The sequence below is a fragment of the Pieris brassicae genome, chromosome 4, assembly GCF_905147105.1.
Source record: "Pieris brassicae chromosome 4, ilPieBrab1.1, whole genome shotgun sequence".
NCBI classification, from domain to species: Eukaryota; Metazoa; Arthropoda; class Insecta; order Lepidoptera; family Pieridae; genus Pieris; species Pieris brassicae.
Window position 1 is genome coordinate 12,620,442 of NC_059668.1, and position 257,197 is coordinate 12,877,638.

The 257,197-nt window shown below is 34.6% G+C and overlaps 9 protein-coding genes and 1 non-coding gene across 17 annotated transcripts; 6 read left to right on the forward strand and 4 right to left on the reverse strand.

Moving 5' to 3' along the window:
• The first annotated feature begins 1,352 nt into the window (after positions 1-1,352).
• LOC123709027 (neutral ceramidase-like) lies at positions 1,353-10,676 on the forward strand. The gene is made up of 15 exons (XM_045660107.1): positions 1,353-1,456; positions 1,935-2,164; positions 3,308-3,451; positions 3,898-4,074; positions 4,575-4,702; positions 4,922-5,120; positions 5,344-5,550; positions 5,767-5,886; positions 5,960-6,049; positions 7,212-7,325; positions 8,042-8,269; positions 8,699-8,794; positions 9,674-9,838; positions 9,987-10,099; positions 10,479-10,676. Exons 2-15 carry the CDS (start codon positions 1,943-1,945, stop codon positions 10,669-10,671), a joined length of 2,196 nt encoding a protein of 731 aa, XP_045516063.1. The 5' UTR covers positions 1,353-1,456; positions 1,935-1,942; the 3' UTR covers positions 10,672-10,676.
• Positions 10,677-10,933: 257 nt separating this feature from the next.
• LOC123708455 (triokinase/FMN cyclase-like) lies at positions 10,934-18,855 on the forward strand. Of its 2 annotated transcripts, none has more exons than XM_045659166.1 (15): positions 10,934-11,040; positions 12,002-12,146; positions 12,384-12,447; positions 12,891-13,001; positions 13,070-13,158; positions 13,476-13,565; positions 14,125-14,242; positions 14,735-14,862; positions 15,130-15,247; positions 15,396-15,631; positions 15,721-15,883; positions 16,785-16,932; positions 17,068-17,167; positions 17,701-17,828; positions 18,671-18,855. In XM_045659166.1, the coding sequence occupies exons 2-15, from the start codon at positions 12,012-12,014 to the stop codon at positions 18,783-18,785; spliced, it is 1,743 nt and encodes a 580-aa protein (XP_045515122.1). In that variant the 5' UTR covers positions 10,934-11,040; positions 12,002-12,011; the 3' UTR covers positions 18,786-18,855. The 2 variants fall into 2 exon arrangements, with proteins under 2 accessions (XP_045515122.1, XP_045515121.1); XM_045659165.1 differs by lacking the exon at positions 10,934-11,040 and adding an exon at positions 11,333-11,508.
• Positions 18,855-22,640, reverse strand: LOC123708456 (STE20-related kinase adapter protein alpha). Its single transcript, XM_045659167.1, has 7 exons — positions 22,310-22,640; positions 21,955-22,187; positions 21,390-21,567; positions 20,936-21,128; positions 20,730-20,853; positions 20,058-20,179; positions 18,855-19,153 (listed from the first exon to the last, which is right to left on the reverse strand). The coding sequence occupies exons 1-7, from the start codon at positions 22,472-22,474 to the stop codon at positions 19,077-19,079; spliced, it is 1,092 nt and encodes a 363-aa protein (XP_045515123.1). The 5' UTR covers positions 22,475-22,640; the 3' UTR covers positions 18,855-19,076.
• A 1,629-nt stretch (positions 22,641-24,269) lies between these two features.
• Positions 24,270-162,265, forward strand: LOC123709073 (nesprin-1). Of its 6 annotated transcripts, none has more exons than XM_045660172.1 (53): positions 24,271-24,447; positions 35,428-35,977; positions 71,664-71,725; positions 72,109-72,204; positions 73,954-74,130; positions 75,944-76,107; positions 76,823-77,099; positions 77,847-79,027; positions 79,248-79,454; positions 79,861-80,094; positions 80,330-80,506; positions 80,593-80,836; positions 81,171-81,350; positions 81,553-81,722; positions 82,152-82,356; positions 82,794-90,827; positions 91,741-95,468; positions 95,654-95,831; positions 96,290-96,475; positions 96,848-97,195; positions 97,337-97,597; positions 97,695-98,165; positions 98,316-99,614; positions 99,823-99,996; positions 100,827-100,925; positions 101,035-101,272; positions 101,361-101,695; positions 101,781-104,231; positions 114,058-114,190; positions 114,541-114,713; positions 115,130-115,281; positions 120,322-121,114; positions 121,185-121,343; positions 121,416-121,628; positions 121,752-122,027; positions 122,541-130,025; positions 131,095-131,205; positions 133,380-133,562; positions 133,738-142,365; positions 142,468-142,668; positions 143,092-143,270; positions 143,529-143,655; positions 153,180-153,404; positions 154,145-156,454; positions 156,732-156,920; positions 157,073-157,452; positions 157,801-157,839; positions 158,634-158,796; positions 159,064-159,295; positions 159,731-159,944; positions 160,059-160,200; positions 160,916-160,971; positions 161,592-162,265. In XM_045660172.1, exons 2-53 carry the CDS (start codon positions 35,479-35,481, stop codon positions 161,809-161,811), a joined length of 44,658 nt encoding a protein of 14,885 aa, XP_045516128.1. In that variant the 5' UTR covers positions 24,271-24,447; positions 35,428-35,478; the 3' UTR covers positions 161,812-162,265. The 6 variants fall into 6 exon arrangements, with proteins under 6 accessions (XP_045516131.1, XP_045516128.1, XP_045516130.1 ...); XM_045660174.1 differs by having other exon boundaries at positions 133,380-133,553; XM_045660175.1 differs by lacking the exon at positions 157,801-157,839 and having other exon boundaries at positions 24,270-24,447.
• Positions 162,266-167,057, reverse strand: LOC123709074 (RDS/peripherin-like protein xRDS35). Its single transcript, XM_045660179.1, has 8 exons — positions 166,975-167,057; positions 166,393-166,602; positions 165,488-165,580; positions 165,315-165,415; positions 164,301-164,400; positions 163,505-163,651; positions 163,085-163,204; positions 162,266-162,394 (listed from the first exon to the last, which is right to left on the reverse strand). The coding sequence occupies exons 2-8, from the start codon at positions 166,552-166,554 to the stop codon at positions 162,296-162,298; spliced, it is 822 nt and encodes a 273-aa protein (XP_045516135.1). The 5' UTR covers positions 166,555-166,602; positions 166,975-167,057; the 3' UTR covers positions 162,266-162,295.
• Positions 167,058-168,493: 1,436 nt separating this feature from the next.
• On the forward strand, positions 168,494-234,392 carry LOC123709022 (dynein axonemal heavy chain 2). The gene is made up of 81 exons (XM_045660100.1): positions 168,494-168,599; positions 168,978-169,406; positions 170,455-170,736; positions 171,414-172,008; positions 172,320-172,524; positions 172,823-172,960; positions 173,208-173,354; positions 173,733-173,855; positions 174,247-174,341; positions 174,639-174,714; positions 174,807-174,932; positions 178,252-178,350; positions 178,422-178,661; positions 178,892-179,006; positions 179,230-179,478; positions 179,692-179,888; positions 180,646-180,807; positions 181,400-181,517; positions 182,016-182,170; positions 182,328-182,503; positions 182,718-182,885; positions 183,027-183,194; positions 183,737-183,962; positions 184,281-184,400; positions 184,803-184,936; positions 185,377-185,647; positions 188,089-188,232; positions 188,728-188,826; positions 189,008-189,227; positions 189,612-189,774; positions 190,338-190,516; positions 191,038-191,230; positions 191,408-191,549; positions 192,457-192,594; positions 193,570-193,788; positions 195,525-195,768; positions 196,102-196,238; positions 196,808-196,963; positions 197,783-197,985; positions 198,126-198,311; positions 198,799-198,963; positions 199,474-199,586; positions 200,382-200,527; positions 201,340-201,523; positions 202,154-202,272; positions 202,783-202,889; positions 203,406-203,567; positions 204,399-204,547; positions 204,871-204,986; positions 206,182-206,334; positions 207,169-207,308; positions 207,769-207,910; positions 208,663-208,844; positions 209,190-209,313; positions 209,755-209,958; positions 210,310-210,414; positions 211,308-211,534; positions 212,619-212,848; positions 214,454-214,608; positions 215,640-215,739; positions 216,488-216,612; positions 217,001-217,223; positions 217,869-218,044; positions 219,487-219,582; positions 219,750-219,824; positions 220,413-220,612; positions 221,355-221,518; positions 222,271-222,417; positions 223,392-223,537; positions 224,002-224,162; positions 224,774-224,978; positions 226,127-226,312; positions 227,050-227,234; positions 228,816-228,957; positions 229,158-229,238; positions 229,914-230,081; positions 230,474-230,576; positions 231,139-231,296; positions 231,575-231,690; positions 232,340-232,473; positions 234,225-234,392. Exons 1-81 carry the CDS (start codon positions 168,527-168,529, stop codon positions 234,362-234,364), a joined length of 13,464 nt encoding a protein of 4,487 aa, XP_045516056.1. The 5' UTR covers positions 168,494-168,526; the 3' UTR covers positions 234,365-234,392.
• On the reverse strand, positions 175,220-177,932 carry LOC123709024 (DNA-dependent metalloprotease dvc-1). The gene is made up of 3 exons (XM_045660101.1): positions 177,607-177,932; positions 177,209-177,440; positions 175,220-176,585 (listed from the first exon to the last, which is right to left on the reverse strand). Exons 1-3 carry the CDS (start codon positions 177,771-177,773, stop codon positions 175,263-175,265), a joined length of 1,722 nt encoding a protein of 573 aa, XP_045516057.1. The 5' UTR covers positions 177,774-177,932; the 3' UTR covers positions 175,220-175,262.
• LOC123709026 lies at positions 186,053-187,644 on the forward strand. Its single transcript, XM_045660104.1, has 3 exons — positions 186,053-186,711; positions 186,847-187,125; positions 187,229-187,644. Exons 1-3 carry the CDS (start codon positions 186,226-186,228, stop codon positions 187,478-187,480), a joined length of 1,017 nt encoding a protein of 338 aa, XP_045516060.1. The 5' UTR covers positions 186,053-186,225; the 3' UTR covers positions 187,481-187,644.
• On the forward strand, positions 213,483-213,594 carry LOC123709151. Its single transcript, XR_006753695.1, has one exon. It is a non-coding gene; the product is annotated as a U5 spliceosomal RNA (small nuclear RNA).
• Positions 234,393-235,144: 752 nt separating the features above from the next.
• On the reverse strand, positions 235,145-248,036 carry LOC123709025. Of its 2 annotated transcripts, none has more exons than XM_045660103.1 (6): positions 247,680-248,036; positions 238,911-239,109; positions 238,162-238,303; positions 237,264-237,378; positions 236,235-236,419; positions 235,145-235,883 (listed from the first exon to the last, which is right to left on the reverse strand). In XM_045660103.1, the coding sequence occupies exons 1-6, from the start codon at positions 248,022-248,024 to the stop codon at positions 235,604-235,606; spliced, it is 1,266 nt and encodes a 421-aa protein (XP_045516059.1). In that variant the 5' UTR covers positions 248,025-248,036; the 3' UTR covers positions 235,145-235,603. The 2 variants fall into 2 exon arrangements, with proteins under 2 accessions (XP_045516059.1, XP_045516058.1); XM_045660102.1 differs by having other exon boundaries at positions 236,190-236,419.
• Between the last annotated feature and the right edge of the window lie 9,161 nt (positions 248,037-257,197).

The following is a 257,197-nucleotide window of genomic DNA, read 5'->3' on the forward strand; positions in this document are numbered from 1 at the left end:
TAAATCGAGAGTGAGGCGAGGGACTTAAAGTACAAAACGTGTCTCCTAACATTACCTTTTTTGACCTGGAAGATATTATAGTTAATTAACTCAGCAGATTTATATTTATTTATTTAGAGACATAATTTTTAAGTATTTCCTTACAAATATATATATTTTTAATTTGTTTTTCACGAGGATTTTTTTTGACAGCCAGTAATGCTTTCATACAATGTTCGTTATTATGATTCAATTTGAGAACTAAATAAAAAATTATTTAAAAAAATACAAAAAGGAGGGCAACTGGCGGCCTTATAGCTATCGAGCCATTTCTTCCAGACAACCACGGTGAAAAAAAGAATTAGTTAAGGTAAACGTAAGAAGTGGAAAACTCAATAAGATATATATTTACTCGGACAAAAATAATGGTACAAGCCAAAGCAATCAAAACGTGTGTGTGATGAAGGAATTTTTGCTGAACAGAATACAAATCGAGAATAAACATACATAGATTCGCAGTCAAAAGCGTACTCAGCAGATTGCAGCAGCGTTCCCGACTGAGCTTTCGTAACCAATTGTTGATATAGTTCTTTAAATATACGTACCGCATACTGACAAACTTAGATCTAGAAGCTCATTGAAATAGCTATTGCTACTGATAAGCGCGTATCATGTAACTATGTAAGTAAGTCCGAAAACTATATCCTTGACATCCCATCTCCTCCTTTCTTGGCGATTCCTTTAAGGTCTCTGCAGTTAGGCTATGGAATTCACTTCCCGTCCCTATTCGCTTAGCTCCTTCTCTATCTTCCTTTAAATCTCTTCTGTACGAACATTACCGGTCCACATCGTATCCCTAACTTTCTTACTAACTACTAACCGACGTGAGACTTATCTTAAATTATCGTGTTTTATGTGTCTTTTTACTTTATATTTTTAATGTATCATCTTTTTAGTTTAGTTTGTTTTTTTGTTCCTGTTTAGTTTTGTCTTGATAACTGTATATAATATGTATTTTTGCACTAATTGCCTATGTTATGTAATTTAATTCCTTTTTTTTAGTCACAGTGGTTGCCTGGAAGAGATCGCTCGAAAGCGATAAGGCCGCCAGTTGCCCTCCTTTTGATTTAATTATGTAATTTTTTTTATATTGTAGTGTAATGAAGTGTTAATAAATAAGTAGAACCATAGCGCCATCTATTGTGATATTTGACAAATCCCGCCAAACATCTGCACTTTTTATCTTCTACATAACTTCCAAATAATCCATTGATAAGATTTTAATATGAAAATAATACGAACTTATATAACAATTAATTATCGAAATTAATGTCTATAAGATTAAACTCAGATACAGTTTTGATAGCATTTATAGTAATTAAAATTGCCAATCGATTAAAACACGTGTTCTGTTGTGGATATGTTTTAGATTAAATTACAAAATTGAGGCAATTTTTATATTGAGACTTAAATAGCGGTGAGTATTTTTGGATACCTTCTTTGTCACGTTCTATTACCGGAGAAATAAATGTTCGGGGGGTTATGGTAATTAAACATAAATTAGTACTAGTTTTTTTACTTCTTTATTCTACGACGTCCGTCTTTCGATAACTGAGCGTTTTTAAGACTTATGTTATGTGGAACCACCTGCCCACTGAAGTATTTCCGAACTAATTCTACTTTGGATCTTTCAATAAAAGAGCGTATCAATCCTTAAAAGGCAAAGCACTCGCGAGACCCTCTAGCATTGAAAGTGTCTATATCTCTTAGCATCAGATGATCCTCTTTCAACGGGCAAGAGGATTTGTTCTATAAAGAAAAAAATAATAATTTCTTCTTACATCAAGGGGATAATGAACAGGATACATATGACAATTGTAATCTAAAGCACATTGCACATAGTGTAATGTCATCAAGATAAGTTAAAATACATAACTTTGTAAATTTTATTGTAGAGGTAAAAATGGCGATACCGATCGTGGGTAAAGTGGTGATGTTGGGGATCACGCTCGGTGTGATTGCCGGTTTGACAGCGGTGATTATTTTGGTGGTGAACGATTCTGCGGAGAAGGATGATGTATCCACAACTACATCTACCACAGAAAAACCAAGGGACCCGGATATTTTGTACGATATCGGAGTTGGGATAGCTGATATGACAGGACCATGTGTACAGATTAATTTCGTAAGTATCTAACCCAAATTAGAGCTCAATTGCCCTATACTAATTCATACAACGTTATACTAATTCATACAACGTTATACTAATTCATACAACGTAATCCCGTTTTATTCAAAAAAAGATAATCCTATATTTATTATTTCTCTGGGATAAAGTTAAACGTACAACAGTCTCGGTCCATATTCTGATTCATATCTTAGTAACCATCTCGTCTAGAGCGCTGTCAAACGTCATTTAGAAAAAATGTTTATACATGTTATAAATGTTAATACGCAAGTACGGAAACTAAGTCCAACCCACGATAGCGCTTTTGAATTGTAAACTTATGATATGTTCTTTTTTTATTATAGCGTCGGAGATCAAACAAAGATTTTACAGTTGTATCTATTATCAAAATATTTGATAAAATTGAGCTTCTTTGATGAGTTCAACAAAGAAGCCTCTGCTAAGTTGTTGTGATTAATGTTACTAATCCTTATACAAAGCTTAGGTTAGTCTTGAAGTCAACGATGGGAATCAAAATATGTGTCTGCCCACCCTGAGCGTTATCTTACTTGTAATTAAAAGTTTTCCATCTTCACTTCAACTAATAACTAATAAGTGAATACTATTAATAATCCCAGATATGGGTTGATAAATAGCTTATGAAATAACTGACCAATTTGATTATCTAAACGATAATTTTCTAATACAAAGGTACTCAATTGTTTTGTAATACTAACGAAATAGACATTGTGATACCCAAATGAAACGCAATAGCCAGGATTAAGTTATATACGTATTATGCTTTAACATATGAATTCTTAAATTTGTTGTAGTTAAATAAATAAACACTTTTATGGACTTAGGTAAATTTATAATTTTAGTTTTTCGTATATCCGAAATATAGCGTTAAGTATGACTAGCGTATTGGATGTTAAGCATCTCACTCAAATCGCACGCATTGTAGTAATTTACATATTTGTCAGCTTTCTCCATCATACTATTGCTAATTTAATATAGCAAGTATATCACCCTGTATCCTCACGATATTCTTCATCTTTTGCCTTATACAACCACGTGCTAATTGAAAGGAAAATAAAACTACCCTTTGTATCAAAAGAATTTGATATAAACTTTATCTCTAAGTTAATAAAACATTTTTAGATGGGTTACGCGGACATCGGTCAATCAGGTCGCGGTATCCACACGCGCCAGTTCTCGCGTGCGTTTATTTTTGTTCAAGGAGATACCAGGATCGTTCTGGTGACAGCAGATGTCCTGGCAATCGGGATTGGCGTAAGAAGAGAGGTTGGTACATACAATTCTTTTATATCCACTTTAAGATCTAATTCAATGTTTTTCTCATCTGCTAAAGATATTGTTTCTTACAATTAAATTTATAAATGAAAACTTACCTAAGCTATCCGATCAAATAAACCATATTTGTGAACAGAACTGCATACCTGTTGCCTATAAACGGATTAAAAAAATCTAATTGCTAATTGCAGTGATTTATATAATTCATCTTTGACTAATTTTTTTATATGCTTGCATACGACATAAATTCAATAGCTATTTCGATCCATATCGAGTTCATTTACGAGGTTTTTCATCATTTAATTTGTAATTATACTGTCATTTTATATGTTTATGTTGCGACTGAATCCGAGCCCGAACCCTACCAAGTTGAATTCTATAGAAATATAGTATTTGTATCCATGCATATTCAATATAGAAATATGGATTTTTTTCAGGTGGTAAATAAACTTCAAGAGATTTACGGAGATATGTACACGCTACGTAACGTCATACTTACAGCGACACATACACACAGTGGACCTGGCGGCCATCTTGTAGATTTTATATTAGACGTCTCCATACTGGGATTTTCAAAGGAGACATTGGACGCTTATGTCGAGGGAATTACAAGGGTAAGTAAAATTCTATAGGTACAGTATATGATAAACAATAATTGTATACAAATCGTAACAATTTAAAAGTATGTAAGAGTTTGACTAAGTTCAAATGAATCTTGTTATTGCTGACTAGTGATTTGAAGATGCATAAAACTAAAGAACTGGAATAGCAATTATTTTATTATCATTGTTATTCAACTTGCAGCCGTGATGGCCTAGCGTCAGCGTGCGACTCTCATCCCTGAGGTTGTTGGTTTGATCCCCTTCTGAGCACCAATTGACTTTCTTTCTATAAGCGTTAAATACATTCGCTCAAACGGTGAAGGAAAACATCGTGAAGAAACCGGGCTCGCCTTCGACCCAAAGACCCAAAAAATCGACCGTGTGTTAAGCACAGGATGTTGATCACCTACTCGCCTATTCGATTGACAAATGATCATGAAGCAGATACAGAAATCTGAGCCCCAGACTTAAAAAGTTTGTAGTGCCATTGATTTGATTCTTTTATCTTGCAGAGTATTGTACGCGCTCATGAGAACATAGTTCCCTCTCGCTTGTTCTACGGAAGCGCCAATGTTTTAAACGCTCAGTTGAATAGATCACCTTTCTCCTACAATCAAAATCCTGAAGAGGAAAAAAACAGGTCAGACGTAATCTATCAAAACATCTATTTGCATATAATATTTATATTTTCTATATAATCTTGTTATATGAAAAGTGAATCAGAATCAGGCAGATAATAACAATGATAAATAGATTATTATGTTTAGATAATCTTAGTACTAGCAGTTTTGTGCTTCATAACGTATATGTGAAAGTGTAAGTAAATATAAATCATTGTTATTGGTTATTTTTTTTGTAGATACAACACCAATACAGACACAGACTTATCCGTAGTTCGTATAGAGAAGGCCGATGGCAGCCTCCATGGCGTGATGAGCTGGTTTGGAGTACACACCACTAGTATGAATATGACCAATCATCTCGTATCTTCGGATAATCTGGGATATGCAGCAATGAAGCTGGAGGAAACGCTTAACCCTGGAAGTCAGATTGGGAAGGTATATGGCTTAACATTGTTATATTTTATATAAATTATAACTTAGAAGCATCAGAGAAAGGCATCTAAATCTATAACCTGCATTGTGGTCCTTCTTGAAACTTAACATTTTGATCATTTTTTCAGTCAGTTTTTATAGCCCGCCAGAAATTGAAGGGTGTGAATACACCCAGGTTACTATGACGTGTTGGTTAATGGCCTATTTAAAAGAAGATTTCTTTCAGCCATCGATAGTAGCCGGTTTCTTTGCTGCAAGTCAAGGTGATGTGTCTCCAAATACACGAGGAGCACGCTGTGAATTTAGCGGAGAGTCTTGTGACAATCAGTTCGAGTTGTGCGACCAGTGGGAACTTTGTTTTTCAGTGGGACCTGGAAATGATATGTTTGAGAGTACCAGGATCATTGGGACTTGGGTGTACGAAGGTGCTCTGGTCAGTATTTCATAAAAACTTGACAAAATATTTACCATACTTTATATTATATTTATGTACTGTGATTAGATCCAATCGATACATAATTTGTAACCATGATATAGTTCTATCTTTTTAGTATCTATGTTCTACTCAGTTTGGCGTTTTGAATGTATCATACTAATATATTGAGCGGGTTTATTAACAAAAAACAAATATGGCCAATTTATAATTCAGGGTGTTCTGAACAGACCTGGTGAAGAGTTGCGAGGAGAAATCGGTGTTGTTCATCAATTTGTGGAGATGCCATCACAGACCGTTGCTAAGTACAATCCAGTCTCAAGGACTTTTGATACTGTAAGTATCTCATTTTAATTATAAATATTACACGAATTGAATTCATTAACTTAGAACTATCCAAAAATTACAGTCTAATCCAGTGAGCGGTTGCGTTCCAGGCCTCGGCTACAGTTTCGCTTCAGGGACTATAGATGGCGCTAATCTACTTAATATCACACAGGTATGTACCCAGCTCTTTACCGATAACTCTGGTTTCGAATCCAAGAACAACCACATAGTTGCGTTCTAGCAGCTAAGCTTTAAGAAGGGACCGTACCAATTCTCAAAAGGCCGGCAATGCAGCCGCAAGCATATTGTAAGTTTCCATCACTTAACATCAGATAGCTCATCCTTTGGCCCACTGTTCTATTAAAAATAAATTATCCATGCCAGATATTTCACGGTTATAAATGCAAACGTTAAAAGTACAGTAACTCTTTACATAACACTTGTCCGTAGTATTTTAGGATATGCTACTGTAATTTGGTCACCACATTTCAAAATGCACGTTTCCTTATAAGGTTTTGCGTCGTCTACACTTGCGTGGTCGATGACAAACGTACGAGTTTCTCGTTTATATTATGTCAAGGTAGATTCATTGATCTTTTGTATAAATTTTTAACTGTTATACTCATTCTAACCTTCTTACTAAATTTTCCTTTCTTTGTAATCCTAGAGTTACTAGAAATAAAACTTTTCTATACGTACCTACGGCTAGTTTATCTGTTACTTTTGTAAGGGCTAGTGATCTAGATCTTAGGGTATGAAATTAAACACTCCAATAATGTCTTGATTAACTATAATTCATTGACTTTACATGAACTGTATAACTTTAAACTTAAACTAGGGAATGCCTTTTATAATCTGTTTACTACTCCTTCTCTTCTCTAGCTTTTTCTTGTCCCTACCACGGTTTATTTGAAGCCATTAATAAAAAGAAATATAATAACGATAACAATGATTATCTCTATTACAATTATTGGAATTCTGTAATAATCTTAGTAGTAATAAGGTAAAATGAAATAATTATATTAATTTTGTGTCTTATTTCAATGACAATAAAATCCTTTTGTTAAACTTTATCTAATTTTACTTTATTTAACCAATTTCTTTAAAGTTGCATATAGTAGATAATTTTTCGAAAAATAAGTTTCACTTCTTACGTGTACACGCACATTTTTTTTTATTTTGTGGTTGCTAGCTAACTTGCATATGTTCTAATATAATTGATATGTATTTGTTGTTTCAAACTTATATATAAACAATAAAATAAAGCTTTTCAAAACTATCATCAGCTTATAATATTAAAAGTGTGCTTACAAATTTATGTTGTACCATTTCAGGGCACACTAAATAATAATACATTATTAGATGCCATAAGCGGCGTAGTAGCGAATCCGACTGTTGAAGACATTGAATGTCACGCGCCAAAACCGATTCTTCTCGCCACTGGTAGGGTATGTAACGTTTGAATTCCCTTATCTCAGGAACTACTTACTACTAATAAAAAAAGTAATGAAAAATCAATGGCGCTACAACCTTTTTAGGTCTGGGCCTCAGATTTCTGAATTATTTATATTGCTGTATCTGTTTCATGATCCTTTGTAAATTGAATATGCAAGTAGTTGATCAGCCTTCTGTGCCTGACGCACGCCGTCGACTTTTTGGGTCTAAGGCAAGCCGCTTTCCTCACGGTGTTTTCCTTCTAGCTAATGTTAAATGCGCACATGTAATGAAAATCCATTGGTCGGGATCGAACCTACGACCTCAGGGATAAGCTTCGCACGCTGAAGCCACTAGGCCAATACTATTCGTACCTACTACTAATATTTATTGTATTGGATAATCTATTTATCCAGAATGAATGAGATGGGTTCTGTCCCTGTTTTGTGATCATTTCTCTTTCTAATAGACAAGTAGATAATCAACCTTCTGATATATAGATCAAAACGGTATATCGAGTTTAAACGCGCACATAGACAGTAAGTCCATTGGTGCATAGCCCAGGCTCGAATCTACGAACTCACCACAGGAATGAGAGTCGCAGACTGAAGCCGATCAGAAAATAGCACGACTTAAAAGAGATAAGGGTGAAACAGAAATAGCAATTTGAAGCATTCTCTATTAAATATCTATATGAAGTTATTAATTGTAACTTTAATTTTTTTTTCAGGCAAACTTCCCATTTCCCTGGCACTCTAGCGTGGTATCAGTCTCTCTAATTTGGCTCGCTGGCTTAGCAATAGCTGGCGTCCCAGGTGAGCCCACGACAATGGCAGGCAGGCGGATAAAGGATGTCGTCAGTTCGATTCTGGAGGAAAAAACATTGGAACCAAGAGTGGTTGTATCCTCGCTCTGTAATGAATATATACATTATATTACTACGTTTGAGGAATACCAGGTAATAAAATTAATTTACAAATTTTGTCCCTATTTTATTCATTTCATATATCTATCTATATGGATAATTAGTTTTTCTGATGTCAAGTAATACCGCCAATGGACACTCAATGTCAGAGCTTCTTTTCTTTAACGACCCTTAGTCGAATTGGTCCCGAAATACTTTAGTGGGCAGCTGGTTTCAAAAACTTCCTTAAAAAAATGCTCAGTTGTGAAAGGATGGACGTCGAGGGGATGCAGGTGGAATTTCTCATGCTGCCTCTACGTCCGATGATGAAACTGCAAAGTCATATTTTATCATAGTCTTAACATTTAATTTTTACCTCATACCACTGTCGGAGCACCAGAAAGCGAGCAATTTTTGATATAAAACAAAGAATATAAATAAAAAGAAAGAAAGAATATAAAATTAATATAATTTTTCTTCCAGGTGCAAAGATACGAGGCAGCATCAGTCATATATGGACCGAACACTTTGGATATATTCCTTAACAAATTTAGAGAGTTTACTAATATAGCGTTAGAGGTAAATAAAAACGGGTTTGTCTTTAACAGGTACATCGTTAATTCAAAAATGTACCCTGCATCAAAATAATAGCAAACAATGATTTAAAAATAGGCTTCGTTATTAAGGCCCTATCCCAGCACGAATTTATGTGTCAGTGTCTCGGGGTAGATTGCGGTACGCAAAGGAGAGCTGGAGCGCAGAGGCGCGCCGGCTAGTAATAACAATTAGTTATGTAAAACATTAAATTAATGTAATTTTATCAATTTTTTTTTTGAAATAGATTGCTTGGCTTGTGATAAAATATATCGTGTACATTTTAAACTCATGTTCCGTATACATTTTCGTCATAAAATGAATTTAATGTGTTAAAAATTGGCTATTTTTTTCTATCGAGTGAAGCTTTTTAAATCGTGTATCGATCTTTCAAAATGGATACATAAACTACTCAACTCCACCATATATTTGTTCCATTTGCCATACTTCAAGAAACGATGACAAAAAATGGAAATAAACAATGTGCTTTTTTGGAGTTGTGCGACCGTATAGGCGACCCTTAAGTGGTATTTTCCAAAAAGAAAAATGGAATTTTTTTTCAAACAAAATTTATTTACAGGCTAATAAATAATATTTTTATATTAAGTAATCTTTATTCAAATAAATTGTTAACATAGCTTTTGATTAATATCTGTGTTTGCCGTGTGTCGCTTAACCCTAAGGACGTACGTTCAAAATGCAATTGATTTTCCTTAATGCATGCTCAATTAACAATATTCGTATACTGTGTGTATATATTGAGTAACCGCTCTGTCTTAGATTTAAAAACACTGAAATCTTATCTCTTATTAAGCAAATATGGTTGGCGTAATAATATTGTGTACACATTTTGTTATTTTTCAGGGTGGTAATGTTCCAGCGGGCCCAACGCCCATAGACTATCGTAACAATACTATAAGCCTCATCCCATCCGTGATCTTAGATGTAGCACCAATGGGTCGCAACTTTGGAGATGTATTGGAGGAACCACAGTCGGCACGGCCAGGGGATACTGTTAAAGCTACATTTGTAAGTATTTGTTCAAAATCCTGGACGTGTTTCGAAGTATATAGCGGAAAGTTTGAATATTATTCGCATGGAATGTATATATAATGTCTAGTTCCTGAGATCCAGACTCTGAGAATAGTAATGCATTTTAAAACTTTTATTTTCGAAGATTGCAGCAAACCCGCGAAACAATTTACGCCAGGAGTCAACTCACGCCACAGTTGAGAGACTGGAACTGGGTAGATGGCTGGTTGTGGCTACTGATGCTGACTGGAGTACCAAGTTAGTACCTACTAACACCTTACTTTCGAGTACATCTGTAGTAAAATACTCCTAATTGAAATATTCAATGCGTTCGTAATCAGCGAAATAATAATTATTTCTGATTTAGGTCGATTATTATGATTATTTCAAACAAATATATTTGTGATATATTTATTTCTCGTTTAACAAGCATTATAACATCGTACGTTTATGTGTATTAGTGTTAGCAAATCTGTGATGCTTTATGTTTCGTCGACGTTATTTTTTCTAAGTTTGTTTAATTAAATTTTTACAAAATATCATTTTACTGAAATAACTAACTTAATATTATTTTACTCTATTTCTTATCAGTATAACAATGTGAGATATAATTGTATTATTTTTTTATATCTTACAGATTCACATGGCAACAAGAGTCCATCTTAGGAACGAGTACCGCAACCTTTGAGTGGACTATTCCTGTTGACATTCCGATCCTCCAGGTTCCATACCGCATCGTGTACTATGGGACTGCAAGGGGAATCCAGGGGAGTTTTAGAAATTTTGAAGGAAGATCCGCCAGCTTTAATATTAATACAATAAATAGTTAATTTTATTAATTTGTTTTATTTTGAATAAGTAAATCAATCATTTATGTATCTAGGAATTAAACATAGTACATTCAGAGTACACGTGTTGAGTATACTTAGTACATGACAGAGTTACGAAGCCACGAGTCGTCAATTATAGTTATAAATATAGTACTTCCTCATGTATCACGTGCACGAGTCTTGACACGGAATAATCACCCTTATTGCTAAGAATTATGGTCTAAATATAGTGTAAAATACCATGCGACATTCAGTGTTTTTCATGCGTTTGTACTAGATAGTCTTGTCACTGTTATTACAACTGCATACATTACGACAAAATCTGTGAAATTATGACTTTTCAGAAGATTTTAAAGGATTACAACTAATGTAGGTACTTTACTTATACAGAAATCATATTAATCAAATAAGAGTTTTTTTAAAAGTTATAATAACTATTCAAAATTGACAGTGCAAAAGGATACCAAATGCAACGTGATGAATACACCGAGATTTGCCCACGCTGTCTTGATGTAGCTTGTAAAATAAGCAATAGTTTTCCTTCAAATCTATAACTGTCAATTATGTTCTTCCTAGATAAAAACATCATAAAGAAACTTTCAACGTATTTGTTGAACGTAACTAAAACCTTTTTTTGAAAGTTCTTTTACTGTATTAGAAATTAAAACATTATTATGTTTTGTTTAATCGCTGTAATAATAAACATATCGACATTAGCATTGTAAACACTAAAATATCTGGGGTCATAAACTTAACGACGATAAATATTTGATAAGCGATATACCCATTTGTCTTAGCACTGTTTAGTGATACAAGTGAGTGTTTAAAAATTTCAAGGTAAGTAAATTTAATATGAATTATAAGAGGTCGAACAGTGATTAACACATACATATTGAGATACCTAATAGTTTCTATTTATATATTTAATACCAGTTTTAGAAAGCACATTCGTTATTTAAAAAATATAATTAAGATTAAAATTATGACGATGCCAATGTTATGTCATAAAATGTTTTTGTTTTGATTTCGAAAACATCAATCGATGTCGGGATTTCTGCATCTGTTTCATGATCATTATTCAATCTAATAGCCAAGAATGGTGATCAGCCACCTCTGCCTGACGTTTTACGTTTTGGGCAAGCCCGGTCACGATTTTTTCCTTCAATGTTCGTGCGTATGTTAAATGCGCACATAAACAGAAAGTCTATTGATGCACAGCTGAGGATTGTACCTATGGCCTCATAGATGAGAGTCGCATGCTGAAGCCACCAGGCCAACACTGCTCCTGACAAAGCACCTACTTACATTAACATAACACCAATTGTCACAGGTAATAAACGATGGCGAAAACAATTACAAAGAAGATAATAAATAGTCCAGAAACGTGTGTGGACGATAATCTGCTTGGAGTTGTGGCTCTTTATCCTAGTTTGAGACTTCATCCGAAGCATAAAGTCATTACTATACGACAAAATGTGAGTAAATTATCACTAAAAATTGAGTGTAATCAAGTTAGCCTTTAAGGCGGTATCACCAAACATCAAACACCTGATATTCACAAACGCAAATACCAAAGTATTACTTTGTCACAATTATTTAACAGATGTTATTGGGGGTTAATAACTTAAAGTCGCTTTTTGAAAAATTTAGACTAAGTTGAAGCTTTATTATACATATTTATACATTATTAGTATTATTTATTTGTTTTCTAGGTAGATTCTAAAAGGGTAGCGATACTGGGAGGTGGTGGATCTGGCCATGAACCATTTGCAGCAGGTATTGGACTGTTATTTCTAATTTCATATACATTACACTCCATAGATATACAGTATTTACAATATACCTACATAGTAGTAACAATAATAAAAATTGTTAAATAGAAAATTAAAACGAATTTAAAAAGTTTGGTTAGGGACCGTTGGCAGTGTACCTTAATTCAGCAGTAATTTTCGCTGTATTGCCTTACTCATTCGTTGAGCGAGGAAAGCACCAGCTCTGGGGTCACCGCTACTATCAACTAGGCGCATACTTAAATCTTTAATTAGGGTCTATGCACTTGAACCCCACAGATTAAGAGTCTCTACTACAAAGGAACAAAATCAAAGTTGGACATGAAACATTATTGTTTCGCCGGTATTAAATACACTTTTTGAGCTCAGCTAATACAGATGTTAGTCCTCTTTCATAAATGTTTAATTAAAATAGTTTATAAATAATAGGATTGATCGGCTCTGGGATGTTGGATGGTTCAGTGGCTGGAGGAGTGTTTGCATCTCCACCAACAGGCCATGTCCTGTACGGAATAACACAACTGTATAAATACAATTCAGGTAGGTGTAATTCCACTTTTAATTAAATATATTTTGTATTTGTGTTAAATACCAATGCTAATTTATAGGTGGCGTCTTGGTGATACTTGGAAACTACACGGGAGACAGATTGAATTTCGGTAAAGCTATTGAAAAAGCTAAAATTTCGGGAATAAAGGTTAATATATAGTATTTGTATCAATGGCCAAAACTAATAAATTAAATTAAATACTAATACAACTAATTCTTCACTGAGACGTCATGAGACATTACGATCTAGCCTAACATAAGACTAATAAGTAATTAAGGTTAAACTACTTCACTAAAAAGGACATTAACATTCAGTCTCTATTAAGAGGAATATACTCTGTTCGTGAGTTCTATTTTTTATTTACGACTTTAGAATTTAAGTCTAACATCCACTAACACTTATTCACTAATATTTATAGTTTTACATTGTTAAACTAGTATAACATTCTCAGTTATTTGACACAGGTGGAAAGTCTTATTGTGGGAGAAGACGTCGCATCGAGTCAAAATAAAACTGGAGGGCGGAGTATGTGTGGGGAAGTTTTCTTTTATAAGGTATAGCAGTTTAAGTAATTAACCATATAACATAAATATATATGTTCCTTATAAAGTGGAAAATAATTTGGCTGATATTGACGGCTACTGTTTAAATTTGTAAAGCGATTTTTTTGATTTCGGATAATTTCTCTTCACTGCATCGAATTCGATATAATTCTTTGCTTGTTTTTAATAAAAATATAAAGAACGAAGTTAAGAATATACATTTAAATATCAGTTTCATTAGACAATTTTCTATCTCTATCTTTTTTGGTTTATGTATTCGAATCTTTCGCGAATACAACAAAAAAACCTCTGTAAGTAGCGTAGCGTACAGAGCTTGATATATTCGATAGTGGGCTACTGATAGTAAAAAAAACGTTGTTAATCGGATACATAACCCGCATTGTTAGACGACTATGTATTTTTACGTAACTAAACTTTGTGGTTGAAGTGTAATTTTTTTGTAAAATTTATGTTCATCGTTATGTATTTTATTTAATAGATTGATTGTAATTATAGAAAATGCATTACATATGATTTAATAAATTAAAATGTATTCAAATTAATGTTTCAGTTGTGTGGAGCTATGGCTGTAAAGGGATATGATGTGGAATCGATTCGCGAGATGGCACTTGAAGTTAACAAAAACATGGCGACATTGGGTGTCTGTCTGACTGCTTGCTCTCTACCAGGTATTTATTATCATTGATCAAAAAAGTTTCTGCCAAAAGTTTATACCATGAAACCAGTTACCTACACTTAAAAAATAAAAACAATGGCGCTACAACCTTTTTAGGTCTGAGCCTCAGATTCTGTATCTGTTTCATAATAATTTGTTAATCAAATAGGCAAGTAGGTGATCAGCCTTCTGTGCCTGACGCACGCCGTCGACTTTTTGGGTCTAAGACAAGCCGGTTTCCTAACGATGTTTTCCTTCACCGTTCGTGCTAATGTTAAATGCACACATAGAAATAAAATCCATTGGTGCACAGCCGGGGATCGAACCTACGACCTCAGGGATGAGAGTCGCATGCTGAAGCTACTAGGCCAACAATGCTCTAGTTATCTACATTTACCACACGATATATTGCACAGGCAATATATTTGTAGTTGTAGTTTGTTTTTGTTTTATTTGTATTTATAGAAATTAACAAGCTTAGGTTTTTTTTGCAATTTTTTTGCAGGTCAACCACCTTTGTTCGAGATAGCATCAGATGAGATGGAGATCGGCGCAGGAGTTCACGGCGAAGCCGGTATTGAAAAGCGGAAGATGGGAACAGCTAAAGACATTGTTAAACTTATACTTGACCAGGTATTTCAAATTTGCGAGGCTCGTTAGTTGAACGCTTCTGCGGATTCAAGTCACGAAGGTTTCATATTTAAACTACAGTTCTAACCAAATTACCCTACGATGAATCATCATATATGTGTAGAAAATTGTACTTACGCTTACATCACCGGAGTTTAGTTATAGCCTTAACTATCACCTTTGGTTTGAAAGAGTCTAAATACAAATTAACTTAAGAAGATCGAGATGAAGTCAAAAGCTGCTAGAATATATTTACTTTTTCCTATATAGGTGATAAGTCATTTGAAGCTTAAACAAGGAGCTACAGTAGCTATTATGATCAACAATATGGGTGGTACATCTATCATGGAAATGAATATCATCGCAGCTGAAGCAAGACAATATTTAGGTAACTTCTTTTTATACTTTGATCGGTCTTCCTATATTATAGATATCATAATCCAAAGAGGACTTCTATAGTAAGGCAGAGGTGATCAGCAAACCGATTTAAACTCCTAATAATTTCTAGTTTTATTTTTATCATTCACATTTTCCAGATAGATCTAAAATCCGCGCTGAAAGAATATATTCTGGGCATCTAAAAACCTCCCTGGAAATGCAAGGTTTCCAAATCTGTTTGCTCCACTTGAATGAGATTCATGGCAAGTTATGGTTGGACCTCTTAGACCAACCCACTGAGGCCGTGGGCTGGACTGGAGGTGTCATGTCTGTTAGACCTACTCAAGAATTGGAACATGGAGATGAAGAAGACTTGCAGAGCGATGTACATAAGGTATGATATTAGTTCTACTAATCTTACGTAAAGGTCGTGTAACTGTCGTGGAAATAGTATACCTAAAATAAAAATAAAACATATTTTAGGGAGATGCCGGACCGTCATTAACTAAAAAGGATCAAGATGTGATACAGAAGAGTTTGATGGCGGCTGCAGAAGAGTTGGTGAAGAACGAAGAACTCCTAAACAGACTGGACTCGGGTTGTGGAGATGGAGATTGTGGTATTACGATCAAGAAATTTGCCGAAGGTAGTGTTTTATTATATATGTCGGAGCAATGGCGCTGGTATCGGCTACTATTTTCATTATTTAATAACATCAAATTCAAATTAGTTAATCTAATACGATATAACAAATCTGTTATATCGTATTAGATTTACCTAGATGTTATAACTATCAACATAGCAAGTGTACAAACAAATACTACCTCAAATAGGAATAATATACGGTAATAATATTCTTAAGGTTGATAAAAAGGATAAACACAATATTGAGATACATTTGATAAGCTAAGAGTAGACACATCACTTCCAGTATTGCCTATATAGGTAGGTAGGTATGTCTTTTGCATTGTGATAAAAACTTTTTGATGTTATGATTTTCCATTAAAAAATATTTTTTTTGACTAGTCATACATCCTAACCCTGGACTAGGTTGCCCGTAAGTCTAATCAAACGTAGCAAACGTTTTGGGCGGTTTCAGACTAGCGTATTTTTCTTCGCTTCTACGGTCGTTTCAGTATACGCGCTTACACGTGCACATCAAAAAACCAGACGCGCGTAAATTTACACGTACATTTCGGCGTGTGCGCTGAAACCGGTAGTGGCGTCGTGTCACTATTAACATGGATTCTGACGAAGAAACATTGCTTTTTCCTTACATGAGCTTAGAAGTGCGTCAACGCTCGTACGAGTTAAGCGTGTGCCCAAAGGCACACCTTTATGTGCCTACATGCACTCCCAAAGTCGAGCTTCAACGCGCATAAAAAAACACTAGTCTGAAACCGCCCTTTATGTGTGTGTATCTTTACTGTTTAGGGTGAATTAAATTTAAAAATTGTCCTAACGTTTCGCGCAGAGCATTGTGCATGGTTACGGGACTTACTACTTATGCGATTGTAAGAATATATAAAAAAACCGTAATTTTACAGCTGTGAAGTTATATTTGAAGACGGCATCGTTGGAATATCCGTCTAACGTATTGTGGGAGCTTTCGGAAATGGCAGAGTTAGATATGGGCGGCACTTCTGGTGGCATTTACAGTTTAGGTCTCGCTGCTGCCTCACAGGCTTTGGCAAGGTCGGTTTATATAGTACTATTACACGTCTCATAGCTTCAAAGGGTCAAGTTAGTTTTAGTTAACTGGTTCCTAATTATTAAATATTAAAATAAACTGTTAAAAAAGTATCATCTCAACATATTTTTATTTGTTAGGGGAAAAACTAATGATCGTAACATCTGGTTATCTGCATGGAAGAGCGCAATGGAGGCCATCTCGAAGTATGGTGGGGCAGAGCCTGGTGACAGAACTATGGTAAGAAACTGTAAAGATCTATCTTTATCTCCTGGGTGGTGTGATGCAATAATATACCTAAATAACAAACCATACTCCATAGCGCTAAAAAACCTGCATCATGGGCACATGCATACCCCCACTTACACAGCCGAAGTAGGTATTACTTAGTTAAATATGTTTAATAATTTTTATTAATGTTTTCCTTTCGTTAATGTTTGAAACATTTTGTTTTAAATTTTTTAGATATTATAAGATCTACTAATAAATGGAATATATTACTTAGTTTTTGAGCATGCAATTACAAATAAATAAAAAGCAACTTTAACGGTATCTTTTGGGTCTGGTGACTTCTGGCATTTTATCTATCTAGTAAGTGCACGGTACCTGTAATTAATGAATAATTATTTTCTCATTTTTTTTATATATACTATTTAGTCCCATCAATACTCAAAGATAGACAAAGTTCTATAGGTGTATATAATAAGCAGATATATATATATTTTAAACTAAAATCTGGGATATAATATTGTTAAATGTATTTTTGTCAACAGCTAGATACGTTACATAATGCAGCGGAAGCATTCAAGGAAAATATAGAGGCTGACATAAAAACAATTCTTTTGAAAATCGGTGAAGCAGCAGATTTGGGAGCAAAAAATACTGGCCACATGACCGCAAGGTGACACACATTTAGATATAGACATATACATAACATTTATTACTAACAAAACACACACACGGAAACACACGAAATAACAATAATCAAAGACACAGAAAATAAATAAAAAAGAATGAGACATAACAAGTGATGCGTGTGTGCTATCGTTGTAATTGGCCCTGGCTCAGCATTTCTTAAACCTAGCTATTTAAACATGTTTTATTCTAAGGGACATTGCATTGATTGAAAACCCAATCATTTTAATATGCTTTGTTTCACATATATCTACTAATATTATTTTAGATCTTTAATAAAATAAAAAACTCGACGCGAATGCGATCGCTATTCCCGGATAGCTCGAAGAACCAAAATGTACGGTTCCTGGGACATCGGGATGCTTTAAATAATAGAGGATTTTAGTTATACTCTATATTAAACATTCGCATACAACAATAGAATATAAGCGAAATAATTAAATGTATGTAACGAATTAATGCAATGTAACAGTTGAAGAGAATGCCTACGTCGTGCTATGCTCTCGGGATATAACTCCGACGAGTTAGGAAATCGCCACGCTTAAAAAACTAAGAAAGCCTGGATGAGCAAAATATACCTACAGCCGTAGCTCGTACAAAACTGGCCCAATTTAAAATATTATTTTACCATTCGAATGCACATTGCTGCAGAGGTTGGAACATTTTCCAAAAATATTTAAAATAAATTGAACGGCGCTGCGCAAACTGGCGCAGGCCGCTTGTAATCTTTGATGTAAGGTTATTCTATCCTTATATAACATCAAAAATTTAATTTAATTATATTTATTATTTTCTCATATTTGTATTTGCTTATTTTTTTTAATACAGGGCTGGTCGTGCCTCGTACGTATCGAGCGTTTACATTCGCGATGAAGACGCCGGCGCACGAGCATCCGCCATTTGGATCAAATCTATACTTACGACTATGGTTGACAATTTATGATTTGAAAATGAAAAATGTCTCCTATTATTTTAATACGATAACGAATAATAAATAAAACAAATTCTACTAACGATATATTTTATTTATCACAATAAAATGATAATTTATACTAGACTACATTATTTTAGATGTATCACTTAGTTTAAATTTTGAGGATAAAAAATCTAAAACCATTTTCTATAGTTAGACACAGGTGATCAGTCTAGAATAAAAATATATAGACTCTAATGTTACGATACAAAAATAGTAGCGATTTGAGATACTATAAGTGATACATTAAAGTATATTATTCTAAAAATCCCAATCCGCGGTTTTTTCAATCTCCATATCGGAAAGTTTCTCTTCAAGTAATAAAGCTGATATATCACCTGAAGACAGATAAATTTGCTTCAGAAAATAAGACCTTATTAATAAACCAGTGCCATTACAATCTTTTAGGCTTGTGCTTCAGATTTTTGTATATTTCGTGGTTATTTTTTTCTGTTACTTTTTGGGTCGCATGCCGGCTTCGTCATGATGTTTTCCTTCACCTTTTTTTAAACACCTTGCACGACTTTATATATATATTATTATAAATTTAATAACATTTGATATGATATTTACGATACAAATAATATAAGAATTGACCAATTCATATGACAAATAATGTAAAATGTAAAACCCCTTTAAGACAAATTTGCGTGCCATTGTGTGTGGCAGAATATGCAAACATACTATTTTACCACCTTTTTGTGCCATATTCTTTCAATAAATTATTATTATTAAAGTCTTGCACCAATTTCTATGTGCCAGAGCCGGAGAGCCTACAAGATCAAGGATCCCACCAGGCCAAACAGCTGTCCACTGAAGTTTTTCCGAACCAATTCGACTAAGGGTCGTTCATGAAAAGAGCGTACCAATTCTTAAAAGGCCGGTAAGGCACTTGCGAGCCTTAATGTAAGTGTCCATGGGCGGCGGTATCACTTAACATCAGAGGAGCCGCCCCGTGGGCCTCCTATTACATTAAAAAAATCCCTACCCGATACACATGTACTATGCAAATAACAACACAATTTATAAACGTTGAGTAGGCAATAGATTTTTAATCCTTTTGGGGCTTTAAAATCCTTTAAAGTTATCTAGTTTCAATGTTTTAAAATATACATATCCATGTCTCCTTGTCTCAAGACAAGTCGACGAGCATTCTTCTGTGCCTACCAATTTGCAGAAATTATTACAGGAATCGATTTCCGGATCATTCGCCATCTGCTATAACCTAAGAGGTATACTTACAATGGTCTGGTTTAATTGGTTTAACTCGTCCAATAAGGCTTGGCAGGAAGTCTGTTCGTCGGATTTGTTTGAAGAAAGCGTGATTCAACAATTGACTCGCTGACGGACGCTTGTCTGGATCCCTGTGACCGTAAATAAATATTAAATATCCCTATTAGAATTGTTTCATATACGTAATCGTTTAATGTGATGTTAAATTGATTATATAAAAGAGAAATGAGACAGTTTATTATGAATTGTTAAAAAAGGAGTGGCGCTAGAAATTTGGTCTGTGGTCCGGTGGCCTACACGCGACGTGCCGTCGTCTGTTAAGTCTAGCCGTGGTTCCAACCCATAATAACTAAGTAAAAGTCTAAAATATTTTTCAAATAATTTGTTGAGGTAAAGAATCAACGTTTTACTGCAGTGGGGGCATCTCCTTTGCTTTCAGAAAATTTATTAAGTTTAATTTCTGGGAAAAGAGTGCAAAAACATGAATGCTATTAGAATTTTTTTAAATGTTATAATCACAACACATTTATATTTTAATAATAAAAAATTAAGACTTGAAGATTATATATAATATCTATTTAAAAAAATCTGTATTTAATCTGTTAAATAGTTATTGACTTTACTAAACATAAAACGTAAAATTTACTAATGTTATATGTAGACATCATAATTCTAAATTACCTGTGTAAGGCACTGTCAGTAAGTCTATGAAAGGCGTCTGACAGTTTACGTCGTGCGTACACGAGCCGCACTCGACACATTCCCTCTGCGCTGTCACCCACACCGCTGTCAGTGTTATACATACCTGTCAAAATAAAGGAGGTTGTACCACACAAAAAAAAATTAGTATATTTACATAGAGGCAAAATAAAACTAAAAAATCTCACTTTTCATTTCCCCATCATCCAACGGTTCCGGAAACGATGAACAGTCAAGTAGTTGCGGTCGATTGCCCCTCACTTTTTCAGTGAACATAAGTGTAGTGGGCACTTCAGAGAATGGAACTGCTCCATTGGCTAATTCACAGCATAAGATTCCCAGGGAATATATATCCGACTGCTCATCATAGCCTTTGAGATTCTAAAACAATTCTGTCAGAGTCAAATATGAAATTATGATTGCAATAGCATTTTCTATTATTCAATTAAATTTGATGATTGATGCAAATCAATTATACATAAAACACCCATAAAAATAAGGATCACCAAACTGAATGCAGTTTGCTATCGCAATACAATCATATGGAGGCATATTTTTAAATTATAAGTTTCCACATTTTTCATAATCAAATATGTCTATATACAAACTATATTTATTAAAGAAATAATGTAGGAATTTTACCTGTTCTAATAACTCAGGGCTTAGCCACATTAAGTTAGCATTATCATGATCAGGGGGTGGCAAACTATGCAGATGTTTCTGTCGTCGCCCACGCAGCATCATACTTGCAGCACTGCGAAGGCCCGATAACCTTACATTACCCTGTGTATCTAGTAACACATGACTCGCTCGCACACTTCTGAAAAACAACAATATTTAGTTATTTTTAAATTGATATAAATTTATTATTATTATTCAAAATTTGTTTATATATATAATATATAATTGCTTTATGTAGGCAATTTTTCGCATAGTAAGTCCTAGTGATAGAGCATGCAATTCTCAACCTGTGTAAGCCATGTATGTGTGAGTACCAAACAATAATAGCTAGGTAACTAACAATAGTAATAAAATATCAACTTTCAATGCCATGCAATAAAATGAATAACACAGTAATGTGATATGAACAAATAATTTGAAGGTTTTTATTAAAATGTAAATATGCAATATGTGTTGTGTATTCTTTTATTAAATGAGCAGAATATGGTTTAAATTTTTAACATTTGATATTATGTAAACAACCAACCTGTGTACATAAAACTGTTTATGTAGGTATTGTAACGCCAATAACACATCCCTTAAAACAATGGCACAGGCAAGTTCTGGTAGGCCTTCTTGGAAGTATCTATCCAATATATCTCGACAGGAACCCAGCTCCATTAGAGGAGATACCACATATAACTCCTGGCCATGAACAAAGGATGTCAAGTATGGAAGTATATTCTGATGTTGCAGCTCTTTTCTAGTTAGAATGTCTTGCTGAAAAAAAAATGCAATTTCTGTAACAAATGTTATGTTGACTACAAATAATAATTTTAGTTCTCACTAAATAAACGTTCTCTTGGCGATTTTTACTAAACTGAGAAGAGAAATAAATATACCTGTATCAAATTGGCTTTTTCCCTTGATTTGTCCACAAAATACCTCTTAATAGCGACATTTTGATTATCGGGCTTGTGAACGGCTGAATACACAACGGCGATACCTCCACAACACTCCGATACTATGGAAGTCAATTGATAATCGTTTATGTCAGGGTTAAACATCTCGCCTGATATGGATGCACTAGCTCAATATTTACGCATTTACGATAGTTAGAACATAGCTGGCAATTGTGATGTTTACAAGAAGATTGTTTATAATTTCAAGTCTATAAATAAACAAAATATTAAGGAAAACAACAGCTGTTTCAAATCAAAATAATCGTCAGTTTCAGGCTCTCTTAAATTGACATTAATGACAGTTCTCTATAACTATGTCAGAATGACTATTGACTATTCAGTTGTTAGTCGGCTGAAAAGAAACTCACAGATTATAAGACACTACCATTTACAATTTTAACTGTTCATTAATGTAAATTTGTTACGTAGCATTGTTGGAGTTGTAATAAATGTAAGAAAAACTAACAAATTTAATATTGTATTGGAAGAAGGTATCAATGTCACTGACAGAAAAAACAAAAGAAGAAAAATTTCAATAGTTCATTTTTTATACAATAGAATTCTAATAACAGAGTACTACTCTACTGTATCTATTTAACTGTGGTTGAATTCAAGTCAAGTCAAACATTAAGTTCAAATATTAATATAATAATTGTTAATATAAACTGTTATAAATGTTTATATAAACATTCTAATTTAATGTCAATTTAAAGTGTTATTTTAACTATGTATACAAAACTATATATGTACAGGTACTTTTCAAAACATGTAAATAAATTCACGACATAAGTAATACCTCATAAATTTTTTTGGTGCTTGAGTTAAGTTCGGTGGAGGTTGTGATCGATACAGTCTTTACCATAAGGGCACAAGGGGGCCGTGCCCATTCTTAAGGGGCTCCGAAGGACCGACATTTTCTCTCACACATTTATTCTCAAAACATTTTTGTCGGGCACATTACGCGTTTTTCACAAATAAATGAAACTCTTTGTTGGGTGTCAACTGGCTTCAATCATTTTAAAGTTTATCTTATACCTAACATAAAGCTAAGCTATGAAAAAACTAACTTTACTTATTTAAGGGTTCATAAATCTAAGTGGCACTTATGTCACCTATAACGAATATAAGTGTAGTGAACCTATTGGACATTATCGGAAACGCGAATGTTATTTTACAATTTATGAGTATGGAAAAAACTAAAGGTCTCATTTTGGCTTCTAGTGTGCGATGATCGCCAACATTTGGTTTGCGCTTCTAACTATTAATTAAAATATAAAATAAATTTAACTAACGTTAGGTAACATAACTCTTGTGAAAATATATATTATATCGATAGTAGGTAGTGCGATTGAAATGAATTAATTATCACTTAATTACTTTTATTAAAAGACTTCAAAGGTTCTGACCATTTATAAAAGTTAATAAGTGAAACCAGACGATTTTTTTGTAATCGTTTAATACAAAATTGGGTGTAGCTTTACAAGTTACAATTATTTTATTAATCGAACGTGGAGTTTTATATAAAATATGTAATAATAAAACATATTTTTCTTGGTATATTTATAAATGTAAATGAAAAGTTTAGTCACGTTTATTAACCTATACAACCAAGTGCATGCCTTTATATTCATATCAAACATAGCATTCGAATTTAAAAAAAACGAACGAATATAGCCAAAAAGAGTAATTTTCATTAACTACGTCAAGAACGCATTTTTTGGTATTGTAAAGTTTTCAATCTCGATAAAAAGCTGTAATTCCTATATATATACGACGGCGACCGCATCTCTCATACGCATTATACGATGTACTCACGTCTATATAAAACCGGGGACAGCGCCAAGTCTAAAATTAAGGTCGGCGAGAGCGTCCGAACACCGCCGAATCCGCCCGCCCGCCTCAGTCCACAATCAGCTGCCGTCGAAATTTCCTAAAATCAATCGAACGCGTGCCTGAAAACTCCACTTGGTTATCGCGAAAAATTCAAAAGTAAACGTGCTCGCGAGTCGCCATTGTGATTTTTTTTTGTATCGTGGCAGTGTGAGTGATTTGTGGATTTACGAACGTCCGTTTAAGCGGTATGTAATATTATTTATACTAAGGGATGGTTTTTAATATCTTCGATTTTAATGATAAACACGTGTTCGCAGTATAGGGTTACATAGCTTTATCCCTTTGATATTGTTTGGTAAAGCTAACTGTGTATATATAATAAAAGTAAATTGCCAAAACATACGTACTTTCAGTATGTAGTTATAAAATGAAAAAAAAAACTATATTTTCAAATTTCCTTTTTAATGTTTTATTGTTTGTTGATATGAAATGTATATAATATAATAAATGTACCTACGATTATATATGTGGGTATGTGATATTTGAAAAGTCCAATATAACGGATTTTAGCCTTAATTAAATTTTAGATATAATTTTTCTTCTACTAAATTCCTATAAAAAATTGGAAGCTCCACATTCAAGCGGTAAATAAAACAATGTGATACTCGGATATTACGCGCTTTTAAAATTACGACATTTTCTCTTATTGATAAAAAATTTCATATTTTGATGCACTTCTTCCAGTAATTTCTAGAAAATATATTTCACCTTGAGTCCGCATTGCGTCAGCCTCAGCCGACTTTTAGTCTAGACATCGGAAACCGGAAGCTGTTTTCTATCGATTTTCAAATTCTTGGTGCTCCTTAACTTATAAAACTCTATAAGGGAGCACTTAACTATACTCTTAGATTTGAAAACTTTTAACAAGTGTTTAAGTCGGATAGTTGAGTAGACTCATTACTCCTTACATTATTTATTAAACTTTAGGTACGCATACCTAAAACTGCTATTATCTACATTTAATATCGATTAAAATATTTTTTTTATTATTATCTGCATTCAGCATTTATATAAAACTTTCAGTATGGAATTATAATCGTATAGTATTTCTGATGTCAGTTCAATATATTTATTTCCTTAAATAAAGACACCATTTGTTTTGATTGTGAACAATGGGTTTTATGATTTTTACGTCGTGTTTCTATGATAACACTCAGAGTGGAATCTTACATCGAACTCTCGTATGTCAAAATTCAAAACGTTTTTGTCTTACTTAGAGCTAAGTCTCAGCTTTGACTCTCCCTAATTGTAGTTTTGAGATTCAGGTTCAACTAGAGCTTGACGGCGTTTTCTCAGAGCGGAAATAAAAATGAACTATTACTGTTTATTCTGGGTCAAAGATTCAAACGTAATTGAGCTCACCAATTCACATATTAACATACGTTGTTAGAAGCTGAAAGTAGGGCGTTTAAGTCATGATTTACGAATAATATCGTGTATTTTGAAACTGACGTTTCCGTGTTAATTTTAATTTGATTTACGGGATAAGTCAAATTCGCCGAGTTTAAACATACAAAGAATATTAGTTCTAATGACACACCAATTTTTACTAAATAATCTCAGTCATTTGTTTTTTCATAATGTCATCTTCATCATCAATATATATACGGCCATCATCAATGTATATACGGCCATCATCAATGTATATACGACCATCATCTATGTATATATGGTCCGTTGTGGACTGTATATCCAGTCTCTGCAAGTATATTTCGCCATCGCAATCCATGTCGTGCTTCTTGCGTCCACCACGCAGAATTGATTTGAACACCTATTGTTTCGAGTTTCTTGACAACTCCATCCCACTTGCGCAGCCTCAGTCTACCGGGGGCTGTCTCCTACCACATTGTGAGTTCAGTAAGGACCGTGGGATTCTGCCATTCAGTGCGCATGACCCAATTTCTTGAACGATATTGAAATCGTCAAGGAAGTTGTAAAGATCTTCATTTTTTCATTCAAGTGAATTTGCCAAACACCAGGGCCAGAAATTCTACGAAATGTTCCGCTCGAAAATAAAGCTAGAACAAGCTTCTATCCTTTGTTTTACCTGTTACTTTATTTGAAAATGCATTTGTATTTTTCTCTGAAAGTTTACCGATACAATACGTGTTGTTCCAACGTTAAAAATACGAACAAGCGCCCTTGGCCAAGTCGTAAAGGTTGAAATCGACTGGTAGCGGATGCGTCGGCGCATTTTCTGACAAAACCATGATCGATTAGGGTTGTCACGTGGTTTATTATGCAATACAACGAAATTTTGGCTATGCTCCCTAGTATATATTATTTGGATTGCAAGTTTTACAAGGACGAGTCTGTCTTAATTTATGAAATTTTTTGGATTCTATTATTTCTGAATCTGATCGAAAAATGATTAGTTGAAAGTATCAAAATCGTCGTGGCATACAGCTGAAATTTAATCTAAATTGTTTAAAAAATTGCCGTATCGTTTAGTTTAGATCTATGTTTTTCTATTCCTAAAACATAAAAGATATCTATTATAGATAAAAGATATCTATAAGCAAGTACTTATAATCTATTAACGGATTTTTAAGAAGTTTCGAAATGATATATATGCTTATTTCATACATATATTCAAATCGCCCAATAACACCTATAAACCAGAGACTAAAGTTCTTCTACGTTCGTAAGTTCTTATTCATAAAAATATAAGTACATATAACAGTAAGTGCACAATTTAATTAAAGTCTGTCTCGTTTTATCTCCGCATCAATACAATTTGTCAGAAAGAGACAAAAGAGTAGTTAAATTAAAAGCGTGCAGTAATACGGTCTTTGATATAACCAACACCATGAACAAAAGCTTAAATATTAGTCCATGGACTTAGTTGAGGTGTCGGCTTTTTCATCTGACGAAAAATATAGTTCTTAATGCATTAGCGACTGGCCTAAATAGATGCAGTGACAGTTAAGATGAAATGAACGCGGCGCATGCGCATATTTCCACATTATGGCTCGCCAACGCGCCAACGTTGAATGCCAATAGTTTATGGGTTTAATAAATTATTTTATTTTCATAGTTTCGTTTTAACTGACGACTTTTAAATTACTTTAATGCCATCGAGTAGTATAGGAATTCAACCAACTAAAGGCAAACAGCAGACAACTGAGCTGTATAAGCAAAACCGACTAAAACAATTTGAAATAGCCGTAAAGTTTTCTGAAATTTTGTCGCAATTGCGCAAGTTACTTTCTTTGTATTTTCATAGGAAATCGTAAAAAGTTGAAATCATTAAAGTATTTCTCAATTTATGGCAACTTCAATGTTTTCCTTTGTTTATTATTTTGACTACTTTTCCTGCTATAGAAATCCCATCCTGGATATATTCAATTAGTACACAAAATTAAAAGAATAAATAAGACAACACATACAATTTTGGTTTTCATTTCAATTGCTACAGGTTTATATGTTCAATAGCTGTGTGGTTATATTTTAATCGACTATAATAATACCTTTTTTCCATATTCTAAATGTCCATTTTAAATGTTGTTAGTATGTATTTATAGCTAAATGTCCGTAGTGATTTGTTAGTCGCCTGTGATATGATGATTTTATGTGAAGGCCTCCTCCAACCCTCTATCTCTATTCCTGTCCTCTCTTTTCCTGTAGTCTGCCAGACTTTTCCTGCTATTTCTATCAAGGTACCTGCCTGATTTGTTTTTGGCCTGCCCAAGTCGACTATACTACAAAAAAAAATATTGTTCCTGAGATATTCCAACCATTCAATCAAATATTTTAAATTTATATCATGATGATAATCGCGAAGAATTCGAATGAGAGGTGAGAATGGAGGGTTCTGAATTTTACCATATTTTTATTTATAAAAACTAATTCACTTTTTTTCATTTATAGCTTAGACATTATAAAAATTAAAAGTAAAGTAGTGAAAAAGTTTAAACTTGTTTTATTTGAATTCTTTTTACACAGTGATATAAGACCGATTTTTATGTAAAAAGAGAACTGAACTTTTTATTGAACTGAACTGAATTCAGAAATTCTTACAGAAAAAAAAACAAATGCCGTCTTTAAACACCAGCCTAGGAATTACCTCTCATTCGAATTTTTCGTATCGTATCATATCGGATTCAACAGTACTTATCTAGATTTGGTACTATAAATACGTCAAAATAAATAAATAAGGGGTTCTATCTATCAGTCAGCCATTATAGCTAACGAATTATTTTGAGACTGTTAGTCTATGTGCTGGAGTCGATGTTCGGATTATTATTAGATTGCAGTGACGGTACTGTGATACAATAGACGAATTTAGCTTCAGAACCACTTGTGTAACTTATGATTCCTGTTATTTTTCTTCCACTGTAATTATTTGTGTGGGCGGTTTTATTTATTAATAATTAAATTGCAAGTTTATTTTTTACAACATGTTTAACATTAATTTATTGGTGATTGGAGTCTTCTTTTTTGCTTTAATGCAAAAAAGAATACCTGTGCCAAGACTCTTTTTAGAACTTCTGATCTCTTTCTAATCTATAATAAGACAGGTTAGATATTGAACTGCCTTGATACTAGCTATCTAGTACATCTTTTGCCTAATAACATTTGTGTCATGATGTAGCACAAACTTTAAAGGTAGTAGATATTTTCCTTTTATCAAGCTTTGGTGAGCTTGCTTTATCAAGCTTTTACAAATACCTGTTTTCATTATACATCCATGCATTCAAAGACAACACAATCATATTTTTTTTTACTTTTCTATTAATTCTATTGAGGTATGGTGTTGGTGTAAAGCTGAATTGTATTGCTCCTATTTTTGTGAACCTTAGTTGTATCATTAGTAAATTTAGATTTAATTTACTGCCAAATATTATTGCATAATAATGACAACACATTTATGATCCCAGCACGATAAACTGGAAATACACATCAGATGACAGGTGTCGCAATAAACATTATTTAAGCTTATAGAATAAGTTTCTATGATAATTGATATTAGAAATTTTACATCAGGAAGTCACGCTGGTTTGAGTAATAAAATGAAAAGGGATTTGTCTAACATAGATAAAGCGAGACGGAACTTCACTTCTGGCCACCGTTGTCAACTCGATAAAGCGCAAATTCATCCCCACGTGGAGTAGTGTTCTCACCACTGGGCGGAAACTCTCCAGTAGCAGCTCCTTCCATTTGACCGTATGCAACGAAGAGATGTAGGGGTTCCGCATTTACCATCGAGAGTGTTTAGAGGAGTACCTGCAGCTAAGTTTCATCATCGGACATCAAGGCAGAATGCAAAATACCATAAGTCATCTCGACGTCCGTCGTTCCTCAACTGAGCGTTTATTAAGACTAGTGAAACCAGCTGACTACTGAAATTTCTGAGCCAATTCGCCTTAGAGTCTTTCAAGAAGATAACATACTAGTTCTTAAAAGGTTGGAAACGCGAGGCTTCTGGCAATGTGATACTCTCCCCATGGGCGGCGGTATCACTAAACATCAGAAGTGCCTCCTGCCCGTTTGCCCTCTGTTACATTAAAAACACTTTCTTTTTACTGTCATATATATATCTGTCTATACTTATACCCTTTACCCTTATCAAACCACTCAATTCATCGATTTTATGATTCTACAGGTACTACAAACCACAGGTTAGTTGCCGGTTACCAGTACGGGGTGTATTATTTTACACCTTGTATATGTCAGTTTCGAATTATAGTGAAGCTAAGTGATTCGATATTTAAAAAATACTTCTATTCTTATATTTCATTGCAAATGGTTGGATTATTAATAGTAGAAATAATTAAAAATACGCGATTGTCAAAGCCGTAAGTTGGAATTTGGCCAGGTATCTTTAGGGAACTGCTGGTCTATTGAATTCTCAGTCTGGCTGACGGCCATTTTGTTGAGGTCGTTGACTATGTCATGTGCTTCCTATTGTGTAATGTTTGTATTTGGTGATTTCATTTATTCAATACCTATGTATGGATAATTATAATTGGTTTAATCTTATTTGATTATATACACATGTAAATCCAAATAAAATACTCTTTTTTAAGAAAACGCCCGAGAGAATGGCACTTATTGTTACACATAATGTTTTCCAAAACACTTATAAAACTTATTTATTCTTTGTTTATTTATATACAGAAATACATAAACCTAACAACTTAACAAACAATAATGTCGAGAAAAAATATAATATACACAATATCGCTAAAGTGAATTCACTCGAACATATAAATACGTATATGTCGATAGTGTCGAGCATTCGGTAGGCGCAACGTCTTTGATAACGGCGATCTGCAACAGACTGGTTCTGGCCCTTGGTAATGTAAACAACCTTGGCCTTCGTACGAAGAAACCAAGTTCTTGGAGAACACTTGGGTTGCTCACCACCCTGAGCATTATTTAACCTTTTATCAATAATTGTACTACCCTTTTTAAATAATAAATGAAACTGTTTTATATTTTACTGCTATAAATAAAGTTTTTAATTGAAAAAATTCTTTGATCCTAATAATAAACCGTAGCAATAACGCCTTATTACACTCACATTGTAAACGACGAACAAAAATAGTTTCGATTTCGACAAAATTCTTATTACCTTGTTTGATAAATATACAGAATGTGCCTGTCCCGTTGAGTTATAGGATTTCAAATACATTAATATTAAAGAGATGCCTTGGGTAGGAATAAACCAGTTCTAAACACAAATCTTGTGTTATCTTAAAGTGAAACATTATTAAGGTAATCTTGGTTCGTACAATTCCGATACTGGCCATCTGCTGAATATAACGAATGGTTTTTGAACCGCAGTTTTGTAACTGACAGTTGTGATATATTGTCTTAACATTCTATAGATCAGACAGAACGTCGAACAAGATATAGCTGATGATTTTTGTTCTGTTGATATTTTATTTGTTTTATATTTCAGGAATGATACATGAATTTTCTACATTCGATGTAAATACCTAAAGATAAAATTTAAAACTATCACAAATATTGTAGTTAAGTTTATCCAAATTAAAAGTCTAAATCCAAATATAATACGAAAACTATTATGGTTTTCGGTGAATCTGTTGAAAACAATATAATTTGTTTAGCAACATATTCATAATATATAGTATCAGCACTCATGTTCAACGCAAGTTTTGTATTAAATAATTAGAAAAATATCTTACTAAAAAGGAAATATATTAGTTTGCCTTTCACTTGGAACCTTGCTACAATATATAATAATAATCGTTTATGTACCAAGATACTTGTACAGTGGGTAGATTGATCAAATGTAAATACAAATGTCAGCCATATATAAATAGGCATGCAAATGTCATATCAATTTTTACAATGTCTTATAATAAGAACATAAAATAATGTCAAAGTTAAGTTATTTTCAATAGGTGTCAAATCTATAGACCAAATACTACGCCTCCGCTATAAAGACACCTTGCCTATCTACAACTTCTAGGAAGGCGATTAAATAGTTTGATAGCCATGGCGTAACAATTTTTTGTATACATCGTGGTGGAGCATGAAGGGACAAATAGAAAAGTATCTAGGATTCGACTGTTCAGACTCGTTGTTACCTTGGCTACTGCAGAGCCGGCCTAATTTATTTTACTAAAGACACAAATACCATACGAATATATAAAGCATATAAACAAGTAGTTGGAAGAAATATTAAATGTTTAGTAACCAGTTTTATATAGTCTGCACAAGACATCACATAAATAATATTGATCGTCAAAAAGGATGACTATTAATTGGCTACATTGTATGTTTATAGTGGTTTCCACACTTAAACACCCATTAACAAAAACCTTCATATATAAAAACTTCTATACAAAATATTGTAACTAATAAGTGGATTTCGTGAGTCGTAAATAATTGAAGACATTTGCATTTGAATTGGATTGTTGCCTCGGTTACTTCGGGAAGTTATATAGTTATCCTAAATAGTGATTTATTATTTTTCAAGCATCCTTATCGATTTGTTTTCTATTATATTGGAGCTTAGAAACTTGGAATTAATTAATATTTACACTATACTAGAACTACACGGTAAAATAAGCTTGGAAAATTAACGATGAAAATAAATTTGTTAGGTCTTGTTTCTCAACTGAAAATATTTAATAAATATATGTCCATGGGCTGCGATGACTTTTGGGCGTCTTGTAGACTGGCTTGACCCCTATCACAGACAAAAAACAATAGATTTTAATAATTTTTAACAATGTCCATGTCCAATGAGAAATGCGTCCGAAACATACATTAAAACATTTATTTGGAGGTTCTCGAAGCTTACAGAATATAGTAGAACTTTCCACACAGTAGCCCGTGACTACAATGTAATGTAATTATAGGCGGAGATCTCAACATAAACATATTAGATACCAATATAAAAACTAGCCAATTCCTAGATTTATTGTTAGAATTTAAATATACTCAACATGTAAAAAAACCCACACGTACTACTCAAACCACATCAATATGCTTAGACTTAATATTCACTAACTTTCACCCAAATAAAACATCCACAACTGTTGAAGATTTGGGTTTTTCCGATCATAACGCAACCATAATAAACATCACCATACCAAAAATTTACACCACACATGAGACATTCTACACATATAAAAGATCATTTAGCGATGGAATCATATCAACAATATTATAACAACAGATCATAATATTAACGATAACTATAAAGTATTTCAAGATACGCTTATGAATGTACTAAATAAAAGCATACCAATACGTAGAATAAAAATAAAAAATATTCATAAGAAACATTGGTTGACGAAAAGCATAAAAATATCCTGCAAAAATAAAATAAATTATTAAAAATACTTACACTAAACGCAAATAACGCAATAATAACAAACTATTATAAAAAATATGAAAAAATTGAATTAAAATTGTAAATACGGCAAAAAAAACTACAATACAAAATGGACAAATCCAATAATAAAGTAAAAAGAATGAACGCACCAATAAAACATTAAAAAAAGAGCAAAATAATCTAAAACTACAAACAAATATAAAAAAAATTAGTGAACCCAAACGGGTAGCTAACATTTTCAACAACTTTTTTGCATCTATCGGCGAAGAAAGCCAAATGCAAAAAAGTAGACCAAAATGTAATCCCGTACTTTCTCCTTCCGAAAACACAATGTTTCTCAGCCCTGTAGAACCTTATGAAATAAATATTTTAATAAAAAATCTTAAAAACAAAAATAGCCACGGTATTGACGAACTCCCACCAAAATTACTTAGGAAATGTGCAGACGAACTCACTCTACCATTCTACAAATTGATAAATCAATCCTTCGAGGAAGGTGTTATTCCTGATCAACTCAAAATAGAAATAGTAAAGCCCTTACATAAGAAAAACGACAAAACAGACCCCAATAATTATCGTCCAATAGCTCTATTACCGACTGGATCAAAGACATTTGACAAAACAATGTGTGATCGGGTGTACGCCTTCTGCGAGAAATATGGAATATTCAATGAATGTCAAAATGGTTTTCGAAAAAACAGGTCAACAACTTTAGCAGTATATAAATTCATACAGGAAGCTTTTAATATAATAAATAATAAAGAATACGCAATCGGTCTGCTCCTAGACATGACTAAAGCCTACGACAAGGTACAATATGAAATATTGTTAAATAAATTAGTAGAAATAGAATTCTATAATAATGAAACAAAAATTCTCCAAAATTATCGCTCTGACAGTAAAACAATAAAAGCCTCAATACCACAAGGAAGCGTTATAGGGTGCCTTCTTTTTCTCATTTATATAAACGATCTTACAAAAACCATTCCTGGTCCATGTGTTTTATTCGCTGATGATATTTCGATTATAACCCCCTGTCATGATATCACTAACATACACTCTACACTCAATAATATTCTAACAAAAACAATAACCTGGATGAATGCACACAATCTTGAAATCAATTTTGAAACAACCAAAACATTAGCATTCCACCCCCGTCAAAAAAAGCCACTTTCTCTAAATTTCTCTTTTAACAACCACACAATAGAAAAAGTTAACGAATTTTCATTACTAGGTATAACAATAGTCACAAACATAAACTGGAAATCACACATACTAAAAATAAAATCAAAACTATCAAAATTTTTATATGCTTTCCGGGAAATAAAAAAGATTACGGACCTGAAAACCGCTCTAACCACCTACTACGCCTATGCACATGCATGGCTAAACTATGGTGTAATAATGTGGGGAAATAGCACCGATGCACCAGCACTATTCACAACTCAAAAAAAGTTAATTCGGATAATAGTTAACATAGAACAAACAGACAGCTGCAAACCACATTTCATAAAACTAAACATTATCACTCTACCCTCATTATACATATTGGAAATCTGTAAATTTGCCCAACACACAAAGAATTTTACACCACACGCGAAGACATACAGACAAGATACACACTTCGACACAAAAAACGCCTAAACCTACCATCTTCCCGATTACAAATACATGCATCTAGCCCACTAGTCATGTCAATCAAAATTTATAATAAACTACCTGAGACACTAAGAAATGAAAAAAAGATACATATATTTACAAACTAACTAAAAAAACTTCTTATACGTAAATATTATTATAGCGTTAATGAGTACCTAGAAGATAAAAATATAATTTCATAATTATTAATCCCTAAATATTCTAAATTAAATAAATAAAAAAATGTTATTCTATATAATTAATACTAACCTGAAATGTAAAATTTTATGTACTATTTTGTTACTATTAATTATGTGATATAAATTTTGTAATGCCTTCTTTTGCTGTGCCCTAACAGGGTCCATAATATTGTACCTAGCTTTAAGCCTCTTAAACATCTATTGTAACATTATGGAATGCAAATAAATATATGAATATGAAAGGGTATTCTTTTCGCTTTTTTTTCTTCTGAGTCTGATGAGTTCACCGACAGCGACCGTCTCTTCGAAATCCATATCAGAAAATGACGCTTCGACTTCAAGCGCACTGCACTTTAGAAACATGAAGTGACAATGACAAAAACTTGAATGTAACGCTGACAAAAGTAACCTGTGCGCGCTTAGCGTTAAAACATGTTATTTGGCTAGTAATTGTAATACAATTAAAGGTTTTTATGTTCATCATCTATAACGGATTTCTCTTGTTCCAGCGATGCACATTTGGGCGTGACACACCGGATTGAGACGAATCAATCCCCGCGATGTCACAAACGCCCCACGGTCGCGGCCGCGCGCGTCACCCCGGACCTCCCTCTCCCGCTCACTACCGTCCGCCCTCCCCGTGGGCCCCGAGCCCCCCACCATTGATATCTGGACCACGACACTCCACAGCTATCCTTTCTCCCCCACCAGTTCAACCTACTCCAAAACCCTTCCGTCCACTCCACTCCCCTCATTTACGACAACATTCACCTTCTCCTAGCTCTCATTTTTCCATCTCTCCATATCCGACTTCCCCTTACCCCATTTCACCAACGTTGGGCCAGAGTCCTGAATACTATTATTCGTCGCCGTATGAAACACGCGAGTATGATTACGCCGGCATACCGTTGGAGCCTCCTCCGCCACCGAGGCCGATGATATATGAGGAGGATGAGGAACGAGGTCCATCGACAGCTGAGATCATAGCAAACCAGTCTCAAGAAGGATATGTGGATGAGAAGCTTGCTGAGTACCAAGCCACGATTCAGCTTTTGCAAGGTTAGTTTCTTGTAACAATATAGTTAACTGCTCTCATAGCTAAAACTTCTGCTATATTCCATAGAAATGAAATTAATAATAACATAAATGTTAGCAAAGGCAACAGTACTTATGTATATATACTACTATACAATAAACCTAAAATATTTTAATAAAATAGGCTTAGGTGTACCTTTCCAAATATAAATAACTTCGAAGCTGTCTGTTGTAGTCTAATGAAATAAGTTGGCGGCTGGTAGACTGGTGACCCCAGAGCTGGTGCCAGCGTTAAAGGTACACTGCCACAAACATTTTAAGTTTGTTTTAAATTATTATTATAACTAGAAAGAATTGTAAATACTTGCTAGGGAAATTAATATTTAGTTGATATCATTTTAATGATATATTGCACAATGTAAACGTTTAACAATACATCTGCGTCAAATAATGAAGAAAGCAGAATCGAATAACCTTGACGCTAAAGATAGCAAATAAAATTAGTATCACTGTGTGGCGTCTGCTTCGTGATATGTGGATAGATTCGAATTTGCAAAATTAATTATTAATATTTTATTTATTTTAACTATCTATACGTTCATCTGTTTTTGGATTCATATCCTAATAGTTATAGGTAATATTGAGAAATGAGATAAGTCTCGTTTCTAGAACTTTTGTACGTCAAAATGCGAATACGTTTTTGACATGCGGAAGTCTTGTTATGAAAGACCCGTATGACCCGTATGATTTTGAGATACGGGAGTGATAGCGCTAGGATATCACACTAAGGGTGTGTTTCACAATGTACGAATAAGTTCTACATAAGTTCCAAATAACCTATTTATTACTTATTGGTACGATAAACACTATTGTTGCGCTTCACGGCTGTCAGATTCGCTATTCGTCACATAAAGTCCATCGTAAGTTATGAGTCCGATGAAAAGTTTCTTTTTCGGAACTTTTATATTCCAAATAATTTATGTGTTGCATAGCTATTTGGTACTTTATCCATACAGAAACAGAAACAGACCTTAATCATACTATCAGACTTATAGAAGAATTTATAATGATATTTAGGTATCCTGGTTTATGTATAACATGTGATTTTCGCGTTTGGTTCTACGCCAAAACTTATAATTTGGTAGGCGTCCCGAGTGATTGACACTATGTCCAATCACTCTTAGAAGATAGAATAGGATTGAACTAGGCGGCGACTGTCAATCATTTTTTTGCATATAATAAAAATATCTTTTGTCGTAAAGAAATTGCGCCAAGAGAATGTACTTAACGTTACTAGGGATGTGAATAACTCAACGGGTGCTTGTGTCGCTTGAATGTGATTAGTCCAAACACTTGACCAATCACAATTAAAGTTTCAATTGGTAGATTCTAACGCCGTTTTGATTTTCAATACTATTTAAATGCATTATTTGGTAAAAGTAATAATATGTAATTTTCTGACAATAGTAAAGTTTTAGTTGAGATAAATAGCAACTGATATAGGGCTGCAATATCGGAGAATCACTTAAACACACAATATATGTATAACGTAGGCGGGTGATGAAACTAGGAACTGGTGATTGGTATTTTTTTTCTTGTGATAAAATCATACAACGAATACGCGCTAACAAAATAATCTTAATACAAATGCTGAAATAATATAAATTTAACTACAGTCACTTATCAATTAAAATGTTATCAAAACAAATCTTTTATCTGACGAAGCTCTTAATTTTCCATAAACACGCCGTCCAAAATAAACAGTTCTCTAATGTATCGATGCAGGCTGTAACACTGAACTGAGATCATACACCTTGTGCCAGATTCACACACGGCCACTTCCTTCTGCATAAGTATTTCTGCGAAAACAAATGAATAATGTCTGTTTTATTATTTTACGTTGATAGAATTTTGTCATTTTCCGCAGGCTGTCGCAATGTAACGATATTAATATGTGTGATTTTGTCTCTCAATATATGATATACACGGATAAATGTGGCTGGCGTGCTTGGTAGAGATCACTTTATAGCAAAAAAGGTTTCCCCTTCACTCTCCAGGATATCCACGCGTATGGCTAGATTCGATTATTTTTTTGTTTAGTTTTCATTTTACGTTCGCGACCCATTTTCGCTTTGGGGAAAATGGGTCCAATGGGGCCCAAACTAGAGTTTGCACTTCTATGAATTGGAACCCCATGGAATACAACATGGCCCTGTGTTAGAGAAGAGCAAATGGGCAATTTTAGGCAGGTGTAACCTTAACCGGTATTCTTCCTTCTACCAACTATGATGCAGGAACTGTTACTGCATTTAAGTGTTAAATAAAGTGTTGTTCATTTTTCTTACTAACTGGTCCAGTGACTGAAAATCACGTTATAATTCTGTTTTCTAATTATTTCTGACTATAAAGTTAAACGTCATTAACGTGTCTAACTATTTTAATAGTTTATCGAGTGACTGTTATTGATCAATTTTTATATTTCCGTTTAAGTGACCATAAAACGGTATCGTAAACACTTTTTTCCATTGCAAGTTCTTCTGGTTTAAAGTAACTTCAGAAGCGATTTTTTTCCGAATAAAGTAAAGGTACCACTAAATCTAATTCATTTAGTTATTCAAAAGGCACATATCGCTGAAATTGCTTTATATCAAAGATTTTAAACATTTCTATCTAAAAGAGCGTTCCGAGTCATCTTTAAATATATTTGATACAGCTGATGCAAACGTCACACGCCTACCACCTACGTCAGACTTTATAACTGTCTATCTCAAGAGATTCTCACGATTTAGTCTGGAATCTTAGATCATATTTTATATAACAATTTTTCATTTTGCTTGACTTCCTTATTTCCTTTTCATTAGACATTTCTAGAAATCGCAAGCGATTTAAAAAAATAAAATTATTCTAATATAGATTTTTTTGACATCGCAAGTTAAAAAAAACCACTGTTAACATGGCGTGTAAACAACACAATGAGTGAAAACACTAACTTTTTATTTTAAAAAGAAAAGAAAAGGCGTGGGACAAATATTAAATCCTATAAGATATTATATTCGTAAACAATATAATATTCAGTATGAGAAATTTCGTCAATTTTATCATCATTATCAACATCAGATCTCTTGTTCATGTAAAATTAAGTTAAGTACATTCATAAGTCTCCTTTTATTATCTCAACCTTTTGATTCAAATAAGTATTGTACTATTATCGGTTATAAAAATACTTTATTGGACTTTTAAAAAGTCAAGTCAGGTGGTGACCGTACCCACGGCCAATATGTTTTCATAATTAGGTGACGTCAAGGAAATAAGATAATGTAAAAATCTCTATGACCTGAAGTATTCATCAATAACTATCAATGCTGCTTTAACAGAAAACAGTGTACTCATAATGATCTCATTTTTAGTCATGCCAATTAGAACAATCTGTAAAGCGAAAATTTGTTCCTTTTAGGTCACTATGCACTATGTTTATCTATATAACGTTTTCTTTTGTTATATAGCTCTAAAGTATCCAACGTCGTATGATTTAGTAGTGACGCGTGCCTGACTTATTTATGGAGCGTTCAGTCTAGTTGGAATCGAGCTATGAATTTCCTGGAAATTCCTGGAACATATTGAGTACTACTTAAAATGGGTAAGGATCGTGTTACTAATCGAATAACTTGCCAATTTTGGCTAGCAATTGTACATGTACCATTCTTATCATTTATTTGATAATTTAAAGGTGACATCAATTAAAAATGTGATTTAGCGAAATGCATTCAATTTTGTTTCTTAATATAGTTTTAACTGAGTACAAAATGGTCTATTTTGAATAAACGTAGAAGTATCTTTTACATATACGTAATAATATTACTTAAATTTAAAATTTCTTTAACTAGAATGTTTTAATTTTATTTAAGCTTTTATATAATAATTTACGAAAATATTATCGCTTTATACGTTTTAGAGCACAAATATTTTTAATGTTGAATTCATCTTGGTTCAACTGACAGTTTAACCTACTTTAAAATTTCAAGTAGATTAATACTTTCTTTAAAGTCTTTTCGTTGAAGGTGAAAAACGTTTCAAAGCCAAGAAACATTAACGAACAGAACAGCACAAAAACACACTAATCATTATACACTAATAAGATCGGTGTAGTAATTACTTAAAATCACTTTTAAGAGTATTTGCAAGTTTCTATGTAAATGTTTGGTAAGGATTGCTTAACATCCTCTCTTAAAACAAACAGTGATTATTTTTATACTGTAAAGATCATGTGTTGTAATGGTATTTATTGCAGTATTGTACAGAACGAATTACTGTGTGTAATATGGTATATTAATATACATAGACTATGCTCTTTATGGGATAGGTCAGTTGTGTCATGTTTATATAACCTGGTGAAGCTTATGTTCTTAATCATAGCGTATTATTTACATTAAATAGCGTTAAATAAAGTTAAAATATTGATGACTACTACCTATTCGAAGAGTTTGATTGAATAATTCTTTTGTTGTATGTATGTGTTGGAAAGTCTATCGAAAAAGACTATATATAAAGCATCCCACTTTGGCTGAAAGTAGATTATTTAGACATGATTATAGCCTGTTGTAAAATAATTTGTATGGTAAGTAAAGTTCTGATTTTATGTCTGTAGATATAAAACTAAATAGCGTAGAACAAGCTGAATTGAAAACACATTAACTAAGAAAAGTATCTTCGTTTAAATGATTCAAATCCCACGTATGCTCCATATACATTTCTATATTAATAACTTTATATTTAGCGTTCACTCATCTTTATTTAAAACCCCGATCGTGTGCACCGATCCCGACGCTAACACGAATTTATGTTGTAATTAACGTTTTAAAAATCTTAAATCTCTTTGGCGAAAACATGTTTTAAATAAACAAAATGGTGGGTGTATGCACATGGAAAAACTTTTTGTTACATCATTTGTCACTGCAATTATGCATATTTCAATATCATTAAGCGTATAGAATAAGTTTTTTAGTACGACCTCAATATAGTCTGTGATACAGAAAATCAAAATTGCTATTATTTAGCGTCTGTTTTTGTCTTTTAAAATACCTTACCTATCTTGTGGTGGATAAACCAAATATCATTTGTATGAAAAGTAATTACTACTATTTCGGTGGGAATAGTTTCCATATTTCAAGAAGGCTCAAGCAAGTTGCCGACCTTTAACCTCTTTCCATAAGCGATGCCACAACGTAAGCTATACATATATGTAATTATGTTTCCATGGACTACTTAAGAAACGCCTGCCGTTGGATTAATAGCAATGTAGTTTAAAATTTAACACGGCGCGGGACAGAAACCGGTCGCACCAGATGCTACCCTGTTTCACGAGCTACCCAAGTATAAGATATATAGTTTAAAATTCGCGGACGATAAGCGCGCTTTTTATATATTATATCATTCTTGTGTATATGTTGATGATTTCTATCGACAATATATTCTAAATGTTTTTAAAAATTTTGTGTATTATCCTTCTATCGATATCTAAAGTCGTATAAGTATTATCTTATAAATCTCAAGTTTCTCGTTCAGTTCGTGATTCCAGACTTCTATAGAGTCACGTTTCTCGTGAGATTTCTCACTGGGAACGCTTAAAGGGAATTTCTTTTTAATAATACGAAATTAAAGTAAAAGAAATTCCTAGTGTTAGATGAATAAAATATGGGTTAGTTATACAATTTATTGATTTAGGTCGATTTGTAAAGAAAACGATACGTCGTTTGCGATGACATGAGACCTTGAAAACCCGTATGTGTCGGGGGCGTCATTAGATCTTCTCGTCGTCTCGATCGTCTCTGTCTATTAACATAACGAAAATTTGTAAGATTTACTAAATATAAACAATAACTTTCAAAGATATTTATATTTTAAGTAAACTATGTATTCTTGACATAACATTGTAGTACGCACCGACCTTGTTGTTAAGTCTATAAATTAGTTAAATATTTAGATTAATTATTATTGAGATGCATTAAATCTAAGTTCCAACTGGTAATGTGTTTTAACATTAACGTTGGAACAGCGGGAAAACAAGGAAACTGGTAACTACGAATTTAATGCTCACCGAATGTAAGGAATTTGAGCAGATCCCGTGGGCGTATAATCGGAACGAAACATAGTTTGAATACCATTCGTATAATACAAAAATCATATTAAAAGGTTAATAGCCCGTAAAGTATATTTCTACCGCTTGATAAAATTAATGCACGTATAGATGTGAAGCGTGGTATACGATCAAGAATAGTGCCTATTATAGCAATGTTACAGATGTGCTACCCTTTTCTTCCCGTTTTCTATTCTATAAAAATAAACATACCTAAAAGGTCAATCTTAAAATATATAATAAGTGGTTTACCTGAAAGGCAAGGTGCCTTAATAGCGTGTAGTATTTGAACCAACTTTTGACAACAATTATATATAACTGTTCTTATTATTACGACATCATAATAATTAACATTTCATCTGCATGCCAATTGTCACACGACTGATTATGCGGTGTATTTATAATTAATAAATCTGAATGTACAACTTTCTTTGCAAATAAGCGATAAATTTATTTAAGGTCAATTATAAGATACGCATGAACTTGCCGTGACATTTGCATGGAACTTATGAGGTGCATCGTGTTAGGTGTTGCATTTGACCTAGCTTGTACTGGACACAATGGCGGCTCAAATTTCTAGCTCAGCTCGTCACACCGGTTTTGACTGTCTTAACCTGGTATGTGAACGCCTCTAGGTGACTTTATTACTGCATATCCCACAGAAATGCGATTTTAATCCAAAAAGACAACATGAAACGCTCGGATTGTCATCTACCCACAACACAGGCTCCCTAGAGTGGCGACCGGCGATATGAATTTTTTCACTACTTTGTTTCTGTTAGTATTTTTTGGGTCTTTGCTGCCGTTTGACGTGTTGATCTATAAACAAATTATAATATACATAATTATAATGGAATGTAAGTCGCGAACTGTGAAATCACCCCCAGTGGAGGTCTTCCCGGGAAGTAAAGGTAAAAAAGTACGAATTATATAAAAAAAACTTTCTCAAAGGCCGGACCTACTAAAATAGGTATCAATGGGATGCGGATAAAGGTTGTCGATGTAGGAAGTGTAAAAAATCGTGCTTTTAAAGACCGACTGAATACAAATGATTACAGACATATTCGATATATGTCTTAATCTTAGATAAAAAATTTAAAATCTGTAATTTATTAGTAAATTAGATCTACGTGGCTGATGGGGATATACAATCTGCTTGGACTATGTCTCCTTGAACCAAAATGAAGAGTTGGGTTTTGGAATAAACATTTTTGTTAACACCGCGCAGGATGTGTAACGGAAATGTTTAATATACACTGATAACTTTATTTTAATGTAATTATCTTTTAATATTTGCAACGAGCAGGTCGCGAGAAATTATGTTTTATTGCTTCAAATTTATACACGAGTCTAGAAGACATCCATTACGATCTCGCTTAACATAAGACTACAAGTAGTTTGAAACTTACCCAATTAACTAATAAGAATAATTAACGTAAGTAAGTGTAACACTACTTACAGTCTCTACTAAAGGGAAGACACTCTGTTCTTGTGTCCTATTTTTTCACTTACCACTGTTAAGCACTGAAGACTAACATGCATTAACATTAATTCACTAATTATTATTATATATTATTGAGGTGTTAAGAAGTTGAATAGCTTCGACATTCACGAGATGGTGGAGCCTTTGTTCGTGGGATCCAGCAGTCTTTTTTATGATTGTAGCGACGTCCTTTACATCAAGTAATACTTATAATTTCGCTTGGTCCGAAACATTCTATACATTATACATACATATACTAAGGCCAGCCAGTACATGAGAATACATATATTCTGTACAATATTAAACGTTGTATGAAATGTCTATGCAAATCTATAGTAGATGTTCACAAATAATTCAAAATGGCGGCGAGACAATGCAGTGTCTTCAGTAAACCGGGCAAACTGGTCCAACGTGCAGGATTATTACATTGATTTACAATGTTTTCGTCCACATTGCGTAAAAGTATTTTTATCCCTATTTTATATTTTATATAACCTCAATATTTATGACATATTTTTGATTGATGTTATTGAGATAGAAAGACGAAAGAAGTTGATCAATGATGAAGTAGTATGATGCTATGAAGAGGCATAAAAAAATTGTGTACAATTATTCTGTTTGATTCCTCTACGTGAACTTTTATCCTCAAAACGGGATGCCTGGACACCAAGTGACAAGAAGCGAGAATTAGACAAATATCCGTATATCGTCAGTATTACTTCTACGACTAGTAGTCTAGTAAACGAAAGTAGTCAAAATGATAGAATACTGAAGATATCGATCAGCTTTAACAAAGGGCGCAATGGAGATAAGGGATTTACTACCACTATGTGGAACCAGCTGCACACTGAAGTATTTCCGAACCAATTCGACTTAGGGTCCTTCAAGAAAGAGGGAACTAATTCTTAAAAGGCCGGCAACGCACTCGCAAGGCCTCTGGTATTTAGAGTATCCATGGCCGGCGGTATCACTTAACTCAGGAGAGCCTCCTGCCCATTTGCCGTTTGTTCCATTAAAAATAATTATTTTTTACTTTGACCACTTTCGGACAGCTAAAGGGATCACAGATGACACACGGTCCGATACAAATTAGTTCAGAAGTTTTAATAGTCTACTAAGACAGACTGTGCTTTATTAAGCGTATATCAAGTTATATTTCCTACATAAATTCAATCTTAATTCCAGTTCAAAATGAAGATAAACGCCAACGCATCTCTATTTAAATTTCCATATACAGGTACTATCTTGTGAATTGTATTTGGGACTTTATCAGCTTCTAATAAGGTGCATTTATAGATGAAGTGATTCGCAATGACCATGATTTTGCCAAGTGCTTCGTGAAATAACGTGGGTAGACAACAATTGTGATTGAGGGTCAATGTACTCATTCATGTGGTCAGAACTAACTGTGGTAATACAACTTCTGCCACGGCTTCACTCGTATGTATTAAATAGTGACTTTGACAGCTTGACTCATCTCAACTCTTGAGTCTAGAAATACGCCTTTCAGTTGCCAGTCTTCTATAGATTGCACTCCGGAGAATGCTCCATAGAACTACACAATCTGATTCTGTCTTCCCCATTCAAACAACGCTTATCTAGAAGCACGACGGAGTTACACCAATTCGTTGTTCAAGTGGTGTCGCATTGCACGATTTGGTTCGTCGTTTCTTATAAAAAGGAAAGCAAAGGAGTGGAAGTCCTTGCCCAATTCTATCTTCCCTAGACTATATAATATGGGTTCATTTAAGCGGTGATTAAATGGGCATCTCCTGGTCAGCCTGCCCTCCAATAGGCGACATCTTACTTAACATCTGCTGGGATTGTGGACAAAGGTCTGTGCAGTCCTGGGCAAAAGAAAAAATAGGCACAGAATGGGTCTGTTTAATCGGAGAACTTGGCTGTAGTATCTTGCTCATCTATCATCACAGCCTTTAGTTAAAATAATTCATGCATACATATATATATATATACAAATCCAAAAAATCTTGTCTTTATTATGTAATCCCCTAACCTTGGTACTTTTTAATACTTCTTTAACATACATAAATTATCATACATTTACATAACTGGATATTCCAAGTGCTTTTCAAAGATTTATTATTAAATGTGTAGAACTCATGTACACCATGCTGCGCTGCCTGTTCTTGGCCTCAGATTTCAGATTTTTTAGACTGGCACTGTGATCAGACTTCAAAGCCTAACACATGCCAACGACTATTTACTCAATTTCTATTTATTAAATAGTTCCCATAAAATTGCACTTCAAAAGAGTTTCACATACGGAAAGCCCTCATGACAATTAACATTTTAGTGCTTAATTCAATTTTCACTAACGAGCCGTTTCGGAATCTTAATTTAACGTGAAATCAATTTACCATTGTCAAAGTGGTAATAATTATCTTTTCTGTTCTATAATTTCACAAATATTTCATATGTAAAGTACCGAGTGTTTTTTAAGCCCGGCTATTTCTCTCGGCCTACACCCTCTGTCTTCTTTGCCGATGAGTAGGGATCTGCGATACAAATTTAATGAAATGGAATAAGTATAAATACCTGTAACTTATATTACATAATAAACATACTTTTTTGTAAACCTATGCGTAACAGGTGATGTCACATAGAAAAGATCGTATAATTAATCTTAATCCATTATAGAATGTGATTTGATTATTCAAGATCGCCTTCGAGAACGATACAACGATTATAGCGTTCATAAAAATGTTCAATACCATTTTTGATTCGTGATTACCTCTTCATCTGCGCAAAATTTCTGTCCAGCATTCTCTTGAGGTCAGGGAACAGGAAAAAAATACTGGCGAATCTTGATGAAACAGCACTTTCTTCTTCTTCAAAATCTATCGTATTTCCGTCTAATACCTTTAAAATGATAATAATAACTCAGTTATTTTAGCTATATTTATAGTCGTAGTTAATAAAATATCTTAAACTAAATATATATAGCATAAAAGCAAGAGCAGTGTTACCTTAGTGGCTTTAGCGTGCGACCCTGAGGTCGTAGTTTCGATCCCCAGCTGTGCACTAATGACTTTCTGTCATTTAACATTCGCTCAAACGGTAAAGAAAAACATCGTAAGGAAACCGGCTTGCCTTAAACCCAATAAGGCGTGTGTTAGGCACAGAAGGCTGATCACCTACTTGTCTATTAGACTGACAAATGATTATGAAACAGATACAAACACCTGAGGCCCATACCACTGTTTTTTTTTATAGAATCAAAACCTTTACTTGTTTTCAAAGTATGAAAGTCTTTTTGTAATTCATTCAAAAAAAAATGAAGTGTCACATTGTTCTGTTACTTCAAATTACAATCGGACATCAACTAATAATTATATAATTGTTGAGCACCAAGTATTTTGCAATTATAATCGGCGTTTAACGGCCTATTGTTTCCCTTGACATACGTAGGATTTTAGGGCTTTCAAGGACAAAGGTCTTTGCCCTCGACGACTTAACAGTATAGAGTAATTCATAAACGTTGATTAGTTTAATGATGTTTTGCCACCCTTTCTTGTTTACAATTCTTTTGCTGACCTCATACAAAGGTTTGGAATCGAATTATCATTATTATCAGTGATTAGTATTTGTGAAGTATATTTTGGATATCTTATTAGGTGTTCATGAATTTAATCGCTCTACTTTACTAGCCTCTTATTAAATGTGTTGGTTATTTAATTCTACCAGTAGGCTTACTCTGTAACTAATTTTAAGTATGCGACTTGAGTGCTAGCGATATTGGATGCACACGTGGTTTTCATCTAAACATTATAATGATTGAAATCAAGAGTGGCGATTCTAACAAAATATTAGAATTTGATATGGGTTAAAGCCAGTGGTGTAACAATAGAGTGGTAGGGCCGGCAAAATGCCAAGGGCCTCGACCCAAGAGGCCGCGAGCTCAAATTGTTTTATTTTGTTTAAAATGTATGCAGGTTCCTCATGTTTCCTTCACCGAAAAGCTAGCGAATAGATGATGAAAGCATTGAGATATTGTGTTAAATGGATGAATGCAATACCCATTGGGCTAGCGTGGGGACTACAAACCATTCCCTCTCGCCTAAAAGAATTATTGTGGCATTAGTGGGACATATACAACGTGTAATTGAGTACGCTGAAAATCTCTTTATTAGAATTAAACTGAGTACAACGTGACGATTTTTACTGATAGGGCCCCATCAAAGGAAGAATTTGGCACGGACCCCAGTTGGTATAGTTACGCCAGATTGTAGAATTTTGCAGCCATTCGTATTTTGGTACATTAGTTTGATTTAGTTTGAAAAAAGAAAAGAGCGTACCAATTCTTAAAAGGCCATCAACGCACTCGCGACCCCTCTGGCATTAACAGTATCCTCATTACTTAATATCAGATGAGCCTCCTGCCCGTTTGCCCCTGTTATATAAAAAAAAAATCTTTAAATATCTAATACCTTATAAAATTAATCGAAAATAAGTTTTTTTTAATAAACATAAGCTGTTGCCTATTTTAATCGGTGTTCACATTTTTATGAAATTATATTTCAAAGTATAAACGCGAGAGAAATCCCAGCACAGCTAAATGATAAATGATAAATATCTGACTTTCACAATGTCCGATCGGATTGACAGTACAATAATGATTAGAACATAGAAGGAAGTAGGTTATTGCAATCAAATGTTGTTTACTTGATTTATTGATGCGGCTTATAATTATTAATTAGGTACGATACAAATAATATAAGAATTGACCAATTTTAATATGACTAATAATGTAAAATGTAAAACTCCTTTAAAGACAAATTTGCGCGCCATTGTATGTGGCAGAATATGCGTAATTACTATTGTACCACCTTTTTCTACCATATTTTTGCAATAAATTATTATTACCTCACTGTGTCTCGGTTTTTCCAAATATGGGCTTAGTAGGAAGGTAAATAATAAGGCCTATTATTGTATCAATACGAACTAATAGTACATATTAATAAAACAAATTACACAATTGTTTTGTGAATGAACTTTACATAAAACCTTAATCTAAAAATAACAATTCAAAAATGAAAATGTTTAAAATTATCATTTATAATGAAACTATAACTGAACCACAATAGAACCTTAACCTACAAATAAATAACCAAAGTTTAACGATGCAGAATTAATTGCCCGATTATTATAATTTGAGGAAGCCTAGAGCATTGTTAGACCTTTCAAATTTTACTCTTTCAATGGCTTAAGTAACAATTAACTGTGAATGTCTGACTCTGAGTACGGCTTTAAGAAATCTAGTTGAGTTAGTATTTTTGTAAAACTCAGAATAAATTAAAAAAAACTACTTTACATTTATAATGTACATTTTTATATTAAAGACAGCGAATCCTGTTAAGAGAATTCAATCGAAGAGAATCATCAAAATAAGTTTTTATTTAAATTTGACAAACATTACTATGATCTAAGATATCTTTTTTATACAAAATAAATACATTATTATCACATAACTTTTTATTTATACATTTACAATATTAAACAGTTTCACGAATATTTGTGTTCATCATTTAGTCGAATACAAGGAAATACGGGATTTTGATAATAAATAAACATCATTAAATTAATACAATTATTCCTTAGTGAGTATTGAATATTTAAATACAATTTCTTGAAAGGATATACAATTTAATTTAATTTATAATTTACATAAACATCTAGTAATCGTTATTAAAAGTTCCTAACATCAACACCAAACATGCAAACATCTCAGTTTTGTTCGGGACATACAACGACCACTATTGAAGACTTGACATGTTTAAACTATCGTGGAATATTCTCTAAATAACCTCCATCATGAGCACATCTCACATACATACCCTCACCATCACACAACATAGACGAAATAGATTTTTAATACATGCTAAATACGTTACAATATTAACTTAGTTAAATGTATTTGATCGTTTTTATTGATTTTTTCCATTCGGAAATGTTTCAACCTTTATGTATTCCATCTTTGGTTACATATTTAGTACGATTACGAAATAAATAAATAAAGTTCAGTGGTTGTGAGATACACGTTGACAGTATGTATTTGATGTATCAGTCAGATTTGATTTGATTCAATTGACCTTGTGTTACGTACAATTTACACACAATACTTTGTAATAATAGATGGCAGGAACATAAGACTCACCTATGTAAAAAAAAATATATATTATATATGTTTGTCACCCGGCAACAAGTGTTTTTTGGATATAAATAACAATTTGCAATTTTTAGAAAAAATCATCAAAAAAAAAAGATAAAAAAGCATCGCAAATTTACTGTAATATAAGTATTACATAAGCAACACGAATCCTTATCAATTGATAACGGACGATACTAGCGAAATTATCAATTAATCACAAAAAGGATTGTCCCCTTTTTATGATTAGAAATAAATTGGGAAGAGCATTTATCAGATACAGACATATAGAATGTTATTTTAACCCAACTAATATTTTTCTCTTTAACATATATTACAGTACAGTATATCTACATATGCATAAATATGTGAAATAAGTCTTTATTGGCTTGCACATTTGAACCCGTATTTTCCACAGTTATATACACTACTCGTAGTATATCTACTTTGGATATAGAGTTCACCTGAAGTAAAAATGTTAACCAAATAAAAAATGTGAATGTGTTTCGAATTGGTGGCACACATAAATAATTGAGGTTCAAGGGCAATCACCCAAAGCACAATCATATATACAGTAGCATAATCTAAATTACGTATACAGATTACATATAATAAGAAAATTTGATGCATTTACTTTGGAGTTTATAGTAACGGCTTTAATATTAAACCGAAATTCTTATAACAGCTGTATCACAAAAGGCATGAAAGAAAGGAAGGTTTTTCAGTGACCGGGTAAACTTGGAAAGCTCATGAAAACCGTCTGGTTGTCGTCTAGCCTCGCGCATGCACCTAGCTTAACTTAACTTGCCGGTTAGTATCGAGCGAACCTCCGAGAGGGGAGGTCATGTCGCAATGTCGGACGGACGCGAGAGCCCGTCGCAAAGCGGCCTCCGCAACCGCGTTTCCTTTTTCGAAAGAGTGTGGAGTGGGCGCAGCAGCAGCGACTCTGTGGACGCCACCACCGACGTCGACGACATAGAGAAACGCATCGAGCAACGCAAGCGGCGACCTGAGTCGCCCAAAATCGAAGTGAAGTTAAAACATACCCGTGATACTCTGTCGCCGGTAAAGACTTTTGAATCTTCATTTCCCAACTTAAAACTACGGCATGTAGAAGCTGAAACGAGCAAGGAGACGGTCGAAGAGGGCGACCTTACTTCTGGTGCCCGTTTTGTTAAGTTTGAACGTGTCGTGAAGAGAACAGTGGTGGAAAGGAGTGAGGAGAGACCGGAGTCACCGCAGGGTGAATGGTACTCCGAGTACAAGCAACACGCGCTGCACAATGCGCCCAAGAAGGAGTATATGAGAAGCAGATCTGAATATGACTCTCACATCGCAGAAATACGAGGTATTTTGATTTTATTATTAAAATTAGTATGACTTATTAATGGAATGTTTTGTATGCGTATGCCGCTGTAATTCACCTAAATCAATGTTACCTGTTAATGAAATACAGGTTGTTAGTGGATGGGAAACGTAGATTAGAGATATACATATAAAAGATTCAAGGAAAATAAACTCAAAATGCTGATTATTTAAATTTCAATAAATGCTTATCTCGAGAAATAATTAAGCGTAAAGTGACTCTACCTGTTTTGGGTGTTTGCTGAAATTTATTCTGTATCCACCTTATCATATATTCAAGTCAAGGCATTTCGCAAAAACGTTTTGTTGACAAATAGTGAATTGTTTAAGCCTTTGATGGCACGTGTTTAGGTTTTCCATACCAGAGTACGAGAATTACGTAAAAGTATATTTTGATGATAAACAGAAGATTTTTTCTTTTTATAAATATATTAACTAAAAAAAATTTCTTAGTCAGTCAGTTGGATGATAAAGGTTTTTTTTTATTCAATTTGATTGATTCTTTTTTTATTTATGTCGATAACTTATTGATACTGTAGCCTTCTAATACATTTCGTTATGCACTAGTTTTCATAATCCGTTTAGCAAGAGAGTTTTCCGAGGGTTTGGAAGAAACACATGGAAAGGCACACACGTAGATATTATAAACTGAAAAAGACATAGTAATGTGTTCGCCTACATCTTGGGCTCTCATGTAAGCCGTAAGTGACAAGGCTGGTAAAAACTTCGTTTTGTTGCCATGGTTACGTTCTGGATTTTAAGTACACTATGTTGAATTCCGTTGCTATGTAGAGGCCACACGCTATTAAATGATAATAGAATATTTTATTTCTTCTGCTTGTATGTATATTAGCAAGCTTACCTGTGGTCACACGAACTCCAATAAAAATTATAAACCTACTTTACATAAAATGCAAATCTTTCCGGACAGGTTTACTATCCGCTTACAGAAACAGCGTCGTGACATAGGAACAATTAGCAATGATGTCATACGTCAATTCTATTAAAATTTTTATGTAAGGAAAAAGGAAAAAAATAAATAAATACATATGAACTACCAACGTGAAATATTTAACAATTTATGCATTAAATACGACCATGAAAGACAAAGTTAAGGAGGCGTAATACACGATAACTTTCAATGACTTTATTTTAATATTATTAAAGTTATCCCTTGAGCAACGTCTAGACTCTAGTGCGTGCGTTACTCGTCCCTGAAACTGCGTTCTAACTTGTCGTGCACCATGTGTGCGCATTCCTCTAACAGTAAATAAAGATATCGTATTGGAAATCAATTGAAAATCTAAAATCTACCTGGCAATATCGGCAATACGGTTTAATAAGCCGTAGTCCTATCATTAATGTTCTCCAGGACCTTTTGGCTGTCTTTATTGAGACTGGCTATGTATACAGGATACCATTAATATTTTTCTTAGATAAATCGCAATATATGTTCGGCCCCACCTGGGAAATGACCACGAGATCTTTAAAGCATTATAATTGTATCGGTAAAGTGACCTTAGAGACGCATTAAACTCTCACAATCATTCTATGCGTAATAAGAGTGATGTCATTCATGCGGTGAGTCGGTCATGCTTATTTAAGTTACCATTTTGTTGTTTTATCACTTATATGGCTGACGACTAACTTTTTATTTTATTTACGGAGACACTGATGTATTTATTGCGTGTAATGTTTCTTGGATAACTATATATAGAGCTGTACTATGTTTAATAGTTGGTACATGGAAAGTTTTGATTAATGTACAGTAGGTTCAGCGAGATTTAAATTATAGTTATTATTCAGTTTGTGTTAAGACGTTATTATAGTAATAACGTATAAGCTTTTAAAGACTCTGGTCTATTTCTCAAAGTGTAAGGTATTTTCTAATGGATATATTTTGCCGCACTTACTTCTCATGGAAAATTTGTCTAAATTAAAGCTGATTGAATATGAATAGCTGCAGGTGATGTCATAGCGTTATCTCATGCAGGTCAAGACCGGATCACGCTGATAAAAGAATTAGTAAACAACACTTTAACATATTAATTGTACAATTAAAAATTGTATCATGTTTTGTTTGTCTATTTAATCTAACGCTTACTAGTAACAGTTTATATCCTGATTATATTAATGTTATGTTATCTATATATATAGTATCGTGTATATTACGAAATATAGAAATTATATTGTTTAAGCGAATTCGAAATTGGCGATTTTAACTAGCAACAAAACATACTATTATGGGATTAGTTACTTTAAATATATTAATAACATGACTTTAATTTAAATATTTAATGTTACGTAAACCACTGCTTTATTTAAGGAAATTGTATTCGTTTTTACAAAATACTCCCAAGCGAAATTAGTGAATTATTACTGAATGAATTCAAAACTCTCGTTACACGTAAATGAAACAATAAAGCTTTTTTTATAAATTTACGAATATTTCAACGATTCTAATCCTTGGGATTGATTTGCTTCAGTTCAAATACTTATGGCTGCTATGCCTTACCAACAATTTGTATGGCTCAAAACTTAGCGAAGAGTTTCTTGTCTGTTCTTCTTGCTAATATAAATTTATGTTATGTAGAAATAATTGTCAAGTACAGTAAACATTTCAAAATGAATCCTAGTGTGGGGACTAGTGCTTTTTCTTTTTAACTAAATATCCTTTTGTTGTGTATAATAAATATTTCTAAATACACACGAGGCGATCTAGGGTGCTCTCCACCACTTGCCACCCGATATTGCCTCTGATATTAGGGACGTGTTTAGACGCTTTAAGAGTGTACTATAAAAATGAACAACTCAACAATTACCACTCATACTTAGCCTTAGCTAAATACTTTATAGCAGAGCATAAAATAGCCAGTAGGTTTTAAATATGAATAATATTGCATAAATTATTGAGATTTTGCATTTAATTTTAAGGCGAAATTCGTTGGTACTATGTTAATTTATATTTTTAATTTTAAAATATTCCAATTCCTTGTAAAACAAGACTAAAGTAAATCGCGATGTAAATATGAGATTAACTCTGCTATTAGCTATATATTATGATCTAATCATGTTATCGAATATGAAATTCGTTAAAAATTAATCTAAAGCTTAATTTCACCTAAGACCTTTTATAACCTTTAAATACCGAAAGACCAAGACGAGAGTACTCTAGTTAAGCGTAATCTCACGTTTTGTATTTAATAAAGGCCAGACAAGGAGCATAAACATCCATTCATTTGTAAGTAAACACTGCTCGATACATATAGTCGAACGTATTATAGGGATAATGAAAAGTAACATTGTTTACGACGACGCATAGCGTAGGTATTTATGAAATATTTCCAACTATCTGAATATCTGAATATGAAATTCATTAAGTAATGTCCGAATTAACTATTGAATATTATGTAGGTACGTATTTAAAAAAAAATTACACGTTTGTTGTATGGTTCTTCAGTGAATGATTACCCTTTTTTTCATTTTTAACTATTTTCCTATTGTTTTGTATACGAACAAAAGAAAACTAAGTTGCATGTAATAAAGTATTATATTATAAGACGATACATATAGGTTAAATTAAATATTGTTAGCAGTTTATGTGGTATTGTCATCGTGGAACGTGACCGAACAATCTTGTTTGAAGCGATTGTAACATTCAATTTGCTTGAAGGCATGTCAGTGTGTATTGCATTTTTTGAATGCTTATATTATATTAAGAATATCTTCTCCATCTGTATCTGGTAGATCCTATAAGAGTTTTTTACACTTTAAGACGTAGACAATACTGTCTCTTCCATAAATACGTAACGTTGAAGAATAAACGTAATATAACAGTATATATTTAGATTATTAAATTGTTAAATCATATATTCTACTATTTATATATGGACAACAATTATTTCAAACTCCATTAAATTTTAGACTGCATGTAACCTTGGCCTTGACGCACGACTGGACGGAACCAGTTATTCAAATTATCTTCCAAAACAATTTTTTTACATAATTAGTGCTAAATTTTGTAAACGTGTTGTTTTAAAGGCCGGCAACGCACTTGACACTCTGGCATTGAGAGTGTCCATGGGCGGAGGTATCACTTAACATCAGGGGAGCCTCCTGCCCGTTTGCCCCCTGTTCCTTAAAAAAAAAGTAAAATTACGTCATCAAAGGAAAATGAGGCTATCATAACACAAAGTAATTTTTTATCAAAGTAATATTGTTTTATTTATTGAGAATCACAAACCTTATTGCCGCTTAAGCCTAAGTTTACTATTCAAAAATACACCCAGCTCCGTGTACTCTGTTCTCATCCCGATTACAAAGTTGAGTTTTCGTAATCCACGATCCGAAAGTTGCGATATCAGCACTATAGATGTGTAAGAATTACATCGAAATTACATACTAACGCAAACGTCGTAATCGCTATCGCTTTCGGAGGTTAGAGAGTACCAGCACTGATCTTAGTTGGACGGTAAAGAAACTCAGTAGGACATCAAACAATAGACATTTATTAAACATAGAAACTCTGTAGGACATCTTTTCGTACATCTTTTTTAAATTGCGGCTAGTCTAGCGGAATAGTTAAGAATTACTAGACTCCTAAAAGTATAACTGATCCCGGTTTGAATCGGGAGTTTTTAACCAGATCCCAAGATCTACAAATAAAGTTGTGGTTGTGAGCATCAGCTGCAAAAATTACATTTAACACACCATTTCCTGCCAATTACGTGCACGGCCTCAATTTTTCACAAATTCAAAGTAACTCTTGTTGTTTACGGAACTATAGATATACTTAGTCTGTACGAAATCTATAGCGCTATGTAGTCTTTGTTTGTCACTCTTGGCAAAGATGGTGCCCTATTATTGTGTTGGTTCATGACATGACGCAACTTAAGTCTTTAGTTAATTAAAATGATTGATTTTTATTTTAATAAAAATATAAATAAACTATACATTTTGCAACTGACACCAAAAACCACAAACTTAAACCTACAGGTGTAGGTAGGTACAATACAGGTTACGATTTCATAATTGGAAAAATAGTTTTGTAACAAATGAACGATAATCATGTAGCGAAAGAGTTATGTTGCTTAGCTGAAGTATAGAAAATATTTATTTTTACGTTCATTTGTTTTTACGATCTTAGCATCTTTAAGATGTTAAAATGTTTTAAAAGTTCTACGAAAAGTGATTAAATTGACTTCTAAATGACAAATGACTCAAAGCAATTACCGGGTCTATAGACATTGCTTTTTATGGATCACTCACCAAGATAAGCTTAAAATGTATTTAAAGATTTTACGAGTAAGTTCGTTTGTTAATGGCGCATGTTTGAGGAATTTTAATGGAAATTATTGCAATATTTTTCTAACATTATTTTGCATGTTTCCAATTTATCCTTAGTTAAGTAATATAAATCTGAAATAGCTATAAAAATATTCTTATCACTGAACATTGTATAATCACTGTCATAAGTTGTACTCTCCACAATTTAGTTTTTCAACAATCCAATTCACTGATCATTAATTGTAATTTTATCATTTACAATATCGATTTTCATGTGTTACAGAAACTACTAAAATTAAACAAACGCCATTAAATATTTTAAACGAGCTATGTCAGTATTGACTGTGCTAGAAACACTACTTAAGTTAGCAAGCTTTTTGACAAATTACTTCCGCTCTACCTTTATAAAGATACATAGTGAACAAAGAATATCCTTAACATAATTGCTTAAATTTGATTGCATTTTATAAAAGTAAACATCATCCTCACTTTGTTTTAACGAGATAAATACCTAATGTTAATGCACATTTGAAACATCTATTCTCTATTATAATATATCTATGAATTAATTTAATAAATGTACTTGCAAATCTATGGACCTCGCCTAATATTACAATCTAGAGACTAGTTGATCATATAATATTAGCAATGTTCAAAGATCATAACGTTTCTAATCAGGTTCCAAAGCCTTTAGCGATGAAGTCAGCATACGAATACTCAGCTCGCTGGCCTTTTAGCAATAAATTAATTCAGTACTGAGAATGTGAACCGCCATCCATTAAAAGACCATGAACTTTTTCTGAAAATTAGACCCAGTGGGGTTGTTATAAAGTTCAATTTCGAGTAAACAGTATAAATCTAGACTCGTTTGAGCAGGAATCCAAATAAGATAAAGGAGAGTTTGGTGGCAAACGTTAGGTTGTGTTACTTATTTTTCTTGCAGTTTACACTAGCTAGAAATATAGTAGAATTTATATTGTACTAAAGCTCATTTGTTCTACTGCACAAAGAGGTAAATTTTCGCTTAAAAGTACATACTTTAAAAATTCTTGTTTAGAACAAGGCTAAATAAAAGAAATATAAAATCTTCTAAGATCTTTGTTTAATAACACACACTTTCCCGCTAAGGCGTGGTTTTGGCGGCAATGCTTGAATTTCAGGAAGCTATTGTGTCATTAGGGACAACTAGGAAAAAATATCAGCTAGTTTCATTATCGGACATTGAGACAAAATACGAAATTCCACCCGTTTCACCGCGTTATTTAAGGCAGTTTTTGTCGCGCACACTTTATTAGATTATACTCAAAATGCAACGAAGTCACAGGTATTTAAAATGTTATAATATTGATAATATGCTCATATTTACTGTATATTACGTAAGAAATGATCTCAGGCGGACTGTCATGAACAAAAATAGCATTATGTTTTCGTTTATTTTAGCAGTTATCGCACGTCTGTTCTGTGAAATCGCGACTTTAATGAAACGGAATATAAAGCATTGATATGTTTTAAATTGTTAGCAATGTAACACAAGTTGTTATATATATATGAAGAATGAGACTCCAATGTGTTGCTGACATATATGAAAACAATTACTTTCATCCAATTCCTTTAAAATACAAAATGTTCCAACAGAAAAATGTTCTAAAAAAATTAAAATGACAAGCCAAATCTAGCGTATTTTTCAGACAAATTAAATGAAACGTCAGTTAACTCCTAATAGATAATTATAAATCAAAAGAATCTAATCTAATAAATATAGTTATTCCTTTACATATATTTAAATTTATTATATACTAGCTGTTAATTACGCCTTCACACAAGTTAATTTGATACCGAGTTATTTTAATACTATGACATCTCCTAAGATCTTCGTTGACTTGAATAAAATATTGTTATTCAGTGATTTTAATAAGCGATTTTTCTGGCTCTACGCTTTCTTTTCCTATGACAGTAGTTATTCTGATTAGATAGTTGTGAATGTTATAAATAAATACATTTTTGGAACTAACGTCCATCAAGAAAAGAGCGTACCAATTAAGCCGCCAATACTGTCCCTTTGCCTCCTGGTCTATAAAAAACGCATTTATTGTACATAGTCTTATTTAATATATTTTTTTGTTTATTTTAATTGTATTTATTTATTAACCACCACATCATATATAACGCTTTATCTACAGTATACGTTACAAGCTATCTATTCCAAGATACATGACAAGTATCGGAAACATAAATATTACAAAAAAATAAAAATACACTTCCAATTTTAGATAAACTTTTGCTGAAATTTGTATTAGATATAACATAGGCAATGTATTTTGGTGCTTCTTCTACATCTTGATGGACGACATGGATAACCGTTACAAATGACGCTATACATAAACATGTATTAAACAGTTTGTGCCAGTATTGTTTCAATGGAACACAAACCAAGACGACACTTAATTGACCAAGCATTGGTCAACCGAGCTTCGATAGCAGATAATAGTTATATGAATGGAGGTCTTCATATATTTAACGACGATTCTGCCATTAAACGAACCTGTCATGTGAGTGTTGAAATCTTACACGGTGCTAAACGCGACCTTGGTTTTGAAATGCGCAGAAATATTGTGGCTTTGTATTACCCGTCTGGCTGGATACCGGCCGCAATGCAGCGTGTCGAAATCAACAGCATAATATAAATATAATCTTGGATAATTTATTGGGGCATGGTGAAAGCTAGGTTTTGGGGGCCATATTTGGCTACATGATTTCAGAAAACCTCCTACGTCTAGATAATTAATTATACTGAATATATGAAATTTTATCAAAATTTTCGGGACATTTTTAATTATTAATAAATATAAAGATATTTAACAAGCCTTTTATATTCTTCTATAAGCAAACTTTTCTTCTATCGTTGACACTGATGTGGATTTTTGTGTACAAGACCTGCTGATTTCTCACCTTCATCGTACGATCAAGTGTTTGGAGGCAATATTTAGAAGATTTCAGTATTCCTCTGAAAATGTCTATATATTATTTTACTATTTTTATGTTGTTTGAAATATGCAGTAGTGGGTTATCTGGCCAAAATACTATGCATTCAATATTGTCACGGCAAAAAGATATAACAAACGTTAGACTTTGCACATGAGCGCATCAATTCCATTATTTATTAGTCTAAGCATGTAGCAATACTGTCTACGATCGATTAACTATATATTACTAATATAATTATTTACATTAAATAAAATAAAATTACTAAAACGGCAGGCTCGAGCTGGATGCAACTCACCCATACCTGGAGATCGTTGGAGGAGGCCTACACCTGCGGAAGAATTCTGTATTATAAGTGTATGTCATTTAGCTCATTAATATTTTGATTGGAATAATTTGTATATAGCACAAACAGTAAAGATATGTCAATATTTAAAAATATACCTTACCGTTTAATTATCATAATTTCTTAATTATTTTTGTCAAAGACAATTATTTCCTTTTTTTGTAGAACGTTAAGTGGGCTTTCCAAGAATTTGTGAAAAGTAAACACTGTTGTTTTGTTACATATGAGTTTCAAACAGAAAAGTTATATTTTTTAAAAGAATTTTTAAGTATTTTCAACACTTTAGGTTTGTATAATGACCCATACGATTTTTTTGGCGCCAATATAAAAGATTCTACATGAACACAGAATAAACACTCTAATAAAACAAACGTTTGACCATAGAATAAATAATTACATTCATACTTATAATACAGTTTATTACAAAGTATAAGTTTTTATGCGCATTTTATGTTACTATACTCATCATTGCTTGCGCAATCATTATTATTTTGATGTGTCGTAAATAAAATCTGTTATATTTAATTATTAGCAGACTTATCAATATTTATTATAAAATATGACATTATCTTTGTTTACATTTAAATGTTCGTAACAAAACACCCCGTTTCGCCCGTTATACAGGATATGTAATACAATCAGTATTTAAATTAGTCATTAGTCAGTCACTGGTCATAATGTCAACCAAACCAACAAAAGCCTCTTTACTAGTATTAGTATAGTTAACCTCTCTACAAAATTACATCAACATCGTTGCTCCGACTTTGACCCAATCTCTGCATCCTTATAGGACGTACATATTAGTCGATCACAATAACAGACATTAATTAAAACAGTTTCATTGTAGTAATATGGTTTCTTCTCCGTATTTGGTGTTAACTTAGAATTGCTTTGCGGAATATATGGAGTTACCTCATATCTCTCTGGACATTTTTCATTATGAGATTTTTAGCTATTATTAGAATGTTTTTGGCTACTTCCTTTGATTATACTTTTCTTCTATCCCCGAATATACATGTGGATATTCGGGTTTAATACTTGCTGATTACTCACTGTACGATCTGAACTGAAGTGTTTATAGAACATAACAGAAACGAGACTCCTGTACGTCAAAAATGTATTGGATTTGGACAAACTGGAGTCATAGTTTGCGTGGAGTAATTTTCTGAAACAAAACGGTACCTAGATAGTTATGTAGGGATTGCACAGATTTTCCATAATTTAAGTAACTCAGTAGAAATTTTAAAAGGCCAACAACGAACTAGCGGCATTGAGAGCATCACTTAACATTCAACCTTCAGCCCGTTTGCCCCTTGTTCTATTAAAACCACGCTTTTTCACCGACTGTTCTAGTTATCCATACAAAAATTGTTTTACTAGTCGCTTACATAAATGCAAATTAAGATATTGTTAGTGCTAAAACGTCTGGTGTGTGTGATGTCTATATGAAATATCATTGGCATAAGGCAATAATCAATATTATTAATTAATATTGAGTTGTGAATTAAAATCTCGTTGAAATATTCTTCAACGACATGATTTCTATATTACGCAGTATACATCTATATATCTTTTAGATATAACAATATAAAGGTGGTGATAAACTTTAGCATTCACTTGTAATGAGTAACTGTGCGAATTTTACTTCACAGAAAACTACGAGAACATTTTAGCGAGCATTCTAACGAGCGTTCTGGCAAGCATTGCTACCTGTTGACATTATAAGAAAATTTCTATAGTGTCCACTTCATTTTCTACTTTTCTTTTATTTTTTATATAACCCATTGGTTTTACTCATTGTATAAACGCAACACACGCAACCGTCTTCGTGAAGAATATTTTTTGACAAGAATCGACTAGACGTTCATGAAAATGTTCATAGCTATGTTTGGCTCGATGCTTGGCTCGGTTCGTTGTTCAGTTCGACAAATATAAAAACAACTCGATGTTCTGTTACAAGTGAATGCTCAAGTCTATTAGCACATTAAGATGATACCTTTAATCTTTATAAGGGTCACTATTTATAATTTTAACCCCATATATACTTACAAAACTACTATATATTTACAAAAGTGAACCATTTTTGAGTTATGATGTTTTTTACCTTTAAAAAGTATGAATTTAAATCTGATTTTTTTACTCTGATTTATAACTTATAATAAAAAAAATATACATATTAAAAAAATGCGAGACAAAAACGATTATTTATTCCACAAAAAAAAAAACAGTTAGAAATTCGTAATTCTAGAATATATATTTATCACAAGTATAACTATACATTAAACGCGAATTAAATCGATTAGTTCTATGATTTCCTCAGGTACACATGAAGGCCACTGCGGCTTTGATGAATGATCTATAAATAATAACGAGCCTTTGGAGGTTTCGACTAATACGTATTCTAGACGCCATAAATTATATTTTTTGTCTGAACCTTGATTTTATTTTTTAATTTTATGGAAATAGTTTTAACTTTATGCCAGTTTCAAGTAAAACTGAACCTTGTTAAAAGGCTCGATTTATCTTACATTAAACACTATTAATTTATGAACATTGAATGTTTATATTAACTTACGAAACATGATTTATTTTGAGCAAGATTATGTCCTTTGGGCTTTAGGTACAGCCAAAATTTCTATTACAATTCAAGCCATGTGTTTTAGAATAGCTTTTGCTACGGCTCTTTTATTAAACATAATATATATTTTTTAGCAGAAGTGTTATCCTAGTGAGTTCAGCGTGTGTGCACCAATGGACTTTCTTTAACATGTGTGCATTTAACATTCGCTCGAACGGTAAAGGAAAACATTGTGAGGAAACCGACCGGCGTGTGTCAAGCACAGGAGTCTGATCACCTACTTGCCTATTAGATTGACAAATGATGATCATGAAAATGATACAGAAATTTAAGGGCCAGACCTAAAAAGGTTTAGCGCCACAGATTGATTGATAGTATGATAAAAATGTGTGTGCGTGTACTAGCGTACACACGTAAGAAGTAAAACTTCTTTATGACCTTATTTTTCGAAAAATGATATGCAACTTTACAGTAATTGGTTAAATAAAGTTAAATTAGTTAAAGTTTAACAAAAAGCATTTATTATCATAGACATGAATACAATAATACAATTATTTCATTTTGCCTTATTACTACTAAGATTATTACAGAATTTAATTTATTGTAATATAATTATTATTATATTCATTGTATTATAAAAAACTTAAAGAATTAGTCCACAAAAAAATGATGATGTGAAATGACCATTTAGATTTTCTAGCTTACGTAACGCCGTAATAATTCGGCGGTGACCGGTTGAAAGCGAAGTTTTGATGTTTAGGAGTTCACGGCCGACCTTGGCATCAATATACAATGTTGTGTGTTTCTGTGTCACACAGTGCGCCTGCGCCGACAGGGCCGCCAACTGTCACAGATGATTTAACGATGATTTTATCGTTACATATATTCAAATTCCTTTGTAACGGATTAGATGTCATTAATCTTGAAACACAGTCATAACTTTTTGTGGTATTTTTTTCTTTATTTAGCTTAGACAAATGACATATTCCATATCTGGTTCTAGGTTCGGCTTCATGATAGGCTAATTATTAGGGGTTATCAGCCATATAAATAAAGGAGATAGCGGGGAGAGATTGTAGCGAAGATGAGAGACAAGCTTCTAATCTGTTGGAAGTATTAATATTACATATAACAACATAAACTTAATATAATCCTTATTATTTAGTACTCGATAGACAGGATATTTTTATTATCAGATCTAAAACACAATTAGATCAGCCTTAAAAATTAATTAATCCCTCCGATATAATTGTCTAAAAGTGTCTAAAAAATTTATTCAAGGGTATCGGCAATAGCAATTTACTTTTCATATTAAATTACCATAACCTTGGTTAAGACAGTTTGACGATGACCGCATCCAAAATATTAGTTACTAGTGTGCAATCTAGTGGAAATATTAAATACATTTTAATTTATTAAACATAACAGGGGCAAACGGGCAGGAGGCTCTCCTGATGTTAAGTGATATCGCCGCCCATATCGCCGATCTTTAGGCGTCGGGACGTGACGACCCCATCGCCCACTGATGAAATAACCTGTGACAGAGGTTATTTCACCAGTGCAGTCAGTCAACCCCCTTCCTAGTTGGAGTGCCATGCTGTTGCTTTCGGGCTTCAGCCAATCGGGCAGGCACGACCGGGGCAGTACCACTGTCTCACAGAAAACCGGCGTGAAGTGATGCAATTGGTTCATCTTATTGTACTCGCGTTTCGTGCAGTGAGTGAGACTCCCGGAGCCCATCAATTCCCCCCCCCCCCAGAATATGAAGATGCAGTATAAACAGAGATTACCCCAGGGGGGTACCACACGTTTCCGCTGTGGAGAATCCCCCTCTGAGCGTCCATCATCGGAACAATCAGTATTCGGTGGTGGATGCACAGGCTGCCCTTCGTATTCTGGGGTGGGCAAAAACTGCGCTAAAAACTATAGGTTTCGATCTCGGGGCAAACGGAAGAATTTACCGAAGGCATCCCCTTCCACGCTCTCAGTGGACTTTACCAATGTTAGGGGGCTCAACTCTAATCTTAACGCGGTTCACTTTCACCTCGAAACTGCGAAGCCGGCCTTATTCTTCCTTACTGAGACTCAGATATCCTCCCCGGCTGATACTTCCTACCTCTCCTACCCGGGGTACAAATTGGAACATTCATTTGTGCCGCGGGCGGGAGTTTGCGTGTACGTCAGAGAGGATATCTGTTCTCGTCGCCTCGGGTCGCTTGAAGGAAGGGACCTATCTAGCCTCTGGCTGCGCGTAGACTGCGATGACCATCCGCGATTCTACGCATGCCTGTATAGGTCCCATAGCGGAAATACCGAAACTGAGTGACTCATTGAGCACATCCAAATGGCTACAGATTCCCTGCTCGAAGGGGTTCCTACCGCTGAAATCGTGATACTTGGCGATTTTAACGCTCACCATGCCGATTGGCTGGGTTCGGAAACCACCGATCACGCGGGAAGATCCTTTCACGACTTTGCTTTAGCTTACGACCTGTCACAAATGGTCCCTGCGATTACGCGAATACCAGATGTGGATGGTCATAAACCCTCTTTGTTGGACCTTCTGCTGACCTCACATCCGGAGACCTATCAAGTCTCTGTTGACCCGCCATTGGGTTCATCGGATCATTGTGTGGTCCGGAGTACTGTGCCTACTACGCGCCCTCCTCGGCCCCGTTTTTCGGGTTGTCGTCGTATTTGGCACTATCGGTCAGCAGATTGGGATGGGATGCGGTCTTTCTTTGCGTCCTACCCTCGGGGGCCTATGTGCTTTTCGTCGGAAGCTCCAGATTCCGTCGCTGCCTCTGTCGCCGAAGTAGTTCTACAGGGCATGGAACTTTTTATTCCATTCTCTGCGGTGCCGATCGGTGGCAAGTTACAGCCCTGGTTTAAGCGTTCTTGCAAGGCGGCATCGCGTCGAAAGCGAGAATGCTTTAATGCATGGGCGGAAGCGGCGATATCTCGTGATGCCAATACCAGCGAACATAAAAAAGCATATAACTCAGGCCCAACTCCCTTCTGGGACCCGAGCCTTCTGGTCTCTCGCCAAAGCTGTACAAGGGAATTTTTGTCAGCCATCGATACCACCGCTGCACAGAGAGGATCACCACCGGCGATTTCGCGGTGTGATAACTCAATGCCGGAAATCACATTCCGGCAACGTGCTGTTCGCAGAGCACTATCTTCCTTGGACATTCATAAGTCGAGCGGGCCGGATGGTATCCCTCCAATTGTGCTGCGTACTTGTGCTCCTGAGTTGGCTCCGGTCCTGACGCGCCTTTTCCGGTACCTGTACTCGCTCGGCACTGTCCCGAAGTGCTGGAAGACCGCTTCGATACATCCGATCCCTAAAAAAGGCGATCGCTCTGATCCATCCAACTATCGCCCAATCGCAATAACCTCCTTGTTCTCCAAAATAATGGAATCCATTATTAATGGCCAGCTCTTGAGTTATCTAGAGGGCCACCAGCTGATTAGCGATTATCAGTACGGCTTTCGTCGTGGTCGTTCCGCTGGTGACCTTCTAGTATACCTTACTCATAGATGGGCAGAGGCAATTGAGTCCAAGGGGGAGGCACTAGCGGTTAGTTTGGACATAGCGAAAGCCTTCGATCGGGTGTGGCACAAAGCACTGCTCTCGAAGCTTCCAGCCTACGGGCTTCCTGAGAAATTATGCGACTGGATCTCCAGCTTTCTAGCCAATCGGAGCATCAAGGTCGTCGTCGACGGAGCATGTCCGACCTTAAACCCGTGAATGCTGGGGTCCCACAAGGCTGTGTTCTGTCCCCGACCCTGTTTCTTCTGCATATCAATGACATGTTGCAACTTAGCAACATTCATTGCTATGCGGACGACAGCACTGGGGATACTCTATACACTGGCCGGGGAGGTATTTCTCGGGCAGTTGTCGATGAGTACCGGAACAAACTTGTGTCTGAAGTCGAAACTCTTTTACGTGGAGTCTCGGACTGGGGTAGACTAAACCTAGTCCAATTTAACCCCAAGAAGACACAAGTTTGCGCGTTTTCCGCGAAAAAAATACCCTTTGTCGCTACTCCTCTTTTCGAAAACACTCTTCTTGAAGCCACAGCCAGCATCGGAATACTTGGCGTTGACATATCGAACGACGTTCAGTTTCGCGGTCATTTGGAGGGAAAGGCTAAATTAGCCTCCAAAAAGCTTGGTGTGCTCAGCAAGGCGAGACGGTACTTCACTCCGGGCCACCGCTTGCAACTCTATAAAGGGCAAATACGGCCCCACATGGAATACTGTTCTCACCTCTGGGCGGGGGCTCCCCAGTACCAGCTCCTTCCACTTGACCGTATCCAACGAAGAGCGGTTCGAATCGTCGATGACCAATCCCTCTCCGAGCGGCTCGATCCTTTGGCGTTGCGTAGAGATGTGGGGTCACTCTGCATCTTCTACCGCATTTACCATGGAGAGTGTTCAGAGGAGTTGTTCGGATTAATACCTGCAGCTGAGTTTCAGCATCGGACGTCGAGGCAAAATACAAAATTCCACCCGTATCACCTCGACATCCGACGTTCCACGACTGAGCGTTTTTCAAGGCAATTTTTGCCGCGCACCACCGCTATGTGGAACCAGCTGCCCACTGAAGTATTTCCGAACCAATTCGACTTAGGGTCCTTCAAGAAAAGAGCGTACAAATTCTTAAAAGGCCGGCAACGCACTCGCGAGCCCTCTGGCATTGAGTGTCCATGGGCGGCGGTATCACTTAACAAAAAAAAAAAAAATATTGTCTTTTAAGAATATGAGGAATTCCTGAAGGAAGTTGGAGACTTCAATCATTTGCTTGCCGTGCTTTTCGAATAGTACGTTCTTGTAGACGATTTAGCGACTAAATACTGTTATTTAAAGTAGTTATTACGCTTGTTATTAAAAAATAATAGTGCGACAACGAACGACAAATATAATTCACTTGACAAAAGACAAGAAATGTAAGCACACCAGACCCATTAAAAATTTCAAAAAATACATCAATAAATATTTAATTATTAGATAAGTCCACAGGCGCTAATTAACGATCGAAATTGCATCTAAAACTACCTTAGAATTGTAACTCATGAGAGAACCTTCCGTATGGCAAATCCCAATACATTTTTGACGTACGGGAATCAGACTTCTAATTAGAGATTAAGTATAAATATAGAAGATATTTATACTTAGTTTTATTTAGGTTAGAAGAATACTTCATGTAAGTAGAGCAAACAAAACGGTGTGCATACCTAAAAATAATATCGTAACTGGCTTACATACTTGTAATCTTCTTCTGACGTTCTAAACTAATTATCTCATTTCTACGGCAGAGAGTTCATTTTCTTTATTTATCTCAGTAAGCCGAACAAGTATCTCGGTTAAATGTTTTGTTTACTCTATAAAATAAATCAGTGACACAACAAACTTTTTTTTAGGTCTGGGCCTCCGATTTCTGTATCTGTTTCATGATCATTTGTCAATCTAATATGCAAGTAGGTGATCAGCCTCCTGTGCCTAACACACGCCGTCTACTTTTTGGGTCTAAGGCCTAATCGAGCGAATGTTAATGGCGCACATAGAAAGAAAGTCCATTGGGCCGGGGATCGAACGCTCATGGCACTAGGCCAACACTGCTCTTGCTCTATTATCCTATATACAATATTATTAATGTGTATCTGAATGAAGCCAAAAGTTCCAACCTGATTGTTTGAAAAACGTTATGCTATTTTATAGATAAAAAAATAAAAATCTTCGGAATGAATATACCAAATGTCAAAAGTTATAGAAAATAAATAAATGACTTGTCACTTGTCAGTCACTTGCATATTTTAATCTATACAAACTGAGCTAAATTATTAACAAATAAATAATATGTCTGTAGGCGGATATATCCTATACTATCAGGTGTTAGATATAAGAACGGAAAGCTTTTCGCCAAGAGGTAAAAAACAAAAAGAAAATATTTCTACTATCCAATGTTTGTATAAACTATGGCAGCTATATTTGAATCTATTTTCATCCTGTTGCTGGCAATGGTTGGCATGACATTGGTTTAGTTGGCGCCTTTTGTGACGTCACAATTGTTTCGCACAGTGGTTCTGTTGAATGATGTGTTTGTATTGTGAAAACCTCGTAATGTGAAAAAATGCCGTAATTGATAAGATATTGTTATTTTATAATAGCTATTTTTCTATAAAGATTCTACACACGAGATTGTGGAAGGCGAATATTCAAAAATACATACGCTTCACAAGCCTGACGGCCGGCTAATGGAGAGGAGAGGCATCAAAAAAATAAGTATACTAGTGTAACCGACTCTCTACCTTTCGAGCGTTCCAATATAATCCTGGCAGTGCAGCGGTGGATTGTTCTAACCTTTAAAGGAGAGTTCATAAGGAACAGATACAGAAATCTTCTAAGACCATGGGTATCACTGAAGTGCTTTTTTCTAAGCTTGATTTGGAGGATTGTCCTCGCCTTCCAATAATATTAAAATATATACGGTATTGTGTTTAAGCACATATATTATTTTAATTAAAATTACTTTTTAAATAAATAGTTACGCTTCATAAAGTAAATAAAGTAAAATATATAGCAATTAAATTCTAAGTGCAAATATAAATGTTTGTAGCTTACGATATACTTTCTAAGTGGAAGTCTACAAAGTGTCTACGACGTAGACTCCATTTTATGTTTCTGTAAGCTTTCTTTAGATATTGTTTATTTTATTTTGGTCTTATTAATGGTAACTGCAATGATAAAAGAAAACATTTTTTTTTAAATTAACTTGTACATTTAGCCATGAATCGATATAAAAATACGTGATGTGTTCAGTATAAAGTTCAGTTCATTATCTCTCTTTCGTTATGACAAAGCAAAGTCAAAAATCATTTATTCTTATAGGTAACACAATGTACCCTTATGATTCTCAAATCAAGGGCGTAAAACGGAAGAGAAGAACTGGCAATAAACACTCCGCCACTCTTTTTAATCGCCAAGTTTTTTTTGTATTACACAACGCTTGTAAGGAGCTGCAACCATAACACCATGTTCCACATGACAGCAGCAGGAGGCATGGTGAAATAGGAGCACGCACTTACATTCTCGTGGGAACAACACGCAAATACATAGTCAAAAATAACTAACATCACCGAATACACGAATTCAAGTACGACCAGTCACCACTAGTAGCACCCGTTCACGAGTATCACGCATGGCCAGCCATCGGCCCAATCGCCATATTTTAGGGAGAGAGACAACCCGACGCATGACCACAACTGGAATTCGTTTGCTAAACGTTTTTCATTTATTATTAAGATATAATGGAAGCTCCTTACGAGTATCTTGTCAAACAAAGTAAGTATAAAAGCGGCGAAGTATTCAATGTACACTTACATATAGTTTTTTGAGGTTCATAATATGACCTAAATAAACATACACAAATACATTTCATTTAAAATAACAAAAACACACACAAATAATTCAGTTTTAGCTTTGAATTTACTTCAGATGAACTGTATTCTAAGACATCTTTGTTTTTTATTTGATCTTTTAGTTTGCTAAATACAGCCTTAAGGCCTTCCTAAAGATCGGTCGTTGGCCGTACCAAGACGTGCCATGTTCGTGCAACCACAGTGCATGCAGCCTTAATCGACTATCACAGATTATCGTCAATAAAATGCCAAACGTAAACATCCGTGCGTATTTCAAAAAATGTCCCATTTATGTCTTGACGTCACGCAAAATTTATCAAAAAATTATCCAATGATTATATCAAACGCAATTAATAATTTTGTTTGGCTAAGGGATTGTGTTTATTAAAACTTAGCGATTAATCTAATTAGATAAAATAAAATGTGAATTCACTACCACTACCACAGCTGCCCATTGAGATATTTCCGAACCAATTCGAGTTAGAGTCCTTCAAGAAAAGAGCGTACCAATTCTCAAAGGCCTGGCAATGCTCTCGCCCTCTAACATTGAGAGTGTTCACGCGGCGGTATCACTTAACATCAGGTAAGCCTCCTGGTAAAGCCCGGGGGTAAACCCTTTAAGTTAGATTAAAAGACCCAACTCAAAAAAAATTACATATCGTGTGAGTACACTTGTGGCAAATTAAATATAACAAATTTGGTAAAAAAAAACACCTACTTATTTTCAGCAGACGCAGCCGCGTGCTTGTGGAGATGAGGTATAAATAGGAAAGAGTCTATGACCTCATGAAACGCAAATAGATCTTATTACTTGCAATCGGATTGCGTTTATTTGCGATATTTGGCAGATGCATTGAATGTAACAATTGAACTTGGCGGATATTGACGTGACTCACAATTCAACGAAATTTCAAGGGCCTGTAAAGGTGACGTGTATCAAACACTAGGGCTGGCGAAGAGAGCTATTCTACTTTAGTGTGATTTTAATATTAAGTAATATAAATTGAAATACTTATACAAAAACAAATGAGCAGTGTTGGCCTAATGGCTTCAACTTGCGACTCTAATCCCTGAGGTCGTAGGTTCGATCGTGGCTCTATACTAATGAATTTTCCTTCTACGTGTGCATTGAACGCTGAAGGAAACCAACGCGAGGAAACCGACTTGCCTCAGACCTAAGAAGTCGACGGTGTGTGTGAGGCATAGGCCAATACATTGACAAATGATCATGAAACATACACAGAAATCTGAGGCCTTTATTAATTTTATTTATATAGAAACAAAAAGTGTCTCTTTATGGAAAAATAATGGTTTTCTTGTAAGACTAGTACTTATATATGCTACTCCGATGTGCCAAAGAGAAAGATATCGGGGCCGCCTAGAGCGTTTGTGATGAAGTTGTTTGATTGTTTTCTTCCATCCATGTTACAATTTAGAAGTTCAACCATATAAATTATGCAAAATAAATTCAGTAGTAATTATTTATAGCAGTTATTAATAAATTTATCAATACTTATAGAAAGCTGTATGCTACGCCGTAGGATCTAATTAGTAAATTTGTTCAATCTGAACTGCTGAAACAATACATATTAAAGCCATTCGCATCTATTTTTCAATAAAAACATAACTCCAAGTCTCTAAAATAGAGATATTAATAATAAATATAAGGATTTCTAACCTAACCTAACCTAATTTATTCAGTCCCTACTTAATGGACCTTCTGACTTAAGTTATTACGTAATTGGCTAACCTAACAACATATTATAGTGATCATATCTTTCTTAAAAATCTTTTATGTTTTAAAGAGATATCTTGACTTGTTGATTGAATTAGGGCTTCTAGTTTTATCCATAATAAAGGCGAAGTTCATCTTTTTGGAAACATTCTACATAAAATAATATTTATATATTATCTTCATTAAAAGTGTTTATTTTGTTACAGATGAACAGGAAAGAGTACAGAAGAAAACGTTTGTTAACTGGATCAATTCACACTTATCGAAGGTATTATTTTACAACAGGCTACATAATTTTAATCCATAATCTTTCCAAGCATACATTTCTTTGCTATGTACAGCTACACATAATTAAGAATAACAGCTCCGTGGCTTAGTCACATAAAACTTGTAATCACAAGCCCGGGTCTAGAAAGAAATATAATTGTCGGGTACAACAAGGTTGGTAAACAAATGCGTATTGATTGACTGTTTCATTATATCTGAAGTCTATGCCTGCCAGTATTTAATTTTCTTTCCAAGGAGAATGTATCGCGTATTGAATGCCCCTAGTAAATAGATTAGGAGTTTTAACTTATATATTTACACAATACATTAGTTGTTATGCATGCGTTTTGCTATAGAGTTTTCAATTGATATTTTATTTGACAGAGAATACCTCCCTTGCGAATCGACGACCTTATCTACGACTTACGAGATGGAACCAAACTATTGGCGTTGTTGGAAGTTTTGTCTGGCGAGAAATTGGTAAGTAAACTGTATTTATATTACTGTTTCTATAATAATTTTACGCGAACATACGTCTGCCCTATAACCCATTATAGGACTTTAAACAACGAGATTATTAATTCTCAATAGGCAAGCACAAGCATCCAACGGCACTACACATCAAAATACACACACAAAATTTATGCTCCATAATCTTTAGTTTCTTTCTTGGAAAAGTTGTATCAGAGAGCCAACTATAGTTGAAATGGACAATGATATTATATTTCGATACCGGGAAATTTTAATTAAATTTAACAAATTTTAAAGTTTTATTAGGAAACCAACTTCATTTTGAAGTGATTTTCCTAGACGTCATGGTTGACAGTCTGTCTTTTTCTTTCACTGTAGGAATACGTAATCAAAGATTATCGCATTTGAAAGAACGAAAGAAGAGAAAGAAAAAACGTTATTGCACAAAATAAAAAAGGTTGTATATTAAAAAAAACACTTTTTGAACGGATTGAAGCTATGTATTATTATTAAAAACTTATAATTATTTACATAATTCTAAATTTTAAATTTTTTAATTCCGACGTTTCGCGTGCTTTTTTATAATAATACATAGCTTCAATCCGTTCAAAAAGTGTTTTTCTTAATGTGTAACAGTTATGTTAACAAAAGACAAAGGTTGTATAGTTAAAAAATAAAGTGCACTAGCCCCCACACTGGGATTCCCTATGTCGTGGGCAACTAGTCTCTTCCTACTCATCTGACGTAATAATAATTTTAATTAGTAATACATTCTCACATACAAACTACTTATAATATAATGAAACTACTGTTGCATAAGAAGGATACATTCGGTGTCAGTATAGGACAGGTTTAGAAGATGTTGCTTACGATTGTTGGTGAATGTATAACTGATAGTAGAAAGTGGTTAAAGATGAGAAGGCCTCTGAAAGAGTAAAAGCTTTGGGCGAAGCGAGCTTTTCGTTGTGTTTGATGTGGTGTGGTTTGTGTTTGTTTCCACAATATGGGCATACATTTCGTGTAGTCTAAGTGTTAGAAGTTTTGTTTCATAGATCATTTTGAAGTTGGGCAGCATGTTTTCATATATATTAAGAATGATTTATGATATTAGTTACGTATAATATTAATATTATATTTATAAAGCGTTCTAGAGCTATAAACACAAATGTTGATCTATATTCTAGCGTTACAGCGATCGGCTTACATAAATCTGATCGTGGTTTATTGGATTTCACTAAAACTAGACTCAAGATTACGACGTTAATTTTTTATGACTTCTGCATTTCATAATTGAATAAAGATTAGCTTAAAATTGTACTTAACGGAAATCATCGGTGAAGGATAATTATAATTGGATTTAATTGAATGCAATAATGTTTTCGTCACGATACCTAGATTCATGTGGCTTCTATTTGTAATACTAATAATTATTTAAAGAGATAATTAAATTACTGATGAAAAGATTTTGGTATGTTTCTAACGAATTAATTTAAAAACAGTAGACATGTATCGTAAAAGGGCTCCAAAACCCAAATAGACCGTACCTGAAAAAATAGAAACATTTATTATTTAGTCATAATGAACTATGAAATGAATAGGTTTACTTAATATAATAGATGTTTCAATTAGATGATCGTATTCTGTTCAATATTTTAACAAAAAATTATAAGTGTTATTAAACGAATCGTTTTAACTTATTAATTTATTCTTTATAAACTTTTATCGAATTCGAAGTTATTAGTGGCATGACTTTTTCAGCCTATGGAGCGTGGTAGAGTCTTACGTCGTCCCCATTTCCTCTCAAACGCCAATACAGCACTCCGCTTCCTAGCGGGAAAACGCATCAAGCTGGTGAACATCAACGCAGCCGACCTCGTTGATGGAAGACCAGCGGTAGTTCTGGGGCTCATATGGACTATCATATTGTACTTCCAGGTATGTTTCTGTTCCACAATCTTTAACGAGAACTCTATTTGAAAGAATATGGAAAATCTCCAATTTATAGTCTATTCAAATTAGGTTCGTCAGGAGGGTATAAAATTTGATAATCTGTGGTGATACGAGTAGATTATCAAATTATTTATCTAAAAACGTACAATTTGAAAACATTTTTGTTTAAATTACGTAGTATTAGTGATATTAGTATCACGAAATTCGTGACTCACGACATAGGCTTAGAACTTAGAGTGAAAGTTGTCTAGACTGAAAAGCACCGTCACTTGTAAGGAAATTGCCAATTTACAGAAATCAGTGTTTATTTTCAATTTTTTTTCTATTTTATTTTAAACACGGCTTAGGAATGAATCCATGGACAAACTTTAAGCTAGCAAAATCAATACAGATGTTATAGAACACAGTGTGATATTATTGCACTTTCTGTTATAATAAGTGATAATTTCTCTTCTTTGTTAATTCTTACTTCACCTATTTAAACTGGATACGAACACGCAGTTCTGATGATTTGAATACTGTTGACAAGTTGTAGAATTCGAAATTAAAACTGTGTGTTTGTACCAAAGGACTTGTGCTTTTCAAAAGCAAGTCTATAATTTTAATTGGCTTGAATATAATTTGTTTGCGCAAGCTTCGCTCAGTATATTGGGCCTACAGGATAATGGACGAAAGGTGGGTAGGCGCAAGCTTTTGTTTTGCACGATCTATTCACAAATTTACTTTTTAAGCTTAAATTTTTTTTATGGTATGTAGAAAGTATTCAAACATAGAATGTGATGGTTTCATTATTTCGTTATGAATGTTTTTAATTTAAGTTCTTGTTATATTTTAACGTCCATTATACATAAAACTTTTTTGTGTTTACAAAAGTGATTTTAGTTACAACTGTTATAAAATTATAGATTTTATCAATAAGTTAAAGAAAAAATAAACTTTACTGTCAATAACTAATATTGGTTATCTGAAATCCCTTACAGGAATCTTTTTTTGAAGTGAAACTTTTTTATGGGCTTTGTAAAAAAAATACCGTCAAATTTTTCGAAAGAGTTTCGAAGCCATTAATAACAAAAATATATAATAACGATAACAATGATAGTAATAATTGTATAACAATTAATAAAATTCTGTAATAATCTTAGTAGTAATAAGGTAAAATGAAATATTTGTATCCATTTCTATAATAATAAAAGCCTTTTGTTAAACTTTATTTAACCAATTACTTTAAAGTCGCATATAGTAGATCATTTTTTCGAAAAATAAGGTCATAAAGAAGTTTCACTTCTTACGTGCCTACACGTACACATTTTTATTTATTTCTAGCAGCTTATTATTATTTTAAAAATTATATATTTTTTTCTTTTCACGTGGAATCGCTTCACAGCTTATGTTACGTATGTATTTACTAAATAAAGCGGAAATATCACACCGTGTGTAGTAGCAAATGCAAGTTACACTAAAATATTCCAAAATCACATGAAATGCTATGGAGTTTGTAGATTTCAAATAGCCAGCAATAAATTTTCACATATTTCAAATATAGTAGCGAGGATTTTAAAATATTCTCACTGTATATATAATAAATATACTTCGTGAGTTCCCAAAATACGATACATAGATGATTGCTTATGAACATACATTAAACATATTACTAAAAATAACGAATTAAAATATATACAAAAGCCGTACATTTTACGAATAAATCAACTGAAAACCCTGCCAGTCTCAAACATACACAGCTATAAACTTAACCAAGAGGCTTGCTAAACATGACCTGATATTTCTTCCTAATCACTAGATCGAAGAGAACAGCCGAGCCCTAGAGTACCTCAGTGGATCGCGTTGTGCGTCTGTCATGTCGCAGGAGTCCGGAACTGCGACACCGACACACAGAGCGGAAGACCGCTGGAAGCAGGGCGCCAAGAAGACCTTGCTGCAATGGGTGGCTAATGCGTTGCCTAAGTAAAGGACATTTTTTTTATCAATAGTAACCATAAATACTAATGATGCCATTTTTTCTATATAGTGTACAGATGAATAAAATATTTACTACGCCAAACACATTTCAAGGTTAAATGCTTAAGAAATAAGCATTATTTATAATGTCTCGTAAGACCTGCAAATTACTACAAATTTTATGTCGGCATAAAGTTAAAACTATTGCCATAATATTAAAAAAAGGTTATATCGTCGAACGAGGCTAGCTAGATTGGTCTGCTAGTAAGGCTTGACCTAAAATCATCGAGTCATTGCGGTTCCAACACCTGTCGCGCCTTCAACCTTACGTTTAATACAATGGCAGACGTGGTCTTAGCATGTTATATATACGTTTTCATTGAGATATATTTATGTTTATGTGATTTATATTTATTGATAGCCTTAACACGTTTGAGTAAAACGAAACGAAACATTTGTAAAATAAATAATCCTATCGGACTACATGTTATATGTATAAAATCAAGATGTATTTGTTTAAATTCATTCTTCTGGAGGATAAATCCTAATACTAGGAAGGAAGGAATAAGCTTGTAATAAAATAAATACATATGCTTTGGTCCGAGTGGGTGTTTACTTATATTCTGCAAAGAGGCACTTTTAATAATTTTCTGTAATTTGAGGCATTTTTATTTATTTCTGAGACCTTCGACTTTACAAACTGATTTAAATTATCTTCCAGGGACTCAAATATCCAAGTAACAGACTTCGGGCCGTCATGGCGTGATGGTATCGCTTTCCTGGCGATCATTGATGCAATCAAAGCCAACCTTATAAACCTGGCGGAGATGAAGAGGAAGACAAACAGACAGAGATTGGAACACGCGTTCGATGTCGCTGAAACTCAGCTAGGTATCGCTAGGTTGCTGGACGCTGAAGATGTAGATGTTGATAAGCCAGATGAGAGGTCCATAATGACATATGTTGCCCAGTTCCTACACAAATATCCTGAGCCTAAGGTAAGATTAACACATAAATTTCAGATGTTTTACACGCTTCTCTACTTTCTACTCACTCATTCATTATGCCAAAAGGAGCCAAGTGAAATAAGGGCGAAACATACGAAGCGTTTATAAACAAAATAATGTTACAAACCTTATACATTAAGCAAATATTTTTCTTAGACATATAGCTACTAAAATAACTATTTGACTCAGGTACGTTTTTTTTTGAAATTATGAAGATTTGCTTTAAGTAAAATCTGATAACTTTTTGCAGTGCGATACAATTGAAAAATTTCACAAGAAAAGGTTTTTGGTAGGCTTAATTTATGAGTAGTTGTAGTCGTGCTCTTACACGCCAAATTACTCACTTTAGTAGCGATCGTATCTTTGGGATACTGGATGATATAATTGTAAATTATTATGCAATGATTTAAATGCGTAATAATATAATATTAAACCAATAAAATGCATTACACTGCTATACAGAGTTTATTTATATCACATGATGGATGAGAAAATTATTCTATTTTCATTGTGTGGTTAAAATTAGCATTCTCACGAATGTAATTTTTCGATTAGTTTCTGAGAATAACAAATGACCTCTCAATCATTCATTGACAACTAGCTTCCGCGACTTTATCCAAGTTAATATTGATGAATAAAAAACAAAAACAATTCGGTTAATTAAAAATGAAACTAATGTAACTTTATGACATATGAACTAGGTATAACTCTATGTTATTATTCTAAACTGGTTTGTAGACGACGGGGCCAGACGCAGTAGCGGCAGTACAAGAAGAGTACGAAATATTACGGGCGTGGCTTGCAGAGCGCGTGAGCATACTTCAAAGACAATATGACTCCAGAACTCTCTCCAGAAACTACAATGATTATCTCCTGGCGGAAACCGACCGATTAGCTCGCGAGCCATTGTACCACAAGCTGGAGAAGCTTATGTACACACAGAGCCTAGTAGCCATCGCCCCCAGCTCCTGGCGAGAACTTGTTGGACTCTGGGTAGAACTAGAACGACTGCACAGGAAATGGCTCTGGCTTCTAGATTCAGATTTACCCGGAGATTTCCGTGTTGTTGGGGAGTGGCTAGCCCGAGCTGAATTCTTACTTTACTTCGATGAAATACCGACCGCCTTTGATGAAAAGACAGCGGCGATCATCAGTGAAAAACTAGAGGAACACACAAGATTCTTCGCAGATTTACCCGCTGTCATAGAGCGATTTGAAGCCGCTCTGAGATCTTCCGACGCATCCCAAATCCCCCCCGAAAGACTGCTGAATATGCAGCAGCGATTGCAGACAGTGAGTCGTAACGCTCCCCAAAGAAAAGCGAGATTGAAATATCTCGAACACAAATGCTGTATCGTTGCTTTCACCGAATTAACGAAGGCTAAACTAGCCGCTTGGACCGGTAAATACGGTCGAATCGATCATGTACGTGCCTTATTAGAAGATTACGACAATTTTGTAATAAAGAATAAAATATTCCAAGAATTTGATAGAGCTTACGTTGATATAAAGCAGGTAGCTGAGGAGTATAAGAGAGTGTGTGAAGTAGATAGAAGTGAAGCCAGAGAGATTGATGTGTTTTTACGAGATGTGTCTGAAACGTGGAGGAGAGTTGCATCTGATGTGAGATGCGCTAGAAGTGTACTCGAGGAAGTAATCGCTCACTGGGAAAGGTGGACGATGCTATCTGACAAATTTACAACATGGCTAGATAAAGCACAGCATATGCTACGAGTCTCAGAGGACGAGAGGCTCGAGTTCTTCCAAGATTTGACAGTGTGGAAGGAGAAGCATCAGTTGTTAGGAGACGCTGCAGGCTTCCTGGCAGCAACATGTACCGAGGAACATAGCTCAGAGATTAAAAGAAAGTACGTGGAAATCACAGAAAGATGGGAACGAGTCTGGGAAGAAGCAGAAAGGTAAGCTCAGTATATGGTACAATATAGTTTTAATTTATAGCAATTTGCGAATATTATATATTAATCTTTAAATAGCAAAAAATATACACTTTTTCTTAATATTATCGTATCGTATTAAAAATTAATCGTCTCATACCATAACTGTAGGGCAATCTTTCATTCAAAGGTCTTTCTATTTGTGTGGTTTACTTAATATAATAAGTAATACTTTTTTAATTAGATACGTCAGAGGAGGTGATGCTCTTCGCCATAGACGCGAACTCTCGAATGGGATTCAGAATCTGGACTCGTGGCTAACGGGCGCTGAGAATCTGCTTTCCCGGCACCCACGAGCCAACACAACTGATATACAAACATATATTGATCAACTTTTACAACTTAACTCGGAAATTGAACAACATGAAGAACTCTTTAAGTCAATAAGCAGGTAATATTGGATTATTCTTTTAATGAGATAACATTATTATTTAATTTAATTAATTATAAGATGAAAATATAATCAATTTAGCTTTTGAATTTACTTATAAAATACGGTGGTGCACTAGCAAAGTGTGAATCAGAAGTGTGAAAATCAAATTAATTAATTATTTTTTAAAAAATTTAACGCATCGCAACAAATGATCCTTACTTGGGATTGATTTGCTCCACAATTTGTGTCTCAAAACTTAGCGATTAAAAAGAATGACGGAGAGTTTCTTGCCAGTTCCTCTGGTAAGAAACTGATAGTAAATGTAAATATTGAATAAATTTTACTTCTTTTTGACGTTAATAAGTGTACTTATTTATCTATATGAATAAAGTTATTTTGACTTTAAAATAATTTGTACTTCTAGGACATTTCAAAACGCAATCGCTGAGTTACCTCGAGACGAAGTTGAGAAAAACATGAACAAACTGAAGCAGCAAAAGGAAGCTTTAGTCAAAGTCAGGGCTACTGTCCCTGTAAAGTTGCATCAATATCGGCAGCTATTGGTCCAGCACGAGTCGTTGGAGACAGGACAAAAAGAAATTGGACAGTGGCTGGATAAGGCCGAGAACGCTCTTCGATCCACTACCGAAACTAGGCGGTTAGTTGCAAGCTATAACGTGTGTTATTTATGCTTTAATAAGGACGGCTGACTAGCCGTCCTATGCCCTAATATTAACGAGTAGTAATATTTAGTTATTTATAATTATATTATGTTAATATTTAAATGTAACGTTATCCTTTATTAATTTTTGGAACATTATAAATGTTTACACCTTCTAGAACAAACACTGCACTTCTTTTATTTTCAAATATCTTTAATTTTTTTTTAACAGTGAGGTGATAGAAGAAACTTATGAAATACATCGAACATTCTTCTCACGGACAACATACTATAGATCAATGCTGGAAAGTAAAAACAAAGTATTCCAGAATATTGTAAAGGCGGCTGATATGGATAAAAGCGCAGACGTCAGCGATCAACTTTCTTTAATGAGGGATCTCAATGAGAGGTGAGTACTTTTATAAAATATATTATATGACAACTATGTATTTATATAGTAAGTGGAACCTTTGGCAAAAATAATATTTTTTTTAGATTTGCACATGTATCATCTGAGGCAACTCGCCGTGAAGCAGATTTGCAACGTTTGGTTCGCGCCTGGGAAGATTTCGAAAGCAAAAAACGTGTCGTTGAAGACTGGGCGTCTAGAGCTGAAGCGTTGCTAGGTGATAACAGAGTGGATAATAAGCAAGCGCTTCATTTACATGAACAGTTCTTTCATGGAGCTGACGAAAGAGCGGTGTCAGAACTTGTCCGATCAGGACGAGAGCTAGTTGAGGTACCTATAGCAAATATTAATAATTAAATATGATTAGAGATTAATATGTGATACAACCAGATAACTCCGTGTCAGATATAACCTATGGTTAACATTGTAGTTAATACAGACTCATCAGTTTGTAAGTTGTCATAATCAACGATGAAGTGACGCACTCGCAGTCATATTGATATTATTGTAAGTGTAGTGTGATTATTGATTACAATTCACTTACTGGTATTATCGTACACAAAAAAATATATTATTTTAATGATTTTTCCTTTTACTTTTCAACAAATATGTGATACAAATTTTATGAGTAATAAACTATTATTTGGAATTTAATTCCTAACAGTTAGTGAAGGAAGAAGATAGAGCCGGTGTGGTTCGAACAGTAGAAGAGTTGCAAAGAAGATGGAAGGAATTACTTGAGCGCGCGCCGCCACATCTCATGCGACTAGAATTCAAATTGGATGAGACCGTCTTTCATCATTGTATCAAAGATATCGAAAAGGAAATCGCTTATGAGGAGCAGGTACTTACATCAGTAATAAAAACAGTTTAGTTGGCGAAACTCCTTTAGAATGTAAAACGTTGATCCCAAGAAATAATAACTGTATGTCACTGTAACTTGCTTTTGGCATTAATTTATTCTCAATAATATGTTGTGTTTGCTTACTTGTTTATTTAATATTATAGTTGAATGAAGTAAGTAATAATTCATTGAAATGTTTCAGGCTTTCAACCAAAGTGATGATGCAGATGGCATTCTTATCAGAAATGAGGAGTACTTCCGTAATCAGGGCAAGGTGATGCAGGTTGAACAATGTCTTCAGAATCTCAATAAAATTTCCAGTAGTTATACACATCAAACGGGAGACACAAGCCTTGAGGAAGAGCTGCGAAGGTACGATTTTTTATTTTTTATATAAGTTCATATTCCACAACCTACACATTGTAACTTATAAGATAATGTTTTGTGATAAGGAAAAGTATACATATCTACTTATGTATGGAAAAACAGAAAGTCATGTCTAATAACTCTGGCTAAGTTAGCTTATATACAAGAAACTAACCTTAAACTTGCCTTAATATGAATTGTAAGGAATATTGCAATATATTTCCAAAAAATATCTTCAGGTATGTGGTAATAGAAACAAATAATCAAATGATTTTAACATATGAAATGTTTTGAATTATCTTTTATTAGTAACGGTAGTAGATTTTATCAGTCAGGGATGTGTTATCTGCACTTAAAGTTCTGAGGCCTTATTCCCCAAAATGCACACAAAAATGATTACAACATCAGATTTACTTTATTTTTCTTTGACTTTAGATGTGAAGGACAATGGGAATCTACAGTACATCGAGTAGAAAACTTCAGACAACAACTTCAACAGATTCCAGCTAAGTGGGATGCTTATAGAGAGAGATTCGGGGAAATGGAAAGGTGGATGGACCATGTTGATAGGACTATGGACAGCATTGTTCGAGAAGTTGACTCAGCTGAAGCATTTGAAAGAGAAAAAACAATCTTTCAGGTAACATAATATTTAGGTTTATATAGATTGATTTACATTTTATACAAAACTATTTTTTTTTTTCATTTATAAGTTTTAAATTAATACATTCACAAATACAATAATATAAATAAAAAAAAATACATTTGTGTATGTGTCACATTAATTATATTAAAACAAATAATTTAGTGCATAAATCCCACTGGAATGTGTGTGAATATTTATTTCTTTTCTTTCAATTTCATTGGAATTTATTGAATTGTTGAAAATTTATTGAAAAAGTAGTAAATTTTATAAAACCTATTATTGTTATTGCTATCTTTGGACAAAAGCTGCGAGAATTAATGGTAAATATTCTTATTTCTTCATACATCAATAAATGCATTGATTAGGATGTATGTTGCTTTTTTATTTAATTTTGTATTACTGATATGAAATTATGAATTTAATATTTCTAGAACATTTGTCGTGAAGCCGACCGAAAACGCGAAGATATGAAATGGCTTGTACAAACATTGGATATGCTTTCAAATCACTGTTCTGATAATGAAGCTCAAGAAGAACAGGTTAAATTAGAAAATCTGATTTCAAGATATAAAAATCTCATACCCACTATTGAAATTACTATGATTAAGACTGAGACCTACACTAGATGTTACACATATAGACGAGAAGTACATGAAGTTATTTGTATATTAGAAAATGCTCAGAAACATGCAATGGTTGAACCTGAACCTCAATCTCTACAGCAAGTTGAACAATTAGTACTTGAGCAGCAAGCAACTGTCCAGAAACTAGATAGGCAGAGGCCTTCAGTTATGTCCATGTTGCAACGAGGAAAGGAACTAATTAAAGATGCAAATGCTCCAGCATTTGTCAGAGAAGATGTCAGGAATCTTGAATCTGGATGGAATGTTGCTTATGAATCCAATACTGACCGCCTACATAAGTTATGTGATACCCAAAAAGTTTGGTCTAATTACGAATATCAGAAAGAAGAATTGCTCTCTGATATAGATAAAATTGAAAATTTTGTTGCGCATCCTGGTTTAGAGCTCGGTGTCTCTAGCATAAGTCGTGAATTGCAGGAAACGCATGCTGTTAACGCTGATATAGAAAAAGCAAAATCAGAAAGATTACCGCAATTGCAACAAGCCTATGTAGAATTGCAATCTCTTACAGCTAATAAGCCAAAACCAGTCATAGAAAAAGATTTAGAAACTATTGAACATAAGCTAGATAGAGTACAAGATGAAGTGCAGACAAAGGTTATACACCTTGAAAAGTTTAACGTAGAGTGGACTAAAATTGAGCGTAAACTCGACGATGTCCGTGATTGGATTAAGAAAGAGAGTCCGGCTTTAATATCACAAATTCAATCTGAAACCATAACGCCCGAAGAAAGAGTAGAAAAATCTCAAGTGCTACAAAAAGTTATCACTGAGAAAATGGATATCATCAAAAATGTAGCCGAACAAGGATCTAAATTGGCGGTTGAACATCGAGTTCAAGATTCAAACAGACTTAAAGGTGACGTTGCTTTACTCGAAAAAATGATGGTTGATCTACAAAGATGCACTGAGCAACAAACGAAAGTGGTAGAGCATGATCTTGCTAGCTGGCAGAAATATCAAAAAGGAGTTGCAGAAATTAAACCATGGATTGAAGAAGCCGAACTAAAGTTAGGGAGCCTTCCCAAAGCAACAACATTGCCAGAAGCACAACAATTGCAGCAGCAGTCTAGAGCATTGGTGACCGACTGTGACAAACAATTGATGAACCTACAGATATTGTCTAGTGTAAGCCATCAACTCTCAGGCAAAACGAGTGCTCCTGATGAAGTGGATGCAATACATTCTAGGTGGGCAGTTGTCCATGACCTAGCAGACCAATGGAATAGTAAATTAGAAAAGCTAACAGCCCAATGGGAAATATTTGAAAAGGAAGCAGAAAAAATTGAAGTTTGGATAGATAATGGGGAAAAGCTGATAAATAGTCGAAATGTTAATGTTGAAACACCGCAAGTAGAAAAACTTGATCGAGAATTAAACAAATTGAAGTCTTTTGGAAATGAAATTTCACAACAACAAGCTAAAATAATAACGTTATCTCAAACATGCGATAATATTTGTCATAGTGTGCAACCAGAAGGTGCTAATTTATTGAAAAATAAGGTAAATGACATTAAACAGCGAACAAACAACCTAGCGGAAACTGTAAGATCAAGAATAAACGAGTTGTCTGATAAAATAATTGTAAAACAAGAGTTCCTTACAAAATTGCATAACTTTGACAACTGGATAACTGATTTCAGAAGAAAAACCGAAAGCTATGATCAAATAAGTTCGGACAGAGTTGAGCCAACTCTTCAGTCAATGCATGTTTTACTTCAAGAACACGCAGCGAAGGCACCGGAATTTACTGATATTTATAATGAAGTTAAGAATATGACACTCGCATCTCATCCAGAAGAAATGCGTTCCTTAAATGACACCTATTCGAACATTGCAGATAACTATCAATTGATTGAAAGTACTATTCAACAAAACAAAACCATTCTTCAAAAATGGTCAGATTTATTGAACTGGTATGAAGACAATAAGCAACAATTGAACCACATACAGTATCAAATTGATGGACCAAAATTAACACCGGAAAGCTACGAAGTTCTTCGCCAAGAACTTGTTAATATACTAACCAAAGTACCCGAGAGAAAGACCAACGTAGCGTTGTTGGATGGTCCTTCAAAGATAAAAGTTACTGATCAAAACACTGGAAGACTTATTTCACCGTCTAGCTTGGTGAAAGAAATAGAAACAAAGACTGAAACTTTGCTAAATCAGACTATTTCAAAAAGAGACCTAGTTCAAAAAGTTGGTGCTCGTTGGGACAAGTTTAATGTACAGCATAAAGCTTTGTCGGATATTCTCCAAAATATTCAAACTTCCCTTAATGACATGTCTCAGAAACCTGCTCCTTTAACAGATGCAACAATACAGGAGATGACTGAACAATTGGATCGTTTAGATGCAGAATTAAAAGAAAAACAATCTGTAAGAAAGGAACTGAGAGAAGAAGGACTGCATTTAATGCGTGAAGATCAACAAAATATGGGTACCATTCAAAACGCTCTCTCTGCAGCGGACAATAGCTGGGACCAAGTGGTCAACGCCGTTCGTGATACTAAAAATAAGTGCATATTACTTTCATCAACTCTACAAGAATTAAAGAACTTTAATGTAGCTTTTGATAGAGAAATGTCTAGAGCAGAACAACTATACAATGAATGTAAAAGTGCACCAAATGATTACATTCAGACGGCACAGGCATTAGAGAAAGCGAAAAAGTCGTATGAAGTGCTAAAACGTTCTAAAGGCTTGTTAGACCAGATGGATGTAATAAAACAATCTGTACTAAAACAGGCTTCTACCCTAGGTGGTTTTGATACTTCTCCTTTAGAGGACGCTTTCCTAAATACTCAAACACACTGGGAAAAAGTAAATGATTCAATTATTAAAAGAATCCAAGATTTGGATTCTCAGCTTTTAGTCTGGCGACAAATTGATGACGTCAAAAATCAAGTAGTACAATGGCTTAGTGAAACCGGGCAAAATCTCGGTAACGCTTGTGATAACCTAGAAATTAGGTTTGGGCAAAATCACCTTATGAAATACAAAGAAGAACTCCCAATATATTTAGGGTTAAAAGGCAGTATAATTACTAAATGTGAACAGATTACAAATCTAAATAAGAGTATACCTGCAGCACAAGTATCGTCAATTGTTGAATATTTAGATAATGAATTTGATGCTCTAAAATCTTTGGCTGACAATTTAGAAAGTGCTGTATCATCCCTCGAATCAAAAGAAAATAAATTTAAAGATACTATTAAACGTCTTTCAGATAAGGTAAGCAAAGTACGTGATGATATTATAAAATGTGATGACATGTCCGGTGATAATAGTAAAATATTGGATCGTTTGAAAAAATGCCAGTTATGTAAAGCTGAGCTTCAAAACTTTAATGACGAGATCGATAACTTATCACAAAACGTATCTGAAATGAATGCTAATTATCCTGGTTTCTACGAGTCATTGGTACCAAAAGAACTTAGTAATCTTCAGAAAAGGTTTGAAAGCGTCTTGACACACGCAAATAAAACTGAAACTACGCTTCTTACTTTCTTACAAAAATCATTCACGGATAAACTTAGCATGTTTAACAGAAATTTAAAGATATTGGATGATAAAACAAGATGGTGCATGCCGGATGTTAATAATGATAAGTACAACCTCGAGGTAAAAAGCGCCGCACTACTCGAAGTCGGGACGGGTATTGAAGAATGCCACAAAAAAATTAAGGAATTAAAAGAAGCTTGTGAAACTTTACGAATTGTAGCTGAACCAGTTAGTGCCCAAGAAGCTGCCGTGCAAACAGAAAAAGCGCAGAAAAACTTGGATGTATTGTCGTCAAATTATGATGAAATCAAAAATAGATTGCAAGAAAATATTGATGCGTGGCAAGATTATGAGACATTATTAGAACGGGTTTCAGAATGGCTACGAGAAAAAGAAAACCAAGTTCGTTTAGAAGCAGCTAATCTCAGCGACTTAAATGATATTGACAATAAAATTATTCTACTTGAAGGTTTGCGCAACGAGATTAAAAACTATAGTGGTGAAATAAACAGGCTCACAGAAATTGGAGAAAGTGTGCTTTCAAAAAATCCTGATTCTAGAGTTACACAATATATCAATCATTTAGTGAATAGATATCAAACTGTAGACAGGTTCATAGATAACCACATTAACCGTTTACGTGACTTAAAGAAAAATAAAGAGAAGTACGAGAAAACAACAAGCGATTTCAAAAATTGGTTACAAGAAGCTAATGCTAAAATAGTCGATTTAGCTGCTATGAGCAAACATTCTAAGCCTTCAGTGGCTGACTTAGAACAGGTTAAAAAACTAAATGAAAACAAAGAATTAGGCCAACGATTACTCAATAGTGCTATTGAAACTGGTGAATCGTTATTTAGTGGCATAACACCAGAAGGGCGTGAAAAAGTCAGAAATGAGTTACGAACATTGCGCGATTTGTTTGAAGATTCTGTAGATTCCCTAAATAACGTAATTAAGGACATTGAAACTACTCATAACAAGAGATCATCCTTTGATGATACCTTTAACCAGGTTCAAAAGTGGATAAGTGACAAAGAAAACGAATTGGGAGAATTTAAGTTGTGTCCTACTTTACCAGACAAAAAAGCTCAATTACATGCAAATAAAATACTGCATCAAGAAGTAGAATTGCACCAATCTATGCTTTCACAACTTACAGAAAAGATTAAATTAATGCCCGATGACGAAGCTGAAAAAAGTCTTAGTAACGTTATAGATAAATATTCAAATATGTCAACGGCAATACAAAATAGAATAAAATCATATGAAAGTCACGTCTCTGATCATGAAAAATATGTTCAAATGTTTGAAGAAACGCGCGATACCATTAACCATAATGTAGCTGAAAATAGTATGTTGCACTATGGCGTTGTCACACAAAAAGATGATATTGACAATAAGCTAGCTGTAATTGAAAAGGTTTCGGCTAAATCACCAGGATTAAAACAGGCTTTAGACAATCTTAAACATCAATTGCATAAAGTTTTGGAATCTACCAGTCCTAATGGTCACCCTGTATTAATAAGTGAATATGAACAATTAAAAGCAACTTGGGATCAATTTGAAAATCAATGTCAAGACCAAGATAAGAGACTTAAAGAGACTTTGCAGCAGTGGAATAATAGTCAGAGAACGCTGGATGAATTAGAAGAATGGCTTAAGATTAAAGAAAGTCTAGTTAGAGATCAAAGCTTAAAAAGTACCCTGGAAGCAAAAGTAGCACATTTGCAACGATTGAAAGAAATACAAAATGAATTGACTGCCAAAACGACGAGTTTCAATGCTTTATCTGATACTCAAAATATAACAAATGAGACAGAAATAACAAACAAAACTTCAAAATTGGCTACTAGATTCCATACGTTGAACAACTTAGCAAACGAGCTCATATCCAAGTATGAAGTATTCGTTTCCGAACATAGAACGTTTGATAATGAATATAACGACATGGAAAATTGGCTTGGTGGGATGCTTGGTGAATTACAAGATTTAAATGAAATTGTCGGAGATTATGCTGTTCTGCAAGAGAAGCAAAATAAAGCTAAAGAACTGTATGAAACCAGAAACAAGAAAACGCCTATATTTGAAGATTTTCTTAGTCTTGGAGAAAAACTTTATGCACACACAAGTCCCGATGGCAGAGAGGTCATTCGTCAGAAAATACGTAAAGTAAGATCATTGTGGGATAGTTTCGGTGATAGTTTTCAGGAAACAGTTAATAAGTTGGATCAATGCTTACTTCAATTTTCCGATTTTTCTTTGGCTCAGGAACAGCTAACAAAATGGTTAAAGGACGTAGAACGTGCTATGCAAAAACACACTGAACTTAAGGCCTCCCTAGAAGAAAAAAAGGCTCAATTACAAAATCATAAAATTATGCACCAAGAAATTATGACTCACCAACAGCTTGTAGAATCTGTTTGTGACAAAGCACAGCAATTAGTTGATCAAACTCATGATGCATCTTTGAATGTGTATTTACAGTCTATAAAGCAGTTATTCCAAAATATAGTTACTAAATCTCAAAATCTTCAAGAGAATTTAGAAGAATGTGTCAAGAAACACGAAGATCTAAGTCGATTGATCCAACAATATAAGGAATGGATAAGCGGTCAATCAGAAAAGTTATTGGATATTGAAAATGCTACTGGTGAAAAGCCTGAAATTATACGAAAATTACAGTCTGCTTTAGCATTAAAAGATATTGAAAAAGTTGGTTCCAATAAATTAGATGAAATTAGAGCTGTTTTTACTATTGTAAGTAAAAGTACATCTGAGGCTGGAAATGTTTTGATAAAGACAGAAATTCATAATTTACAACAACAATTACGTAATGCTGTTCAGAGCATTGACATGTCAGAACAAAGATTAAAGCAGACGTTAATTGTTTGGAACACCTTTGAAACATCGATTGAAAATTTGACTGAGTGGCTAAAAGAAATGGAATCCAAATGTCGTGATCAGACTCTTTGTTCTACTTTACAAGAAAAAGAAGACCAGCTTCAACGATATGTCGACCTTCGTAACGCTATTCACACGAAAGAAAAGGAAATTGACAGCTTTGTTGATGAATCTCACAGCCTTATACAATTAAGTGGAGTTGAAAGACTTAAGCCACTTGTAACACAAGTCAATAGTCGCTATCAACAATTGCATCTAATATCAAAAGAAATTGTAACACATTGGTCGGAACTTGTTGGTGATCATAAGAAATTTAACCAATTGCAAAGTGAGTTTGATTTATGGCTGAGACCACTAGAAGAACAGCTATCGAAAATGATCGAAGACAAACTAAGTATTGAAAATAAAGGAAATAAGCTGCAAGTTTTCTTACTAGAAAAAGACAACGGTGAACATAAAATGAGCATATTGGCTACTGCTGGTGATAAAGTACTGCCAGAAACAGCAGCTTCGGGCCGAGAAAATATACGCGCTGATATAAGATCACTCAGGGAAAGGTGGGATAAATTTAATGATAGTATCGCACAACAGCAAAAAGAATATGAATCACAGACATTGCAGTGGTCTAGTTATCAGGATGTTTTACAACAAACTTTGTCTTGGTTAGATGAAAAAGAAAAAGTAATAGAGAATGAAGAAAATGCCAAACTTAATTCTGCTCAAGAAATTAAAAGTAAAATATTAAAAAACAAAACATTATTGCAAGAGATATCTTCCCATAAAAGAGTTATAGAAACAGTTACCGATAAAGCAAAAACTGTAGCAGCCAGTATTCAATCAAGTAAAAAAGAGACTGAAGAAACAACATCTATTATTAAGTCTATTTGGGATAGGTATAATGCACTCACTAGTAGACTGACTGCCGTCATCGACAATCATGAAAGTACTTATGAAATATATCAACAATTTACTGATCAACAGAAGTCTTTACAAGATTATCAAAAGAATTTGTGGAACAGGCTACATCTCTTATCAGATTTTACCGGTAATAAAGCCGCATTACAAAATAAACTAACGAAAATTCAAGAACTTTTGGATGCCATTCCAGCTGGTAATAACAAACTTAAAATACTATTGGATTTGATCGAAAACCATTCAGATAAATTATCTCCACGTGGTAAAGAAGCCATGTTCCGAGAACTTGGCTTACTTAAAGCTGATTTAGAGAAGTTTACGACCACTGTCCATGATGTAAAACGTGGTATAGAAGCTAAGATACAGCAATGGATAGAGTTTGACAATGCCAATGATCGTCTTCAGCACTGGCTCAGTGATACCGAAATGAGCCTTAAAACTTATACACCTAAAGCTACATTGGAAGAGAAAATAGATCAACTCAATAAATATCAGGTATGTAATATTTGTTTTGACATTTACTTGTGTATATAGATTAAAATACATTATAATAATCAGCCCGTTATATCTAATATACCAGCCTACCCATACCTAGGAAGAAATCTATAAAAAGATGGTGTGCCACATCCTAGTCATGATTGTGATCTCGACAAGGATAAAAAGATGTAGAAATATTAATATTAACTATATACTTTTTTGGCCCTGAAATTTGGTTGAGTGAGAAGATAATATGAAGGCATTTATTATTAAATTCCACATTTTGTCAGTCTGTGTTATTCTCAGACAAGTACTTGCTTATAAAAAAACGTATTATTTATTTGGCACGTTTTAAACAGGATTTGAGTAGGACGATTGATAATCACGAGTCTGATTTGTATGGAGTGATAAATTTGGGCGAAGCATTGGAACAAGTAAGGGACAATAGACAAAAAATATTACCAAAACACAGTAGAACTTAATTATTCTAATTTTCCGTAGATTGATCCCTAATATCACTTAAATAATACAATGTTAACTTAGCGCTCTTTTAGTCTGACTTCCTTTATTCATAAAAACTAAATCAGTCCAATAATACGATTTTAACTTAAGAGCTCATTCGTCTCTTTTTGGTAAATTGTGATGAAAGGAGACAGCGTTTGTTGAAAAAGTTCAAATGGAATGATTTAATTTTTATAAATATGTGGTATGTCTTGGGCAAACTAATTATAGTGATACTATCTCTTCGTCGGAAAAGGTATAAAATGGTGTAATTGTTACTAATCGTATTATTTAGTCAGAGTTGATAATAAAATGGTGTAGGTCGCAAATAATAATAGTACCTAATTGGTTGTCGTCTATGATATGATACTAATTACTTGATATTCCAGTGAATCGGTTTGTTATAAATTTTATTGAAATATTATTTCAGGCTATTTCAGCTAACTTGAAAAAGGCAGAAAATGATGTTGACAAAGTAACAGACGAATTTAGTGACCTTATAGAAAATTGTCACGATACTAGGATCACTATGAATTTACAGCAAATGACATCTAGATTCCAATCTGTGCATTCCACGGCCAAAGAGTTAGTAAAAAAATGTCAACAAGCAGTGAATGACCACAATGCGTATCAAGATAAAAATAGACAATGTATTGATTGGATTACAACAGCTCAACATAAGTTTGATGAATGCCAGAAGAATTTGTCCAATACTCCTGAGGGAATAGCCGCTAAGCGAGAAAGCCTTAACGATCTATTAAGTCAACGACGAAACGCTACACTTCTTGTTAACAATACTTTTGAACTGGGAGAGAAGTTATATCCTTCTACTTCACCTGATGGAAAAGAGATAATTGAACAACAACTTCAAGATGTACAACATGCTGTTGATAATCTGTATGAGAATATTACAAAGGCTGAACGTACTCTGGATTCTGAGCTAAATAAATGGTCTTCGTTCGAAGATAATCTTAAGACAGTACAAGACTGGCTAGTTCTTGCCGAGAAAAATTTACCTAAAGAACTAGAACTTAAGGCAACCTTAGATGAAAAAAGAAGCCAATTAAATGTCTACAGAGAATATTTACAAGATGCTCTGTCTCATCAACAAGATATTGCCGAACTCGAAATGCGTGCTCAAAGTCTACCTGACGTGACTGAAGACATCAAGAAAAACATAAATCAGTTGAAGTATAGACAAGAAACTATACTTAAAAGAGCAAAATCATTTGTAGAACAGTATGAAGCTATTGTTAATAATCACCAACAATACTCTAAAGCAGTTATGGATTTGCAGGAATGGGTTGAGGCTACCCATAATACTGCTCAGCTGTGGGGAGACGTAAACTTAGAAAGAGTGGCTTTGAGTAGTAATTGCGAGAAGCTAAAGTCGTTGCAATTGAGTTTACCGGAAGAGAAAAATCGCATCGATAAAATACGAAGTATTGGCGAAAAAGTATTACCAGGAACAATGAGCGGTGGCCAAACCAACATTAGAAATCAAATTGATGCATCTCACCAAGAATGGGAAGGATTGGTGTCCTTCATTAATAAAACAATAGAATCAATAGAAAATAAGATTCAACAATGGAATGAATATGAGAATATGAAAGACCAATGTTTAGCTTGGATAAGAAACACAGACAATCAAATTCATGGTGTCGACTTAAAGGCAACTTTACCAGAAAAACAAGAGCAATACAATAAGTTCCAAGAGTTGCAAGGCGAAGTTCGCGCTAAAGAATTAGAAATTGACAATATTACAGAAAGAGCACAACATTTGTATACCGGAATGTTAGGACCTCGAGGTTCTCAAATATCTGACTTAACTGTTAAATACCAAATGTTATGCCAAAAAGTAAAAGATTTAACCAACAGATGGCAACAATATGTAAAAACACACCAAGAATTTGCAAGCAATGTGACTGAGTGTTCACAATGGATTGAAGAACTTAGAGATAAGCTAGATTTTTGTTCCGATCTAAGTTCATGTTCCCAAGACGATCTTGAAACAAAGTTGGTACTTATTCAAAACTTACTACTGACAAAAGACGAGGGTTTTACAAAAGTTCAATCTTTAGTAGAATTAGCTCAAAATGTTTTGGCTAATACTGCACCAACCGGTCACGATTCTATCAATAATGCATTAGTAGCTTTACAGGAACAATGGTCGGCTCTTTTGTCACGCATGATTGACACCAAAAATATGTTAGATGACTCCGTTACAAAATGGGCTGGATTCCTCGAACAAATACAGCTTCTAGAAAAAAGTAACACTTGGTTAGAAAATAGCCTTTCAGAATTAACGCCGTTTGCAGGTTCCATGACAGATAAAAGGGCACAGCTCGAAAAACTAAAAGAAGTTGAAGAAAAAGCTCGTTGTGACCGCTTAGAGGTAGATAGCCTCAAGGCCAAAGCATCCGAAATGTTAGCTAGTGGTCAGCAAAATCACGCTGCCTCTAAAGCTCAAGAAACCTTAAATAAGTTTGATTCCCTTTATGATAAAGTGAAAAAATTACTTGCCGATAGAGAGGAACAGTACAAAGATCACAGGTTGTATAAAGAAGCCCACGATGAACTTATTCAGTGGCTCGGAAGGGCGAGAGAAAAAGTTCCATCATTAAAATCCAAACCACTTAGTGATAAATTAGCCATCGAGAATTCTGTAGCGCCTCTTGATGCCCTCATTAATAAGCAAGCTCAGGGGGAGCTTCTTTTAGAACATTTGCAACACACTGGGGAAGTTCTTCTTGCAAGTACATCTCCAGAGGGCCAGGTGGTTATTAAAAACGAAATGAAAGCTTTAAAAGAAAGCTTTGATCAGCTCTTTAATGAAATTAAGCAACAAAAGAATCAGCTTGAGGATATTGTGAATCAATGGAGAGATTACAAAGATGAGTATGAAAGGTTATCTGATTGGTTACAGCAAAAAGAAATTCTTATTAAAAACCATAAAGTGGCGCTGCTAGGAACCGCCAAAGAAAAAGGTGGTCAAGTTAACGAAGTGAAAGAGATTGTTGATCAGCTAAGCAAAGGAAAAGTAGACTTTGACAACTTCAATGATTCTTCTGCTGGATTGCTTTCATCTCATTTAGACACTTATGTCAATAATCAACTTAGACATTTAAACTCCAGATACCAAGTATTGCTTAACATGGGTAATGATGTCCTTAAGAAAGTTGAAAACAATTATGAACAACATCAAGCTTACGATGATAATTATGCTAAGACTAAAAAGTGGATCGATGATGCCTGGGAAGTCACCCGCATTGGAAGTGAGGCAGGTAGCAACAGTAGTAAGGAAGCCTTACAAAAACGTTTAGAACAAATCGAAGACTTGCTCAAACGTCGCGAAGAAGGTCAAAACTTGGTCCACGCGACCATAAACAGCGGAGAAAAAGTATTGAGAAATACTAGGTCAGACGGAAAAGATAAAATTAACACAGAAATCAAAGAATTGCAAAATGAATGGGACCGTCTTGTTAAGAAAATGACTACAGCCAAAGTTCATCTCGAAACCGCACTTTTGCAGTGGGCTGATTACAGCTCAAGCTATTCACAGCTACAACAATGGATATCCGATAGAGAGGCAAAACTGCAAGAGGTTTGCGAACTGAAAGTAGCTAAATCTAAAAAGGGACAAGATCGCCTTGCCGGTCTCACGACAGGCCTGAGCTTAGGCGAAAGAAAAGCTACCCTTCGTCAAACAAACAATATCGTTCAAGACATCGTTTCATTTGAGCCCATGATTCAGTCTGTTACATCTAAGGCATCAGAATTGATGCAACAAGCTCCTGCATCTGAAATTACCAGCAAATACGAGACATTATCGAAACAGGCGAAGGATTTGTATGAAAAGCAAAAAGAAACTGTAGAGCAACACCAAGCGTTTATTGATTCCGGCACAGATTTTGTCCAGTGGATAAGAGCTGCAAAAGAGAGATTAGGGAAGTGCTCCGATGCGACGGGAGATAAAGAGTCTCTGAGCAGCAAGATTTCGCAACTGAAGGTATTGGAAAGTGAATTACCCGAAGGGCAAGCAAAACTGCAAATAGCCTTAGAGCAAGGGGAGATATCCTGTGGACTCGCTGATGAAGAAGACAGAGAAGACATTGAAGAAGAAGTGGCTTTATTGCAAGAAGAGTTCGATACATATGTGTAAGTGAATGATGTCTTTTTTGATGTCTTTATAAATATTTAAATCTGGAGTAATATTATAAAACACATAATGATTCTATATCAAGCAGTAAATCAACTGCTTAGGTGAAACTTTCTTCTAAATAAAAATCAAAATAAGTCAAAATTAAATTTATTATTTTAAAATATATTTTTTTGTATTGCAGCGAGCAGCTAAACAGCACCAAGGCCCTGATTGAAGGTGGTATAGTTAAGTGGACGGAGTATGAAGAGCATTATAAGGAAGCCCTGGAGTGGTTATCGAAGACTGAAAAATTAGTTCAATCATTTAATAAACTTCAAAATAATCTCGAGCAAAAGAAAATCGTTCTAGAGGAGTTCCAAGTAAGTAGAAATATTTCATCAAAAGAAAAGAAAAAAATATGTATTTTTACCTAAGCCTACTTTACGTATTGTATTGTTTCGAATTAGTAATTGTCTTTATTTAATCTGTATATTTGCAATGAACAACTTAACTAAGATCTATCATTAAGCTATAATCAGTCAAATTATAAATTACTAGCAATGCCCCGCGGTTTCACTCTCAATATAATTTGATGTTCTAAAGTTCCGACTCGGGATATGTCAATGGCCATTGGTAAAACATTTTTATCTTTGAAGATATTGATAGGATAGGGACAACATGTTTTTGTTATATAGTCAATAGTTTCCTCTTTATAATATTAGTATAGATGAGTATTAATTTAACCCATAATCTGGATTTCTCGAATTCTCTGCTTTGCAAAATATAAACATTTGTAGATTGTTTTATTCATTTACATTGAGAAAACGTGTATTTATAGGGTCATTTACAAACTTTATTCGACTGGCAAGCCGAGTTGGATAAGCTTAACATGCGAGCGCAGACCTTGTTGGAAACCTGCGCAGATACGAGAATATCAAATGGCATCACTCAGCTAACTACGAAGTATAACGCGATACTATCTTTAGCCAAAGAAGTCATGAAGCGATTGGAACTTCACTACCAGGTAAAAATATACAGTTATATCTGTTTATAATGGTTATTTTTTAATTTCTTACCTTGTTATGGAGGCTTTTTATTATATACCCTATATTTATTCATTTTAAATCCAATATTGAAAGAATAGATAATATAAGGTTCTATTCATAAACATACTCTATAAACTGATCAAACTGTTTGGGTGGGGTCATATAATATTAAATTAATCGATTACGTATTCTTTTTGTTTTTGTGCATTTAATTTTATTTATGTTTAATTCTGTTTTTGCATGCTGGATGTAAATAGCCAAATATGTATGTAATTTTTATTCCATTGTATAGCCAAGAATACGAATTTGTTAGGTTCAATGAAGCATAGTTGACAGCTTATTTTTAACAGGAACACCAACAACACAACGCTCTCTACGGAGAATGCCAAGACTGGCTCGACAGAACTCGAGAAAAACTAAACCAATGCGCCGAAATTCCCAACACCCTTCAAGAAGTTAACCACAAACTTAACACCGTAAAACTATTACGCCAATCCCTAGAACAAGGACAAAATAAACTAAGATATTTACTAGAACTTAAGGAAAAAGTAATAATGAACACCGAACAAACGGGCGCAGCTAAAATACAAGAAGATACAGACAATTTGAAACAGGAGTTTGATAAACTAATTGCGGACTTGCAAGATGTTCGTAATAAGCTAACAAACAGAGCTTCTCAATTCGATGATATTACCAAGGTGAGTGACTGTGTAAAAAAATTCAAACCATTTCAAATTCAAAATAGTTATGTTTTCCTGTAACATCTTTTAATGTTGTGGGTATAAATACGAGTATTAACTCTTTACAATGCTGGTATTATAAACTTTTTCATATTCTAGGTACACAAAGTTCTAGTTGAATGGTTGGATGATATTGATCAGAAAATCCAATCAGATGATTCTCTACTTAACGATCTCTCCGAGAAAAAAGCTAAACTAGAGAAATTCAAGACATTTAGCAGGGACATTTATTCTCACAAAGATCTGGTCAATAAATTGAACGAAAAATTACAAGAAGATGCCTCGTTAAAGACAAAAGATTTTGAGGACACTCTTCAAAGATATGACGATATAAAGAAAACTGTTGACGACATGATTGCTGTAAGTGACCTTTGGCGAAACCAATATTTTAATTTCAAGAAAATCTCATAGTAATTATTTATTTTCGTAACATTATATTTTCATTTCTTCTTTTTAGAAACTTGAAGACTACGTCAATTCACACATTCAATATAAAGAATCTTATGATAACTTCTATGACTGGATTCGAAACTGCAAAATCGAGATCCAACAGTCTGCCGATTCTCACGGTGAAAAAGCAGAAGTACAGAAAAAACAGAAGAACGTGAATAAAATAATTGGTTCTTTGCCTAAGGGCAAAGCCTTACTGGACAAAGCGGTGACTCTGAGCGAAGCTGTTCTTGAAACTACTGGAAATGAAGGCAAAGATAACATTAACCAAGATATTAAGCAACTAAAAATTGAATGGGAAAACTTACAACAAATTTGTAGAGATACAAAGAAACTTCTAGAAAAATGCCTGTCTACGTGGTCCGACTTCATGGAAACATCTGAGAAGATGACGAAGTGGGTCAAAGAGTTTGATTCAAAATTAAATGCTGTACAAAAAGTTGACAAAATCACTCCAGAGTATCTGGAAAAATGTCGCGTAAGTATATTTTGTTCTAGCTACTGTCAGTTCCATTTTAATGTAACAATAGTAGCATTGTACGAATAACGTCTAATTGTTCTCTGTATAATATTATATAATACATATTTTATATATAAAAATTATTAACACTGTCTTTGTATTCAACAGGATTTGTTAGCTCAAGCATTAGCAAACAAACATGTGTTAGAAGAACTTAATGATAGATGTGAAAATCTGATGGAACTTAGTGCATGCGCGTGGGTACGTGATAAAACGGTTAATTTACAAACTGAATACACCTCTCTCTTAACGAAAATACAAAGCTTAGTTTCCAATGGAGAAAAAAATCTGTCAGACCACACAGAGTTTATCAAGGCTAAAGAAGATTTGCAACAATGGTTGGAGACAGCCCACGGCACTGTGCACGATTCAATCGGAGTAGGAGATATTGACACTACTAAAGACAAACTGGAGACTATAAAACTTGTCAGCAATAGAATGACCGAGGGGCATCACTTATTAGTTGTTTTACAGGAAGCCTTTAAGAAAGCACTAAATAACACTCCACCCGAAGAACAGGACGCACTCAGAAATGACGTCAAAGTTCTACAAGAAAGCTGGGATCAACTTAAGATAGATTTGAATTCTATAACAGCCCAACTTAAAGCAGCCATTGGCAAATGGGAGGAGTTTGAAGAATCGAAAAAAAAAATAAACCAATGGATTAAGGATACAGAACAGAACTTAGACAAAGTTCCCCCGACAGGTGGAGAATTGGGTGAAATGAAGACACTTCTCGAGAAATACAAACATATTGAAGATGAAATTGACAACAAAACGCCTGAATTGCAACGTATTAAATGTGAGGCTAATGAATTGAGCAGTTGGGCCAGAAAGCCGGCTGTGAAAGAGGCGTTGGTGGAAATAGAAAAGAAATGCGCTGCTCTAAGAGAGAAATGCGCTGCAAAGAAAACGGAACTAGAATCTGAAATCAAAGACTACAACCATTATCACCAATCCTTACAAGACACAGAAAAGTGGTTACTGCAAATATCTTTCCAATTGATGGCACACAATTCTCTTTACATATCGAACAGGGAACAGACTGAAGAACAATTAGCTCAACATGCGGTGCTGCTTGACGACATCCAGAAGTATCAATCCACTTTGGATGATTTGGAAGCTCTGGGTCGTGATCAAATTGAGAGATATGAAGCGACAGCACCATCCATCAGAGACACTGTTGGAAAACAGTTGAAGAACGTAAACGACAGTCATAAGAGCTTATTGGCCACTGCTCTTCAGATCGAAAGACGTCTGAGAGAGGGATTGGCTAAATTTAAGGAGTACGAAGATACACTAGAAAGCATTTTGAACAATTTGGACGAATGTGAACCTGCCATCACGGAGTTAGATGTGCCAGTGGATGGATTAGCTCACGGCCGAGATTTGCTTGAAAAAGCCAGGGTAAGTGACTTGCAGAAAACTATTTAAAATGTCTTAGATCCATGCTACATTAGTTTTAAGCAATTTTTTAAAATGTCAATAAACACTTGCTATGTGCTTGATCAAGAGGCCAAAAATATAATATGATGCTTTTTCAATGTTTTTTACCTATTTTGAAAAATGTCTACCTCAACATTAAATTTGATAGTAAAATTATAATCATGTCCAGGGACTTCATAACCGTCTCCAAACGGAAAAAAGCCGTTTATCAGCAGCAGTGGCGGCTTGCTCAGCTGCGGCAGCATCGGTTTCACGTCCATCCTCTCCGGCTGACAGTGCCCCACTGCCAATCCCCCCGCGAGAGTTACACGTCAGAGCCCGACTGGAAGACCTCATTGACCAGGTAATGCGAGGAACTGCAAATGTCCTAGCTGCAGATCTGTTATCTTTGCCTTGATCCATAGAGATAGATTGAGCGTTCCCATTCTCTTTTTTAATGTATATTTAAATAATTTACAAACATAGATAAATACACACATGTTTCCTGACATTACTCCTTTATGTAGAGGAGATTGTCTATGCTCAATCCGTTCACTATCGTTTGATGTGCTTGGATTTTGACGTAAATCACTACTGATGGAATGTTTTTATAGATGATTTTCTCTTTAACTATTTTGTTCATAAAACGTAATTTCAGTTACATACGAAATAATATAAATGATATATCAGGTAGAATTATATTAAAAACTACATTTTTACATTATTTTAAACAAATTTATAAGATTGCCAGGTCCGAAAAAGAATAGAACCAACGACTAATAGTAAGGAAATTGTACATAGTTACTAGTAAACTAATTTGGTAGTTAGATAAATGTAGTTAGGATGAAGCAAAGGCTTTCGTTGGCTATGTATTTTTTGCACCTGGTATAGCGGGCATATTATCAAAATTAAATATAGGTTTATAAGTAGTCAAGTTATTAATGGTGTTTTTTACCAACTGATAAAATGTTCGCTCTTATATTGTTTAACAGATTTGAATTAACCCAAAATTAACAATACACTAGCACAATCGTAATGTAAACCACTCGTGCACTACAAGGTACTTAGTATCATTGAAAAATTGATATTGTATATTCATTTGTGAATAATCACGTTATTATCAATTTTAAATGGCCTAAAGACTTTGTACTTACTAACCGGCACTGTTTGTTGTGACGCATGGTTTGTCTTTAGAAACATGTAAGTGAAGTGGGCAGCGCCCGCGTCGATGCTTTACTAAAGAATGTCGAAGCACCCGAGTTCAACGAGAAATTGGACACGTTAGAGAATAGGGTAAGGTTCTGTTTGATCGCAATGTGTAATTTCAGATTGTAAATATTTTTTTGCACAAGCACATATAACTTCGTTTAAGTATCGAAATTTACTTAATTTTCAAATATAGGTACAAAGTCATCTAGAAACTCTCCGAGATGCGGTTCAAGAAATGGAAGAGGCGATGAAACAAGTTCTTGAGATTCAAGATTGGATAAATGTTCACAAAGCTTTAGCCAACGATTGGCTCTCAAATCCATCAAAACTCCGCCCTGAAGCAGCTAAACAAGACATGGCTGCGATGAATGATGCTCTTGCATCATTGATCGAGAAGAGGAATCGATTACTAACTGAAATTCAAACTGAAGGTATGTTAAAAAATATAATTTAGGATTTACAAAATATAATTTGAAGGACTTGAGAATCATATTTTAAATATTATTTTTATTATTTTAGGCCTTGAAGATGAAATCAATTTAGAAGAAGAGTTAGGTGAATTGGAACAGACAATTTTGAGATCTATTGAAAGGGAAAAGAACAACCAAGCCGTTATTGATGACTTCCGTCACAAATGTCAGGAGATCCACGATTGGTTTGACGCTGTACTCAAGAAAATGTGCTTGGCCGATAAGGGCTCAGGTTTGCCGTGCCCACAAAAACTCAATGCTTTAAAAGAACTTTCATCACAGTTCGATCAGGATGGCAAAGAGAAAGTAGAGAACATAAAGACAATAGGAACCCAAGTTATTAACATTGTTAGTAATTTGGAATCTCAACAAGTAGAAGAACAGGTAATGTAAACATTTCTGAGATCACAAATATTTATGTATCCTTTCCTTCCAAACAGCATTTTCATATTTTTAAATTTCGTTTTAGATGAAATCTGTCGAAAGAAGATACAACGACATTGGTAAACGTATTCAACGTAAATTACAAATGCTCGAGATAACTTACAAAGCTATAGATAGTACTAAGAGTGAAGTTGCTGCACAAAATGAATGGCTTCAAAAAGCTATTGATACTGTACAGCATCCTGAACCGCTGGGCTTTGAAAGTAAGGCTGTAAAGGAACGTCAGAAAAAAATGGCTAGTCTTCTTAAAGAGGCAGACAGTAAGAAGACAGCCATAGACTCTCTTGAGAAAAAGGTCAGCAATATTCAATCTGAATTAGAACCGTCAGAGCAAATGCAGTTAGAATCGGAACTCGCTGAATTAGCTTCTAAACAAAAGCAGCTAGCATCTTTGATTAAACAAGAAATAGAACGACTGGGTGGGTGTAATGAAATCAGGAAAAAGTTAGAGAATGATTTGGAGAAAGCAAAGAATTGGCTCAAAACGAAGCTAGCTGAAGTTAAGAAACTAGGCGGCTCCATTCCTTTAGAAGCTGCTAAAATTGTAAAAGAAGTAACAACTCACAAGAAGCACCAAACGGAGCTGGCTGATTTCCAAAATGATACTTTAAGTGAAGTTATCCGACAAGGCAACGCCGTATCTAAAGACTGCTCGAATGAAAGCAGAGCTAAACTTCAAGCGATGTTAGAAGATCTTAACAAAATGTACACAACCGCCAAGGTGGACATAGATGAGAAGCTCGCAGCTTTAAATAAATTATTGCAAAATAGAAATGAATTTGAGGCTGACGTTGCGAAGATTCAAAGCTGGTTGAATGAAGCTGAAGTTGCGGCTACACCGGAACTGAGAACTACAAGCCTTCAAATACTAGAGGAGCAATTAGTTAAGTTTGAAAAACTTAGTAAAGAAGCTGACGACGTTGAAAAGAATATCAATAAGATAAAAAATAAATCCAAAGATATTATGGATTCTTTATCTGACTCCAATAAGCTACAACTTAAAGAACAAGTGAACATCCTCTCTGATAGATTTGCTAGAATTAATGCTATTATTCATGACAAAAAGAACATTCTATTAAAACACATCAAGGAATATAAGGACGCTGCTGCTAAGATTGCAGCAGCCCTTGAATTCCTTAACGAGATTCAAAACAAACTAAAAGTGTTGAACAAACCAATAGGAAGTAAAGTGGAAGATGTTCAACCAATCATTCAAGCATATGAAACTATTCTAGACGACTTAAAGACAAACAAAGCTATGCTAAATGAGTTACAAGGAGGAAATTTGCATGATTTACAGGACATCCTTACTAAACAAGATGATTTGATGAGTACAATTGAAGACCAAATATCGAAACTCAAACAACTGTTATTATTGCGTGAGCAGTTCTTTGCACTTGTGAAGGAAATTGAAGAATTTATTACTAAATACACGGAATTGACATCCGATATAGAAAGATCAAATGACTCTCTAGAAGACAAGATTAAACGATATGACGATATCATTCTTAAAATCCAAGGCTGTGAGGCATTGTTAGCGACTGCAACTGATAAAGGTCAACAAATCGCCGCTGAAGGCACTGTAATCGATAGAAACAATATAACTGAATTATTGCAATCCCTGAAGCAACAGTTGTTGACATTGAGACGCACAGTTGAATCTAAGAGGCAAGAACACGAAAGAGCTGCGGCAGAACACAAAAAACTTGCGGCAGACCTCTCAGAAATATTACAATGGCTACACGACAATGAAGCAGTCGTTCTTTCAAGACCACTACTAAATAGAGACGTGGCCAGTGTCGACAAGAAACTGATCGAACACGCTGCCTTGGCGAAGATCGTGCAATCTTATTTAGATAAATCTACAAACATCACAGATGCTATCAAAAATGACGACGGTGTACCCGGAAGCCTACTGGAAATGGTATCTGATGTCAACTCATTGAAAGCGTCTCTTCCTTCCGAATTGGCGAACCGTGAAAAGCATCTTCAAGACAACAAGAAATACAGACAGCAATACATACAAATGGTCGAGAAATTGAACATTTGGGTAAATGAAGCGAATATCCGTCTCGGGATGGGTAAAAATGGGACTGACTTTGAGAACATCGAAGCTGATTTAGAAGAGCACAAGTCCTTCTTCAATACATCGGAGCCAGAAATGAAGGACTTGGTTGGCAAACGAATGCAGGACATAGTAGACAAAATATGGTCTTCTCTAACACCGTCTGAACAGGAAGAGCTATCGAAAGAACACCAGAAGAATACACAGCTTCTAAAGAATACCTTGAATTCGGCGAAGTCACGTCAAGCTCAATTGGAGCAAGACTTGGAGATATGGAAGGACTTCTGCCAGCTCGTAGAGAAGATTAGGGCAATTCTGGATAAGAATGAGATTCCTGATGAATATGTGACTAGTGTGGACGCGTTGCGCCTGCACCTCGAGAAGCTGAACCACGCCAAGTCTGACTTAGAGGTAAGTCATATGCATTTAATTAGACTGTATATAGTCACTTAATATTAAGCAAAAATTATATGATAATACTTTGATATTATGATGAAACTCCTGAAATGTTGCCATAATAACGATATTTATTGCCGCGATGTTGGTACTTGTAAAACTTGCATTTGCGTTGAAATTTTAATATATATCTAATAATTGTCTTAACACTTTGATCCGTGAAACAGCGTATTCGACCAGTCTTTATAAAAATTTAATTAAATGTATTTTGGACACGTTTTACGTAATACCAAAAAATACGACCTTCTTCAACTAATCATACAAGGTAAAGTGTCAGGTAGAAGGACACCTGGCCGCAGACGCACGTCTTAGTTAAAAAACCTTAGACAATCGTTTGGCCAAAGCACCAAGTCATTGTTAAGAAGCGCGGCAAACAAAATTAAAATAGCCATGATGATTGCCAACCTTCGCAAGGAGATGGCACTATAAGTAGAAGAAAAATTTGATTTATTTCTGACCGATAAAACTCGTTACTGTGCAATTATGTAGTTATTCGTATGCTATTGAATTATTTATATTACACCGTATTGAAATTGATCGATCGCTCATGACGCTTCGACATTATAGGAGCCTATAATAACATATCAAGAATATGCAAATTAGAATTACGTCACTTAACATAATCGCGATTCGCAGTAAAAAGGTTTAATTTATTACTGTTTGTCATAGTTAAACGATTTAAACAAATGGTTGTACTAAACCATCGCTGCCATCCGCGACTTGTATTCTGTGTAGATTTATTATTACCTCTTAAACAATAATTTAGTTCATCCACATAATGAAAATATATCCATAATGAAATCACACTATTTAATGGTACAAATTCGGTTGTAGTTTTCGTGATTATCACGTTTACATACATAAGGATATAAGGACTAATGATTGAATTGTTCATGTTCCTTCGCATGCAAAATGTCGCGTCAACACTTACGTTAAATAAATAATGTATTTACTTAATTGGTAGCAACGGCGTGTGCATTTTACTATATTTATTTTGCGCTAATGGAATAAGATAACCGAGCACTATCTCCGAAATTATTAAAAGTAGGAATACCTTTGCTTGCCAAGGTTAAGCATTTGTGTCATTAAAATTTGATGTCAGGGAAAAAAATATATATTCTATATTATATCAGATCTGGCCTGTATAAAATTTCTGAAGTAAATCCTTCAGGCATGTAGCATTCCAATGATGTAATTCAGTGTTTGAGTTCATTTATTTACATTTACAAATGAATATTACCTCTTTATGATGATTCATGCAGTCCACAATATTTTTAATAAAATAAGGAATTTTTAACAACAATAAGAAATATTTCATTATCTAAATATATACTTTATTACTGAAGAAATTCAAATACAGATTTCGCTACGCAAACGGTATTCTGAGTTGAATGCACTTACCGTTTATGGTTCAACTTTATGCATTACCGGCGGCCACCCATTTCCCATTTATTTAGTTTCTAAAATTACTATTCCTGCCGAATGTGGAACTGTTTCATTGCTTTAGTTATAAAGTATTTTATTTATTTATACTTTGTAACCATAATATACATAATTATATAAACAAAAAGTAAGTAGGTTACATAAGTTATTAGGCGACAGGCGGCCTTATCGCTAACAAGCGATTTCTTCCAGGCAACCCTAACTAAAGTAACTGAAACTATTTGATAGGTCTAAGGACCAAGCTGTTTCGTAATAGGGGTTACAAAGACTTATTTTAAATTTTATATTTATTAATAAGTTAAAGTTTAAATCTTATATTTATTGATAAGTCATTATTTTTATTTTATGTATAAGACCGTTTAAACAGATTTTCGGGTTTATATGTTACTTGAACTATCCGTTTTTATTTAGAATCTACTAATACTGTAGAACAGAACCAATTGCTAAGAGTCAAACTTTTAACAAAGTACATTTAAATTTTCAATGATTACGGTCTTTGGATAATAGGTTTTAAAAGCGTCACCATGTAGCTCGATAACTTTACTTTAAATTTATTTGAAAACAAAGAACACGTAGAATGTATAACCGGTATAGTTATTTTAAGTCAGTTAAAAAGGTTGAATCTACCATTTATTAAACCATAAAAATACCAGTGACGCTACAGGTTTTCAGATCCGGAGATGTATTTGTTTCGTGATAATTTTGTCTGGTAAGATCACCTATATCAGCCGTCACGTCGGCAACTTTTGGAGGCATGCCGGTTTCCGCATGATGTTTTCCTTCACTATACGCACTAGTATTAAATGCAGTGACTAGTGCCTCACTGGGTCACTGCTTTTTTCAACTACAAATTTAACTTCGCTTTAAGTGCGCTTCACTCAACATATGTATTTAGATTATCTAGGTCTCTTAACTTCCTAATTCATTAATAACATAGAATTAATTTAACGTACTAAGTTTAATAAACTCATGTTTCATAACGCGTTTCAATTGTCATTCAACCTTGTTAAAATCGTCCAGAATCTTGTCCAGACACCGGTCAGTAATACAATTATCAAAAGGCCAGTCTGAATTATATTGAATTCACATCACGACCCTTGGACGCTCTTAAGGCGAGGTGCAACGTTTTTATATATATATATATATATATATATATATATATACGTATATATTGCTATTTAATTAAACCCACGACTGCGTAAAGAAATCACTTATATAAAATTCATATTTATTGGTGTTTAGTTAATTTGGATTTAATCTGCATCTAAACTGATCTTATAAAAATATATAAAACAAATGAGTCGAAATTAAAAGTTTGTTCGTCTCTCTCTGTCGAATTGTGTTTATGGCGTAATCAAAGGTGACAGATGAGTGCCTACTTTAGTTGAAACGGTGCAATTAGTCAGACTTAGTTTTTTATAAGGGTTCTAAGTTTTAAAAGGAAATTTGTTTTTCTCAATGTTCGTCACGGTTGACTCGGTCCTGCTCAGAGGCTCGTGAAGAATGAACTATTGGGACATTAATTCCGTTGTTTCACGGTTTTTAAATGTCCATTTACAATTCTTCGATATGCTGCAATTAGATATATTTTTACTCTTGTGTGGCTGAGATCATAAATCGTAATAGCCCTCAGCTCAAGAAATAAAATAATGTTTCAATGTAATTTATTGATAATCAGTAATGAACAAGTTTCATTTACATGTTCCAATTACAGCTATTGTGTGTATGTTAATGCGATACTACAATTGCTTCATTTCATGGTTCATCGATATGAGCGAGCATTGTACCACGTATTTATAATTTTTTTTTAAAAATCCACAAAAACCCGAAATAAGTTCAGGTTGAAGTGTGGTGCATAAGGAATATGTATATTAATTGGATTAAATATATATTAAAATTATATAACACAATTGTTTTGTAACTTTTTGATGATATATACAAAATCATTATCTTGCTTAGAGTTAATGATATATACTTATTCATTTTAATAATTTATAGGCACCAAAGGTTGATAATAATATACATATATGTAGTTCAACATTTATAATACATTTCGGATATGCAAATGATTTAAATTAATAAAAATCAGGTGATTTTTCCTTTTTGATTTCCCTGAAATAATTTAATCAGGCTCATACAATTTCATACTGATGAATCAACTATTTATATTATTTGTATAAATGATCGAATACTAAGAACGCAATATTTTGTTTTGATAGCGAATAGCTTTTTAAAACTTTTATAAAAATTCAAATATTACACTCACACAAATTGACACTCTTTATCCTCATTTTTGTACTCATAACTTATAATTTTAATATGAGGTTATACAATATGTATTTGAGTGAAAGCTTCTGTCAAGCGTTACAATCGCACCAATTGTCATTGGAATCAATACATTGGGGAAATCCCGCTGTTTCTTCGAAACCCCCTTTTATATAAATAATGATAGCTATTCCTGTCTAGACTCTGGGGCTTATTTAATCTAGGTAACAATATATTTTGCCTAGAATTACTTTTGGTTAGTGGTTTTGTAATTAATACCGTTACAGTAATGTAATATGATGTTTTCTCTTTACATTGTTATAACTCTATTCCGAGGTAGAAAAAACAATTTCACCAATTTTGAAAATTACAGTAGAACACTAATTAGAAAGCCTAATTTGAATGTGTATAGTGATTTTCTATATAAATAAAAAATGCACAATGGTTCTCTCAACATTATATTTTATTAAGTAAATAGTTTTATCTACGAACTTCAGCGTCAGTCAAGCAAAAACACTCTATAAATATTTTTCAATTTAAGAATGTCATTTATAACTTTTAAATACTTTATTATTAGATTTTTTAAAAGAAATATCCGAGTAATATTATAACAAAACATACGGACACCTGTCGCTAACCGTCGGAACTCTATAGTCTCTATACTGAATCACTATCGAAATGATTGTACAATTAGCGAAACGTTGCCTTAACTGGTGATGTCATGCAATATTGTCAATTCAAGGCCTCTCAGTCATCGTCCGAACACAGAGCAATGAGAACGCCGACATCAAAAACACAATCAACTTTCTCATTGTGCATTTGTATTTACGTGACTACTTAAATTACGGATTTGTAAGTTTTAAAAATTCCGCGAAAGAGGAAGGTGAGTGTGGGTTTTGTCATAGTACATGACATTACAGTTTTGGTTGTTTTCCGGTTTCACAATTATATCCATTTACAATTTGTTTAGGATTTAGTCCGATTTTAAATTATAAACGTATTGTTAGCTTAAATTTCATTGAAGTGTAAAATTGAGGCTAATAAATAAATAATATTGGGCTTTTAATTTAGGAGTTAACATCTCAGCCTTTCAGGACTCCATTAAAATATGTCGCATAGCCTTTTAAACAATAATAGTCCATGTTAAAAACGGTTTTAACAATTTTTTTGTGTTTTGTTGTTATCGTGTAATGATTGTGTAATTTTGTCATTCTGACAATTTGTAACTACCAGTGATTATTAGAGTTTCAGCGACTGATTATTCCAGTGCATATTTACGAATTTGTTTGACGTATGAAGCTTCCGTTTAGTGTTGGGTTTATTTGAAGGTATATTAGTTACTGTTTTCTTCAAATATCTTTGTAAATTGTGGTATATACAAGCATTGGGTTTACACGTGGGACACAGGATGGATTTCCGCACTTAGACTCGTATTGGGTCCGTTGTGCGTATTATCGTGCACGTCGGATACAGAAAATAGTTTAGAAGTTTGTCATTAAATCTATGTCTTTTGCGTGCCTGGATCAAGTTAATAATCAATTGTTCTTTTTTCACAATAATTATGTTTGTAATCTCTCAGGTAACGAGGATTTAAGTCTGTCTTCTATAGAATATGATCGCTTGTCTTGGTTACAACTCGGAATATTGTAGTTAAGAGTAGTGGTCTAGTGGCTTCAACGTGGGACTCTAATCTCCATCGTAGGTTTGAACCCCGACTGCACTAATAGACTTTCTTTGTGCACTTAACACTTATGAACGGTAAAGCCATACCTTCGACTTTAAAATTTGACGGCGTGTGTTAGACACAGAAGGCGGATTACTTACTTATTAGAAATATTATCACGAAACAGATACTAAAAGTCTTATTCCAAGTTGTAGTTGTTGTAGGACCACTGATTTTTAAAATATATGTACATGCATTGGACATACATTATAGTTCAACTTTCTCGTCTGCCCTTTTATGTGGTCTCGGCTCGTTGTATTGTATCCTGATTAATATCTAGGTTGTCTGAACCGGTCTCCATATTACAAAGAATTGTTCAACTACGTTTTTGAATTTACAAAATTGTATGTATTTGTCAGCCATAAAATCTCATTTACAAGGTTTTTTTTATTGTTAAAATGTGAATAATGTGAATTGGATAAAATTATATTTCTTTGACAAAATAATATTATATTTTATAATAAACACTTGTAGCTTAGCATGAGTAACACCTATTTATTCCTTTTTTTAAATAAATATCTCTAATTAATATTAACTGCAAGCCTTTGATATCTAATCTTGTCTTTATTACACATTAAATAAATATGTTAAAATATAAAACGGAGCACATTTATAAATAAAAAATAAGTCTGTTTTAATTAGAGGATTCACCAGGAACATATAACATATATTTAAATCGTTTGATGCATTATTCAGATTTAACAAACGCAAGTGTAATCAAATTAGGATATAATCAGATGTCGTTCTGCTACACAGTTCTAGTTTTCCGCTTTTCTTTTATGTAGAACAATATGATACTTCCAGTATTCCGGCTCCAGTGTTTCTGGCTCTTGTTAAATTAAATATTTATTACATTTATTGTGAACTAGTGACTAGAACTAGAATAGTGAACTAGGCGCTTTTGACAATACATATATAAAAGTTATCATCATCATATATAGAATTATGGTTAATAATTATTTTCCCAAGTTATATAAAGACAAAATACTCGTAGTAAATATGGATAAAACCTGTTTAAATAATTAATTGTAATTTTTAATTAATACCTATTTCTTTACTTTGTTTAGTGTTATAATAACCACGTTTGATGCATGGTAACTTAATTACAACTAACGGGCCCGAATTCGCATGGCTGAACATTTATTTTTTATATTTAGAATTCATCGTGGTTATAATTAGTACAGAAATTATCCGAAAATATTTTTCATAGTAAGATAAGGTTGTCAGCATGTGTATCTATTCTACTTTTATAATATTTATAAGACACAACTTTACATTTTAAATATTTAAGGTCTGAAACACTTTAGTCACCACTTACCTTTGACCATGTGAAGCGACGCTAAAAATAGCTGTTATGCGATAACCATGCAAGGCCCAAGGTCAGGGCCAATATGCTTGCCTTCATGTTTTTGTTTTAAGCAACTTTGACATCCTGACATTATAGTTAAAAAAATGTGCCAGGTATAGTAGTTAAGGGTCATACTTATTATTTTTCCACAATCTCTATGTTCAGCAGGTATCCATACTTAACGAACACTTGTCACTTGTACGGTACTCGATGCCGTGGTTCAAAACTGATTGAATTTAAGAAAACACTTTTTAAACGGATTGAAGCTATGTATAATTATTTACATAATTTTTAATTTAAAGTTTTCCGACGTTTCGCGTGCTTTACAGCGTGCGTGGTCACGTGGAAAAATTAAATTTAAATTTAAAGTTATGTAAATAATTATAACTTTATTATAATTATACATAGCTTCAATCCATTTAAAAGTGTTTTCTTAATGTGTAAAAGCTATGTTACTGATTGAACTTGATTAACTGAAATTAAATAATAACAATAATAAAATTCTAATTCAGATATATTTAAACAGATTTCCATTTCAATCCTCTAGTGTAACTGTGTGTCCTTTCTTGGGAAATCCTTCCTCCAAATTCCGCTATTTCTTTCTGCACTGTGCCATTCTCTGCCATGTACCTGCTGTTTCTTTAAAGTGGTCTATCCACCTTCTAAGTTGTCTCCCTCTTTCTCGTTTGCTGTACCTTGGAAACCAGTTTAGTAGTTTTTACACTTCACTTTTCTGTTCTTTCTTGCCATGTGCCATTTTCACTTTTGTTTATTTATTGTTATTGTAACATCTGTTTACTCAGTTATCTTAAACTTGTATTTGTCCTAATCCTTCTTCCTTCTTATCATACATAGTTTCATCGATCTTTGAAACACCTGTAGCTTTGTATGCTGCTTATTAAATACCATTTCCAATACAATATAAAAGCAACTGTAGTTTATAATAATGTCACTCAACAAAACGCAATCACCGATTTTATTTTACCTAAATCAATTTCAGGTTTCATGTCTTTGTTTTTTAGAAATTCCATAAAACAAAATCGAATCAAACAAAATCGTTATCCAGTTCAAATATTTGTATAAAAATGTTAAGATTGTTATCATAACGTTGGTTAGATTTATCGTGTAACCTCAAAGTCAATGGCGATGACTTCATTATGTTTTTAAATTGATACATTGGCGAATTTCTGCTTCCGGCTGAAGTATCTCCAAATTACGATATTAAAAGATATTTAATGTTTTTTGCCTATGCTCTAAGATTGAAATTGAGATGCTTAGAATCTATGAACAGTCTCATGTGTGGATAAATATTTGAAACGACACTCTGTCAATAGTATGAATTCTAGTTAAAAACAAAAGCTTAAACACGGAAGAAACTGCTTTAAGCAGTAACACCGCCTTGCATCGTTCGTTTTCATATATTTAATCTTATTTTTCAGTTTTGTTATTGAGATGTCAATAGCGTTATTATTTAAAATGAGTGAATTTTTAAAATCAGTTTAGTAGATTTAATAATTATTAATTACAGACAAATTAAGTCTTTTCTCGTGATATTAGAGTAGAACACCAGGTCTATAGGCACCACGGTCAGGTCGTAAGGATAAAACAATTGAATTCAATCGAAATCTTAATTATTTCTAAAACAAACTCGGGTGTTTGGTTCTAGATTCACCACGAAAGTTAGCTGAATTTTGTGTTGCTGAGGCAAATTCAGTCATACACAAGGTAGGAAAACCAAAAAGAAAGATGAATCCTGTTTGTCAAATTACGGGATAGTCCAACTTAGACATCTAATTTCGGTGCTGTTGTCCAAAACTCAACTAGTTTTCGTTCGAATTGCCAATTTATTATTATAAGACCACGATAATTAATATGACATTTGCTGATTGTGCGTTGTTTTTATAATTAATCAATCTGAATGTGCCACTTTCTTTGCAAATAAACAATTTCTTTATTATTTATTTAATAAATCATAAGAATGTTAAGTCTAATGTTATCGACAAGGTCATTAACGACACTGTACGACGAAATTTCACTAGTTATCGCTTATCACTGATAACATTGTAAATAAACTATGTAACATAACAGTCTTTAATACTTTCGCCGGTGATATGATAAGGTTATATTTACGATATACTTAGTCTTGTGTGAATGAAGTCATTTTAATGTGTTAAAAATAACTGTTTGAACATCTTCGGGTTAAGCCAGTAGTTATAATTTTCATGTAAGATTTTCTTATGTTATGTGTTTTTAAAAATATCGTCTGTAAGTTGGTTCAAGTGCGAATACATATTTGCGTGTACATATACATACTTTCACAACGAAGTTAAACAATGGACTATTAAAATATGTGCAAGGCATGAGGAATGTTTATTTGGAAAGCGTTATTTCTGCAGTTCAGTTTACAAAGAAATATTAGTTTTTACAAAGAAGAGAATTCACTTTGAATCTTATTTTTAGTCATATTTAATTTAATCTTTACTATTTATATGAAAGATGTTTTTTTTAACGAATTTGGAATTTAAATTTAAGTTATTAAGTTAAGGTCTAAGGCAAGCCGGTTTTCTCTCGATGTTTTCGTTCACCGTTCGAGCGCGACCGTTTAATGCGCACATAGAACGAAAACTGTCACGTACAATTGGTATACAACCAGGGATCGAAACTACGACCTCGGGGATGAGAGCCTAGCTGAAGCCACTAGACCAACACTGAACACTTATTAGATTAATATTGATAATTAAAATGACGTTTGTATACCCATTCTTATGTGGCTGATTGTGCGCTTAATTATAATTAATCAATCTATAATAAACTATTTATTTATTATTGTATTACACATATGTGTCTTCAGGAAACACATAAATTACATATAACTACTTAATTATGGCAAATGACTAATTAAAACGGGAACGTTTAAGACTTTTTTGTTTTACTATTTTATTATTACTATCAACTCTGAAATCTATAAAAACGTCACATTATAGTAACATTTGTTTTTTTAGAATCAGCAGCCGCTCCTCGACGTAGTTCGGGAGCGTGCTCGCGAGTTGTCAAGCGGCGCAGACGCGGCAAGCGGTGAACGCGTCGAGCACCGCACGAGGGAACTCGCTGAATGCTGGAATATCGCATGCGAAGGTATTTGTTAGGTTATTAATAATGTGTGTAAATAGGATACATTTCATTGTATGAGCTTTAGTTATTAGAAAATAGTGTTTGCTGAAAGATGCTGGTAATTTCGACGTACGTACGATAGCTTTCAGTTTAAGTCCATTTTTTTATTTTGGATTAGATTTGGTGGAATTGTTTTTGTTGATTTGGTTATTCACTTGCAGTTTATCCTTGTTTCTTTTTTTCAGTTATTTTCCTTACTATGGTTACTTGTTTTATATTATATTTATACATATAGTCTTAGTTTGTTATCAATCTCATACTTTTTCAATATTTTTACGAATTTATCGGATTTGATCGAGTACTTATTATAACAGGCTTAGCCAAGCGTGCAGTTACCGCAGACACGCAACTCCACCGTTGGACCCAACTACTCGACACTCAAAGGAGTCTCTCGTCTGCCATCACAGCTGCTAACGATAGGCTTCGACAGTTAGACGCTAGTCCAAGTACGAGGAGACGCGCTGTGGACACAAGGCATGCTCTGCAGGTGAGAAAAATTAAAAATAATGTAAACATATCTTAGAAATATATGCAGCACGTCACGTCGCTTAAGCGTGTGACTCCTCCCTGAAGTCATAGGTTCGATCCTCAGCTGTGAAATGGACGTTCTTTCTGTGTGCGCATTTGACATTCGAACAGTGAAGGAAGACATCGTGAGGCAAAATACTTGGTTCCAGATTTCTCACTTGTTTTGAGGCAAATAGATGATCAATCGGTAGCGCTGAAGGTTTAAAACTAGCTTAGCTTGGAAATATGTAGAATAAATGTATATTATTATTTATAAATAAAGGAAATTCAAAGTATTGATAACATAATCTTCATAGAATATGAGTTAATAATTTATGGTTGCCGATTTTCAGACTAGAATCTTACACAATTGTGAATTTAATATCTTTTTATTAGGAGCTGCAGACCGAAGTATTAAGCCTTGAAGAGAGTCGTGATGACTTGTTGGAGCACGCGGATTTCGTAGTATCCCTATTAACACCACATTCGCAGCAGTTGGCTGAAGAAACGCGCGCTGGTGTACAAGATCTTGCAGACGCCTATGAGAAGTGAGTATGAGTGAATGTGATTTTAATCATTTTCTATCGTGACGTATCCTACGTTTTAATTAAAATGATAGACAGATTACCAGCATTTATGCAAGGAAACAGTTGATGTCTTGTCGTACATACTTGGACCAAATCCAGGAGCTAAAATAGAAGGGACGTGTTAAAGGTACCCAAAGGAAAGTGGATGAAGCGAGAGGTTGCTAGGACCGTAGAAATACGCGCCTACCTCTTTGGAAAAAGGCGTGGATATATAAATAAATCTAATTTAAATGATATATTTAGTATTTGAAGAGATGTAGTATTGAGCATGTTATAGAGAAAGATTAGATTACTTTACCTGCGGAGAAATAGATGGCGCTATTAGTCTTAGTTATTTTATACATAGCGGATTTTTTTAAACATTAAAACCAAATTTCATAGGTAACTATTTAGTGTTGGGTGTTAATAATTGTGGGATAATGGTAAGTACTAGTTAAAAAGGTAATATGAAGAGACAAAATTATATCTTAATGTAATTTTATCAAAAATAATAGTTTGAAAGACCGACTTGCAAGTGTTCTCGGGCTTTGGGTTCATTAACACTAAATATCTTGAAATCAATTAATAAAGTTTTTTATAATTTTGCCATAGATACATACGAGTATATACTATACTTCGTTCATGAGATTAAATTTCAGTTAATATAAACAATTAATCCACAGTTAATGCATATTTATATCTACACATAGTATCTGTGTACATATATATCCACTTAAGTAAATCATGTAAACAAATGTGAATATTTCATATTGAAGATGCTCTTCAAGTGTCGCTAAGCAGAACACTTTCTTCTTGCTAATTGGTTTTGAAATAACTTACATGTTTAAGAACAAGGAAATATATTTTTTTTATATTTGTTGGTCAGTTTCTTATTAAACGCTTTTAAAATTGTCTCCAGTCCTGCGAATGTATGATTTCGTAGTTTAAACGAAGATGATATGTTCTAAGTTCTTCTTGTGGTATTTGGTGTTAGTCTGACACACCGCGACTCCCAAATGTCAATACGTTTTTAACATAAAAGGCATACTTAGCGCTAAGTACCGACACTTAATGGGTATCTGGAAGCCAGAGGAAATGACAATAAATTCCCTGCATTTCTTGCCATATTCACATTTCTGCGTCCATTTCATTGAGTCATATTCTACGGAGACCAAAACCTATTCCGCGTTGTTGCGCCTTTTGGTATTAAACAAGTATGTATATATATATAAATGACACCAAAAACCCTTTCGCTATTAAATCGTTCGAAACTTGAGCGTTTTTAAAGGCAAGATGTGGAAGCAGCTGCCCACTGAAGTATTTCCGAACCAAGTCGACTTGAGGTCCTTCAATAAATGGGCGTACCCATTCTTTAAAGACCGGTTATGCTCTGCGAACCTTCTGGCATTGCGAGTGTCCATGGGCGGTATCACTTAACATCAGGTAAGCCGTCTGCCCGTTTTTCTTTAAAAAATCTTTGTTAAGACACGAAGAATGCGCTAATGTACCGTGACGATTTCCAATGCACTGCGTAAATAGCGAATTCTTAAACAGATTTTCCGGTACACTTGAACATTATCTTTGCTGGCTTCAGTCGTATAATTAACTAATACGCAGTTATTAATATTGCAAACGCTAATGGAAGAATTGTTTTCTTACAACTCGTCAGATATTTTGTCTGAGGATTCTATCAGTTAATTAATTTGTTTTAAAATAAGTGGTGTTTGATGATTTGCTATTTTAAAAGAGTACCGAGAGTATTTTACGCCGGCTTTTTCACTCGGCCTACATCCTCTGTCTTCTTTGCCGAAAAGTAGGAATGTCTACCTATTGAAATTTAATGACGTGGAATACGTGATACCTGTATCTTATGTTCCCTAATAAACATATTTTATTTTAAAGGTACATTCGCCTGAACAAAGGGAAAGTTTTCAAATCGACAACGAGATCTCACATATTCGTAGAAGTTTTATACTTTTAATTAATGAGAGACTTATTGAATTAAGAATATCAGTAGCCGTTGAATGAATTTCATTCCTTGCCAACTTTAACAGCAATTTTTTCAATTAATACCAAAGCTCCGTTAACAAAAAGACACGAAATAATGTTCCGCCTGAATACTTCGACCAGTTTCAACTAATTTTATTTAAGTTTATTCTTTAGACTTCAGTTTTTCGTTAACACCGGATCTTTACCGTATACTGTTGAGTATTGTCTTTTATGACATACAATTTAGGTATGTTATATTGATGTCAAACAAATTAAGAGGTTTCCAATTGGATGTGGCAGAAATTTCACATGAAAGTTTATTTATTAACGTTGCAGTTATATAGAAATACAATACAATTATATAATTAAATCAAACGGAGAACAACTGGCGGCTTTATCGCTTTCGAGCGATCTCTTCCAGATATCGACTATGGGGGGAAAAGTCCAAAAGTACATGTAAACAGTGAAAGGGACAATGATAAAAAGGACTCACGAATCACGACAATTAATACGAAAGTTAGGGATACGATGTAGACAGGTTAGTTAATTCACTAAATACGGAATATTATATATCTGTTACTACTTTATGTCTAGATTTTTATATCACAATGGGAAATCCATTATTATAGAATTGAACTTATGGACTTCGTTACAAGTTTTTGCGTTCTTGGCAGATGAGCAATGTTGTAAACGACTAACCACTGTCGTAATTTTTGTAGCTTGCTATTCCAGAATACAATAAATCTGGTTGAAACAATTATAAATGTAAAACATTTTTGACTGTCTTTATTAACTAAAAATTTGTCTTCGTCAAATTGTTTACGCTTTGATTGAGACTGATTTATGTAGAGTAGGATTTAAAGTTTATTGTAAACAACTACTTAATAATTTGATTAACAACCACTGAAATAATTATTTTTCATACATTTATAAGCAATTCATTATAATGAGCTAGATTTGGGTACCCTTTATGTAAAAAAATATCTGTGTTAGAGTTCCCAGCTCTTCCATAAAAAAACTTAATTGTAATTACAAATATATTTCAATTTTATTAACCAAGTAATAGTAGTACTTCGTTGCCTGGAATTGATCGCTTAGTAGGGATAAAGCGTTGCTCTATACATTCATTTTAAATCTTGTTTTATTTTTAATATATACACAATTGGTTCCATGGTGTTATTTAAAAACATATTCGCATTTATAAGGACCTTTACACTAATCTGTTCCAACTTAATAACAACATAACGCTGTTGCTATTCGTACTCTCAGCGAAACCTAAGCTCTCGAAAAGTGTCTCTTGTGCCACACGTACGGTTCCTGGGTCATCGAAGTGCTTTTTTAATAGAGGATTTTAGTTTTACTCTATATTAACCACTCGCATACAACAGTACAGCCTTGGCTTGTACAGAACAGCACAGAATGTATGGAAATTATTAACGAACTGCATATATTAACAGACGAATTTGATTATATGTTAAGTGAATTGACAAAAGGTCTACTTCGTGTCAGTTCCTATAAAGACCAACGTCTTTTTATAAATATGTGTTTTAATATATTACTGTTTTTTGGTGCGTTGTTTTTTTATGCGTGTGTATTGTTTTATCTGTAATATCCGTATTGGAATTATCTGTAAATCTTATTTTGATATTAAATAAGAATACAAAACTCTTTCACCGTCTATATTTGTCGGTGATATAATAATAAAATGGCGTCACGTCCCAGCAATGATAATATTTGAATCATTAAGTGAGCGACGACTATAATAATTTTTATGATAATTTTGTCAATGATGTAACTAGCGCCTTGAGACGTGCCATGGCATTTTGATTTGCCGAACTTAAAATACACGCCGGCTTACTCATAGACATTGTTGGAGAATTGGAGGATTATGTTATTATTAGCGTTTTGCCACGGTGTGGTTTTCAAGCGGCGTATTCCAGAATGTTAGCAGGCATAAACGAGCATATTTCTAGTAAAATATGGAAGTAATACATTATTATTAGTTTGGAATTGAAGCAAAACGAGTATGTTCATGTCGCATTACGATTGCGTTGGAAATAAATTAACGTTACATAGAAAACACCTAATTATGTGAGATACAGAATTGAGCTAATCTCCGTTTAAGTACTTGCTCGGTGTAAAATATAATATAAACTCAGAAACGTAGGGTTGATATTTAATCGATTCTGTTACCAGACAGTGGTCGGGGGTGTAATCGTTACGTATTCAAACGGCTAGACTATTTCAGATCGGTTCGCGCATGCGTAGTTAGTGTTTTATGGGTCAGGGCTTTGCAGTATGAACTGGAACCGTCTCAGTGCTATACATAGAACGTTCGCTATTACTCAGCATAACTTTTACATCTCACATGCAATGCGGACGAATCGTTCAACCCTTTATGTAAAATTCGACGTGAACCTCTGCAATTTTCGTGCATGCCTTCCACCGACATAACCTCGCGCGTCCTGAGCCTCCGTGTCGTTGTATGTATTAGTGTTTATTTATAGTCCGGTGATTCACCCGTCCACGCGGTTAAACTGTGGTGATTTTATATGGTTTTGGCAGGCGATTTTAAGTGTTTACCTCGCCCACACGCTGCGGCGCCGGCCGGCTAGGGGTGCCGATAAGCGCATGTCCCTCCGTTGCGCAATGAGTTCATTTCTTCACCTGTCAAGTACTGCGCAAGGTCGCCCCCGCTCACGTCACCGTATGCTTGGAACATATGCCGGCGCTAAACGTAAACATTAGTGCAGCGAAAATTTTATCTGATGTCATTGGGTCGCGTAAAATAAATTTAGACACGGTAGTCGAATGTATAGAGCGCTTCATTGAGCGACGGGCGAGCATAGCGAGCGGATCGCCGCTAGCCGCTGCCACGAACGAAAAGGTACATTGCAACCGCTGCGACCTTGCGCCGTCATACCACGTCACGCCATGCCGGTTTTATTTTCGTCGCGTTTTGGCAGCTCTTCCCCATTTGTTAGGAACTCGGCACACATTGTATACGTGCATAACGTTCCTTTTTTGTTACAGATTGCGACAGACTCTTGCGGCGAGACTCGCGGAGATAGACGAAATCGTTTCTGAATTCGATCGCGTGTCCGAAAACATTGAAAAATTTCGCCAACAGATCGAAGTTTACATCGCCAAAGTCGGGACCTTCTACGTATACGGGGAAGACGACGCGGACGGTGTCCGCGATTTAGCAAAACAAGTTTCTGATCTAGTTGACAAAACAAAGGGCTTCACCGAAGATAGTAGGAAGCGATACGGAGGCTCGGCGCCAGCTGACGTTGCGCAGGAATTATCTGCTTTAGAATTATCAGCAGAAGCATTAGCCGCAGCCATGGAGGAGAAGGAGAGGGAATGGAAGAGAGCGAAGACGGCTCGCACCGAATACGCAACAGACGTCGAAAGCGTCCAGGCGTGGGTCCGGGCGGCTGAGCTCACAGCCAAAGAGAGGACTCTACCCCCAGAAGCATACAAAGAAAGATTGGTATCAACCAGATCTGAAATTCCTAATATTGCAGACCGCATGGAAAGACTTAGCCGTAATGCCCGTGCGGTTGTAGAAGGAAGCAGGGACGCTGCGGAACGCCAACTCATTCAATCCACAGTCACAGCGTTATCTGAACAATTCAGCGCTGTCTGTAGTGAATTGGAAGCTCGACAGACTGCTGTCGAAGACGCTTGTGATGCCGTGGCGAGATTCCTGGCCTTGTTAGAGAAGGTCCTACTATGGGTAGAAACACAACGTGCTTTCCTTGCGCGGCCACTTCCGTTGGCCGACTTGCAGGAGGCCCAGCAGAAACAGACTGAATACGGGGTATAATTTATTACTATTGTTTGCTTTGATTGAAAGAAATAAATGTACTATATTATATATTTTTTTACAGAACGCTCTTAAGAGTTGTAAGCAGCAAGCTAAAAATTTGGCAGACATGGCTAAAGAAATCGAAGTTATAGAACGCGTAACAAGTCCGGGAGATTTACCTTCTAGATTGGAGGCGGCCGAAAATGCTACAGTCGATGTCGAAAAGAAATTAGCTAAGACTGTCCGTATTCTTTGACCAACGATTTGGATGTTTTTTAACTTGTGGTTTATTAAATTACTTTTTCATTTACAGAATGGACTGTTACAAGAATTAGCAGAAGAATGGGAAAGGTGTGAAAAGAAATTAAAGGATGTAGGCCACTGGGTAGAAGCTACCACGAGGACCTTAGAGGCTCCCCAAAGCACGAAGAAGCCACTTAGAGATAGGCTTGCTCTGAGAGAGAAACTCATTAACGACATATCAACACAGAAAACAAAGATATCTTATGCCGTCGAGAAACTCAATGTGAGTTTGTGTAGGGTCGCTTAGTCATGGTGTCGGTTTAAAATTTCCGGTCGTATTAGAATCTTGTCTCGATCACGTTTTCCATATGCACATTTGAACACTTGAACTTTTGTTTGTAAACAGGTACACTTTGGCCCGGAAGGCGTGGCCTCGCAGAGTCAGTTCCCCGAAGGAGTTCAGATTCTAGCACGTGACCTTTGCGAGTCTTTAGACTCCCTCGGTGCTAGAACATCGGGCCAAGCTCAGCAGTTAGCGGCCGCACTCGCCCAAGTGGAAGCCTACTGCGCTGACATTGTGCGCCTGCGCACTCAGCTGCTCGATGCCGAACAGCGGCTGAGGCATGCCGCTCAGCCCAACTACAGCCCTCGAGATCCAGACACGAAACTCAGGCACCAACAGGTAAGAACCACTACGTCTAGCTCCATCACGCACCGATATTTGTAGGTGGCTAGCGATTTTCTAGTTTTGTTTATCGAGTGGTGAGGCTCTCTCATCGAGAAACACTTATAGCACCGTATACACCTGTATATTATCACCGATCACGCGATTCATGTTGATTTTCTTTTTGTTCTCTCTTCCACCCTTTACCCCTACTAACTTATAAACGGTCCTCTGATAGGAATGTCGAGATAAAGTAAAATCACTTCAGAGTAAAATTCAGGCACGAAACGAACGCATCAAGTTACTCGTACAGCGCGGCGGTCCGGACGCCGACCCTCTCAGGGACGCTTAGATGCGTCGATAAAAAAAAAACACTAGGCTTAAGTCGATCCTTAGTTATAACTTACTATATTAATTGTAAATTGATTTTGCGAAATATAAACGACCGATATCGCAGCCACCCTCGTTTTTTTTTCTCCTTCATCGTTGACCGAACCCGTTAAATTATGTATGTCCGTACTTACGTATCAGGAATTCACCCGGCGTATCGAAGAGCTGACTCGGTGCATCTTCGAGTTGGACCCGTTCTACGTGGTGGAAGACGACCCGGCGGCCACTCTAGCGATGCTCGTGTCTACTGCTGACCGAGCGCGCGCTAACCGCCGCCCACGCTCTCCCGAACGGCGAGAGGCCCGCAGTCCGTCCACGCCCGCCTGGCTGCTGCCCGGTACAACCTACGCCGAGATAGTCAAGGGCCAAAACTCGCGCTCCAGTTCTATTGACTCGAGACAGCATAGCGCTCAGCGACTCACGCACAGAATGCATACTCCTGAAGCGACGGAAGTGGAAGTCAAGGAACCGGTCATTAGAGAGATGACGATTGGTAGCGCGAGTCCTGAAATACAGCAAAGTGATAGTGTAGTGAGCAAGTCCTCACCAAATATGAGTGAAACATGGGATTACAGTGAAATCCCCCAGTGTCGCAATAGTGAGAGTGAAATATTCAGTGAAAACGTCTCCTATGATTCAGTTTCAAAGACACAAAATTACACATACGGCAGAAATGACGAGGTGGATGCGGGTTCCGCCATCCATCAAAATCCAATTACATCAGTAGAAAGTCATTCGAGTCAGATACTTACTTTACCCCAATTGGAACCTCCCGACAATAGGGCTAGGTCAATGAGTCCAGCGAATAGATATAGATCTCAAGATCTGTCATATGCTGAAATTTTAGCTCTCGGGCTCAAAAGGCAACCAAAAACGCAGGTTATAATGTCTTTACCTAAACCACAGGTAGCCCAAGTTGAAATAGTAAAAGAAATAATCGTTGAAGTTGAGAAGGTTCCTCAACAACACGTTATCGATAAAAAAATTGCGTCTAAAGGTACTACAAAATACAGATCTGAACGACCAGATAGGCCAGAGCGGCCTTCACAACGAAGCCGCTCTAGAGATATGCCGCGTCAAAGAAGAGGACCTGAAAAACGACCGACCAAAAATCATGATACACAAATATTAAAAAAGAAAAAGATTACTAAAAAAGTTATAGAAGTGGAAGAATTTGAAGAAACACCTGAGGTTGTTTCTTCAGAACCGACAAAACCTGTTATAAATACACCATTGCCAGAAGCACGAGAAGATGATCTTATATTGAAGTCCCCATTAACAGTTACGGTAGAAACCAAAAATGATAATGATATCGATGAATCGAAATCAGAATCTATTGAACCTTCCCATAAAAAACTAAAAAAGAAACAAAAATCAAAACGAACTAAAGATAGTGATGATGAGATAGAAAAAGCTCTAAAAGAAATTGAAAGAAATTCATCCAAACAAAGAAAAAAGAAACAAAAAAGTATAAATGAAAAACCAAAAAAAGAAAGCGACACTGCTATAACATGCAATACAGAATCTTTAGACTTGTCCGAGGAACTCGTAAAACGGGAACCCACAAGTCAAGTGATAAGCATAGATTTTATAACTGATCCACAAGAAATAAAACCACAAGCAGTTGAAGATGTTTCTATTCATGTATCTATTGATTCTGCATGTAAGGAAACAGATGATTCTCTTATTAAAGGTAAAATTACAAATACTGATGAAAAATGTAAAAAAAGAAAGAAAAGTAAAAAGAATAAAGCTTCATCGGAATTAAACACTAAACAATTGGATGATAATGAACAATCTATTGAAAGTAACGTTGAAAGCAAAAGTCAAATAATTGACTTCAAAGAAAATGTACAAGTACTGCAAGAAAACACAATATATACACTGAAAGAAAATAGTTCATTAAAAGAAAATTTAGTAACTCTGGATTGGAATGTTCTAATGGAGGAAGAAGAAAATGTTACAGAGTCTTCTATTCCTCTCGAAGGAGAAAGCTATCAAATGAAAGATATATCGGCACAAGTTGCTACCGAAGTAAATATTATTCCAGAAAGCAATGAAATTTATGATTCAGAAAGTATTTTACAAACAGACCTTTTTATAGAACCACTTAGTCAAAATATTGTTGAACAATATGAAGATGTACTAGACACAAACCGGGTACAAGAAGCTCAGTTCTCTGAACCAAGTACTTCCACGTTACCTAGTATAAATAATGAAGCATGTACAATTGATTTTAATGTAGGTACAGAAATAATACATCCACCACACATGATCTATCAATTAGATGAAAAAGAATCTCAACCATCGTTACAAAGTAAAGAAGAACTTGAAAGATATTCATCTAGTGACATAAAATATATTAAAACAATCGTTGACGAATGTACTTCTGAAAATATTAAGCCAAGTTTAATAATTCCAAGTAAAAGTGAGAAAAATAACAACTACAAGTTTATAGCAACTGATCCTTTAAAAGAGATTAATGATGTTTTGGAAACCGATACTTGTAAACCACACGACGTCGATACTCACACAATTTATCTAATAACACACGAAGAAAAGAAGCTACCACCTATCAGAACTGTCAAAGTGTTTACAAGTAAGGACGTTCCTACCGATGATGTAAATGAAAATCCCAATAATGAACCATTGACTTCAAATGTAACGGATGAGTGTGTTGAATCTGTAACTCGTAATGAAGAAATACAATACGAGCAAACTACATCCGAAACAAAATCATTTAATATAGTAAATTACACTGAAACTGTAAATGAAAACGCTGCAACAACTATAAATAATGTCGCCATCGAGATACCTCGTCAATTAGAAACTGAAATTGACAAAACTGAAATGTATCCATTAGAAGAAGTAATATTTGGATCGGTTCAAGATCGAAATAAATCCAAAGAAAATACAGAAATTCCCTACAAAGAGCTCATCGACGAAGTCAAAACATATTCCATAAATTTGGACTATGAGCAATTAGACTATAACTTTTATGAGCTGATAAAAGGCGAAAAAGAAAACGAATTATCTTCGACGACAAAGTTATTACCTGTACTCGATTTAACATTAACAGAATCCAATTCTCAGGGATCAAATGAAATATCAGCGATATATGAAAAGCCTATCGATAACTATTACGAAATTACAGATTCTGAAAAACTATTGGGCTGTATTAAAAGTATAGATGAAATGGAAAGTGTAAAAGTCGTTTCTCATTTGGCAAATTTATCTAAAAGGGATGACATAGAAGAGAGAGAGACGTTACCTGAATGTAAAACAATGATAAAATCTTCTAATTCGGAGGACGAAAATTTGACAAACAATTTAGAAAACACAATCTTATTAAATAAGCTCATAATAAATATGAAATCTGAGTTACCACGGCAACATTATTATGAACTTCGTGATGCTGAGAAAATGTTGGGGGTCATAAATTATAATAAAATATTGTATATTGATCTAAATAAAGATGACAAGAATGAAGTCATAATTCAAGACACAGACATAAAAAACAAAACGATACAACATAATATTTCTGTTGTTGAGGATAGTGCGGACGATGTATGTAAAAAATTAAAATGTGAATATGAACAAGTAGCAAACAGTTATCAAGAAATTAAAAAGGCTGAAGAAGTTTTGGCAATAAGTAATTCAAGAGCAGCAAGTGAGGAACCTGCAAATATAATAGATAATAGCCAAGGAATTAATATGGTATTACAAAAGGATAACATTAGTATTGATCCAAACAAAGAGAAACATAAACATTATTCTTCACATTTACTTGAAGTTCCGTATTATTCGTACACTGACATTAGAGATGCAGAAATTTTACTTGCTAGTATAACCACTATTGTCCCCCGGGAACCACTAAAAGAAGCACTGAAAAATGAAAGTGATTTGGATATTACTTACATTAAAACTGAAGAAAGTTCTATAAATGACTTAGATGTCCAGATAGCCCTTGAAGCAACATTTGTGAACAATTCCTTAATCATGGAAAAACCACGATTCAACTATCAAGAAATTCAAAGCGCTGAAATGAAATATGCCAATATATGTGTCCAAAATGCCAAATTGTGTCAAAATAGTGAACTTACTTTGCCTGTTTTTGAATCTAGTTCTATTAATGTAAACGACCTGAAAGGCGAAGTATACCTCGAAGTATCTAAGGGTGATGATTTAGAAGAAAGCAATGATAATTATGTTATTAATGTTAATTCAACTCTTACGAAGGAGCCATTAAATAGTGAAACTAAAAATTCTGTGGACGAGATTATTACTCATGAGTTTGACTTAAACTCTACTTTAAATAAAAAAGAAGTAAAAGAAAATTCAGCTGACCTTGCAACATGTATAATAGATAATATTAGTCCGGAGGATGAAATTCCCATATTAAATATTGTATGCGAAAAAATAGGAAATATCGAGCAGACATCTGTCATAGAGCTTAACGACGAAGTTAATGTAGTTAACGATGAGGATGATTTTGTTATTGTTGATATGACCAACGATATCTATGAAAATATCGATCAGGTGGAAAAAAAAGCATCCGCCGAAGTAGACAGACAGGATAGCCAGGCGTTACATTTAATTGATTATTCTGTACCGCCTATAAGGGATACAAATAAAAACGCTAAACAAATACCTACAAATATATGTTATACAACCGACAAAGAAAAACCAGAAAAAATCGGAGAAATTTGCAACATAGATGTTTCAAATAAATCTGTATGCACTGAAAATAAAGCATCATCAGATACAGAGCCTGAGTTTGAAATAATTACAACTCCTATTTCTGATATTCAGGACCTTGAAATTATTGAGCCCATTTCTATCTCGGCAGATGATCACTTAATTATTCACACAATACAATCGACTGATTCCCATCAGCCTGATTTTAATGATACGCCAGGTCTCTTTGATACGGAGAAAGAAAGTACGGATTTAGATATAATCAATATTGATAAAAACAATTACGAAATCGTTACTAAAGACATAAAAGTTGACAATCGGGTTGAAAAATCACCCATACATAGCTTGCATGAACTTTTGCCAGAGATAGATTCTATTCCAGAATTTAAACCTACATATCCTAACACATTCTTTTCTAACTTATCCGCTGACGCGCCCGAGTTTACCCCATCTTATATGATCCAAAGTCTCCCTACTGACACTGTTCTTAATGCTTTGGAAAACCCAGATTCTGACACTGAACTGAAGCGCAAAAATTTGGATTCAAAATCGTACTCTGCTGCTGCTGCTTTCATCACATTGGAAAGCAAAAACTTAGAAGACACAGTCCTACAACAAAAACTTGAATATATAGAGAGGGTGTCACCTGCCATAAATGCTGAAAAAAATCCTGATAGTGATCAGTTTAAAAATCGAGAAATTAAAAACACGTCCATTTCACCTCAAGCTAATACAGACACGGAAAATGTATGGGTTAAAATGTTAGATGACAGTAAATCTTATGCAGAAATTGTGGCGGAAGGACTTACAATAAATGAACAAAAGGCAGAATGCCAAGAACCTAAAATCTTTGAAGAATCCGCTTCCACAAGTTTTGTAAGAGAAAAAACTTTACAAGATTTAACAACCGAAAATACAAAAGCAGAGGTTGGTAGCTCATGGGCTAAGATAGCAGCTACAAAATCGCCGTTGAATTTTAATAAGAATACATTTGAACAAACAATGCCGGTTCCAGCTGCTATCCACAATAAAACACCAGTTATTTTAGTTGATGAATCTGATGTAGATCATCATAAAATACCAAAGGAAATAGATTCTGAAGGATTTATCACTGTTGAAAGAAGTAGACATTCTCGATCAAGATCTAGGGAAGTTCAATCGACCTCTTCTCTATATAGAGGTATAATTATTTCGCAGCGGGATAAATCGGAAAACAGATTTGACGCTCTTTTAGACACACTGAGGTCTGAAGAAGTGGAACAATTGCAAAAAGCTAATTCTGAAGACGAACAAGAAAATCAACCAAAGCTAAGAAAAAGTCGGTCCCCGAAATCCAGAGACAAGTCAGAGATATTAAAATATGAAGACAATTTATACTCAACAAAGTTAAAAGAAGTCGTGCCTCAACAAGTGGAACCTATTCAAAATGAACCAGATGAAACAGAAAATAAGAAAAAGTCGAAGAAGAAGAAGAAAAACAAAAAATCTAACAACAAATTAACAGATTCATCCCAAGAAGCAAAGGCTACTGAAGAAGTCTTCCTTGAAACATTAAGCGAAGAGAAACAAATTAATAAAAGTGATCTACTAGAATCAAATATATCTACACCGGAATCTATACGTACCCCTGTAAAAGATCGTGTATATTCCGATGCTCAATATTGGAAAGTCGACGCAAGTGACTTTACTGAGTTAAGCAGTCTATCTGAAACTATAGCAATAGAGTTAAGTCCAGAACACGAATTACAATTAAAAACTAGAGCAACAGTCCAATCCGAATCATGCTTAACTGAATCAAATGAAAAAGTAAATACACCCGATCCACTTAACTCTCTGAATTCAGACAATAACACAATACACGCTAACCTATCGGAGGAGCAATCTCTTGAAAGCAAAATGGCAGATCTACAAAGGGAAATTGAGGAGATGCTTTTGCCAGAAAATGATAATTCAATGATCAGCGATGTTACGCCAAAAGAATTAGCAGATACAAATGAATCTCTTGATGAACAAGACGAAATTACTGAAAATATGTCTCCTTCGCTGGCATCACCAGAACCTGAAGATTATCAACAAATTCCTGCTGACGAAGGTATAATGCGAGAGACAAAAATCGCTTTTAAAGAAGCACTTCCAACTACTGTTACGACTACCGCTTTGGAAACAAATAAGCAGAATGAAGACATATTTAAGAAACAAGAAGTGGCACTTAAAATAGAAGAACTAGCAGAACTTGAATCCAATATTAATTTAGAACATGAGAAAAGCAGTACAAAATCCTTATATTCTAATAGTGACTCTATTACTAACAATAAACTACAAAATAATTATAACTTAAAAACGGATAATTTCTGGGTAGAAAAATCATTTATTGATGATGCGGAAAAACTCATGCTAGCTTCACCTGTCAATAAGCCGGAAAGTAGTCTAGTTAAAATAGATATCAAACCGGAAATTGTTAAGGTAGAAGAAAATCTTATCAACGACAGTTCATTTTGGCCTGAAAAGTATTTGTACCATGACGCTGAGTGTCACTATTTCCTACAGAGGGAAATAAAAACTAAAGTCAACAATACTAATATCCATATTGAAGCAAACGACGAGAATGATAAGGATCGCGATCCCGGTAGCGGTTCCGGTCGTTCTTCTGATTTGGACGAGAAGGATTCGCATGGATCGTGTGGGTCTCCTTCCGATTCCAACTACATATCCATGGACTTGCCCGGTGGAATTTGTAGTTGGAAAGATCAAACGTCATATCTTAGCATTGAAACGCCCACAGATTCCTTATTGGAGTCAGTGAGTGAAATATCTCGCGTAGGTTTCGATATGTCAGAGGATTCACTAACAACCCCTACCCTTGAACCAGTCGCCCTACCCGACCCCCTACAGGAGCCGTCGGCCGCAGTGGGATCCCGGACTACCAAGGTGACTGATCTGCAGTCGTATTGTACAATTTTTAATTTAATTTTTTATGTTTGGCATGATATTACTACAAAAATATTAATTTCACGATTAGTAAAAAATTTGTACAATTTGTCACCTGCCGAGCGTCTTGTAGAGCCAAGTATTGGCAACTCATTGTAAGATTCTCTAGTCTGCGCATTTAAGTTACAGTTTAATAATGTGTGAAATACGAATTCTAGTCATGTCTAGTCAACTATTTTTGTCGAATTAATAAATAAAATGAGTGTGTTTAACATTGTTTTATTGTATTAGTTCAAAAACCCCTGTTTTTGTTCAAAATGATTTGCCAAATCAATTGGTTTTACAAGACGAGCGCAGCTGCTTTGTTTATAGATGCTTTAGTTTGGGCTTAAAATTCTTACTGATAGCAAAGTTATTTTGTTGAGAGGTATATTATATTGCCCTGTTGGATGGCTGATGGTACAACATAGCCACAGCACTAAACTTTTAAATGGCTTGTTAAACATGAACTACGAATTATAAAGGTACAAATATTGTATAATTGAGTTTTGATATGTAGTAATATTTTGTTTGATTGGATGAATCCTTAGATAACATGTGCAATATCGTTATGAAATATGTATTAAATCTGCACCGCAGACTAACCTACAAATAATTGGTATTTTTTTTCAATTACAATGCTTTTATATCAAGAATTTTTCAACGGTAATGTGCACGTTAATTTTAAGCCTAAATATTATAGAATGATCCCGCGTGAAGCATGTCATGCCAATAATAAAATTGATGTTGTTTTCAATGTTGTTTGTAAACTAAAATTTATTGCAATTTTAATATTCCAGTTACAAATAGTAGCAGGAATTTTTTTTGTGGTATCTGTTTTTGTTATTTTTTGTTTTACCTTATTGACGTGGATTATTCATAGCCAGCTTTAGACCGATTAGATAAGCATGCGTTCCCCTCGCACATCGAGAAATTATTCCCTACACTATATTTTGGCATCGGTTTTGGCATGCGCTAATCCAACGTCACCGATTTTGCATTCATTACTAATGTAGAGTTGTGTTCTCAGGATGAGTTGTCTTACGATATTGAAACATTGCTCGAAGAGGTGAAGATAGTTCAGGCTAATTTATCAGATCTACCAAATGAAAGTCTCGAGGCGATGGAACGTGGACTCGAGGTAAGTCTCATTCCCATAGAAATGACGTAACTAATTTAAATAGAACAGATATTCGTTCGCGCTCACGTGCTATTTCAGTCATACCAAATGTTGCTTTCAATTCTGTATTAACTAGACTCATGATGTCATTATAAAAATATTTAAGCGTTTTAAATGATTTGTCGAGAGTAGGTCATTTATTTGGGGTAATGTTTTGATGAAATGTATTGACGTAAATATAAAATTTAAAACACAGTGGTGCTTCGACGTACGAGTGTTTTGAGATACCACCACGAGATGAGAGCAAGATTTGAGATATGGGGAATTGCACACGTACCAGATGGGAAACTGTTACTGTAGTGTACTCCACCACAGTCTGTTTGCTTGTTTTCCTCGTGTTCGAAGCATTTTTGATAAGTTGTGTTCGCCTTTTATGCTTATTCTATATTACAAACACATTTATCACATTTATTTTTGTAAGCATGGGTCCGATGAAGATGTCAATTTTAATAAAGCTTGAAATCTTTTTCTTATTCAAAAACAAAATGTGGTGTTTTGGGTGTTCATATTTTATGTATTAAAAGCATAATTTTAGCATCCGCATCGTTAATAATCTTTACTACCGAGTGTATAGAATCGCTTTAAAAGCCGTTTGAACCGGCAATTCGTTATGTGTTATGGGTTAAATTCAGCCGCAAGCACATACTGCTTGGCGGCCAATTTTAATGCAGTTTTGCGATGAAAAAGATTTAAGGCCTATAGTCTAAAAAATATGACGAGATAATAATTCGATAGTGAAGTTAGCTCTTTTTACTTAAATCTCTTTGGTTTACGTTTATCTGTGGGTTAAAGTCAAAGCATCAAGCCATGTATAAATTAAGCGTGGAGCCTCAATGTAAACAAAACTACGTCCGTGAATTACGTCAGATACATAAATATTATTCATCATTGACAGTATTATACTGTAAATGACTTCCGATGTATCGTAGTTTGCTGTTTCTATCGCTTACCGTGTTAGCTAAAGAAACCAATCGATTTATATTTCTTATATGGTGAAAAAAATTGGGTAATAGAGGTCCTGTTACATTGGACAAAGGTGTAGACTTTTTGTGTCTGTTTTATTGCTTGCTTTTTATATGTATATGTGATCCATCTGCCTATACCGGACACAAGTCGTAGTTTATGTTTTTATTCACTATATAAGTGCGTGGTATTTGCGCATACAGTTAACTGGGATTTGAATATAAATAAAAAAAAACATTTTGTTCATGCCAAATTGGTTGTGACAAAATTCATATATCCCTAGTTCCCACAGAGAGAGTGTTGTAGCGGCATTGTTGTGGAGACAACAACTTCAGTGGTACATGGTACATGTTTAAAACAGTTTTTTGAGAAATTTTGTGTTCCATCGCTTACATTAAGTATGCGTGTATGTGTGATGATTTGGAGAATTTGGATAGTTTGACTGTCTCAGAATCCCATAGATTGGGAATTTTTTATAAAAGAAAGGGGCTCCTAAATGGAAAGTAGCATTTAAAATAAGCAAATAATAATAATATATATGAAATAGTACAGAATCTCAGAGTTCAACTAATTGTGTAGTCTGAAGTTATTTAACTGACACGTAATTATACTAATAACATAATTAATGATACGCCTTGCCATCAACGTATTGGGACTATTGCAGTATCGGCCGATTTTACTTTTGATCCCATATAAGAGGAAGAAAAGGCATATAGACTGTTTAGTCTATAGATTTAACCTTCGCTATGATCATCATTAATGAATCATTATTATGTTGACTATTATCGCCTTGTGTCAATTTATGCAAATGAGTAATGAAGCAGGTTGCACTTTTCCGAGATAGGTGATGTCATGAACGTACATAACAATTACGACACCTTGTTAATAATATTCGAGTGCTTGGCACAATATTGTAGGGCATTTGTTCGCGAAACGCGCTAGGCGCGATACAGATACGAAAACGATAATTTATACGACAAATTCAAACGAATTTTCATCGACACGAAGGTGATGATAGACTTTGCTGAGTGGTTAAACAAGGTCAAAAGATACCTCATGTTATTTTGTGATTTATTTTTTTATCTGAATAAACGTAACACGTGTTGTAGACATTTTCTTGCTTGTTGTATATTCAACTTGATTTAATAAAGTGTTCTTTATAATGCTTTTAGGAGGGCATATCAATTCTAGTCAAGTGTGGAGAAGCAGCCGATATGTTAGAGCAAAACGTTATAAAATACCGTCAAGAGCCCGAAGTACAGAACCTGATGAAGGATCTCGTTGCGATGAAATCTAGAATTGCTAAGTTGTTGATTCAAGCCCGGCAGGGATTGGCCACCATCCAGGTAAGAAAGGTAATTTTCTAAATAATTTGTTTTTGTTTAATTTATTTATTTGTTTTGAATGTTTACGTAAATATTAAGGTTTTATATTTACACAATTCTGAATATTTATATATATTTTATTTTCCAAGCATAAAGGTTTGGTTTGGTCAGTCTTCATATATCAATGGTTTACTTGTGTTTTCAGGAAGCGAAAAAAGAAATTGAAAGACAAACACAGGACATTGAAGAACACAAAGCAAAAGTTTGTAAATTAGATCATTGGCTCGAAACGATTAATACTGAGCTTAAAGAATCTACACAACAAGGCGATATCCTTACTGAAGATAATATTTTAAGATATATTGAAATATATGAACGTTATATAAGAGAATATGAAGAATATGAAATTATATTGAAATCCATTTCGATTTCAGTATCTGACAATTCTAGTCAAATTAGGGAAAAGGTTACTTTAACTAAAAAAACATTAGAAGAAACCAAACATCTAGTCATTAATGAGATAGAAAGGCTAAGAGAAATATTGTTACAAATAAGAAGCGCACCAGAGGTGATTGAGGAAGATATATCGCAAACGGATAGAACAATTGATTCGACATCGATGCCTGAAGAAATTGTATCACCTCGTGATACTAATGTGATCAAATCGGAAAGGCAACCTTATGTAGAGGAACCTTTTATGCATGAAAGTAATATCACGCAAGTTTCAACAGAAGTAAAGGAACCATTCGAAACTAAAGTAAAGATAACAACTGAAACGATAGAAACTCAAACTGGAAAGAGTTTAATGTCCGATGAACCCTCTGTCACTGACAAGTCTATATTATGTCAACCTGATCCAATATCTACACATGATGTGTCCATAACGTGTGCACCACCGAAAGAAATTGAAGTGCAGACAAGTGAACCCTCCTCGGAAGAAAAAGAAATGTTAGAAAATATAGAAATTAAGAAGACCATCTCAGATGGACATGAAACAATTGAAATTCAAAGTAAGCCTATTATACGTGACTTTATGAACGATGAAAGATCTCTTGTGATAGGTGCCAACTACAATGATTCTGATGTCGATAAAAATTCTACACTTAATATAACACACAGCTTGCCACAATCATTTGAAACTATAATGGTGGAACCTGACGAAACCACGACAGAAGTAGTTGTAGACGCAGATGGCACTAAAAGAATAATTGTCAGGAAGGTACGAAAAACACTTGTTACTAGGCAGCAAGTAGTACACTCTCAACAGCAAAAACAACAATTATACTTAGATGAGGAAATACCACGAGATCAAACTTTCAGTCAAATAACTGTAGCAGGTGATACAGGTTCTACTTCTAGTATATTAGAAGGTGGAGTTACTCAAAATATACAATATAAAACATATACTGGCGAAATTCTTTCTAGTATCCCTAGTGGAGAAGTTACTGTTCAAGAATTTACATCTAAACCTGATATAGTAATTGCTTTAGAGAAAGGTATGGGACCAGAAGAAATCCTCCAAATTGCGGAAGGTGAAATAAAGCCACATATAGAAACGTCTTCCTCAAGTGTAACTGCTATTGTTCAACAAGTTACCAAGAGGATAGTTAAAACAAGGAGACGTATAATTAGAAAGGTAGTTATAATTGATGGCAAAGAACATATTTCTGAAGAAGTCATAGAAGAACCTGAAAATGTGGAAATTTCAGAAGAACAGATTCCAAGAATATCAATTAATGTAAAAGATTTTGGTTTAGATAGGCAATTTACGGAAGCAGACAATAACGGGGATGACGATGGTAAAAAACCTGTCCAGAAGGATGATATTGACGAAGATTTTCCAAAAACGCCAGAAACGACCAAAAGGTCTGAAAGTAACGAACAAGATAAAAATATCCAAAAGGAAGATACAGAGTTAAAGAGCGTTGTTGAAGAGTTTATAAAAAATGAAGGCAAAGTCGACCATAAAGATTTACCTGGTTATATTCTCGTGGATTCTAAATCAGGTAACGCTGAAATTCAAACTACCATCAAAAAGGAATCAGAGGAGCTTGACCCACAAGAATACATAGGACTTAAAGATTCCACAATAGAATCATCTACGACAAACGTTTCCTCGGTTATTCAAAGGGTTACAAGAAAAATAACAAGAACGAAAAAACGTATTATAAAACATATAAAAATAATCGACGGTAAGGAGCATGTAACCGAAGAAGTTATAGAAGAACCAGAAGATATTGAAATAATCGAAGAACCAAAATTAAGTCATACCTTGCAAGAGCAAAACACTCGAACAAAATGCATAAGAATAATAAAACAAGTACAAATAATTGATGGCAAAGAACATATCACTGAACAAGTTATAGAAGATTCAGGTGATGAATATGAACCACCCTTAACGATTTCAACTGACGATCGTATTCACCCATTAGAAACTGATCATTACGTTGTAACTCTACCTCCTGAAGAAATCTATGATCAAAATAAAGCTACAAGCAATAACCTAATATCTGATATTTGTGGAACTACAGAAGAAGTTGTGCCTGATGTAGAAAAATCATTTGAAACACTGCTCGCAATCCAAGAAGGTCAAAACCAACAGATACAACTGGAGTCAAAGTCAGAAACTAAAAAAACTGGCGTGGAATTGACTAAATCCTTAATTGACAGTGAGATTAGTGATTCAAAAAGGAGTAACACAATGGGAGAGGCTTTAAAATTTTCAAGTGAGAAAGATACTATATATCACAATCCTAGTGAAATGACTACAGAAAGTATAATTATGACAGAATGCTTAGGTAAGAAGAAAGAAGAAATACACGATATTACACGAGACGAATCTTTAGACAAGCCTGACTTGGACACAGATAAATCTCAAGCGAATAAAAAACCACTAATTTCTGAGGAAACAATTCTTCGAAGCGTGGAGATAGGACGGGACGTGCAACTACTTTCAGAAAGTGATTCAAATAAAGAGTACGCTAAGCAGGATCCCAATCTCGACATAACCAACCTAGAAGACAATGCCAGTATTGTCAGTGAAAAATCAATTTACTTTACAGGTGCACCATCTGATATAAAACAATCACCTATTGGTATTTCCCGTACAATAGTTATAAAGCGTATCCAAATAATTGATGGCAAGGAACATGTTACCGAAGAAGTTGTCAACGAACCAGAAACGGAAGAATTCGAAACAATAGCAGAAAATCAATCGTTTACACAAGTTTTACAACAGCAAGGGTTAGAAACTAATCGAATAAAAATAATACGTCAAATAAGAGTTATTGATGGTAAAGAACACATAACTGAACAAGTTTTCGATGAACCTGGCGGTACATTTATTCCAGACTCAACAATTACTGCTGAAATTGGTATTTCTTTAACGAAACCAAACTCGCAAAAAGTTAGTTATAAAACCCCATATACAGGTGATTTTGTAGAAAGATCAGTAAAAGATACACCGAGTTCGCTTAATGTTATTGATGAATCGAATAAATTCATAACTTATGAAAAATTTCATTCCGATAAAGAAAAAACCACAAATATTGATAACCTTGCAACAGAATATTCTGTGACAAGAAATGCACCCGAAAGTGCGAAGGATAAGAAAGATGAACCATCTCAAGATATTGAATCAAGTTTTAAAAATAAGGAGGTTAAAAAACACCATGATGTTGAAAAAGTAAACTATTCAGAAGAAAATATAACACCGAGCCAAAATCAAACTGAAAAAATGGAAGATTTTGTTGTAGAAACCGCTGTTGAAAATAACGATATCAAAAATGCTTCAAATCGACAAATGTCTGAAGCTGATGACTTAGAATCTGAGAAAAACGCTGAAGGGCCTCAGTGCATTACTGAAGACAGAGTAGAAAACATTGATCTGGATTCTGCGAATCGAACAATGGAAACTGTGATGACATCTTATCTTGATGTTAGGGAAGAAAATAAAGAAAAAGATATAATAGAACCTTGCATTCATTCTACAAAAGAAGATTTTTCAGAAGTTTCTAAAGTGACCAATAAAGATAAATTAGAATCACAAACGCATATCGAAGATAAAGATTCAACTATGCTTGAACAGAAACTAGAACATTTCATCGATTCCACATATATCTGTAATCCTCCTGTGAGTACATCTCCAAGTGTGATACAGGATGTTAATACTTTTATAGACGCAGAACGTCAGAACTTTAGCCAATGTTTGAACCTGGGAGGAGGTATCGACTTTATTGAAAAACTTACACAAACAGGAGACTTACATGCTGTACCAAAAAAGTCTTATGAAAAAGTAGATATCACAATGAAAATAATCAAGTCAGACGAGCAATCAGACTTTAAACCACAACTTGTATTAGATATGTCTGTTGAGAAATTTGATTCTACTTCGCAACTAGTAAAAAAAGATATTGCTATTAATCTTCCAGTTGATGTAAAAATTACCGAAGACGTAAAAGACAAATCCAACGTTTCAGAACTAATTTCTGAAGCAATACACGTAGATTTTCTTAAACCAGATAAAAAGAGAAAGAGAAAGCACAAGCATAAAAAGAATAGTGAAAGTGATTCCGTAAGTGCTGAATCGCCAATCAAAACACCCCAGAAAAGTTTGGACGAAACTGACAGTTCTTCTTTAAGTCATTACGTAGAATTGCCAGCTTCGACGCCAATAGAATCACCGAAACCAACAAGATCCGTTCTCGAACAGCCCACTCTTTCAGACTCTTTTATTGACAGTGAAAATGTGAAATCAGTTGATGAACAAGATTATGAGCCCGACGGTGAATCAGGAGAACCAGCTTTATCAGAAAAGAAAAAGAAACTGAGGAAACGTAAGTCCCGAAAAAGTAGTGAAGAAACTTTGTATCCTATAGAAACACCACCAGATGAGGCGTCAATATTGTCTTCACATGAAGATAAAGTAAAAGATATTGTTGAGAAGACTGGAATAAAATCCCCAGACGTTTCAATGGAACCTGAGAAGATACCACATTCCATTTCCGCCCAAGAAATAACCACTACCTCGCCTAAAGAAGAGTCATATCACACAATGAGTGAAACATCTGACATAAGTACTGTAAAAATAGTTGAAGAATGTATTGCAAAGAGTCCAGATTCAATCAAAGACGAGATAACAACTACGATTACCTACCCCGTATCAGTCGTAGAGGAAATTCCTACTCAAGATTACTCCATCCAAACATCACCAGAATTAAGCGAACCAAAATCTGAACCAGATATGAGTTGCCAACCGGCAACTGTTGACTCTATACTGCAAACCTCGCCCACCCATCTTACAGATGTGGTTATTCAGACTATGCCCAAGGATGACAAAGAAGTTCATACTCAAACTAATGATAATGTCGAATGTATTGAAAAAGTAGAGGCACTTGATAGGTCTGTTCAAACAAGTAGAACAGAAAGCCCCGAACAAAGTGTTCTATTAGAAGCTACGACCCAAGTATTTGCCAGCGATTTATCTCTGCCCGATCACAAATCGTCTCAAACAACACCCTCAATCGAGACAGTACAAGTGCCTGAAATGGTATTAGATTCGAAAGAAATACAAACTTCACCCATCCTTAAAATAGAGTACGATGACAAGGCCACAGAAATATCAATTGAGACGATAGACTCAACAATACAAACTGTTTTACAAGAAAATATCGACCAAGAAACAAACACAACACCTGAAGAAGCGTTACATCTTTCAGATATGAGTATTCAAACTACATCTATACCTATGACGAGTGCGTTTACACAATCCGAAGAAGTTTCAAAAGACATGGAAGTTCCCAGTGTATGTTTAGAAGAAAAATCTACATCATATGATAAAGTCGACATTACAGAGTCGTCACAACAAACATCACCAAGGATGATGAAGAATTTAGAAACTACGAAGATTGCAACAACTACTGTAGACACGATGCAACAAACCTCGCCACGCGAACAACAATTAAATGGTGATGACGTGAAAAAAGTATGTCTAGAAAAAAATGTAACTGCAGAATCAGCACAACAAACAACTCCAAGAGAAGACGCTGAAAAGTGTCCTGAAAAAGAAATCGATAAATCTTTAATAACCGTAGATAGTATTCAACAAACATCACCTAGAAGTTACATAGATGATTCTATTTCAACATCCAATGATGAGCCTTACGAAGTGCATTTAAGAGCACAAATCTCAATACCTCAAGCAACTAATGATTTCTTAGACAGTGAACGTCAAATGGTTGATTTTCCACATACTATTTTGGGCGATAAGCATAAACAGAAAAAAAGAAAATCAAAAAGAAAAACAGAATCACCACTAAAGTCTCCTGAAAGTTTATCAGACCCGATTAATGCCGAGTTATCGTTGTCGGTGACACCTACGAGCGATGAATTTTCTAGCAAAGACAGTTATTCCATAGATGAAGGTATTTACCAATATCCAACTACTGATTTGCCTACAAACAAGGTAACCGTAGTGACAAACAGTAGGCCTACTTATTCCGATATTGTGCAAAGATCTAAATCGAAATCGCCGTCTCCTAGCAAAACTTTAGTAACACCTAAATCTGAAAAAGCTATATTACTAAATTGTCTTGAAAAACGTACTCAGACTACCTATGACCCCCAAAGAATGTCGGATAATTGTATGACAGTGGCTTTAATAGAACCCTCTGTAGAAAAATCGTACGATTTTGTTGTTAGTTCTAAGTTAAAGGAAGTTAAAAATGCAATTGAGAACAAAGATCCTAACAAGGTAGAGAAAACTGTCATAGTTGTAATTGAAACAATATCTATTTGGCTGGAAGAAATTCAATACAAAATACATGCTGCTATTTCATCGGGTAAAAAGGTACCTGAGGAAACTCAACGGATTAAGGATTTGGAACAACATGTCCAACATCTTAAGGAGATTGTTTATGTCACTGAAGTCCACGAAGAAATTGTTACCTTAATTGAAACTTTGACCCGTCAAATGAACGCTGTTAGTCATCTAAGTAACGAAAGCGTTTCAAAAGTAAGGGATAGTGAAGACGAATGGCGTAAATTCTTTGATGAAATCGATAATTTAGCCCATTCTGTCGATAGAATGAAAACCACATTAGAAGATCTGATAACTTTGGAAGGTCCATCATCACAAAAACTCGAAGAACTCGATAAAATTGAAAATGACAATAGTGACAACTCTGGTCATGTGAAAAGATTGTTTAAGATTTATCGAAGTATAGCTGAAAATAATTCAAAAAGGGAGTGTCCGTCTAAACTATACTTATGTGACGAAGACACAAGACAAATTGAAAATGCTATTCATGTAGAACGCGATCGCCTTTTGCAATTAACATCATTAGCTGAAGAATACGAACAAACTCTTCAAGATTTTGGACAGATAACTGACGTGGCCGAGGCGTTACTTGACGGTAAAATTATCGTTTCAAACTTGGACCACCTTCACGAGGAAATACAGAAACATAGGAAGTTCTTTGTTAATCTAAGCCACTGTCGGGCAATACTAGAATCTTTAGAGGATAACTTGGATAACGAGACCAGAGCTAAGTATGCTTCATTGCACCATTCTCTTCACGATAGAGCAACTGCTATTATAGACCGAGCCGCAGGTCGAGCTCAGCAAATGACAATGGCGGCTTCGAGATGGAGTATGTTAGACCAAGGTATGAAGGAAGAACTGCAATGGCTTCGGGTAGCCGAACAACGCATTCCAGACCTTACTAATGTTACCTCTATGGACCACGAGCAATACATTAATCTTTACCAATCCCTTAGCCTCGACGTTTCCCATCATTATGCGAAAATTTTACGACTATTGTCTGTAACGGAGGGTTTGCAAAATCTCATCGTTTGTCCGGGACTAGAGTCTACGTGTTCTATGGCTCTTGAAACATTATTGAAACATCAAGAAAACATCGACGTTTCCTTAGTAAGACTCACAGATTTCAAAGAAAATTGGTTTACTTATGACCACTTAATAAACAGAATAGAAAGCTGGATTCAACTAGCTGATAGGGAAATGGAACATATAACTCCAGAAAACATAACGACCACCGGTAACTTAAGACGATTCTGGGAGTTAAAAGCTCAGCACGAAGTGCACAATAATTTGAAGACTGAATGCGGAATTCAATTCGAAAAGGCATTTGAAATCCTACCAATATCAGATGAAATGGTTCAGCGTCAATTTTTCTTGAAGATCGAAGATAAATGGCGAGATTTATCAGATAGAATTGGCAATCTTCACGCTTCCGCCATTCAAAATATATCCGACCGAGGTGTGACTTCTGGTGAGAAATTGAATTTACTCGAAGACGAGCTAAGAGAATTACGAGGTTCATTGGAAGGTCTCAAAGGGGTAATTAAAAGCGAAGACGAACTGAACCTATACATCGAAAGGCTGCAAGTGATGACCAGCCGCATCGATCGGATACAAAACGAACTTGGAAGATTAAGTTTACTTCCGACCGCTGAATCAGATCGCCTAGGCGCCCTCTTGACACAGTCTGGCATATTAGACGACCAAATTGCCGAAGAACTCGAAAGAAGCATGTTGCTGAAAGAGAAGATTGTTCAAGTGCAGGCTGGTATTGGGCGCGTGCAAAAGGGCCAACGTCGCGCGCGTCTGACTCTGGAAGAATGTGAAACGGCTGAACGCTTGGGGAGTGATGTCGTTGAGAGAGCCTCACAAAATTGTGACCGGCTCTTGCAAGACTTGGGGGCCCAATGGAAGGAAATTCTGGCGTTGAGACAAGCTCTGCATACATTACCCATAAGTCTACGTATTTGCGTGTCGCCCACCAGCATCGAGAGAGACATTTCTGCTTTACAGGTGTGTATAGAATCAGATTTAAATTTAAAAATATCCATTCTTATGTTAAAAAGCAAAATTCGATGGAGCTATGATTTAATTTGACTTCAATTATTATTTTAGGAGACCCATGCCGAGTTGGAAGCAGCGTGCAACGATCTCTGCGTCCGTCTAAGAGGCAAACTCCAACTTTGGAGGCGATTCGAAAGACAGCTGGAATCGGTCCAAGGCGCTGTAAGAGAAGCTGACTATATGGTTGAGCTGCTGACTGTACAAGGACAAGTCGACTATGATCGTCTACTTAAAGCCACCGAGAGATTGGAGGTAAGGAATTTTACAGAAAAATATACTCAAGGCTTTTCTTAATTGAATTAATTTTAAAGAAATTAGAATACATTTTCATAACCTCTAAACCCAAATAATTTCCCTTTCGACGAATTGACAAAAATACTTTCTCCTTTAGGGGTACAGAGTCGTCATGTTACAGAGTATTACTCACTAAACTGATCATGATGTGAAAAGGATTTATGTTTTCACCTTTAATACAATAAGGTTTTTCATTCAATGGTATTGAATGTATAATGGAAAATTCATAATTTTTCAGAACTGCACTGTAAATGTTAATGAACTTATTTAACACTCAAAAACAATTATAAATAATCAATCTTTTAACAAAAGCAATCTCTTTATCTCTACTTAAACACCTTGTCAAAAACTAAACAAGTGTGATTTGATTTTCCCAAACAGACGCTAAGCGACTCCCTCTCGCGTCGTAGTGGTGAATTGGTGGGTGAATTACGCGAAACAGCCGCCCCATTGGAGGCCAGTACAGAGCCAAGCGTCGCGGCCAAGTTGCGCCGGCAATTGGACGACGCAGCCACGGCTTATGAGCACACTTGCGCTAATCTAACACAGTTGTGTGACAAGTAAGTAAATTTAAATTATAGTTTAAATAATTTAAATTCCAATTTAGTATTGAAAATTAATCGAAATGTCTAACTTTCCTTAGGCAGTCTGTTTATTTGTTAACAAATCGAACATTCCGGGTTCATATTGTAAATTTATATTAGCTTATCATATCATAAATTAATTTAATTTAATTCATTATTTTATATTATTTATTAAGTTAAATACAGTTATGATATCCGAATCCTTATATAAAAAATTATTTATCCTTGTTCTAGATATCACAAGGCAGTAGACCTCTGGAGCAGATACAAAGAAGCAGCTGCTGCAGTGAGAGCTTTCGCCGAGTCCCAGGAAGGTAGGCTCCACGCGCTCAGACCTGATGATGCACCGGCTACCGCTAATGTGAGTACTTCACAGATTTCCTCGCCGTGGTTACGCCAAAATTTATGTCCCATGCTTAATTTGTGATCTTAGAATTTGAATTATTAATCTCACTTTTATAAAAAATCATATTGATATAGCCCCAAATACACGACTCCTATAATAATAATATAGTTAGAATACCTATAGTTTGATTATAAAGAGCCGTTATGGCCTAGTGGTTTCAGGGTTGAGGCTCGATCCCCGGTTGTGCACCAATAGACTTTCTTTATATGTATGCATTGAACGGTAAAGGAAAACATCGTGAGGAAACCGGCTAGCATTAGACCCAAAAAGTCGGCCTGTGTTAGCCACAGGAGGCTCATCATCTACTTGCCTACACGATTGACAAAAGATCATGAAACATATATATATCTTAGGCAGACCTAAAAAGGTTGTAAATGTTGATTTATTTATTTTATTTTTAGTTTGATTGGAATGTGATAACGATAAGTCAATGTACGACATGGATATTCAGCTCTTAACTGCAAATATAAGTTGCTATGTTAACTGATTGTAATATTATTCTTGCCTTAAAAGGCCAATACAGTCTCATCAGGTTTTATTAAAAATGTACATATACCTTGCATACTTCAACTGTAAGCAAATAATAAATTATATCTAATGTAAAGTAATTCTGATTCTGGGTCAATTTCGATAGGCAAACAATATGGCCTCGGGACGAACATTATTTTTTACTCCCGGGATTATTTTTTACTTTAGATTCCCGGGAGACCTTGATGGTAGACATACCATCAACTGTCTACATTTCACGGGTCAAATTGATTTAGTCGTTTGAACAAAATCTACCTCTCTATAGCAAAATAATAACACTATGGTATATATTATAAACTACGTATCCTACGCAATGCAAATGGCTAATTTAAAGTCACAAAAACGTTTTGACTTACCAAATACGACGCATATCATGCGCTATAAGCAGCCGCTGATGTCATCACAACACAACTGTCTGATCAATATTTTACATGTTATTTTATTAGTCTTCACTACTGTTTTGAGCTATTATATTTATTTATTATTTATTTGAAAAAGTCAAAACACTTACAGAGAACACACTACTTACAAAAACACAATACATGTATGTGCATGAATGACAAGTGTGCACAACCTTTGAAGGAAATATTACAATTATAAAAGAATAAATAACTTATGCAATAAAAAACAATATATTAGATTAAGAAATACAAACATCCTTTTTTTATTTCTTCTTTGCAATGTTATTATTGAAATATATTTCGATTTATTTGTAAATATCCGGAATATTCACAAAGTAAATCCGTTCCAGAGATAGATAATCAACTAATATTGCCTAATTGCTTTTTTTAGGTATATTTGTAGCAATAGTATATCTAATTAATTATTTTATGAGGAATTGATCTAAACGTTAGGACTCGCAATATTTTGGTTATGATCATCATGGTTAACTAAGGAGGGGTTCTGTCATTCTTTTATGCATGTTTGGAATGGAATCAAGGGCTAACCCAGGGTCTCGGTTTGTCAATTGTTCAATCGATACTGTTATAAGACAGCTTATGTTAGATGGTTTCAGATTCTTTTAAAAACGAACGGCGAATGAGACACGAGAATTCATAAAAAAATAACTGAGGGACCACCTACCCCTATAGCCGACAGGATTGCTAGTTGTACCCTTGAATGAAATTGGGACAGTCATAGTAGTTACACGCTTTAGTAAACTAGATTTTATTAAAAAGATACTCAATGTAAAAAAATCCAATTGTTACGCGTAATTATTGTTCCTATGTTTTGTTTACTAAAAGAAATAGCGCAGAAATGTACGTTGCCCTTCTGTAAACTTAAATAATAGAAATATTTTGACTACAAAACATTCATTTGAAGTATTAAACACGACGGTGTAATTCGCACAGTGATGTTTACACAACGGGTCAAATCAAACATCATACCGGTTGCATGTAAAAACAGGCGGTTATCCATTGCGTTCAATTCCCATAGTCTTCGTGATATAGGATCAATGATCATACCATCATTACATATCAATTTATTTTATTGGTCACACAAATACCAAATACCATCCGTGTCACCTCAACGTCCATCGTTTGCAAACAACTGAGCGTTTCCTAAGGCAGTTTTTGTCGCGCACCACTACTATGAAGCCACTGAATTATTTCTGAACCAATTCGACCTAGGGTCCTTCAAGTAAAGTGCGTACCAATTCTTAAAAGGCCGGTAACGTACTTGCGACCCTTTTGGCATTGTGATTATTCAAGGGCAGCGGCGTCACTTGTCACATGAGCCTTTTATTAATCGCATTAACCACTGAGTGAAGGTGGGTTCGGTTGGTTTCGATTAGAATGTGTAACATAAACCTAGGTAACACTGAAAATATTTACAAAACGGCTTAATGTAGAAAGTTGCCATTACTTATATTATTTTTTGAAGTAATCTCCGTTCCTCTTAAATTTGCCGCCAATACACAACAACAAATGACAAATGAATACAATATACTACATTAGGTGACCAAAGAGTTCTAAAATTGAAATTGAAAAAAGTTTTCATTAGCAATGTTTCTAACTGGCCCGTTCTAAACATTTTCAGTATTACCCACATATAATATGTAGTGGTTTAAAAGTTATAATTATAGTATTTATGTATATAATTGGGCAAGAGGTACAGAAAAGCGGAGCAAGTATTAAACTGGAAACCAAGATACAATAAACTAGAAAGAGGTAGACAATTTAGAAGGTGGATAGAACAGATTATGGAAAAATCAGGTACACGACAGAGAGTGGTACTGTTCAGACAGAAATGGTGGAAGTTGAAGGTGGCCTTTGCAAAAAAGGGCATATAGATGCCTAGTATAGTAATAGTTTGTGTCTAAAGCATTACTGTGTGTAGGGATTTGATGCATATCTGTCATATTGGGCTCGCAAACAAGATATCGCAATCTTGACCCAATCATATGAACAATAGATACTAAGTACTAACCTATTTTATGTGAAGCCATATTGATCACCTCTTAATGTGCTTGATCTACTATGAAGGCCAGTACAGCGATTTACAAGTCAATGTGATGCCTCATAGTAAAGACGGTTTACATATAATTAGCTATTGAATTTTTGTCTAATTTGCGCCTTAAACAATCCCAATCTTTAAGCCTTGGCTTGTTTAAGCTATCGCGGAATATGATTAATAGGGGCAAAGTATATCCATAGCTAAATCACCCCCAACACACCCTCACATACCCTCACTTAGTATTACTCGGTTAAATTTGTTTTTTTTTGTTTTTTCCTTTAAGTAAATATTATGTACCTATTCCATCTGTGGCTTATCTTTAGAATATTTTTTTTTTAATTATATATAATTTATGTTAGCTGTTGGATTACGAAATAAATAAATAAATGCATTGGCAGGCTTAGTTATTACATATAATTTATAAAAACAAGGTATTTAAATTTAAGTTACCTACAAAAAACTGAAACTTTCTACTATTGGAAATTTTTATCTACTGTTTTCACTGAAAATGACAATTGAAACGTAATGACAAAGAAAAAAACGAGAAACGCGAATAATTATTTGATAAGAGCTTGATAACGGCATTCAACGACCAATCATCACTAGGCAGTAGCTGAGCAGGCGTCCACGCGGTGGGACGTCTGTCACGCGAAATTCGCGAACAAACGAAACCCGAAAAAGAACTCGAATAGCCACTGTGCAAACGAAACCAAATTTTCATCGCAAGGTCATCGCTAGGATGCAGTGACATGTGTTGTATACATAATTTGGTGTGTTTTAGTGATGATTGATTAGTTTTAATCGTTTTAAAATTAACGTTTTCATTTATGTAACACTGTTGACATGAGTTAATTAAAATTGTAAAGGAAATATGGTTGTGTTATCTACGTGCGAGTCATAGCTAAAACCGCAAAAATGTTTTCATTATTCGTATAATGAGAACGCGCTTTTAGTTAAATTTACAAAGTTAAACAAATATTGTTGAAACTAGTACATATGGTTTAAATAGTTTTTCTCTATTACAACTAATATTTGCAACGTACGTGAACATCGTTATTTATTCCTGGACTAGTCCTTGACGATGTCCTTGTCTCTGACCATGACCATAAATTTGAAAACAATTGAATTTAGGATTCATGTGTCAGTTCAAAAGTTCTTCTTATAGCGTGCAGACGTAGGTAGGAAGTCGTGCCATTGATAAGAAATTAATATATGTGTTCAAAGTGCGGTGTTTGTGAGATATAAGATTTTCCATGGACTCGATACGGCATGTGCGTCAATTGTGATTTGGATGAAAATGTCACTCCAAGAGGTGAGTGTTTTGAGATGATACTAAGATGGAAATTTTGTATGAATACGGACACAGCTCACAAAGCTTAAAATTTTCTTTAAGAGGTTATTTTTGGATCCGTTATTTTTAATACACGATAAAACTCACGCTGCGTTTTATCGTACATCATCTTAGATAATATTTCGTGAATTTTTTTTATATCGATCATAGATGTTATGTCCTGTTGTCGTAGTTTTATTAGGCACTAAGACATACCTGCATAATTCATTTAAAATAAACACCATTTTATGTAGAAGTTTCTGACAAATTACATTTGAATAGTTTCAGCGTTTAAGTAAATTTTATACTGAATGCGAAAATATTCGTATAATAAATTGCATTACATTATTTAATGAATCATAGTTTTCTAGTCTTGCTATTTCTCATTCATGTAAATCAGTATCCTCTTTAATAACCTTTTTATCATTAAACGACTATTAAAATTAGTTTACAACACAAAACGAAGTTTCAAATTTAGTGAAACTTGTTAATTGTTAGAACAGAATTGTACTGAATCCAGTAATTAGCGAACCGCCGACTTTCCAAGGACTTTCTTCCTAATTGATGTAGTACTATGAACGTGTAGAACTATACCACTAAGGCTTGATTATTTACGACTTTATTTCTTTGTAAAGTGTTTGTTTCAATGTAGAATTCGTAATACCTCAAAATTATTCTCGTGGTAGCACAACGGATAAATAGTCACCTCCTAGATTAGGTCGTCACCGTTAAGCATCAGGTGGAATTACGGCCAAATGAATGTGTAAAAAAATTATTTAGTTATTGAAAAAAATACATACATCCTTAGCTAAGCTAATACGAAAATTAAATTATATTAAAATACATTGTATTGAATATATAAGAAATACAATATCAAAATCATTTATTTCCGCTATGCTTCTAATTTTATATCGTTATTGTGAATTCACTCGAATTGTCGAATGTTGTATGAACAATACGTTGTCGAGGACAACATTTAGTAGGCACAACCAACGTCTCTGTTAACGGGGGCCTGTCCAACAGGTTCAGGGCCCTTAGTATAAAAATAAAATAATCTTTTATTATTTCTTTTAAAAAATATATTATTAGTGGCGGCAATAATTACAAATTCGAATTTCAGGAAATTAATTGTGTTAAATTCTGCGTTGCGTTTCTGGTCTAGAATCATTCGTGAAATTATTTAATTAATTCTGTTACTGCTTTCAGCTGATTATTTTAACCCAAGTGGGTCATAGAGGTCAATCCTCCCATCGCTCAAGTGAATACCAAATGTATTCGTGTATTATGTGTAAATTTATACCCAAAAAGATTTTGACATTTTGTATATTAGAAGTATTAATAATATACAACTCAAAAATCCACGAAGTCGAGGCGATGTTGATTAACATTTCTTCATATTTTTTTGACCAAACCCAGCTCTCCCAGCCTTGTGGATTAAATAATACACAATGGTTGTTAATCGTGCGTTACAGTTATTTAACAGCAAAACGAAAATCATAATAAAAAAGCCGGCAACGCATTCGCGGCCTTAACAGTGCCACTAGACATCAAGAATCCATATATGAATGTTTTATCTGGTTCAATGTGCCTTACGTTTGCCAACGTTTAACTACCGAATTGAAAACAAATATTGCATAGTCAGATTATAGGATTTGCTTTGAGTTATGGGCTATATACCGTTGGACACAGTTATTAGTTAATACTAATATTACGTAATTTATTTAACTTGTACATTCACGGTTATAAGTAAACATTTTAATGTTGAAATGTGGTCAGTCAGTAAAGATTGCACAGTGCCTAAAGGTTATCGTCTTCTTAGGTGAGTGAACTTGGAATGAAAACGGTTCTTTTCGCACTGAGTGATAATTATTTTTAAGTTAATTCAGATAGCTCATTTGAATTTAACCACATAAAAAATGTCAAGAAAAGAGCGTACCAATTTTTTAAAGGTCGGAAACGTACTAGGGGACCAGCCTTCCGGCAAAGTGAGTCCAATGTCCATGTCCCTGTCTGCCATGTCTTCTTAATGGTGTTCAGTGGTCGGTCTAAATATGCTTAAGTCTATATCACATTCGGTTTTGATGGCGTAAAGGTGCGCCCTTGTGAAACAAACACCCTTAATCAATAGAAGCCTGGGCGTGGATATATGGACTAAGCCGACACAGTGCTTTATAACACGATATCTGCTATACTTAAGTATTTGGCTAAAGAATTTTGTTTGCAGTTCCTTATAATACCTATTACATTTTTTGACAACATCATTTATTCAATTCGACAAGCGATATTGTATTATTTTAGGAAATCCAGTATTTTTTTATAGTTTTAATCCTGCGTTGCAGTGACTTTCAAACGAATTAACAATGTTCATCAATAAACCAGATGTCGTAATACAATGTGTGCATTTTTTACATGACAAGGCCAACTTGTAAGATAAACTAAAATATGCTTTCCTCACGAAAATAGTGTGGCCTAGTTTATTCGTACACGTCATATATTTATAACATATATATATTGTAACTTGGCTATATATTTTACAAAGTCCGATTACAAACGCTAGTAAATAATTGTAAGATTCAGAATATTAGCGCCAATAATTCACAAACGTTGTTGATTTTCGAATTCATCAACTACACTTAAATTGTTGAAGTGTGTATTTCGCGGAATGGGGCAGTAGAACGCGTTTTCGTATAACGCGATTTCCATATAACGCCGAGCTATCTCAAGTTATAATATATATATATATATATTTGTCTAGTCCATAATTAGTTTTGCATGCCTTTGCACTCATTTCAATGGTGTTGTTACAAAATTAACTATATAACTTTATTGAATTTGTACACGTGTTTAAACAAGAATACTCATAGAACACGATTACCTATAACGCGGTCCGCGTGTAAATTATAGGAGGGATTACCGTTATTATACGTTCTTCTTCTATTTCTTGGGAAGGTTGAACATAATTGAACCCTTTGGACAATACTAATAAATACCGTTAAAATAAAAAGTACTGTAATAATATTAATTGTTTCTCTTACATTTATGACAATCCACTTTCACATTGTTGGTATGAGTGAAAAGTTGATGATCCTGAATGCTGTTAATGTACTCAACGCCGCTTTGAAGCCCCTTATTTACATTAACAACAACAAAGTTTGACATTTGGCATATATGTCGCGCGCAATAATAATTATTTATCTTAGATTGTTAGACTAAAGTGTTTGAAAAGGTAAAATTATAAATAAAATAAAAACACAATACAAATTTACTATAATTACTTCTAAGGAATTAAATAAAATGCAATCAATAGAAAAAACGAAATGAAAAAGTTAAAAATCTCGAGATGTTTGATCGACATTCATTCATTTGACTGTATTCTGTTTGTACTCTGTTAAAACAGAACAGATAAATTAAAACTCGATTTAAAGTTGAATAAAGACGACGATAAAATCATTCACGCATAAAGTGAATTTATTTTGTAGCTATAGACTCAGTAACCGAGCTTCATCATCGGACGTCAAGGCATAATACAAAATACCATCTGCATCACCTCAACATCCGTCCTTCAAGAAAAGAGCCTACCAATTATTAAAAGGCCGACTACGCACTTCTCCTTCTCTGGCAATGTGTCTATGTATATGGGCCTCGGCATCACTTAACATCAGATGAGCAACCAGCCAGCGTTTGCCATCTGTTACATTAAAAAAACAGAATAACTGTTTATATGTTACAACCGCTAAAGCGTTCGAATTCATGTTTTAATTTCATCGGTAAATGTAGTTGGAGAATCTGGTTTGTTTCACTCAGTTCATTACTGAATGAACATTGACCTGTTTACTCTCTTAAATGTATAAAATAAAACAGCATTTAACATTCGCTCGAACGGTGAAGGAAAACATCGTGAGGCTGTTTACCAGCTGTCTGAAAGCAGCTTGCCTTAGACCCAAAAAGTCGACGGCGTGCGTCAGGCACAGAAGGCTGATCACCTCCATGCCTATTAGATTGATAAATAAATGTATATGATGATAAATAATGATAAATGATTATGAAACAGATACAAAAATCTGAGGCCCAGACATGGAAAAGGTTGTAGGCGCCATTGTTTTTTTTAGGCTTTGCCGGCGTTTAAAAAATAGGTAATAGAATTAATATTGTATTTACCTTGTAGTTATATAACTAATTAATAATCAATCGAGGAAATATGTTAATCCCAGTAAACAATATTTGTTCATATAAACGTGAGGAAGGCAATACGCGTTATTTAATAGTGTTAAGATAAACAACATTGATAAGACTGGTTGGAGCCCTTGGAATCGTTTCAAGGTTGATAAAACTACTAAACGATCCACTGACCTAAATTCATTTAAAAATACGTTACGATAAGCCTATTAAAATATTTGCTATTTGATTAGCTTTATATAGGGAATAAGCAAGTACATATTCACAAAAAATATTTTGAGACAATCCAAATAAAATATTATTATTTTCAAGCCTTTATAGAAAGTCAACAAAGATTGACATACTTTCCACCGGTTACGATTATAAAAGCATTTGACGTAATAAATAACAGTGTAACTAATAATACATAATTGGTGATGTTTTCTCACGCGTTCCTACATTAACTTTTCTCTCACTGAAAGTGAAGAGATGCGGATAATTGGCCAATTAAGCTTCTATAGAGCTGTGACTAATAAATATCTAAATCGACTTCTAAACTACTTGGCCTATATTATTAATTATGATATATCTCATTAGTATATTGATATATTTGATATTAACCACCTTATCATTGCGACCCGAAGTCGCGCTTTACAGTGATACGGTGTGAAAAACATGACGTAGTATTTTTTAATGTATACATTAGCCTAGTGTTTCCCATGGCCCACGCCCCACAGAGGGGCAATTTGATTGTTAAGAGCTTTTTGAAAATTGATTATTTTTAATTATTATTTGAATATTCAGTGTTTCATTATGTTTTAAAATCTACTTACCTACTGTGTTTCGTTAACAATTTCCAAGTTATTTCTTATGTCTATATTAAATTTCTTAGCAAGTTTATATATTAAAATTAAGTAAGTAAGTTCAATAGTCATAAGAATTTTAGCAACACTACATTAGCCCGTTTATATCCGTGAAACATGATATAGACTATCTATTATTATTCCAGGCATGTCTAGAACAAGAAGCCCGCGTGGCAGAACTGCGGTCTCTTGCAGCCAGGGTGGCCGCAGAGACAGGTTCCCGCGCGTTACAGGCTGACGCAGATGCATTGGCTAGACGACTACAACTCGTTGCCGGTGCTGTACAGGCCCTTGCTGACTTAGGAGAGGCCAGACAAATCGCCAGAGCGAAGGCCCAACACGCCAAAGAGATGTTCTGTGATATGAGACAAGTGAGTTAAATACAGATGTTTTATTATGTTTTTTAATACGTCTTTTCACTTGAACTTTACGATCTAGCCTAACCTAAGAGTAATAAGTAATTCAAGTCTAACCTAATTTACTAATAAGGATATTTGTTTGAAAAAGTGTCAGTGTTTTCACTTTGTTCACGTCAAATGTCCTATTCAATCTTCTCGCAAGGCCTATGGTGTCAAGAAGTTAAATAGCCAGAACATTTACGTGACGGTGGAGCCTTTGTTCGTGGGCTCCAGCAATATTTTTAACTATTCTGGTGACGTCTTCTACATTTAATTATAATCAAGTGAATGGCGCTTACGTTCTTTTGCGTATACATTCATCACTTCTCTTTGAATTTTAAGCCAGAAAGCTGAAAATAATTTGATGAGTCCAATGATACCGGAACGTTCGTAGTAAGTAATTTTAGTAAATATCAACAACTATTTGAGACTTTCTTACGTACCTACTATTAGTAATTGTAAGGTAATATAATTGAACCGGAAATAAATTCGTGATTCTTATTATAACTTCCCGTTAGTGTTAAGTCACGTAATGTTCCGAATTGGCGTCTGACGTGACCAGTTACAACGGGATATGATCCCCTTATAAGGTCAGTGTCACCTATAGGATTACGACGGGTGAATGCATCGACCGTGTAATCACATGTTGTGTAATACATTTCGTCATAATTGTATTACGCGATAAATCCTTAAAGATATCCTTATCTTTTCAGGATCTAACTCCAGTTCACGAGGATGGTGAAATCGTTGAAGATAAACTAATCGCGCTACGAGATAACCTAATCGCACTCGGAAAGAGTGAGGCAGATATTGCTCCCGCTAAAGCAGAGTTACCGGAGATAGACCGCGATGTATCTGAGGAACATTCAATTGTTAGGATTTTGGAGTTATGGCAGGCGATGTTTAGAGATACTTTCCTGCATTATCACAGGCTTTCCACTGCGTTAGTAAGATCTGGAGACGCTGCTACAGCATTTAAACTATGGCACGAATACTTATTGGATCTACAATCGTTCCTCTCTAGTACAGTTCCCACCGATTACGAAAATCTAACTGAACATCGTCGACTATGCAGAGTTCACAGAAACTTGTTGGCATCGCAAAGATCTGTCTTAATTAATGAAAACAGAGATACGAACAATCGAGACTTGGCCGATAAATTTGATACGCTCACGAACCTTCACAATGAAACACTTGCAAGAATTGTCGAAAGACACGATGAAGTCAGTACAAGAATTGCCGCCTGGGATGACTACAGAGAAATCTACACCGAATTACTGAAATGGCTTAAAGAACTCGAAAGAGAAAAAGAAAAATTACAACTAAGATATGTACATATAAAGAGAATAAATAAGACGCTAACACAGGTACAAAATCTCGCAGACAAACTTCCAGAAGGACGAAAGTTTTCTGAAAAACTTTCCAGTAACCTTAAGAAGGTTCTAGAATTCACAGAAGACACTTACGGTGCATCTGTGAGGATGGAGTATGCGGGTATCGTAAAGAGAGTTGATAATTTGCAAGCTAGCTTAGACACGTGGCGGGACTTCCTCACTAGGATATTGGGGCTCATTGCGGAGTACGAAACACTAACAAGTGATTTACAAAAACTATATTTACGAACTCAAAATGACATAATGACCTACTCCGATGAAGAACGTCTGTCGAGACCTCAAATAAAGAAGGCAATTGACAAATTTACAGACTTGAGAACGAAGATCGACAAAACCGAATCCCAAATCGAAGCTTTAAGTGTAATTCAAGAGCAATTGAAAGAATGCCTCAGTCCTCAGGATATTAGAATAGTTAACCAGAAAGTATGGCAACTCCGCCAACAGCGTGCTGATTTGGAACACCAGCTATCTATTATTATTCATAAACTGCAGGAAAGGATAGAAATTTACACGATATTTGACTCCAGGCTACTACGGTTCTCTGAATGGTTAAAGTCTGTTGAAACAAGACTCGAATCTACGTCCTCTAGTGAAGTTGGCGCATTAGATCCACATGACCTGATAAAGAGAATTAATTCAGACCTTCAAGCTGAGACTGCTATGAAGGAACGTGAGTTCGAATGGCTAATTGAAACAGGCATTACCTTAGTGGACTTGTCTAAGAAAGATGAAAAGTCTTACAGCAAGAACACTTCCAAACAACTGAAGGATATTCAGGAACGATGGCATCACTTGCAAGAGTCGAGAAGAAGTAGAATAGCAAAAATCACTGAGCTCTTGGTAACCATTTCACAACTTGAGGAGAGATTGACAGAAATTCGAACAAAGTTACACTCCATTGAATCTAAGCTTTCTACCTCAGTTATTATAGAAAAGTTGACAACCAAAGCAGTTGACACCCAATTCCAAAGCCGGGATGAAATTCACAAAGATATTGAAAACGAAAGCGAAGAAGTGGGTAATACGCTGAACCTCTGCGAACTAGTTTTTAATGACCCCGACGTGTTAAAAGGTAACTTTGATTTGCACAATCTACGCACAGGAGTGGAAATCGTTGACAAGAAATGGAAGAACATCTGTGAAATGTCGGAGCAACGCAAGACCGCCCTCAAAGAAATACGCAAATCGGCCGAACTAGCGAACTCTTTACTGCCCAAAGTCGAAAAGAAATTGGATGCAATAGAGAAACGCGTAGAAAAGGTCGAAGCTAGAAAACAACGCGGAGAGAACGAAGATGAAAGCGTATCGAAGGCTGTCATCAAAGACTTGGACAGTTTAGAGAGTGATGTCAAAAAGCTTGAGGACGCATACGGTCGAATAGTGTCTGCCAGAGGAATAGAGCTTCGTGGAAATGGCGCAGATGATGCGGCAAGACTACGTGCGGCCGTGAGACGTTGGCAGCAGCTGAGGCTCAGAGTGGATGCGGCTGGAGCTGACGCCCACAGGCAGTTCGTGGCAGCTCACGGCAAGGCCGTGGTCGCCTTGGCCGAGGCCGACGTCAGACTGACGAGAGCGTTACACCTCTCGCCCACACCTACGGACAAAGAAGCGATCCTCAAGGAATTGGAGGTAAGGACATCAAATTCATTTGACTTTAGATTTCTATAGAATTTAAAAGATTAACACAGTCGATAATTTTTTTTTACTTCTACTGTAATTTCATGAAATTTTATGAAATATATAACTATGTTCCTTCATTGTATAAAAATATGAAGAAGAATATATTATATTATATATATGTCAAATTATTAACAAAATTTTGTAAACAACCTTTAAAATACGTACTTGTAGTGAAATATACACATTACATTGTATCTGGTTGATCAAATACATTTCTGTTACACAGGGTGTAGAAAGAGATCTCCAAGAATGCCAGTCGTACGTCGAGGCAGGCGACAGACTCGCGGCGTCAGTGCTGAGTGTCGCGGGAGTACCAGACATGGTGGCCGAGTATCGGGCCCTTTACTCCGACGTGCGCATGCGCCTCGACATAGCGAGGGCCGAGGTCGTTGGAGATGTCGATACTGCAGTTCAGGTGGGCTTTTACATCTACTTTTTCTATGTGTTTTGTAAAGATATCCAATAAGAAATGGGGATTTCGTAGTTTCGAAATTCTGGATCACTACCAGAACTGATTATAAAGGCGACCGTATGAGACATATCTGCTAAATTATAAGTGTATTTTAGGTGGACACCCTCAGGTGGGAAACGGATGCCGCTCTCCAAGTCGACACATTAACTTCCAAAGAAACCTATCGCGTTGAACTAGCCTCCGCCGTCAAAGAAGCCTCGGAGGCATTAGAAGGTCTAAGAACAGCCCTGGTTCACGAGATACCAGAAAACGCACCCAGCGAAGACTTGGCCAATGCCGCCAAAGAGATCGCCAAAGCTGGCACGAAACCCTCGCAAACCTTGGAGCTGGCCAAACATCTATCCGAACTGCTCCTCACAGAATGCGACGCGACGGAGGATGAAGCTATGCTGCAGGAAGTGGAATCTCTCGCACTCCGATACGAAGATCTGCTCAACCAGGCCAAGAAACGAGAACTCCAAATCAACAACTTAAGGTAGTTTACTTTTAAACGGACTTCTCTGGTTTATTTGAGCTGGTTCCACAGCTGGCACTTTGGTGGCGGGCTTTTCAGTACTTTAGCACTAAACATTTTCAGCACTTAACAAGAATAACGGTTGCTTTGGCTTTAAAGAATCGTTAAAACTTCAAAATTAGTTAATGAATTTTGAAATTAATTCGTGTATATGATTTTGAAAGAACGATTATGTAATTTTATCTGCGACTATACCGTAGGTACTGTAGGTAAGTTTGATTGATGAATTTGTAAATGATGAAGTAGGGTTTATTGTAAAGTGTTGCCTGTTAATAGCATGCGTGATAAAAAGTGGTTTTCTCGTCCTAGGTTGCCGCACTCCGCGTCCTACGCTCTCACTTGCGAGCAGTGAGTATCGCTTACAATAATCCACCTTCAAACATTGCGATTGCTCCGGATTTATTGTCTGTCACAATTCTTGTACGTCATTAACAGTCCGTTTCTCAGTAATAAATTAATTATCCTTTAGTTTTTATAAAATTTATTGTCATTTATTATCTTGTATTTTACGAATATATGTGCCGAGCGATTTTCTATTTTTGCGTTCGGTATTTTAAGATGGCACTAAAGTATAAAAAATAATTTTTAAAAACTCAATTTTTTTGCGATTATGTACTGTCAATTTCATATTAGAGTATCTGGTATATATAATTTGACAGACACAAATCAGTACTTTAATTTAAAAAGCAAATTAAAGTACTGATTTATCTTAGTAAATGTAACTTCGAAACGTATTGACTAATAACTTATTAGCAGTTAAAGAGGCATCTCCAGGACAGGCGTGCCTTCCAATAGGCCGCATCTCACATAACAAACGGCAAAGGGATGGTGGCCAAACGACTCGTGCTGTATAAAAAAATCAATTTTGAACTCTTTTACTGCTAACGATTCTAACTTTTAATATAATTAAGATATTGTGACAGATAATAAAACTATGTTTGGCTTGTAGAATAGACAATAGTTGGCATGTATTTGTAATATTGAATGCACTAATTTTTGTTCACTTTTTAAAATAATAATTTTACACAAATTCTTATAGTACTACGTATATATATTATATTTATAAATATGCTTTTACCATTCATTTTTACTCAAATACTATATTTATATATAGTACTTAGGAATAATAAAAACATTTCCAGTGAATCGGGTCGGCTGACGTGTCCACTCTGCTCTGACCGGAACTGGAAACAGCTGGATAACGATTTGTGGAGACTCGAGCAGTGGCTCCAGTTCGCTGAAGCCACGCATGAAGCGAGACATGAACCTCCAGAACAATATGACGCCCTTGAAGACACCATACAGGTAAAAAAAAATCTAAAGTTGGTCACAATTTTATTTCGAAAGTTCAGTTCCAGTAGGAGAGCAAAATTTCTTAAATATTCTCCTTTTTTTAATGTTTTTGATTATTTTGCTAGTTACTGTTGTTTTTAAGACTGAATTTATTTATTAATACATATTTATTGTTTTTATTTTTAAAAATTTATAAGGGTTTCATATTTTTAAAGCTTTATTAAGCTTATTTTCTGTTAAGTAACTTTTAATTTCAATTTATTCAAATTCCATCTTCAGGACCACCGCGAATTCCTGCTAGATCTAGACTCTCACAAGGCCCTAGTAGTGTCTCTCAACGTGGTGGGCACGCACGTGGCTCGTCACGCGCGTGACGTGTCGGCGGCCGAACGCGTCCGCGAAAGACTCGCCGAAGCGAACCGGAGATGGGACGAAGCATGCGCAAGAGCAGCAGACTGGCAGACCAAGCTGCAGAGGGCCCTCATGCACAATCGGGAGTTCCATGATATCGGTGAGTTTATACATAGGTTACTAAGTGACTTGAGTGGGACGTGAGAATAAAGTTCTATAAGAATCCCTCGTCTTACTAGGAAAATATGAAATAGAAAGAGAATTGATTTTTTAACATTTAGGAACGTAAGGCACAACTTTTTATAATTATAAAAACTTCCTCACAAAATCCATTTTAGATAGAAAGATATTTTTTATTTTGAGATCAGGTTGGAAAGGTTTTGTCGTATTTACCTGGACCAAAAAAAGAAGGTACTGGAGAAAGGACAAGTTGAAGGTTCCCATATTCGATGAGCATGAAAGTGGATGATGAGAGAACTATGTCAGGACTGTAGCAAGTGGTTTCTGCCTAGCTCTTTGAAATACGCGTGATAAAAAATAAATTATGTAAGTCAATAAAGCTATACCATAGATTATAAATCTCCTAACTCCACAGTGGTAGAATTGGTGAGCCAACTCGGCAACGCAGAGCGCCTGGTCCGGTCCCGGGAGCCTTTGCGTTTGAGTCGGCCTCCAGACGAGCTGAGGGTAGAGTTCCGAAGATTCAGCGAACTTCGCGACGAACTCAGTCGAGCTGAACCCAGAGTTCTGGCTTTAAGAGATGCAGCCCAACTCTTACACGGGAATGATGCACAGGATGTGTGTAGGCGGTGAGTGTCTTGAGTTTATGTCCCGGAATTTGCATCGATTATTCTTGTAAGCTTGATTGCATACGTACATTTTTTTATAATATTCATAATAAGATGATTTATAAATTGTTTCAGTTTGGGTGAGCTACGCCTGCGCCTCCAATCCCTCCGCAAGCTGTCAGCCGTATACGCTCTGAAATTGGGCGCAGCCTTGGCCAGGGAGCCCTCCGCTACTGGATCCGCTCTCGCCGCTGCTGCCGCCACTCTTGCGCCGCAGGTACGTACACATACGTATACGCTCGGACATACGAACATTTTTTTAAACAGTTGGATCAACAACTCGGCTTCTCTGGGTTCCTACAATATTAGTATGTTTAAAGAAATTTGTTGAATATTAGAAAAGCTATAATAAATGTTTGAGCTAATTTCATTTAGAACCTTTTATCATTAATATTGAAAATGAATAATTCGCTTATCACAGCTTTTAAAAGCACATTGGCAAATTAGCTTACACAATTGAGAAACGAACAGAAATGCACTGCATAGTTACCGAAGATATTACGCGAGTTTAAACTTCTTTAACGGACTCCTTAAAGGGGGGGGGGGGGGGGGTTTAACGATCGGTCATAAATAGATAGTCTCTTTCCGTGAAATGACCTCCTATAAAGATATACGATTTGACAAGGGAGTCAAAATTTGCACTTTCGCGATTATACGTTCAAGAAGTTTGTTAATTTTAGCTCAAATTAAAATGAGATACATTATTTAGTAATCCTTCAAACACTATTTTAATATATGAGATAAATCATAAAAAGTTAACGGTGCACTCACCGTCTCGTTCTGTCAAGTTGTGTTTACGCTGAGATGAAGAGAGACAGATGAGTACACTAGTTACGGGGCAATTGGACTGATGTAAAAATAATAAAATATTAAAATAGCGTCCTCACTAGTAGAGCTTGGCACAGTATTTTGACGTATTATTGTCTCCGTAGCTGATGCAGGATGATGAAGAGCCCAGCTTCAGTTTGCCGCCTCTCACCGACAACGAGTAAGTATCGCACTCTGTTAGTGCCAGTCTCAATAACTCATCAATTAGTACACTGAGTATAATCGAACTGTATATTGTTCATTTTTGTTTAACCTCGTTATTTTCTTGTACTTATCGCGTGCGTCCATTGACAATTTCACTACCAGTACATAAATAATTTATGCGAATGTTATAAGCTTTTCAATTTTAATACATTATTCTTATTTAAGTCTCAAAAAACGTAGTTTTATTTCTATCTTCGTGATAGATATTGAGATTGGCCGTTACGTTTTTCACTTACTGATACAATTTGCCGTAGACTATACACGTGTTCTAAACATTAGCTAGAAAAAAAAACAAAATATAGAAATAATATTAAATGTTAAAAAACCTACCTTCTCAGAGGATTGGAAACTTTTTCTTATTCTTTAAAGTCATATAAAAACTACATCTTATTACAGTATTTAACTATATCGTTGCGAGTGGAAATGTTAACAAATATAGTTTGATCGCTTGTGATTGGTCAATCACGACAGATCGTGTTCTGATTGGACAAGATAGGCGCCTTAAATTAATTTTAAACTGAAAGCTGTAATAACTGTGATTATTATAGAAATGTGTAATGTATGTTGTGTTTCCAGCGTTCCAGCGAGCGATGAAACGGAAGAGCGCTCTCTGTCGGGCGTCCAGCGAGGCTTAAGATTCGTATGTCGCGTCGCACGCGCATCTCTGCCTTTCCAGGCCCTACTCCTCCTCCTCCTAGGGGCGGCCGCTCTGGCCCCTCACACTCAAACAGACTGTCGGGCCACGCCCAGTCTCCAGCCCGTGTTGCGGTATCCCGATGGCCCACCCCCCATTTAAATATTACTCATTATCTCGTAAATTTCCTCCCTCGGGAGTCTTGTACTGAATTCTCTGAGGCCAAATCCAGGTCTCTCCCTCTTAAGTCTAGATTCTGTATATTTCTCCCCGGTCGCCATTTTGACAATCGCGTGTGCGCTCAACCCTGCTTTTGCTAAAACGCGGCGTGTGAGCGCGGAGTGACATTCCAAGTATAGGTGCTAGTGCGCCCGCGCATGTATATAAACGTTTTTGTATATTTGTAACGTTTGCTTAAAAGACGAGCGCGGGCGTCGACGACGCGCCGGTTCGAACGAAATATTTATATCAAAATATATTTAACATTTATTATTTATATAATCTGTATTTAAAGATGGCGCCGCACAAATGATACGAGGCGACGGCTTATTCACACATTGTTACTTAAAATAGATTGTAAGGACTGTTTATAAAGTCAATAAAGCCTTGCATTGATTGTACGCTTTTTATTTACATTTGCCTTAATTTAAGATAGATAGGGATAGCTGAGTCGCGTCCGAAGTCTGCGCACGCGCCGACGCCGAGGAACCGAGCTACGAGCCACGCATACTTCCGATTCTATAAACTGAGGGATACACATACACATATAAAATAATTAAAATATTTCGTTTTTAAAAATAATTATAAATCAAGTCTAGGGCGAACTATGGCCCCATACGTCGAAATTCATTACGTTTCTGACGTAAGGAAGTCGTAATGTTCTTTTTATATAACGGGCCAAACAAGGGGCAAGAAGCTCACCTGATTTAACTGAGCAATACAGTACAGGGAGACTCACATTGCCAGTAGGGTCGCAAGTGCGTTGCCGATATTAAGAATTGATACGCTCTTTTCTTGAAATTTGCGTAAAGTGTTATCTTACCACTCGATTACGAGCTCATGGGTCATTCAATCGTCCATGTATTTCGGACGTCATTTATATAAATACAAAATATAGCTCTGTTTGGAAGACTAGAAATCTCGGTGTGCCGGATAGACTTATTAAAGCACTTAAATCAATGGCGCCTTTTAGGTTTGGGCCTCAGATTTCTGTATATGTTTCATGATCATTTGCCTTATAGGCAAATGGGTGATCAACCTCCTAAGCCTGACACACGCCGACGACTTTGGGTCAAGCGATTGTTAAATGCGCTAAGTCAGAAATGCCACTGGTGCACAGCCGGGGCTCGAATTAGGGATGAGTATTGCACGCTGAAGCCACTACACCAACACTGCTCATTAAACTACTTAGGGAAAATTAAAATATATAACGTACTGTATCGTCATTTACTGGTGGTGTGAACAACGCGGCCCGGCCAACCCCTGCAGCATCTCCCCGTACAACTGCATCACGTGCACTGCCCACCATCACTTGACTCAGGCATACTATTACCACCTATAATGAAAATACTTATCCACTTGGATTTTTTGTAAATTTAACTAAAATCCAATTATTTTCCAGATTTTTTATTATTTTGTTATGAATAAAAAAGTTTTTGTTTATTAATGTCATAAGAGCAGTTGTAGTTTAGGAATTGGTGTCTCCCATACGTCAGATTTTTTTATTGATTTGACGCACGAAAGTCATACTTAGCAGTCGATATGTTTAATGCACAGGCCATAAAATATTTGCCTACAAAAAATCATAATGAAGAAATGTTAGGCCAAGAGCTATAAAGGATTGTAACCAGTGTACCTGGACAATAAGTGATAGAAGATTACACAGCTGAAGTGCAAGGGTAGCCCGTGTAAGCGGCGCTCTAACAGCATCTACGCATCCGCGAGCGTGGAGCGACGCACCCACCAACGGGTGAGAACTCGACCAAGCCTCACGCCACTCCCACTAAAAAGTTTTGACATATTTAAACCTTACCGAATTTTCTAGATTCTGTTCTTTACTATGTAACCAGAAGAAGGATTGCGGTGACTAGAAGAAGGATTGCGGTGACTAGAAGAAGGATTGCGCCTATCGCTTTTAACGCTACTACGATACTACGATGTTTTGAAACTGAATCTGCTTCTTTACGATGTGTAATAACATTTTTCTCATTGTACTTTCGTACTTGTGTACTTTCGTGGACTCGACTCTGCTAACATTGGATCTAAATCTTAACTCAGTTCAGAACCAGAGAAACAGACAACAGAGTTCAGCTGGAGTTTGGACGAATTCAATTTTGCCTCTTTTAATTATAAAGTTACATTTACTTTTCGGAAGATTATGCTGCGAGACGACGAAACAGGATTGTCGAGGTGAATGCTGAAAAAGCCAATTTCAGAAAGGAAACAAAGGCATTTACTTAGTTCAACTATGCTTTTGGAGTTTATTTGTACGTATATTTTAATTTTTTATCGTATGAATTCTCTGTTACTTTAAGATGAACCTATATGCATACAGAATAATAAATACTTCCATATTTATAGCTAAATATAAAATAAATATTCGCCGTTCTTGCATGACCACAGAGTAAAAAATCTGAAGAATCTATACTGACTTGTTGCAATGGGTCGTGGTAACACGCAGCAAGCACACGTGGAGTGCAACAAGAGTATGGAGTTACTGGAGAAGTCGCCCTGCCGTCTGAACCCGCCAACCTGTAATCATGTAAAATAAATAATACTTTAATTAACTATACTCTTTTGCAAAAAAAATGGGAGGAAATTTACCGTCGTCCTTAGGTCGACTTCTATTAATTGAATGACAGTCTAACGTATTCTGTATTAAAGCTATTTGCATTATTATATAATATTGTATATATTTGTATTATTATTACATAATTTTAAATTTTATCATCATCTTTTAGTCGATACCAACTCCGGGGAAATAAATACAGATAACACAACTTTCTCTACAGCTGTGATACTTATAACATTCAACACATTTTTTCTTCAATCACCGTGACCACGCACGCCGTAAAGCACACGAAACGTCGGAAAAATTTAAAATTATGTAAAATAATTATAAGTTTATAATAATACAAATAGCTTTAATCCGGTTAAAAAATGTTTTTCTTTCAATGTGTAAAAGCTATGTTAACCAAAGACAATACTGTATTCTGTATACTTGGAAATAATCGTGTATAATAATACGCGTTAAGTGACTGATGGATTCTTAAGGACGATCGACATGACTCGCCCGCCCGTTCTGGCGTCATGGTGGTACACGCAAGAAGTTGGGATTAGTCGTTTCGATTGGATATTGTACGAGTACGTATGCCTCACCAAAAATGCGAAGGCCTCACATACTTCAAAAGCTACTACAATGAATTTTATAAAACATAGACTGTTCCCAAAGATTTTATCTGATTGGTGAACTTACTGGAAAGCCAAGCAGATCGTCATACTTAAATATTACCAACAGCATATAAGTCAAACCGAAAACCAAATTTGGAGTCGGTTAATTTTGTTACTCCTAATTTTTTACCCCAAAGAAAGAAATATCTATCATTAAACTGAATACGTCAATATAATAGTCGGGTGTAACAAAAAAAGTAACAATTCAAAATTACTTCATAGCAAGATCTGAGCTTTCATTGAGATAATCGATGTTAATCCAGGGTATTTCATACCAGTCGCTCGGCTGATCAGCACCGCAGCAATTCAATTCCACCTAAAATTTATATTATTATTAAAGAATCTCACTCTTATACGTTTTCAGGGAAAAGTGCTGTAACAGTTTAACCTGCATTGTATCCAGTAATGTTTTCCAGGACGGCTCTGTAAGATACTGCGAGATACCCAGACGTAACGACGATGACAGCTCTTTTAAAAGGCCCTTAAAACATGTGACATGGTTCAGTTGCTGACAAACATTTTGTTTAAAAAACTAAGCGATTGAAAAGGGTTAATGCAAGTCCTCTCTTGTATTAGAGCGTTTAGTAACATGAATAAATGATATTTTCATTTAAAATTACGTTACGAATGTTTCCTACATTGAGTTTATTAAAATTGTAAGCAATCGGACCAATCTTGCATATCTGTTCTAAAATTATGGAAGGTGTGCTGTTACTCCAACCTCAAGGGTTTCTCGCCCAGTCTAACCACTGACTGTCCGGATTAATGTCGAGATGTATATACTTAGGGGTAACCCCAGGGATAGGGAACGTCCCACTAATTGTCATTAAGACGTGATATTGCGGATACTGTTTACCTAATGGAAATAGCTACTGGTACGGTCGATAGCACCGAGCTGGTAAGCAAAATAAACCTACGTACATATAACAAAACTCTAAGACACGTGAAACAGGTACCTAAAGTGAATACAAATTATAGAGGGAGGAACTTTATGGTTAGAGCAGCGAACAGATTTAATGAGTTGACTATTGACATTGGTATGTTCGCCACGAGTGTCATGACAGCAAGGAGAGCTTTGACACAAAATTATTTCGATCATGATGGATGATCCATTGTCAACTAATTCACTTTTCTTTTTTGTTCTACAACCAAAATAATTGGTATGCTTTAAAAAAATAAATATGTATGTGAATATTTTCTGTATTGTGCTATTAATCTTCTTAATAAATAAATATAAAATATTTAAAAAATATATAAATATAATTGTAGCCATTCTGTGTCGCTACATAATACCTTCAAAGTACTCCTACAAGCAGCATACACCAGCATGCCATTAACAGCAACCAGACTCCCACTGATCATCCAGATTCGAGTGACGCAGGCAGTGCGTTTCCAATGAGGATACTGTACCGCCCACGTAAGCAGACGAAGACCACTAGTGTAGTGTAACTTCATGCAGTACGCTTGAAGCAGGATTAAACCGTAGAGAAGATACACTGTAAGCTAAGTGTAAACGAACAAGGCCTGTACTGTACTGACTTTATGTATGTACTGTGCTGTAGTATCTAAGGATATGATTGCATAGTGTTTGAAATAAGTGTTAACCACTAGGTTTCGGCTGTTTTATATGTGCATTCACTTGCTCTATATATATATAATATTACTCTACTGTCTACAGTACTTTCGCGAGAACGCCTAGATTTTCCTAAAAGATAACATCCACCATCGTCTTTAACTTTTCTTTTTACCCCTATATTTATGTCAAGTGATTTAAATGCAGTCACCAATATGAATAAACCTAACCAAACACTAGTCGAGGCTTTATTGTGACAACTTAATAAAGATTACATATTTATTTAAATACTAAATACCTACTTGCTTAAAATGGAAAATAATGATGAAATAGACACAGAAATCGATACCACCATCATAATAACTTAAAAAGAGAAAAATGTAGAATAAGTAATAAAAACCTTATGAACATTCTTCAATAAAGACATAACCCGAAATGACACGTTATAGCAAAATATTGCCATCACCAGCGAGATGACGACTTGTGTGATCAACAACGCTCGAAGTACATTGGCCAGCCTCTCACGGCCCTCCCTACTGAACGTTAACCCACGCCACGCCATACAACATGGCGGGACATTCTAGAACCACCAATAAGACCTCAGTAGTTTAAAGCCATAACTGATTAAATAAAGCGAATAATTCTTAGCGCTGTAATCAGTTGAGATGTCTTATGTCAATGTCAGGGGTTACGAAATAACAATTATATTTTTTTCAAAATCTCTTTGGTTTGTACGGCATCGTCATATTTTATTGTAAGTGATGTACACAATATATAAAAGTAACAAGATTAAATTATTATTAAGTTGGTAATTCATTTCTGTATTAGTTGTTTATCATTTCATGATGTGCCAAGTATCAATCCGAAAATCTTAACATTTCGCTGGCATTTCAATTAACTTCAAAAAAAATCAAATCAATGTACACTGTACCAAATAAGCTTCTCTATGTTTTATGGCATTAAATGATTCTATAAAATAATACCTTTTACTGTTTGTTTTATTTGCTTAATAAATATTTGTTCGTGTAACGCGTACCTACCCTATATCTATAATAAAAAACCACAAATATTTGATTTTGAAGAAAACTAAATTAAATAATGAACACTGAATAAATTCAAACCTAATTCTAAATTTTGTATAATTTTTTTCCGACGTTTCGCGAGCTTTTCAGCGTGCGTGGTCACGGTGACTGAACCCGAATGCTGACTGAACCAGAACCTGAAAATTCAAAGCTATCGTAAACGTAAATTAATCAATAAAGTTTTTTTATAAATTTGACCCTTTCAATGATTCTTATCCTTGGAATTCATTTTCTCCAGTTAAAATATTTATGGCTGCCTTACAAACAATTTTTATGACTCAAAACTTGGCGATTAAAAAGAGTTTCTTGCCAGTTCTTCTTACCCTAAGGTGGTGTTAAATTTAGAATCAAATTAAACATCATTTCTGTTGACGTTTATAAGTGTACTTGGTTACCTATATAAATTAAAGATTTTGAGTTTGAGTTTCTACAGCGATTTTTCTGCATATGTTGTAAAGGTGTTAATATTTAATATGTGATACAGTTCTTGTATTTAATATTATTTTTATGAACTTACAAAAACTAGTACCAACCTACACAAATTGAAACTCGACAAACAATTATTTTTCTTCGTTTGGTAAATGTTCCATATCTATGTTTTTTCTTACTCAAGGTTTTATCAATATAAGCTCCATGGTAACATATTGGCCATCAACAATCACATCTTTGACGATTAAACATTCAATTGTTTATGCTTAAAAATGGCGTTTTTTGTTATAAGCCAATAATTAACTTTAAAAGTTATTTCTAAGGTGTTAAAGTATAACTAACGATGGAGGAAGATATTAAAAGAGTTAAAGTGACATGGAGCGACGACTTAAGTCACAATTCTGAGGAAGAAAGAGGTTTGTCTGCTATGACGATTATCATAAAGAATTTAAAAAAGGTTGAGGTACAGTCTGTTTGAACAGAGCAAATACTTATGATGATAATTTAAATTTAAATAAGTAGAAAATTATAATGAGGTCATATAAGACTAAGACAAACAAATCCGACCGCCTCCTGGCTTGGTTTAGTACCGTGGTGCTTTAACCAGTTCAATCCCTTTGAAACATTCATTGCCACAAGTTTATCGAGGTCGAAGGCGGACCTTGAAAATTATACTTAATATCCTGTTGTTCAAGCACTGTACTTCAAAAGCTTAAAAAATATATTTGTAACAACATCCCCGTGCAGGCAGCAAAATAAAAGTACTTTTACATATCTTAATTTTTTATTCGTAGAACGTGAACGGCAAGCGCAACTTGAGCGTGAATTAGCGGCACTTCCCGTAAAGCCTGTATATGAGCCAACAGAACTGAAGGCACTGGTCTCCTATATCATGGAAATGACAACAATATATGACCTACGACCAGAGGATTGGAACGACGAGGCAAAATTTGCTATTGAAGAATGGATAACAGAACCAAAAGCTCTCATACTTTGCGTTTATTTTAAGGGCGATGTGCTAAAAGCAGCATCAGACATTCCCCTATCACCAGTGTACGACCTGTCTTACTTTATAAGACAACCTGATTACGTTTTCAAAGCGGAGACGTTTCATGATGACATCATTTTTGGCACTTTTGTTGACTCTGTGGAGTCGAATATTATCAAGCACTTAGAATTGGTGTTTGCTCCGTTTTTCTTCGCCGTTAACACTTGGCCTGATAGTAAGTTTTATACTTACTATTACATACTTAACGTATATTGATTTTTCATATTGATCACTAAGAGATAACATGGGAACTGTCACGTTGTCGATAATTTTACTAGTAGTATTAGTTTTCAGTATCTTATTTATTGGTTTCTTTTCATGATCAGCCTTCCGTTTTGTCGAAACAATTAGTGTTTCACACGGAATCAGGACCAGGAGATTAACTGAAGCTTTGAATAGTAACTAGTAACTAGTCTAAACTAGTTAAGACATACTACATATTATTTTTTTGTAATTTTATTAAAGCGAATCCACAATATAAAGCAAATAACGTAACGAGTAGTTTGTCATCAAACTTTAGATAAAACCAATGTGGAATTTCGATAGCTCGAATGTCATCGGAAATGAAAAAAAATAGACTTAACAAGAACTTCGAGATAGAAATGATTTAACATTGAAATTTCGAGAGATTTGTAGAGTCGAATTGGAATAAAAATTCATTTGTAGTATTATTAAAACGAATTACATATTAATTCAGTAAACTGTAAAGTATTCACTTAAAAAAATGATGAATGTATTGATTTATTGCATGTGTGCAAGACAAAAACAATAGATTAGAAGCCTCGAACCCCAACATTCATTTTGGATTTGATTGCTATTATTTCGGAGAATTCCAAGTAAGACGTTATATTTTACTAACTACGGCTTACGGAGGCTCCTTTTTGAAATTCGAGGTATGGAGTATAAATTATGTATAGATTGTTTTTTTCGACGTACTGACGTACTGAGTTATCGAGATTCCACTGTATTAAGTTATACGACTCATTTAATGCCGACCCTGAACACCAAACTTGGAACTTGATTTCACCAAAACAGGAGATATGCGAAAATCTTAATCTTACACACATTTTAATCATTGAATAATCATCATCTTTTATTTGCCCCGTTTCTGGACCTTCTTTATTTTTCTCCACTATGCCCTGCAGTGGCCTCACTGTATCCACTGGAAGCCAACCCCCTTGACGATGTGGTCAGCCCACCTCACATCCGTTCATTTATTTCAGGTGTCAAAAGCGAATTTTGTTCACAAATTCACACGTTTCTGGCCAAACTAACAGACATGTACTATAAGATGTTGGGTCTTACTGTCCTTTACATACCCCGGGAAGGTCAGAACTTGACGTTTGAAAAGGCGAGTGCAGACAGGGAGTTAGTGAAACGACTTGAAGGGGTCGTAGTATACTGGACACATCAAATCAAATCATGCATTGAAGACCAGTCTTCAGTGGCCTCTCAAAAGGAGCTGTTATGTCCAAGCGATGAATATGACTTCTGGGTTTATAGACGTACGTAACTCTTTTAGTAGTAAATACTGTTTCTTTGGTAAGATCATGTAATTGCATCACTTCAATTTCATTTAAAAATATATTTAAAGTCGTGAGTACATAATGGTTATATAATCTTTATTTCTGTTACAAATTACACAGTAACATTTATATACCAATAATCAATTTCTTTGCTCGGACCATTAACAATCACACACACAATATATATAATTTATGGTCAAATAATAAAGCACGCCTAGATGGTTTATCCTTGATACAACTCAAAAAGACGAGGAAAATCACACAATTGTGACACAGTCGTAGTGTTAAGGGATCAATAATTACTAAAGGAACAATGGTAAAGGTTATAATAATATTATACTCAAGCTTCCTCTCTAGTCCTCAAGATAAACATAGATCACATGTAGTGTGACACACACATATAAAAATTATCTACCCTTAACCACAGAGCGGCATGGCGACGCGACATGTGATCTATGCTAATCTCTTCGGAGAAAGCTCTTCGTATAATTATGATAGAACTTCACTTACAGGTAAGTTTGTTTAATCATCAATACTTTACCTTTCAGTACATACAACTTTAGATTTCGTAATTAAAAATAAAATTGGCAAAGATCGAAACAATTTTAAGCTATAATACGTGAGCTGCTCGCGTAATTACATAATATTTTTTTCAGATGAAAACCTCAGTTCGCTTCTATATCAACTGAGGAATCCTGCCGTAAAACACATAACAAAAATCCTAGTTACAACCCATTCGACCTTCATCCACCAATTTCAATCTCTCTGTGATGAAATAAATCAAAAGCTCAAAGAAGCGACATCGAATATAGAATTCCTTCAAATAATAAAACAACCGTGTGCTATACTGGAGTGTGTGGATGATCCAGATGAGATTGCCAATCACGTTCCGCAAATTATCAATCTCTTCAGGGTTATATGGATGGAGAGTCCATATTACAACTCTGAGGCAAGAATAACCAACCTCTTCAAAGCTCTCAGTAATCAGATAATAATCCTTTGCCGAAATTACGTAAAATTGGACGAATTATTCGAAGGAAACACAAAGAAGGCGCTTGGTGAATTCAGCAAATGTATAGATTGCTGCAAAAGGTACCGGGAGATTTACGAACTGATGGCTGAAGCGCATAGTGATGTTAATCCTAGCTCTTGGGAACTGGATATTGGGGCAATATTTAATTATATAGACTCATTTGTCCAGAGGTGCTTCGACATGTTGGACGTTTGTAATTGTATGATTATTTTTGGAAGGTAAGTATTTAACGATTTTCATAAATGATTGGTGGACTTAGAGTAACTCTATTTTGCACAACCTGTGGCTTAATTTTAACCATTTTAATTTTTCCACATCTTTAAATACATATTTAATAATTATTTATAATATTATTTACTTACATATTAATAATAATATTAATCAAAAATTTATAAAAAGAAATTTAAAATGTTTGGTCCATGTGGCATTCATCGTCGATGTATCGCGATACTTACTCTTATATTTATTTTATTTCTTACAAGTTATATTTTTCGCGCAAAATATATTGATTTACATCACCCTATTGTAGAATTGATGAATTAGAGGTAATAAACAAGCCAATGTTTGGGGGAGCACGTGGTGACCAATTCGAGGCGAAATGTGATCAAATCGAACACATGTTCCACGATGCGTTGGACAATGTGAGAGCTGTCGCAGACACAATCTTGGATGTACAAGCGCCTTCATGGTACGATGATATACTACAATTCAGAGCTGTTATCAAAGACATCGAGGTAAATACTACTACTACTACTAATACTAATAATAGGAGGTAATACTAGTACTTACTGTTACTTATTTTGTGACTTTAATATATATAAACATAAATATATATTTTAATTGTTGTTTAAGGATGCTCTTTACTTACTTTTTGAACTATTATTGTTGTTATAACTCGACAATGGTCTACAGTAGTTGTGTAGATAGGAATTAAATTCGAGTAAAGTTAGTTTATTGAAAAGGGACCACGGCTTTACAGAGCATACATATACAGAAGCGTTATATACCTAAGTATATTGTGTTGGATTTCAGATAATTATAGAGAATCTCGTGGAGACGGTATTCGAAGGCGTGAATCATGTTGAGGAAGCTGTTGTAGCTTTGTACTCTCTCCATAATTACTCCAAGCGGAAGAGCCTTAAGCGAATCTTTAAGAGGAAGACAGCTGAAGTAAGAAGATTTATCGCGTAAAAGCCTCTCGGGGTTCTAAACTAAAACATGCTACACTCTAAGCCTATATTAGAAGATCTAAAATATAGTCTTCTGAAACCTGTTATATGTTCTGCAACAAGGCAGTTAAATTGTTATTATATATATGAATAAGAAACACTTGCGAGGATTAGGAAATATTTTAATTATGTAACAAAAATATACCGATCAAGATTTGTGAATGGCCATTTGCTACTTTTATTTTCAGGTTTGGGCCATGTTCAGTGATGAAGTGCAAGAAGCAAAGAAAGATATGGTTTCGGGCCGCGGTCAGTATCCGACGGACTTGCCGTCTTTCGCTGGCAGAGCCGCAGTACTACGCATGAGAAAGAATAGACTTGCATATTTGAAAAAGGTTAGGCATACTCACAGTTATTCTTGAAGTTAATAAGATATAATAAGTGTATTATTATTTTATTCTTATAATTATATTATTTTCTGCCCTATTAGTTAATGACTCTTTTATGGAATATAGTACATTGAAAGATTTCTACCTGGTGCCGATTACAAATAGTTGACTGTGGACTCTCTAGGGCTACTTAAGTGGTAGTCGGCGTCCTTGTTTTGTATCTGCGTCCTCACGCAAGCCTAAATACTCCCTACTGCCACTACCAAGGGACCGGTATCGAAAAATACCTAATATTAATAATACTTCTTTCATATATTGATGGGGTATTAACAATGAAATAGGTACCTCAGATTCGAACTTTTTTTTTTATATATAAATATTTAGGTGATGACGGATGCGTCAGTGTGGCTAATGGCGTGCAGCAACTCTGAAGATGTCATTATGCATGTGAACCGGCTTATGGGAGCCATAGATGTTGCTATACGGGAACTCTTTATATCTTGGACGGTTTGTTAGTTATTTTTAGTCATACGCACATCCTCACCACGTAGCTACGAAGTCAATAACAACGCAAACACCAAGAGAATATTAAAATCAGAATATTAAGTGATTTATATGTTCAGACATCAATTAAATAAACTTCAATTAGAAACCAAATCAAATTTTACGGAAAAAAACAGACATTAATTGTATGTTTAAAGGTATGACTCACTAAAGGTGCCTTTGTGTGCTCAGAAAAACTTTTGTCCTTTTAGAAGCAAAACACGTGAACCTCTGTATAATTGTATCATTATCCTAGTGGATTGTATTGGTATAAGCCTGGTGAAGGGGACCTTCTGCTCTGGTTCCCTCTACTGATTAAGTATTTTAATCGCGTTTAATTCAATTTTTATTACAGCATAATCTCGATGAAAAGTGTGGTGCTGGGCTAAATAAAACGCTTATGAGAAAGAGCGCAGAAAATCCAGGTCTTCTGGAATGTAATATTGATGTGTGAGTGATTTGCTTGGAATGTTACATAATTTGTTTCGTTTGTATTCTCCTGAATATGAAAAAAAGTAAACTGTTGAGCTCTGATAAGAAGTCAATCAGAAAAAAATATACTAAGTGGTAATAGATGAACTATTTGTCAAATTAACTCATGGAGAGGTAAATCCTGTCCGATTCGACTAAGGAGCACATTTTAATAAACAAACGCATATGAAATGTAGCATCGCAAAAAAATATCACGAAATCTGTTCCGAATATTATCTATTAAGAAAAGTGGTCGCTAAATATTTTTGTTTATAGAAACATCCTGGAACTGTGTAAAGAAGCTCACCATTGGGAGAACTTGGGATTAGACATACCATTACACGCCTATCAGGTACTCTTTAAAAAATGTTTCTTCCTTCCTACATAGATCTGTTTACTTGGGTCCGAATTTAATTTCATACCTACCATTATTATAATTTGTAGGTATACAATAAAAGCAAGACAGTATTCTACGTATACGAGAGCGTATTGGCGGTCGTGAAGGGATATAATAAGATAATTGATTCCCTCTCAGATGATGAAAGACAACTTTTCAAGCCCTTAACTTCAGTATGTATATTGTTATTTAATGCCTGACTTGTAGATAATAATTAGATAGTACAACACTATCATCACCTAGATGTAAGAATACGTAAGTTCACTTTAGAATAATCTTTTAGTGAGTTTAAATATTTTTAAATAAATATTTAGTAAATTTGAGGGGAAAATTAAAACTTTATTATGTATCAATTGAATAAAATCTGTTTTATTTCCATTATCATTATATATTACTCAAATATCTGGAATATTAACAAAAAACAAAATCGCATTCCATATAAATTGACATAAATTACAAATTCAACATAAAGTAAATAACATTAAGATTATCTAATAATTACATTAAGTATCATCAAAATTATGACTAAAACTAGAACTCAAACAGTTGTCTAAGTGACTATTCATATCTGCCATTTCCACCATCTTCATACAACAAGGACACGGCGACATTGTCCCTGAAGCATTAAGAATCAACGATTCATCATGCACATCCACTTCACTGGTATCTACGTAACTTGTAGATGCACCTTCTTCAGGTATTAATGTGGGGTCATCAAAAAATGCAAGACACTGGTCTAAATGTTCCTCTATTGATTTAGTCTCTTTCCCACAACATGGACACTTGTAGTCAAGCTTGCTACTCCCCGAAAGTATCTTTTCTTCTACATCTAAAGTTATATTATCAAAATGTTCCATATCTTCAAAAGCGTCTTTAGTTTCTTGCACGTCATTTTTTTTACTGACCTTTGTCAGTGGATGTATTTCGTTCTTTGGTGATTCAAATTCTATATTTGTTAAATCTATGATCTCACTTTCATGTTGAACCCTATTTTCTATTTTATTACTACATATCACAGGATTATCTTTATTTTTACTTATAATTTCTATTACATCTTTGTTTAAGCATTCATCTAGATGGTTATTTATTTTATCACTGTTAATTTTTGCATCACAGATGGGACAGTTAACTAAATTTATTGGAACTGGAATTAATTTATTATCCTTTTCTGACTGTGTTATTTTAAAATCTTGTCCATATATGTCTTTTAAGATATCAGAAGCAGTTTTACTGAAATAGTTGTCTATTTTCATAATCTTCTTTGGTTGAGACTCCTCTGGACCAAGTTTGGGATTAAGAACTGTACTATCCCTTTTATTAGCATTTTTAGGAATAACAATGCTACTGTTTATAGATGGAGACAAGATTTTGCTAGCCCAAACATTTCTAACTGTTGTAACAACATCTGATGAAATTTGTGATATCTCATTTGGATGTTTGTCATTCAATACAGGTTTTGTTATTTTTGGATTAAATTTAATATTATTTTTCTTTGAAACCACCAGATTGTTGTTGCTCAATTTTGGTTTATTCAAATTTGAGTCCTTAAGTGGTTTTGGAATAGGGTTGTTGATTATGTTATTGTTCTTAGTAATGTATTTAGTGATATCACCATTATTGACTTTATTCTCTTTTTTACTTTTCTTTTTTGGTTCAGGCTCTTTGATTTTAATGAAGTTTCCACCACATTTTCTTTCATGATCCATCCACCAGTAATCATGAGAGCCCGGTGCTCTATTTGATGTACGCCGAACAATTCCAAAATGAGGCCTTCTTGATTGACATGGGCCATCACATCTCCACCAGTGTGTTTGATAAAGTTTTACCTGAAAATTTAAAACAAACAAATTCAACTATACTATATAACTATGTATATTATATTATTGGTAAAGATATGAGAATATTTGATGTTATAACAAGAAATTTTTTCTTCCTCAGTTATGTAGTGTGCCATGTAATACTTTTTCTTGGTCTCAAACTTTAAGTGCCTAATTTTATTAAAAAGTAATGTTTCCGTTAAACTGTTTAAACCTTATTCCAATTGAAACTTTTATTTATTCCAACGCCTATATCTAACAAAGCCTACAATCTAATGTATAACAGTTACATTCTTTGGTGTCAGGGCAAGTATGATTTTATATCTTAAAACAAAATGGGGGTTGAGTATTATTATATATAGAAAAAAAACATTTACTTTTCAGAAGATTTCTAGTTATAATTGCAATGAATTAGTAATTTCATACCACTTTTCAACAACTTGAGTATATTTTCAAGTATTGAATTATTAACAAAGCCAGGTTATAGATTCACTTTTATTCAGTGATATACCTCCAATATAAGATCTCTTTGGTATGTAAACATCTACTTTGCTTCTCTGCACAGTGGCTACTAAGCATCATGTGTTCTAAGTAAAATGATATAGATTAATTGGCAAAATATATATACTGACCTCATCATGGAAATCATGGTAAATACTAATATTTAAGCCAGCAGCTTTATTAATGCGAAACATATGCGCTTTGAAGTTTGGACCATGGCCATCCCTATCTTGATCTTTGCATGTGATAAAAAGGAATCCGTGTATCATCTCATGCAGTAATGTTTCAATTAAATCTTTTCTTGGTCTGAGTTTCAGTAAAGGTTCACTCAATGCTATATCGCAGAGCCCACCTCTTTGATAGCTAAAAGTTAAAAAAATTGAATAAGGAAATGGTGCAGCGTGTAAACAAATAACACATGCTTCAATTTACTTTATCAACTCACAATCTCACTCACACTTATTATTGATAAGTGTGAGTAAAATAAATAAATATCACCGTTATAATATAGTAAACAATAGAAACTTACGAACAAATTCCGGCACAAGAATACATCCTTTTGCTCCAACGTACAACAGCTCGACTTGCTAACTTTTCCCAAAAGAAAGTTTTATCAAAGTGTAAAAATAAAGCGTGAATGTTTGGTGTAGGGTCAATGAGCTCCAACTCTGGATCTCCTAAATTTAAAACACTCATATTTTTTAATATCGTTCACATTTGATAATCTATGCTTATATATACAAGCTATAAAACACATTCTAACGTTGTTCTAAATATCATCTTTCTAAACCGATTTTTACACGTAATATATTTAGGAAGTAGTTGGTAATTATAAAATTGAATCTTTGCTCTTTATTTTTACCGTTAATATGTTGGATTTACAAAATACAAACCTCTAGACATAGAGTATGAGTATAGACAGATGACAATTACCTTTACAATTTACAATTTGCCGGCTGACATATTTTGTATTTTTACTTTTCTATCGAAAAGGAACTAATAAAAAACACTCTAAGAATAAAATTGATTTTAACTCTAGCACTGATTACAAAATATTTTTAATAGATTTGTTTATAACTGCTTTTCGTGTGTTTCGTTAGTAATAAATGTTGTCGGTCTGTTTTCCGAAAAAATGCTATAATGTCATATATAATTAATGTTTGTGTGATTTTAGGCCTGTGAAAAAAAGGTTCAACCGGGAATTTTTAAACTTACTTGGACCTCAACAATGTCCGATGCATATATTGCAGATTGTGTATTACAAATTGGGGAAGTGAGTAAGCGTAATAATGTTGACATATTCTAGACATTATTAAATGTTTATACATAAAATTTCCTTTCCAGCTTCAAGATTTCTTGACGACCTATAAAAATTGCAATATCAATTTAGTTAAAATCATGGAGAAAATTTGTGACTCACCACTCATTGAGTTTGATATTTATAATGTTTTTGAAATATATGTACTTCGAGAGACTATTCGGAACATGGAAACCGAAGCCATTACAAATATATTGGAGATGTATAAAGAAATAATTGTTTATATCATTATTGTTTACGAAGGATTTGAATCTTATATAGGACAGGTAAAGAACATTATAAACACCATATTATTATAAAACTGACACTTTAGCTTAACATTATAAATATATTCTTATAAATAGCACTTACAGTATAGCTATAATTTGTTTACTATTCCAAAAGGAGGTTTTACATTTCGACGTAATTTTTTTATTAAAAGCTTTTAATTTACGTACTTTCATTTGATATCGATATTATTCAATTGTAAATAAAACCATAATCTTTGATTATTTAGATGGCTGAACATTGGGTAAAATACGTAAGAAGATTTGATCGTCTTATTGAAGATGCCTTACGTTTAGCCATCAAAGCTACTATGCAAAACATGTATAAATGCGTACACGGCGATGGTAAGTATATTTGTGTTTGGCGATGTTCTGTTCATCCACCCTAAGGTTACCGGTTAGCTGATATTGTGATCTTGTATATATCCTTAGAGGTCGAAAACACTTTTATAGTGCGATTCAGGGTATGTCATCTGATTTTAGGTGTCACAACAGGTTCCATTGTATCTTTTCCGATAAGCGAATACTAACTATGTACTAAGTATATATGTAATGTTTTAATTTTCAGGAACGATGGCCCCATCGCCGTTGATAAAAATGAGTTTATATCTATCCGATAAAATTATAATATATCTACCAACGAAAAATGAAATTGTCGATACATTTACAACTGTTTTGGATGAGATTGTGCATATTTTGAGCACTATGCCGCGGCTGTTTCAAAAGTTTGGCCTCCCTGCAGGCGGGCTCAAGAACTTTAGTGACGTCATACAGACAGATGCTGATACGAATAAGCTGCAATCTCTTATTGATAACGGTATGGTGTAATTAATATGTACATATTTTCATGCGTATAAGAACATGTGTTCATATAAACATATATACTATATTAAAATTTTGCAGTAACAAACATTTCTCTTAGTGTTGGTCTATGTTCTTTAAACAAACGAATAATAAAGACGAGTGGTTTTATATTATACTTAGTATTCATTGTCATGGTTGATAGTTAACGATAATAATTTAATTTCAGAAGTTGAATATAATCTTGGACTTATTCACGAGCATATCCGAATGTGGGATCCATATGCTCACATTTGGAAAGTCGATAAGGACGAATTTATGGAGAAATATAGACAGGAGGGGCATACTGCGGCAGATTTTGATAAATTAATTATAAACTATAGTGATTTAGCCAACGCTGTGCAGATACAGGAGACATTTAATCAGGTAATCAAGGACCACCACTCCTCACACTCACTTACTCACAGGTGTGATTTTAAAATATAACAAATGTTTGGCCTAATGGGCCTAATATATTGATCGTATACCCGAGCCAGGTTAACGAGGGAGTCAAATTACTTCAAAAGAATTGTTTTTGTTAGGTACGTAGACAAAGAAAACCCTCAAAGAAGGATCATTGAAAACTGGATGGAAGGATCAAAAATTGAAACAGACCCGCGGCCCATTGGGTTAATGATTTCCCGATGAAATGATTTCCCTAGTAGTATTCGCTTGATCTTAAAAAAATATTTCTGCTTGATTCAAACACTACTAGTTACGGCCTATATACTTGCGCAGCGAATTTACATTATCGATGGTTTTTTAATGTAATAATTATTAGTATATATATTAAAATTGTATATTCGACGCTATGTGGCTTGGTTTGCGCTAAATCGGTGTCAATCAGAGAATGACAATAATTGTCTATTTTAATTTGAAATGGTAGGTGTTGTACCGGCGTATGTATATGTACGCACTAACATTCGACCGCATTTTCTTTTTAACATTGTTAAATTATCCAGTACTTACGATTCTTGTATCACTTTTTTTATTATACTGACATGCGACAGCCGAACCAGCGCCTAGTATTTTACCGACATTCTGGATATAGCTGGCGGAAACCCAGGCCCACATAGACTAAATAAGTGTGTCTATTGTGGGTACGGTTGATTTTTTGAAGTTTTTAATCATGACATTTTTGCAGATACATTTTATTACGCTGAATTCAAGCGAATTGAAGAAGTCAATAATAGTACATTGCTCAGTGTGGCAAACCAAGTTAGGGGAATTACTAAGAACTATTACAGAGAGTGACATTGACGTTATTTATGCGTATATAGAGAGAAGTAGCGTGGAAGCCATGACTGTATGTATTTTTATTCGTATCATCAGCTATTAGTAATGAACATAACACTAAAATACACGATCGTTTTCAAGTCAGTCGTAAATTTAATAATTAAACGCCGTGAGAACAATTATTTTTTTTTCCTTTTATACTGTATGTGTCCTTATTGGTACTTAAAAACTTAAAGATGAGAATGGTTAGATGAAAACTCTCGGTTTTCGAAACACCCTTTTGTGTCCAAGACATTAATTTAGCGCCGGTTGTGCGTGGCGACGGGAATGTGACGTGTCGATCGCGTGATCGGTAAATCAGTTGACGTTTGTGTCCCGCGCTGTGTACGATGCGCAAATTTTCCCCTCTCCCTTGTTTAATGCTCAAGAAGTTTGCCGGTATCTGTACAATCTCATATTCAGGGTGCGCGAGACGCGTGTAAATGGTGCTTCCCTTTCCCTTTTCCCAGGTTTTACAGGCGCATGCTCAAGTCACTGGGCTAAAACTCCTCTAGCAAGTAGATACCATAACATGTATCAATTAAAAAAATACATCCACTTTAGCATCAGCCAGATACTCTTTACTTCAAAATGTTTATTACAATATACTAATGTAATTTTAGATGCCAGCTGACCTAAAAGAGCTTGCGACAGCAATGGCTACTTATGAGAGATTAATTACGGAAATTGCTCCTTTTGAAAAGACATTTGCCCCAATAACAGACCAAATGACTACTCTTGGTAAGACTTATATTTGCGTACGTAAAAAGTTCTCGTAAAAAGAAAATGGTTCAGTTCTATTAAAGATTGTTAAAAAAAGCTACGGCTCGTACAAACTAAGATGGTAAGGGGTATATTGGATATAGAATTTAGCCGTTTAGCAACAAATTTCTTGATTGCACCTTTGTTATTTACGAAAGAATGGAAGCAGCTGGAAGAGGCCTATGTGTCACAGCACTCGCTAATTACCATAAAACGGGTCATGTTATGTATTAGATTAAGTTCCATTTATGTATTAGAATTAAGTTTTATTTGCTAGCTTAAATAAGTTATATATTTACTGGGTGTCTACAATAAAGGCTTAATAATAATGTTATTTACTAATTTCTCCAAAAAGCTAAACTTACATTTTATTACCTTACGATACCAATAGGTAACACTATTATTATCTGCAATATAATAACAGCTGTCATGGTATAGGCTCTGAACTAATATAGCAAGTTAAAATGAATATTGCAGGGAAGTTTGAAGTCGAACTAAGCTCAGATATGGTAACTCGTCATGAGAATATACCGGTGACTTGGGCCGAGTATTTAAATTTGTTGGAAGAAGCGAAAAAAGCATTGGAATTGAATAAGGATAAATTTAAGGCTGAACTCTTGGAACAAGCGGAGGTAAGATTGTTTGTGAATGATGAGATAATTGAAGATGCACCTGACAGTAAGTGAAATCTGTTGCTGTGCGCAGATGAGAGAGATGTGATATTCAGCACTGTGAGCAAAAGTAAACAATCGATTATGAAGTAAACATTTAAAGCTTTCGTTTGTATAGGTGTTTAAAGAAGCAGCTAAAGAATTTTGCGAAGATTTCTATAATACTGCTCCATGCAGCTCTGAAGTTAGCGGTAAAGATGCGATGGCACAATTGAAGGCTTTTAGGGAACAGCTAAACGCTTTGCGTGCTCAAGAACAGCAAATTAAGGATGGATTGGCTGTTTTTAATTTGACGTAAAGACAATATTTAGTAGAGTTATACGATATTTGATGTAGTTTTTGTTCGCCATTTATTAGATGTCATGTGATTAGGGTTCTCATCATTATTTGGTTTATAATTTGCATAACTTTATATTAGCGTATTGTAAGAATATTCTTATCTAAAGTTAATTGATAAATAAGAACGTCTGGACAGCCACAATAATGCTACTTTTTATGTATGGATTAGGACTCCAGTGAATTTGGACCTTCAGAAGATGGAAAAGGAACTGGAGAAATTAGAAGAAGTGTGGGGTCTAGTGTATCAATGGGAGGAGTCTTGGGAGAAATATAAAACTCAAATATTTTGGGAAATGGAAACCGATGAAATGGAAGAAAATGTTATGTATCTTTTTAGGTGTGTATGTTCTGTCTTTCTTTAAAATTATCTCCCCTTTCTTTAAATACCCTTTGGTTGTACGATGTTGCCAGAAAAAGTATATTAATCTTTGTGAGTAGATTCATATTTTGAATATTTAGGTGTAGAACATTTTTTCAGAAATTTCAATCGATTATCTCGTCAGTTAAAAGATAAAGGCTGGGATATAATTGACACGACTCGTGTTAAAGTAGATGCTTTTCGAAGAACGCTACCTTTGATTGGTGATCTGAAGAATCCTTGTATGAGGGAGAGACATTGGGATAGGATCAAAACGCTTATGGGCGTGTGAGTATAATTAGTATTATTATTATTATTATTATTTAAATAAAAGCAAAATAAAGTTATTCTAATTAAGTTGGTCTTCGCCTTTAGACGTAAAAGAATAGGGTTCCCTGGCCATCTAACCTTAAACAAATACATACCTAATTCTAATACAATATGTGTAGATATTGTAACTCAAATCTTGACACTTTGGAATCGATTTTCCTATAGATTTAATACATTTTTATAATTTTATTTTTGTCTTTGTGTATGTTATGTTTGCCTATAAGTGCTTGGCATATTATATATTGTATTTTATTTTTCTTGTAACAATGTATCAATGTGCCGAGTGTTGGCAAACTTTTATAAATAAATTTGAAAAAAATTGGCAGATATCGTGGTAAATACGTAGTCCTATTAAAAGACAAAATCTTGACAATATACCTAACTACCGAGATATTATATCTATGTTATTAACATCATTTTTATCTGGCACAGAATGCACAGATCAGAATCTTTTAAATTTAATATTTAGAATGTACTAAAGCGCACGCCTTTCTTAACAGTGAATTTGACCAAAACTCTGAAGATTTTAAACTGGAATTGATAATGCGTCTCAACTTCCAAGCATATGCTGAAGATATTGCCGAAATATCGAATGCGGCCACCATGGAGCTTAACATTGAGAATGGTCTTAAAGCTATTCGCGAAGTTTGGAAGAATACAACATACGAAATGCAACATCACAGAGGCGACATGTATAAAATTAAAAATGTTGAAGATGTTATGCAGGTTTAAATGAAAATTAATAAGTAAAGGGATTAATATTGTCTTCAATTAGCCAGTAATACAAATTTAACCAAAACGTCTTTAACATATATAATACATTATTCACATAACTCAACGATTCCGACATCCAATTGTCACATCAAGTTGACATCTTATTTAAAGCCTATTAAAATGTTATGTCAACGTCAAATTAATGCTAATAATATAAGAAATACACATTAATATCTGACATTGACAGTACGTGTCGACAAATTTTCGTACAAATTTAGCTTTTGACTTTCTACTTACTGTTAAGATATCAATCGTATTATATTTACCTAGTTTTTGGAAGACCATCAAGTGCAATTATCCTCAATGAAGTCCACAAAATATGTAGAACCGTTCATCAAAGAAGTTGATTATTGGGAAAAGTCATTGGGCTATGTAGCGGAATGTATAGAGGTGAAATATTCGTTTTGCGTATTTAACAGATTTCAGAATAAAGAATATTACGTAGTGCTTAATTATAAAGATGAATAAATTGTAAAAAAAAAAACTATAAATTATTTATTTTAAAGCACGGTGTAAGTCTAGCTTTATTTCTCAGTCAGTCGGTTTCCCACGTATTAGTAAGATGTTGCTGGCGTGAGGAAAGTTAGTTTATGTACCATTAACCGTATCATTTGTGTAGTGTTGTATGATCTGTGTAAATAAAAAAAATTGTAGACGTTTTTATTTGTTTTTCTTACTTTTTTGTCTCCTGAACTAATATGTTTTTTGTCCACATGGTAAAACATCCTTAGTCATAGTAACATTTGATATAACATTTAACTACCTATCTATGTAAAAGTGGGTGTGTTGCAGATATCGTTACAAGTCCAAAGGCGCTATCTTTATCTTGAAAGTATATTTAGTGGAGAGGATATTCGCAAGCAACTACCAAATGAAGTCAAAATATTTGATGCACTATCTGCCGACTGGACAGAGATAACCAGCAAGTTTGTAAATTTTTAATAGGTATCCACTAGTTAAAAACCTAGGTATTTTCAAAATATAATGTAGGTAGGTTCAGAGGTCTTAAACAAACGTCTTTGGCGGCGGGAGAGTGACGTGTCGATCGCGTGATTGGTAAATCAGGTGACGTTTGTGTCCCGCGCTGTGTACGATGCGCAAACTTTCCCTGACTCCCTTGTTAAAATGCTCAAGAAGTTTGCCGGTTCTGTACTTTGTTTTGTAACATTACATGACTCCAACTGCGATATACCGCTACCGTATTATGGGTAAGCTTGCGTAGAAAACTCGTCAGGCAAATCGGCAAGAGAATTCGCAGTTTTTTAAAAGATGTTAGCAATTTCAAGAAACTTATAACCATGATATCCCGAGGTATACAATACTTCGCAATAGTATGTTTATTTTTTTATTTAATTTTTCGTTTTAGTATGTACGCTGGGACAAATGCAATCGAAGCTTGCTTGTACAAACCAGCCCCGTATCTTTTTAATAAGCTTAATACAATGGTTGATAACTTAGATGGGATTTTAAGACAATTAGAAAAGTATTTAGAAACAAAGCGACAGTTGTTTCCTAGATTTTATTTCATTTCCAATGACGATTTATTAGAAATATTGGGGAATTCAAAGAAGCCGCAACTTATTCAAGTCCATCTGAAAAAGTTGTTCGATAACGTCAACAAAATAAGGATCGATAAGGTATATCATTTTACGATAATAACACAAATTTTTCATTCTTTAGAATACAAACATGAATTGAAACTGATATTGATGAAACTTTTAGTTTAATTTTAATCGATAAATTATACATATATACGTGTCGACTATGTTTTTTCCTTGCTAAGAAGGTTCAAATAGCCTTATTTCGTTTGAAACTTACTACTCGGTCGTAAATAATATTTTTATACACATGACAAATGGCGGAAATAATTTACCTGTACTTTTTTTATAAGGTCCTTTCCAAAAAAATTATTGTAATTATTAAAAACATGCTATTGATTCTATTTAAACAGCTTAATATTATACAATAAATTACCGCCAAAATGTTTTGCTAGTATGTATTGTTGTTAATTGTCAGCAGTCGATGTCAATTCCACGTGGGACTGAATAGGAAATCAAAAGTGAAACAAATAATTTTAAATTCAAACTTTCAAGATTATCTATCTAGTTAGTAAAATAATTTAAACAGTGTGTGTGCCCTATTCTTAACTAGTAAATTCTCATGGTAATAAAGAGAATGATATAATTGATACTATTATCATTATTTAAAATAAATCATGGCTTTTCTCTATGAAGAAGATGTTATCAGCGATATTAAAAATGTCGTGCATGAAAGGCTTGCTGATTATTCTTTGCAAAATGACTGCATATCGGTTGATTTGGCTGATCAGTGCAATGATAGTATGGGTGTAGATGGAGTAAACTTAACAAAGTTAAAAGCTACTGACGAAATCTTGTATGAGATATTACTCCGGCCAGAGCAAGAAGCTGCTGCTAAAGCAGCAGAGGCATCCCATAATGTTAGTACACATAAGCAAAGCAATAAAACTAAAGACGATCCTTTACATGAACTATCACTCCGGGCAGAACAAGAAGCTGCAGAGGAATCTCACAATCTTACTACAGAAAAGCAAGACAATAAAACTAAAGACGATCCTCTACATGAAATATCAGTCCGGGCAGAGCAAGAAGCTGCTGAGAACTGTAAAATTTTTACATCAGAAGAACTTAGTCAAAGTTACTTCATGCCAAAAAAATTAATTGTAAGTGCCTATAAAATTAATATAATATATATTATACATTTTTACTTACCATAAGTTTTTCTATAAAGATAAAACTTGCAAAGAATGCAATATGTACTGGTTATGTGCTATAACATTTATTATTACAAATTTCAGAAAAATGCAATGCGCTATGTAAATCAAGTGCAATCTGAGCACTACTCAATCCTTAAAAACTGTAGACAGACTTTATTAGACAAGCAACTATCTACAGTCATTATAAGAAGTAGAAAAAGAATAGATACAATGCATGGTTGTGTTCATTGGAGAGTAAGATTTTTAAAGGCAATTAACACAGCAATATATTCACATGATTGGAATAAATTATTGTATATTTTAAGAAAATCACCAATAGATGAACACATTAATAAAAAGACAGAATATCATTATATTAGGGTAAGTAAAATGTTAATATTTACTACTTAATTTAGTTAATAATACAGTAACTTAACTTACCTCATTGAAGCATGCCATATTTATTTTGGTTTATTTGTTCCAGGCATTAACAATTTTGTTAATGAACCATCCCTATGCAAAATCTCAATCTTTATTAAATCATTATTTTCACATGGTCCTGTCCTGTCGCTCTGACCAAGATAAAAAAGCCTTATATAAAGTACTGCTCACTATGCCTGATAAACTAATGGGATTTAATGTTTACAATAGATTGCACAATAAAATGAATGATACTGAAAAGTCTATAGGAAATGTATCTAAAAATCAAAATGATTTAACCAAAACTCTGGAATAAGACATGTCAATATCAGAAAATGTGAATAACTTCTAGAAAAGATATAAGGAATTAGATAACCACAATGTTGATGTTGAATTACTATGGAATGAAATATGCTTATGTCTTCAGACATATGTTCATTTTTAAATGAAACATTGTTTTAATTATTTTATACACACCATATACATGTGTTAAAAATAAATTACTGGTACAGTTTATTTAGTGTTTTATTTTAATACCCTATAGTTACTTTGTTATTATAGCTAATTTAGAGCAGTGGTGGCCTAGTAGCTTTAATGTGCTAATCTCATCCCTGAAGTGTAAATTTGGTCCCAGGCCGTGCACCAAGGGACATTTCTATCTATATTGGCATTTAATATTCCTTCAAATAGTGAAGGGTGTTTTCCTTTCATGAGGAAACTAGCATTAGAGCCAAAAAGTTGACAGTGTGTGTCTGGCCCAGGAGGCTTTTTACCCACTTGTCTATTAGATTGACAAATTATCCTGAAAGAGATTCAGAAATCTGAGATACATACAAAAAAAGGTTGTAGCGCCACTGGTTTTTATAGTTAATTTGGAAAACTTTTCCAGTTTAAATTCTATACATAAAAGTATCTTATATTCAGAATGCCGTCGGTCTCCCAGTGGCTAAAGCAATGATGTCAGATGATGGTGAATGTATAGAGTGGAAGTATAATTTAATATTAGATGGTCCGGCAGAAATTTGGCTTCTTGGACTTGAACATACTATGAGAGTTGTTTTAAGGGAGGTCCGTTAGTGTTTAGTTCATATTAGTCTACATAGTAGTTAGCCTTTCGTCTAATAACTAGAATTATACAGGGATTTTAAAATAATTATTTATTTATTAAGCAGACAACTATACATTCATTTTGTTCTTATATTAGTAAGTGAGTTTCAACCTGTTAAAAGCAAATTTGTATTATATCCTTTGGTGTAGGATTTGTTTCATGAGCTTTTAGAACCATGAATAACTTGATAATTTTGACATAGATTGCAACAAAATTATAGTTCTATTTGTTGTATAAAGTTTTTTGCATATGTTACCTGTTATGTATCCCATATATTTGTGAGTTAGAAATACTGTATATTCAGTGCGCATATTTGATTTTATGTTACATAAAATATCTTTTGCTTTATTAAACAAGTTGTTAGTTTATTCGACATCCTGGTGGACAGGAAAACTATATATAGTCTGTGACTTTTAAATTTAAAAAAAAACATTCAAAACTTGTTACTGGTCTAGAATTTAATCGCAACTCGAGCTGCGTTGAAGAAGTGTCGTTACCAAAGGGAGCAATGGATTAACGATTTTCCTGGGCAACTAGGAATCACTTGTAGCAAGGTACGTCCTATCTCCAGAGTCTCCTGAACTAAATTATAGTGTGTATGTCTGGTGCTTCTTAGTTGTAGGTTATTCTAATACATATATTAGAGTTATATTCATAATCGACTTAGAGCGAACTATTGAGTTTCGTATAACAAAAACATATAGGATTTTACTTATGTATGGATTTTATGAGCAGATTCAATGGACGTCAGACTGCACACGTACCCTATGTCGTTGTGAGCTGATGAAAGAGAAAAAGCCGCTGAAGAAATTGCGTAAAAAGCAAAACCTAATTCTCAGTACATTACAAAATATGTCCCGAAAAGAGATTTCAAAGATATTGCGTTGTAAAGTTAACGCTTTGTGTGTTATAGAGATACATTCAAGAGATACTGTTGATAGGATGTATAAACTGGGTTTGTAGTATTTCCATTTCTTATGAAGTCGCTATTGGCTCCAAGAGATCTTATTTTACCTACCTACATATCGACACGAGAAAATAATTAAAAAGGTAACTGGTTTTGCGCACCAAGGGCCAAGTCAAAAGCACGTACCCATAAGAGATGAGCATGCATGGTGAATGACATGAAAGTGGTTGAAGCGCGAGTGGTGTGTCAGCACCGTAGTAAGTGGAAAAAGGGTGTGTAAAAGATAGGTAGTGAGGCCAACTCGAGACCAAGATTAGTACTAATCAATTGTATCTTTTTTCAGTCGAAAACTTGTAAACAATTGTTGTTCCTGTAGTTAAATAATTTAAAGTAAGTACGTCATTTAGTTATTGTTTACAAGATACATTCTAGGTTGTATGACAGTATCGGCCTTTGAGTGGTTCTCACAGTTAAAGTTCTACTGGGACCGGGAGCGGGAGGACTGTTTCATCAGACAGACAAACACTAACTCGATATATACTTACGAGTATATAGGAAACTCAGGTCGGCTTGTTATCACACCGCTAACTGACAGGTAAGCAAGTATAACGCCTAATTTAGGTTAAGTACCAGTTCAGATAAACAAGGAAACAAATAGGTGGAGTATCAATTGTTACCAATTATATGTATATGTTACCGGAAATGTATGTAATCCGTCATTATATACATTTCCTGGGAATTGTATGTAATTCCTAAAATCGCACGGAACTGTGTAAAATAAATTATATTAGACACATTTCCTAGGATATCTATACATTGTCTAAATAGCAATCGGAAATGTAAATATTTATTTACGTTATATATATTACGATATGACTGTTACCTGAACGTTGTTGTCTCAACGAGTGCTAATAAAAATTATTATTCTCATTTTAACAACGTGTTTTATTACAGAAAGCATTAGTTTTATACGTTTCCTAATACTATATTGTAATTACATACAATTCCTAGGAATTGTGCACATCTACTAGGACATTTATGTATTAAATAGTTTTCGAAACAATATTTTATACATTTCGGAATTATATAAATTTCCTAGGATTACGACCAATACGACCTTTTTTCGCAAGACGCAATCACTGTTTTCACACTTTCTAGATGCTATATAACTCTGACAACGGCTTTGCATCTATTCCGCGGAGGTAGCCCCCAAGGCCCGGCAGGGACAGGCAAGACTGAGACTACCAAAGATCTGGGTCGAGCTTTAGCTAGATGGGTCGTTGTCACCAATTGTTCTGATGGATTGGACTATAAATCAATGGCTAAATGTTTTGCGGGTATTCAATAATAATAATAATTATTATTATAACTGACATGAGCATGTAACATTCCGAAATCTGAGGCCCAGACCTAATAAGCTTGTAGCGCCACTGATATATTTTTTTAGTAATAATTCTTCAATCGTCGACACTGTTATTTATACAAGCAAGTATGAAGTTTGAGTGTATGAAGTTTTATATGTTTGGTAGGGTTTAATAGTCTGTGACCTAAAATAAGGAACATAATTGTCTAAATATGTTCAATAGCATATACATCACAGTATATCAATGTTTCCATGTTTCAGGGCCTTTTAGGCTAACTTTAAGAGTCCTGTATGTTATTGTGGACTTCTATATTTTCTATTATCTTATATTTCATTTGACTTGAAAGAAAAACGCGTAGAGTTTTGTTGTAGAGGCCACTTGTGATTCCTCTATATTATATTCCTGTTTTTGGCGCAATGTCCCAACACATACCTACACGTCACTTTGCTTTAACTTTTAAAGTAAAAAGTATGAATAAAATACCATACATTTAGGAATATCCCAAAGTGGATGCTGGGGCTGTTTTGACGAGTTTAACCGCATCAACATCGAGGTACTCTCTGTAGTGGCTCAGCAGATTCTGGCAGTGCTCTTGGCACTGTCTCTCTTCCTCAAAAGGTTCGTCTTTGAAGGATCTGATATCAAGCTGGACGGCAACTGCGGGATATTTATAACTATGAATCCTGGGTAAGTATCGCCAAGAATTAAAAGTATTGTTGTTGCACTTGTTAAGTGCACGTGTACTGAACAACAGGAACTTGTTCCGACTGTCAACCTGTATACATTTGTCAGAACTCTTTGCAATTTGGCTTTCCGCACTTGTAATGAAATTCATTCATTTAAATAAAAAAATAATTTCTATAGTTACGCTGGCCGGACAGAGCTGCCGGATAACTTGAAGTCCATGTTCCGTCCGATCGCAATGTGTGTGCCGGACTCGCTCATTATCGCTGAAAATACGTTATTCTCGGATGGATTTACGGCTTATAAGATAAATGCTAAAAAGGTATGGCAAAATAGTGATATTACTTTAAGCATTTTCGTAATATATTGAATTAAGACATATTTAAATTAAGTTAAAAAGGTAATTATAATTTGTTATGAAAACAATGGCTTATTCCAGACCTGCCTTTGAAATGGTTGGTTAATATTTTTCACTATCCAGGTGCCCATCAGGGTGCTTAAAAAAAAGAGGATATAAATATACCCTCTATTTTTGCGAGTGGTTAATACAGAGTAAATACTCTTTATTAATTAGTTACTCTTTAATATTAGGTCGCTTATAGAAATGTCAATTTCTATGTAGGTAATGAATGCAATGTAACAGTTGAAGAGAGTGCCTGCATCTGGTTATAGGTACTTTCGAGGCGTAACTTCCATTATTTAGTTAATTTCTATGAAAAGTATGATAGCCAATGAACAGTTGTAGAGAGTCTGGTTATACTTTCGGGGCGTGACATGACGCTTATAAAACTAAGAAAGCTGAGCGAGTAAAATGTACAGCCTTGGCTCGTACAATATCAATCATTGTTGGTCGTCATTATTTAAAAATCGATCCCCCTGAAAATGAAATCAGTATATTCAAAGTACTCTTGGGTTTATTTCATTTGTGTTTCCATGAATGAAAAGAGACAGCAGTACTTTTAGTTAAAACGCTCCGATTCGAATGTAATTTTACGATAATGTCCACAAAACAGAGCGTAATTTTATACGAATCAAAATCTAGCCTTGTATACAACAATTATGGCTTATACGTAATATTATGTTCACTGACTAAGTGTTCTATAATGGTTTGAGACTATGTTCGTGTATCCGAAATACCGTACTTGCGCCTATATTCACTTCATTCTCTATCGAATAAATGTTTAACATGACATTACTTCAAAAACCTTAATAAAAAAAGATTCTATTAGGTGTTTACGCTATATGAATTGGCTATGCAGCAGTTGTCAAAGCAGGATCATTATGACTTCGGTCTACGCTCTATGGTCGCGTTACTCCGTTACGCAGGAGTAAAGAGACGAGCTTATCCTAACCTCCCTGAACAGGAGGTAAACTAATATATATTAATTTATGTAGACGGCAGAACCTAGTCAACTCTTTATTTTATTAATCATCTGTATACATAAAGTTTAGCAGTATATTTCTTATAAGTCAAACGTCAATACGTTTTTGACATATCGGGTACGTAGCGTAATGCCCAAGGTTAAGATTCAGACTAAAAGCTGATTTACATTTGCTACTTTTTAATACGTTTTTAGCATTCTTTTTCCAAGAAATCTAAAAAACACGCATTCCGCAAATGTGAATGTGCTATGCTATAAAGCACGCTAAAAAATCGCTAAAAACACTGACCGTCAGATTTTTTATCGTTATCTGTGGTTTTAAAAAGTGCGGTTAAACTTTAAACATAAATATAAATGATGTGAAACTAAAAATTAAGAATATTCGATCTTCTTACAGTACAGAACTTAAGAAGGTAAAGTTGTCGAAAAATTTCCACCGCTTGCAAAATAATTAGAGATTCCATATTTTCTACTTGCGATGCGAGTGCTTTCGTCGCTTTTGAGACAACTTGTGATGAAAGTAGCACAGCAAATGTATATCGGCATCTTAATTAGCACCCCTTTAGTTTAGCATGCTAAAAAACCATGCTAATTAGCACGGAATTTATAGTAAATGTAAACCAGCCATAAGACTAGACGTAGCTAAGTCTAACTTCCGTACGTCAAAAATGTATTGTATTTTGAACTACATTTGTAAATGTGGAGGCTTCTCTTTTGTGGAGGCGCCGGGGCTGTAGCCCCGGTTGCCCTCCCCTAAATCCGGCCCTGTATATAAGTAGGGTAGACGATGTCTGTTTCTCTGAGAACTTACTGAATATTTTGGAAATACAGTTTGTTACTTATATCCTAATGGTGAAGGAATTTGTATTTTTTTAGATCATATTTTACAAAAATACTAATCTTACCTTTTTTTAATGTTAGTAAGTTAATAACACATTTAAAATTATTTGACAACTTCAGATGGTGATCCTTGCCATGCGTGATATGAATGTGGCTCGATTGACAGCCAAAGATGTGCCATTATTTGATGGCATCATGCAAGATATATTCCCTGATGTGACTGTACCAACCTTGGACTATGAGATGCTGGAGACCGCGATATCTGCTGAGATGAGGCTGGTGGGTCTTCAACCAGTAAAGGCGGCATTGCATAAGGTCATACAGACGTATGAGACCAAGGTAGTTTAATTTTAATTAGGTTAAATACGAATAATTTTATTTATTTACACAAATACGTGGAGTACCAAAAAAATATAATAGTAAATACATAATATACACAATATCGCTACTGTGAGATCACATGATCACATAAAAATATCATATTTATAAATTCCAAGATTAAACACAGGGTATGTTAACAAAAATTATACCATAGACAACATTATGTTAACTGTCAATTGCCTTCTGTTATACCATTAATAACAATTTGCTGACTCGGCGAACTTTAAATTTAATATATATACGTTTATAAGGTTACAAAAAATGAAATAAATTTTATTTATTCTTTAAAATTCTCATTTTGCTATTTATCCATACATTTATTTAAATAAAACTTGTTAATTTATGTATTTTCCATTTCCTCTCCTTTTCCCTCACGATCACCGTGAGTGGTTGAAAATCGCATGCTTCTACTAAGATAACATTTTGTATCTTTACAATTAAAAAATAAATAAATGACGCTACAACTTTTTTAGGTCTGGGCCTCAGATTTCTATATCTGTTTCGTGCGCTCTCTTTATTTGTTAATCGAATCGGCAAGTAGGTGATCAGCCTTTTGTGCTTGACGCAAGAATTGAATTGAAAAAAAAATGATTTAGGAATGGTAAAGATCACATTAAAGAGTAGTGTTGGCCTATTGGTTGCAGCGTGTGACTTTTATCTCTGAGGTCGTAGGTTTCCTCAATGGACATTAGTTCCATGTGCGTATTTAACATTCGCTTAAACGATGAAGGAAAACATCGTGTGGAAACGGGGCTTACCTTTGACACAAAAAGTCGACGGAGTGTGACAGGCAAAGGAGGCTGATCTCTTACTTTCCTATGAGAGATATATTCTATAATATAAAAATGAATCGCAAAATGTGTTGGTAAGCGTATAACTCTACAACGCCTGGACCAATTGTACCAATTTTTTTTAATGTTCGTTGAAGTCTGAGGTTTTAGGTTCGAGGTTTTTACGGCGAGAAAAATTCGAATAATTTCCGGGAAAACCCTAAAACAGCCCTTTTCTTTTCCCCATACAAACGTTTTGTAAATAAAATGTAGAGTCAATTTGAACTTTATTGCTATTCAATAAAGTTCATATTAAATTACAAGCACTCACTGTCGTCTAAGCAGTGTCGCGATCCGAAACACAACAAGTAAGCGCGAAACCGACCAAATTGAATTGTGAAAAAATGTGAGAGCTATAGATCATTAGTACTGTTTTTTAATTTGCTTGTCTTCGCGATATTATTTCTTTTATTTTAGTTTCGGCATTTTAATTTTTGAATTATTAATTAAATATCCCTATCTGAGCAAAATTATTTGAATACTATCGATTATTTACCAATCCCTAAGTTTGCCTCTTAGTTTGAAGCCCTCTAGCAGACATCGTCCCTCCCAGGCGGGGTTTTTTAGTGGGTCAAAGAAGAGTGGCCAAAGTTCGTGGAAGCGAAGATACTTTGGTCACCCGACCTGAACCTCACACATCGGCCTATCATCAGAGAATGAGATTTTTTTGCGCCGATAACATTGGTAGGAACAAAAAACTGCCACATTTCAATCTTTTTGACAGAACGAAGTCTGTGGGGTCCGCTAGTCACAAATATGAGGTCTAGACCAAAAAAGGTTGCAGTGCCAGTGATTTATTTATTTTTATACATATATTGGATTTTTTTATTTTATTTTGATAATGACAATAATGAATGCTTCTAGAATTCGCGGCACTCCAGTATTCTCTTAGGCGATACGAACACAGCTAAAACGGTCTCTTGGAAGATGTTAGCTTCAACTATCAGTCGTTTGAAACGCGAAAAGGTGCCTGGCTTCGAGAATGTCCAAGTCCACCCTATGAACCCCAAAGCTCTCACCCTGGGTGAGTTGTATGGAGAGTACAACCTGGCTACGGGAGAATGGAAAGATGGAGTGCTCTCTTCTATTATGAGGACGACTTGTCAAGGTCACTATTTTTCGCTATTTTTAATCATTAAAAAAAAATGTTTATCATAAGTTTTATATTACTTTTAAAAACAGTAAAACAGCTGTCAAAACGTATACATCGTTAACCTGTGTATTTAATATTTGTACGTTTGTCTACAAATTGAAACATATCAAGTATTTTATTTGAAGATTTGTTTAGTAGTTTTGGAGATATATGTATTTTAGACACATGTATTACGTACCAAGAAAAATTAATGACATCTTTAAAATCGATATTAAAAAAAATACTTTTAAATTGTTTAACTGTGACTATTGTTTAAATATAAGATATATATTCCTGTGTTCGTTATAGACGAGTCCCCTGATCAAAAGTGGATAATATTTGACGGGCCCGTGGACGCGATTTGGATCGAAAATCTGAATTCAGTGATGGACGATAATAAACTACTTACGCTGGTGAACAGTGAGAGGATATCAATGCCCCCTCAGGTTAATGTTTGAAGTGTTTGATAGGTAGGTGGAATGCGCGAGGCTCATTCTATGAATTAACGCGAGTGAACTGCATAGCTGGTTTTTAGGTAACTATTTAATTATGCTTGAGATTAAGGTTGTTGGTTCGTACCCTAGCTGTGCACCAACGGAGTTTTCCTTCTGCGCATTTAAAGCCACATAAGGCTACCTACTTGCCTATTAAGAAAAACGGTATACAAAAATCAGAGGTCAGGATTTTTTTCATTAAATTTTCGTAAAATTTTCGTTTTACCGGTTTTGTGGTCTGCCTGGCTGGGAGGTGTTATGTTATGTTCAAAGCTACTAGAGGAGGGACTACTACTACAAGTTAAAAGTACCCATAACCTACGAGCATGCTTGATTAATGTCATGGAAGTGGATAAAGGGAGAGAGCATGTCAGGACTGTAGCAAGTGGAGGCCCGTGGCGCCTGTCTACGGGAAAAAAAGTGTGATGATATAAATAAAGCATTGAAATCCTCAGGATATCCATAGATTAATGTAAGAAATTCGCGATATATACTGCAGAAGTTATAATTTATTTTGACAGGTGTCACTGTTAATAGAGACATTGGACCTTGCTGTGGCATCTCCAGCCACGGTGTCTCGTAATGGAATGGTCTACAATGATTATAAGGACTGGGGATGGTGGCCTTTTGTCAACTCTTGGCTCGAGACTATTGACGATCTCGAATATAGGGAGATGGTATTGATATATTGAATATTTGTTATTTGGACATTTAATACGAATTATTGTATTTGTATATCGTTTAACGAAGTACGCGTCTACATAAAACTAAAATGATTGACAACATTACGCAATCTGATTCGGCAATCTCCTTTCAAACAACGCTTATCTAGAAGTATGTAGTAGTATATGTAGACGTTACTTATAAAAACAGAAAAGGAATGGAACTCCTTGCTCCCAACTTCTCTAGACATTATCATATTGCTGTAATGACGTGTTTATTGCCTTGTATTAAGTTCCATTTTACAACGATCACTTTATAAGTGTTAGGTTTGATTTGAGTCCATTACTTTCGTGAATATGACGTGAGCCTGTGTCAATACTATTTTTTTACTTTGAAATTCGTTCAATGTCATTAACGGCCGCTTTGTATTATATATAATATAGGTTGATATTCTAATCCATAAACTACATTCCAATAACCTATCGATGGATCGTTTTTTGTGAAATATCTTTGAATTCGACAGAATCGGAAATAATTTTAGTTTAAAGGTCGAGAAGGTATAGACAGCTTCCGTAAGTTAGTATAATCAATAAGTTTAAATAGCTTTCAATCGAATTGTAGATCCTCACAAGATTTTTTAATTAATTTTATCAAGATGATTACTGTCGAACTATAAAGACGTAAGTGATGTCAATATACCAAAAAGGTAAGTTAGCATTGCTACCTTTCCCACGACGTTTCTCGTTCCTCAGACTCTAGTACGCTGTGGAATAATGCCGTATTTATCTGCATTATCTCATCCGCCAAGTACATGATCTTTATAAATCCCGTAGCTCCGTCGTCATTTCCTAAACATCTTAACACCGGTGCTAGAGCTAAAGAGGCTCCACTTAGTGGAAGGGCAGAGCGTGAGGGGTCAGGAGCTGACAGGTGTAAGATCGCTGTGTCGGCTTCTGGGTCTCCTACCAGCCCCAGCACCGCCACAGCCCGATGAGGAAGACAATGAAGGGCTATCAAAAATGAGGTTTCTCTTTGCGTGAGTGTCACAAATGATATAGTCATTTTTATTATATTTATATATAATAATAATATAATATGTATTATGTATGATTTGAGAGAATTCATTAATTGTGTTCCCAATATTTCCGGTTAGATTTAATAAAATACCATCCACAGTATGATTTGGTCGGTATGTGCGACCCTGGAAGAAGAATCTCGTCGTAAGTTGGACAACTGGGTTCGGGAACATGAAGGTGTCTTCCCCTTGAAAGACACTGTGTACGATTATTATGTCGATGAGAGGCTGCGAGCCTTCAAACCCTGGGAGGATAAACTGCCTGATAACTGGCGGTTTAATCCTAGGTGTGTGTCTTTGGTTATGGTATATATTAAATGTAATGTTCTAATTTAGCTTAGATGAATTTAACGCCTGATAATTTGTTGTTAGCAAAGATGTAGCATGTTTTCTTTTATAGTCTTGTAGCGATATCTACAATCGGCTCTTACAAATCACTGCGATGATGATCCTGATACGGACTATCGATGTTATTCTAGCCGCTAAGCATATATAGAACTTCTCTCCACCTTAGGCATTGGGGACTCTGGTCCAGTCAGTGACTAGTCGAGGATCCACCCTTTAGGTTGCAGGAACAATAAACCATACTTCCTTGACACTCTTTTTAATTTTTAAAATCCTATTCATTTAATACATATTACTACATAAACAGTTTTTCCGTGTCGTCCTTAAAGACACAATTACCCAATAAGGGTTGCCATGCTTAACAATAAACATAATTATAAATCTACATGTAACCAAAATATTTACGAAGTATGGGTTAAATTATAACAGTTTGGGATTTCACAACATCCTGGTGCCAACGGTGGAGTTTATTCGGGTACAAATAATCGCATTGGATATGCTCAAAGCTGGATATGGTGTTCTGGTTGGTGGAGGAACCGGAACGGGGAAGACGTTCCTGATTCAGGGAACTCTTGCTCAATTGGATCCTGATAGGTAATTAATAATAATATAATAATAATAATTTTTATATTTTTATTGTATTCGAATTTTTGAACTATATTTACTAAAGTTGGTGTTATTTGACGGTATACTGCTTCAGACCTAGTACAGTGCCTACTACGTATTATAATCGGTATCGATACGGATTTTTAAAAAGTTTTGTATCAGACAATTATAGAGGTATATTTATGCAATTGGAACACATTAAAATGATCATAAAACGGCATTCACAAATTAAAGAAATCATAAATACGTCTCTTTTCAATGTTATATTTAATATTTTTTATAAAGTTGACGTTTTATCTTTTTTCAATGTTATGATTAATATTTTAAAAGTGGTTTAATCTTTTTTTATTAAGTTGACGTTTTATCTTTTTTCAATGTTATGATTAATATTTTAAAAGTTGTTTAATCTTTTTTCAATGTTATGATTAATATTTAAAATGTGGTTTAATCTTTTTTCTAAGTTATGTTTAATGTTTTCAATGTTGTTATGTTTAATAGATATAGCATGCAAGTGATTAATATGTCGGCTCAGACGACGGCAGCCAATGTGCAAGATATCATTGAAGCTCGACTCGAGAAGAGGACTAAGGGGAATTATGTACCGGCTGGGGGTAATTTGTTTTAGTTTATTTTTTTAAGTTAATATGTCTATGTAAATGTTTTCAGTATTGAGTATATCAAGCGACGTTAACGCAGTGATAAAATAACATCAAACATAAAAGATAACAAAACAGAAAATCTAGGATTCCTAGGATTGATATAAAGAATGTTTCTAGTTTTTACACTCCTCAAATTTTTTATACAAAATTACGACTATATATTCTTTCTTTCTTCTTTCATAAGTATATATCGTTAATAAATATTGTAAGATAGGTCAATTTCTAAATTGTAAGTTATTTTTTTTAAATTAAAAATGGTTTGAAAAGATTAGAGCCTATTCCATGTCCACTAAATTAACTTGCGCGAATTCAAATTCGTAGTGACATTTACTTTGAAATCACACAGTTTTACAATACACAAAGTTTAGTTTTATAATACACTAAGATCAGTTTTACAATACACAAAGTTTAGTTTTATAATACACTAAGATCAGTTTTACAATACACAAAGTTTAGTTTTACAATACATTAAGTTCAGCTTAACAATACACAAACTTTAGTTGTACACTACACAAAGTTCAATTTACAATACATTATGTTCAGTTTTACAATACACAAACTTTAGTTTTACAATACATAAAAATCAGTTTTACAATAGACAAAGTTTAAAGTGCGTGGACCTTCAAGTAGTGGCTAGTTACCACATATTAAAACGACTTCTTCATTTTCAATAGGTCTATTTGACAGATAATTTGAAGTTAAAAGATTTCTTTTCTCTCTGATTACATGGTATTACTTTTAATATAGGTAAAAGAATGATAGCGTTTATGGACGACATAAATATGCCGGTTCGTGATGCTTACGGGTCCCAGCCACCTCTAGAACTAGTGCGTCTTTGGCATGACTATGGCTATTGGTTTGATAGGCAGAAGCAATGGCGTAAGAATGTTAAGGTGAGTTTTGTAAAATATTTATTTCTAACTAAACCAAGGAAATAACCAATACGATGCGATGCGAACATCGATTGTTACGGAGATTATATGCAGTGTTTTGTTAAGGAGGCCTCGTACCCCGATCTATTTTATACATATTCGATGTGCAGATCCGCGATCTATAGACCGCAAGTGTAAAATGTATACTTTTGAATTAACAACGAATATTTCAGCGGTGGTACGTTGTTAGGTTTGGGCCTCAGACTTCTGTATTCGTTTCATGATCATTTGTCAATCTAATAGGCAAGTAGGTGATCAGCATCTTCTGCCTTCCACGCGCCTTCGACTTTTTGAGTAAGGTAAGGCAAGATCAACACTAGGCACTGGGTCAGCACTGCTGTTGCCTGTACCTTGTTTTTATCTTGATTATTACGTTATCGTAGTGTAATACCGACGATTTTATTGCCTTATGTGAAGGTTAATTTTACAACGACGACTTTAGAAGTGTTAGGTTTGGACTACATAAAATTAGCCTATGTCAATACAATGTTTATTTTGAAATTTGGCCTTTGTAATTAAGTAGATTAATTTATAAGTTTCTAATAAATGATGTTTTGGGTTTCATTTATACAAATAATTATGGAGTTGTGTTGATTGATGAATGGAGTTATAATTAGTTCTTGGAGAATAAAATATGTTTGAAAATTTAATGCTGGGATTTCGACCTCTATAATTGGAATTTAAGGTAAAAAGGAAGCTGGTTGTCGTTATCATATCTTAAACAAATATTTTTCATTAAAAACAAACACGCAAACAAAAATATTTATTCCAAGGACATGGTCCTGTGCGGCGCTGCCGGTCCTCCAGGCGGGGCTAGGTCCAACCTGCCTCCACGTCTTCTCTCTTGCTTTCACGCCTTCTTCCTACCCCCACCAACGCAGCAGCAGCTTATCAAGATATTCGGGACTATGCTGTCCCAGCATCTGTCTGACTTCGACGAGGAGACAAAGACTATCGGTGAGACTTCTATGTTGTATGTATAATTTCGTGATAAGGGATACAAGTTAAGCGTTTTTAAGGCAGTTTCTGCCGCACACAGCTATGTGGAACCAGCTGCCCACTGAAGTATTTCCGAGCAATATTTAAAAGCCGGCAACGCCTTCACAAGTCCCCTGGCATTTAACGACCATGGGCGGCAGGTATTTTCGATCCAATTCGACTGCGGGTCCTTCAAGTAAAGAGCATACCAATACTTAAAAGGCTGGCAACGCATAAAAATGTAGGGTTTATAAAAAGTTGCTATGTCTTTTTGGGTTGATAAACTTTAAGACTTGCCTATAAACAAATGAACAATAAAACTTATGCAGGAATGAGATCGTGACCCATGAAGGGTGGTAGCACTGCTGGATTATTATATAGGTAGTACATATATGTCAATAGACTAATAAAAAGTATTGTAATGAAAGAAAACAATTTGCGACCACGTGACTACGCACGCGAAACGTCGGCAAAATATAAATTTAAAAGTATGTAAATAATTATAAGTTTATAATAATACAAATAGCTTTAATCCGGTAAAAAAAATGTTTTCTCTCAATGTGTAAAGGCTATGTTAACCAAAGACAATACTAAGTATTGTAATTTTAGGTAAAATAGTCCTGACTGCGACAATAGATACGTTTAACAACATTGTCGCGAAGTTACTTCCGACGCCAAGTAAAATGCACTACCTGTTCAATTTGAGGGACATCTCGAAGATCTTTCAGGTAATTGTATAATTAATGGTATTTAGATGAAATTTTATGTTTTAATTATTGTATTATTTATTATCCAAGTTGTATATAAGTGATTGAATGCTTTATAAATGCTGTGTAATGAAACTATATCCTTATAATGGTGAAGAGTGCTTGCGTCTGGCTATGCTCTCGGGGCGTAAATCCGACGATTTTTTAATGAGGCTTACATAGGCCCGCGCCAAGGACATCGAGCTTAACAGGGGATTGTAGGGCTGGTCTACACTCAAATCCGTAGCGAGACTCCACCCACTAAAACACCTCAGCCCTTCACACGCCCTTAAGATGAGCCCTCGGGACTGTTGGGCTTCTCCAATCATTCTGCCCAAGGGACTGTTGACACCCCCCTAGCCTAGCTTAGCTTAACCTTTGCCACAGGCCTGCCTGATCTGCCAGATCTGTTATCAGGCGATGAAAAAAACGTATTTTAATATTTTTATATACATATATTTATCTCTTAAAAATACTTTTGTATTTTTTCAGGGTCTTCTAAGGAGTAACAAGGATTATCAAAACACGAAGCCAAGATTTCTTCGTCTTTGGGTCCACGAATGCTTCCGGGTGTTTTGTGATCGACTGACTGAAGAGAAGTAAGGACAGTCTCTTTTTCTCTTTCTTTCTCATCCTCTTTTTGTTTGATTTTAATAAGTATTTATCAATATGCATTATTAGACAATAGTTTCATCATCGGACGTCGAGGCAAAATACGATATTTCATCCGTAACACTTAGATGTTCCGCAACTAACCGTTTCTTAACTGGCAGTTGTACCCAGCGCCACTGTGGAACTAGCTGCCCACTGAAGTATTTCCGAACCAATTCGACTTAGGGTCTTTCATGACCCTGCCAAGTACCGATTCTTGAAAGCCTTCTGGCATTGAGAGTGCCCATCGGTGGTGGTATCACTTAACATGCGACTAGCTGCCTGCTCGTCTGTTTCTTCTATATTATTTATTTTCACTAATAACCTTCTATTGGTTGGATTATGCAAAATCGGTTCAGTATATCCGAAAATTAACCCCACCCTCCACACACACACACACACTTATATATAAATATATTTATTTACTTATTATACTTCTTAAATATAATACAATTTATTTTCAGAGATCGTGATTGGTTTATGGGTCAAATGGGAGACATGTTGGGCAAACACTTTGAGCTGACCTTCCACGCTCTATGCCCTTCTAAGAGTCCTCCCATATTTGGACACTTCTTAAATCCATTTGAGGTGTATGATGATCTCAATGATGCTAACGCACTGCGCAGGTATTAATGGATTTTGTGCTGACCTTAACATGTATTTAATAATATTTATTTTAAATTCTTTGCTTTATTTAAATTCTATTTTGCCCTTGACAATGAAATCTAAATTCAATTTTTACCCTTGACAATGAAATCTTAATTCAATTTTTACCCTTCACAATGAAATCTAAATTCAATTTTTACCCTTGACAATGAAATCTTAATTCTATTTAACCCTTGACAATTAAATCTAAATTATATGTTACCCTTGATAATTAAATCTTAATTCTATTTAACCCTTCACAATTAAATCTAAATTCTATTTAACCCTTCACAATTAAATCTAAATTCTATTTTTACCCTTGACAATTAAATCTAAATTCTATTTTTACCCTTGACAATTAAATCTAAATTATATTTTACCCTTGACAATTAAATCTATAAATAACATGTGTGCAATTCGCACGTGGTGGATAGAACTTTTAAAAATGTTGGTTGCAAGATTCTAATTTTCAAGGTTATCAATTATTTTGATAAAAATTACAGTGTCTAAAAAAGTTAAAATAATTAATCACATGCTAATTAGACTTTTTTTTCACTAAATGTATAAATATTAAGATCTTTAATTTTGATAAGAACAAAATAATTAAAGTTAAATAGGTAGCGTTATACATAAACTGTCGCTTTTTCGTTTCATTCACTTTGAAATCAAAACGATGCTAAAGAAGGGATCACTTCAAAAAATTTGTACGCGATAAGTCCATTAAAATTTTCGTGTATACAAGTGATCTTCTGTAAACTCATAAACGCAAGTTTAGTGAGTATTACTTAGATGCAAATTAAAAACATCAACAGATTCATAGCCAATCAAATGGAGGAGTACAACAGTTGTCCGGGAGTTGTCAAAATGGACCTAGTGCTGTTTAAAGATGCAATTGAACATATTGTCAGAATTGTCAGAGTTATATCGCAGCCAAGAGGGCATATGCTATGTGTGGGGATAGGTAATGTATTACTATGTATTTGTGTCTTTAGCATAGGCCGGGTGTTCAACCCATTTTAGCGGGGTGTTGGCCTTTGCGTACTCCTCCCTCTCTTTTAAAGCAGTTTGACGTCGTATTTCCCAGACCCCACCACCACCAACTTCAACATTTTGGGGATGAAAAATAGACTCCGTCCGATACGACCTAACTGATATGCACACAAAATTTCTCGAAAATCCGTAAAGCCATTTCAGAAGAGTATAATTACAAACACTGTGACACAAGAATTGTATATATTAGACTAGTTACTATATAATATAGATTAACATAATGATGATTAACAGGTGGGTCAGGCCGACAAAGTTTGACCCGAGTCGCGTCCTACATTTGCGAGTGCAACTCGTTCCAAGTGGTCGTAACAAAAACTTATGGCGTGAAGGACTTCAGAGAAGATCTTAAGGTAAAATCCCTTGTTTCGCCATGCCATCTGTGAGAGTTATATTCTCAATGCGTAATATTATTTATAAATTCAAACCCTTTTCCTGAAGGACAAGGCAGAAACCACGTATATATATATACCACCTGTTACGGTCCAACCTCTCGGTACTTTTGACTTCTCTAGTAAATCCTGGATTTGATCCAGCTATGTCAGACAAGGCCTCCCGAATCTGACTAAATGCGTAATATTCACAAAACTGGTTTCGTACGCAAGTCGTACTCACTATAACTAAAGTTACATTTTATTTCATAAATACGAGTCAAGAGTAGGTATCTCCAATTATTAGATCTATTTCAATACTGTTTAGAAAAATAAAAAATGTTTGAACAGATATGAGATTCGCTCGTGCAGTGTAGTTTACTTGGGATTTGGTGTTCTCACCTCATTTAGGGTAAAGGATTTACTCACTTATTTTATTTGATTTATTTATTTATACTCTGGATTATTATTTTTATAGTATTGTCTTTTGTTTATATGGCTTTTACACATTAAGAAAACACTTTTTAAACTTCAAGCTTCAATCCGTTTAAAAAGTGTTTTCTTATTATTTTTATGTTTTGATTCTTTAATCGATTTTGCCCCAAAAAAATTGTCTGTCGCCAGATGAGCGCTTTGTGCGTATCGTTTGTATTTTTCGAATACAACAACAAATGCAATATTAAATTTATAGAAAAACTTGTATCATGGTTTTTTGAGTGACTTTGAAAAACAATAAAAATATATATTTCTTACTTATTATCATCATCATAAGTCTACTTTCTTTGTTCCATTTCTGGAAGAAGACCGCCTCCATATTCCTCCAGTACTGCTACACTGGCTTCTCTGCATTCACTAGAAGTAGCCCAGGTAGTAGTCAAGGAGGTAGTCCTTGACGATATCAGTCCATCAGCGACCGTGCGGTCTTTAGTTCTTTCCAGGTCTCCATTCAAGGAGCCTGCGGGTCCTTCGTTTCTTGACCATGCATCCAGTAGTGCAATATGCATAATAATTGTTATATTTGGCGAGACTTTTGAGGAAAAGTTATCGATATCAGGGTTTCCAGCTCTTCCTATAACAAACTTACGCTATAAATTGCACTGAGTGTATTAAAACTGTACCGAAATATGTTTTTTAATCATTCTTTAGGCTTAAGTTAGAAATATTGTCAAAATTCTAGGTCCTTTACTCAACCTGTGGTGTGGACAGCAAGAAGACAACTTTTATCTTCTGCGACACTCAGATAGTGGAGGAGACATTTACGGAAATAATTAACAATTTGTTAAGTAGTGGTGAAGTCACAAATTTATTTAAACCTGACGAATTTGAAGATGTAAGTTATTTTTTAATTTAACTTTAATTGCAATCATCTGAACTTTCTTTAAATTATTTCTTTAAAACCTTTAGACTGTTATTTCATTGAGATTTATTTGTTGCATTCCACTTGCCCCGGGGTACAAAGTCGTAAAAGCAAAATCTATATTTAATCAGACTGAAGAGCGTTTTACGATTGTTTAACATAATTACGGACGACACAGTAACCACATATTACGACGGCAAAGTTTGACAAATACTTAAAACGTAATAATCTATTAATACTATTACCTCTCTTTTCCTATTATTAGTTATTACCAATGTTTATTTGTTTTTAATCTGTTGAATTAACTTTTATAATTTGGTAGAATTATAATCTAAACTAAAACTATCTTTATGGCTGTTGATCTATTTCAGAATAGTAAAATTCCGTATTACTAATAATTTGCAAACAATAATTTCCGTGGAATAATCATTTTGTTTTTTTATTCAATATTGTTTTACAAAAATTCTGAAAAAAATTACATCACACAAGGAAGTCAAAATTGAGAAAAAAACATGAAAACAGTCGTAATAGTTATTTTCGTTTATCCCTTGTAAATTGTTTTTTCATATTCCTAATAAAGTATTTCAGGCTACAGCCAATGAAGAAATACACATTTGGTGTCACTTTTATGGTTATGGTTATTTCTGTTACAACTTTAAACATAACATAGAAACATTTATATGCTTATATATAATTTGCTCATGTAAATATAAAATAATAATATATACAAATAAATTCTAATCTATAAAATAAACTTTTAGCCAAAGTTTTACTTATTTTATTGTTATCGTAAGCTATTATTTCCAGATAAAGCAAGCCCTAGAGAAGCCGATGAAAGCCGCAAACCTTATGCAAACCAATGAGGCTGTATATCTATTTCTCGTGGACCGAGTGAGGGCCAATATGCATATCGTTCTCTGCTTCAGCCCTATCGGAGATGAGTTCAGGTATATATATTATATTCCACTCATTATTACTACTATTATTATTCGTAACTAATAAATGTGACGCGTAACGAAATAATGTGACACGTAATCGAAAAATGTAATGGTAATTTTTTTTACAACGCCGATAAAGAAGTTTCACTTCAATAACATAATTAATATAATGCTTTGCTGTCAAATATATTATAAATAGAAGAATCATTTATAACTGTCGTTGGTGTTTTTATAGACTGTCACTCTATGAGTATATCTATAATTTGCGATTAAAATCCTACAAGGAATTTTAAAGAATGTTTGCAAGTGAATTCGAGAATCGTTTAAATTTACCATTAGATTTTTTTAAATTATTTTAGACCTGTAACAGGACAACTTCTGTTGGCTTCGCTTATATAATATAATATAATTATAAAGTAGTTAAAGATAATAAAAATGCTTACATATTTAAATAACCCTGGTCATGTAGGAACCGAATCCGCCAGTATCCAGCGCTCATAAACGCGACAACCACAAATTGGTTCCTGGAGTGGCCGCGAGAGGCGCTGCTCGAAGTCGCTTACAAGTTCCTTGACGGGGTCGAGTTACTCGCTTCTATCACTGGGCCTAGGGTTAGTTTATTGCCAATTGTAAATGCTTATAACAAAATCTATACAGACGTATGCTTACATGCAGCTGGATCTAATCTTAGAAGATGGAGAAGGGACATCACCTAAAAATCCTGAAGAATAGACATTTGTGTACATTCATTAAATATGAACGAGTTTCTGGTAACGCTTTGACTGCGTATTCACTACAAAGTCATTAAACACACAGAGTGTGTTTGTTTTGGAGCGAAGTTAACACTAACACAACACCTAATACTAACACAACAGAGGCCTCCAACTAAAATGGGCGTCCCGTAAGCTTGTTCGGCCCCTATCCTATAAAAAAATTATTAGTTAATTTCATTAATAAACTCTTTAGTTTGCTCGACATACATAAATATATTGAGTGTTATAAGCATTGTGAAATAATATTATAAATAATATTTAAACAATTATTAATAAATAATATTTAAACAAACAAAAAATTAATTTTATATTTGAAGCAGTATCTTCTTCAATTAGTCTTCAATTACGGTTGGCCATCAGTCTTATGGAGCGGGATCTTTCCTGTGCCAGATGCGGCAAGTCTTCCGCAGTGGCAATACGTGTCCACTCTCGAACGAAACCATTATTTTTTTCCTTTTATCAACACCCTGTTTACCCTGGTTTTACCTATTATAATTAATTGGAAGAAGTGGGAACGGTCAAGATGCAACACGTGGCTCAAGTACGCTGTTCCGTTGTTGTTATGTTGATACACACGTCAATATCTTTAGGTGCGTCGAAAGGAATCCCTCGTGGAAAGCCGCGAAGACGCCTTACGTGCGTCTGTGGCTTCCATAATGTCTTTGATACATTCGTCTGTGGGAAAATACTCTGTGCGAATGTGGCAAGAAATGAGAAGAACCAACTACGTCACGCCTACTAACTATTTGGAACTTGTATCGGGATATAAAGAGTAAGTTACTTTTTGCTTTATTTCTTATCTTTAATCGGGATTAAATTCATACTTCTAGATTGGTATCATTTTATATATCTTTGACTGTTATTTAGTGTATAGCTTAAAAATATCAGAATCAAAAGGTCCGTTGAAACAAACTTGTTCCCTTCCAGTATTTGAGTCCAGTGATTTTATCGTATCACATCGAAACAACTGACTGTTATTTACGGCAGTTATACGACATCATGTGGAACCAGCTGCCCACTGAAGTATTCCCGAACCAATGTGACTTAGGGTCCTTCAAGAAAACAGCGTAAATATATGCTACAATACTGGCGCTTAAAACTAGTATTTAATTTTAAGGATGTTGAGACTGAAACGTATTGACATCGCGCTTCAAGCGAACAAGCTTCGCAATGGTCTGGGAAAAGTTGAGGAAACGACCAAATTGGTTGGACAGATGTCAGAGGAACTGGCCATTTCTCAGGTATGATTATTTATGTGGTGTTAAGACATATTTTGAGTACTGGTGCATACGTCATTTGAATTAACTGAGAATAGAGTAAAAGATTTAGAAAATATTGTTGTTGTTGTAGGGAGAGTGGTAATCGGTAGGAAACCGATATATATTTGACCACAAACTATACACAATCTGTAGCAACAACTGATTGAAGAGTTAAAATTTTTATTAAAAAACAAATAGGGCTACAACCTTACAAAGTTTTGCCTCTGGTAATTTTTCGTGATCATTTTTAAAATAGGCAAGTAGCTGATCTGCTCTGAGTGCTTACTAGGTATAATGCCAGTTTCTTCACGATGTTATTTGCGTACATAGACAAAAGCCGTGATTTGAACTCATGACCTTAGGGAAGGTCCCATGCACAAGCTACTAGGTCTGTTAACATTTATAGGAGCAATGTATTTTCAGGTCCAAGTGGCAGAATACACAGAGCAATGTATAGAGTACATGGGTGTGATTAACGTGCAACAACGCAACGCTGACGAGCAGCAGCGGTCCGTGGCGGCCCGCAGCAAGAAGACGCAAGAAGAGGAAGTTCAGTGCAAGAAGTTGGCTGAAGCTGCCATGAGAGACCTGGCCAGCGCCATGCCAGCTCTCGAAGAGGCTGTTAAGGTATTCGAATATTCCAAATTTATAAATAATTATGTTTTAATAAGAATAATGTAACAACTTATTAATAAGTGGAGGAAATTCAATAATATTAGTTATTTTTGATATTTAATTATTAAGTATTGTATTTGTATGTGTATTTTAATATACTATTATATCTTTGTTTTACATTAGATGGAACTTGATTTTATTATGAATACAGGAAATTCGGACATACTCAAAAATCACTAGTTACGCTCGTTTACTCTAATTCATAATATATCTACATTAATGTTTTGTCCTTATCTTTCTTGTTTTACTTTGTGAATGAATAAACGCTATTGATTATATCTACAGACCAAACGTTATTTTTAGGCTCTAGACGCTTTAAATAAAAAGGACATCACGGAAGTGAAGTCTTACGCTAAACCGCCACAAAAGGTGGAGATGGTTCTGGAAGCTGTGCTTATACTTTTACAGGTACATATTTAATACAATTAAACATCATCATTTTTTTTGCTCCATTTCTGGACGTAGGCCTCCTCCATCTTCTTCCAGTACGAGTATTGGCATCCACTAAGAGACAAGCTCTTTGACGATGTCTGGCTACCTAGTCGGTGGGTCTTCATTAAAGGAGCCTGCGTGCAATCTAATCATTATAACAAATATCTAACTAGCATAAGTATCCTATGAGGGATTCAAATCGCCGAAAAAACTAGGGATGTTTGTTCGAAGTATAAAAAAATTAATATATATAGTGACTGACACGTCGACTACTACTTCGTGTCACTCGCAGACCACGATTGATGAAGAAACGTTATTAACTGTTATTAAATTGTTATAATTCGATGTTTTATTTACAAAACTCGCGAGAATATACTCGATGATCACCGTGGTCCTATCACTGTACAAGAATCTAGAAAGAGACGAGAGATCTATGAAGAGAAGAGTGTATAGTAAAACACATTTTACTTTTGTATTTATTTATTTCGTAACTGTAGGATTCCGAACATAAATTATCAAAACCAAAAACGATAATACTAAAGATATAACCAAAAATAGAAAACCATATACACAAAACATTTCGTTGACTAAGTAAAACCTTCTGTGGTGTGTGTGTGAAAGCAAAGGTATGTTCGTGAGTGTGTATGTGGGGTTATGCTCATGATGCAAGTTATTTAGCGCTATAGATATTATTATTGCTTTTTTCAAGCATATGCCGAGATAGCTGATAGTTGTTGTACGAGCTCAGTTTTTTTCACTATTAACCTCAAAAACTGGTTCGATTTAAAAACTTCTTTTACTCTAAGAATTCCTGAGTAACATAGATTTTTTTAGATAATTATCCTTAATAATTAATTTGATCATTGAAGAAAGAACCGACCTGGGCGGAAGCGAAGCGCCAACTCGGTGACCAATACTTTTTGGACAGGCTGCGCGAATTCGACAAGGACAATATATCAGATAAGACGCTGAAGAAAATTGGTACATACACTGCGAAACCAGATTTTGACCCGGAGATTGTTGGTACTGTGTCTCTTGCTGCTAAGTCGTTGTGTCTTTGGGTACGGGCTATTGAGAAGTATGGAAAGGTTTATAAGTAAGTATGTGTGCCTTCAGCGTACGACTTTCATCCCTGAGGTCGTAGGTTCGACTGTTGTGCCTCAATAGACTTTCTATGTACCGCATTAAAATTCGCTCAAACGGTGAAGGAAAACCTTGTAAGGAAACCGGTTTAGACGCAAAAAGTCGACACGTGTGTCAGGCACAGGAGGCTCATCGCCTACTTGCCTATTAGATTAACAAATGATCGTGAAACAGATACAGAAATCTGAGGCTCACACCTAAATATTGTAGCGCCACTGATTTATTTTAATTTTTTTGTTTTATTAATTAAGTATAGGATATAATTTCGTTTAATAGTTCGTTGATTGATAGCTTTTGGTTATTTAAATGTTATTATTATTTATTTTTTATTTTATTATTTGTTAATTTTTAAAGGTTTGGTAAAAAAAATTAAATGGCACGTTCCCGTATAACGTGAGCGAGTATTATGACCATAAGTTTGACAACAATTACAAACAACTCAACTTATTATTATGAGTTATGACATTTTGAAAATTAATATGACCTATTTTTAATTGGCTGATAGTGCGGATTTTTATAATTAATCGATATACATGTAACACTTTCTTTGCAATTAAGCAATTTATTATTATTATAAAAAATTGAATTCACTTAGGAAACTTAAACTATAGGTTTTAGTATTTCCTAAATTGGATTCCTAAATATGGAAATTGTTTACGAAATACAGTAAGTATTTAATTTTCATTCAATTCAAGTTAATTTAGTTTTTATTCAAGTTAATTGTCAAATATAATGAAAATTTGCAATGAAGGTTTTTCTATATTATTTTATTTATTTTAATTGAGATTCTTGGGCTTGATGCTTGCTGCACAGAGATTTTGTTAGGTTCCAATTTAGTTAGCAAGTATACACGTTAAGCTATATCCAGTGGATGTAGATTGCCTCCCTTAACAATCAAATTGCCCCGCTGTGGGGCGTGGGTCCCACGTTGGGAAACACTTTCTCAGACTGAGTAATTTTTGGCCAAATATACCCTTCGCCTAAATAGATAGATACAGATAACCTCCATTTTTGAAGTCGTTGAAATATAATTATAGAATAGTAAAACCGAAAAAGGAGCGTCTAGAAGAAGCCCTGGAATCGCTGCGCATGAAGCAGCAGATTTTGGCAGAGGCCCGCGCCAAGTTACGGGAGCTGAGTGAGATGATTGCCCGACTTCAGAAGGAGTATGATGAGAAAGTCGCTCAGAAGGAAGAGTTGGAGAGGAAGGCTCGGATGCTGCAACTCAAATTAGAGAGAGCCGAAGCACTGATTACGGGATTGTCTGGTATGACTTTATCTTTAGAATAAATTTATTTTATTTACATGAGAAACATTATGTATATACGAGCAAGATACACGTCCAAATTTCAGTCTAGTAGATTTACTCTGACATGTATTGTTAATGCCTTTTTTGAATTTGTTAAACGCGCTAATATTAGCAATTTTAGACGGTAATTGATTAAATAATTGCACACCCTCATACTTAACAGACTTCTTCAAATAATTAGTACGCGGCCTCGGCAAGATAAGCAAACTAGCTCAACGAGTTTCTCTTTTGTTTGTCCTTCACATTCACTTTTGTTTTCCCAAGAATTTTTATTTAATCTTGTAAAAATACAAGATTATATCATGTTGATACTATGACAAATTTGAGCAACTTCAAGTTGCTTAAACAAGTTTTGATTACTACGACTAGTATAACTGGATACGGGATTATTATAATTTAAATATATATTTAATTTTAAAACAAGACAATATTTAATAATAACATTTTAAAATAATGGTCAATCATTGCTTGATCAAAGTAGAAACTACCGTGCAGTTTCTACTGTGATAACAGATGGCGCTTTAGTTGTTTCAAACGCGCTATCGGTGTATATGTTCAAGGGCTATATATAATTTATCAAAGAATCCTAATGTTACTCTGGTTTCCCTTCAAAACGTATAAATCTTTCGCCTTTTACTAAAGATTTCCGTGGAGGGGAACACTCAAATGAGTCTAACTCAAATTTTTGATACCCTTCAAAGGGTCTATAAATATATAATACTTTAATAAATTGGATACTAAGCCTGTTTCCACGAGTATTTATTATATGTGCAGCTGAGTCACCAAAATATTCTTTACATTAATTTAGTGTTATTTTACCCTTTGGTAGTAGTAATGATTTCAAAGTTAATCTCTATATACATATATAAAATTCTCGTGTAATGTCGTTTGTTCCCATACTATGAATCTTTTATGCATATTCATCATTCAGTAAGTCTGAGAATCGGCTACTATCTATCTTTCAAACCCCTAAGTGATAAGGGGTGTCCACCCCAAAAAACTTTTTTTTTATATTTAAACAATTTTTTTTGTTTTTATTTTTTTATGATACATACAACCCTTAATTGTCACCCCTCTACGATCAACCCCTATTTTTATTATAGTAGACAGGTTATTTTTATTTTTTATTGAACTAAAAAAAATGTTTCCTGGAAATAATATACCTGGCAAAACGACGTTTGCCGGGTCAGCTAGTATTAGATAGAATTTTGGACTTCGGAGTAAAATATTATTGTAATATTATTCCTCATCATTCCTGCATTTTTCTGAATACTGTTATGTAATATATATGGTTTATTGGTTAGCTTAGGTTAGCTAACATGTAACAACTGATGCTTATGTAATACATATATATTTCGTTAATATATAGCCTAGTACTATTCTATGGTTGTGCCTAAACTACCCTTTTTCGAATTTTGGTAAAAATTCAAAGTTGTATACATACTTTATTCTGTTGCTTTTCGTTACTTCTTGTATTCCTTTTATTGAATGTGAATATAACTATTTGATTTATTTATTGTTTAGTTAAATAATAAAATATTTATTAATTCATAACCATTAAAGGTGAACGAGAGCGATGGGAGCTGACAGTGGAGCGGTTAGACAAGGAATTTGACAATCTGCCTGGCGACTGTCTTATCGCGACAGGCTTCGTGGCTTACCTGGGTCCCTTTATATCCGAGTACAGGGAGGCGCTTATGTATGACTGGTTCAATGAGGTAATAATACGGCCGGATATATATATATTTTTTTTATAATTAATTGTTAAGCAACTTCTGAAATCGAATCAGTAGTTTTTTCTATTTAAAATATTAGTAAAGTGTAATTGCGTTGTTAAATTTTTATCACTTTATTACGTTAATAAATATTGTTTGTCTCGTAATTTCAGTTTAAAGTCGAGTTAAACAATTGTACCAATTTTAAATACGTCATTACTCAGTTACAGTTAGAAATTAAATGTGAGAAATACATAGGTAATTGCTTTAAGACCTGTGGAAACTTCACGTAATAAAATGTCTTGAAAACGTAATTTGCGAGCATTTTTGGTCTAGTGGCTGCAGCGTCAGGTACTGATCACTTAATTGCCTATTAGATTGATATTGCCACTGAATTATTTATTGTATGTTTTAAAAACCTTATAACAAACACAAATTTTGCCTTAAAAATGCCTCGAAATGAGCTTCGATTCTAAACAATTGTCGCCGTAAGATCTAAATTACATGTACATTGTACATATTTACCGTAAATAACATTTTGCCATCTGCTAATCGGATATCAGAAATGATTTCAAGCGTCATTGCTTATATATTGCGCCAGGCGCTAATTTTCTGTTGAACCCAAACACTCATGAAACATTCAATAATAAAACGAAAACTGTTTATTTATACTATTATATATTTTATTAACGGTAATTATGTTGAAACTGAAAGTATTATTCTCGTTCAACAATAGTTTAATTATTAATTACCCATTATGCTATGTAGAAATTATTACATCAAGTACACTTAATATGTCAAAAGAAAGAGACTACGAACGACACAGGAATCCTAGTGTAATTTCTCTTAACTCTCTATAACTTTATTATTATGTGTAATAAATATTAATTTAAAAAAAAATATTATACTTACGAAAGCATAGCGCTTTTCCTTAATTGAGAATTGGTTTATTATGTTCGTGATATGCCATGGAATGTAAGGGAAAATGTTTCTCTCATGCGGCGCTTTATTTAATTACTCGTATTACTACCCAGGTGTACAATGAAGGTGTGCCTTGTACAATGGATCTCAGTATGAAGTACTTCCTCTTGGACGACGCGACCTTAAGGGACTGGAACTATATGGGGTTACCCGGTAATGTTCATAAAAACATTATAACAAAATTAATGTATGCTTATTTTAATACATTGTATTACCTCATATAATACCTCATATTAATACAAGGAATAAAATAATATAACACTCTCTATCAATCTTGAAGCGTTGTTGTATGTACAAAAAAATATGAACGATTTTAAAAACAAATGGTGGGTTTCACCTGTATAATCCTCGAAATAGAACTGATTTAAGCGTACGACCAACCAGGCTTCAGAAGTTAAACCACTCCGTATATGGAAATTGTATTCGTTTTAACAACAAATTCCCAAACGAATTTAGAGATTTATCACTGAATAAAGTCAACACTCTCGTTAAACGTAAATTAAGCAATAAAGCTTTTTATAAATTTGAACATTATTTAAATGATCCTAATCCTTGGGATTGATTTTCTAGTTCAAACAATTGGTATGACTCAAAACTTGGCGATTAAAGAGTGGCGGAAAATTTCATGCCAGTTGTTCTTGCCCACTCTACGCCCTTGACTTGCGAACTCGTAGTAAATGTGAATTTAGACTCAATTTAACATCTTTTCTGTTGACGTTCATAAGTGTACTTGGTTATCTATAAAAATAATGTTATTTTGAGTTTACCCGATGTCAATGGAACTAGTATCGCGCTGCAATAATAATAAACGTTAATAATGTCAAAAGAACTTTAAAAACTTTTTTGCCATGTTTTTTGTGTCAGTTTCTACCAGACGGTTTATAAGATTTGTTAAATGTAGATGACAACTTCAGTGCTGAGAACGGCATAATAGTGGTTCGTGCGACGAGATGGCCGCTGGCCGTGGACCCTCAGGGACAGGCGCTCATTTGGATCTCACATCTCGAGGAGAAGAATGAAATTGAGGTATTTAATGAGACATTATTAATATAAAATGTCACGATATTTTTTTAATTCAAAAAGAATTTCGGAATGACTTCGGCTCGGAGCTTGCGATAAATAATGAATGAATAAATAAATAATAAACACTTAATTCATGACAGTAATATAGTTGTGACAAAATTTATCTAACGCTAGTTATTCTAGTTGCCCTCCTTTTGATTTAATTATGTTCAATTTTTTTATATTGTAGTGTAACGAAGTGATAATAAATAAAATAAATAAATATTCTAATACAATTATTGATTAATTTATGTGATAAATGTCTCCAAAATGTTTAAAAGATGGATATTGTTTTTTGTTACATTTTATACATCACTTTTGCGATATTTTAATTGTGTAAATAATATTCCAGATTGTCGACTTTGGTCAACCAAATTATCTTAAAGTAATGGAAACGGGCCTCACTGAGGGCAAACCAATTTTAGTCCAAAACGTTGGCGAAGTCCTGGACCCATCGATTGCTCCCATTTTGGATAAGGCCATAGTGAAAATTGGAACTGCCCTTGTCATTAAGTTTAATGAGAAAATGGTGCCTTATAATCAGAACTTCAGAATGTATTTAACTACAAAACTTGGTTGGTAGCTCTTTTTGTGTTATTAGTTGTTGGAGAGTGTTTTTATACACAATTAATGTTCAATTGAGTCCGTGACGTCGCCCGTGTAGTTTAAAAAAAAAATGTGTGCGTGTACTCGTGTACACACGTAAGAAGTGAAATTTCTTTTTGACCTTATTTTTCTAAAAATGATCTACTATATGCAACATTACAGAAATTGGTTAAATAAAGTTAAATTAGATAAAGTTAAACAAAAAGCTTTTATTATCCTAGACATGAATACAAATATTACGATTATTTCATTTTACCTTATTACTACTAAGATTATTACAGAATTTCATTAATTGTAATAGATTTATTACTATAATTGTTATCGTTATTATATATTTTTGTTAATAATGTCTTCGAATCAACCATGGTAGGGACAAGAACGTGTAACGGAAAAATGTGACGCGCAACCGAAAAATGTGACGGTAAATTTTTTTCCAACGCCGATAAAGAAGTTTCACTTCAAAAATATATATCATACTAGTAATTTATTTAATTTTTAATAAGATTAATGTACTAAATGACTTTTCACTTATTCCGGCATTTCGTATCCCTCAGTAAGCTGTTAAGTGAATTCACCAAATATTTCGTCATGAAGATGAGGTTTTAATTTACCAGGCAACCCTGTGTACACGCCCGAGACTTTGACAAAGACGACCATGGTGAACTTCGCCGTGAAGGAGCAAGGTCTGACGTCCCAGCTGCTTGGCATCGTGGTGCGCAAGGAGAGACCGCAGCTGGAGCTCATGAAGGACAACCTCGTCATGACCATCGCTAATAATAAGAAAGTTCTGGTGAGTAAATTTGAGTTTTTGTTATGGACTCGAGACTTGTAAGAAATTTGTTTTATTGCTAAATTTCAAATCCATAAGAGATTAGGTTCTAGGTGTTTTAGTACTCTTGATTTTTGGTCTTAGTTACATTCTATCCATTACGTATGCAGTATTGGCCTAGTGGCTTTAGCGTGAGACTCTCATTCCTGAGGTTGTAGCTGTGCAACAATGTTGTTTCTATGTCTACATTTGTGAGAAAAAAAATGTATTAAATTACAGTGAGAAGTGCAAAAATACATGTTATACAGTTATTAAGACAAAACTAAACAGAAACAAAACAAAAACAAACTAAACTAAAAAGATGATACATTAAAAATAGAAAGTAAAAAGACACAAATCACTAATAGATTATTTAAGATAATAGTTTACCTATAATAAATATATTTTGAGTTTTGAGTTTAATCCGTCGAATATTGTTGATTGGTTGAGTATGGGTGGCTCACACGTCATGCTTGTAAACAGTTGCCGCTTCCGGAAACTGGACTGCGATATATGCGAGATATGCGACTATGTTTGCCATAGTCATTTTGTATGATGGTTTTATATTTTGTTTTTTACGCCCTGTTTTTTCCCTAAGCCGATACCCTCTGTCTTTGTCGATGAGTAGGGATATCTGAGACAAATTAAATGACGTGTAATAAGTGATACGAGAATCTTATAATTCATAATAAACAATCATGACATGACCCATTCCTTGACGGCGTGGGACACAGAAGGAAAACTGATCGTCAACTTGACTATTAATAAACAAGTGATCACGAAACAGATAAAGAAATCCGAAGTCCTTTAAATGTTTTAGAGTTTTTTTTTACTTTCTATATGTAGAGAGAGAAGATTGGTTTTATTAAATATAAATAAAGTATTGTCTTTTGTTAAAATAGCTTTTACACATTAAGAAAAACACTTTTTGAACGGATTAAAGCTATGTATTATTATTAAAACTTATAATATTTACATAATTCTAAATTTTAATATATTCTAAATTTAATATATTTTATATTTTTTATTGTTTTCTTTTGCAAATGTTTGAATTTCTTGTATATCATGTATTCCATCTTTTTTTTATACAACTAGGGGCGATCGAGCAGGAGGCTCACCTGATGTTAAGTGATACCGCCGCCCATGGACACTCTCAATGCCAGAGGGCTCGCGTGTGCGCTGCCGGGCTTTTAAGAATTGGTACGCTCTTTTCTTGAAGGACCCTAAGTCGAATTGGTTCGGAAATACTTCAGGGGACAGCTGGTTCCACAAAGCGGTGGTGCGCGGAAAAATCTTGGGCTATATCTTTCGTATAATTCTTTTTTGTTATTTATAATTCGTGTTAGGATTACGAAATAAATAAATCTATTAAATAAGTGAATTTTGATTGTCTCTTTATATCATTTATATCGTGTTAATTACAGATGGATTTAGAAAACGACTTGTTGCGTATTATGTACGAGTCTCAAGTACCGCTTTTGGAGAACGAGGAGTTGTTCGTAACACTTCAGACTTCGCAGGTATTTAAAGATATAACCCATATACATGCATCTCTTTATAATGTTGTATTTATTATTATTAAAAAAGTAACTTCATTTAACATGTCTTCTCTATACTTGATGTTTAAAATTGTTCTGGTCTAACTTTGTTAAGAAGAGAATTGGAAATTCAGTTTTGTTTTTTTTAGCGCACATCCCTTGAAGTGAAGGAAGCCCTGATCACATCACAAGTTACGGAAAAGGAAATTGATACAGCCCGACAGGTTTAGTCAATGCCAATCTAGTGGATATCATAAAAAAATACAGGGTGTAGATATTTTCGAATCTTAATAAGTATTAGTAAAACAAGTCAATTTTCTTATGAAAACGAAAAATAACTAATAACTCTGTAGAGATCGAGTTTAAGGACCTACTGTAGAACATTTTTTTGCAGCTGATGACCCCATGAAACCCCTAGTTGCATTTATACACGACTTTTTGCCCAACCTGTATATATATATATATATATTTAATACTAACTAAGATTTTACAAGGTATACTTATCTATGGTTCATTTATTTGTAACACACATTATTTTCACCCGTATTGAAGCAAATATCTCTAAATATATTATAAATTAGAAACCAAGTTTTTAATTATTTTGGACTTATCGGAATCTGTTAAAATATACATATTATTATATTTTATTGGAATCAATTTACTGAACAATGTTTGAAATATATTATCTATCCTCAAATCTAATAAATAAATTTCATCCTTGTTAGGAATCCTCTCCTTTATTTTTCATGTTAAACTTATTTTTCGATACTGACAAAAATAATAACAAAATAATTTCATCCCCCATGCAATAGGGATACGTACCGGTCGCAGTGCGGGCATCAGTATTGTTCTTCGCCCTGAACGACCTGTCACGCATAGACCCCATGTACCAGTTCTCTCTGGACGCGTATATCGACCTGTTCACGTACTCCATCGACCGAAGCCCCAAAGGGGGCGAATTGGAGGACAGGATCAACAACTTGAATGAGTTCCACACCTTTTCTGTCTACAAGTAAGTGTTTGATTCTCTCGGGTTTATCTGAGTCTTTTACTTGGAACTCATGTTATAATGTTTCACGTGATCGTAGTGCTAAAATGGTAATCGTATTATAGAAAATGGTAAAATAAGATGTTATTCCTATAAAGACTGAGATAAAAATGTATTATTTTTATTTGTCTACTCACGCTGAGGGGTTTTTTAATAGAACGGCAAACCGGCAGGAGGTTCACCTGATGTTAAGTGATACCGCCGCCCATGGACACTCTCAATGCCAGAGGGCTCGCGAGTACGTTGCCGGCTTTTTAAGAATTGGTACGCTCTTTTCTTGAAGGACGAAGTCGAATTATTTCGTTGCATATATTAATTATTCACCCAGTAATAAAGTCGTCATAACATTTAAAATTATAATGCCTGGTAAAAGTTAAAAAAAAACACTGTTTTCTTTTTAATTACGATAATTAAACATGAAATATTATTCGTCATTCGGCATTCGTCATTAAATACTAAACAAAAACTTTGACATCAGCGCCCTCTATGGGAGTTAGTATTCATTAAAAAAGTCTATTTTGGTTCAAATTTTGTGGTTGGATGGCGAATCCCTTCGTTTAAAACCCCTCTTTGCAAAATTATATTTATATTTTATACTACCAATAACATATTGTTACGTTTCTATATTTTTTTAAGACCCGAGTCCAAATCTTGACCTTATTAGAGATTTGTAAATACCGTCTTCATTTGATTAAAATACTTTTAGAAACACATGTCGTGCGTTATTCGAACGACACAAACTCTTGCTGTCTTTCCACATGGTTTCGCGAATTCTATTCCAAATGGGAAAGATGAATATGAACGAGTATCTGTTCGTATTGAAAGGAGGTATAGTTCTCGACAGGTCTGAACAACCTGACAATCCTACAAGTGAGTCGAAATACTTATTTTGTGAATGTAAACGTAGAGGTATAATATTTTGAGTGAAGACAGGAAGTTTTGTTTGTTTATAAAAAAATGGTTGTCTATAAAGTTTATTTACGGACAAACGTGACAACGTCATAACAAAATATTGATGAAATGATTGCGTACTTTTATGAATAAAATTGAATTTTAATTATATTAATATTTAATCACTATGTATGGATACAAAAAAAGAAGGATGCATAGGCCAATCGTGTGGAAAAAAGATATATGCGGCGCAAGCGTAAAATGAGCGTAACGGGACAATGAGTAATACTTTTTCGTGCGTGCAGCCGGCGGTCATTTATTAGACGCTGTCACGTCAAATATGGATTTAAATTAAATTCGCGTCTTACCTATTTCTTTAATATACTTAATGTTGTCTGATATTTTCTTATTTGTACCAACGTATTATAATATTTTAAATCTATTTTCAATTTTACTAAAAAGATACCATTTTTCGTTTTTTTTATATTTCTTATTGTTTGAATAGGAGTGTAATGCTTTTAGATCAGTGTTGGCCTAGTGGCTTCAGCATGCGACTCTCATCCCTGAGGTCGTAAGTTCGATCCCCAGCTGTGGAGTTTCTATCCATGTGCGCATTAAACATTTTCTCGAATGGTGAAATAAAACATCGTGAGGAAACCGGCTTGCTTTAGACCCAAGAAGTCGACGCGTCCGTCAGGCACAGAATGCTGATCACCTACCTATTATTTCAGACTGGCTACCAGAGGATTGTTGGGATAATATCACAGAGTTGGACAAGATACCGGGCTTTCATGGTGTCATCGACGCTTTTGAAACGTTCTCAAAGGAGTGGAAGGAATGGTATCTTCACCCGGAACCGGAATCGCAGCCGCTCGTAGGTAAGGTTATGACACGAACTTCACTTTGAACAAGTAATTGTATATTTATCGTCTTAATACATTAGGCAAAATGTAAGCAATATTAATACATTTATATATATATTCTATAAGTATCGTGTCGTATCTCGCCTAGTCTATGTAAACTAAACACACAACTTGATAGACATTATATGAGGCTGTACATTTTGCTCACACAGACGTTCTTAGTTTGATAAGCATGGCGATTCCCTCGTCGAATCTCTCTGCGAATCGTCGAGAGTTACGCCCCGAGAGTATATCCAGACGTAGGCACTCTCTTTGACTGTTACATTGCATTCATTCTTTACATGTCAATTAACTAAATCATGGAAGTTACACCCCGAGAGTATATCCAGACGCAGGCATTCTTCTAAAATTTTTCACATTTTAATGCATTGTTTGTAATTAATAAACACATTTTTGAAGTGAAACGTCTTTATCGGCGTTGGAAAAAAAATTACCGGCACATTTTTCGGTTACGTGTCACGTTTTCCCGTTACGCGGAGTCTTTTTCTTGTACCTACCACGGTTGATTCGAAGAGATTCGAAGCCATTAATAAGAAAAATAAAATAATAAATCTATTACAATTAATGAAATTCTGTAATAATCTTAGTAGTAATAAGGTAAAATGAAATAACAGTATGATTTGTATCCATGTCTATGATAGTAAAAGCCTTTTGTTAAACTTTATCTAATTTAACTTTATTTAACCGATTTCTGTAAAGTTGCATATAGTAGATCATTTTTCGAAGAACAAGGTCATAAAGAAGTTTCACTTCTTACGTATGTAGACTAGACAACACGCACACATTTTTTAAAATCATTTAGCTTGTATTCTATTGTTATATATGGTTAATATAGAGTCAACGTACAGACATTAGACAAATTTAAGTAATATATAAGTTTTATGTCTATCCAAAGTGATCTTGGAAACGTTAATGGATCTTTTAATCAGGTGAATGGAACGAGATATGCAACGAGTTCCAACGTATACTATTCGTACGTTCGCTACGAGCGGACCGCGTGTCTGCGTGCGTGTCTGCCTTTATCGTGAACACGCTGGGACCGCGGTACGTGGAGCCGCCCGTGCTTGATATTAAGGTATTTGGTGTACCAGTATGCATTTTTAACTAAATTATTTTGTCTTAAGAAATTTATATCCCTCTGAGCATTGAAAGCACTGAGAGTTTTTCGGAAAACTATTGAAACCAGCCTATTGAAGTACGGAACGAACTAATCGATTTAGCGTTCATCATGAAAACTTTCACTAGGGTCCTTCAATTTCTGAAAGGCCGGCAACGTACTCGTGAGTTTCACTTCATAATTTTTTATCTATTGTTTTAAAAGTTACAAAACCTAATTCCAAAAAAATATGTTCCTTATTTCACATAAGATGATTTGAATTTTGGAAAACAAGGCAATATTACTTCTTTTTAGACTTCTTCCATTTTGCGTCAGTAGTGTTTGTGTGATTTTCGGTCTTCGTAAATTCTGTCCATCCATTGACTTTTTTTTTTACAAAAATTGTTTTTTTACGTGAATAGCAAAATTCTGTATAATTTCAGGCTGCTTGGGAAGAATCGACATGGAAGACGTCCCTTCTCTTTGTGTTATCCCCCGGAGTCGATCCGACTGCGGCACTTATCCAACTGGCGCAGGATGTCAAGATGTTTGACAAGTTCCAGTCACTCAGCTTGGGTCAGGGACAGGCGCCCACTGCGGCTAGGTGAGTATTTTAATTGAATCAATTCAATATCAGGGCTGGTACTCTGTAACTTCTAATAGCAAAAATGATCCCAAGTTCGGACATCGAGGCAGAATACGCAATTCCACCTGTATCAACTCCACGTCCGTCACTGAGCGTTTTTTAATGCAGTTTTTGGCTTCTATGTGGAACCAGCTGCCCACTGAAGTATTTCCGAACCAATTCTAATTAGGATACTTCAGGAATAAAGATTTTCAATTCTTAAAAGACCGGCAACGCACTCGCGAGCCCTCTGGCATTGAGTATCCATGAGCGGCGGTTAAGCTTAATTACAAACCCGACGAGGTCTCTACCGCTATGTAGACTAAAATTTATGGCTAAACTATGTATAAGTTAAGTTAATTTTCCAATAACGCTGGTTAAATACTCCTATATCGTAGACTTATTATGATAAACTAGCGGATTCGATAGACGTTTAGCGGACAAGTTGAACAAAATAAATTGTAAATCTAAACCATTTATAGATTTTAGATTTATAAATAAAATGACAGAAAACATAATCTATTTATTTAATAAAATATTAAATAAGACTGCAAGAAAATCTTCCGATTTTTCTGTTCCTAATACTCCAGGATGCTCATCTCTGGTATGCGCGATGGCGGCTGGGTTTACCTTGCCAACTGCCACTTGGCGTGTGAGTGGCTGGGCTCCATCCGAGGCCTGGACAACCCGAAGATTCACCCGAGGTTCCGTCTCTGGCTCTCATCCATGCCCGATGACAAGTTCCCTCTCAGCGTTCTGCAGAGAAGTATTAAGATGACCACGGAGCCGCCGCAGGTGCCACAAATATACACTTAGCCCCAGTGGATCTTGGTCTTAAATTTTTCTTCTTCTGGCAGCTCTTGTTAGACCTCTGGGCTCGTATCGCTCGGATGGCGAATCGTATTAAGCGTTAAGAAATGTATGAAAATAAGTTTCATATGCGAGAAATCGTATTAAGCGTGATCGTGTTAAACGGGTTCTACTGTATATAAATGTGTGATTTTTACACTTAGAGACCTTTCAGAAGAATTTTATCTAGTCCAAGATAGTCTATACATTTTACATTCAATATACCTATAGGTGGTATATAGTCTTCTAATCTTAGTAGTAATACGGTAAAATTAAATATTTGTATTCATGTATATAAAAATAAAAGCCCTTTGTTAAACTTTATCTAATTTAACCTTATTTAACCAATTACTGTAAAGTTGCATATAGTAGATCATTTTTCGAAAAATTTGGTCAAAAAAGTTTCACTTACGTGTTTGGGGGGTCCCCTTATCACTTAGGGGTTTGAAAGATAGATAGTAGCCGATTCTCAGACAACTGAATAATGAATATGCATAAAAATATTCATAAGAATCGGTCGAACTGTTTCGGAGGATTATGGGAACGAACATTGTGACACGATAATTTTATATATTAGATAATAAACCCTGAGTTCATACCTCCAAAAGACACACAATTGTCAGTAAGGATAAAGAGGAAATTAGACTGGTTATCTAAGAGGTTAGACTGAAAATATAAGAACTAATCATTTGCCTTTGAAAAGTCGACAATACGCACAAACACTCACGAAATTATGCAATTAGGAGCGTAATTCATAAATAAAATTGGCAAAAATGTAATCAAATTCAAATGGTTTTAGCATAAACCAAACTAAAAGGCTCTTGCAATAAATAAATAAATATATACAAAAACTAAGTGAATCAAGTGACGGTCAGCCGAACACCATAAAAGTATAACCTTTTTAGGTCTGGGCCTCAAATTCTGTATCTATTTCATGATTGTCAATCTAATAAGCAACACAGCCTCCTGTGTTTGACACACGCCGAGAACTTTTTGGGTCGAAAGTTTCGGCACGAAGTTTTCCTTCACCGTTCGACTCAATGCCATACTAAGGAAAAATGTACTCTTGTGATCGTTAACAATTCGCATTTCAGGGTCTGAAAGGTAACCTCGTCCGGATATTCTCGAACTTGAACGAGGATAAATTTGACGAGGCCACACCGAAGTATCGACGGCTTCTCTTCTGTGTCTCTTTCTTCCACTGCTCTCTTATTGCCAGGAAGAGATTCAGGCAGCTGGGCTACAATGCCGTGTACAGTTTTAATGATTCCGATTTTGATGTAAGTTTCATATTGTCATTTTCATAACTGCAATTATTATTTCATGATTATAGAATTATGAGAATAATATATATTACATTTGACTTGACTTGACAGACTTTGTCCTGCATGATATTTCAAGCGATTAGGATATTAAACAAAGTATAAAAATACCGACTGCAGCGCCATCTGCCGGGCTCATTTGTGAATCTAAACCATCTAGGCCTCCACCCAAACGCATACAAAAAAAACATTCAAATCGGTCCATCCGTGTAAGAGGAGTTCAGTGACATATATTTTACGAACAGTAGAATTATATATATATGTAAGCCGTTTAGTACATTATATACACGGCTTACACATCCTATCTTTTTAGTTAGAGCAAACTTCACACGGTGTGCAAATTTGATTGGAATCGGTTAAGTAGTTTATGATTCCATAGCGGACAAAGAACATTAGCATCATATCAACGTATAATTAAGATTATAAGAATAATTAACAATGATAATAATAAACTGTTTTTCTTATAATATTTGAAAATGTTATCAAATAGTTGACCTACATGAAATCTATCAATCCATTTTTACCGTATGCAGTTTGCAATATTTGACAGCGCTCGGGATGAGATTGTGACTTTAGGACGTTACATTTTGACTTGCATTTTTAAATAATTCATTGTTATATTTTTTTTAATAAACAGTACATATATTTTTATATAAATAAGAGTTGTGTCATATACAAGCTAAAACAAAACGCAGGTATCGGATAATCTCCTAGCGAACTACCTGGAAGAATACGAGGAGGTCCCGTGGGACGCTCTGCGGTACTTATTCGCCATCATCAACTACGGGGGACACATCACAGACGATTGGGACAAGAGGGTGCTCATCGCGTACATCAACCAGTTCTTCTGCGAGGAGGCCTTGGAGACTCCATTTTATAGGTGACAACTTGATACATTATCAGAAGTCTCGCAAGTGCGTTGCTGACCTTTTAAGCTGTTTTGACCACACCACATCATACACAACACAAACATTCTTATAAGCTACCCAAAAACACTTTCTTCGCTCAACTTTTTTTCTCTTTCAGAGGCACTTTAACCACTTTCTTGAAAATAGAATTTCCGAAAGAATCGATTCAAAACTTCCTAAATTATTATTCCTTCCTTAATTAACTATCTTACGCAACGTCTTCTAAACCTGTCCTATGAAATGTATACGTAAGTGATATGTAGAATTTATTATGACGTCAAGTAATCAATTCAACCGGAAAAGACTCCCCACGTCACAGGGAATCCTAGTGGAGACAGGTGTACTTTCTCCGTGAACTATTCATCCATTTTTATTATGTGTAATTAAATTATCTTTTTAAGACCTTCTTTGCTTGAAGGACCCGAAATAAATACTTCTACTACCCACCCCGGGTTATTCCACATAGTGCTGCACAGCTATAAGTGCCTTAAAAATGCTCAGTTGGTTGACATTTTTAGTCTAATTCACTCATAAAAGCTAGTGCCAATGCACTCTTTCAATTAGTATTATTTTGCCCCGTTCCGTCAAGATTATTTTTTTATGTAATAGGAGGCAAACGGGCAAGAGGCTCACCTGATGTTAAGCGATACCGCCGCCCATGGACACTCACATTGCCAGAAGGCTCGCAAGTGTGTTGCCGGCCTTTCATGAATTGGTACGCTCTTTTCTTGAAGGATCCTAAGTCGAATTGGTTCGGAAATACTTCAGTGGGCAGCTGGTTCCACATAGTTGTGGTGCGCGGCAATAACTGCCTTAGAAAACGCTCAGTTGTGGAACGACGGACGTCGAGGTGATACGGATGGTATTTTGTATTTTGCCTTGACATCCGATAATAAAATTCAGCTGCGGGTTTTGACCGAACAACTCTTCTAAACACTCCCCATGGTAAATGCGGTAGGAGATGCAGAGAGACCCAACATCTCTACGCAACGGCAAGGGATCAAGTCGCCCGGAAAGTGATTGTGTGAAGATGTGTTAAAGCTGTAATGAAAAGAGATAGATATACACTCTAGCGTTGTGCTTTTTTTATGAATACACAGCTAACTTTTGGGTTAGTTTAATTATAGTATGTATTATTATTAAAAATAAAACAGAAATCAAAACTATTCGGTTTCTGTTATAAAGAAAGAAAATCTTTATTATACCCAAAATACAGGCTATTTAGGATTCCCTGTGTTGCGGGAAGCCAGTCTCTTTCTTTTAACATATGAACTATATTTAGCTTTATGATTTCTACATAACACAAATTTATATTTAAACTATGTTTGCACGATAAGAATATTTTCTGTATCAGCATAGGATAGGTTGACAAGATATTCTTTGAGATTTTTAGTAAGTGTATGTAATGTTAGTGATAATTTTATTTTTCAGGAAGTGGTTAAAGATGACAAAGAGGTTATGTAAGCGCATTTTTAATTTTATTTAAAAATGGCGAACATTATTAGTGACGAACACGGATCTGTGTCCTGTGAACCTACTATTTATTTTTGCAGGCTTTCCAGCATTCCCTCTTACCACATCCCAAGAGACGGAAGCCTGGAGTCCTATCGTGACTTCCTGGATCTGTTGCCGCCCTATGAAAGAGCCGAGTCTGTTGGACAACATGCCTCTGCTGACGTTGCTACGCAAGCACAGGTTTGATTTCCATTCAGCATGTTTTTCTTTAATTTCTTCTTTAACAAAAACCTTTTTATTCATTGTTTTAATAAGATTTAAGATTGAGAGCGCTAAATCCGACTCATGTATGTCAAAAACGCATATGACATACGGGAGACAATAAGTTTTAAAATTAATATTTTTCTAATCAATGTTAAATTTTCTCGTACACATTTCAGGATGCCCTAATAATGTGTTCGACCCTATTTGCTCTGGCCTCCACGGGCGGAGGGGGAGGCGGTGGAGGGGAAGACCAAAAGGTCTGTATTAGACGAAGTATATAATATGGTGACAAAATATAACACATAAGCTGCTATTAAAACACGACTTAAATACAAATGAAGACTCAAGAGTCGGGCAAACTATTTATCTTCAATATTCTGACAGACAGACAGTGCTGAACAGTATAAGAGCAATAATTGAAAACAGGTTTCATATTAAAATTATTTATATTTAATATTTAAAATAAATTTAAACTAAAAATTACTGTATTTGACTCAAAAAACATTTTGTACTTATATTCTAAAGGTTGTAAACATACAATAGGCAACGAAACGTTGAGATACAATAATCATATTGGTTAAATTTAAACATAATATACGTCTTATATTTATATTCTATGTATATATTAAAATCACTTGAACATTATCATTTTTGTAATACCAAATAATATAATCTAAATCATTATATGTTACATTTGAAAACCACTACGGTTTGTACATTACCCTTAGGTACACGTACCAGACATGAAATACAGTAATTAAAAGCCAATGCTTTTGCTTCAAAAAGCAAGAGATTTTACGTTTATCTATTTTGGACCCTTATCGAACAAAATCTCTAAGATATGTCCTATATATCTTTGCTTGAGTTTTTGACAAAAAATTCAGAAAGATTGTCAACTCGGAACAGAAGAGAAACATCCTGGTATTTGATAGGTGGACGAGTTAGCAGCTGAGATGATAGTGAAGCTGCCGTCCAAGATAGACGTGGAGACCACGGAGCGGATGATGGGGCCGGAGATTGTGATGCCCATGTGCGTCTCCCTTTTGCAGGAAATCGGATACTATAATGTCCTTATATCGGGCATTACCTCTGGCTTGAAGGTATTGTTTTATAGTTACTACGGGTTCGAATTGTTGGATATTTCTTAAAAATGCCGTTACACGTGAAGGTTAAGTTGAAGGTTATAATTCCAATTGATTTTCTATGGGCGCGTTTAACACTCGCTCGTATGGTGAAGAAAATCATCGTAAGGAAACCAGAATGCCTTAGCTTCAAAAAGCCAAAAGCTTGTGTCAAGCACGGGCTGATAACCTTTATTCGGGAATTCTTTATACGGGATTAAGAGAAATAATGACGAAACGTAGAGAAGTCGGAGGCCAAGAACTAGAATTGGTACGCTGTGATTTCTTTTTAATTTTAAAGTGAATTGTCCAGTTTGTATAGACTAATTTCACTTAAATTTAGTCTGAAGCCGATTTTTGACCTTTGACAGGAGTTACGTCGTGCCATTGAAGGCCTGGTGGTGATGTCTGAAATGCTGGAAATTATGTACACGTGTATTTTCGAAGGGAGAGTTCCCACTTTCTGGCAAAAAGGTTACTCAATTTTTGTATTGACTCAAATTGCCACTAGATAACTTTTTGTATTGAAAATGACCAGTCAAATTTTTCAGAACACAAAGTGTTTGTTTAAGCTGTGATCGATTATTTTTTGTTAGTAAAAATATGTATAAGATATGGAAGAAAGTTCCTAGACACTATAACAGGGGAGTAGATCGGAATATACAATAGGATTGTAGCGAGACGGTATGGGAGATGCAGTCCGCTCGCTACAATACTGTGTCATACGAAAAGATTCGTTCACTATCTCTGTGTTGTGAATGGAAAGAGATAGGGAACGAATCTTTTCATTTTACCAATAACAATCTTTTTCATTCTTATGTGGGTTTAATATTCTTAGTAGGGATACGATACCGCTTATTGAATTAAAATTAAATAAACGTATATACGTATAAAGTTTGGTTAAAGTTTTTAATTGAGATGCTGTTGGTTGACCGAGTTATGAAACGCCATGGTCTTGTTTATCGTTACGTTTCCATTGGATACGTAGTTTCTATATAAATACAAGACGTTGAATTATTATGAAACAAATCTTCAGCCCGCCCATCGATGAAGCCCTTGGGCGCGTGGTGTCGCGAGCTCTTCCTGCGAGGCGGGCATTTGGGCGCATGGGCCAATGCGCCTCGCTCACCACCGACGCTTTGCTGGCTTCCATCTTTAGTCGCCCCAACTGGCTTCCTTACCGCTGTCATGCAGGTTAGTCTTAGTATTTTATCCAGCGTATCACGATGTACACTTTTAAATTGTCAAGAGACCGTTACTAACAAGTTTTTTTTGATTGATTATTGAAATAACCTTTTTTATTCCAGCCTTCGATTCATTTCAAATTGTTCAAGTTTAGTATTCACATATTTATAGTTCCACGGTTTTAAGTATCTTACGTACTGTACGTACCAAGAGCGTTCGTAACAGTGCAATTAGTGCTAATATTACTAAATTTATTCTGTGGTCACATAATATAGTTATTTTGACAGACGACAGCTCGTGGCGAGGGCTGGCCCATTGACACGTTGTGTTGGGAGTTTACGGTGATGCCTTTGGAGGAGACTTCCTTCGTCAGACCACCTAGAGATGGTGGTGTCTATATACGGTAGGAAATGTTATTTTACAACTTAAATCAAATATAATACGCTTTTTGCAGTGAAATTAATAATCGTATCTATTCTTAAATACATGATAATTACGGTAAACACACATTAATTTAATTAACCAAGACGAGTGCCCAATACTGTCTTCGAAACAATAACAGTTTATGTTATGTTCTCAGAGCGACTTCGGAAAAACGACGTTGAATATATTACCTATATCTTGGCTATAAGCTGTTCTTCTCCAGTGGCACTCTTCAATTCTCAGCGTTAAGGCAGTTTTTGTCACCATTATGTGGATCCAGCGGCCCATTAAAGTATTTCCAAACAAATTCGAATTCGGGTCCTTCAAGAAAAAAGTGTACTAATTCTTAAAAGGCAACACACTTGCGAGCCCTCTGGCATTGAGAGTGTCCATGGGCGGCTGTATCACTTAAAATCAGGTGAGCCTTCTGCCCGTTTGCACCCTGTTCTATATAAAAAAAAAGTCGTGTTATTGGCGCCGGACAACTTCCTCAACTCTGTCTTCGGTAAGCCTCTGCACCTGGGATATAGTAAGTCCTGTAATCTGCCCTGATCGGTCTCGAGGTTTGTTGCCCTCCACTGCGAATAAGCAGTTAGTTGTATAGTTATAAATAGATAAGTTTATTGCAGGGGCCTATACTTAGAAGGCGCTAGCTGGAACAAGAAGGAGGGCTATCTCCAAGAACCATTACCCATGCAGCTCGTGTTTCCAGTTACGCCTATACACTTTAAACCAATACGTGCAACAGGACGAAAGTTGCGCAGTATGTATACATACTCTCGCTATTATATTCATCGGTAATAGAAAACAACTACAATTGTTTTTATATCCTATTTGATATAACATTATATATGACTAAATTATGTAAAATTTTACAGAGTTACATTAGTATAACGTAATAATAGTATAAGGTCCTTACATATGAAATTGGCGTTTTGTATGGGAGGAACAAAAAGTCGAATATTTTTAAATATAATATATTTAATTAATCAAAGTATGAACCATTGTTTTCTATGCACTTTTGCCATCTCATAGGTAGTTCACTGATCCCTTTACTAAAAAAAACCAGTCGGACGGGAATCAATAAAATCTGTGAAGGCGATTTGGACTGCCCCATTAGAGTTAAAAAAAAATTCCTCGCAAGAAGTTGTCCAAATTTCGAAAACAATGGTAATCTGTTGGAGCAAGGACCGGGGAGTACGGAGGATGTCTTAGACATTCCAATTGAAGCACTTCTAATTTGGTAGCCGTCTGTTGTGCAGTGGTCTAGCGTTGTCGTGAAGTAGCAGTGGCGTGGAGCGTTTGACCAGCCTAGGTTGTTTAGCCGCTAGCTTTTCCATCATGGTTTGCAATTGCTGACAATAGACATCAGCCGTAATAGTCTGGCCAGATTTGAGAAAACTGCAATGAACAATACCGGCACTAGTCCACCAAACGCTTACAAGTAACTTTTTTGGGGTTAATTTTCGCTTGGGGCAGGATTTGGCTGGCTGACCAAGATCCAACCACTGCGCTGAGCGCTTCCGATCATCGTAAAGAATCCATTTTTCATCACAGGTTCGGTTTAAAATACCTTCATTATTGTGCCGGTTTAGTAATGTAACGCAGCAGTCGACGCGCGTTTTGCCGCTTTGCTTCAGTCAATTCGTGAGGTTGAAACCTTTCAAGCTTTTTCATCTTCCCAATTTGCTTCAAGTGAATTAAAACAGTTTTATCACTAACACCGCAGCCTACAGCTAACTCGGACGTGGTTTCCGATGGATCCGCTTCCACAATAGCCTTCAATACTTCATTATCAACTTGGGTCTCAGGCCGTCCACGGGGCTTGTTCTGCATGTCGAAATTTCCAGAACGAAAACTTTGGAACCTCAAACGAACTGTGTTTTCTTTTGCAACATGACCGCCATACACATTCACCCTTCGATTCGTTTCCGCAGCACTAGTGCCACGGCGGAACTCGTACTCGTAAATAATGCAATACTTTAAGTTTTCCATTTTGTAAAATGAGTGACGCAAACAGAAAAAAACAAATAAATGACGGTCATCGAAGCACAAATACATGAGTAAATAGCTGTACAAATTTGAATTTGAAATTCCTAACCAAAGAGGAAGTATTTGAGGTCAAAGTGGCCAGTACGACAAAACGCCAATTTCATATGTAAGGACCTAATATATAGGACATGTCCATAGATATCTTTTTTTAACTTTTGAATCATTGTTTACCTAAGCAGATATAATTATTTATAATTGGTACAGATACCGGCAAACTTCTTGAGTATTAAACAAGGGAGTGCGGGAAAGTACGCATCATCCACAGCGCGGGACACAAACGTCACTTCCGCCGCCCAGTGATATCTAAAAATCGCTTCTGCACAGGCAAGGACATTTGCTCAAAATGTTTGCCGGTATCTACATAACGTTAGCAAAGTCGCAGCACAGACTTACGGGCATTAACTATAGTACTGATTGCTGACAGTGATTGTAACTAAACGTTTTGTGAATAAAATATTATAGATCGCTACGTCTGTCCGTGCTACTACTACCCGAAGCGAATGGGCGCGTTCGTTGTGGCTGTCGATCTCCACTCTGGGAAGGAAATACCAGACTTCTGGGTGAAGAGAGGAACCGCCTTACTATGTACTTTAGCTACTTAGTTTATTTATTAAATATTTCTTCAACTTTTCTGTGCTTTTATTAATATATATTATATATTTATCGCTTCTTCAAAGTATGTGTTTGGTTGTGTAATAAGGTATGAAATTTTAGCCTAACATAGTGGAGATGGGAGACAAATGGAAGAGTTTGAGGGCCATCACTCTGTCGGAGGTGGTGAACTAATATTAAATATAATAACATAAAATTAATTAATAAGAGCAGTGTTGGCCTAGTGGCTTCAGCGTGCGACTCTCATCCCTGAGGTCGTAGGTTCGATCCCCGGCTGTGCACCAATAGATTTTCTTTCTATGTGCGCATTTAACATTAGTTCCAACGGTGAAGGAAAACAACATACGATTTACAAATGATCATGAAACAGATACAGAAACCCCTAGACCTAAAAAGGTTGTAGCGCCATTGATTTAACATAAAATTAATGTAAACTATTTTAGTACTCTCGAATACAGGGAATAATAGTATTGTTTTATCTCGGTTTTCTGTTTCCAAAGGTTTTTCTAAAATATCTAACATGCCGGTTTCCTCGCGATGTGCTGATTAACAGTGGTTACCAACAAGTGTTTATTGCGCACAAAAATTATCACTGACCGTTCGATGTCTGAGATGAGAATCGCACGCATTATCAGCTCTCACTGAACTGAAAAATATCCAGCGTCCTATGAAAACCACAGAAATCACCATTTGTTTTATAAATACTCATAGAAAAGCTTCGAAAAATACCGAGAGTTAGGATTTGAATATAATTTAAATGATACAAGTTTAAATATTTATTTACAACTTATAATGAACTTACCGCTAAAATACATATGTATACGAAATATTATGCAGAAAAGTATATATATATTAATTCACGTTATATTCAGTGCAAAAACGACATTCTTTGGACAAATTTTCATTCAATACTAACTCTAGCGACTGGACTTGCATTTTTAGCGTTGAAATTGTGACGTTTGAGTTTAGTGTATTCAGAAGGTACATATATTTCCTTAAATATGGCACAATACAATGAACTAAAATCATAAAATTAATATAAATTGTGTACAAGTTTCACAATACTTTATTAATTGTAGAAATTTTATTATGGCCCATATGACGCAGGCTGTAATATAATAAAAGTAGAATCTCAGCGTAAATTAAACTTTTAGATATATTTACAAACAGCCCAAAACATTGGCGATTTATTTATTATTTTCCCAATTGGCTCCACATTGTACCAAAGATCACACAGTTTTCTCCGGGTTGTACCGACTTCTCACGTGAAATCTTCGTTTATACCTTCTCAAGGGACATCTGCCTGAATGTCTTTCATACGCGCCATATTCGCAAGTTGGCGCGTTGCAATTACCTTGCGCGACGCATACTCTGTCTCTTAGGCCAAAGTGCTCACGTCCACGTGCTAGAGAGAGACACTCGCGACGCCGCGTCGCGTCGGGCCAATCGCAAACGCAATAGCAGGCGCCATCTGTTATTTGACTTCGGAACAGGCGAGGACATGTGCATCTGAAAGATGAAATTTCGTTAGGAAATTGGTCACCCGTGAGCCCTGGGTTCGCGGGTTCGATCCCAGCTGTTCACCAATGGACTTTGGTCTGTGTTCACTTTCTCGTACGGCGAAGGAAAATCTTTTGGAAGCCATGCACAGAAGTTTGATCATACAGTTATATATCATGGAACAGTTACAAAATCCTACGGCCCAGACCTAAAAGGTTTTAGTGCCACTGATGTATAAGCCAAAGACAACATAGATGAATCTACAGCACAGTTCTGAAGGATTCAGTAGCCTCTGAGTAATAAAGAAATAATTACCTCCGCATTTGTGGCGGAGACGTCTGTTCTTCGTCTCTCTCTAACCTTGGCTCTTCAGTAGCTCTCCAATCATTCTGTCTCTCCTTGGATTCACGTCTTTCATCAGAAAAGACTCGATCGATTCTGGTGCGAGCAGTGCTTTGTAAGGTGTCTTTGGAAACGCATGCGCATCGTGTATGGTTGAAAAATAAGATACGCGATGCTGTGAGATTACCGTCCGCTTTGCTTAGCTGAAACATTAGATTAAATTGATTAATTTTCTATCTTTAGGAGGTTTTTAGATCTCCAAACATATAGTTCACTCTTTTAATAATAATAGTAAGCTAGTCTAGGATGGTCTAGAATGTTAGAATTTCCCAACGTATCGTATACTCGACTCGAAATGTGCTCGACTCTTATAAAAATGATATAGGTAAGGGAAGGGAAAAGGGAAACACTAAATACAATTAATAAATAAAAGTAAATAAATGTCTTGTAGTCGAGCACTTTTTTCGAGATGACAGAAAATAACTTGACCATGAAGTACAGTTCTGAGCTGAAATGTAGAATCGGCTCTGAACTTCGAGAGCAAACGTGTATGGTGAGATAACGTTGAGGTTATTCCTACCGTGGCTAATAAATGGACTACCCGGTTAGATATTTAACGTTAAGCAACATAAAAAAAACAAGTTGAAGAATTATTTTTATATTATTTATCGCGCTTCTGAAGACTGCTATTGTTACATTAATACAAACTATACCGGTGTTCAAATGTAATATACCATGATTTAGATATATGATTATAATAGATGATATTACTCTGTAAAATAGATTTTAAAAAAAAAACATCAATCATTTTATATTAAAAAGTATCTAATTAATTTCGAAATTTTAACTAAACTCATGCGCCAAATTTAAAAAACTTAGCAATATACGAATATTATACATAATTGCTAAACAAAATCGTGAAGGCGCTTAGTAATGCTCAGATGTCAGTCGTACTGAGGATATTACTGAGGCAACTTATTTTCATTAGGGTACTAACGAAAATAAGTTGCCTCAGTAATCGAGCAAAAGCAAAATATGGAAACTTACAAAGAAAGATATAGCGACATATTTCCCATCGACGGGTGCGCAGACCTCGGCTTCATTGTAACAGCAACCTGAATCTGGCGCGCAGCGATGTAGCTGGACACATGGTGGCATATACCTGTTTTAAAAAATCATATATGAAACTTATTTGAGTATCATGTCATCGTAGTGATTCTTGGTGTCGCAACAAACACAATAACCGATTCCAAAATGTATAACGCCCTTGAAATTGCGATTTTCCCTGTTTTGGCAGAAAACTAACTAAAAAGCACTTGATAGAGGCGTCATCTGATATTTACCTTTACAAATTGTGGTCTATAGCCAAATGATGTCGTACTCTTCGTCATCGTGTTGTAAGTACTCATTTATTTAATGGCGCCTGTACCAACTAAGACATCACTACACCCGCTAAAACAGAGCGTGTCCGTGGCGGGATACAACGGATAAGATTCAGAGACGAGATTTAGTGCGGAGTATGACTGGTATGTCAAAATAGCGCTAAGTCGTCGTTTTTTTCTATACGCGAGGCTTTTGCTGTATGGACAGTCGTAACAATACATTTACTATAAGGATTACATATACTATATATATATTATTAAAGAAAATAAACCTATTTTGAAGTTTGTAAGGTTGTTGGTAATCTCTAGATTTACTGAAATGATTTTAAAAAATCTTCAACCAGGATAAAGCAATATTTGTGTGTTATATTAACCTTAAAAATTAAAAGACTTTCGTGGTTCTTATATTTGCAAAGTAAGACGGAGAACGAACGAACGAACGAACGAACTGACTAACGAACGGTCTCTCACTGTTCACGATAACGATTCTACGTGTAATTTATTGCGATTTCTATCAATACCTAGGATTCCATGTAAGGTTTACTAGCATTTAATATACATACACAGTATCTGCCGCAGGCGCTAGTTTTCTAACTGTGAGCCATCTTGGTTGCGGGATGAGACATTTAGCCGCTCGCACAACGGTACCCATATTGGTTATTACGGCTTTTCGAATTTCTCGTCGTTCTTCAGGGGTTGCTTGTGCTGAAATATATTGTTTGAATATTTATTATAAAATTGATGTTAAAAATGTAGAACCAAAGTCAGGAACAATTAGGAGTCACCCAAGGCGCTTATTTATTTTAGCAAAATTTAAATCAATGTCACCCGCTGAATAGTATATTTATTTTTAAAATATTGCTACATGCTCGGCACACTGAAACCCTACAAGAAAAATAAAATACAATGTTTAATGTGACAAGCACTTATAGGCAAACATAACATACGAGAAGAGATAATAAAAAAATGAAACAAAACAATTACATTATAAAAACTAATCGAAAATCAATTTTAAAGTGAGAGGGAACCAACAAGCAACTATGTCTATTCAGACCCAGCGCGTTTATCAGATTGCCCAATCTGGATATTGGTGAGTCTTGGCCAAAGCGCGTTCTCCGGAAAGAAGGGACAAATAAAATGATGGGATGCCTGGGGTACAAACAGACTACTATCTAGAGGGTACAAAGTTGTCAAAAGTTTCAGGCAATTAACCTGATTCTTAAGTATTTTAATTGCAAACATCTTAAAGTGCGCTAGCCTAGTTTCGTATGTTGTCAACTTTTCATTATATCAATGAGAATACGAAACTCACAATCGTCCAAAATCCTAGGCCTCTCATTAGTAGCAGCAATCGGATCTACAGCAGACACAATAGTGTGTCTGTATCCGTCCAAACGGGTGAACGCTGAGGGGGTCACACCAAGGTTGAGGAGTGGTTTTGAGGTGGAACTGATCTCGTCTTCAATAGGGTCCCACTCTTCAGCGTCGTCGTTTGCATAATCTCCATCGTCCTAAAAACATATTGTGCATAGTTATTTAAAAATTAAAAGATAGGTTTAGAATAAATGAAATAATAGATTGATTGTTTTCTTACAATGACCGAAGAAAGGGGAATTTTTAAACCCTTACTAGAATGACCGTTTAATATAATTGTTCTGTAATTTAATGTTATTTAAAAAAATTAGTTATCGTCTAAATAAGTTCTCTATGAAAGACAAAAAAGATCTTTCTTTCACGGTAGATATTATTTGTAACAATTAGACAATAAGTTTAATTTTTCATCGCAGGACATGTGTCATTTCAAGTCGGAGAGCCAATAGTATTATTGCATTAAATTACCGTAATATATAATTTACGGCGCCTTTCTCATAGCGCCATCCACTATTTATTACTATTTATTACGACCTTTTAGATGTAGGCATCTTTATCTGATTCGTGATCAATTGTTTTTTTACTAATACGCCAGTTGGTGATCAGTGCTTCTGTTCCTGACACGCAGTTGTCTTTATAGTATGGTATGCCGGTTTCGACTTGATGTTTTCCTTCGCCCTACAGTCAATTGTTAAATGCGAACATAGAAATTCTATTATTGCACAGCCGGGGATCGAACCTAACGACGAGAGTCGCACTCTGAAGTTACTAGACTGACTCGTATATATATATATATATATATAGGTACGTCTGTTACGTCGGCTGTATTATTGATAGGTTGCCCTTATATAAAATTGTAAATCTGTCCAATCCCTGTAATTACTTAGTCACACTCACAACCAATAAGCATACAAATGAATGTTGAAAAGAAACAGACGCGTGCGCACGCACAGAAGTTATTCCTGGATGTATGGAGCGGAATGACTCACACGTGTAAGGAATTATTGGATTGCAATTTAATAATTTTTCAAAGTTAAAGTTATGAAGTTCTGTTCTGAGCGTTGAAGCGTTGAATACAGTCTCTTGTGGGTTCGATTCCCAAGGACACCGTACAGTTATCTTCGACAAACCATGTATAATTGTCTGGAGGCTAGGGAATTAAAAAATGTATCGTATTAAACCACAAAAATTTCGTATTAAATATCCAATCTCCATTATACAATAAGCTCAGATTTTAATGTTGTGCAACAACTGCAATAGACACTTAGGAAATAATAAAAATATGATGGCATGGACTCGAATGATAGCAATAAAACTCTTTGATCTATGGTTTTATTTTTACGACTTCAGTCATGTTAAAAGTTTGTTTATGATTAATTTCATCGCCGTTAAATGTTTTATTGTCATTAAGTGTCTGAACAGTATTTTGATAGACTTTGAGGAATTTTTGTATTAGGTTCAAATCAAATCAAAATTATTCAATTGGTAACTTTGAGTGACCGTCAATATTAAAAAGGAAGATCTATTACATTTACTATCAGTTACCAAATCAAAGCTGAGAAGAACTGTCAAGAAACTCTATGAAACTCTTTTTAATCGCCAAGATTTTACTCTCTTAAGCTAAATCTAATTATATACACAGTTCATTTGTTTTGGACAAAGAAGCAAATTTAGTCTCATGACCACTTGCATCAAACAAATCATAAAACCATTTATTTCAATTGTAAGATACCAACATTGCTTCATTTCAAAAGTTTAAACAAATCTTAGGTAACTAGGTTGTATGTGGGATTTATGAAAATCGTTTATTTTATCGCATAGGTGAGGTCAACTATGACAAACGCTTCGTTGATGAATACATTGCGAGCTTACAACATCAACAAAAGGCCAATTTAAAGGGCAAAGTCAACAGTCATTTATATGTTAAATTGAGATTCTAGCGAAATTTATTTATTTATGGTTTCCGATCTTAAATTCTTACATTAACGTTGAATATGTGTGAGAGATAGCTAATCAGTTAAGCATTAGCAATAATTACAAAGATTACGGGTTATCTCAACATTAAACACGCCGACAAACAAACGTCCAGCAAATTGCTTCTTGGAGCTCCGCGGTGAAAACAGGGTCATAGCAGATTGGACGTCAATAATTTCAATACTATTGTTGTACACATATTAAGGGTCATTAGATATAACAGATACTGTTTTACTTTTACGCTTTAACAGTTTGTAATGAACCCTTAATTCCTTGATGGATTTTCTTTAAAGGCAAGTTGTTAATCAGACTGGGTTCGAACACACGACTTAAAGATTGACAGTCTCTCGACTAGCCACTGAAGTACATATACACAGAAATTTCCGATGTACAGCAATTTAATAAGATAGTTATGGTTTCCTAAGATGGTTATGCAGGAAAATAAAATATCTATTGCATTTTCTTGTTTGAGAATAGTGTATTTTTGAGATTCCCACAATAGAGAATAATTGCTTTGATTATTCTCACGATAGCTTACGCTCAACTTGATCTAAATATATGAAATCGCGACAATTTGAGCTAAAAATTAATCTTAAATGTTTTTATCTTGGAATAATAAAAGTAAATACATTTTTTTATTCACATATATTTTACTAAGACATTGTGAAAAATTACGATCTATCCTAACTTAGGATTAAGGCTATGGAACGTTCTATAATTCACTTGAAAGTTAAAGACATGGTGAAAAACAGTGAGATATGAAGCTTTACAAAAATAACGTCGTAAAATACTCTAAATAGTTAAAGCGGAATTGGGCCGGTGTTTTTTTTCTGTTTTGTGATGACAGGTGGTTCAATAAAAAATGAAAAGAAGAAAAAAGAGAGGACGCGCACCACACCCTAGGGTTGCCAGAAAAGTGATAGCGGGGCTAGATTGGAAAATAGTAGCGCAGATGAGAGACAAATGGAAGAATTTGGATGCCTTCACTCCGTCGGAGGTCGTGTACTAATATTAAATACAATGATTACATAAATTTAATGTAATCTTTGTAGTACAAAAATATAGGCTATTTTTATTTTAAAATAAGTATGCATTTCTCACGCCATTCGTCACATTAAATGATACAATCTAAATCATACCAATTACACAGTCAATACTATTATCATTATTTGTACATATCTCAGTTCTTAGAATTATGATGTCATCGCTACCAAGATGTCCTTTGAAAGTTGGAACGCACTGTTCATACTATGACAATGATGATGAATATATGTTTATTATTGTATATGTTAATGTTGTATATTATTTTAAATCAATTTAATGTAATTAGGAACTGTTTTTAGAAATGCATTAACCTCATAATAACTGACTCCAAAGTATTCTACATATACATACAATAACCATGAGTATTCTATGTATTCGAAAAAAGTTTATATAAAAATCGTCGTGCGTTGTCGTTCTTTGAGGGAGGAGTGTACTCATTTTTAAAACTATTGGAGGTATCACTTAGGTAATATAGGGACCTAGCACCAGCCCAGGGATGTGAGCAGTATTTCATATGTGGTCGTAGTTGCGCCGTGTGAATGCAGCAGTAATTTTACAAATATTGACATATGATATAAATCTTTCGTTTAAAGTCCTCGATGAATTTTGTGTAACATGATCTTACGTGCAGATTGTTTAATAATCGAGCAATGCACGGCTATTTCCCCCGATTGCTTATCTATTTATTAATAATTAACATTGATACTTTGTAGTTACTAAACTGTAATCTTCGAAATGATTTATATTAGTTCCATTGTTTTGCTCCCATTTGTAGTTAAAAGTTATTCAAACTGTGCGAATGCAGACATAGATGAACTCTCTATCTCTCTATTATTCTCGCTGTAGGACGGATGTATGATTTATTATCGTTATAGTATGTTATGAAGCACTCTATAGGTGTACTACTGCGAATATAATGAGTTATACAAATTGTATGAAGAGTCGATCCTTTCGAGAACTCAAAAACTTTTAATTCCTACAAAATCTTACATCTTGACTTCGTCATCATTTGGGTGAAGAGAGACGAACGAACCTCCCCCTCTACCCTGTCTTTTATTATAGTATACCCTACTTTCGAATCACCTCTAGGAGTTAGACTACTGAATCAGATGTAAATTACTTTTGAGCCGCTCAACGACCTATAAGCCGATTATATAAGATTATGTAAGAATTTAAATTTTGATTTATATGACCTCATTAATATAAAGAAAATACTTGGAAAATATTTCATTATTAATGCTCCTTATTAGATGTCTGGGACCGTACTTCATGTAAATAACTCAACTAGAATCTCTAGTATAAAGTCTAGTTTTCCTTGTATATAGGTATCTCACTAGTCAACAGCCAACTTTTAAGCTTGCTCAATCGGTAATAATAACTAATTATATAATATTACAAGCTTTTGAACTATTTACGACTCAAACATGACAATATGAATATCTCAAACGAACAAACACGACTTAGCAGCCAATTTTGTGTCGGCGATATCAGTAAATCACGATTTTAATAGTTAAATTTATCTTGTAAGCCCTAGCGAATATACGACAAGTTAGCCAATCGCCAGTGAGCAGCACAAATCGTTAGGGCTAGCAAAAAGAGAATATTGCTTCTTAGAACGGTACTGTAATGCCTTGGACCTTTGTGAATGGAATATACGTAGGTATATAAGTCCTAATACATTTCTAGTTTGTAAACTGAATAAAGAAGTTACATAAATAAGATCTATTACTAATTAGAGCAGTGATCCCCAGATGTGCACCAATGGACTTTCTTCCTATGTGCGTATTTAACATTCGCTCGAACGGTGAAGGAAAACATCGAGAGAAAACCGGCTTGCCTTAGATCCAAAAAGTCGATGGCGTGTCACAAGAGGCTGATCACCTATTTGCCTATTAGATTGCCAAATGATCGTGAATCAGACACAGAAATCTGAGACCCAGGTCTAAAGGTGGTAGCGTCACAGGTTTTTTTACTAATGACCTTGGCCGAAGGTGAATATAGTAATTCACTTTAAAAATATTGTTGAAAACTTTTATTTATTATTGAAAAACGAAAACTGAAACTATTCCTTATAATGCGTTTCGACGCGACGAGTTAAATGTAAAGAATAACTTCATGTTCAGCATCAAGATCTTACACTGGTTAGTTACCTAAGTAGAAGACATATATATTGAAAATTTTAAGAAAGGTTACTGCAGAAAGCTTGACTGTTTATACAGTATACAGTATTTACACAGTAAAACATTGTGTATCGTGAAAGACTTGATAATTGTCTAAACGCTGTGTTGACAGCCCTAAAAGTTATCACTGGTTACTTGTTAGCTAAATTCCACAGTGGCTATGCAATTCAAATGAACATAGCTTATAATTAGGATTAAAGGTAAAGCTTCATGGTCACGCTTAAAGCCAGCCAACTAATTAACTCATAAATTATAACCCACGTCTAAATATTTTGTTATGTTTTTAGAAGATCCTCAAATACTATGTCAATCATACCGGAAATCTTTACCCGAAACTAATATTTTGCTTATTAAATCTATGAATAAACAATAAATAAAGAGCAAAAGAAAAAATACCTTTATTTATTAGTAATCATAACAGTATTTTCAACGAATGATTATCGCAATACAGCAAGAAAATGCTGCCAGCCTTAAAGGTACACAATAATTTTTAATTATTTTATTATTACTATAAGAAAATTATAAAGAAAAAATACGTCATTATCAAAATAATAATTCTTAATTATTTATTTCGTACCGCGAATTGTATTAAGTAATAACTAAATTAATCGCATTGAAAGACGAGCTAGGTCTGGACATCCCCTCACAAATTAAAAATTATTATTTTTATCAGTTTTTATTTCTCTTTGTGTAATGTTTGCTCAAAATTTATCATAAGTCGAGCGTTGGCAAGCTTTTCTAAATAAAATAGCGATAGGTTTAACAAAGAAAACAATAAATATTTTTGTATTATACAACAACTTATTTGAAAGAGAACATTCGGAATAAAATTTTCTGTTTTGTCTCACAGGCACATCGTTTTATTACAGAATATATAGAACTATTATAGTGTATTTCACATTAAAATCGATTAAAATGTCAAAACCTTTTTTTAAATATATAACATTAAAAGCGGGCTCGCGTTGCCAGCCAAAATTTGTACACTTTTTTCTTGAAGCCCTAAGTCAAATTGGTTCGGAAATACTTCATTGGGCAGCTGATTCTACATAGTGCTGGCAAAAACTGCCTTAAAACGCTCACTTGTGGAACGACGGACGTCGTGATTACGTCGTATGCTGAAACTTTTTCAATCATACTTTCAAACATAAGTATGATCTTCTCTTAAGTAAATGTTAAATACTAATCAATGTTTTAGCCTACACTTTAATTACAAATAGAATCATCCACATTCCAGAAGTTATGAGCCGTCTTAAGTACGACGCTTCGATTTTATTACCGGCCTATTAAGCGAGCTTAATTTCAATAATTTAGCTGTTATTCATATTACAGAGAGATTATTATGAAACTTATGCAATAATAAATGGCAGAACTATTATTATTTAGTGGATCTTAAAATATAAATCCAAATTTAGTATACAGCCATAAGACGCTGTAAAACAAGATTATATCCTAAACATTGTCTATTTAAAAGCGAAGATAACAATTTTGTTATAGAACAGTGGGCAAATTGATTTTAAGTGATAATGGACACTGTCAAAGTCAGAGGACTCGCGAGTGCGTTGCCGGCCTTTTAAGAATTGGTACGCTCTTTTCTGGACCATGACCCTAATTCTATAATCTAGTGCTCGCGAGTGCGTTGCCGGCCTTTTAAGAATTGGTACGCACTTTCCTGGACCCTGACCCTAATTCTATAATCTATTAAGAATTGGTACTAGGCCTTTTAAGAATTGGTACGCTCTTTTCTTGACCAGGGTTAGGGTCTATTCTATTTTATTTTTGATTGATAGCAAGGCTCTTGGTTTTTCAATGCTTGAAATGTGTTTTGATTAAACGTAAAAATAGCGTAAGCACTGAACATGGATGAAACTGTATAATTCGAAGTGAAAAATAATTTTCACAAAAGCTCATAAATTACGAAACTCTACACAAAAACCTGTCGATGGCGAAGAACGAATCGAAAACATACTTGGGTCGTTTAAAATAGATCATAATAGGCTTCTGTTTTGTCCGGAAGTGAACTTTTTTGTTACAAAAATTAATAGTTTCAACAGTTTTTATAGCACTTTAAATAGAACATGTGTTTACGTAAACGCACGTGAGAGACAAAGTCATTTCCTCTACCTGTTACTAACCAGATAATTGAATTTCATCGTCAAATTTCAATCGACTTCATACAATGCCGAATTATCAAAGAATTAAAGCGATTCTTTTGTTTTGATAATAAGATCTCTATTTCATATGACGGTATTTTTTGTTCTAATAATATTAATAATATATTATTTTAGTACTTAGATAAATATGTAATAGGCTAGATTGTTGAAAGTATAGGTGTGAATACGGGAATGTAGTTTTTACAATTTGCAGTAAAAATATAGTAATAACTCAAAATATATTAACTCTCATAAACGTAAATAAATCAATAGAGCTTTTTATACTTTTACGAATATTTAAATGATCCTAATCCTTTGGATTGGTTTGCTCCAGTTCAAACAATTAGTTTGACTCAAAACTTAGCGATTAAAAAGAGTAGCGGAGTTTCTTGCCAGTTCTCTTTCCCGCTCCACGCCCGTGACTTGCAAACTGGTAGTAAATGTTAATTGAAAATTAATTTAACATCTTTTCTGTTGACGTTCATAAGTGTACTTGCTTACCTATATGAATAAAGTTATTTTGCTATTGAGTTTGAGTTTAAGGTCGCAACTATGTTATTTGCCGGATTTTTCAAAATCAATTAACACACAATTTAATTTAAATATAGATGAATTTTAGTTTCGTATGTAAAATATTAATTATTGGAATACGGTATGTACGTTATTTAGCTTATCTTAAGAATTCTTTTACAAACTTAGCTTGGTACATTGCTTCCCTGTCTCGATTGGTCCACATTCAAAAATGCTTTGCGTTTTCAGCGTTATTTAACATCAGATACTAGTTAATACATGCTAGTTTTAAACTGGTGTATTTCTGAACGAATCGTTTATTATTAAATGTAAGTGACTGCTGACAAAAAAAATGTTTACGGACCACCCATAAAGTTAAGCAAGCAATGCTTTGAGTGTTTGTGGTGTTTCGTGTTAAATGTAGTTAGGGATTTGAATTACGTTTTGCCACTGACGCTGTTTCATTGATAAATACTTCTAATTCTAGTTTTAAAAGATTATTTAAAACGAGAATTAGCGTATTTAGAAAATATTGACATATATAATAAAGATAAATATAATCTTGAATGTTGATGTTTCTTTTTCTAAGCTATGTTCTTAAACAGGAAAAAGTAAAACTAATAAAGATAATACCGACTTTACTGTAATAATGTAGTTTACATTTAGTTTATCTTATGTACCAAGTTCTATTTTTAAGTTATATAAAAATAAGTCACGTAGTTGTGATACAGAAAAATATTTTCTAGCGAACTTATGCACAAGAATTTCATTAGTATATAATTAATAGTTTTATTAACGTTACAAAGCGGAACAAGTTTAGAACCTAGGTATGTAAAAAAAAATCGAACTTACATCGTCAGTCCAGTCATCTTTATAATCCTCAATAATCTTCTCACTTCTTTCTTCTTTCATTTCCTGAAATTCTCTGACCAGTCCCCGTAACTGCTCCTCACTCATTCCCCCCCAAAGCTGCATGGCCGAGAGAAGCTCTTCATCCTCTGACAAGGCATGGTCAGGTGATAGCGAATTAAACCTATCTAACTTTGCATACAGTTTATTTGGTTCCAATTTTGAATTAGGCGCCGTCAACTTTTCTAATTTTTCATAGAGTTTGTCTAATCTCTCCGCGAAAGATTTCTCTGTGGTCAAACCGATTGTGATAGTAATGAGACACAGGAGTAACGCGACACGCAACATGTTGATAGCACGCCGGTCGCACGACTGAACCGGCCTGTGTGCATAAGGTAAACGCCCTGATGTTGGGCCCTTATTATAAGCGGAATACATATGATACAATGAAAGCTAGTTATTTTTTTTATTTCGTAATCCTACCGTAAATATAACAAAAAACAATTTTATTTCCATTTTATATACAAAAAGGTTCCAACCTTTTCGGTAGGAAAATATTAAATACATTTAACTAAGTAATTATGCTGTTTTGTGTGATGGTGTGGACTGTGCTCATGATGCAGTTTTTTAGAGCTATGGATATTTTTAATACTTTTTAAGCATATTCCACGATCACTTAAACAAGTCAAAATATCATCTGTATTGTAATACAATGTTTCAAAGAATAAGTAATGTTATTAATATGAGATATTTGACCAATATTTCTTAAATACAGATAATATTTTGTTCATAATTGATACGCCATTTAGATACTATTTTAGGGAGTTTTTTTAATAAAATTTCAAACGTATAACTTTATGATTTATTGCACCTTTTCAATTTATTAAATCCGTATCTTATTTTAAAAATACATTAGTTTAATTATATTGTAACCAATATGAAAGAGAATTAAAATACACTTAAAAAGATAAATTACGCAAATCTCCTGATTTCTGTTCAAACATATCAATTGATTCTTCATCAAACATTTTATCTCGCAACACATGTCAAAAATTTAATATTATATGTGAAAGGGATTACAAAACCTACAATAAAGTAATTTGTCAGTTCTTTGAAATAAAATACGATTTAACCGGCCGCGTTTAGCGTCATTTGCCCTACATTGGCTTCCAAAGCTTATAGCTATAAGTTATAAATAATGAGTTGCACGACTCGAGCGCCCATTCATACGGAGTCTGGATTCTGGAGATCCAACGTGAAATGATAAAACCTTAAAGTATGCAGGTCGACAAAAAGCGTCATAATTTAAAAGGTCACGCATTGTTGCCGTCGGAATTTTGAAAGCTGCAACGTTTGTTTTAAACATTAACAGTGGTTAGGTAAGTTTTTGTAGAATTACGCGAATTGAAATAAACATATGTTAGATTAATTAGTAAGCTGTATCCTGAAGATTTTCTTCGTACGCTATAAATAAGTTGCGATAATAGAATTATAATAAGGAATTTAAAATGACGAATATTACTAATGATACCTTCCCGGGTCTCTTAAGTTTTGAAGTAAAAAAACCATTTAATTTACAACAGAAATTAAAAGTTTTAAAATTATTAGAATATCTTTATACTAACTTACTACGGTGGGTCAAAGTAAGTCAGATCTTGAGGAGATGGTACCCGAATCCCACCAACATGGGGGAAGCCAGAGCCTAAAAGACTTCGCTGAATTAGCCTCCTTCTATAATGGGAGGGGATCGGAAAAGCATATCTAGGAGTTCTACTAGGCTGCCGTACCACTGTAAAGACGAGTAGCAGAGCAATTCGAAGGTAGCGTTCCCTTCTCTCGAAGGCCAAGTTTATATTTAGTTCATAGACGAGTAGAAAGAGTACTTTTGAATTTATAAACTTCTGATCTTTATTGTTAGAGATTTTTATAGATATATTTATAGAATTAATGGAATTTGATTACAAAATAAAGTATTATTTTTTAATATGAAAAACATCGAAGCTCACATTAACCACTGTAATTGCTAATAAGGAGTGTAACTTGTCTCAGGTGAAGTATGTACGTCTTGTTTGACGACTTTTAAGCAGTTAACTTGTTATAGTATAATCACAATTATACGATATATTAAACTTTTATTTCGCCAAATATTTGCCGATGTACTTAGTTGCGTATTGTATATTAAGAACGTCTCATTTGTAAATATTGGTTATTTCTTTTACTGTATTGTACGATAGGTGCCCCCGAGATCTTCGTTTCGCCTTAATGTTTTTTAGTTAGACTACCTTTTTAGTGGCTCCATACCAACATATGGATAATTTTGCTATTTTACCATATAGAGAACTTAATTATTATTATTTTTAAATCTCTTCAATTTTTCTCTTCATAAAACCTAAGTGCTTAAGAAACAAAAAAAACTTTCTCCAATTGCACCACTTTTCGAGTTTTGCTATTACATCTATATATATTTATTTATAGATAAGGAAATAAATAATAAGCACAGACTTAAGTATTTTTTCGTATTTATTATACTTCAGAACTGATTTGGATTACTTTTTACGTTTACTTCTAAATGACTCAAGTGTATATAAACAGACAAAATATTCAGTACGGATATGATTAAAATCTCACCCACTCTACGCCTAATACCTTCACTAGGTACTCTTCTGCGGGATTTCCTATACAGTTTACTATAAACTATACATTTTTAACATATTATCTACGGTAATAAAAATCAATACCTTTTTTATGTAATACCTAGGAGTCAAACGGGCATGACGCTCACCCGATATTAAGAACTTATGAACGTCGTAATACATATTAAATACTTCTAATTTTAAATTTACTGCCAGTTCTCAATCTACGTTTTGAGAACTAAGAACTGGCAATAAAGTCTCCGCCTTTCTTTTTAATCGCCAAGTTTTTTGTTTTAAAAAATATTCCTCATGACATCTTTAAGTAATTAATAGTTAATTTTGACTAAGATCTGTCCTCTATCAGCAGTAGGGATGGTCAAATAGTAGCACGCACTTACACTCGTGGGAACAACACGCAAATGCATAGTTGAAACAACTAACATCAAATGTCTGTTCCAAAAAGATATTTTTATAGAATATAGATTATACACGGATTATTATATTCCATGATAGTAGTTATAAGACAAAACTACGTACTAATTTGTATGTGTATATGTGTGTCACCTGAAAGTGAGTAAAGCGTGACCGTTTATGATGCTATGACCTAAATGTGGACAGATTTTAGATAAGATTAGTGCAAGTAAACAATTACGTGCTTTTGCGGTTTGGTAATGTGTATGCGCATAGTGTGCCCCTTGCGTATATACCATCAAGACTATCACTTAAAATAAAGTTTATTCACTGTCCTAACTAGAGAACACTTAAGTTAAACAATTTCATAAGACATCGTTCTCACCAAGTTTCGTTTCTTAAATGATACTTATTCAGGTATTTTTTTAATACTTATTTAAGATACAGATTAGTCAAAGTCAGAAATCATTTATTCATATAGGTAACACAATGTACACTTATGAACGTCAATAAAAAAGAAATATACATTAAATAATTCTAATTTTACATTTACTGCCAATTCTCAAATCCAGGGCGTAGAACGGAAGAAAATAACTGGCAATAAACTCTCCGCCACGCCTTTTAATCGCCAAGTTTTGTCTCCTTACAAACGTTGTGGAATACACAACTTGTTGTGTTTGTAAGGAGCTGCAACCATCACACCATGTGATCATGATCATCACCATATCATTCAAATGATAACAAGAAGTAAATGTTCAAAACGTAACGAAAAATGGGAATTCTTATTCCCAATCATCTTAATAAACATTTTTCTATATTAATTTATTAAGATCCTTGCGCTTGATGCTTGCTGCACAGAATTTTATATTGAGTTCCAATTTGGTAAGCTTCAGTCTCAAGTCTCCACGTTCTGTTCTATCTAGCTGATTTTGATTGCTCCCTTAACAATCAAATTGCCCCCCTGTGAGCGTAGGCTCCACGTTGGAAAACACTGCCCTAGAATATATTAAGTCCAGAAAAATCATCTTAATTTCAGATTAAAAATTAGCGCGCAATTTAGATGAATCAATTTGTAAATTAATAAATACTTATAAATCATAAAAAACTTAAAAGCACGGTCCCTGTGGCTGGCAGAGGCAGCTGGCAGAAATTTCTCGCTGTATTGCAATGCTTGTATGCTCACCGAGAAAAGCACCACTAGGGTCACTGTCTACCATGCTGCACTTTTCACTTTTTTCAGAATATGTTTGGCCGCAGTCCCACCCACGCGCGTTAAGTGAGAAGCCCTCTATTTCAGAGAACGCGCTGCGCTGTCCCTGCGCCTACCACTTGATTCCACGTTAAACTCTATAGGGAAGATTAAAGGGGGCAACTTTTAAGTGTATCCTATACACATCTATATATAACCTTTCCTTATTATTATTGGCTTTCATAGAAAGTCAAATCTCTGTTCTAAAGATATGCTACTTGAATTAACTGAGAAAAAAAATATATTATTATAGTAGTGTTCAGTGTTCAGAGACCAAGAGCAAAAACCGGACGAACACTTTAATTTAAAATCGGAAAGTTGAAAGTCATAATGGCAAACCAAAGATGCAATCATCAACCATAAAAAGTATATTAAGGATTTCCCTGTTTTTGATAATGTTTGAAGATTTTTCAAAATGCAAAGTTCATTAACCTCATCGCTACAAGTCTTGGCATTCCGGTAAACATATGTCACGCCTGACATGCAGTTCGAAAAAAGTGTTTTCCAAACATTTTTGAACTTCCAAAATTTGTGGGTAAGTAATTTACCTTAAGAGTATACACGTGATTGGAAAAGTACAATGTATGGAATCTAAGCAAGAAATTTGAAATAAAAATCTAGGTAAACAAATAATAAAGGTAAAATTTTATATTAAAATTAACTAGAGTTTTACCCGATACAATCGAGCTTTTCCGCCATCTTGTTTTTCTATTCGTGCGGCTGTCAATCAAAAAATAATTAGACGCCAGATAGGCCGCAACTCCCACGCCAATCTCCACTTTCTGTTTCAAAGATTGGGTTCCATTTTTATGTTAATTATATTTTTTAAATAGGTCAAACAATTTAAAGTTCATATATATATTATGAACTAATTTGGTAAGTTAAAATATCACCGTCAATGTAAATTACGTGGAAGTAAACTTATACTTCGTCCTAGAGAGCAAATTGATTATTTAAATGACTACAATGACTCAGTAATACTGATCTTATTAATAATTACAATAATAAAAAGCGTTTTTATGTTTTATTTAATATTAATAAAAAAAAATTTTAGAAAGCCATATTGAACACACTTTATCGCGTTCATGGGGACCGTAAACATACTCTTCGTGAACCCGACCCCATGAACTAAGTATTGAATACATAATGTGTCACCAAAGACTCCACCTAAGCTTGTATTGTCAACTTTTGTTCTAAGTTACGGTAGTTGATATAACATGAGCGGCATGCGCCTGGGTTTGCATTTATTAACAAACACTTGACGTACAAAAACATGTAAATTATGTAAATCGGCCATTTTGTTATGAATTATGTTTTATTAGTATTATTAAGACTCTTTACTATTATTTCAAAGAGGAAAGATTTGTATTAACGTACGTTTGTAACTATAAACACAAAAACTACTGGACACATAATCCTCTTCATTAGAATGCAACATTATCCTAATGTAATAAAAAAGCCAATTGCTAGCCTGCTCTTGGCCTCACATTTCTGTAGCTGGTTCGCGATCATTTGCTTTTGCTAATAGGCAAGTAGGTGATCGCCTTCGGTGGCCAACACGGTGTACGACACGCACAACCTTTTAAGGTCTGGGCCTCACATTTCTGTACCTGCACGCTCATGATTAGCTCTCTGTGCATGATACACTACGTCTTCTTTTTGGGTCCATGGCAAAACGGTTTCATTACGATGTGTTCCTTCAGCGTACGAGCAAGTGTAAATTGCGCATATAGATAGACAGGGTCTACAAGTACGACTCGATGAAAGTGGCACACTGAAGCCTATGCCAATTTTTCCTGAGTACGAAAAGCTTTAATTATTTTCAAAATATTTGACATAGCTATCCAGGCTTGGGAAGCCAGGGTGCTACTTGAAGAATATATATAAGAGGGTTTTAATCACAGTTAATCTCGCTGTTATCGCTGGAAATCTAAACGCGTTTTTATTATATAAACCACATAACGTGAACACGTAAGTGTCGTTATATATAATTTACTATTAATAATAATATTTAAACATTAATATCGTAGAATCCATAAATCTTTAATAACACGTTTTTAGAAGGGTCCAAGCGAGGGATGTCAGTGAAAACTTCTATAGGGACACAAGTTTATATACAAGATTATTGCTCTAAAACTAAGGAACACAAAGCATAAATAGCTAATGCATGAATATGACATGTGTGCCATGGCGAAGATATAATAAATCATATTTATTTATTTGTTAGCTTGTCAGTATTCCTACTGCTACTTATTATACAATATCTAAACGATTACATTACACACAAATGCCAAAAACGGAATACTCTTCCAAACATAAAGATAAAACACAGTTAACAATGATGTGTTTTTGACGTTCATAAGTGTACATTGTGTTACCTATACGAATGAATGATTTATAGATTTTGATTACCGACATTTAATAAATAAGAATATATATTTATATATATATAGCGAGAATAAGTCAGGACACTTGTCGCAAATAGCGTGTAAAACATCAGGTCGTATAGTTTACGTCTACATTCTATTTTTAGAGCTCTTTTCACCTTATTAACAGGCCTCACCTCGATAAAAATGAACGACAAGTTAAAGATACCGCACCGCATATCTTTTCAGATGAATCATCGCAGCATACAGCAAACAACAAACGAATGCTTCCAGCACTATTGGAACTTTGCGACGCCACATGTTTCAAATATTAAAAACACATATCTGTAGCTTTGTGTTTATTTAATTTTTCTAATAGACAAGTATGCGATCAGCCTCCTGACCTGAGAACGCAGCTGACTTTTTAGGTCTTAGCCATGCCGGTTTCCTCACGATGTTTTTCTTCAATGCGCGATTAGACCTTTTTAGATTTTATTAGATTAGATTAGATGGTTCAACCTCAGGGATGAGTGTTTCCCTTTTAAGACGCTAAGGATACTCTGTTAACTGTGTACTGTTGTGTTAAATGTTTATACATTAATATCAGTCTTAATATATTTAAATATTTTTTCAATATACATAATTTAAGAAAAGGTTATATTATATATCAAACTATATGAAACCTTTTTAATGTGACAACCCTATAAACCCACTCAAGTAAACACCAGCAGCAATACGAAGTCAATACATAAACTTAAAACGCATGTAATATGAAAATTTATCGTTCGAGTCGGTTCGCGGTAAAACTGTAAATTGTTTTATTAGTAAAGGAAGTCAATATGTAGGGCGGGCATTCGACCCGTAAAGGTGACCTAACACATGTTAGACATTTTTTATACATCTGTAGTATTAAATAATACATCAATTAGTTTGAAGAAATAAACTGGAAACGTCGAACATTTGTTAAATATTTTAATCAGTGTGATGCGTTGATTTACTATCTACAAATTATCGTGAAGACATATGTCATAGATCTGAAATCTACTTGTGAATCTTGATGCCTGGATCCTTTAAAGACAATTAACAAAGGAACTTTTCGGCTTATTGCAATGGGTCTTCAAAGCTGTAAAGTAAGCTTTCGTAAGATTTCCAAATGATATTTAAATTGCGATAGTTAAATGTTAATTCTACAACGACATGACAATAATTGGTAGTGAGCGTCAAGCTTTAAGAATTCGATGGCACTCGTCCATGGTGATTTGTGTACCTAATTATAATGCGTATGAAATTAATGATATATTATTAGTTTATTTATATTCTGCAAGTAGTGTTGGCTTGTGGTCTTTCCCGTATGACTCTCATGCGAGATATATAACGTGCCTATGACAATTTTTTTCGAACGGTGAAGGAAAACATCGTGAGGAAACCCTGCTTGAGGCTTGCCTAAGACCCTAGGTTGATCACCCACTTGCCTACTAGGTTGACAAATGTGATGATCATGAAACAGATGCTACAGCCCAGACCTGAAGAATATGTAGCGCCATTCGTTTATTTATTTTTTGACTATTAAGTATTCATTATGAGTCTTGAAGTTTATATATTTAACGAAACATAGTTTTGTTTTAAGATAGTGTTTAGTTTTAAGATATATGTTCGATTCTGACAAAGTATTGAACACGTATTTTCATAGGAAATGTTTGTTATGCTCTTTTTATACACATTTAAAGTGTAAATTATAGACCTTACATTGAACGTTTCTACGAATGGCAACACTGTAGTGCACTCTTGATTCAATTCCTTGAAAGTTAATAGAAGGGTGTTTATGATCTTCAGGGTTGCCATTATTTTAATTATGAATATGAAATAATCTATTAATAAAAATATATCATTTCAAATTCGAGGAAAGCACCAGATCTCGAGGTCACTGGTACTATATACCAGGTGCCAACTTAAATCTGTAGCGCCTTGCACCCGTGACAAAGAAATATATTATACTAATAAGAAATAAAATCGGTTATTAAGCTTCACAAATGTCGTACAAGTGTCTAAAAAGTTTAGAAACTAAATTATTACTAAGTGATACTCGTAGATATTCAACTAGGTTTATTATTTGCCCTTCCCTGTTTTGAGGCTGCCAGATTATGTTATATATTTAATATTTCATGACACTCTAGACATATAATGTAGAATTTCCCTCACATATGCTGTCCGTATGTAGGATAGATTGTATTTATAGCGCTTGTGAGAAAAATTGTGTACATAAATAGAAAATATTAACTTTATCATTTTATTGCAGGTCGATAGTTTGGAAAACAGTTGGCCAAGTAAGTTCAAATGACTGTCATACAGGTCGCAGGTTCAAAACCCGGCGGCAATGGACTTATTAACCGCTCGTAAAGGAAAATATACCAATGCAATTTAAAAAATTCATAATTCTTATTCATTGATGGTTAGGCGGAACCAGGTTAGCCGGGGCAGTATATTCAAAGACAACTGTCCAGAGTTGTTCGGATTAATACCTGGAGCTGAGTTTCATCATCGGACGTCGAGGCAGAATTCAAAATTCCGCCCGTATAACCACGACGTCCGTTTACACAGCTGACCGTTTTTTAAGGTAGTTTCTGCTGTACCACCACTATGTGAAGTATTCCCAAACCAATTCGACTTAAGGTCTTCAAGAAAAGAGCGTACCAATTCCTAAAAGGTCGGAAACGTACTTGCGAGCCTTCTGCCAATGTGAGTGACAATGGGCGACGGTATCACTTAATCAGGTGAGCTTCCTGCCCGTTTGCCTTCTTCGTTCATTAAAAAACTGAGCGTTTTTTTAAGGTAGATGCTGTTGAACCACCAATATATGAAACC

What these genes read in the sequence shown, in the direction of transcription:
- LOC123709026 (XM_045660104.1), top strand. Translation starts at nt 186,226, where the DNA reads ATGGCTTTTCTCTATGAAGAAGATGTTATCAGCGATATTAAAAATGTC. An exon ending in TCATGCCAAAAAAATTAATT is followed by an intron (nt 186,712 to 186,846) that starts GTAAGTGCCTAT and finishes TACAAATTTCAG; the next exon opens with AAAAATGCAATGCGCTATGT. An exon ending in CAGAATATCATTATATTAGG is followed by an intron (nt 187,126 to 187,228) that starts GTAAGTAAAATG and finishes TATTTGTTCCAG; the next exon opens with GCATTAACAATTTTGTTAAT.
- LOC123708455 (XM_045659166.1), top strand. Translation starts at nt 12,012, where the DNA reads ATGGCGAAAACAATTACAAAGAAGATAATAAATAGTCCAGAAACGTGT. An exon ending in CCATGAACCATTTGCAGCAG is followed by an intron (nt 12,448 to 12,890) that starts GTATTGGACTGT and finishes TATAAATAATAG; the next exon opens with GATTGATCGGCTCTGGGATG. An exon ending in TTAAACTTATACTTGACCAG is followed by an intron (nt 14,863 to 15,129) that starts GTATTTCAAATT and finishes TTTCCTATATAG; the next exon opens with GTGATAAGTCATTTGAAGCT.
- LOC123709074 (XM_045660179.1), bottom strand. Translation starts at nt 166,554, where the DNA reads ATGAAGTTACACTACACTAGTGGTCTTCGTCTGCTTACGTGGGCGGTA. An exon ending in CTTGTAGGAGTACTTTGAAG is followed by an intron (nt 165,581 to 166,392) that starts GTATTATGTAGC and finishes ACATGTTTTAAG; the next exon opens with GGCCTTTTAAAAGAGCTGTC. An exon ending in TTCTATCACTTATTGTCCAG is followed by an intron (nt 163,205 to 163,504) that starts GTACACTGGTTA and finishes TTTTCATTATAG; the next exon opens with GTGGTAATAGTATGCCTGAG.
- LOC123709027 (XM_045660107.1), top strand. Translation starts at nt 1,943, where the DNA reads ATGGCGATACCGATCGTGGGTAAAGTGGTGATGTTGGGGATCACGCTC. An exon ending in ATCTACTTAATATCACACAG is followed by an intron (nt 6,050 to 7,211) that starts GTATGTACCCAG and finishes GTACCATTTCAG; the next exon opens with GGCACACTAAATAATAATAC. An exon ending in CTACGTTTGAGGAATACCAG is followed by an intron (nt 8,270 to 8,698) that starts GTAATAAAATTA and finishes TTTTTCTTCCAG; the next exon opens with GTGCAAAGATACGAGGCAGC.
- LOC123709022 (XM_045660100.1), top strand. Translation starts at nt 168,527, where the DNA reads ATGGAGGAAGATATTAAAAGAGTTAAAGTGACATGGAGCGACGACTTA. An exon ending in GCAATCTCTTATTGATAACG is followed by an intron (nt 179,479 to 179,691) that starts GTATGGTGTAAT and finishes ATTTAATTTCAG; the next exon opens with AAGTTGAATATAATCTTGGA. An exon ending in AAGTATGGAAAGGTTTATAA is followed by an intron (nt 211,535 to 212,618) that starts GTAAGTATGTGT and finishes ATATAATTATAG; the next exon opens with AATAGTAAAACCGAAAAAGG.
- LOC123708456 (XM_045659167.1), bottom strand. Translation starts at nt 22,474, where the DNA reads ATGTTTAACCCTGACATAAACGATTATCAATTGACTTCCATAGTATCG. An exon ending in AAACAGTTTTATGTACACAG is followed by an intron (nt 21,568 to 21,954) that starts GTTGGTTGTTTA and finishes GTTGTTTTTCAG; the next exon opens with AAGTGTGCGAGCGAGTCATG. An exon ending in GGATGATGGGGAAATGAAAA is followed by an intron (nt 20,854 to 20,935) that starts GTGAGATTTTTT and finishes TTATTTTGACAG; the next exon opens with GTATGTATAACACTGACAGC.
- LOC123709073 (XM_045660172.1), top strand. Translation starts at nt 35,479, where the DNA reads ATGTCACAAACGCCCCACGGTCGCGGCCGCGCGCGTCACCCCGGACCT. An exon ending in TCGTTCTAGAGGAGTTCCAA is followed by an intron (nt 95,832 to 96,289) that starts GTAAGTAGAAAT and finishes GTGTATTTATAG; the next exon opens with GGTCATTTACAAACTTTATT. An exon ending in CTAACACAGTTGTGTGACAA is followed by an intron (nt 143,271 to 143,528) that starts GTAAGTAAATTT and finishes TCCTTGTTCTAG; the next exon opens with ATATCACAAGGCAGTAGACC.
- LOC123709024 (XM_045660101.1), bottom strand. Translation starts at nt 177,773, where the DNA reads ATGAGTGTTTTAAATTTAGGAGATCCAGAGTTGGAGCTCATTGACCCT. An exon ending in TCTTGTGCCGGAATTTGTTC is followed by an intron (nt 177,441 to 177,606) that starts GTAAGTTTCTAT and finishes TTTAACTTTTAG; the next exon opens with CTATCAAAGAGGTGGGCTCT. An exon ending in ACCATGATTTCCATGATGAG is followed by an intron (nt 176,586 to 177,208) that starts GTCAGTATATAT and finishes TTAAATTTTCAG; the next exon opens with GTAAAACTTTATCAAACACA.
- LOC123709025 (XM_045660102.1), bottom strand. Translation starts at nt 248,024, where the DNA reads ATGTTGCGTGTCGCGTTACTCCTGTGTCTCATTACTATCACAATCGGT. An exon ending in AAGATGACTGGACTGACGAT is followed by an intron (nt 239,110 to 247,679) that starts GTAAGTTCGATT and finishes ATATGTTTTTAG; the next exon opens with GACGATGGAGATTATGCAAA. An exon ending in TCTCCGCCACAAATGCGGAG is followed by an intron (nt 235,884 to 236,189) that starts GTAATTATTTCT and finishes TTCATCTTTCAG; the next exon opens with ATGCACATGTCCTCGCCTGT.